General features: G+C 46.0%; 1 protein-coding gene across 1 annotated transcript; it reads left to right on the top strand.

The window, feature by feature from the left end:
- The first annotated feature begins 45,404 nt into the window (after positions 1-45,404).
- AKAP13 (A-kinase anchoring protein 13) lies at positions 45,405-264,271 on the top strand. The gene is given in 41 exon segments (XM_050712981.1): positions 45,405-45,459; positions 65,103-65,157; positions 92,713-92,800; positions 106,338-106,382; positions 123,092-123,239; positions 133,942-134,238; positions 144,668-144,851; positions 155,735-155,924; positions 159,057-161,816; positions 161,818-161,932; positions 166,833-166,909; positions 198,076-198,157; positions 202,366-202,502; positions 208,827-209,197; positions 212,327-212,380; positions 215,641-215,703; positions 218,124-218,307; positions 219,566-219,674; positions 228,588-228,630; positions 229,387-229,492; positions 234,665-234,836; positions 238,099-238,166; positions 239,255-239,321; positions 240,900-241,035; positions 242,001-242,113; positions 243,135-243,281; positions 243,793-244,043; positions 244,705-244,830; positions 244,936-245,053; positions 245,599-245,847; positions 248,071-248,147; positions 249,495-249,676; positions 249,763-249,845; positions 250,188-250,367; positions 251,016-251,177; positions 253,345-253,415; positions 253,942-253,986; positions 255,136-255,186; positions 255,581-256,030; positions 257,698-258,010; positions 258,840-264,271. Coding segments are annotated over 38 exon segments (8,064 nt in total). The 5' UTR covers positions 45,405-45,459; positions 65,103-65,157; positions 92,713-92,800; positions 106,338-106,349; the 3' UTR covers positions 258,890-264,271.
- Positions 264,272-268,470: the final 4,199 nt, after the last annotated feature.

Here is a 268,470-nt window from a genome sequence, read left to right as displayed (position 1 = left end):
TCATTATACACCTTGCCTGTGGAGAAATGCAAGTGCACGCAGCAGCGGATTTAAAAAGATGTTCACTCTGAGACTCTTTTCAAGGTTATTTAACAGTGAAAGTACTGGAGCAATTGTTTTTGCTCCATCTGTTTTCATAGCATTTTGATTGCTTTGACCATTTTTTTAGATATGAAATACTACTGAGGAGACCTGAAATTTGTAGCACTCAGGATCATTCAACAGATATCGTTAAGTGTTTATCGTATTCACAATGTACGCCCACAGAGTGATGTTTTCTTCTGTAAGAAGGCAACTTGCAAAGCCTATCTTGGCTGGGAAACTGTACTGTGAATATCTCAGATGTCTGGATCTTTGTAAAACCTGCTTTTGAAACAGGCATCTTGCAGGGAAAAAAAATATATATATAAAAACTAGATTTTTTTATTTTATTGGCTAGCTGTGCAAACAGAAATTGTCATAGGGTCTGGAATATGTTGGTACTCATTTAACAGTAACACAAAACCTTGCATACAGCAACCCTACGTTTATACTCATGTTTTACACCCATGTGGAGGCTTTCAACTCACAAGAGCCCCCAGCAGTTTCTGCGCACTCATGCAGCAGAGAAGGAGGGCAGATAATTTGAGCTCATGTAGTAGGCTCCCTAACAGCGTGGAAAGAAGGATTGGCAGTATTTTTTCCCAGGCATTCCATGTTCCTTTCTTGTCCTTGCAGGAGTTTTTAGGATAGCTCTTTGCAAGGGCAACTCGTTTATGCAGAGCCTTAAGCTCGGGCAGTGTCCTGACAGCCCGAAGTCATGTAGTTCCCAGCTGTAACATGGGTCTCCTACAGTCTTCTGAAACTATGTTCATGCCTCTGCTGAATTGGCAAGGAAGAGGAGAGAAAGGGGAAAACACTGATACAGAGCCAATATTGCAGCACCCAAAGGAGAGAAAGCAACAGCAGGATATGAGATATATTTAAAAAAAAAAAAAGAAATAAAAAAAAGAAAAGAGGTAGGACAAGGCAGGGTGAAGGAGGGGGAGGAGAAGATGTAACAGTAGCTGGAACACCCAGTCTTGGAAACTAATATTCCCTTGAGACAATAAAAGGGCAAAAACTTTGCAGTTAGGCATATGCGCAGTGGTGAGAAGGCAGCACATTTGCCGCCCAAACAGCCTAATAAATTCCTGTGTTCAGGCTGGACGTTAATGATGAAAAAGCTTCATCTCCAAAAATTAATAGCTTCAATACATCATCAGGCTATAGCACCATAGTTCATGTGTATGCAAGAGAGAAAATCCTCAAAATCACCTGTTGAGGCAGAGAGATTTAGCTATTATTTATTACTTAGTGTGACTCATGCTTGTGGGTAGGAATGCGGCAGTACATATGGGAGTTAAAGTCAAATTGCCATCAACGCAATTTATGCCAGGAGAGTTGAATTCAGGCTACTTCTGCTTATGTTTTACCTATGAGTTTTCTGTAAAATATGGTAAGGAAAAAATTTGAAAAAATACATGTCTGGGCAGCCATTTGTCGGGACTCAGGAGGGTTTGGTTAGAGGAAGGATGGCTTAATGTCTTGGGAATCCCTCGCTGGGATCCTCAGGGCCATGTTGACTGCTTGTTGCTCTGCCATTTTGATGGTCTTGACTTTTAGAAGAGATGGCCACGCTCTCTGTGCTGCAAAGCCAGGCACAATGGGTCTTAAAGAGCACAGAAAGCTACTCCTGAAAGGCATGCTAGGGACTGCTTGCCAGGATTTGGGTATGACTATTGCCAGCCCTTCCCGCAGCAGTGCACTGCCACATGGCTTCTGATGAGCATATGAGCAGGATCAGAGAGTGTGGGCTTTCCTTTAGCTCCTGCTTTCCTCAGTGCTCAGAGGGGAACTCTTAAATTTGGCATAGTGTGCAGCCCAAAGTGTGTTATTCACACATACTCCTACTGCTGATACTACTCGTCCCCACCTAGCTTTAGAGATCGCGTCCTGCACCACCGTGCAGAGCTCTACTTTTGCTCCACACTTCAACCCCAAGTTAGCTGGTGATGCTTTTCTGCAAGACTCCTTCTTGAGACTGGTGAAGTCAGATGGTGGCAGATGGCACTGGTGGCCAAGTGGCTGCTGAAAGCCCGACCTGGGTGGAAGGGAAGGCAGGACAAGACAGCAAGCTTGGCGAGGGGTTTCCATGCAGTACTTGCCTTTCTTATCCCTTGTGTAGGTGTTGTTTCCAAGCTTCCTCTTGGACATAAGTATTTCTTTCAGCATGAAGGAAAAGGAAAAAAAATCAGGCTCTTTGCCCTAAGACAGTAAACGGGATGGACTTATCTGCTGGCTAAGAATAGGAGACAATGAGACATCAGGAAATTCGTGAGACAAGAAATTGAAATCCCACACAAGCAAATCCCTATCTACAAGTTAGCATAAAAGGAGAGGCCTTGACTACATTGAAAACAGGGACAGGATGTGTCTGAGGGAAAGGAGACCATGAGCTTCATTGGCCTGGACAATCTTTTTTTCTACTAGGAGAAAAAAGTTCTTCAAGATATAAGCCAGCTATCAAGAGGAAAACTTCATGGTTGTGTTGCCTATTCTGTTGCTGTCTACTGAGGAGGTTTTAGATATATTTGCTGCTGCTTATTGTCAGAGAGGGAATCCCAGGCTAGAGAGCTCCCTTGGTGATCATTCCTGGTCAGCAGTAATAGGAAGGTTGTGAAATGGCTTCCCTTGACCAGCTAAATTGGGGTTATTCACACAGAAACGACACCAGGAGATAGTGCTATCACAGCAAATGGCTTCTGCTCCTGAGAGGGAAGAGAGAAATACAGTCTGTCACACTCTGAGTAAATTTAAGATAAAATAAATTCAAGACTTTTGCTAGAAGCAGGAATCCTGGATGATATAAAGGAGAAAGCAGGCAAGCAATGGAGTGTGAGAGCAGGTGTCCTCCAGATGATGAGCCTGGGGGGATTTGCTGGCAAATTTCAAGGGGATAACAAATACTTCAAGGCAGATGGTGCTTCTTCAGGGGAAAAAGGAATAGAATATCCCAGGTGAAGGAAGTGGCAAGAAGAAGATGATAATCAAAAGTTATTTATCAAAGTGTAACATCAGGCTGACTTGAAGGGAAGCCAGGGAATGGCCTGCAGACAGTGGGTGGATACAAAGCCTTTCATCTCACCCAGACGGGTTGGGGAAAAAGATTTCTCTATGATGACACTTCAGTGACCAATGCATAATACGGTGGTGGCTGCAAAACTTCCCTGATTACTCAGGAGGAAGCAGCCATGGCAATGAAACCCAAACGCCAAGCCTGCAACAGGTCCCTTGGCCACATGCTAAGCAGAAGAGGCAAGAGCTGACCCCTCCACTCAGAGGTAGGAAAAGGAATGTGGACCTATGATTAACATATCAGTTTTGGACTTCTGACATATAAAATCCTTTCTGTGTAAAAGAATTTCTGTAAGACGTCGTGTGACTGCTGTCTCTGCTTCTATTTCCCCTTCTCAGAAGAGGATTGATTGCTTTCTGCCTCCCAAATGTGCTGTGAGGTGCTTGGGAACAGAGGCAGGTGATATATCTCACCTGGACAAGGGCCATCAAAAGGTTGTTACCTGGGGAAAGTGGTATGCCTGTGCCGTGGTGGAGGTTGGATTTCAGGGCTGTAAAGTCACTGCTTTGCCCGAGCACTAAATTCACTCATTACCTTTCTCCTGCAAAGCACAGATATGAGGAACCCAGGAAATGGGTATGGAACAAGGGCAGCACCGAGTCTCTGCAATTCTCGCCCATGTGAGAACCACGAATGGATCTCATGATGGGCACAGAGCAGTGAGTAAAAGACGCCGAAGAGTCTGTTGTGTTTTAAGCTGCTGGAAGATGGTCAATACTGCCTGTATTTGACAGTAAATGGGTTTGTTGTGATTGGGCTAAGATGGGTTTTCAAACTGGTCTGTGGAAGGAGTTTTGTTTCCAAACATAAAATGTTTATCAGTTCCCCATGGAGAAGCTGAGAGTTGGAGATGCCTTGGATGGTGGAGGCTTCCCAGGTTACTAATAGTCCTGATAAATAGTACTGATGGTTACTATTCAGCCCTGCCAGGGCTGGTCCTGCCCAGACCCCCACGCTCTGCAGTGCTGGGGCCCAGCCTTTCTCCTGGGGCACTCATAGGCCTCATGCCCCAGCTCTGCCCCAACACGATGTGCTGGGTATTCACAGCTCACTGCTTTTCACTGCTGTGTCTGTTCAACACCCCATAGGACACAGGTGTGATATTTTTTTCCCTAGGGCTAGTGAGGAAAACACAAGCCAGCCACGCTACACCTGCAGACTACACCAAAACAGATCCATCATCCTCCGGGTGAGGCAGTTGGCCCATCTTTTTTTGTTGTTGTTGTTGATTTTTAAAAAAGCCAAATTTCTTGTAAGCTTTAGTGGCTAAAACCAGTGTCCATCCTCTACAAAGTGCAGGTGACAGCTATACATGCTTCCTAAGTGCCACCTGCCCAGCTGTCCCCATCAAGGACATCCAGGAAACTCAGGCTCTGCAGGAGGTCTCTGCTCACCAACTGCTGCATGGTGCCTGAATTTGGGGTACTGCAATTTGAAATAAGGTCAAGAAGATTGTAGACATTTCCTCTCTGAACGTGATATACTTTGAAATTCGACTGTGAAATGAGCAGGATCTCTGGGAAATAACCACCTGCCTTCTTACAATTGAGTCTCTTGCTGGAAGCTGAGAAAACATTTCTTTCTCAGAAAGACTGCTGCCGTGTCTGAGTGCTATAAAGTCTGAGGGAAATCCACCATGGTCAGACAGAGGGCATCAGTCCAAGGGTGTCACTCAAGCAGTGGACTGCAAAACATAGCAGGGCTCCATGAACCCAAAGTCATCCCTCATGCTTGCCCCCTGTAATCCCCAGGGAGCCTCAGTGCTGTTCCTCTGGTCCGATGCCCGCTTCTGTCCAGCTCATCCAGGGTGCCCACCTCGCCCTGAAAGCCACTCTGTGGTGACACAGCCCACAGGACAGGCAGGGAATTTTTTCCCTGGCTTCTCTTTCTGCCCCCCATCCCACGTGCGTGGCAGGAGGGAAGCGATGCCCGCAGCTCCCTGCAGCGAGGGCTTTCCCTGCAGCCTGACATCACGAAGAGAGCTCCCTTGCCTCACAGACCGCACTGATTTCTTCTGGTAGAGTAATCCTGGTTGCCAAGTGAAGGCAGAACTGCTGATCCTTCTGCACAGCACCCTCAGCACCTGCCCCTGGCCATGGATTAGATCCTTTCAGAGTTGTTCTGACACTACCCTGACAAATTGCCAGCTGTGCTGCAGCAGATGGTCGAGGCACCGCTAACTTTCTCTGCTGGAAGGTGCCAAAGTTTCCCTGCCCTTCCTGGCTCCCTCCTAGCTCAGGCATCCTGTCTGATTTTTCTTAACACATTCGATATAATTTGCAGGAACTTACCAGCCACGTTGGCTCGTGCTGCTGGTCTGTTTGTCCCTGAGCTCTGCGCTGCTGATGAGCAGTATCTGATATACTTCAAAGGATGTGAAAAAGCAGTCGTGCTTTGCTTGCTCTGTAAGCCTGTGTGAAGTGAGGAATGGAGAATCCAAACCAACCCCCTGAGCTGATCAACTCTACGAAGCTAAGATCAGAGGATATTTAATTAGGTTCCTAATTACAGTGCTTATTAGCAGTCGTAAAATCACCAGGGTTTGGATTGCATAGCAATGGGAACGGTGGATCTCAGAGATACGCATCGCATAGATAAACATGGTTATTCCTCTGGCATGATCCCAACTGGAAGAATAGCATGCTGCACCATAAACGACTGAAGATTTACCTCTGATGTGTCATTTGTTCTTTCCACAATAAAAGCAATATTAAAAAAAATTTACATAGGCACAGTTGGGTTCAAATACCAGTCAAGACCCACAGTATTTCAACCATAAAGTAAATTCAAAATAAGAAAAAGAAAAAAAAAGGAGCACCATAGGAAAGCCCCCACGCTACTTAAAGAAATACAACATTATCTCTATTTTCCGAATCTCTTCTAAAAATACAGCTCTGCTGACAAGAACAGACATTTGTTTCTTCCACATTGTTCTGACTAAGAGAACCCAGCAAACCGGGAGTCCACAGGAAAGATACTGGAATAACCTTGAGTATTAAAAATTGAGTCTGAAATGTTTTCTCCTCCTTGCTAGCCTGTTTCTTTCATTCAGGGAGATAAAGGTGGGAGAAGGGACCAGAAAATCGTCCAATTTTCTATGAAAAAAAAAAAAACAAAAAAACTTTTTCTTCATAACAGTCAATATTTTTCTTCAAAATTTGTCAGGTTTTCCCTAGAGATACAGAATTTTGCAGTGACTTCAGTCTCTTCCAATGAAAAAAGGACAAAAGGGAACGTCTGCTTCTCAAGCATTTCCAATTTGTTCAGAACAGATTTTTTTTTGTCTTTTGAGAATAAAATGTTTGGATGAAAATTCTTTGAGCAGAAAGAGGGAGCATGTTCTCCAAAGATGGAGAGCTTCTCATTTGCACTAATAGATTGGCCTCGCTGGAGTGTAAATGGACTGTCCGTAGCGTCCAGCTGGACCCAGCTGCACTGACAGCAGCGGAAGAGAAAATGAAGGAAAAAGTGCTACTTTATCCAACGTGAATGCAAGAACAAGGAGAGTGTGAACTGGCCAGGAAGGCGTTTCAGCTGGGAACTAAAAGGAAAGTTTCAAAGCAATCAATGAGTCAAAAAAAAAAATTGTCTCTTTCTCAAACAGAGCTGGCTAGGTTTACTTGGGGAGCAAATGAGGGGACTGGCCTGGAGTGCTGCACTCCTGCTCATCTATCCCCAGGTGCACCAAATAAGAAATCAGCTTGGCCAAGTTCTGGGGCATTTGCAGCAGATGTGGAAGCCTGAAATTCAGCCTGAGGCTGAAGTTTAGACAGTGCCCGATGCCAATATTCCTGAGGCTGAAGGACAGGATGCATGGAGTACGAGGAGCAGGCAGATCAGTTGAGGATCAGTTGGTGGCTACTGCATGTGCTTGACTGCTGGCTGGCTCTGAAAGAGCATCCAAATGCCACCCAGCATTAAAGGGGATAAAGGCCAGGCTGCCGGGGAGGTAAATCCAGGGAGCTTCATCTGTCTGAGCATTTTGCTTGAGTCATCGTTGTTTTTGCGGTGGAGGAGCCCTTCACTGCAGGCAGAGCAGAGCCTCAGGGAGTGTGGAGACTCATGAAATATAGATAGGAGCCAGGCAGGCTCCTAGAACAGGGTAAATACATGCACGATAATTGGCTCCATCTTCAAGCAAGAAATGTTTTGCATAAAGATGCAGAAAGGGCTTGTTCAGTAAACTTTGAAATGCACATTTGACTCAGCAACTGCTGGGGAGAAAGGAAAAGAAAAGGAAAGGAAAGAAAAGAGAAAAGGAAAGGAAAGACAAGGAAAGAAAAGAAAAAACCTTCCTCCAGTAACTGAGCTGTAACTGAACAAGCAACTCCATTTTGACCCCTTTCTCCTTTTCCACTCTCCCTTTTTCCCCTTCACCCACTCAGCAGACTGTTATCTCCAACATCCTTTAGAAAGAGCACCTGATGAGTGCCGACGTGGTGCAGATGCAATACGCTGATCCAACCTACTTACAGCCTGCGTAACACCCCCAAAGAAAATGTCTGTCTGCCTGGAACAGGCAGGAAACAAATCGTCGCTGATCCTGGCATGGAGACAAGGCAATGGCTAAATGGGTGCTGTTGTTGTGAACATTTGTTAATGGCTCTTTTCCAGCTCAGGGACGTGCACACTCACTGGGATGCTCTGAGTTGGTGCAAGCTCCCTGTGAGGTCACTAAAGGCTTTGTGGATCCTCTCTGTCCTTTGCATGTGAGCTGGATCCTGAGAGATCTCTGCCTTTACGTGCTTTAACCATGCATGGCTCGTGAGAGCAAGCCTCCACTTCTGCAATGACATTTTTTATTTCCAAGCACATCTCAGGAGCCTCTTAGGCTTACCCTGATCTTGGGGCAAGCAGGTTTTCCCCCTTGGTGGGGAGATGAAATCTGAATGACGACGTCCCTGCAAGCACAAGGCTGTCCAGACACAGGCAAACAGGACCAGACCGATGCAAAATAAAGCCATTCATGGAGTCTGCATTGAAATCTTACATAGATTGAATCTTTCAATGCAGTCCCCTAGAATCTCACAGTGGAAGCAGCTGTGGCATCTTCTCCTCAAATGCTCACTTTGAAACAGATCTTGAATATTCACTGATGTTCACTGATGGTGGGAGCAATATTCCCCCCAACCCCTCCCAGCTCCAAGCTGTATTCACGTTCACATTAGTAATGCCTCTTGTCAGCATCCTAGATTGGGCTGCTAATTAACTCAGCAGCCAGAGTTGATGAGGGAAGCATTTTCCTCTGTGCCCCCACGGGCAGGCACCCACCAGCCAGCAGAGTGAGAAGCTGCCCTTGACCTGCTGGAGTTGAAGAGCTCCTTTTGGTGAGAGCCGTAGGTCGTGCTCGGTTCCTGAGCCCCCATCCCATGCCTTTGCAAAGCATCATAACGGGAAAATCCTCCCATGCCAAGCAAGGGAGATGCCCAGGAGATTGAGGCCCCTGTGAAACATCTGTGAGGAGCTGATCTGTCAGCCTGGGGAGCTTCTCTGCAACTTTTTGGGGTTGATGGACACTGTGCTATTTCCCACTTGAGGGAAAACCTGTCTAGTATGGATGTAACAGACTGTGCTTTCTTCCCTACGTGTCAGAGGCTTTTGAGGAGTTGCATGGTCTCACGTGCTGCGAGCATGCCAAAATCATAGCATTATTTCATAGCAGGTAGGAGAAAAACAAACAAACAAAAAAACAACCGAGCAAACAAGAAAATAAGTCCCACAACAGTTAATTAAACCCCTTCCTTAGAAATGGAAAAAATATTATCAGGTCCCGCATTTGACTGTATATTGTTTGGAGACGGAAATTCTGGATGGTTTTTAATCAAATGCCTTATCTGAGTCTAGTAGGAATAAAATCTGATTCAGGTATTTGATTTTTAAAGGTAATAGGAAATATTTAGTTTTGGAAGTCTTCCAGCTGGAATATTTCTGAGCGCCAAGATAATTTTTTTTATTACAATTAGGAAAAAATAATTGAAACTGAACAGCTACGCTAGACACTCCCAAAGAAAAATAATAATAATAATAATTTATCAGATCATTTCCACTATGAACAAACATCCCATTCTAATAACACCACCAGTCTGTTTTTTAATTTAGTTTCAGATATATTATGCATCAGAACCTCAGGGCTGTGGATGAACCCAGATTTGATCAGCTGCGAATTCATCCATCAGCCCTGTTGTGATTATGTTCTTCTAATCAAGTACGATTACCAGTGATCACGTAACGCCATTAAAAAGCGCTTAGGAACTGATCAATGGCCAGCACAAGCTGAACTGGTTAACGTAATTTTTGAAATCAAGTTTCAGCATTACTTTCAATTAGCTCTAAAGAATAATGGCAATGCATAGGAACAGGAAAAATAAATATGATCCCTTTTTCCTCACCGCTGAAAAAAAATTAGCTGCTAAATTCCTTGTTGGGTTTAGCAAACCTTAAAGCAAACACCGTCCATGTCACTTAGGACGAAAGAAAGCAAAGCTTTGCTCATCTGCTTGCTCACAGGCGTTTCTGCTGAACTCCTTATCACAAGGATGCTACAACCAAATTCTAGTAGTACTTAGCTGAATTGTGGCAGATTTGACTGAATTTGTAGGTGCAAACAACAAGAAACCAATTTTCGACACCAATTATATGTATAAGAAGGTGTGAACAGCTGTGTTGGACACTCAGACAACAAAAGTAACTTTCTTTTCCAGGGCATTGATTGCTCAAAGTGACTTAAACTCCTGGCGAAGCCCTGCAGCTGTCCCTGCTGGGATGTTCCCTGCAGCACAAACCCTACTGAGAGACTGAAATCACTACATCCTCAGTGGAGCTGGAAGCAGAAAAGAAACTTTTGTAGAAATCCATGAAAGCATGAATAGGCGTCATTTCTGGGACCTCCATGGGTGGTTCCACGAGCTTATCTGAAAGCTCAGGGGGGTGATGGGAAAACCCTGCTACCCACTGATGGGAGAAATTGATGGGAAATCTCTGCCACCGAGGAAGCCTGCCCCTTTCGTGCTCTGTAAGGAAGGCACCAAGCCACAGGGCTCAGGAGGTTCCCAGCCACGTGCAGCATGGAAGATGCCCATAGCATCCCCTTCACATCCTTCTGGAAGATGGGAATGAAACAGCAGGCCTGGCTGGGGAGCAGGAAAATGGTCATTTTTTTTCTCCTTCCACCTGAAAACAACTCTTCTCTGTCTCTGAGATTTGGCTATGCCACAAGGCGGTGATGGACCTTCTTCCCCCTAATCCTCCAACCCACCACAAACCCCTTCTTCCTCCCTCCTCTCCGCCTGTGCCTCCATCCATCACTTCCTTTCCCAGGGAAGTCTGGAGGTGATCCTGGCTGCAGCCTGGAGCGAGGCTGCTGTGTGCTCACCCACGTTGGGTGTCCGCACCCGTCGCCTTTGAGCACCTACAACAGCCTCCGATGCCACGGGTCCCTCTGATAACTCAGCCTGCCCCCCGGCTGCACTACCTCCTCCCTGAGCTCTCCCACAGCTTGCCTTGGAGTAGTAAAAGGAGTAACCTAAACCCACGTCCTAACAGCACCTTTCTGCTCAAACCCACAAAGCTATTTTTGCTCTGTGTACGGCCCCCCCCATTTAAGCAAAGAGCAACTGCGCCAGCGCAAACTTGTCCTCATGTAACTTCGCTGCCATCCAGACAGAAGCTTTCAAGCAACAGCAAGCAGACCCTTTCAATATTTAATCAGCTGCATGGCCTGAAACAGCGGCTACCAGCCCCAGCTGCCTGTGTGGAGCAGCCCAGGGGCGAGCCTGTCGTCCTCCCGGGGCCTCTCTCCTCCTTTGCGAGCTTGTTGTGGTAGGAAGCCAAACAGGAGCCCTGGCCGCTGGTTCAGCTTTCAAACAGCATGGCTTTGAGGCACCTTATTTTTCATTCCTCTGTTCCAGCTTCTCAGCCGCCTCCCAGGTGTAAACCTTGCTTCCTTTCCTGCTGATGGCTGGGAAACTGCTGTGCTCAGCGCCCTGTAGCCGTAAGTCAGCAGGGCTTGAGCTCTCGCCCACTTCTCCCTGTGTAAATCTTGGCTGCGGGCAGGACTTTGCAGAAGTTGCATGCATTAGGCTTTTCCTAATCCACGAACATTTCCTACAAGAGGACCAGGGTCCTGCACCCTCCCTGAGCTGCTCAGCGCCTTGCAGCCCCCAGCAGCCCCTCGAGGCTCTGGTTTCTCCCTCTCCCACTGGAGACGTGGGGCTGGGGATGTCCGTGCTGCACAGCACCACAGGCACTGCGGCACAAGCAGCACCTCTGATAGTTTACAGTGTCTGAGCTCCTAAGCGTAAAAGATATCCTACTAGCATAGTAAAAAAGATACTAATAGCCAACCCTAACTATCCTCACCTAAAAAAAAAAATGCCCAAAGCACATTCAATTAATGATAATAAATGCAAGATTAATTACAAATTCTCCGCTTTGATTCACCATTCTCCAGCTCTGAGAACACACCTTTGCTTTCCCAAGGTGGCACAACCTCAGAGCACTGCCACAGTCACCAGAAGGTTAATGGATGGCAGTGGTGACCGCAGGATTTGTCACACACACATGCTGGCCCCGCTGGAAATGGGCTCCGTGCTCTTTCTATGCTGGTCACAGCCGGACTTGGCTCACCAGGGAGGTTCAGCCTCCACCAAACCCAGCAACTTTGGGCCCGTATCACAAGTGGAAAAGCTCCTTAGCTGCTCCCGAGCGCCAGAAAACCTTGACCTGCCAACTGCAGCTACACATCAGGAGAAGAAACCACTGGGATTTCTCAATCTGTGTCTGCATATAAATCATTTAACACTCCCTCCACAAGTGCTCTTAATTAAAGCACGCTCGATCCCTGCAATGAGACAGCCCTGTAAAAATATCTGAGTTTGGACTGTGAATGCGTGTGGGGTGGGGGTGCAGAAGAACACCTCCTTAAAGCTCCCCAGGTAGGGGCTGGGCTGGTCTTGCTGGTGCCTGCTCTGAGCTTCAGGGGAAGTAGAGAGGAATTCGGGTCAGACTTCCTCACTCGTGTCTGCTGAAAGCTTTTGTGAACCAGCCCTCTGTTGCAGGTTTTTGGAAAAGGCCCACACCTGTCGTGTACCCAAACTCTTCGCACAAAGCACCCTCTCTTCCTCCTCCCTCCCACCGATCAGGGCAGTGAGCCCTGGCCCCCATATAGGGAGAACAGAATGGTCGCTTTTCAATTTTATTATATTATGAGGTGCCATATCCCTCACAATAGCCCATATATCTGTGCTTCTGGCAGAAACCCAGAAGAATTTTGCTTATTTTACTAGATTTGCAGCCCTGGGACTAAAATCGGAATCCACCCACCCAGGGATAGCTTGCAAATCTAAAGGAGCTTTTACCCATTAGTGTTAGTGTCTGCTGCAATAGATCCTCTGTGCCAAGTACAACAGGAGAAGGATTTTTTTTTGTGTACTTCCATTCCCTCAAACCTCGCCAGTCTCTTGGTCATCATCGTGGAGGTATCTGAATAAACCTGTCTTTAAACTCGTACTCTGGCTGTGCTAATCCACTTATGACCATGCCTCAGAGGAAATGGCAGCCACCAAAACAAGATGTCACCAGGCTTGTTTGAGGACTGTCACTGCTTTGTCGGGCTGCTTCATAAATGGGATTCCTCAAAGAAGCCTCTGTCGCTGCCTTTACGGGGTTTTCCTCCGGCTGCCACTGAAGAGGGAGTTGCCAGGGGCATCCCACATGCCCGAGGAGAGCAGGGTGCGAGCCCAGGAGGTCAGGAACCTGTGAGCTGCAATATTCAGAGTACTCAGAGCTGGTAAATCTGCAGCAGCCTGAACATGTGCCATAAAGGACAGGACAAACATCCCATGGAGGAGGCCAGTTGTTCTCTGCTGCCCGGAGGCTGTGCCGGGAGCATCCCTGAGACCTGGCTGTGCCCACCTGCATCGGGGCACAGGACCCGTGTTCAGCTCACCACTGCTGAGTAAAACACAAGCATCACACATGCAGGAGCAGACTGGCTCCCATTGCACTTTCCCCATGGTCAAAATCTCCTGCAGGGATTTTGCTCACCCTCTTACATTTTTAACACCCCACAGAGTTCGTGGGTGGGTGTTCCCCCAACTACAGATCCTTCTTTTTATAGAAAATGCACGCCAGGTAAGACTGACTGTCATATAAGCCAAACTAGGCCGGGTCGTGACACCCTACATCTCTGGCGCACAGTCAGCCTTAAAGTCTAACTGTAAGCATCCACAAGGACAGCACAAGAAAAAGAGATGAGTTGTCCTTCTGGTGGCCTGAACTTCCTAGCTTTCTTGCCCTGACTAAATACCCTTTCATTTCAATTTCAATTCTCTTCACCTTTTTCTGACCCGACCCTCCTTTCTAATTCATTCCAGACAAGGGAACCTGCAAGGCCACCTTGTACCTCACCTTCCTTATCCCCCCAGACACCAGCGTGTATCGACTGGCAGAAACGTGATGACAAAGTCGTGACTGCACGGGAAGAACAAACAGGCTGAGCAGATGGGCTGTGAGGGAGGAAGCCCTCATTTAAAACACAAATAGATGGTGATAATTTAGCAGATGTGGTAAGAAAAATCTGGAGAGACGAGCATGAGGTGACAGGATTCCAATTTGAATCAAATATTGTGGAATTTTCCCAGGCAAGGAAATGTTTCGTCTTCCATCTCCTTGCTTATCTCATCCTAAAGAGATAATGACACTGATGCTAAGGGTCTTCACATGAATGATGTAGGGCATTTTTTTGTTTAGGATTTCATACTGCTCCCTGCCCTTACCATGTAGACTTTTCACAGGAGAAATCCACCCTCTGTAGCCCAAATGTCCATGAGAAAATATTAAAATTCAAGCAAAAGTCCAGAGTCAAAGACTTCAGAACTTTTCCTTCACTTCCCCGATACCAAATCAGCATCTCTTAGGAAATATCTTTGGGATGCTATAAAAATCTATACATCTAGCATATTGTAATATTAATTTGGCCCTAGAATTTCATCTTGGCAGGTGTACCAAAGCTACCACAGATGGGTATGAGGATTTTCTCTTTATAAATAGCACAGAGTACATTAATTACACAGAGGAAATGAACCCTTCTGAGCAGCACCGCAGCAGGGACCAGGGAAGCACAGTCACCCCTGGCCAACACCTCAGGTTGAACGTGGGAGAAACATCGGGTGCACACAAACACACGACAGATAGCAAGGATACTCTGGCATCAACTTCCCTGCAGATTTTATAACCCAGTTCATCAAGAAAAAAAATTAATATGGAAATTATACACATTTCTGGTGCTCAGAAGTGGTTTTCCTGCAAACAGGGAATGAAGGATTTTTAATCATTTGAAACAAACCATTTTTTTTCCTTTTTTTTTTTCAGTCAGAGGAAGCAAAACCTGTCCTCTCTACGATTTTCCTACTGATACAATCATCAAACTCCCCAAAGACTATGCATCTGGCAATTCCTGCACTCTTTCCCTCTTACACAGTGCTGGGGTTCAGACACACAAAGCTCACTCCACTTTCCTGTATTCACTTCACCCACTGGTCACAAGACATAGATTTTGTACAGAAAATTGTCACCCTGAAACCCACCAGAAAAAAAACAAAACATGCCAAAATTTGCTGTCTAAGAGAGGAGGATCCTTATCTTCAGATTTAATGTGACTGGTGCCTGAAACTCCAAGGATGCTCTAGAGTGAGCGCAAGGACCAGAGTACCCCACTCCAAGTGTCGAGGTGCCTGACATCAAGGAGTAGGAAATGGGTGAGTTTGGTGCAGGTGGAGGTTTCTGTATGAACACTTCGTGAGAGGAACATTTTTATAAACAAAACACCCCTGCAATTTTCTCCAGGAGTAGCTTTTTTAACTCTGCCTGTCATAAATAAATCCAGAAATAATTTGGTTTTGGGTCGTAAATCCAAATGTTTTCAAAAGCCTCTTCTCACTAAATGATCTTAGGAACTACTGGATCGAAGCACCGGGTTTTGGGTGGAATACAGGTCTGCCAAGAAGGTCATAGCTTTGTACCTGTCAGCAAAATTGCCAAGGCTTCATCACTCCATCACTCTATTATTTTTCCCCCCTTTTTAAATTTTTTTATTATTATTATTTTTTTATTTTTTCCCAACAGGAACAGTATCTACAGACCTCTGTGGATTCAATGCCACCAGGTTGCTAAGGCTGCTCTTAGTTTTATTACTCCCTGATCCTCTTTAAACAAGGGCCCTAAATTCATCCCTGGTGTACTCTGCTAGCAGTCGACTTAGACGCAGGACACCCATTTTGAGAGCCATGCGAGTTAAATCGACTCGCGGACCTCTCATTCAGAGTAAGCCAATGCCCAGGACATCTGACAGCTCATGGTCCACGTAGTCCAGATAGACCCTCTTCCTTCCTAGCATCTGCATTTGTGCCTCCCTATGTGGCAGATATTTGCAATGCCTTGGGGACTGGTTTCAGGGGAAAAAATGCAGTGAGACCTCACACCAGAGAAAGTTTATCAGCTAGAAAAGTTGATGGGCTTTATGCACCGACTTAGGGGCAAGAATTCATGAGTGACCATGCAAAACTCCTGCAGTGAAGAGCATAGGACCTAAAAAAGCAGCATTTGGGTAGCAGCACCTGCCCATCCTCTCCAAATATTCCCCAGACCAAGCTGGAAATATCACAGGAAAAAAGAAATAGAGTGGGCAATGAAACAGTATGCAGGTTAAAGCTGCTCTGGTTGCCTCAGCACACACATTGTCTGATCCGCTCGGCTCCCATCCTCTCACTGACAGTAATTAAATTGCTTTGATGAGCACTGACCCCTAGAAAAGCTTCAGTGCAAACCCAACTGGCTTTCATTGTGTTTGTTTTGTTTTTTTTCTTTTTTTATCCTGTGGCTTTTTCAGCTCCCCTCCCTTTGCCTTTTAACCCCTTAAACCTTATTACTTTTACATCCCAACTGCTCGTCCAGAAAAGGACCAAGAGGAAAGCATCTCTTACCAGAGCTGGGAAATATTTCATCGCAGCCATTCACCATCCATTTCCCTTCTTTCCAACCCGGGGAGCCGCTCCTGAAAGGGTCGTCCCTTTCCGCTAGGATGTCACAAGCTGGAGATTAGAAGTAAATGCTCTGCAAGCCAAGCCGATCATCCCACTGCGCCCGCGTCCAGGTACTGAGGCACAAGCAGTGGAAAAGTCCATCGGGCAGCGGCAAAGCCCGGCGCACGCACGCACACCCCAGGCACAAAGCGACAGGAGCGGGGAGAGGCTGGAGGCAGGAGGGAGAGCAGATGGGAGGGGGGTGGCTGGGGGGAACCAGGCAGCGGGAGATGCTAACGTGACAGATGTGTTGACTCCAAGTTAAACAGGAAATTGGGGATGCTCGGCACACGGAGGAAAGGCACTAAGCTCACGTTAAAGGCAGAGACTTCCCATGGTCTTCCCCCTTTTTGCTCTCTCTCTCTTCCATCCAGGATTTCCCCGGCGATTTCTAGCTCGAACCTCGTGCTCAGAAATAAGGCAGAGCCTGCACAGGCAGAGCAGGTGCTGCAGGGCCAGCCGAGGTATTTCCCTTCCTGGCTGGGAGCCGGGAGCCCAGCCTTTTATTCCCATTCCAAATCAAACTGCCACAAAGTTATTTAAGTGGCATCCTCTAGATGCTGGGGGTAAACGTGGGAATGCTGAACAGCAGGACGAGGCTTTCTATTTGTCCCAGGGGAAAATACAATGGGGTCTAAATCTTGATTTAGGTTATGTAGGATGTAGAGCAGAAAATAAACTGATTTAAATGCAGGGAAAAAATAAAGTGTGTTGGTGTATTTGGCTTCCCCACTAGCAAACTCTGCTTTTCAGCAGTTGAGTTGAGGGTGGCCAGGGTGAGTCTGGGGGATGGCAGCTGCACCGTGAGGGTCCACGGGGTGAGCAGTGGGGGATGTAACTCCACGACAAGGTGGCAGGACCCCCAGTAAATGGTAAAATGCAAAGATAAAAGACTGATTTCCTTGTTAAGGTGTGAAAAGCTGAGTGAAGGAAGACAAACCATACTGTTTTGAGATAGATTCCAGCTTCTGGAGATTAAGGGAGGAAAAGCAAGGGCCCCTCCACACGCCCGGCCACGGATCAGCAGTGGCACCGGCTCTGTTCCTCTCAGAAGCAGATTCCCCTTTTTGGCTGTTGGTGCAATCCAGGCTGCCTCCTTCCTCACGTCCATTCCCCCCACACACACTCGCTGTCCCCAAGCTGCGTTGCTGGCTTCCCTTCAACGTTTTAATGGAGCACTGACAGCGATTCATTCGCACTCCAAATAGCTGAGCCCGAACTTGCGTCCCCAGCACTGCATTTCCAGAGCCAGCCCGAGCAGGTACGTTGGGAACATCTTCTCAGGGGCACTGGCCGTGATACAAGAAACATCCCTTTTTCTAATTAAAGGAACAGCTTGGAAAAGCCTAGGGAGGAGATTACACTTCGGGAAACTGCTGCTTTGGGTCCCTTGTTCCTCCTCCTACCTGCTGCCGCACTCCCTCGTCTCCGCAATTATTTATAAAGCTCCGCGTTCTTTCCTAATCGGGATGCCATAATGTTCCTTTTTGTGTTCCTCTTTGTGCCACGCACGTCACTCGGGTGTCACTCTGCGCCTGGGCCCCCGGTGACCTCCGGGAACGCTCGGCAGGGCTGCCAGCAGCGCCGTGAGTCACCAGCAACCTGCCCGCACCTCCGCCTCCCTCCCCTGCCACTGCCCTTTCCAGCAGGGGAGGCCTGGGGGGGTTTAACGCAGTCTAATCCCCAGGCTGGATAATTCAGGGAAAGAGGATTAGCCCTTCTGTACAGAGCCCTCGCCTAAATATAGAGCGGCCCTCGCTTCGTATCGCAGCTCCTTCGCTCTTCCCCATCCCGCCCCAGGGGATGCCCCAGCGCGGCTGCAACTGGGGAGTTCTGGCACGAGAAGAGTAAGGGCGAGGATGCACTTCTGGGAAAGGCAGCAGGACCCTGGCAGACTCATCCCCAGGTGTATATTTTCTCCCTAATGACTGCCAGACTCACTTGGTAGGGTCGCAGCTCTTCCTGTGTATTTGGGACCTGTGCCCCGGTCCCAAACTACAGGGCATGACAGCAACGCCTCGGGAGGATAAAGGGTAGTGCTAAACCTGGATAATCCCACTGCAGGATGCTGCAACCAGCAGAGCCACCCCAGGGGCAGGTACTTGTCGGAGAGCTGCTGAGAAGGAAAAGCACTGAGCAGGGAGGTACCTTCCCTGCTTGTACCTTCACAGAAAGAGGGATAAAGTCGGGACCTTCAGTCATCCTCCTCCTCCCGTGCGCCCCAGACACGAAGTGAGGTCTGGCACAGCCACCACAGGCTCTCTTTTCCTCCTGTGTCTTTATTTGGCTGTCAAAGCCCTAATGGGTCCTTCAGTTACTGTGATGTTAAGCATTCGTTAGCACGGGAGTAATTCCATAATCTTTTCAGACAGGAACAATTTCATGAGTTTTCAGCTCGTGATCTGGAAAATTAATTTGCCAGCCTGACAGTGCAGGAAGAGAATTTTGGAAGCAGGCTTTGGGCTTTGGCTAGGACTGTTCCTAGCCCTGGGATTTGGTACCTGGGCCAGGAAAGGGGAATGGTGAAGGTGGGGGCTGGCGCTCGGCGTGGGCGAGGCAGGGAGCCTGACTCATGCTGCACCAGGCGCGGGCTCCTCCAAACCCTGACCTGCCTCGCCGTGCTGCACGGGCTGGAGAGCATCACCGCAGGTCAGCGGGGGCTCCTCTGCTTGTTGCATCTCTTCACTGCACCAGAAGCAACGCTCCCAACCCAGGGGTTATTATGAGCAACAAAAACCCCTTCTTCAGCACCCTGCCTTTTTCTGTACTAGGGCAGACTGAAACAATTCTTATTTTGAATCTAAACTCGTGTACCCCCTGTACCAAATACCCGGTTGTGTGCTCTTACACTCATCACAGGACCTTCCACATCCACTTTAACAGCACTTCCAGAAGTTGGTGCCCACACCCTACCTGCAGACAGGCAGCCAGATTTATGGAGATCGTCTGCATGGGCCAGGCCGCCTGGCTGTATTTTGGGCACCACCTGGCTAAACCTGGCAGGAGGATGCACAAAAGCTGGGCTTCCACCTCCAGCTCATGTCCCTCAATAAACGGTTGTCAGGTACCAGGGACTTTCATGCAGGGATGTCCCAGAACATAAAAAGGGTGCAAATAACAGAGCTACTTCATGGGGCAGAGCACTCTCTGCTGGGCAAGCTGACCAGGATGGCTGCCCTGTGGGGTGCTTTCTCTTTGTCTTGCTTCAATGCTCTGGTAGGGTTCCTCCAGCTCTTCCATTACACCTTGCAAAATCATGTCAGGAAAACCAAAGGTGTGAGTTCAGATCTGAACTCCCAGATCTCCCGCAGGGAAGGGAGAGGTTCCCTTCCTCTTTCTGCTGCAGGATCAGAGTCCTGGCTCAGTGCTTCACCCTGAGATGACCAGTGAGGCATTACCGTATATTCAATCTATATAAACATATATATAAAATAATATATCTGCCTAAGTACGGCAGATAATTAGCCCTTTCCTCTCTCTTCCCCCGAAGGATAACACCGGGGAGCCAGAGGAGCCATGAAGCAGCAATTTTCACGCTAGGTCGGACACATGACTTACTCTCTTCCTGCCTGTAATTTCTGCCCAGACCTCCCATGGCAGAAAAGCCCTTTAAGCTCTACCAGTGTGCTTAAAAGCACCCAATCTCAACACAGCGAGGGTTCCTCTGAGCATTGCAATCCTCCTCACCTGTACATTATAATTGTTGAGTTGTAATTCTTTTCGTTTTTCTTTTCCTGAGACAAAGCGATCCATTACAATTAACTTCTCTGTGAATCCAGTTCCCATCCATGATTTTTAATGGGATCCTGGCATTATGAATCATATTACTGCAGCTAGATGAATATCTCCCTTGAACGACATTTGTTCTCTAAGAGAAAAAGCAGTCCCCGCAGAGATGTAGGTCTGGATGTGTTGTGGGGAGCGGAGAGGTGCATGCACACACGCACAGGAACTTCCCACCGGAGAACCCATGTCCTGCCACAGTCACTGGTCAGGGTGCCAGCCCCACCAGTGCCCCAAACCATCGCTTTCTCTCTGTGGCTTCATTTCATCCTTCCTAACAGAGGTGACAAACTGCAGTTCTCAGTTTTAACTACGTTTAAGGTCTCCCAGGGTCTGGGGAGGATGATGACGGGGGCAATCCAAAAGGGTGCTGGCAGGGTGGTGGGCAGCGGGGTGAGCAGAGCCACCTTGGGGTGTTACACCCACACCCACATGGGTGCACAGAGCTCCCGCATGGACACAGCAGCCCCTTCCCCTGGGCACTTTCTCCTTCTCCACCCCAGCCCACCCCGACCTGGACACACACCGTGAGCACTCATTTAAAAATTACCCGAGCCCAAGTGAAGAGTATAAAAGACAGCAGCACATCCCCTTCTGGAGAGAGCACGGGCAGCTGGGCAGCGTGACGGGGCGAGTTTGCACCGCTGCTTCACTCCTGGCTGCCCCGACACCTCCAATCTCCTTCCACTAACACAGTCCCCGACAGTTCCCATGGATTCATCCCAACTCAGCCACCAGCTCCGCATCCTTAAGCATCTTCATTTCATGGCATCTCCTGTATTAATTTTTAGACAGAGCTTTTCCCTGCCTCTTACACTAACCTCCCCGGCACTCAACACGGAGACCCCAGGAGCTGCCAGCTTTCCATCGGCCTCTCCTCACCCCTTTTTTTTTTTTTATATATGGAGCACAGAAAGGGAGCACCTCGCTCTTACCTTGGGCACCCCGAGTCGTGGCCGGTGCTGCTGGCTGTGCGGCGCAGCGGGGCGTGCGGCAGCGGGAGGCTCCGAGCCGGCATCTCCTCTAGCAGTGATGCAGTCCTGCCGGGCGCTGCATGCCAATGATGCAGCCCTGGGGATCCCAGCCCAGGGAGCCCAAGGCGGGGAGGGAAACGGGGGGCTGCTCGCCCCACCCGCAGCGCCACCCACCCCAGCCCCGCTGCGGAGCCGAAGGGGAGGGAGAGGAGGGATGGGAGAGAGCGAGAGGCTGCACAGCAGGCAAGGAGGGAGAGAGATGAAGCTCGTGTAATTTCCTCACGGTAATAAAACCCAGCCCGCTGCCTCAACGTTACAGCTCTAGCAGAGTTCTGCATTGCATGTTTTTTTCCTTTTTTACTTATTTATTTGTTTTATTTTGATTTTTACTGCCGTCATGCAGGCATGTTTCTGCAAGTAGAGGGGATCCCAGCATGACTGAGTATTATTCCGGCACCCTTCCTCTCTCCACTTTATGCACTAACCCATTGCTGCATGCAAGACCCTGTCCCTGGGGTGAGGCTGGGGAAGATGATGCTTTACATGCCACGTTTAGGGGATAATGCTGCTGCAGAATAAACCTCTTCTGCTTAAATCCCCCTTGTGTTTATAAACTGAGAGCTCATTGTCAGAACACCAGCAGCAGAAAAACTCCCGGTGTCCATGCAATTTCGTGCTTGCAAGAGACCATGTGGGTAAAAGTGTGGAACTTGTTCTGCTGCAAAGATCCATCCCAAGTCACTTTGTAGTATTAAAAGAGATAAACGACGCAAAGAGGCGTCTTACTGGGAAGTAAGCTTGGCTACACTGCAATCCCGTTGTAGGGCTGTAACTCTGTAGGCTGTAACTCCGCTCTCGCTTCAGCTGAGCTACCTGGATACTGGTCACAGCAGCACAGAGCTCAGGCTGAGCTAACGCCTGAGCAGCTCCCCACAGATTTGGCACTGTTTGCTTACCTCAGTGAGGTTACAATCCCACAGCTAGCCTGCTCAGGTCAAGCTGGGGACTGCTCGACAGGCCGCTCCCAGCACCAGACTGCAGTGGGGCATACTCTCCATGTGCCCACTGAGTTTATAATAACTAAGAAAGCATTGCCAGAGCAGCTGGGGATGGGGGGCACACCCTGCAACATCCCTGCTGCAGAAATGCCAGATTAGTCCAGATAATGGGGAATAGTAATAAGGATTTCCACTGCTGCTTCTAAAACTTTTTTTAACTAAAGCTAAAGAGGAGCACGGAGCTACGGGCTTATCGGTAAGGCAACAGGGACTGAATTACCCAGCAGCATGAATCCCGTGTACTTGCCAAAGGGACAGAGGAAAGATTTGGAACTGCAGACCCAGCCATTCCTCCTGGCTCCATGTCAGCAGGTGACAGCTACAGAGCCACATCTTTGCCCCATGCCTCAGTTTCCCTACCTGTGAGACTCTGCTGGTGCTACTGGCCTCTCCAGGCTGTACCAGTACTAGGAGTCATCATTCACCTGGCTGTTTCCAAGGCCTCTTTGTCCTTTATTTTACAGATCATTCACTTGCCTCAGCTCACCTGATGTGAATCTCCAGCTCAAATGTGTTTGCAACTGCTGACAGCGTTATAAATGAGGCCTAAAAATTCTTTCTTCATCCAATTGTTTACTGGTGCAGTTCCTGTGACTGTACTGGTGGCACCACTTCCATATGCAAAGTCCAGGAGGTGATTAATACATTTATTTTCACTCCCACTCATTTAAAAAATTGGAACTAAAATCTGAAGTTCAGCTTTATTCTCTCCAGTGTGATACATTAGTTTAATTGCATTTTGTATTTGGTACAGTGCATTGACTGCTTTGATGTGGAAGCACTTCAGAAGTCAAATTATTATCAGCCCTCCTGTATGCTACAGGCCAAGGCTATGGCAGAACAGGAAACAAAGCAAATCTATCACAGGGACGCTGAGCACCGCTTTGTGTGCACATCACCCTACACGTCATTTCTCCAGCTCATTAAATCTTCAAATTCTTCAGATCACAGTAATTCTGCTTTGTGTCAGATTCATTGCACCTTGCGTGGGTCACGGTCAGAAAGTGCAGCACCTTTCATGATTGCATTTCCCCAGAGAGGTCTTTGGGGCAGCCCCAGAGGTGCTTTCTGAAGTCCACTGCAGCTGCTCTGCCTCGCGTTGCCTTGCATCTGCAGCTGGCATCACGGGGAAGAAGCAGCAAACCAGCTGAACAAGCACCCCACCGTTCCTGCTGGGCTTTTCTCAACGCCCAGCAAAGCCCCTCACTTCCATACCTGCACTGCTTTCTGCTGCCTAAGCGTGATAGATCTAGCTAGAGTAAATTTGTCTCATTGCAGAATAAGCAAGGAAGGGGACAAAAAACCTGGGAGGCGTTCCTTATCATTGGACTGTGATCATCAGTGCTTTTAATTACCTCTGCACCCCAGGCACATCCCTGCTTCTGTCTGTTAACTGCTGTGTTGTGGAGCCAGGCAAACAGGGGAGCTCCTCTTCTGCAGCTGCTCAAATGCTGTTGGGAAGGCGCACAGGGGAAACTGAAGCAAAGCAAGAAGGCTTACAGGCTGTCCAGTGAAAGGAAGGTAATTAGAGAAAAAGAAAGTCTCCAAAACACACCAGCAATGCGTATTTCATGGCTCTGCCAGAGCTATCGCTTGCAAGCCAGGGTGCTTGCTGTGAGAGGCACTCAATATCCCCGGTGTTGAGACACCAGCAGATGGTCAGGACAGGGCTTTGGGGTTTGGGTTTTAGGGTTCTCTCCTCACATGCACACCCACTTGTCCTTCTTTGCTGCCCTGAGCCCTTTTGTATCATCTGCATGCAGAGATCCCAAGCGATGTTTGATTCATCTGCTGTTGTACCTGGCGAGTGGCATTACTAATACGGATAATGAATACAATGCAAAAAAGCAATACAAGTGCTAGGTCTAATTACTGTTATTGCTGCCTGTTTGCTGGCAGATGTAGGTAAAATGCGGATGGAAGAAATCTGGATATCAATAAAAGAGCTGTCAGTCCTCTGCGCTGTGGGTCTTGCTGCAACAGGGTGACATTGCCAAGACCCACGAACAAATTGTGAGGACAAAGCCAACAGCAAAAGGAGAAAGCCAAGCTGTGCTGCGGTGTGGGAGCACTGCATTGCCTCCCACCAGCACAGGTCAGAGCTGCCGTGTGTTTGGGAAATGGATGGCAGATCCTCCCCAGCAGATAAACATGGCATAAAGAGTTTTATGTCCAGTGTGAAATCTGTCATGCTAAAATAAGGATTTGGATCTCTGAAAGCCTTCTGTGCCCATAGTTCAGGTATATACGGATACCTAGTTCATATATACACGACACCTGAAGCATGACACTTGCTAGCTCTCATTGCCATCTGCTGATGTTAATATTATAAGGAGTGACTAACGGCTGGGACTGGGAGGAAGGGGAAACAAATCTCAATACATTTTACCTTTTATATTGAAATTCTAAGCTTGTCTGTCTAAGGCTTGTTTTCATCAAGTATAATACATTTTTTCTTAGATTAACCGGTCACTGTCTGTTTGGCACAAGCACTGGTTATCACAGCAAACTGAACCACTGCAGAGTCAGTGGCTCATCTCAGAGAGGTGATACACAAGAGCAGGGCTGCAAAATGCCATCTGTGTTTGTGCTCTTTGATGTACTCCAAAATAAAAGGGCTCCCACACTACCTAAAACTGGCACATCTCCACTGATGCTGAGATTTCAAGGCAAAAGTGCAGCCATTGTGGCAATATCAATTCACCTGAGCTGAAAATGTGAACTGGAGAGGCTGGGCCACACTAGAAAAATAGCAGATGAGCGTAATAATAAGAGCTTGGCTAAAAACTACTTGTGACATTGAAACTTTGGTTTTCCAAAGAGCTCTTAAAAGGTGCCCCTGATGCATGCTGCGACAGGCCGGTGAGATGCAATGCTGAAAGACTTCCATCAGCAGCATCACTGGCTGCAAATGGTTGAGCATGAAGGGATAAGGGTGCTTAAATTTCTCTAATCCAGTAGAAACCATTCCATAAGACAGGCCTGAGCAAAAAAACACAGCTATGTTGGCAGGTGTTGGTGCAAAGGCCAAGCTAATGAGCATGGTAGGACCTGTGCTGACAGTGTCAGACCCACTCAGGTGTAGAGCTGTCACTGTCACATGCAAGGCTCTGCTAAAGGCACTGCACTGTGTCGTCATGTCTCTGTAACGGCTGCATCCTTGACAGGCATCTCCAGGATCACTTTAAACTTTATCCTTTTTTTTTCTTTTCTTTTTTTTTTTTTTCCACTAATGGTTCTGTTAGTCACAACTTAAAATCTCGAGTAAAATTGCAGTGAACCGTTAAAGAGCAGTTCAAACATCTTTTTCTTCCTTTTTTTTTTTCCATCTTTCAAAAAGGTTGAAATGGTGGAACGCATTATCAGGTTAACTATGACTCTGCAGAGCTCTTATGTGCTAGGCAGAGTTTATTTATGTGGAAAAGATGAATAGTTCCCTACATGTTAATAGCACAATCAACGACAAAATCCTTGGCATTAATATTTAACATCCTTTGTTAGGTACATGCCTGACTGTTATCCAGAGAGGGCTGAGTCAGGAGATCAGAAGCTGCTGGGAATTGAATAACCATTATTTGTGGGATTTCACAGAATGGAAGCTGGAAAATAGAAAAGACTTTTTGTTTTTCTATATGGCAGTCCAATTTTCAAGAGATTATATTTTTATGGATAGTCTGCAATATAAGCAAGGAATTATTACAATGGTGCTCTATGGCTTTTTTCAACACCTGATTTATTTAACATTATAGCCTGCTTAGTCTCGCTCTGTATGTGTATATAGGTATTAATTTTATGAGAAATGAAGGAGAAAATCTAATAGCGTAAACCCAGCATGCATCCCCTGCAAATTCATAACAATTCATGTAAGAGTAGGACAGAAATCAGAAAAAGAGTTGGCTCTAAGGAGCAAATATATATACGTATTTAATATAACATATATTCTATATGTTACATTAAATACATATCAACCTTAATACGGGTACTCTTCCTTTGTACCTATTGTGATACAGATGACGGTTATAGGTGTTTTTTTCCTGATGCCCTGAACAGAATAGGTTGTCAATCTCGGATATCAATCTAGTTACGGCTGTTATTCAATTTAAATTGCCCATAAACGCTACACTTGCAAAGCCTTCCCACATTTCCACGATCGCTCTGTAATTACAGTAAATTTTCTAGCCCTGGTGTACAGCACTCTTTTCATGTGAGTAATTTTCAGGAACACTCTGTTTTATGTGGGCATCTAAGGGTGTAAGAAAATGTGCTATATTATATTACAAAGAAGTTTTATGTGAACCTGTGATACCAGAAACAAAGAGGCAGGGGAAGGTGGGGTTCGTGTTTCATATATTTTTTACTTGTCTGGAGGAGCCTTTTTTCCTGAAGCCATGCTTTCTGGGGAATTTCCTTGAGGGAAGCAAGGGGGCTTCCCCCTCCTTCAATAAAAGTTAGAGAAAAAAGAGTTTGGGGGATTTTTAGTGGAAGCTGCTCACTCGTGTCCTTGCATCCAGTCCTATACACAAGGCTGCTCTAAATCGCACCAGAACTGTTTGCACGGGGGAAGAAACTCGGTATAAAAAGAGAGAGAAGGGGGAGGAAAAAAAAAAAAAGTAAAAATAAATAAAAATCCCGGGTGCAGAAGTGAAGAGGGGGCGGTGGAAAGCAGGGAAAAGCACCAAGGCGGCAGCACAAGCACCAGGAGGCGCAGGGCCCAGCCGCCCCCAGCAGGCGGCAGCAGGCGGCACGGGCCTGCCTGGCTCCTGCGGCCTCCTGGTAGCTGCCGGCCAAAATACGAGCTGAAAATAAATTAATGACTGAATAAATGAATAAAGGGACAAGGTCCTGCGCCGGGGTGGGGGCAATCCCAAGCATGAATACGGGCTGGGAGGAGAATGGATTGAGAACGGCCCTGAGGAGGACCTGGGGGTGGTGGTGGATGAAAAATGCGCCGTGAGCCGGCTGTGTGGGCTCGTGGCCCAGAAAGGCAGCTGCACCCCGGGCTGCACCGACAGCAGCGTGGGCAGCAGGGCGAGGGAGGGATTGTTCCCCTCTGTGCTGATCTCAAGAGATCCTGCCTGGAGCGCTGTGTTCAGCTCTGGGGCCTCCAGCACAAGGATGTGGAGATGTTACAGCGGATCCAGAGGAGGCCGTGAGGATGCTTATAGGGCTGGGGCACCTCTCCAGTGAAGAAAAAAAAAAAAAAAAAAAGGCCAAAAGAGCTGGGGTTTATGTTATGGAGAAGAGAAGGCTCTGGGGAGACCTTCTGGTGGCCTTCCAGTACCTAAAGAGGGCCCACAAGAAATCTGGAGAGAGACTTTATCAGGGAATGCAGTGATAGGACAAAGAGTAATGGCTTTAAACTAAAAGACGGTAGATTTAGATTAGATATTACAAAAAAATTCTTCACAGTGAGGGTGGTGAAACACTGGCACGGGCTGCCCAGAGAAGCTGTGGATGCCCCATCCATGGAGGTGTTCAAGGCCAGCCTGGATGGGGCCTGGGCAACGTGCTGGTGGGAGGTGTCCCTGTCCATGGCAAGGGGGTTGGAACTGGATGGGCTTTAAGGTCACTTCCAACCCAACCCATCCTGTGATTCTGTGATTCTATGATTCTTTGAAATGAAGACACAAAATCCACAGGCCAAGCACTGTAAAGAAAATGAGAGGCCCCTTGGGCCTCAGCCCTGAGGAATTGTGTGGTTCTTCTGAAGGAGCTCTGGGGAAGTACAGGTGGGACTGTGCTGAGAAGTTTGGCCCCTGCCCAGATTCGCCAAGTTAAGGTTGGTTTTGAGGACAGTTTTCCCTCAGAATCAGACTCATTGGTGCAGGTGCGAACACAAGTGTTCAGATGTAGTCCTGGACCAGCACGTGAGCTACTTTCAAGAAAAAAAAGAGAGGAGATTTGCTTTTCTACTCTCAGACATGCCCTGGTATAAGACTAATGTAATAAAATATCTGTTATATACAAACAAACATAATGAGGAGCTGTTCCAATTTATGACTGCCATTCCTGCCTCCTGGGAGGCCTTCAGGGAGCCGCTCAGATGCAGCAGTGCATTCACTGTAATCCCAAGCCCCACAACTGACAGACCATTCCCCAAACCGTGTCCTCCCTCTCCTCAGGAGCCAGCTGGATGCCAGTTGCATGTGCATGTGTGCCTTGCAGCAGGAATTTCATTAGCTAGGATTAGATAGACTCCTCCTTTCACCCAGCCCCCGGGGTAAGTCAAAAAGGAAACCCACAAACTTTTGGTTTTGCGAAGCGTGTGATGGCTCTTTATTGAAGCTAATGAAGAAAACAGTTTGCAGGTTACATGACTCATGCTTATATCCTCTCTAGCTACATGTAAAACCAGTGTCAGAAGCTCTCATCAGAGTCTGACAGGTCAGCATGTGACCACAAACACCACTGCCAAGACACATGGGGTTTGATCCTCACAGTAGGGATGGGCACACAGGCTCGCTCAATGCTAATAAAGATGCTTTTGTCTTGTCCAGCTGGAAGCAGGACTAGCTGGATACCCCATGAGAGGACTGGCTCTCATGTGATTTCCAGACCACTCTTTTCATATCGCACAATCTGAAATGACATTAGAGACAGAACCCAGTCCTGCTCTGAGCTTCTGAGGCATCCTTTGGTTTGCCATTCCCAGCACAAGCTCTGGGCACAGTCTTCTGTTAAGAGTCATTTGGGAAGCCCTCTGGGAGACCAGGTAGCTGATAGATGCCCCACATAATGTAGATGACTCTTTTAAACACTGATGTGCAGCACCACCATAGGACAACAACGTTTTCACGCTTAGTGGGAGACACAAGGCTTGCACTGTTATGTGATATGCAGAAGCCTAAGTGTGATAACAGTCTCTGTCCTTGTCCTCTCCTTCATGGGGTTTGCTATAATCTCAGTGCTGTGTCAAGCACATCACTAAGCCTGTATGTTTTTAGGGATCTACCCTCATGCCTTTCACCATGGGATGTGCTGTATACTTAAGAGGCACCATAAAACAGCGTGCCAGGTGAACAAGAAGGACTCAACACTGTCCATCAGTAGACTGTGAAGCTTGAAGCTTCTTTTGGTGGACTCTTATGTGATCCCCAGCTGATGCCTTGCCTTTCCTTCTTCCTATGTATGACCCAGGAGTGAGTTCTCCCAGAAGCTACAGCACAGCATAAATCTTGTGTACACAGCCTGAAGCCCTCCATGGCATGACCTGGCACATGTGGCGTAAACACATTTCATCTGGAGGCATCAGGGTCCCTAACACCCTCCCTGAAGATGATATTATGCTGCCCTCTCTGTTGATTTCTTCATCTACTGGTGAAGCAGGGCTTCTCGGTCTTCATGCAGATGAAGCCTTCTTCAAGGCCTTCATTCAGGCCTTCCTTCCATGAAGGGAGTTTTCTTCATTACAGATCCAAAAGGCATTCAAAGCAACACACTTTTCATGTGCATGCATGCATCTGAGCTGGGGAGGGATCCGAGTCTTCCCTGTCCTTGCCAGACATGAAAGCAGCCAGATTTCCCTAATGTTTTGGAGACTGAATGGGGAAAATAGGTGCTGTGGGATTGCCAGGGCACTGCAGATTCAATTCCTGGCCTTCCTTCCAGCATTTGCTTGCGGCCTCACCTCTGCCCAATTTCATTAACAGGCTGGGAAGCAGATCATGTGCAAAACCCAGCCCACTCCCTTAATCATCTCCTTTCACCATATGTGTGCATCTGCCCAGATGTGTGCTTGCTGCCTGGAAGATTTATTCCCCATGCACACAGTTTGCCAGTGCTGCAAACAATCAACTACTATGTTCCTCTGTGGGCACAGCACTTCCTTGCACAAAGGAGAGAAGGGGAGGCAGAGGAGGGGATCTCCACACACACTGCTTGAAATCACTGCTTTGCAGTGTGCTGGCAGGCCTTGCAGTGTGTTGTGCTACATGTAAAGCTGCTTCCTGGGTTCTTTTTCTCCCATGCTCTGGCTGCCTGAAGGTGCTGCAAAAGAGCTGGAAAAACCAACCCTGACAAAATGTTGAAGATGTTTTCATTGTTTTATTTTTTAAGGAAAAAAAAAAAAAGGGGGAAAAAAAAAAGAAAAGAGTTCTGACCCCAAAATGCCCTCGAGAAAACCTGACCTTTGGTTGGACCAACACACCAGGTCATGAATTGGTGCCTTTTAATGACCTCGCAGCCCAGGACACAAGCACAGAGCTGCAGCCAGCTGAGATAGCAATGCTAAGCAGGATTCACTGTACACTTCCAGACTGAGAGACCTGCAGGCTCTGGCATGATCCTTCCAGCAGCAATTCAGTGCATGAATGACCAGAGAGGTTGAAGTCATGCCACAGAGCAGGGGTACAGGAAAAGATGGCTGATGCTCCATGTGTATAATGGGAGAGACGAGAGAAGCCATGCTATGAGGGGAAGTGATGAAAATGTAAACCCAACTTGTTTCCACCCTTCTCTCTCTCAGAAAACATCTCAGTGCCAGTTATCTCCTGGGATTGCTGGGTTTCTGAACCTGGAGATGCATGCCCTCACGGGAGCAGCTGCCTGCAGGCTCCTGCTGTGCCAAGAGCTGAGACACTTGGATGCCGCATATCGCCTGCCCTCATCAGGTGGAAGCATCTCATCACCACCTCTAGTGGTGCATTTCTCTCTCACGGATGTGATGCCAGCCAGTCAGCAGCCTCATCTGTTTAGAGTTCAGCCTTGTCCCTGTTTTGTTTGCTTCTTTTCATGGCAACAGACAAGCTGCAGAGAAGGTTTTCACCCACACACTTTACCTGATAACAGCCTGGAACCAGCATCTGTTTGCCTGGAGGCACAACTCCTTGCTGCTAGTTAGGGCCTATTTCTTAGGAATTGTTGCTAAATGATGTCACTTTGGAATGAGCTCCATGTCTGCACTACCTCACCTGCTCAAAGCCACTGAAACTTGCTTCTGCCAGTGTCTAACCAAGTACAGGGACAAACGATAAGGATAAAGCAGCATGGTTCAGCCTGCAGGGCTGACATGCAACGAAGCATGGCAGGGGCATGTGCGCAGCTCCTTCCATTTAGGTCCACAAAGGCTCCAGCCCAAAGAGCTAAAGCTGTGCTCCGTACACAGTGCAGTATTTGACTTAAAAACATGGTATTTCACAGACTTGCGTGGAGATAGCTCGACATCCAGTTTGGGGTTGGCTCTTGCAAAACACTTGGAGCATCCTTTCAGCCTTCATCTTCTCTGGGTGATGGGCAGATGTGAAAGGGCACCAAACTGCAGCTCAAACACGACCGTGGTACGGTGGGCTTGGTGCACAGCGTGCTCGCTCACGGAAATGTCACACGCACTGCCAGGGATGGGCGAGAGGAGCACTGAGGGGGGCCTGGTTTGTGCCTCCAATTTTCAGCAATGCACAATGGTGTATTTTAACTCTGCGTTGGACAGCCGGGCCGTTGCCGTATCCCCCCGTGTTTGCTCTTATTGTAGCGGAGGCACAGCGATCTAAGCTGCCACGCCATTTTTAAACACTTCTCAAATATGTTTTGGCCTGACCGTGGCGGGTGTGGGACCCAAGACAAACACACAGTCACGCACAGACACACACTCGCACACTCAGACACCCTTTGCAGCCTCATGGGTTTTGCTGGCTTATGAACAAGGGAGCAAGGAGGGCAGAGCCCGGCGGAGCACAAAATCCCACCCAGCGCCAAGGACTCGTGATTTACGCTTTTGTTACTGCAACAACAGGCAGAGGCGGGGGGGGGGGAACTAAAAAAATAAAAGGATCTTTGCTGGATTTTCCATCCCCTGCTGAGAAGTGGATGCCTGATGCCAAATGGCAGCCAGGAATCACAGCAACACCCACGGGTAAGCACCCATGCCGCTGCCAGCTCCTGCAAGGTTATCACAAGCCTTCCAGCATCCGCTTGCCTTTCTGAAAGCCCCAGCTCCTGGAGTCGCAGGATGAAGCCGGGATCTCAGCTTTTGAATTTAATAGTGGTTTTATCCCTCGCTGTTAAGGAGAAAGGCTTGCAAGTGGGACAGGTTCAACACCTACAAAGAAAGTAAAGCAGTATATCTACCGGTAAATGTTAAACGTATTTATTTATCTATCTATCTATTTATTTATTTATTTATTGAGAAAGGGTTTTAAACATTTTAGAAAGCAGAATGTGTTAGCAGTTGACGGAGGTGCCATTACAGAGAGGTCAGCTGAGTTACTCAGCTGAGCACCATTACAAAGAGTCTCAGCTGAGAGGATGCTGCGGGAGGAAAATAGGCTTCTAGGTGGACTAGATTTTCCTTGCTTTTTCCCATCAGAAAGACCAGCAAAGGGAGAACATCTGGGTTCAGTAGCTGAGGCAAAGTGTTTTTTCTGTCAAGAGTAAACATTAGAATTCAAAATATGAAGACTGAGACTCCTTAGAAAAAGAATTTAGCTCGGTGAGTAACCCTGCCTCTGTCCCGGGGTTAGACCCTGTGGACAGTACCGATTTATCAGTGTTTTGAAAGAAAGAGGTGGGGGATCTGCACATAAAGGAGCGTCTTCCATTTGGCAGTGCTTGCTCTAAGAAGCTTGGCTTTGGGCTCTACCAAGCAGCCAGAAGGACAGACTGACGTCCCCACAGCCCCGGCCCCCTGGGCATGCCCTGCTCTGCCTCTCCTGTTCTGGCTGCAGCTGACTTGGATCTGGAGCAGTTTCAATTTCTGTCCTATACGGTGCTAAAATCAATTTCAGTGCAAAGCGACTAATTAAGAGCAATAATTATGCAGATGGCTTCAGAGCAGGGCCGTCCCCTGCCTTGCTGCAATTTTTCAGCATTTAAAGTCGAAAAAGCTTGTATGATCCTTGCACCCATGTACAGCCTGAAAGTACAAAACGGGGTGCTTTAAAAGACCGTGGTGATAAATTGCTCCCATAAATGATGAGAAATGTTTAAATCAATAAAACGTTTGTTTAGATGTCCATATGGAGGAAAGATACAGTCTGTTGCTCTTCATATTGGATTGATCCCACTGTGTTAAATTACAGCTGGCTACAGCCCTGCGTCGTTTACTGCACAGCTTGACAAGCATGTCAAATATTCACACTGAGCACAAAAATTTTGAGTGTCTGATCTCTGCATTGTCCTTGTCACTTCCTCCCAGCCAGGGCCAAATTAAAGGCTGCTTAATACGGGGGGAAGCTTGCCACAGCTCTCCCACAAGCCTTTAGCCACATTACCCGATATCCTCTCGGATGGCCCGGGGGAGCGAGCAGCTGGGGAGCAGATGTAGGCGGTCTTCTGCACGTGACCGCGCGCCTGCCTATAGCGCTAGCCGCTTTGGGGATTTATCAGCTGCTGTGGGCTGGTGGTCATAAATACATAAATACAGCAGGAACGTGGGCAGGGTCTTAAAGGAGTCGCTGCCGTTGGAAGGCGCCCGCTCTGTGCTCCTGGGAGGGTGGTAGCAGTGCTGGTGGGTGGCAGGGGGAGCAGCAAGGGCACCCAAGTGGGAGAAGGGAGCTCTGGGTGATGCTCCCAGCCTTCTGCTGCTTTTTCTAGGTGACCCGTGCCTTTCCTCACAATGCAGAGCAGCGTGGGATATAACCAGGGATCCCATGGAGAGGTCAGGGAAGAGGCTGAGACAGTTCATGGGGTTCCTGTGTTGTCAGTGCTGCAAAGTCTCGGGCTGCTCCGTCCCAGTGGGTTCACTTCAGTGGGTTCACTTCAGGTAACTGTTACTCGGGAACTTGGGCCAAGTTTCGTCACATCCCTCTAAACACACCTTTTGGACATGTCAAAATAGCCCTGTTTGCTTAGGGATGCTGCCAGGTGCCCTTATGCTTCCTGCAGACACGCATGCTCTACAGCTCTTGCTTTTCCCTAGGGAAAAGGAGCCCTGAGCCCTGCAAAGCCCGGGCATTGCTGCAAGTGGCTGCATCAGGGAGAGAAGCAGCAAAAAGAACAAAGCTGATGTCCTTATGAGGGCCAGTAGAGGCCACTGCTGTATGCTTTAAAAATAACTCCAGGGCTGAGGTCCCTGGCGTGGTCTTCAATTGCAAGCACTCTCCTTGCTCCCGCGTGTGTTTTCCTCTCTCCTCTGTGATATGTCTTGGCTGCAGCTTCCCCAGGCGTGTTGCAGGCAGTGTTGGGTCAGAGCAGCCCTTTCTGCTCTCTGCAAAGGCTGATGTCGGTGCCTGCATGCCTCCTTTCCTCGCCGCCAAGCTCCAAACCCACCAGCTGCCACCAGGCAAACTGTCAGCAAGTAGTGCTAGCCAAGGCAGACCCCCAGGGGGCTAGGGCTAGCCCAGGTGTCTTTAAGGCATTGTAGTATAAAGAGTTTTTTTATAAAAGAGCAAGCAAAATGTAAGCCAGACTCTCTCAGACATGAGAACCTGAGAAACGTGGCACCTTTCACGGGGGCATGGTTTGCTCTCCTGCCCCTAGCGCTTTGCCTTCGTCCCCTCTGCAGTCCTGTGGTACCTGTGCTGGAGGTGGTTTGGGCTGACCCTTGTCAAAGCCTTTAACCTTTGGTGAGTGTAAAGATTGTGTGTGTGTGTGTGTATATATATAAATATATAAACGTGGACTGCACGTTGAAATCTATAAAAATATTGCTGCAGGTCTGTTTGTACACACCTGGCGATGAAGCAAGATGTGAAGTGCCTTTGATGTTTTAGATGGCTTGGATCTGTGAAAGTGAAGCTGAACTCGGCTTTGACTTTAATGAAACAAACAGAGAGATGACTACGAATGCCAATTGCTACTTTTAAAAAAGGTACCAGTGTGGAAAAATAAGCAGGGCACCAGCAGTAATGTCAACAGTTCTTTTAAAAATAACTTAATTTCTTTAAATAACTTTAACCGTATTTCAGAATAGCTTAAAATGTTATTTTAAGAGACAGAGGGCCTTTTTCATTAGATGATGAAAGAGGGTGTTAATTTTTCAGAAATCTGGCATTTTGTCAACCTCTGCCTTTGAAATTTATGAGGACAAACTTGCTCCCCGTGCCTGTGTTTTATCATCTCATGCTCCCAGTACCAGGGGGAGCAGAGTGCTCTCGCCGCGTGCTCTGATGGGGATGTGCCTCAGTCCGCCTCAGCGATGAAGAAATGTGGCTGAGCGCATTGAGCTGATGTTACACCTCTTTTTGCTCTCCGGGTAGAAATCCAGTCACCAGAGGGTGTGTATTTGTGTGGGAGGCGGCTTCCACCAGGCTGCTGGGATGCAGACTCTGACTTGAGGCATTACCTCACGGAGAAGATGTTAGGTGTGGGTGCAGCCTGCAGTGCTCGGCTTCACCATCAGCCGTGTGCCCCAATAAAGGCTGGAACCTAAATGAGCCCTAAATGAGCCTAAAGTAAAGGTTTACTATTTTCTGCCTCAGTTTACCCACTTGGTCAGTGATTCTTTGATTAGTATTAGAATAATACTTCCGATGACGAGCGTGGCACTGTTCGCTTCCCACCCGTATCCATACATAATCACATTCCCAGCTCCCCAGCTGAAAGCAGGACTCCACAACCCGCTGCCAAAGCTCAGAAAACATCGGGCTCCTCATGAAGGGAGGAGCGGAAGAGAGCAGCAGCTGCAAGGCCTGCTCCGAAAACGCGAGGAACCAGTGCGTTAGGAGGCAGCACGTCCCCCGGGGGCTAATAATGCTTCCCGCTTCCCTATTTTTTAATTCAGTTTGCTTGTTTCAGGCGTTCAGCAGTTACTTGGTGCTGAGTTACGGTGGAAGTTGCTCAGGGAAGGCACGTGGTGTGCACGTGCAAGGAGGTAATGGCTTTACCACGAGCGGCCCGGTGGGGCTCGGAGCCAAGCGAGAGCCTCGTGGTGGCTGCAAGGAGGCTGAAGGGCTGCTCCTCACATACAAAGGGCTGCATGGCTTTCAGGGGAAAATGGTTCAGGCAGGAGAGCCAGACACAGCTCTGTGAGGTGTTAGTCACAGAAATCTCTGAGGGGGGAAAAAAAAAAAAAAAAGATGGCTATCCCTGATAAAACACTACAAATGGGCTCCAGGGAACCAGCTATACCAGCAGAAGTAGCGTGAGGGTGTTGGGAAGCCTGATACATGATCTAATAGATGTTAACTCCTGTGATTATACAAAGCCATAGTAACAGGACATCATGTGCATCTTCCCTGCCAAGTACAACCAGCTCCCTTCTTCGCTCAGCCTTTCAGCACACACTCGAGGCTGCCATGTTACACAAGCCATACACCCAGCAAAGCGTTAAAGCCTACCAACACCCTTTATAGGTGAGGGAAGGTGATTAGTCTACATCTTCAATTTCACTCTTAGAATAATTATCAAAGAGGCATATTACACAAACATCTAAACACTCCATGGCCTGCTAAGTTTCTGTCTCTTGCCCTCTCAGTTAGACTCGTGATAAATTATGCCCTGCAGCAATATCAGAGTGCATAGAGGGGGCTGCCACGACTCATCGGAAGGTAATGAGGCACGGTAAAACTCACTGCCATTCAAAGACTGTAGATATCAGCTGAGGTCCAGCTATTAAGAAGTGTTTGCACTTCCATCAGCAGAAGTCTGCACAATTAAATTCTGCATAAGAATAAACAGTTCAATATCTAAACAATCATCCGCAGAAGCAATTATCAGATGGTGTATATAGGCACAGCAATTGAGCAGGCAAGTTCTGCTTGTGGCTTCTTAGTTACAAACTTGTTTTTAAAATACAGATTATTTCAAAATAGCCTTCCATACGCCCAACAAGAAGTCTTGATTGTTTTGCATGTTCTTTACATGCACAGCTGTAACCTCTTGGCCTGAAACTTTTGTCTTTAACCAGGGGTTTCAGCACCAACTACAGTGTCTGCTTTATTCTTCGGGCTGCCACAAAACCTGAGAGAATAACTCAGTTCCTCTTTTCATTTTAAAGATAGTCGAAAAAGGATTCTCTTGTGATTACAGGAGCAACCTGATGTGACCATGTGTTGGCACAGAGAGATGAGCCTCCTGGTTTCACTTTCAGAATCAGATAGTTGGTGTGGCAGGAGTGTCTGTGGTTTTAACAATTATGCAGATGTAAAGGAATTACAAATAGTTTTATTGATATTTGGATCTGTGTGCAAATCAGCCAAACAATAGAGGAAGAGACCTGTTTGTCTACGTACATTAAGGCTTTCAACAGCTCTTCGTAAGCCAATCAAATAAACAGTGTTCCCAATTTGTAAAAAGTGTAATTTCACTATCTTCAATGAGAAACAGTGATGTTAATGCCACACCAACATACCTAATGCTTTTCAGGACAAAGTTGGCTGTACGCACCTCTACTTCCATCGTGGCAGAACAGACAGTTTCAAGGATGTTCACTTGATTCTCTCCCCGTGTAACACTAAACCCTCAGATGTGGTTTGGGGTTGAATACATACATGCATCAGTGCTCTTGGTGTGTGACAAACATGAGAAAATGAGTGCCAACATTTGGAAATTGACCATAAAGGAGAGAGAGAAAGGCTCAAAATCAAAGCAAAGGACTTTGAAGGGTACAGTTATGCAAGAGAAACATCCTAAGTGCTATGTCTTTCTGTGCAGCATCAACTGTTTTATGTATTTGAGACTTTTACGATACTAGGCATTTAGTCTCCTGTTCTGCCAAGCGATCTTCCTCCACGAGGAGGCTCTCAACTTTCTGATCTCTTGCTGTAAGCACATGAGTTACTTTCTGCTACCCCAGGCAGACAGTGGGGGAATGGAGAAGTTAATAAAAAAGGGAAACATGCCTTTTGGTGAAGGTTTCAGATGGCAGGGTCGTTTATTCAGCCACAAACGAATTCCCAGGGCTGGTAGCTTACCCAAGAGAGCTGCTGCCATGGCCCCTGCGCACCTTGCTCCCAAAGGCAGGTATGTCCTCCGGCACCATGAGAAAAGCAAAGGGAGGAGGGAAATGGGGAGATGGCAAAAGGTGGGAAGTCACAGGAGGGAGGGAAATGTGGCGCAGGACTTGTTTGTTCGAGGTTGAGGACCTTGGCTGGGTGCTTGCGGTTAGGCATTGATATGAATATTCTGGTCTGGGCACCCTTTCCCCAAATTGGGAAGGCACAAGGCCACAAAGAAAGAGGAAATGGTAATATACAGAATCAGTTTCACTAATAGTGAAGCTCAAATAGGTTTAATGCCTTGTATTGGCCAAAAAGAAAAACAAAACAAAACAAAACAAAAGACCACCACCACCAAGAAAAACACATAATAATAATCACTGTGAAGACAAAGACCTCATTAGTTGGAGAAGTCTGCAGACTGTAATGACATCCAGGACACCTGTCAATGCAGGGACAGAGGAGGCTGTTTGATCCTAATCTATTTCTTGCCAGTGTGGCTCAGTTCTGTCTCTGTTTGATCTAGCAGAGGTTTAGATGGCCGGCGCCGTGGCCCGCTCTGCAGCCTGCAAGGCTGGAGTTAAGTCTTCAGAAATACCCAGCTGACCTTGGAATGAGCTTTGCTTGGATTTGCTTACAGGTGGCGATCAAAAATACCGTGTGACGGCTGCTTAGTGTGAAATAGATCCCTTCCACACAAAAGCACATCAGTGTGTGTTGCAAAACACAACTTGCCCAGCCTGGGATGCCAGAGATGCCGTATCCCATTCTTGACACCGCCAGTGTGATGGGCTCCTTAGCCCAGGCTGCTGAGAAATGGTTGAGAAGAGGTCTAGCGTTACAGGAGCACGGGGAGCCGCTGAGGAGCCAGCATGCCAGCCCTGCTATGTGTCTGCCCCGCAGCAAGCCCCACGCCTGCTGCAGCCTGCAGCCAGCCAAGCCCAGGCTGCCCCAGCAGCCAGAGCTACAGCAGCTGAACAAGGAGGAGAAAGGAGAAATGATGCTCTCATGGTGGCTGTCCCAGGCTGGAACCTGGTTTCTCCTTAACAAGTTCCTTTGGCAATGGGGACAAACTCCCAGACAAAGCCATAGCCTATTCACGTATGTTCAGCGTTAACCCTTCAGAGGAAGGGCAGAGGGAATGTTGTGGCATTATGCTGAGTTGCTGCATGCAAGCACAGCCCTCAGTGAATGCCCAAGTCCCCACTGTCCCTCCTGTCATTAGGATTTGTCACAAAGCATCTTTAATTTTCTAGGATCCACGTGACATTCATTTACATTGCATGGTGAAGCAGCTTTCTTTTCCTCTCCTGATAACCGAAGTTATTTTAACCCACTGTCACAAGAGATCTGCATGTGATGACAGGCCAACTGTTCGTGCTGCTGAACAGAGTGATGTTCCATGGCCTTTTGTACTTCCCTGTGATTTGGAAGCGTGTTAAGCTGAGGAAAAGCACGGTGGATTTTTGCTGACCCCTGTGCACATCAGCATTTCTGGTACAGAAGTGCTGGGACCATCTGGCGGGTGTATGTCATCTTGCAGAGCTGGGCTGACTGGCGACGGGTGCAGAGCTTGTGTGCGAGAAAATGGGGCTTGGCGACGCGGGGAGAGGAACTTGCTGGCTTTCTAGCACTGGAAATCGCAGTAAAGGGAGTCTACTTTGTTCTCGATGTACGAAGCCAACTACCACAAACTGCTACAGGTACGTGTTGTAACACACTGGTGTTGGCAAAACAGCTGGTGGGTGGCTGGTGATGGAGATTCACCGAGCAGTTTTTTAAGCAGCTCATGTTCAGCCCGTGGGTTTTGTGAATGTGCCTGAAGTCATCGATCAGAGCCGTGGGTTCCCTGGCTGCGTTTGAGTCTCTGATGAAACACATGCTCCCTGTTTGCCTTCTCTTTTGGTGCTTCTTTTTCATTATGCAGTGGCAAGTTCATGACTATCAACAGGAAAAGTTTGGGAAAGAGCTTAATGCAAGGATAGGAAGGGGAGATGGTGTTAACACGTCTGGATAAGCTGGAAATTTTTGCTACCACCAATGGGGTATTGGTTCCCAATGCCTGAAGAACTCTCCTCTCACTCCATCTGTGACTTGGGAAGTCTTACCGAGTCCACATAGATCCAGAAAGAAAACCTGGGCACTGTGACTCAGAGATGGAGCACTCATGTCCTAGACAGAGAAAAATATACCATTGCATACCATGTTATAGATATAATTTTGGCCTGCTGCACCCTTCATAATAATTGCAAGGTTCAAGCAAATATCTCCAAATGCCCTAGCCATTGATGGTTTCTCTTAGTGGCCCCCACAAAAAACAAATAGACCCATCAGCTTTGGCATCGGTTCAAGAAAAGCCAGGGATGCCATATGCGTTCACATCCTGGCCACACGTGGTGATGGTAATAAATAATTGGTTGCAAATGCATGTGTTGCTTTCTTGATTAGTTGCTTTACTGTGGGATCTGCTGTATTGATTAACTTTAATCTACTTTGTATGTTATTCAGATCTGAAATTGAGTAGAGTGCAGGGGATGAGGAAACTGCTCTAATTTTTAGGGAGTATACTGCATTTGATTAATTTTATAGCCTGCATTGACTAAAAGCTTTTATGCTGGTCTGCTATCAATTTAACTCTCTGTGTTTGTCATTTTTTACTCCTGGGGTCCCACATAATTCAGTTTTGTAAATTGATTTGATTGATGGTTTCTGATACTTCAATAAAGCCTTTTGGCATAGACTTGTCTATCCCTTGCCTTGCACGTAACTGGACAACAACCACTGCTAAAGACAGAAATAGAATAGTATTAAATTAAAACGCATACTGAAAAGAACAAGATGGCCAGGGCAGATGCCTGTTAACGGTGTCCTTTGAAAAAGCACGAAGCGTAAAGCTGAAGTGCAAAAGAGCCTGTGTGTGGAGAGAAGAAAAAAATCCCCTGGGAGACAGAGGTAACAGTTTGCAGCCTGCAGGTCTCCTTTCCTCCCTCCTTTTCTGCTCCATCTCACACCTATCCCACCAGGCTGCGTGGAGGGTGAGCCTCAGGCATGGCTCGAGCCTCTGCTGGGACATGCAAACTCTCTCAGATCTCCAAAGATCTGGCAGTAAGGCAGTAAGAGGCTGTACAAGTTATTGTTGGTACAGTTGCTGTTATTTCTGAGCACAGAGAGGAGGAGGGCAAAGGGGAGGAATTGTCACCTCTCTGCAACACTTTGCACTCTCTGCAACACACCTTGTCCCTGCGTGATGGCAAAGCAGATTGTGAAGCTCTTCTTGCCCAGCAGTTGCTTTTATTTCTCATTTTTGTATTAACAGGTTGGGACTTGCATGTACAGACCAAGCAAGGCAGCATGTAGAGGTATAACACAGAGCTCACGAGATGATTTCTTTGGTCTTGAGAACAGTTAAAACAAATACAATGTAAAATAAAATTATCTGTTCCAGCCACAGATGCATGTGGGTGTACTTTTTTGGCCAGAAGAGAAAGGTAATGCTTATATCAGGGCTTCCAATAATACACCCAAGGGGGAGTTTTAAGGGTTTGGTGTTAGCACAGCTTATCAGCACACAGAGGGGCCCCATGACCTGTGGACGTGGGCCTGCTAGGGGTGCCCCCCAAGTGAGCCACTAACAAAAAGGACATCTGCATGACCGGCTGATAAGCACTGCCTCCCAGCACTGAGAAATAGTCAGAGAGGACAGTGACGAGCAGCTGAAGACCGCAGCGGGTGACAGCGAGGTGCAGACCGCCACCTTCTCCTCTGACAAAGCCCCCCAGCCTTCCCACAGAGGGGCAGAAGAACCACGGGGAACTTCCTCCGATTTCATGAATTAAGCGTGGTGGGTCAAGAGTGCTTGCATTATGGTTTGGGTGTTTTTAATCACTGTCACCCATTCCAGGCTATCTCCTGTCCTAAGGGCGAACTCCAATGTCTGACGACTGTGACTTACTGAGGACTTTTGCATGTTGACTGCGATACATCCTTCCCAAGAAAGGGGAAGCTTCAGCTGAAGGCTGCTCTCAATCACAGGCAAAAATTTTGCAGAAAAGATTACTCAGCTCACAGGGCTTTATAGATGATATTGGTAGAGAGTGAAGAAGTAAAATGATATTCAAATCTCTTCAGGTGTGGCTGCTGTTATCTCAACTACCACTGCCTCATTTTACAGGCACCGGCTTCAAAGAGAAACACAAAGAAAGCCCGGCACACGATTGTCAGCCACATTCATGTTCTGTGTCTCAGTTTTGTAGCTGCTTAAACATGATGAAAACAAATCTTTAATAGTTGCTGCTTCCATCATTACATTGAACTCTGTTTTCTATTCAGTTGCAAGGACAGCTAATTTCCAGCAAATGGGAACAATGCGCTCATATTGCTAATTCATGCCACTACACACAAATGTTCAGATTATGTTGTGCAGATCCAAATTCCATTCTCATTCGCGAGTGCAACTAGTACTTAAATCTAGTTCCCGAGCAAGAATTAAGGAGCCCTGAAGCAACGTTTGTGACAAATTAAACCCTGAAAGAAGCAATGAAAGAACATCTGATTATTTTTTTACATATATATTTTATTTTTGATTTTTATTTACTGGACTTACGGCATGGGGGAACCAGTGTCAAAGACAATTTGAAGGCAAATGATTTGTCAGAAGGCTAGCATCCGCAAAGCTGCCACACAAATTTCCCTTCATCTACCGTCTCTCTTTTTTGGTTTGTGGTTATATGTGGGTGCAGGCAGGATATTTTGAGATAAAGGATTTGGGGGTGGAAACAATTGAAAGACATAAGTAGAGCACAGACTACATCCTGGTGAAGGCAGAAGCACAGAGATGTGCTGATGAGAACATGGCCAGGCACCTGAAGTGGCTGGCAGTGGAGATTTTCCTTGCTCTGGTCCTGGGCAGAGGCCTTATGAACCCTTCTGTAGGGTAGGGGAGCCTGGGCTGCGACCGGGCCTGAGCCTCTGCCTGGCACCTCAGGGAGCTCTGTACTCACCCCATGTCCCTTCCCGCCTTTGTAATTCCCCGCATAAGTCATGGCCGACGCCTGGTGCTCTGGAGAAGCTCAGTCTCACAGAAATATTTGTAATTACACCCTCTCCACTCCCTTTTTGACTCCTGGAGCGAAAGGGTCAGAACTCCTGTGAAGGACGGGGCCCATCGGTCGGTCCCGCCGCCTTGCTGCTGCGCGGTCTGAGCTCAGGTGGCCTCCCCCTAGGCATCAGTGCTGGAGCCGTGCTACCCCACCTCGCTGAGCAGAGGGCAAGGAGAACTGTGCTTGGAAGCACCCTGACTCGGCAATCTGCCCGCAACTTCAGCCACCACATAAAATCCCCCCAAATTCCCCCATTTACCAGCGGGGAGTCATCGCCCTGAAACTCCTGCCTGTCAGAAGTAAATTTAAAACTATTTCCTTTCACAGATTCCTTGATATTTCTGTTTTCTAAGCCCATTTCCTTGCCTCCTGGAATATTACGACTGTGGTAAACACTCCTGGACAGCCTCGGTTGCAGATTACCATTGTATCCTCATGTGCAAAGCCTTTCTGAACTATTTGAGGCCCTTTGCTTGTCTTCTGATCCCCACGACATGGCTAGGGCCTTCGGCAGGACTGGGGCCATGCCAGCCCCAGGGAGGCAGCCACAGACAGAGGTTGGCTTGCCAGGCTGGGGCCGCCAAGCAGAGAAGAAACGTTCCCTTGATGGACGGCCGGGAGGGTAAAGCTCCAGATCTCATAGCGTGTGTTATGGAAAATTTTAGGCACCTGTTATCTGTCACCATGCTACCTCCTCCTGATTGCCTCATGTTATGAGGTAGGTTGGGCTGGGCTGGGCTGGGTTAGTCATTGTTTGGTTGGAGACTCGCAGGGGACAGAGTTTCTGCAGGAAGTGGCTTTTCACTAGATGGTGCTCTTTCCTGAGCCATCCTGTGCCGTCCCCTCTTCTTTAGTCTGGGAACTTCCGAGTGTTCCTCTCATACGCCCTTCTTACAGGGATGGGAGGAAGGCAAATGAAACGGTATTTCCAGTATCCCTGCTCTCAGGTGCCTCACCCTGCTGGAGCCATGTATGAAAAATTATTGCTTTACATCCTGGTTTAAAAGGGCGCATGGTATGTTCCAGCCTCCAAATGATCAAGTTGCACAAGGGTTGAAAACATTTTTGTTATTTCAGTTGATTTAAACAGGATCAGCACTGCATAGCTTGGAAGACGACGCCACGTTCATGCAGAACATTTTCAGCAGGAAATCTCCACTGTACACAGGTCAGTGTTATTATTTTTATTCTACAGAGAGAGCACACTAGGTACAGAAATTACCCACATCCTTTGTGCAGTGCTCTGGCCAGCAGCAAAGTCTCTTTGGGAAGTATACCAAGTGTTTTTGGGGTTGGTTGCAGCGAGGTGAGGCTGCCCAGCTTTAGTGCGACAGGAGTCACACGAGTAACTCAGCGTGGCCGCAGTCTTTGTGGCCGTGATCGCCTGGCCACCACCAGGGCTAGTGGGATGCATCCGTGTGCAGCAGGTTAAGCTGAGGGGAAACGTTGGGCCGCCACATGAACGCATTTCCAAAGAGCTTCCATCATAAACGCTAACTGAAGGCAGGTCACCGCCACAACAGATCGTGCATCTTCTCTCCAGAGGCCTCCTCAAACCTAGCCACACGCGGACCACAGGCCACATGAATACGTCTGCTAACGGTGGGTTGCCATTTCCACCATCTTCCGGGGCAAGGCATGGGAACAGCGAGGGAGATCTTCCTTGATCAAACTCCACACCTCATGCAACAGAGCAGCGGGCCCTGCGGAAAGGTGCTCTGGAGGAGGATGGGGCTGCGGGCTGTCCTTGTGGGGCACGAGTGGAGCTGCTCGATTTTGTGCTAGGAACTGATGTGTGGTGTTTGCGTACAGCAGATCGCATTCACGGCTGGACAGCTTGTGCTGGAAGAGGCCTTTCCATTGCAGGAGGTGGGCACACCAGCAACGTACCACCACGCAAAACAAGCCATTAAAGCTCACGTCCAGCGCATGGGAAGGAAATATCCCCTTTAAATAACAACGAACCCATATCACATTAAAAAAAAATATTAAAAAAAAAAAAAAAAGTTCCCTGCGTCCTTTCGCACCAGAAGCATGCTCAGAAACACCCAAACCGCAGCAAGGCAAACGAGCGGGGCCAGCCAGCCAGCCAGGTGGCCCGGGGGGGGTGACACTCCCCGACAGACCCACTTTATCCCGGGGCCGGTGGCTGAAACTCAACCGAGACCAAGCCCCCGGCTGGGCACGGCTGCACCCCCCCGCCCGGTGCCCCCTGCCCGGGGGCGGCCCGGCTCGGCTCGGCCCGGCTCGGCCCGGCGGGGCGGCGCATGCGGGCTGGCGGCTCGGGGGCGGGCACGGCGGCGGCTCTCGGCTCGCAGCCCGCAGCCCCCGGCCCTCCTTCCTGCCCGCCTCCCCGGGCGGAGAGCACCCGGCCCGGCCGCTTTCCTACCCCCCCCTTTCCCATCTCCTTTCCCCCCCCTCCCTTTCCCTTCTCCCCGTCCCCTTCCCTCTCCCTTCCCTCCCGGCCCCGCTGCTGCCAGGGGCGAAGCCGCCCGCCGCGGTGAGTGTTTGTGCCCCGGAGGAGTTTGGCGGAGGATGGGGAGGGGGGGTTAGGGGGAAAGGGGGGGTCTTTGGGGGGGGGGTGGAGGAGTGGGGGCGCTGCGGGACCCCCCCTGCCCCCTCCCCGCTCCCTCGGCCACTTCCCCGCCCTTCCTCCTCCTCCTCTTCCTCGGGGCTTTTCTCCGCGCAACTTCGTGCGGAGCCGCTCAGCCTCTCCTTCGCGTGTCTTTTTCTCGTGTTTTTTTTTTCTTCCTAATTTTCACTTTTTTTCGTTTACTTTTCGCTTCTTTCCTGGCGCGGCGCGCCTCGCCTGCTCCCGCCCCTATTGTCTGCGGGCTGCCCGGGGAGGGGGGGGCGACCCCCGGCCGTGTGCCCGGGCTGCTGCGGGGGGTGAGCACACGAACACACACATACACACACATAGGCACGTAAATGCACACGTATGTACACAAACACACGCATATATACACGCAAACACCCTCCCCGGCTGGCCCTCAGCCTCCCTCCTCTTCCTCGCTACTCAAACCATTGATGTGCTGGTGGGGGGGGGGGGGAGAGGAAAACAGAGCCTCGAGCTTCGCCGATGCAACTTCGTGTCTTAGGTTGTTTGGTTTTTAGCTGAGAAAGTAATCCGGGCTTTCAATCGGTCTCCTCTGTTCTTTTTTCCCACCTTTGGGGCTCAGTGGGTTGTTGGAGTCGGGCAGGGGGTCGTGGCTGGGGGGCTGTTGTGTGGGGTCGCTCTGCTGCTGGAAAATGTGCTCGAGGGGAGCCACGCTTCTGCTAAAGCCGATGCGACGGTTCCTGGGCGAGGATTGTGAAAACGTGCTCGTTTCTTAACCTGCAAATTGTCCGAGCCGGTTAATCCACCGGCCGTGGCTGCGTTATCCCCACGAGTCATGGAAAGGAGCTGGGATTAGTGGAGCCGAGTTTTGCTGACCTCTGTAATGGGTTCTGCCCTGTGTCCTTCGCCGGGCTGCACGTTAGCTGGAGCTCGGGAGCGAAAAAGTGCTTTTAAAAGTTTTTAAGGGTGTTCTGTGCTGATCGTGGACGACCAGACGGGGTCTTGATAAAGGGATTATGAATGCTGTGCTCGTGCAGGACAGTTGGTAGCTGTGGTGTTCCCTGCAATCCGTGTCAGCCATAAAACTTTAGGTGCTCATGGAGATATGCGGTGCAGTAGAAATATGTAAAGCATGTAGCTTCAGCGCTGAGTTTAGACAGTTGCTCTGAGATCTGTGAGTGCCTCGTGTGCTGGCAGTTTCAGCTCATGTAATCGCAGTGGTTTTAAAAGGCCAAACTACATTATTTCCCTCGGTGGTGACTCTCTTCAGCTGAAAATCCGTCCCTTGCCTGGCGTGCTTTTTGGTGCTTTACACACCCTTGCCGAGTTGTAGGGGAACTGCGGAGGTGAACCAAGTTCCGCACAGTCCCGTGAAGGTAAGGCACGAATGATTCAGTTAGCGCCGTGTTAGAGGAGGTGTATTTTATTCAGAGATATTCTAACAGTGGGTGTAGATTGACATTAATCTCACAACATCAGTGTCTGTGGGCAGAAGCTGTCTGTTGTAGAGGAGCACTCGTTCATGCAGAAGGCTCTTGCTATACCACTGTGGTTCCAGGCTGTCACCTTTCGTGGTGAGACATCTTGCTTGGACCCTTTTTTTTTTTCGTTATTTTTTTTTTTTGATTTCCAGGCCTCGCAGCAGGGTATGGGTGCGTTAAGCAAGGCGAGGATAACCCAGGCATGCGTTGTCCCTTGGCGTGAGTTCAAACATGTACCTACCTCCTGCGTTTATGGCGTGAGCCTAGCGCGTCTCCCGTCCGTCCTCTCGGCGCTGCCCGGCGCTGGGCAGACAGGCTGGCCTGGGGCTGTTGCTAGAAGGGCACGGATGTGGAGTTCGGCAAGGCAGACGGGTTCTGCAGGCAGCCTGAATTACAAGCCTCCCCGCAGGTAGCGCGGCATCGTGTCGGCCCCGTGCTCCAGCCCGTGTCTGGCAACCAGGGCCGGGGGGCCAAGGGATGGTCAGCACGGTCCAAAAGGTGAGGACATGGCGATGCGTGGAGGAACGGGGGATAGCCGTGGCCAGATAGCCAGGCAGGAGCGTGGTGTTCCTGATTTACAGCCCCACAGCAGCAGAGGAGGAAAAACGCAGTTGAAAAGTCTCAGCTTTTCATACAAATAGAGCCCTGCCAGGTAAATGGAGGGTTTTAAACATAGGCTGTGTGGGGAAGCTGTGAGACGCGGGCTCATGCAGAACTTGCTGCTAATCTCTCAGCAGGATATGCTCCTGACTAAGCCGTGTTCTGGTCCAGGGTACACTCCTGTACCGAGAGGGGGATTAAGTGCTGTTAAAGGAATCTGGTTATTCCATCCAAAGCATGAGGTAGGGCAGCGGTCTATAAATTATACCAGAGGAGAAAAACGCTGGTAGGCTTACTGGCCGTGTTACAAGGGCGGGGGGGCTTTCGTAGAGCCTTCTGCTGGCATAAGAAGTTATAACAGATAGCTGCTTAACACAAAAATGGTCACTGGAAGTTGTTGTGCATGCTGTACCTAGTTCTTTTCCGCTCCGTATCCAGGACACGAACAGATCAGTTTTCTCTGCCCGGTATTTGGTGATGTTCCACTTGCCTATAAAACAGTCCTCGAAGCAGCCTGGAAGCCTTCCTACTTAGTGCTCTAGCTCGTTATCTGCAATCTACGCGAGTGCTATTAAATATTGTTTCTGTAGGGGTTCCCCACACAGGCACCAAGTAGCCTGCAGTAAATTGAACCACGTAGCTGATAAGTACGGAGAATCTTTGGTTTTGGTTTTGCTAGCGGTGGGAGGCAGCGTGCAGCAGTTAACGACTTGGGTGAAAGGCTGGGTAGCGCAGGAGGCTGTAAGGGTGCGATTTGCTCTCCCTGAGCGATCGTGGCCCCGTGTTTTACCAGGTTGCTGGGTAGTGGTTTGGCAGCATTGACCTGCTTTCCAGGCAGAGGGGAAGATCGGCAGCATCCTGTCTGCAGGCACACACAAGGCCGAATGGCCGCGCGGCTCAGGTGGGAAGCACCTCGCAGCCTGCAGCTTGGGATTGCCGGGTGCCAAGTGCTCATTTGTTGCTCGCTTGCAATGATCACCCATGGGATAAAGGTAATAAGTGACTTTGTGGAGCAGCTGGTAGCTCTGGGTGTAAATACAGTTTGGCTGTGGCTCACCACGGGGGATACAGCCTGCCTGGGAGCCTGGCATGCACCACCTGCACGGTCATTTCCAGAAGGCACCACGCTTCTCTAAACCAAAACTTTTTGTTAGGGTGGTAGACACCATCAGATTTTTACGAAAGAACTTAGTTGCCTTTCACCTTCTTTTTTTTTTTTCCCCCATGAAAACTGCTGACAACGATTAGATGTGGGCAGGGAATCAGCCACTCCTAGTACTTACCGAATACTCAGGCACTTGAATCGTGGTGCCACAGCCTGGCATCGCAGTTCTTCGCTGCTTTTCAAAGCAAAGCCACGGATGTGGCACACCGTCCTCTTGCCTTTTTATTTATTTAATTTTTTAAACCTGCCTTTCTCCCTTGCAAATGACTTTTATGTAGATCTGGCAGGTAAAGCACATCACTTGGAGTTAGCTGGTTAGTTGCTTTGGTTAGCGATAAGAAAATATGATGGCAGCACTCCAGGGAAAGCAGCTAGGCTGGGAACTTGTTGCTGCGTTCAAGCTGTACGGATCTTTGTGAAAAACATCTATCTTTATATATTTATGGCCCATTCCCTTTGCCACGCCAGCAGGGTGACTTCTCGGTTGCTGTCTACGTGACAAATACGCCGTGATGCCACGAAGCCGGTAAACAGCTTCATTCCTTTCCAGAGCTTGTGGTGAAGCAGGCAATAGGTAAAACTTTGTCAGGGTTACCCTAACCTCGGACTGCAATTTCGTGAGCTCTTTCTTACAGCCGTAGCTGTAAGCAGCCTGTTCCTGTTCCCCAGCCGGGCCACGCAGCTATTTGCGGGTCTGTTAGACGAACCAGACTGCGACACTGATTCCAGTCAAGAATAACTTGGTATTATTGTTATTTCTGTACAGTTGTTACCTCGGATCAGTTCCCTGGTGGAGAAAAGCTCAGCCAAATGGTTCCTTCTGCCTGCATCGCGTCGCCCTGTGCCCGCCGGGGCAGCGGCAGGAGATGCGCCCTTGCTCCGGTGCTTCCTTCAGGGAAGTTCTCCTGGAGCTGCACCCTTGGAAGTGCTTTTCCGATTGCAAAGAAGGCATTTGACTGCGGTGCCCATCCCTGTTTTACAGCATGTGAAGATGACTAAGGAGATAGATGTTTCTGAGATAAGCCAGTGAGTTAGAAGTTAAATTGTTTCCGTTTAAAGTTCCCGAAGACTGCCATTACTTCTGGGCAGGCTGAGGAGAGATGTCCCCTGCAAAAGTGAACCCTGACATTTTTATCATCTTTTTTTTCCTTTATAACCATTTTAGGTACACTTACAAGTTGCTGAGGAAGAGGGTGTAGTCACAAATATTTTTAAGTAGTCAACGGTCTTTAAAAAGTTTGCAGTGTGATAACTTGCAGAAAATAAACTTTAATTCTGTTGTAGCTGTACTTGATCCCATGTTATGATGTGGTCATGCAGTCTAACAAGATTTTCATATCTATATATATATATGTAAAAAAAACCATGAAAATTGGATGCGGAAGAGTTTCTTGGGTGGTTTTCGCAACAGAAAAAACTAAAATCCTTGCTGCAGTAGCAATGGAGTTCTTGCAGTCCAAGCATGGAGCTGTTTGGGAGCCTCTCAAATATAGTGCATGGGCTTGGAGTAAGTCTAAGTAAAAAATACCCCTCAAACTGCTGTCTGCACCTCCTACAGATGCAGTGTTGAGGGCTTGAAACAAAATATATTCTAAGCATGTTGTATGAGGGCATAGTATGGCACCTCCTGCCTCTTCTGTCTTCATAAAGACACAGAATTCACTCTTTTTCCTGTGGTTCCGTAACCTGCCCTGTTCGTAATAAATTCTTTACCCATCTAGGCGCTCTTGTCTTTCAGAAGTGGTGTGTGTATTTTTTTTTTAATCAGCAAATGCGACAAATAAACTGTCACGGTTTCCTTGCATGGTTAATCCTTGCATCAGTTTTCCAGTAGATTCCCTGGGACTGGTGGGATGGTGATGGCTTGCTCCTGTCCGTGAGGTGGATCCTGTGTAGTTGCACTTCTGAGATGCTGTTTAAAATGTATGAGCACGGGTACTTGCAACTGATCCCCTACATCTTAATTTCAAGCGGTTGTGAGACGTTCTGATAGTCTGTATGAAGTGTTAGCCTTTGCTAGAGCAGCTGCAAAAAAATCTTTTTTAACTTCGTTCCGGTGTCTGCTCCACCTTTCACAAATGCTGCTAGCTTTTAGTCTTTTTGTTGAACTGCTTTTAACTTCCCATTTGCAAAAAACGTGATGAGAGGTTTCCCCAAATTGTTGTTTGAAGTGAAAAGGGAAAGGGAAGGATTTAAGGATTTCCTTCTGTAGCAGTGACTTCAGGTGTGTTTCTTTCTCCTCTGAGTGGGAGGGAAAATAGGTGATGAATTACTTCATTTAAATAAAGATAATGAACGTTGGTGAGACTTATTCTTGTTGTGTGATTTACAGTGATCGTCTTGGAGCAGAGCAGAAGGGTATATGGCACTGGATGGCGATGTTCAGAACTTGGTGGTGAGAGACTACCTGACGTGTGGTGTTTCAGTCCCACATGTGGCTCCGTGCTTTTTATCACCCATGACTAATGCAGATTGGAGCAGTAAGTTATGGTAAAACCTGTGACGGGCCTTTGTAGCTTCATCTAAATTGTATCTGAGGTTTCTGGCAAAGTTACTTGGGAAAGTAAATCTCTTTCCCAACCTGTCTCTGCCCCCAGTGGTGTAACTGCTAGGTAAGCCCGGGCGCTACAGTTAATACAACCTTTACAAACAAGTATTTTGGCACGGAACAGCTGTTTTAAACCCAGCTGCCTCCAGACTCGAACTACTGACTCACCCTTTCTTTTTTCCATGGGCGAAGGCGCCTGGCCTGCGTGACGCGCGGATGCTGCTTCCCGCAGGTATTCCGGCCGGCAGGCGGAGGGGCTGCGAGCATCCTGCAGGGCTGAGCTCCCTCCTCACATGCGAACGCAGCAGGGCTGGGTCCCAGGACGTGTGGCACGCTCGGCTTCCTGGCACGTGTGTCTCGGCGCCTGGACGAGCCTTGGAGGCAATAGTAAGGAAGGGGAAAAATAGGGAATGCCGAGGTCTGGGCTTACTGCAGTGAATGGGGAGGCCTTGTATGGAGAGTGCTCGTTTTATAGACTGGTTTTCCTCCCGAGTTTCCTCTGGGATGCTGGAGCCTTCGGTCCCATAATAGCGTTTGGACAATGAATGCTTGGATGGAGGAAGCAGGTGTTAAAGAATGGGGGAAGTGACTTTTTTGGGGGGAGGGAAGGGGTGACGGGATATCAAGACGTGGTGGGTATACAAGGCAATTTCTCTTGATGCGTGAGCGCATACGGCGCTGAACCCACGGGTAAGATCACAGCAGAACCGGGGCTTGCCCCTTTCTCGGTTAGCATCACTCGGTGAGTCAGCTGAGGAGTGAGGCTTACGCCGCCGCGTACCTAAGGTCTTACGTGATGAATTCTGTTGGGTTTGTTCTGTGCTCTCGTAAATCTTGCGGTGTGGCAACAAGGCTGCCTCGCTGATGGCACTGGACGTCTTAAACTCTGCACTTTGAGCTTGAGGAGTGCTGTTTTTTAAACAAACCGGGGATGAATGAGTTTGTGTGACCTAGATTAAAACAGTTCCTGCAGTCTGATCTGAAGCTCTTTAAGTCAGTGCAGATATTGATCCTGGAGATGAAAGTAAAATATGCCGGTTCACATGCTACGTAGCAGATGTTTTTGCATCCGTAGCTGAAAGACTTCCCACACTGGGATTAACGACAGCGCTTTGCATGTCTCCGTGGGGTTTGCAGCCTGGGCAGGAGCTTCCCTTGACAAGGGAGTCAGATTTTCCATCGCTGAGTGGTTTGCGGCCGCTCCACCCATTTTATGATGAGTGATCACTGTCTGTGAGCGCGGCGTTACACGAGGTGGTGAGCAAACCTTTCGTTGCATTAAATGTAAATGTTTACACTTTCTCTTCTCCTAGCAGCTGCAGAGAGGATAGCTTGTCTTAGCCGAGGGCTGGCTAGAGAAATGAAGACTTAAACCCCCTTTCCCTGTACTGCTGCAGAGGGAAGGCTTGTTTAACAAGCGTTTGTTTCACAAGGTCCAGGTGACTCTTCGTGCTTTTGTGTGATGCAAGGCGAAATGTTGCTGCAAACGTTGGGTAGCTGCGGGTTTTCCTGTATTAAGCAGCGCAGTCACCACCGGGAACATAAATCATGCCTCGTCTGCAGGTCTGCTGGGGGTGTTCGCTGGGGGTTTCGGCGCAAGAACTGACCTGTGCCCAGCCACTTGTGCAACGTGGGCTGAGCTCAGAGCCGCTTCTCCGCACTGGCCACGGCCGCTAATGAATTTCTGAATGAGTCTTCTGGTTGTCGTCGCCTGAAGGAGGGTGCGTGCAGCACGGAGGGTGAGGGTTTGAGCGCTTTTAAGGAGGTTACCAGTGCTTGTTTGCGTCTCGAGTGGGCGTCTCGCTCGTCGCCTCCAGAAAATGCTGGGGGGAACGGGGTGATGGGAGCGCGTGGCTCGCAGTTAAGGCAGAGCCTCGGTCCCAATTGTACTGAGCCCTGTTTTAAGCTAGAAGAAGAACCAGCTCATTGCTTAAAGAGCTTGCAAGCTACGACTGTGGGTAATAAATATGTTTGCATGGACGTTAAGAGGATTAATTGTTTGCAGAGTGCATTGGATGTAGGAAAATCCAAGTAGTGCTGGGGAGGTAACCAGTTGCCTGTCACGTACATGTCGTTAATTTGTTTCTCCCTCCTCCATTCGGATTACAAGCGACGTCTGCCCATCTGTGAAATTCATGTGTCTGAGTCCCACATCTTCCTGGATTCTGGGTATTTTACTCTTTACTCTTACGGCTTCCTCACGGGCAGTAGCTTGAAGGTGGTAAATGGTCGTCTCTTCAGGTGCAGTGTCTGCTGAAGAGGTGTGCCGCAAAACGCGGTGTGCTTCCTTCTGCAGCTGGAATTAGCTCGGTTTTAACTACGGGGGAAAAGAGTGCTTAAGACCTCCCTGGTTTTGGCTTTATCAGATTAACTAGGATTTTGGCAGGACTTTGTGCTGCTTTTTCTTAGCCAATCGACTTGCATGTGAGTGTTCAGTAACCTTCTTGCTTTATAATCTCAAAGTTCAGAAGTCATCGGGCTGCCTGAGAATAGTCAGAGATCCTGTCCCAGCAGCAGCGAGCGTACAAAATGCCGATGCTTCAGAACACCGACGGCAAGCCCTGAAATGAAAACTCAGAGCTACCTGAGGAGCACGGAGGAGTTGTGGCAAAGAAAGTGCTTGAAAATGCGTATATCTCCCTGAAACTGCAAAACGTGTGCTTTCCCAGCCTTTCCTTGCTTAGCTGCTTGCGTGACCCGTTCCCTCTGTTGTGTCAGTCAGTGCTTTGAGATGCCATTGAGATAAATGGCAATCACCCAGTTATTGTACGCTGCGTTATACAAAACGAGTGAGTGTTTGAAGTGTCTGAAAATGATAAAGGGTGTTCAGTGAGTGTAAATTTAGAAAGTCTTTTATGCTCTGCTTGGAAGATACATATTTTTTTCCTCCCTCTAGAAATAAATTTGTGATCTTTGCCAACTTTTACTAAAAATCCTGTCTCATTGCTGCTTCTGATATTAATAAAAAAATACCAATACTGTTTGCATAAATACCTGTGTGTATTTATGCCTGGGGCTTATGATATTCCAGTGCCGAGAGAAAACTTGGGCCGTTTGGAGGAAGCGTGCTTTAACTCTTGTTAAGTTTTGTCTTCAGGAATGCTGCATCACTTGATGTTTGCTTTGAGGGAGCTAAACTGTTTTCTTTTTAAGGATTTTTTTTTTGGCTGTCTTAGCTAATGCTGGATCAGAGCCACTGGATAACTTGAGAATGAAGGATGGGGTTTGCTTCAGTGCTTGATGGAAGTCGGAATGAAGAGCAGGGAGCTGTTGCAGCGTGGTCGTGATGCTCAGCAGAGCAACGTTTTGCTCTCTCTCATGATACTTTCCTGTGACCAGGGATGCTGCTACACAGGTGTCTAGCAGCTACAGGGATTTTGGGAATATGTCTGAGCAGGAAAATGCATGGATGGGCTACGGATGTGTGCCTTCAAGCCAGGGGGAGTTGCAGAGTGGCAGTGGCGTGGACCACCCTACGCTCTGGGAACTAATTGTCACCTCTGCTTCAGCGTTAGCAAGCCGTTCCTCATTCAGGAGCAGATTTCTGGATGTGTTCAGGGTGCTGTGAAGCACGAGTGGCTGTTTTTGCTAACTTCTGCTCGAAGCAAGGCTGCAATTCACTGCTGGGTGCAGGAGGCTCACCCCCGGTGCGTACCGTGTTGGGTCCTAGGTGTAGTTGCCTTGTCCAGTGGTTGGTGCCCGTGCCTGCCAAGGAGCCCGGGCAGGATCAGGCCAGACGCTGATTTTGTTTTCCCCCTTTAAACTTTCTGTGTCAACTCTCCGATCTCTGTTATCCAGAGAATAAATCTGATATGGCCAGCCCGGAGAAGTTCTGATGCATCCAGCAGCCAAGAAATCAAATAAGTCCCGGTCTATTCTTAATTTCTTGTGTTTCCTGTGGTTTCATTGTTTGTGTTACCAGCCCTAATATTTACATACTTTTGAATGAGCTTTTCTTTTTTTGGAAGATACTGCTTTGTTCATATGCCTTGCAGAACAGGTTCTTCCATATTTTTTTTTTTCTAATAACCAAACAACTTCGTTTCTCAAAGGAGTAGGAGGGGAAAAAAAAAAAGGGAAGATTACAGGAAACACCGAAGGGAGATATCTAAGAATAGAATTGTTTTTTGCTGATGATATGCTAAGACTCATTCTAAACTTGCATCTACCCTTGCAAATGTCCTTGGGCTCTTTGAGAGCTTTGTAAAACTTCTTGCATATCAAATTACCGGTTCGGGGGTGCTTTCTGTGAACAGCACATGCATTTACAGTTGGCATTTTAAATGCAAAGGTGCTTCTATGAAAATGATTGTAGAACAAAGTTGTCCTTCCCAATCAAACCCCGAAGTGCGAGTCAGCGGGCTCTGTGGTGTTAGTATTTAAAAGCAGTGCTGGTGGGTATTGTCCTGCTGTATGGCTCTGGAAGCTCGGAGGTAGTGTTTTTCAGTGAGGCAGGGGAGATCGCACAGTTAAGCTCCCTGCCTGTCTTCGGGGTGCAGGGGAGTGACATCTGCTGACCATGTTTTCCATGGATGCTTGGTTTCCCCTAATAAACCTTTAGGAAATTTTATTTTATTTATTTATTTTGAAATTAATTTATTTTTTTTAAATATTGTCGTCCCCAAAGTTGTGATCAACCTTTATTTGCAGGTCTCGTTCTTCTCTGTTGATTATTGCGCTACTCTTCCAGTGCATGCCTTCTTAAAAGAAATAAGGCAGAACTTGAGGGCTTCTCTTCCCTTAGATTTCCCCGCCGTGGAGTAAAACCTCTTTGCACATTGATGAATAGTGGCTGGGAAGCCTGTCTAGTTCTGCAATGGGATCCATAAATAGCATTAGTGTCTGGTTTGCTTCGGCGAGGGGAGCGTGCCGTGGTGGCAGGAGGGCAGCCCCGCTCCCTGCAGGAGAGGTTCCCTGTCTGGGCAGCGTTCGCCAGCACGACGCTTTAAAAGAAACATGATACAGAGCGTGCAGCTTAAAAATTGAAGCACAGAACCCCTTAAAAGCCTGTGCAAATACTGATTTAATAAAAATGGGCTCAGACTTTTTTTTTTGGCCCCCTCCTCTGCTGTGGGCTCAGAAAGGATGCAGTGGATAATAAAGCTGTTGTGAAAAAATGCTTTTCCCCCGTCGCCCTTTCTCTCCCGATCTCTTGCTGTTGGGGCCACCTCGGGACAGGCTGAGAACGTCGTCAAAACGTGCTCTGTGCATAAAGCTGCAGTGTTTTCAGGTGGACGGGGCAGCGCGTGGCGGAGCTGTTCCAGCTGCCAGACTGGATCTGGCAGCCGATTCGCAAACCTGCTGGGTCTCAGGATTGAGGTTTGGATGAATGCCACCGAAGTGCACCCTCCCAACAGTCTCTAAGGTGGTTTTTTCTTTTTTCTTTTCTTTTCTTTTTTTTTTTTTTTTTTTTTTTTTTTTTTTTTAGCCAAGAGTGTGCCAGGTTTGGTCTCAGGAACATTTGGTTTGCAGCACACTTACTGGAGGAGAAACTGGGCAAGAAATCAGTGTGTTCTGGAAGCCAGAAGGAGAAGGTGACACGAGCCACGTCCAGGCTGCTCTGCAAAGCGCCTGGTGGCTCGCAGGGCAAAATGGCACAAGGCAAAGTTGACGAATGGGAATAAAAATGGCTTTTGGCTTTCCCCCTCGGCGAAGGCTGTGGTGAAACGCTCCCCTGCTGCTCCGCGTTTTCCTTTTTCAACTGCTCGTGGCATGGTTATTGCTAGATGTTGAGAAATGTAAATAACACCAAGGTAGTGAACCCGGCATTCCCGGCTCCTTGGCAGCATCCTTGACTGGAAACATCTGCCTGCGAGCCCTCCGCGGCGCGCTTCGCTCGTGCAGCTGCGAGCCTGGAGCCTGGGTCTGTGCAGAGCCCTACGTGCTGTCGAGTCCTAGCAGCTCGCCTTTGCCTGTGTAAACCAGACAAAATGGAGGAAAACCTAGAGGTTAAAGCGTGCAATTTGTGTTTTGTTTTTTTTTTTTTTTTTCCCTTCTTTGTCAGGATTTTAGTGCAAGTCAATAAAAGAGAGGCGGTGGTGTGGAGCCAGCCTGAAGCGAGGTGGGAACGCAGACGGAGCGAGGGACCTGCCCTGGGGACCCCCGAGAGCAGATCTGCTGCTCCGGGCAGGATCTGGCCCTGCTCCCAGCCCCTGCTTCCCCGCTCGAGTTTCACGCTCAAATCACAACCCCTCACGTGGCCCCGATGCGGCAAATGTGGAAATGCTGCCTGGCTCTCCTAGTCCTATTATCTGAACGGGCTTCGCTTGAAAGGACGCCTTCATTTGCAGGCTTGTAGCCCGGTGGTAACTGAACTGCTCGTGCATGAAACCTTGTCCTGAGCAGGGCTGGGGGAGAGAAGGAAATTACACGAAACCGTAGCAGCGAGCACAGAAAGGAGGGTAGGAAACCACCCTGTCAATGCTCTTGGTCCTTTTTCTCGAGTTTGAGTGGGAGATGTCGGTAGCTTTTTACTAAGTGGGCATTAAAAAAAAAAAAAAAAAAAAGTCCAAGAAATGATGCAAATAATGCAGGAAACACGCAACGAATGTTTTGTGATTAGGAGAGATAGTAACCTGGTGCTCAGAGCCTCGGGTCTGCTGCAGGATGTCAGTGCTGCTGGTGCCGAAATGGGTGAGTTTTGTGTACCGGTAGCGTTGGCAACTTTGACTCTAATGCAGACTTTGTGCTGTGCTCGCTGCAGGCTTCCTGTAAACCGTAGGCAGCGCTTTCAAAGCTCGTTAAGATTTTAAAAAAGGTCAAAAATCTTTCTATTGCATCGCTTCTGTCTAAAGCAGGACTGCATGGCTAGATTTTCTTGGGCTTGGGGCGTAGTAGTTAAAACAACTGGATGTGATGCGTTTATGAAAATGTTTTTGCATGTTTTTTAAAACTTTAGTTTCTTTTTTTTGTTTTCTGTCAATATGTGAAATATTGTTCCTCTAAGGGAGACCTTAACTGTGCTAGCCAGAGAGTAAGTCTACATGCAATATATCCAGTTCTGAAAAAAAAAAAAAGTGGGTTATTCATAACATAAACTACATGCCCAGAATTAACTAGGATTAAAATTACAGTGAAGACAGGCTAATAAGGGCTGTACTCTGCCTAGGAATTTGACTTAAAGCCTGCGTTGGAGCCTGTAGTTGAATTTGAGCTGCCAGTTCAGCAGAAGTATAAAATGCCTTCCTGTATCAACTGGAGTAGGCTAATCCAGAGTTTGAAGTGAATTAGTTTTTCTTCTTTTCATTGGACAGATTTACAAAGAATTATTCTGATTTTTGTTTTCCCCTCTGAGTCATTTCAAAGCTAACACAGTCATTGCATAACGCCGGGGGGTTGCTGCTGCTGTCTCTCTAGTGTCTCTTCAGGATTTCCAGCACTGTAAATAATCGCTCAAGGCAAAGGTACACTAATATCATTTGATGAACAGGAAGTCTACAAATAGCCGTGGTGTTGTGCCATAATTACATTTGCAGTGATGCAGGTGCTTGGTCTTAGCCCAGTCAGGAAAACCAGTGCTTCAAATAGCCAGGTCTGTACGAACAGGCGAGTGAGGAGGTGGGTGGGTATTTGAAGGAAAGTACGGGAGCAGAACTGAACACAAGGGTTTAAGAAGAAGAAGAAAAAAAAAAAAACACCTGAAATTACCCTCCCAAAAAACAAAACAACAACAAAAAGGCTTTAGGAGGTGTGTTGCTGGTGGCACTGTTCCTGGCTTGGCTTTGCGATAGCAAAACCAAACCATCCGGACATCCGTTTCTTCTGAAAGAGCAAGATGCCTTCCTCGAGATTTTTTGGGGCTAATTCTGGTGGTATTGGTTTGACATGCTGCTGGTTCTGCTCAGGTGAGTCTCCTGCTGCTGTCCCCAGGCTGGGTGTTCTTTGTTGAGGTGGTATTTTCAGCTCATGCTTCTCCCCCCAGACTTGCCCTTCGACCACGTGCTGCAGAAGCCCTTCTGCCAGTGGTCCCGGAGGAGCACAGGAGCGGTGTGTTCGCCCTCGAGAGGCTGGTTAGGTGACACCCACCTCTCCTCCAGACAGACAGAGTGTAAAAGCACTTCATTAATACTTAACTGGAGCACTTAGTGAAAGGGCTGGAGGGAAGGAAATACCGCCACTTAAGTAATGCCGGCAGAAATGTGGGATACTGGCTCGTCCGGCCCGCTCTGGACACAGCAGGAGGACACCCTGGCTTTTGTAGCTTTGTGACCTTGTGTCACTGGCCCGTGAGTTTATTTGGGATCAGACTGATGTCGGAGAGGGGATGAAAAGCATATAGGGGATGATAAGCAAATGGGACTGTTTCTGTAGGTGATGTTCCTTGCTGAAGTTGTCTTGGAGCGGTTATTTTGAGAGGAAATCTTGGCTCGCGTTCATTGAGCTGAGCTATCGAGAGCAGCCTGTGATGTGGAAGAAAAAGGAATGGAAGAAAGGAAGCAGGTTGGGAAAGGCCGTGTGTATAAGTGGAGCACCACTCGCTTTATCTCTTCCAAGTCCCCAGCTTTTCCTCTCTCTAGAAATGGTCGGTATTGCAAGGGGGCTCAGAGGCTTGGAAAGAATCGGTTTGTATGCAGGGAGCTCGCGGACAGAGAGTTGCAGAGCCGTGCGTAGCCTTACCGTGGAAGTTTATCACTGGGTGACGAACTGATGTCTTCAGCTGCCTTGGCCCCAGAGCTCTGGGGACATAACAGAATAGTTGAGAAAGGGAAAAAGTCTAAATTCCCCAAGTGTCTGGTCCATCCTGCGGGGCGCTGTGTGCTTACCTCTGCAATTATGAATGGCTCTCCCCGAGAGACACCGTGGTAACTTCACTGCTGCCCTCCTGTTATAAATACAGCTTCTTCTGTGCTGTTGTTCAAAGGCTCCTTTGGAAGCCTGATTTAATCGTGGAGCTGAGTGAATAATTCAAAAACTTTTTATCAAGCACTTGTTTAAATTCTTAAATGAGCTCACCATAACCTTTTTATGCACCCCTCCTGCATGTGTCATACAAGTATTAGAATAATTGAGTTTTACTAGCACAAATGTTTCTGTGAAGCGAATTTTTAGAGCTTGATGTATGACTGTTTATGGAAAGGGGGAATGTTAAAATCTCGCACACCAGTGTCTTTGCCAGAAACTCTCGCTCGCTTACTTAGGAGAAGGGGAGGGGGCGCGGGACCCTCAGCTTCGTTCGAGCAATCCCAGCTAAGCCCATTTGTCAGACTGACTGGTATGCAGCTTAAAAACCGAGCACGTGTTTAAGGGAACTTCAGCTGTATCTATTTTCCAGGCCTTTCTACAAACAGTAGCAGTACTTTTTAAAATATTTGCTTTTTTCTGATAAGTACTATTTCTGACTTTTTTTTTTTCCTCGTCTCCCCTCCTTACATGAGAGGAAGCAGCATGTTCGAGATGCATCTGCTTAGCATCACGGGGTAGCTTAGCGCTGGGATGCCGAGCAGAGAAAGTCCCCAGTTGTGTTTCGGGTCAGGTCCGCTCCTGGCATGCAGACCCCGATCAGATTTGGGGGGAGCCTTGCTGAGGGCCCTTCGGGTATGTTTAGTGGGGCTGCTCACCTGTGCTGGTGTTTGGTGCTGGTACAGCTCCCTGCTGCTAATACATTGCCCAGCAGTGACTGGCTGGTGACTTTGCAGCACCTTTATTTGCCTTTTCAGCCAGGATGTCTGGCGAATCAGCTTCATTCATCTTTCGCTTCCGAAGCGAAGTGGAAGACTTAGGAATTGAAAGCCAGCTCGAGGAGGGGCTGAGGATTAGGTAAGCAGCCAGGAGATGCTGTATTCTCTGTGGAGAATAGTTGGTAATTGGTTACAGGAGTTTAGCAGAGGCTGTTTATTCTGTGTGCACACAAACCTTCTGTGCATGCCTTGGCGGCCCTCTCACCCTCCTGGCAGCAGCGAGCGTGTGCTACAGCTCCTCTGGGCAGGCGAGAGGGACAGTCCTTACTTTCAGAGCATCAGAAGTTTGGGAAGTCTCAGCTGAATCTGCTGGGTTTGCGTTCTGATTTGGGGGTTTCTTTGACTTGTCTCTGAGCTTTGCTTGCAGACTGAACACCCGCTGGGAAATGCAGGTGGTCGTGCTGAGCACGGCTGCTGGTAAGTGTCCGTGTTCACAACATATCAAGAGCGTTGGAATTGCAGGCTTGTGTGGTGGAGCAGATCCTTGGAGCGACAAAGAAGCTGCTGTTGAAATCTTCTGCTTCCTTCAGCCACAGCTATTCCAAGTATAACTGTTAACGGTACAGAGGCTAGAAATTAGACAGCTGTGCATCCATATCCAGGCCTGTAAAGGAGGAAAAAACCCACAGCTTGGTCTCTAGAAGTAAGAGCATTTGTTTGGGCTCTCCAGGAAAAACCCCAAAGCACATGACAACAACCAATCTTGGATTTGCAGAAGACCAGCAGGTCACACATCAGAGCCCAGCAAAGCTGTTCGGCTTTGGGTTTCCTGAAACTGTCACATGAGTGAAGTCATATTTTAACTGAAGGAAGATTAGCTGCGTCCAGATAAGTGACAGTGGGCATTGGTCTTATTGTGACTTTTTTTTCCTGTTGTGACCAGGGAGCCATCTAGTCTGTGCCTTTTCATTTCCTTGTAATGCGATGAGTATCAGTGGTTCGTCAGCTCCAAATTGCCAGTGAGTTGGACTCCTTGGACTTGAAAACTAATGGAAAGGTTTGGGTGCACTTTCTTCTCTTGTTTTTAATTAAATATTGGTGCAACAAGGGTTGTTGGGCCTTTCCTGTCACAAAACAATCTTACAAAACGTGCAGAACGAGCAGGCTGTGTCTTGTCATCCTATTACGACATTCCCACCATAGGCAACACCCTTTGTGTTTTGATAAACTCACCCTTATTAATGGTGTTAAACTGCAAATTAAGTAATAAGAACAATTGCTTTTGTGCATTGTATATTTATAACAGCGTATTAGCTCCTCGGACGTTGCGATGCAAAGGGTGCCTGCAGATGGGTAAGCAGTGTTACTCCCGCTTGCTGTGGGGGGGATCTGAGATTTGGCAGCTTTTTGTGAAATCCCCGCTAAATCTGAGCGTTTGGCAACTAGCTCGTGACTGAAGTTGGTGATTGCAGCAGGCAATATCTGTGCCTCGGCCCGGCACGAGGAGGGTGAGCCCCAGCTGAGGTTTGACGAGCGGCCTGCTGGTGGCTGGGCTGGAAGCCGCTGTTGTCGCCTGGCTCCTTGGTCCTTGCTCTGTCACGGAGAAATTACCTGAGCGCCGAGCAGGCTCCAGGGGCTGTATGTTTTGTGCTGAAGTCATGCAAGAAGTTAATAATAGCTGCAAGGAGAAAACGGATCGAGACGGGCTCCGAGTTTTGTTGTGTCTCTGGTTTTTTGCTCGCGGTGGGTGGTTGCTGGAAGGGGATGGGAGCGAGGGGTGCTGGTGGAAGTGGTCTTTGCTGGGACTGGGAGAGATGTCCCGAAGGAGACAACAGGAACCTTCACGGCATTTTGAGCCCGCTGTTGTCGTGCAGTCTGCTTTGGTGTGCAAGGGCAGATTTGGCAGCCTCGTCCCTTTTTATGTATATGCCTACCTTACCCTCCCCGAGGGGACCTGTGGACCATCTCTGCTGGGTTTCTGTCATGCCAGCTATGCTTATTCCTTCGTGCTGCCTTTTGGAGGTTTGTACTTCCTCCCTGTCTGATTCAAATTGGTGCCTGTTTTAAAAACAAACAAACAAAAGGCATCACCTTGTGTTTTACATCTTCCTGCCCATATAAAAGTGTAGTAAAACATTTCATTATTTTTGCTTGCATTAATTTCATTTAACGTTGTAAGAGGTTAACAACTTGATGTCCATTTGGAATGAATGAAGTAATGAAGGACAGCCGAGTTGGTTTCTTCTGAAGCTGCATGCTATTTTCTGCTGTGGGTGTTTTGATTCGTGTTTATTTTGCAAGCTATTTTGGAGAAGAATAGTCTGGGAGAGGGGAAGGAAGAGGCTGGCTTTGCCCCTGCAACCATCATTGTTAGCCCTGACTTTTGGTAGAGGTTTGCTTCTTTGGCTTGACCGTTCAAAACTTGAGAAATGTGTTTTTTGTTTGCTTTTCCATCTTTTTACGTTTTAAAACAATTGTAACTGTACCGGATTGTTTGAACATTAATAGGGGGAATGTTTTTCAGCATCTTGATAGAGTTTCCAGGCAGCTTTTCATCAGCCAAGTACTATACCAGGCTCTCAGTGGTGGGGTTTGTTTGGTTAGCTCTGGGAATCTGCAAAGCAACTGTTTAAAATTGCTGACACATGTTAAGTAATGTGGAAATCACCATCCTGCTCCACTGAAGTCTGAGCGCTCATGTCTGCGATGAGAACAGGACCTGACCCTGAAAATTGCACATGAACTGTCTTAATCTGGAGAGCATTTCCTAGACAGTGTCTTCCCTCTGACTCTGGCTACTTTATCCTATTGGTCTTGGGAATTGCTTGAATTTTTTAATTTATTTTTTTATTTGCTCAATCTCTTAAAAATATCCTGTTCTCCCTTGTCCGTTTATTTATTTTTGATTTATTCAACTACGTGCATGCTTGGTGATGCTAACTTTAAACAAAATAAAATCCTGATCCTGTAGTTGAATATCAGGAGAGGTAATGCCGGACTCTAACAACAATGCTCTTGGTGTAATGCTTATTAATAAGAAATCCGTTGTCTCCTACCTCTCTCTTGCAAACCTCCACTTTTCTTGCTTTGGAGCAGCTGTAATCAGCCCGTACAGCTTCCCTTCCTCCTCCCCTGAATAAATCCAACTACCTTATCTTCTGCATCGGAAAGTCTTCCCTGGCTTTAACAGCCTCTCTAGGAGCACATATAAAAGGGGCTTTCACTAGCTAACAGGAAGCGAAATGAATAGAGGAACTCTTGATAATGGCCTGTCTGTCTGAGCGCAGGATCAGCCCGACGAAATTGTACCAGATTGGTGAATGATGGTGCTTCAGCCGGGGCCAGAATTATAAGTTTTTAATCTTGGAACAAGCAAAGACTTCTTCCTCTTAAATAGTCATCAACTCCCTCTTTGATTTGGAGGCCTGTAGTCATCCATATTCAGCTAGGCTTTTTTTTTGCTTTGTTTTTCAAGTCTGAGTTCATGAGTCTGAACAAGTCTTGAGTGGATTTTTGTGCAGCAGTGATTGCGAGGGGACCTGGTAGTGCCCACATGCTCCCGCTGCCCTCCGCTTCCGAGCCGTCTGATTTCTGTGCCCGGGGTAAATTCTTGCACATAGCAGCTTTCCTCATATTGGTCTGTGCCGTGCTGCCCCAGGCTTTTGCAATTAAGCCCTGGCATTGTTTGGATATTTTTGGTGAGCCATACTTTTGGTTCCTGCCACCTTCAGCCCTACGAGGGTGGGAGATGCCTCCTGGCTTCCCACCCCACAGCCTGGGCATCCAGCAACACGCGGCAAACAGAGGAACAAATGACCAAAAATCTAACTGGGGCAGCTTGGCTAATTGCCGTAGGCCCGACCTGTCTGCCAGATAACGCTAGTTTTAACACAGTCCAACATGACTGACATCTGAGGAGCTGCACTGGTGTAATACTGGCAGCGCCAGTGGAAAATCTGTCCTGTTGTTTCTGATACGTTTGCTCCCTGATTAGCAGCTTTTGCTTACAAATTTCTGTCTGAAATGCAGTACGATGTAGCGAATGTACTCCTTTTTCGTTAGATCACTGACTTCGTGTCCCAAGGACAAGAAAGTAAATGAGAGCTTACTAAAATCTTGCATTTTCTTTTTTTTCTTTACTAAAATTTAGCACTTTTCCTGTGTTGTTTCAGACCCGTTTTCTTGGATTTTAGTACTGGAAGACTCTCAAATGACAACTTTGCTTAGGTAAGTGAAGCAAGACTTTTTTTTGTGGGTCTTTTTTAGAATCACTTCCCCTATCTAACTACTTCTGCATGTTGTGTTGTAATTGTAAGCTGCCAGCCAGCTGCACTGCATGTGCTGTGGTTAGGGCTAGAAAGATGGAGTAAACAAAAGTAGGGTAATGCCTGTAGTATGACATAAGGACCTCATTTATTAATTTAATCAAATGAAGTGGACATGGTGCAGAATAATGAAATACAGCTTTCATCTGCATATTACTGCATCATCTTATCGATTTATAGAAGTTTGTGTTTTTTTTAAAGTTTGTCTCTTTTTTTTGGAAGCCAACTTGTTTTATTGGTATTTCTTAACGTCATTTTGTTAAGAAACAGAAGTCTTAGTATTTCCAGATCTGCAGTCACTTCTCCTCCATCTCCTTCTGTTCCCTTGTTCCCTCAATAGTTCTAGGCAGCAGTTTTTGACGGTGAGGACAAATCACAGAAAGCTTGAGATGTGTTTTTCTGAATACCCTCGCAAATCTTGCTCCTGTGCTGTTAAATAGCCCAGTAGTGGTCTGTGCGATGGCCGACAGTGTGCTGCTGTGCCAAAATGTCCTGTTTTTTCCTTTCTTTGTGATGGAGAGATTTGGTGGATCCCTGACATAAGGCAACAAGCTCACCTACAGATACACAGCTTCTCTGATGTCTTAGCTGGAGTTGCTTGTAACCCTGGATGAGGCCAAATGGTGACAGCAGCACTGAGACGGGAATGGAGCATCCTAGCATCTATGCTAACAAATACAGAAGTGCCTGTGAAAGGCTTTTCCTTTCTCGCTGTTCTGTGCCGCCGGGTCCCTGGCTGTACCCACCCTCTCTCCCTTTTGATCTGCTTCCAGTGGCTGCTTGGCGTGTAAGCTGCTGGCCTCGGCCCCTCGAGATCACAGACCTCAATGAAGTGAAGTTAATCCGGTCCTAAACCAGGAGTTTGCTTCAGTCTGCTTCTCCCTGGTGTTCGTTGCTCTAAAAAACTTGGTTAGCAAAAGGGAAAACTCGAGCGAGGCTCTTGGATTCCCTTTGGTTTTCCATTTAGCTAAGTTTCCCGAATGGATCTGTTTGCCGTACCTGTGCCAGGAACTCCTGGTGTCTCACGTGGCGTGGCTTTCGCCTTCTCCAGAGACGCACAGACCCTGGCTGGTGGCCTCCCAGCTGCGGGGTCTGCACTAAGGTGGGCCCTGGAGTCCTGCTGGGTGCTGTGCCAGGCGGCTGATAAGCTGCAGGCAGGAGTGGGCTGTACGACCTGGCTGGTGCTGGCCATGCCGGCATCCTGCACGTTTCTTCAGTTCACAGAAAATACCTCAGCAGAGCCGTGCACGTCTGAAATAGCTCGGCTCCTCACGTGCTCTTTGCGCCTTTGAGTTGGTCTTGCTGGAAGGTGAAGGGTGAGGTGAAACTCTTTCAAAAGCCCACCAGCAGGAGGGGTGGGCTCTTACTTCAGAGCTGTGTTCTGTGCTCAGGACTGGCCCTGCTCCTCCGGGTGCAGGAGCAGCAGCAGCTCCTGACTTTTGTGCCACGGCCCTGCCTCTCACATTGCTGTCAGAACGAGGAGGGTGCAGTGAGCCCAGTGTTCCTCCTGCGTGGGGAAGGCGTTCATGCAGGAAAACTCCTGGTTTCTGACTTCTTCCGTCAGCACCACTGCTTGCTTGGGGCTGGGAGGGCGTGCATGGGATCTAGCGACGCCTCGCTCCTAGGACACGGACACGTGTGCCTGTTGCAGCGTGTTTGCAGTTCCCCTGCGTCTCCTCCACCTGCCTGTGGCCTCTGCCAGGCAGCCCGGGGGTGACCCGGCTGCAGCCTGGGGCCGTGTTGACGCTGCCGCTCCGGGGAGCAGGCTGCGCCAAGCAGGCGAGCGTTTGGGCAGCGGTTCTAAAGCCAGCCGAGGAGCAGAGCCTTTTAACTTTGTATATTAGACACATCTATGAATATATGCAGAGCTGGCTAATAAATAACCCGGGGAATGGTAGTTAAGAGGAAAGGACATAATTAATTCTGTCGTGTACTCTGCTTTAAAGTTGGGTCCAGAGCAGTAATGCTTTATGCTGGAAAGGTAAACACTGTCATTATTCAGCAACGAAATGCGCACGAGGCTGACACTGTTTTCCTCCTTTTGATTTAATAATTTTTTTTTTTGCAGCAGTTTTAATATCTCAGATGGTCTTTGTTTGGTACAGTGGAAACCTGGTGAAGCCCTACGCTTTCCGAAGGATCATCACTCCTTTATTTTAATTGAGTTTTGCATGAGCGCTGCTCTGCTGACACGGATTGTGTGCTGTTCGAGAAGGCTCTAACTGTGCGTGCTGCGGTCGGGGTGCTCGGCTGTGATTCCTGCAGTGCAGTTCGGAGGGAGAGTGTTTCGGTTTCATCAGGTGATCCCTTTTCAGCTCCCTGCCCTGCTGTGTTGACCCAGGTCAAATGCATGTGCCGTACAGAAGAGAAAATCTTTGTGGAGACGCTATTAAAATGTTGATGTTTCTGTTAACTTGTACTTTTTTTCCCCCTCTATATCATAGCACAGAGAAAAAGCCTGATTTACAGCAAACGTAACTTTACGTTTGCTTCAAGTTTAATATTTGTTTATTTAGATGGGGGAGAGAGAGGTATGGGCGAATCCTCGATTTTTGTCTTAAAACATGTAAAGTTGCTATCAGAATGACACCTTTGCTAACAAGAATAGCTGTCATGGTAAGAAGTTATTTAAAGCAAGAAGGTTAACTTTTTGGCTTGTGATGATAACCGATAATAGTAAAATAAATAAATAAAATAAAATGATAAACTTCACTTTGAAGTGCCCACCCTTACACATAAGGCCATCACAGTTCTAATCTTAGCAGATCTCTGGAGGTGTGAACACACAGCTGAGCAAGGAGTTCATATCCCTGTTCTTGTTTTGTCCGTGCTCCAGACAAGCCAGCCTGAATATCTGAAAATCACTGGAGTTTGCGTAAGTGAAGACGTGTATCCAGAATTTGCTGGTGCCTCTTCTGGGGAGTTTTCTTGCCAGTTTTCCAGCACTGGCTCTCCCAGCAGCAGTCATGGTTAAAATGCACTCATGGAGACACCAGTGCAATCCCTGATGTAGGTCACAGCCACCTCCTGTATAAGTGGAGGAAGGATGCCTGTTACTCTTAGAGGTTTTCTTTGGAAAACCAGCATCTCCTCAGTGTGCCCTTGGCTCTCTCTGTCTCCCCACCAAATTATACCACTAAAAACTCTTTCTTCTTCCACTGTTTGCAGCACTGTCAGTTCAAAAGTGGCTGGTAAAAAAGCAACGTGGTAAATTATATTTCTGTGCTCCTTCAGGGTTCTTCTGACTCCAGAAAGCTTGCAAAACTCTGAGGAATGCGGAGAGGAAGGGAGTCCTTCCTTGGTACAGAGCCAAAAGAAGTTGCATGTTGTCGGCTTGCACAAGCACTCTTTCTTCAAAGTATGAAACATCTTTTTTTTGGGGGGGACAGATCTGATAGAAAATTCTTTGCCCTTGGTGGGTGGCATGAAACACATTGACTAGAGGGGCTATTGTGTGGTTAATGTGCTGTTTATTTTGCATCCAGTGGTCTTTTTATTTTGCTGAGGCAGATGGAGGGTTTCCCAGCCCCACAAGCGCAACCATGGGAGAGATTAGTTGGTTTTAGGTTTCACCACTTGAATTATGAGGTTAGCCTGAGACAGAGATGCATCCCTGGGTATGGAAATGGTCTTGGCCCAGATCTTGTCTAGCGATGTAAAGCCTGAGAAAGGACCAAGAGGTCAGCTTGAGCTTCTTAAGGAATGCAATGTATGTTCTTTCTGTGGCATGTGTGGACTGTTGCTTTTATTTCTTTTTTTGATTTCAAAGGGGAAAAAAATGGCTATAAGCTCGTGTTAATTTTTAAAAATGCTTTAATTGTAGCTTACTTTACAGCCACATAAATATCAACGATACTGAAGCATTCATGATACTTCTAAGAGAATTTTTGCCTCTTTCACAAAGGAAAGAGCATTTCTCAGAGCCTCTGCCTCTTAGCACGTCTCCCCCACTTTACCTGTCTTCCAACCGCCCAGCTGGGCAATGTTCTCAATCTGCAGACACTGGGATTTTTTTTGCACAGATAGCAATAATTAAGAAACTACTGTGCAGTTCTCCCAGTATTTGTTACAGAAGTGAGCTTTTTCTATTCGTGTCAGTTAAATGATTGCCTTTTTTGACGGTCCGTAGAAAACTGAACCTCTGGAACAAGCTAAAATGAACAGAAGCTTGTTTCCTCTTTGCTCACATAGGCACTTATTCACTTCCCCATCTGCTTTGGCTTTGAAGATCGCTGAGATTCTTCCTCTGTCTGACCCACTTGGCATAAGCTAGAGAAGATTATCTTTCTTCAATAGCCAAGTTTATAGGGCTCCAGCTTATTCGTAAATAATCCTTGGAGTTTTGAGTGCTGCCTTTCTCCTCCTTCCTCCTTCAAAAACTGACTTGCTGTTGTTCGTCTACAAACTGGGGAAATGCTTTTGCAGTTTATAGGTAGAGAGAAGAGTTGGCTCAGTCACTAGGCAAGAGGGTGTGTAAAATGTGTGGAGGAAGTTTCTCTAAGTACCCACGATTTTAAGTATTTCTCTCGTGCAATTTCTGCTTGTGGTCCTAGCACAGAGGAGCATCAGCTACAGGGAGAGCTTTGCTCTGCTTGTTTTTGCACAGAGTGTAAGAGCGGTCCTGATCCAGAGTACAAAATCAGTATGAGGCAAAATACAGGGCCTGGATACACAGAAATGCCTTTATAGAAACATATATTTAATGTGCTTCAAAAGAAGGGCAGAGAGCGCGGGATGTTTTGAAGGCCAGTGCTCTGTCTTTGCTTCCTTCTTGAGTGCCTACATCGGTAACTGGTTTGTGCATGAGCAATTATTTCAAGGTAGCATTAAAACTCATTTTGAGCTTTATTGAACATCCTTTTCTTTATTCTAAGATTAAAAGTTGCGATATTGCTGTGTTGGGGCTGTTGAGGTAAGCTGCAGTACCCATGCAACTCAGGCACCTTTGGGTCTGGCTGCATACTGCAAGTGACCTCTCCTCCTGCTCATGTACGTAAGGATGTGCTGTGCCCTGACAGGTTTTGCCAAGTAGCTATCGGTGGGAGCAGTTATTGATAATAGATACAGGGTTTTATAGAATAGTGATAGTTTTTGTTATCTATCCACATCTTAAAATTTACTTTACGATTATCTGTCTGACATGCAAAAATCCCCAAATTTTCCTGCTAGTTTTTGTAGGTCCCACTCAGCTGAGTCTGCCAGAAATCAACATGCATCTAGGCACCGGGCTCTCTACAGTTACTAAACCTTTGACTTGTACGTGTTTGTAGATGTAAAGGAATAATAAGAATAGCAGAATAAATATCCTTGTTTTGGACTTTGCTTAATAAGGGAGTGGTGAATAACAAATAGTATATGGAAAGACTTGCGGTGGTCGTCTTGCTGTCTTTAAACTCTTATTTCAGCATTTCTCATTGCACCATGTGAGCTTGATTGCCTGCTGTAGTCCTTTGCTTTAGCCCTGAATGAAACAAGGCGTGACTTCACATCTGCTCGTCCCTCGTAGCCTGGTATTAACCAGGAGCATGTGTATTTCTGGGTTCTGGCTAGCTTTCCTCCTTTTTCCTTCCTTAATTCTCCCACGTTTGTAGCCATTACACCCCTGCCAAAGCGCGGGGTGTTTTTGGTTTTGTTTTGCTTTTTCTCTGCAGGCTTCAGTATGGATGTGACTTTTTCGGTGGACTCCGTAGTTCTGCAAAGCAGCTTCTCTCAACTTGTGTTTCCAAGCCTTGTGACCTGCATGTGGCCCTTCTGGCCCCTGGGTAGCCAGAGACAGCAGCCCTTTGCAGCGAGAGAGGCTGTGCTTTTTGTCCTGCTTTGAACATGTGGGATTCTAAGTATTTCCTATTAGATGTACCAGTAGTATAAACAAACTGTTTTGTTTAGTATAAGCTTTTTATCCTGATAGGATTGGAGGCATCTTACAAGGCAATGAATATAAATTTAAAACTAATATTTGTCATTATTTAAATAAACATAAACAAGGTTGGTATACAAAAGCACTGATGTTCCCAGCCCAGGGACCTGAGAGACAGACCTACTTGGACGTAGGCTGTTCACTTTTTGCCCCCTTTATTGAAGTTAAGGTGTTGTACACCAAGTTCATACCTCTTAAAATTTGTGTCAATGATAGGATGGATATATATATCCATTATATATATAGTGCAGCAGAACTTTGCCACCTCAGTTGGCTTGATACAGCTTGAGTCCAAATCAAAACCTTTAAACTGGAAAGGGTAAAATAGCAGATAGCATGCTGCAAAACGTCTTGTAGAGGGTTAGAGGGTGGCAGTAGTTCCAAGATCCTAACACTGTAGAGAGGTTTCCATGCTAGTCTGTTGTATTTAATTGGTGTGCTAGAAAGGAAAACAAGAAGCCCCTTTGTCTTAATAAAGTTTTTCAACTCGGTTTAAGTTCAAACTATCCCATTAGATGCAACAACAAAATGGTCAAGCACTTGTCTGGATGTGTCTGGATGAGCACTTCCAAGCTCACTGTATTTCTGTGAATCAGTGTTAACTTTATGAAAAATTAAGCTTAGGGCTTGGAAAAGGCAGATGCTGATGAGCATGGGGAGGGAGGAGAAAGAGAATGTAGTGTTCTGGGTAATAAGGTGACCTCTGACTTTGTTTACCAAGTAGCTAGTGTTTTTCATTATAGAAAATGTAAAATTTTACCTCCAAGGAACTTCGGTTTGGTGGGTGGAGGAGTTCATAGTGCTTTCAAGGCTTGACTTCAGTTCATAATTCATGTATCTTCACAGGCTGAGAGTGTTTTGAGCTTTAGCTCATCAGGCTTTTCAAAAAATTACAAATTTGCAGATGTGAGAGCGGCTGAGGGAAAGCCCTCGCCTCAAAGTGGTGGTAAAATGTAAAACTCATATGGGTATGGCTCTGATCGACATCCATTTCAACGTTCCCATGAAAAGCTTATGAGCTGGCAAGGATTCAAGGACTGAAAAAATGCTCTGTATACAACATGTTTTATTAATGTTGAAAGAGTAATGTTGCTCTATTTCAGTGTCTGCCACTGCACAGAATAAGCTCAATTTGGCTCTTGTAGACTTTGGCTTTTACCCTGTATTAAACAAGGTGTGACTTCACATGTGCGTTTTCCTAGTAGCCTTGTATTAATCAGGGGTATACATATTTCCAAGTTTTGGCTAGGTTTCCTCCTTTTCCTTCCTTCGTTCTCCTGTGTTATGGAGTGAATTCATGATTCTTGGCCCTCAGCTGGTATTGTAAAGTGTACTCAGAGTAAGCCTTGATGTTAAGCATCACATCTCACTTACTTGCAGTGATGACTTTTTGCCTCCTTTTATATGTAAAGGTGAATTTGAAACTAGGCAGCTGAGAAAGTGGAGTAGCTTGTTGAAACTTGGCAAGTCTAGTTGATCTAATAAGTGATTTAAATATATAGATAGATATTTTTAAGGGAAATTCATGTTGTAAAACATGAGCTTTAAGATGAAGTTGCTGAATTTGTGCAACCACAATGCTATGGGTGGCATATAGACAATTCAAGCACAAAATTCCAATTTACAACCATAAAAAGTTGGTGTTTGGTAAGATGACCTCTGCATCAGGGCTGGCTGGTGAACAAGGCACGGCTGATGGAGACAGCTGAAGTGGGAACGCCTGCAGCGCGCGAGGCATCAGGTCACATGCTGAAAAAGGAGCCTGAATTCAAATCCTGAACACTGGCTTCTTTCACTGCCGTGCAGTTTGGCTGCAGGATTGTGCCAGGGTTCTTTGGGACTGGAAAAGACGTGTGGATATCTGACTACTTAACAGTACCTTTTGCTTCCCGAGTTATCATAGTTAAACATTAAGTGAGATTGCTGTATCTCCTCCTTATACTTCTGATTCATGGGTACTGCTGCTTCATTAATATATATAAAGCACTTCGAGCACTTTAAAAGTGCTGTAGGATTGTAAAATATTATTGCATTTGCGTGTGCATGCTCTTAAGCATTGAAGTTTCCAGCTCCTGCTGTGCAGCCGCCTGGCTGAGTCATGCAGGTTCTCCGTGCCCCAGTTCTTCCCTGATCTGCTCACTCCTCCCACTTGACCAAAGCCACCGATCTATTTATTTTTTTCCTCACCCTCCTTCCTGCCACGGGTTTGTCAGTCTGTCCTTTGCAAATCTGGTAGTTCTTTTCCCTGCTTTTCCACATCTCCTCCGTAGCAGCCCTTTTGAAGCTAATTGTGGCTGTTTCCTCCCCTTGCCCTGTTGGCATGTTTCAGTGGTGCCCATGGACATCTTGACCTTCTTGCCCATGAGGTTGGCCATTGATTCCTGACAAAAACAAAGCCTTTCCCCCACCGTCCACCCTCTCCTCTCCCAGCTAGATGGAGGTCTGGCAGTTGCCCTCGAAGGAAACTATTTGGATTTCCATTTGCTTCCCTGGGGAAGGGTTGGGTGAGCGTCAACTGCTCCTCTCCCCAGGGTGTGGATGGAGATCCCTGGAGCTGGAGAAGATTTTGAGGTGGCAGTCAGAACCGAGGCCAGAGATGGGCACGCGTGTGGGCAGACGCTACAAGACAAGTGTTTTGGTGCTGCCTGTGTGGCAGGGGAGGGAGCGAGAACACACTTGTCCAGAAGTCTGGTGAAGGTTCACCCTCATGGGTGTGGAGGCCTGGCCAGACGTGGTGCTCCCCCTGCAGCAGCCATCTTGTAACGGCAGCCGCTGCCCTTGTGAGGAGCTTGCATTGCCTATCTGACCTGTACATGTTTTGGAACTTATTTATCACCACTAGGCAACCGAAAAATCATGCTGAGCATGGTTTTATTTTCTGTTTTTATTTGGATTTATTTTTTGGAGAACTTCCCATTTGTCAGATCAGAATAGGCTGGACTTTTTAATATGTTTAATATACCATGTCTAACTAGAGATGCGTAAATATCACCTGCGTCACCAAAAACTCAAATCCCCTCTGTTTGTAACCAAACCGAAGCTCGCTGGGTCTGTCTGTGCTACCTGTGGCCCTGGCACCAGTGCTTACGGCTGACGTCCTCTGGAAGAAAAGCTCATGTAACTCGGTCTGTTTTCCCCTTGTGGAGCCGAGGCCTTAATTCAAGCGTGGATAAAGCAAGGAATTTGATCAGGCCTCCTAATGTCGGTCACACTTTGAATGAAGTGAAATGGAGTAGGGATGAGTTGCAGAAGACAGACTTTTTCTTGTGAAATTTGAAGTATTTGGCATGCCACTGAAAATATGAGCGAATTGTCCCTACCTATTTTGCGTGTTCCAGTTCAGCTCCTTGCCTCTACCCTTGTGTTACAAGCAGATAATATGGAAGAATTCTTTTATATTCTGTAGCATTGCGTGTGGCACAGCTCAGATTGTGAAGTCCTGCTAGCCAAGTCCACCAGCTTGTCTTGATTTTGGATATTGCTGGATTAAGACACACAGTGAGTTGCTTTTAATCCTAAATTCGATCTGTGTTCAGTCTAGCGAAGCCGAGAACGTTTTGCCATGCTGAGACCCTTCTGTGGGGTTGTATGGGTTTTCTTAAAATAAAACTGAGAGGAAGGGAAAGGAGAATAGATCAGGTGGTAAAGTTGCTATTACTGTTTGCTTACTGCAGCAGTAACTTTTATTTTGTGGCTTTTCCCAGGGCTGGGAGAGGAAGGGAAGGAAGGATGAAGTTAGTTGTACAGTTTTTGTTAAATTGGGTTATCTCCTGTTAAACTGGTGCCTGTCGCAAAGCGAAGTTGTTCTGCTTTGTTGCATCCAGCATTCCTAGGCGTCTTTGAGCCGCAGAAATAGTGCGTCTCTTGGAGAATCTGGACTTGCCTCACCGTCGTCTTTGTGGGACAAGAGCAAGCTGAATGCGGCAGGGCCTGGAGAGTTTGCATGCTCTGCTGATTTTTGGTATTCCTCAAATCCTGACAATGCCATGAGCTGGCATGAACGTTGTCAAACTTTGCTCTGGATGCCCTTCGTGCTTGCTGCTGTGCTCCTTCCCACCTTCCTTCCAGTCACGTGTTACCAAATTCTTGTTTTTTTCCCCTCATAGATCTAGTGAGGAATGATGCATGGCAAGCAAACCGAGCCTCGTGCAGGCTGGTAGACTGAGGGTTGACCCTGCTGAGAGCTGGGTTGTGGATGGGGAGGTGAGCTCGGCGAGGGCGTCTTTCAGTCTCCCGTCCTGCACCTGCCTCGGCCCACGCGTTGTGCTCATCTTGCTGGCCTGGGGCTGGCCCTTTGCCATCGGTGCTTGTTTAAGAAGTTAATCCTTCTAAAAGGCGCTGAGCCGCTTGGCCGTAGTGTGGTTGCTGGAGCTATGGGTGCATGAGACAGCAACACTGGGGGAAACAGAGGGGGAAACACTTGCAGCTTTTTATTTGCATGTGGAGTTACAAGAGCCTGGGGTACGTGTGATGGCGTGGAGTAATTTTTATTTGAACACTGGCTCAGCCATGACCTCCGCACATTTACATACTGAAACAAGGTATTCAAGTCGTTGCAACGTGATAGGAAAAATCTGTTAAGATTGCAGTTTATTTTTATCAGCTGACCTTGTTCCAACTAACAAACCAATTTTGCTTAATCTGTTTTTTAGTTAAGCATGCTATACTTAAAGGTAAAGGAATAGATTACTAGTATTATTCAAAACATCCCTGAATCCTGTCTGTTGCTCTCCATGCTGCACAGGTTGATATTTCAAGTTAAGTGCATGAAAGTAAGGGGAAAAGGGAGTGAATGGTGAATATAAGAACTGTAGGGTTCACTTGCTGTTATTCCTTTGAGCTGGTTGCACTTACAGTTTCTCCTAAACTTATGTTTGTATTGCACTGTGGGGTGGGTGAAGTGCCACACACCTGGGGGTTTCAGAGCAGAAGTTATCAATTTGGCAAAGCTCATGCACGCTGTAACCTAAGTTAAATCTCGGGTGTGTTTGGCCTTCCATCCAGCTGGTGTTTTTGTAGAGCTGAACTGGACTTTACGGGGGAGGAGGAGGTGGCTGGGGGTGGCAGGCCTGCCTTGCAGAAACGCTGCCGTGCTCACATGCGCAGCCTCTGTTGCTTGCTGTTTCTCCAAGCTTCTTCCCAAGCCCTGGGGAAGAGGAAGACAGAGTGTTTGGCACCTCAAAGCCAGACTGCGTCCGGAGGTTGCTGGTGTCATTCCGTGACTTTTTAGTTCTAGTGTACAGTGTTGGGACTATTTGAGCAATTTTGGAATTTAGGTTCTAGATAGAGGAGACAGATGGGAGCAAATAAGATGATGCTTCATGCCTTTGTCTCCTTTAATATGATAATTTATGCCAAGAGGGGAGACCCCTTGAATGATGTAAGGTGTTTTTTTGGCACTAATGATTATGCAGAATGATGCTTGCCTGCTCTTAAAAGTAATACTAGAAAAATCTTCCCTGTCCTTTCTTTCCTGTTGTCAGCCTTTATGGTTAGCTTCTGTGCTGCAGTGACCCTCTAAGATGTGTGGTCTGTGCGCTACCAAAAGCATATGACAGATAAGCTTGTCCAGGTGGGAACATGGCCTTGATGCACAGTCGCTACCTAGAGCCCTAGACCTGGGAGAAGTATTAGTGTTGGAGATGGTGGTAAAGAGTAATCTTCCAGGTCTATATATTTAGTGCTTTTAACATTTTAGCTATGCTCCTGGACTATATATTTTTTTTTAATTGCAAGGGGCAGAAATATTGTTACATTACAGGGGAACACAAAAAACTTCTTTCAATTCACACTACATTCCTCATATTAAAAAAAAAAAAAAAAAGCCCAACAGTGACGCTGAAAAGCTTACACCTTTTGAAGCTGTGTGGAGATGAATATTCAACATATGAGCCAGGAGCAAGCTGCAGCAGGGATTATGTGAGAGCTTTGTGTGGGAGGAATTTAATTCATCCATGGTTTACATAATATAAAAGAGAAGACCCCTCTTTCTCTGACTTCAGGCAGTGGCCCCACTAAAGTCAGAGCTGCTATTCACATGAAGGAGGATTTACAGATTGTAGCCTAATTTAGATGTATTTATTTGTGTAAGACCAGCTCAGCAATACAGATAATGCAAAATTTATTATGTCTGTTAAGCTTTCAGACTTCCATCCAGTTTAGGAAGAATTCACTGGACTTTATCATTCTGGAAAATGAGCCTGTCATTTCCTGAAGAGTAATAAGGAGCATTGGCAAAGCTTGTGATGTCTTTCAAAATCCAGAAGTGTTTCTCTGTAGTGCTTGCAGGCTGCCTAGCACAGAGCACCCAAAAGGACAGTTTGGGGTATGCTTGTCGTACAATATTTAACCAACTAGAAGCACGGCTGGTTGAACATTGCCTGCGAATTCTGACTTGGTACGTGCCTTACAATGCCCAGTAGTAACGAAGCACTGGTACACAGATACTGGAAGTGGTAGAAGTGGAAAGAAAGAGCTTGCACCTTCGTTTCTGGGAATTGCCTTTTCACGGGGGAGTCGGTTCCTACTCCCGAAAGAGACCTCCTGGTGGCCCTTTCAGACCCAAGGACCCAGCATCTGCCTTCACAGATTTCCTTTGCATTACTGTTGGAGGGTGATGAGATGGAAGCGGGCAACTTGTTCACATAAAACAAAACTGAGAGACTCTTATTGGCAGCTCAACAGAGCTGGGTGCTCAAAGGGAACAGAAGTTACAGGATGGCAGCTTTGTAAATTCTATGAATTTTTTTGAGGTACGATTTCATTGAGCTTCCATGATCATATCTGCTTTGGGGTATACCTGCATTTTTGTATTTGAACATCCTCTTTGAATATGTTGAGTACCTTTCTCAGTGCTGTTAGAAGTCCCCCAGACTGTTCACCCCTTCCATTTGAGCCATGATGCCTCTGGTGACGTTTGTCTGAGAAAGTTTCCTCTTGTTGCTCTTGTTCCTCTTGTTGCCCCGAGAATGCTCGGGGTTATATTCAGCATTCTTCCCTCCTGCTGCTCTGGCTTAGAAGGGGCTGGAAAATCCTCTGTCAGAAATTGGTAGGTGTTTCCTGTCTGCCTGAGGGTGCTTTGCTTCCAGTCCATGCCACCGCTGCCTGCACCTCTGCTTTGTGTTGCCTTGTACCAGCAGCACATCCCCGGGAACACGGCGTACCTGAGAGGAAAGGCACGAGCCTGTTGCAGAAGTTAATTGTCATGGTTGCTGATTTGGAGAAAGTTCATGTGGCCAGCACGATCAAAGCTAGTTTTTAAGGGGAGAGAAGTTGGATGTGAGAGATGGCTCGCTGATGGGAGCCTTCCAAAAGGGAAGAAACACAAGGTGCTGGCTTTTCAGCTTGATTTTACGGGAGAAGAAAGGACTAAGGGATCTCTTTCCCCAGGTGAGTTACATTGATGCAGCAGATGGACAGAGCAGAGCAAGTGCTTTGGCAGGTGCCCTGCTATCAGTTGTGTGATGCTTCATGTGTCTACTTCTGTTTTAGCTCCTCTCATGCTCCATCCACTCAGTGCCAAACATCTCCTGAGGATGGAAATGAAGCTGGGCTCACGCTGCCTGTCGGCACTGAAGGGCAATGCTTGGTGCCCCCTTTTCTCCTTCCAATGCCCTCTCCAGCCTTTTGCTGCCGAGCTGGCTCGATGCCGGGCTGCTCGCAGGCGGGCAGCGCGACGTGCTGTGGGGACAGCTGCTCGCCTCCAGTGTCCCTGAGCTACCCGTAACGAGGAGTCCTGGGACATTTTCTTCAGAGCACAGCCCAGATTGCTCTCTCACTCCCTTCTGCCCGTTGCTTGCCATCCCGGTTGTAAGCAGGGTAAGAAGGAGGAGTGTTTGGTTTGGCTTCATTTAAACCAGAGGTTGAAACGTTTGATCAGTTTTGAGAGGTAAGACCAACAAATAGGGCGCGATGACATATTTTAATGGAGAAATTTGAGGCACAAGGATTGTTGCACTGCAGGCTTCATTGCTAGTGCCAGATGGCATGGCTGGAGAGCTCAGCCTCCTCACCTCAGGTGAGGGTGTCCAGGCTTTTAGGGAGGAATTCTGTAAACTAAAAGGCGTTACCCCAAGTCTTGTGGTGACATGTAGCTCAGAGGCACGGCTCAGGCGCTCTGTGGTCCGAGGATGTCTGCCCCGTATGTATGTGACCTGGGTCTTTGGGGTGGATAGAGCCTGAGTTACCTGACAGAAGGGACTTCTCCCTTCTCATAACTCTAAAGGACTTCTGTTTGGGGGAAGTGTCCTTTTTCCTCCCCGTTTTGCTGTGCCTAAGCACATCGGGACTGTGCAGTAAAGCCACACATGCTTACAATAAAAAGAAGAATGAATCTGCATTCTTCCCCGTTGCTTTTATGTGGGCCTTTTGGCTCACGCCTCACAGGCTTGTTAGAGGCTTCCAAGCCAAAAATGCAGCTGCATTTTTCTGTGTCACATGCTGCCTTGCCAGGTCCAGTAATAGCAACCGTTGGACAAGAGAGTAACACAACCTGCCTTACCGCAAGTGTGCGCGGAATCAGACTCGTGGGAAGCTCGAGATGACTTTCATAGCAAGGAAAAAATTTTTATCTCACTTCCTCCTTCTCCTCATCCCTGCGCATATGCTGCTTGTTAACACCCTGGACGCTTGTGGAAATAGTAGTAATAGTAAAGTACATCTCTGATTTGGCAATGGAAGATCTATCTGCAGGGACTGGATTGGGGGATCTTTCTGGGAAAATAAGTCTAGCAGTAAAAGAGAGGATTTGAATTACGGTTGGAAAGCATTGAGAAATGCATAGTTTTGGCAAATGGTACATTCAGCTGAGAAAGGAAATGCAAAGCAGGGACCCGGCTGGATTCTCCAAGTGGCTTGCATTCCCTGCGTGATGCAGATGTTTCCCAGAGCAGTTTACCAGCACGTCTTCCACATCTTCAGTCCCCCGAATGGTAGTCTTGTCTCTTAAGCTTTCAGCTTCTCGGGGTTTTAGTTTTAAAGTGCCGTGAGAAGATTTGTTGTTTTAAAAGACAGAAATGGAGCAATGTTTGGAATTGTATTTTTAAGTCATTTGGTGGGCTGGTAGTTTGGCACTTCTTTAAAACGTTCCGGAGAAGCCCCATGGTAGCAATCAGCTGCTTCTGGTCAGAAGACAAGCTTGTAGGCTTTGAGAAAGGACATGACTGCTTAACTGGAAAAAATGTGCAGTGTTGGATCCTTCCCCTGGGACAGTGAGGATAAAAGATGCTTTTAGTGTTTCCTGAATTCATAAGAGCTCTTGATATGTAGCCCATCCTCTCCCTCTTGTGCAATATATACACGTTCTCCATGTACAGGTTTTGAAGTGCCTTTCTGTACAGTTTTATGAAACTTCTTTAATCCGTTAATAAAATGCAGCAAATACAGACTATGACTGTAAATAGTATATACTATCACTGAAGAAAATTCATCATCTTGGAGGCTATTTTAAACATTGCTTTTTGTTTTAATTAGGGAAAATGCCAGTTTACCGGTGCTGCTGCTTTTTCACACTTCAGGTTGTAATCTTTTTTTCACAGGAAGATAAATATCTCTCCCTCTTTATTCTTCTGTGTGTAAGATCGTGGGACGTGAGGCTTGTCCTGCTGTAGGAGCCTTAACAGGAATTAAAAAACATATGAGCTAGTAATGAGAGTTTGGGTGATGAAAAAGACTAAAGACCGCTTTCATGAATCTTTTCAGGGTGCTGCAGTTTTCTACTCTGACTGCTTTTAAGTTGTCTGTTGATTTCTAACCTGTAGCTGTCATGAGGACCAGTGTCTTTCACTACCTGGTGGATATTTATGTGACAAGATTTAAAATGCTGAGTAAATAACAGCCAACATAGGTATAGTTTGTATGGTCTTGCTCAAGAGCCTGTGACTGCATTATGTCATTGAATGTTTGTAAGATACCCTGCAAAACAAACAAAAATCCCCAATTATTCCTCCAATTATTTCCAGTAGTGTCAGTGTCTGTGAAAATAATAGCCTTCAAGACAGTAATTTTTTTCTGCGTATCCTTTTGCATTACACATTTGTTTATTGTATTTTAATAACTCACATTTTGATTTACGAAACTTCTGATCCTTCATCCGTGTGAACTGCAACTGTTTGGATTTCTTATGTTTTGTAAATATGTTCGATAAAACTTTGGCTTTCTTATCAAAGTTGATTCTAAGCTCTTTAAGGAAGCGCGGACACGTAGTTGAATCTGCTCTAAGACAACATAAGCACACTTGTGTGTGCACACAGGTACCTTCTATTCAAATAAAAAGAAAAAAAAAACAAGTTTTCCATAGGTGTTAAAGGAGCAGATTGTGTTATTCTTGGACTCTTCCTTCTCCTTTTCTTGAGATAATCTTGCAGGGGGCTGAGCACTGGCCTTTCTAATCCAGCAGCGAGCTCCATCCCCTGTTTAATACTAGCAGGACGGTATTGCCACCGACCTCGGTGACCTGCTTATTTTGAAAGCAGTGCACGCTTTGCTGAGCAATGGGGAAGGCATCGAGGCCTTGGCTCTCCAGCGGCCTCGAGTGCGTACTTCTTAGCAACTGATTAGCGATTACTGTGGGACGAGGAGATTCAGCTCCTTTGATGTCAGCCAGCTAAAAACCCAGGCAAACACTATCCAAGCTCTCCAGAGCCTCCCCTCAAGCAGTGAGGGAACAGGCACCCCAAAGCATGCTTCCCCTGCCCTAAAATCTCCCTGACTGGGCTGTAGGCCCAGCTTAGCCTGTGCCCAGTTTTTAGAGGGGTAAAACTGGGTGGTGGGACTCTTCCCTGCCCTGGTGCCCTCAGTCTCTAGGAAAATGCCATTTGGCAGTGGGTGGGCTTCACTTGAGGCCTTCTTGTAGAGGTTGGGATGGGAATGGGCCCCCCTCTTTGGTGGTGGGGAGTGGGGTTGGATGAGTCACTGTACTCTGACCTTTTGGGGATAAGACCATCTATATCAGAAGTTGTTAAATATGGCTGGCTTTGTAAAGTTCCAAACCAGTTAAACTTCTCATGATTTTACATCAAGGCCTAATGTCCGAATTTCTGCTGTGCATAGACCCTGCTGTGGTGGCAGGAGAGAGGAGGAATTTGGGAACAGAGCAGCAGCTGAACACAGCAAGGTGAATCAAGGGCAAAACAGGAGGCTTAACTCGCAATTTCCTTGTCTTTGTTGGTTCAACTCTGACCCTCCCTGTTGTTCAGTGTTTTGTACTTAATTTCCTCAGTTGCTTAAGGAATGGTTGGGGCCAGCAGAGGAACTTCAGAGACGGAGCATGCAAGATACAAATCACGAACCTGTGTTTTACTCCCAGCAGAGAGTGAGGTTTTTCAAAAATCAGGTCAGAGAAAGTAGATTCAAGTTTCAAAGGTGTGGAGGGAGCTTTTAGTCCAGGGTGGCTTACAACTTTGTTCTGTAGCCTTGAGGATGAAAAAGGAAAGTCCAACCCTAATTTTCTGGTGATGCTTGGAAGGCGCTAGATGAGTGCATTCACGAGCAGACGTTTTCTGGCAGCAAAATGAGATTTGATCTCTTGCTGTGTCTCCGTGTTGAGCTTTTGTTTCCAGCCATAGCACTTTGCTCCTTTCCTCTCCCGATGCTCTGGCAGCTGGAAGGTGGAACTTGCAGAGGAAAACAGCTGTACTCCAAGCTCTTGCTCAGCAAAGTTGCTGAACACAAGTTCTTTGGGGTTACTGGGCTTGGCCTCCAACTTTGAATCTCTCCTGTGAGCCTTTACAGACAGGGCTAATCCTGAAGTTATGACTTGAGTGGAAAATATGGGTGAAATTTGTCAGCCTGTGACAGAAGCAATTGAACTTAAATGATCCTAATAATTTCTTCTGACCCTAACATTGTCTCAGAAGAGGCCCGAAACAGAAACAGCCTCTCAGCGTAACATACCAAAGGAAAAGCGCAGTCAGTAGGTAGATGTTAATCTTGTAGAAACTCTGGGAAACAACTTGTTTTTTCTCTTTCCCTGTCTGCCACCACCCTTTTCATTCTTTCTTAATCACATGCATACCTGTTAGCCCTTTGCCACTCAGGACATTTGCACGAAGAGATCTCTGTTGCTTGGGAGCTAATCGGCTTCTGCTGCTTGTCCTTCCTCCACCTGAAGTTCTCAGGAGATCTCTTACTTTTGCGTCACCAGCAAGACCTTAGATGTAAATGAAAAGCCCTTCCCTGCTGCCCATGGGGAGAGCCCTCGGGTCCTTCAGCCCACCAGGCTTTCCTTAGGCACCACTAAGCGTTAAGCCTTTCATGGGCACTCTAAGAGCTGTAAGATTTATTTGCCTTCTAAAGCAGGCATTTTAAAAGCTTGTGTGAGAGTATAATTCTTCATGAAGCAGACTGTCTTCACCTGTGACACTAACACTTACTATGATGCGATCAGTTATCTGTGATCTCTAGCAACCTCTAGTGCTAACTGCTTATTCTGTGTACCCCTTGCATTTTTCTCTTTGTGGGGAAACAGCATGATGAGCATTTACTAACATTAAGAAGTGGGTTAGATGGATCAAGAAGACGCGGAGATTGTCAGAATGCTTACTTAAAATCTAAACTCATTTTTTGTTTAGATTTCTGGACAGGCATTAAGTTCTAGTACCTTTGTTTTCTGTTGTTTGCAGAAGTACCAGTACTTTTCTATATATCTGAAGCATATTATTACTTATTGTTTGTGTGCAGGGCACGCAAAAGGTGGGTTGACATCTGTGTGTCGCAGTTCTCCGTGCCATGAATCTACCTTCCTAGTCCTAACTGTGCTATGGAAAAAGCGCATGTGCCCTTAGACATCGTGGTGAGCATTTTAATTGAGCATATCTTGGAGCGCTTCGTAAGTATAGATCAGAAAAGTGGTGTTTAGCAATAGATGTTATCTGCGGAGTAATACCTACTTTTAAGTCTGCTGTTGTTCAGGGCAGGGCACCTGGAGGGGAAAAAAGAAACAAAAGTGAAATCATTATCTTGGAAAAGATAACTCAAGCATCAACAAATGAAAAACACGGAGAGTAAAGGTATTTGACCCAAGGTAAGAAAAATATTAAATACCATGGCATGGTCCCTGCCTTAAAACATTTTCCTTCAGAAAAAAGTAACAAGGTACCAAGCAAAGTGGTGTCCTAAAAATAGACAAGTGGTTTAGACACTGACTGGCTGCCGGTTTGTCTGGTTATGGTTAGGGACAGGTACCCTTCCCAAGAAATGGTAGTTTATTGCGTACTACTGTTGCTGCTAAGCTCACCAATTCCTTTCTGGTTCTGAATAGGGGGTGTATGCTCTTGGAGCAGCAGGCAGAGGATAATTAAATCTGTGGCCCTAAAGCTTTTTGGTAAGTCACGCTGCCGAGCATCCGTGCGTGCCCCGTGCAAGGATCACGCGTGTGCCAGGCAGCCGTGGTGCTTTCCACACGCTGTGGCCTTGCCGCAGCACCATCGCTGTGTGCGTGGTGGTGTGTGTGTGGGTAATTCCTGCGTGTGCAGGACTGCCCCGGGGTGGGTCTGGGATGACTCCTGCAGCCTGTTTACGAAGACAGCCTGTGCCTGTGATATGGGCTGTTGGCCAGATGGACTTTAGAACTGTATTTGGCTCCCTGTAGCCATTATCTCTGTGTGCTGCTTTGTCCCTTTTTCCCTATTCCTAGCAAAAAAACAAGTCCTGGGTCAGATGGTAATCAAATGTGCTGCCACAAGCTGGCTATGGTCAGGTGAAACAGCACAAGGAGCAATATCTTTCCTGGTCCTGATAAGGGTGCTGTACTGAAGAGGCAGTGCATACCATTGACAAGTCCCTCTCAGCTCAGGAAGGCCAGTTAAATATCGTTGGTGGTTTTTTTTTGTTTGGCTTTGTTCAAGGTAACCCTGTTTACTGTTGTGCAGGATCATGACAAGTCCTGGGGAAGGCAGGCAATGTGCAAACAGATCAGCATCAATTGCAGGAATATGGGAAAGGGGAGATCCAAATGATTCGGGGCTGTGCTTGCAGCGGGTGAATCACCACAGACACAGGTGCAGATGGGCAGATACATGTCGGAAACCCTGTGAGCACGTGGAAATGTGGGCAGTGCCTTTGCTGCGTTCCTGTGTTCGTGCTCGGGTAGTGCCTGCTGGTGCTGTTGACGCCCAGGCTGTTGCACAAGCAGGCAGGTACAGGTGCAGTGGCCAAAGGGTGTGTATCGGCAATTACAGTCAGCTGTAACTCTTTGTTTTTCCTGCACTGCGCCGATCGATGAGATACTCCACCGTACTTCAAGGGGTGGGGGGGAGCAGTCTGTTGAGCGAAACCTGCCGTCATTGCTTTAACCAAAGATGCCTTGCTGCAGGGGATGGTTAGGAGGAGAGATGAGCGAGTCTGCCAAGGAAGGTACGGGGAGATGTGTCAGCAGAGCTGCGTAACTGCCCGTGTGCCCACAGCAGGGTTTGGCGACTACCCGCAGCCTTACCGTCATTTATTTTTGTGTTTGTTTTTCTTCAGGATGCCGGTGAAGTCACGGTGGTGCCAGTGTTGTAACTGGTTGCAACTCACCACTGATAAAGGGGAGGAGTGTGTTCTGCAGGGAAAATAAGGAGTAGGTCACGCTCTGGCTGCTCCATCCCTCATGGGAAACCCAGGGGAGTTGTGTGCAGGCACAGCCAGCATCCAATCTCGCCTCATGAGTGCGGGGCAGTGGCAGGTTTGGGGCAATATTTGATGTCAGTGTTCTGGACACAGGTTATATGGATGCTTGCAGGCTTGTTTTGGAAATCTTTTTGCGGGTTGCAAAAGCTTGGACTTCCTCCCCATGAATTACTGAAGCACTGGGCTGTTTGGTTGTCAGGCAAATTCTCTGTGATGTGCTCATGCAATTTATTAATGGCCCTTGCTTTTCTGCTTGGAAAAACACAGCTTTTCTGTGCTGTGTTACCGTGACCTGGCTCTTTAAAGATATTGTTGCAAGGCTCTGCATCCTGAGAGGGAGGAAAAAAACAAAAGCAACCGAATGAAAATGGTCTTTTTGTTGGAGAAGGGGGGAAAAAAAGTTGAGCTACATGAAAGCAAATCAGACAGCCCCCTGAAAAGGCACTCCATGGCTGCACACTGTTAGTTTTCAGCCACCCAATGATGTGAAGTGCCTGATCTGCTGCTGTTGAAAAAGGCTTGTAGCAGTGCCCTGCGATAAGTTATGCTGTTGGAGAAACGGTCCCGTACATAAAGAAGCAGAGTACAAATGCCATGTAATTCTCCCAGCTTTGCTGCTTCATACTTGGTGATATTCGTGCAGCGCCCGCTTGCCCGGGCTGCTTCCCCAGGGCTTGGCTGGCCAGGAGCACAGCGTGTGCCAGCGCACCCAGAAACAAGCTGCGGGCCCTTTGGCATGGCGTGAGCCCAGAGGCTTCATTCAGAGCCCTCAGTGATCTCTGAAACGAGGCGTGCGAGCCCTGCCTGCTGTCGCACAGAGCCCCATTCATCGCCAGCCCCGCGGCTGGCAGCCACGGAGCCCGCAGCGGTCGCCGAGTGCCCTCCTGACGGCAGGGAGCGGAGGAGGGATGGTGGGTGAGACATGGAAGTGAGTTCTGGAGTCCCTCAGTATTCAATACCTGCATTGACCACGGCACTTAACCGCATTTGAAAGCCCAAATAATGCCTCTCAGCCCTGATACTGGTACGGGGTTTTTCACCTGACCACTTTACAGGAAGAACGAAAATTATGCCGCCGAACTGCAGTTCAGTACCGTGTTTATTGACATAAAAGCTCACTATAGCAGAGAAGAAAACTTCAAGCCAAATGATTTCTCGGTTACTCCGTACCAATGCTACGAACAGAGATCAATATTATCTGGAAGTATTTGAACCTGTTCCCAAAAAGGAAAAAAAAGACAACGCTTGGAAATCTCAGGGTATGTGCATTCTCTTCCACATAAAGTGCTCGTGCTGTGAGTGCTCATCAAAGGGCTAAATTGCCGCATTCATTGTCGCAGTTTTTGGGCGATCTCCCTCTGTAGACCCGGTGCTGATGATGCTTTCTGAAACGGGGCTGCAGCTGGGACCCGAAGTCACCATGGTTGTAGAAGCAGCAGGCGCTGCCGGGGGTATGTTGGAAGCGGTGCCCGCTCCGTAACGTGACCTGGCGCTGGACGGGACGAGCGCTGCTCTTGGACAGGCTTTGGATGTTTCTATCGAGTTTGAATGCGAATTTGGCAAAGGGGAATGGGGAAAAGGGATGGCTGTTTGCTTTGGAGCATCTCGTGCTCTGCTGCGGATGGCACTGCTGCTAAACAGAGTGCTCCCCGTTCACCCCTTCCTCGCTGATGCGGGGATGTGGGTGCTTCTCACATGGCCGGAGCCAGGTGGTGTCTCTGGGAAAACGTGATCCCCGATACGAGTCCGAGGAGCTGCCTCACTGCGTAATTGCTCGAGCTGTTGTGCAACCCGCCTGTAATCTGAGCGCCGGGTTGCAGATTTTTGTTGCATCACTGGACCTTCTCTTTCATTATTGGTTTAGGAACATTATACAGATCTCATTTATATAATTAGGTGCTACGCAGCTCCGGTGACATGTTGTTTTGAGCAGCGAAACAGTGTAATCCTGTGATGCCTGGCAGACCCGGGCAGCCTGGCACCCTGAGCAGCTCCTCTGCGGGCAGGGGACAAGCCACCTGCGTGGGGACATGGATGCTGGGTGGCATTATGTGCGGGCACGTGGGAGAGGTGACACCTGGGTGGTTCGCTTCATTTTCTGAGCCTGGGTGTCCCCTCCCGGCATTTACCTGTGGGGTCTGCAGACAGCCTGGCGAAGGGATGCTGCTGCCTTGGGGGCTCTGTGCTGGGACCTCGCTCTTGGCCAGGGCCGGGGCAGAGACCGGTGCTTGCACTTGGTGTCTTGCACCGCCAGCAGGAGCAGAACGGCTGTACTGATGTGTCAGTGGCCGCTAGGTACCGGTATTTGCCTGCAATATGTATCTTTCCACCCTTATCATTAGGTTCAAGGAAGTGCTTTCGAAGGAGTTTAAGGCTAAAATTCAGTGTATATGAAAGAAAATAAAACATATCTATATGTCACGCCACTGCATGCAGTGCACAGCAAACAATAACACTGAGCCGTTAACTAGAATCCACTAATTCTGATTTCCAAGAGGTGGGAAAGAAACCTTGTCTTACTTTAAAATTCTTAGCTTTTCTTCCTGCAGTTTGCCATGTCAGATACTCCCCTCTAAGCAAAACATATCCACTGTTTAATTTTGGAGGAACCTGGGGTGTGGGTGGTAAATGTGATGAGCAGCGTTCTGCCCTCTGGTGTGCTGGTAGAAATTTAGTGTGAGGCAGTGGTTAGCGGATCCGCATTGCCTTTACAGCTGTAAAGCAGATTTTAGGCAAAGGAATTCTTATTTTCCCATTTATGTTGCCAATGTGTGTCCATAGCCATAGCGAATTGCTACGTCCCACCGAGTTGTGCTGCTCTTCTCCGGCTTCGGTGGGACCCGCCTGGCTTTCCCTTGCGGTAGAGCAAGAGAAGAAGCTGCTGCTCCCAAGGTGGCTCCATAGCATGTGACTGTGGGAAATGTCCAGCCTCCCTTCCCTAAATAATTAGGAAGCCTGGTTCAGAGCATGGGATAAACTTCCAAAAAGGTCTTGTGAGTCAGTTTTTCCTGGGAGGCTCAGCAGAGGCAGGAAGAGGACGTCCTGCAATGAGAACATCACGATGGCTGAGTAGAGGCTGTGTATTAAAAGCAGCAAGATAGCAGCAGCATGCAGATGTGCATCCAGCAGCCGGGAGCTGAGGAGGGGAAGCAGGGCTTTCCTTGACATCAGTCGATACGAAATTGCGAGGAGGTTTTGTAACGCGCGACAGCCAAAACTCGGAAATACTCCAGAGGTTTGTTTGGGTGTCTTAGCTGCAGGATTGGCCGTGTTTGGGTGTCTTGGCTATCCAAAGGTTCCAGCTGTATCAAATAATCCAAAATAACGAGCAGTTCATCTCCTAGGCCATTAGTGCCCTGTTCTTGGTGCTGGTTTTTGGGTTTGTTGAAAGCTTCGTTATTGCAATTACAAACAGATGGTGAGATAACTCGTTCTACGTGTCAAAACTATCAGTGTGCAGAGAAGAAAACAAGTAATGCTTCTCAGAATGAGAGAATAGATTTGTGTTCAGGGAAAAAAAAAAAGAACAAGCTGGGAAGTGGTTTCCTCTGTGACGGCTGTGTTTTGGCAGGGAGGGCGTTCTCTGCTCGCTTGGCTGGGCTCTGCAGAGAACCAGCTGTGAGCAACTGCCCCCAAGGTCTGGATGCTTTGGTTCCTGCTGAGCACCTGCCTTCACGAGGGCCTTGCTGGCTGCTTCTGCCCACCTTTGCTCTGCCCTTTTCCGCCCTCTCCCTTCCCAGCTGACTGCTCCGAAGTGTGATTTAAACACAGGCTAACTCCGTCTCTCACTGTTTGCAGTTGCGGTCATTCGGTTCTTTTAGAAATGTGCAGAGAGCATCTGCTGATGCTTGACTCCTCTGCCTGTAAGGATGCACATCACCTCGAAGGTAACAGACTCTTTTTTTGGGAAAAGAGCTTTTTTATTGAAAAAAGAATTACATATGTAATTGCCCATTTCCCCAGGAGTTACCTTTTCTTTCTAAAAGCGTGCTTACACATGCAGGAGTTATCCCATAGCATTTCCGTGGGGAGGAGAAACCTTTAAGGAATGAATTATTTGATTTGGACAGCTTTATTGATTATACAGTTTACATACGCAACTGAAAGTGTATCATGAGACTTCTCAATATTCTTTGCTTCTCTCTATACTAATCTAAAAAATCCTCCAGAATAAATGCAAACGAAACAACAACCTGTAAGAATTTTACGGTCGGTGTTGCTGCTTTTTTATTGGGAAACCAGCTGATTTTCTCCACTTGCGAATACTTTCCAAGTCACAAACATCTAAGTGAGTTTTGCATGTGCGTCTCCGTATACACACCCTCATTCCTTAATGGATATGATGAAAAGCCCACAGTGATTCACAGCAGACTCACTGTGTACTTTACCAGCATTATCTATGCCCGTGTTGCTTGCCAGCTCACAGGAGTAGCGATAAACCCTCCTTTCTCTGCCCGAGTGTTGTATGGTATCGAAAGCCAAGCTGTCGGTCTCCCAAACGAGTGAAACCACCGTGTTGTAGTAGCGTGTGCCTTGGAGAGAGGTGTTGATCACCAACCTCTCAGATCAACGTGGGCTCGCTAGCAGGAGCCTTGGGTTAATGTTGCTTACTTAACGTAGTTAATCATTGCTTTATCAAACCGTAACCGTGCTTTAACATGCGGTCCTGCAAGTAACACTGCAAGAATGCTGGAGGGAAGTTCCAGGCTGTTGGCTTGTGACTCTGAGGGTGTTTTTTACAGGTTAATGAATCCAAAGAAGGTTTGCTTCCCGTGCCTGGGATTGAAGAGTTCAGGTAGTTCTTGCTGCTGCAGTAGTTTGCCACAAAAATATAGTTTAGAAATGTATGACACCAGAATTAAGAAATTGTTGCACAGTCACGGGCTCCTTCTTTTTCTTTCTTTTCCTCGATGCTTTAAGAGGAACAAGAGGGTACACTTTGTTCTTTTTCCAATTCGAAATGAAGTGCTGAAGTGTATATTTGTGGTAAAACGCCTTTTATGCAGGCAGTGCCCTGCAGCGCCTCACCAAACGCTCTCCCCGTTCCCCAGCAGGAGCCTGCCAGCAGAAAACATAAAAGTTTCAGTACCAGCTCTCAAAGCACAGGTGTCCAACCGACACTGCAGCGTTCAGGTTGTACCGTGCTTGTGATGGATGAATGAACGAGGCTTGTTTTGCAATGCATCATCTCCCAGTGTTGTACCTTCCCCAGCCAATTCACTGAACACAATTGATTCCCCAGCCAGTAACTAGCTCTGCCATTGTTCCTGATGTGCTTGTAATTGCGCTTTGAACTCGGCAGGTTGGATCAGGCGGGGAGATTCCCTGATTACAGATGCTTTCCCAACCGGGCAGCGTAGGGGCAGCGTCTCCTCCGTCTGGTCGAACAGGAGCAGGCGGTGCGTCGCGCTTGCGTTGGGGTGATGGGTGCCTATCCGCAGACCTTCCCGGTGTGGTAACCAAACGATGGCCTGAGGTGCCCCGATGGCTTTGATTTAGGTAATGCAATCTCCCACACAGCGTTTAATAAACAAAATCACAACCTGTGCTTTTGCTCCTCTTGCCATTCAATCCACTCTGACTGCTCTTTCCAGGTGTGCTCCGTAGACCTGGCTCAGCCCTGGGGCTGGAGCAAGGGGAAGGCTTTGCCTCAAGCAGGAAATCTGCCTGTGGAAAAGTGTAGGCAGCCTGTAAGGGTTTGGCAGAGGCTTGTTGCTTGATTTTGGGCTTCATCTGCCATTTGTCTGCCAGCTATCGCCTGCCATTGCCTGCATTTGGTGCTTTTGCCTGTTCTAAAGTGCCTTGTGATAAAGGGGGTTCACGAATAGTTTGAAGTTTGCCCTGGAGGGGTTAAGATTGGTGTAAGAGGGCTAAGGCATCCACACTGGGGTTTATTTATCGGATTGGTGGGCCAGTGGCCACCATGCTTTGAGCCCTCAGAAGACTGGGGCCAGGTCAGTGCGCGGGGCTGCTGTTGGAAGACAGTGCCTCCTGTGTTATGGGTACCTCCTGTATTATGGCCACAAGGCAGAGATCGGCAGGTTCTGGATGAGGTTCAGCAAGGCCAAGAGCCAGTCCTGCACTCAGGGCACGACAACCCCATGCAGTGCTACAGGCTGGGGGCAGAGTGACTGGAAAGCTGCCCGGAGGGAAGGGCCCTTGGGGGAACTGGTCAACAGTCGGCTGAACATGGGCCAGCAGTGTGCTCGGAGGGCCAAGAAGGCCAACAGCATCCTGGCTTGTATCAGGAATAGTATGGCCAGCAGCACCAGGGAGGTGATTGTCCCTCTGTACTCAGCTCTGGTTAGGCCGCACCTCGAGTACTGTGTTCAGTTTGGGGTCCCTCACTACGAGAAGGACATGGGGGTGCTGGAGGGTGCCCAGAGCAGGGCACTGAGGCTGTTGAAGGGCCTGGAGAACAAGTCTTACGAGGAGCAGCTGAGGGAGCTGGGGTTGTTTAGCCTGGAGAGAAGGAGGCTCGGGGAGGCCTTATCGCACTCTACCACTGCCTCAGAGGAAGTTGTATCAGGGTGGGGATCGGGCTCTTCTCCCAAGCAACAAGTGATAGGACGAGGAAATGGCCTCAAGTTGCACCAGGGGAGGTTTAGGTTGGATATTAGGAAAAATTTCCTCGCTGAAAGGGTTGTGAGGCACTGGAACAGGGAAGTGGTTGAATCACCATCCCTGGAGGTATTCAAAAGATGCCTGGATGTGGTGCTTAGGGACATGGTTTAGTGGTAGACTTGGCAGTGCTAGGTTAACTGTCAGACTTGATGATAGAGGTCTTTTCCAACCCAAATGATTCTGTGGCTTCCATCCCCGTCAGCCTAGGTGTTACATGGCTGGCGTGGGTGCTCAAACCAGGCTCCCCAGCAGCCTCACTGCTCCCCACACCTTGCCAGATCCCACTGACTCCTCCTTCCTCTTTTGCAGGAGCTGAACCTCGTGTCCTGCCCTGTGCTCGCTGGGGGAAGGCCCTGAAGGACATCTTGGAGTGACGGTACTGCTTCATGCAGTTCAAGTAAGGACAAATGTTTTGGCAGCTCTCTCGGGTATGAGTGAGCATTGAGGCGAGGTGTTTCGGAGAATGGGTTTGCCTAGCTTACCTGTTTGATAGCAAGAGGGGATGCTCGACAGACTATTTTGCCATAAAATAATTTTTTTTTTCAGAAGAAGCAAAAAAAACACCAAAACCACAACCTAGAAAATAAATAAATATAAAAGAATGGTATGAATAGTACTGAAGGCGTTCCTGAAAAATTATGCTCTCACAAGTGAACTTGCAGCGGTTCTGCATGGTCTCGCCCTTTCCATCAAGCCTACGTCGTGGTATAAAATCGCACTTAATGCTTAGGGCACCAGCTGCTCTTCCCTGTTATTTCAAGGCACTGAGTGCATGTCCTGAGGGTGGACAGGCGGTTACGGCATTCACAGCCCGAGGATTTCCCTGGGAGCTGGTCCGGATGGCAGCTCAGCTCCACAGGGCTGGCTTCCCTGTGAGGACGGCTCCTTGCTGGTGCTGTGCCCCCTGCCCTGCGCTCTCTGCTGTGGCGCTCTGGGTGCCCAGGGCTTGTTTTTCAGTTCCGAGCACTTCTCGGTGTGGTGAACCAGATCAGGGCATGGATCTGACCTAAAAGCTAACGCACGGTTACTGCAGGACTGTCAGGAGCTGCTCTGACTCATGCAGTTACACCCATGCTCTCCAAAAAGCCTTGAATTGGCAAAAGCTGCTAGCCTGAAGCAAAGAAACTGCGAGAGTCTTCTTTGGAAATGGGTGCTTGGGCTCTGCTGAGGGAGGAAAGGAGGGAGGAAAAGCACTGCATGCGAGTTTTCTCCTCTGCGTTGTCTCCTGCTGGGTCTAACCTGTTTGCCTTCTGCAGCATCTCACGTTTTCCATGGTAGAGCCCGAGAAGACTGGGGCTTTGAAAGCAGCGTGTTTAGCAGCGCTGGGTCCGAGTCATTTGGCGTTGCTGAGCTCTTGCAGCAGCTGGGTGGATTAACCATAAACGGCCGTTACTCTAGGGGGACAAGGTTTTTTTTTGTGATTATTTTGGTTTGCTTTTTTCAGTGGGTTCGGCAGGGTAGTCAAACCTATTTTCTGATCTCAAGAAAAGAAAAAAATAAGTCTTTGGCAAAGTTATGAATGAAACATACTTTGCTGGGAAATAATTCCTTTGAGGACGTGGCCGGTGGAGGGCTGGTCCCTGAGTCCATCATCAGCTCAGCTGCTCGCTAGCTGAAAGTGCTGGGGCATGGTTAGAGGAGGAATACACTATGCCGGTTGCTGCACACGAGAAGCAACTTGTGGCTTGATTTGCCATTAGTCTCTTAGCTTGTTGTTCATTTCTGGAGCACGGGAGCTTGGGATGAGCAGCGCTTGCTGCAGGGGAAGGTTCCAGACCCATCCCAGGGCTGATTTCTGCCGTGCCCAGCGGCAGCGGTCCCCGGGTGCAGGCAGCGGGCGCTGCTCACCTGGCCTCCTGGGAACAGCCTCTGCATCGCGGCTGCTTTTGGGTGTGCCTCCTCCGAAGGACCTGGAAAAAGTTGTGCTTGAGTTTAGGAGTGGCTTTCCTTATTCCTCGTAGCCTTTCCTTTTTTTTTTTTTTCTTTTTAATTTGCCTGCTGGTCAAGTATTTCCATAATTGCGCTTGTAATGATCATCTTTTCATTTCATTCATACAGTGGTTAGTGCTTAATGAACTTCTCATTAATGAACTCTGTAATATTTAAAATAGGTGTAACTTGAAGAGGGGAAAAAAAAAACCAACAAACAACAAGAACCAAAAGCCAAAAAGCAAACCAGCAATAAAGGGATGTATTTCCACTCCCCGAATTTAATCCTGCCTTATAACATAATTGCGTGGAGCTGCCTGGCTGGCGAACAGCTGCGCAGCGTGGGCTCTCGGTTCTGCATAGCTGCTTGTCCCTGAGCTGGGGTAATAAATGATTTACTGGTGCGGCTGGGACCTGTGGGCGCTTAACCCATTCGGCTCCTCAGGGGCCAGCCTGAAAGACTGCTTTGTAAAGGCTGCCGGAAGAAATGGTTTCAGGTGCGAAGCTGGACAGTTAGCAAAGCTTGCTTTATTGCTTGTGGGCTAGTTGCAGAAACGCTCGAATCCGGGTGAGGTGGTGAAATTGGGTAGAATCTATTTTTGAGTGGGTAGCACTTGCTAGGAGTTGATGAAAAACGCACATCATTCATGACATTCATGCCTCAGATTGGATGCTCCAGAAAAACAACTGTATTCTGCAGCTACCTAAATAAAGTATTTGTTAGAGGAGGATGTTCTTATAATTGCATTAGTTGAAAGAAAAAGAGCACTTAAGAAGAAACGGTTCTTGATCTGGCAGGGGCAGACATTTTTGTGCTGTATAGCACGGAATGGGGTGATCACAGGGGCTCAAGTAGGAAAGCTGGAGTTTCTGGTGAGGCTTCTTCTTTTGGTAAAAAGGACCAAGCACACACATCCTGAGTACATCTGCGATGTAGAGAGCTGGAGCATTTGAAAAGGGAGCCTAGACGGAAAAGCGAGTCATGTATTCCTCAGAAAGGTAAAGTGCAGAAAAACATTGGGTACTGAAACTGACCAAAACAAGAGTAGAGGCGTCTCTTGGATCTTGCTCTTGATGCCAGTTTTTCCAACTCTAGCTGTGGCTTTGGCGTTTAAGGTTATTAAATATGTACTGGCTAATGACCTGCTTTGCACATGCTAGGAAATGCTTCTAATTTGTCATCATAAAAATGTGCGTGCTGCTTTGGGCCTCGTGAATTGCTTTCCACTCCAGGCCTGCGTTTTTGGGAGCGCAGTACCAGTGCCGTGCCTTGCAGAGCACAGAGGAGGAGGTCTTATCGCTCATCTCTAGCGCTCGTTTTTTGTTTTTCCTTGCTACAAACCATACAGGGTAATATAGAAATGATCATTGCTCAGTGCAGTTCTTAAAATAGCACAGCACTGAGAGTCTGGAGGGCAGTAAGGTGGAGAAAGTTAATGTGAGGCCACATCCTATAGTCAGGAGTTTGGGGCTCGATGGCTAAAGGCTCTCCCACTACAGGCGTGTCAGTGCTAGTGACAGCTGTCCGTCAGGCTTATCCATTTTATGCCCTTGCGTAAAATCCTCCCCAAATCCTGCTCTTCCCTTCCCATCGCTTTTTGCCTGGCGCTGTGCAGCTGGAGGCACTGTAGGTGCTGTAAAGCACGTCTCCGTTTCCAGAGGTAACCAACTGCAGTCTGTCTTCTCTGTTTCGGCTGCCCGGCTTGGCACACCTGGGGCTGGACCCCATTTCTGCAGACAATACTGGATTTACTTTTCCTTTGAAAACTGGGGCTTTTCAAGGAGCTAAGCACCCAAAGTCAGTAATAGCTCTTACAAACATGGTTTATCTTTGAGGACTTCCTAAGAATTTACTCCCAAAACGTGTATTCAAGCCACGGAGTGCATTAAAAGGTATCAGCTGGGTTTTACTCATTTGAAGAGGCATCGAAAAGGTCTGCTGAGGATTTCTGGCGGTTAATATTTGAGCCTGAGCTAAATGTTTCATGCCTACGTGAAACAGCTGCCCCAGAACCTGTTGTAGGACTTAATTTGAGTATAAACATACGTGTGCTTTTGCGTACATGCTGCACTTTAATTCAAGTCAACTGTTAGGTCTTAACTTTATTAGGATGTAGCTACTTGAGCTGAAGATGGGGCCTGTGTTTTTTTATTTTATTACAGCAACACGGTAGCTACTTTTTAAATGCTGTTTGGATTTTAGGAATCGTATCTTAATTATTGTTTGCCTTTAGTAGTATTTTAAAGTAAAAATTGACAGGTGAAGGCAGGGTTGTATCTTATTACAAGTGAATTGTTTGACAGCATGTGTGTATTGTAAAATGTGAAATTAATCGCCCTGTGCTGATGACCCTTGTACATTTACAAAAGGCTGGTCTTTATGGTGCACAAATAGATTCCGGACACAGGAAAGAGGCTTATGACAAGAGGATGAGATCAGTTTGTATAATTAGAGCTAGCTAATAAACCTTTTACTCTATTGTTTCAGCTTCTACAGTATCTTCATTTATTTGAAATTGAGCATATGGATTGTAGGGTGATAACCACAGTGATTGGAGTTTTGTGCGGGTTTTCTGTCTAGTGATGGCAGTGAAGAATCCAGATGTGCATCTGGGAGAGATCGCTGCCTTCCTCTGCTGGGCACGGGGGATGCTGCTGCTTTGATTAACCCCACGCTCCTTGATCTGCTTCCAGGGTTTGGGTAGGAAATCAGTAACCCATTCAATGATTTTTGACAATTGTGAGATATCAGTGGTGCAAAAGAAGACATGTAGTCCTGAAACCCCAATTTTTCGGCCAGGTGTTCATCCCTGGAGCAAGAAAGGGTTGACTGAAGGGAGTGGGAATAGCATTGAAAAAGCTTGAGCTTATTGATATATATATATGTGTGTGTGTGTGTGTGTACATCTAATTATGTCTGTACAGCCTCCTTAGCTTTGTATGGAGCTTCATTATTTGGAGGAGGATAACTGGAAAAACTGGGAAGCAGGAAACCACGTTGCTGGGAGGTGGGTGACCCGAAACCACAGCCTCATGGTCCAGACCAGGCTTCAGCCCATTAACAGCACGGGTCCGTTCCTGCCACCAGGAAGCGGAGCTACATTAAGCAAAGCGAGTTAATCTATATCCAGAGCGTTTTATTAAATCATCAGTCAATTAAATCAGTGACGCTCTGTTAGCTTTCGTTCCAGCAAGCTCTGTACGCAGTTATTAAGCTGTTGCTGTAGCAACTCTCGGGCTTCTGTTTGTTGGGCTGGTACATGCGAAGGCCACAGTGCTGAGCTCTCCAACAGCATTCGAAACTTAAAAAAAATAATAATAATAATTAAAAATGGGCTGATTTTGTAGTTCTTTTTCAATCTTTTGCTGGGGAGGAGGTCATCAGAAAGTTTCATTTCTTTTTTTGTGCTGTTAAAGCCAACTGCATCCACCTGGTTTTCCAGAGGGTGACTCGCAGGGCTGCTCTGGTCCTTCGGAGGTGAGGGACAGCAGAGCCAGGCTGACACAAAATGCGTTTAAACCTCCTTTCCATCGCTCGCAGCCAAGAGAAACTCCTCCGTATTTGTAATTGAGTGACAGCATATGGTTTTGTTTGCAGACAGGATGCAGCTGGGAAGCAGCATCACCTGTGGAAATGCTGCGCGAGGGATTTATTTTTAATAAGCAATCAATTTAGTGACAAAACATAATCTTCAGCAAGTTACATAAATTCGAATGATTGTACACAAATATCTGGGATATTTTTTTAAGCTCACCGCTTTCCTACTCAGCTGCGATAGTACTGACTGCCGTGCACTGGGAACTTCCGTACTGCCACACCTTTGGGGAGAGGTTTCTCATTTCCTCACCTCTTCTCCTTGCCGCAGTCAATGGCTTTTGCTGGTGGTTTCACTTACCTCTGTGCTCGCAAAGGAACCTTTGGATGGGTTACTTGCCTAATTCCTCCACCCTCCTATTTTTGACCAGATACGTAAAATTATGCATCGGTATATCTACGGGGAATGTCATTCTGCTTTTGGTAATATAATGCCCGGAAGCATATACATTCATCTCCTGTCTTAAGGTTTATTTTAGTCACTGCAGTTGCAGCTGCTCTATTTATACAAATTTCTCCCTGTGCACAGTTGAAGAACTGGGTTATTGGTTTATTTCTCCTGCCTAAACCGAATGTAGGTTTTGCCCTCTTTTTTTTTTGTTGTTGTTGGCTTGCACGTTAGAGGGCATTAATACATCAGTTAGAAATGTTGGTCATTTTATGAATAGTGATTTCTGGTATCCCTTCAGTGTGAATGAAGCTAATGGGACTGTGTTCGAACAACCTAGGGTTTCACCCAACGCCACCAGGTGAGAGTGAGTTATTGCAGATCTGAACTTTGCAGGAAGATACCCAGCAAAAATACTAGACAAGACAATGTAAGTAAAATTAATGTTGTTTCTTCCCATTTTCAGACTTTTTTACTACAGATTAAAAAAAAAAAAAAAAGAAAGAAAGAAGCCCCAAACCCAAACAAGAAAGTCCTTCTTTCAAATTGTAGTTATCTTGTAACAAAAAAGTGGAGACTGATGGGTAGCACAGCATGGTAATGTCACATACCACTCGTAAGAAAAGGAGATTTCACTGGTTTAGAGATTTCCTTGACACCAGGGGAGAACAATAAACCTGTAAAATATGTTGGTGTTTTAGTTCTTTGCACGAAATTCAGGGCTCCAGCAGGAATTCATCTGCACGTGGCCAGCTTGTCTTTCCACCTGCCCCGCACTTGCTGTTTCCTCCTGCCTCTGTTTATCTCGTGTAGTTTACACCAGGAGCACCTGGGGGCCCAATCCTCCTGATATTTCTAAGCACTTCATAACTTAACGTTTTGTAAAACCGTAGCGTTTGGGAGTGCCCGTGAGGACGCGGTGCCTTGCTGACTGAGGTTATGGCTTTGGAAGCTTGCTTTTATTTTTGTGTTGTGGCCCCATAGGAGAAGTCAGGGCCCCGAGGTGCAGCGCTCCTCGATCCTCACCCATCCCATTCACATCAGTGGCAGGACTGCCCGTGGTGCCAGCAAGCACCGATCACATCCAGATGGGTCCAGCTGAATGGTTAGCGTAATCCGTGGGTTTCCTTAAACTCTTTTGCAGCTTATGGGTTGTTTGTCTGAAGAGGGAGGATCTGAGGAGTGCTTGTAAGTCATTTTACTGTAGGTTACCCCACCATGTGTATGTCTGTCGATGGTGGCGTTGCAGTGCCAAAGTCTGCTGGTGGCTGGCTTTCTTCCAGCTGATCTGCACACCTAGGGCAGCTCAAATATCTGTGGGATGTTTGTGCTTTGGGGTACCCAGGGCAGTGTTCCTCTAGACCCCTGAAATCACAAAGTTTAGTCCTTACAAGGACTGGCATCCCTGCGCTGCAGTGTTACAGAGCTGTTTTTGCGTGATGCAAATTCTGTTACAGTTTGGAAAAAAAAAACCTCCTCTGACTCCCAGCCTGGCCAACGCTGTGATGCAGTGCCCGTTACAACTGGAAAGTCATCCTGCTTTCTCTGCATTTCTGCTTATCTGTTCAAATGCCTTCCATGAGATCTGTAACTTCATCAGATTCTCCGTGTGTTTTTTGGCTGTCCTCTCCTACCCGCAACCACAAGCTCTTTATGGCTGGGACTGTTTTTGTACAGCTGGGAGCGTGTGGTTGAAGCTTTGCAAATACAGATCATTGTTTCTAAAATCAAACACTAAAATAAGAATTAAAAAAAAAAGTATTAAGATTAAGGTAAGATTTGGCAAAACTTAGACTCGAACTGTATCTAAAACTGAAGTTTGCCTTACAAAAAAAAAAAAAAGCTTAAAACAGAACTTGAAAAGCTTGAAAAACTCAAACGCTTAAAACTGAAGAGTATTTAGTCATCTGCATGGTGTGTAAAGGAGAGGAGAGGGGAGAGGTGGGATCCCACAGGGATACCGAATGGTTTCAGTGCCTCTTGTCACCCCCTGTCAGATGTTACCATCTCCACAGAAATCAAGCGCAGCAGTTTGTCCTCTTCCATTTCATTTTGTGCAAAATAACACGGTATTTCTCTACAAGAGGCTCAAGAGCACTCACTGTATTTGTTCTTTAATGCTTAACAGAGCAGAAAGGTATCCTTCCTGTTTTGAGAAGGCTTCAATACCTTTCGGTTTTACTGACCTGTGCAGTTCTTTGTAGTGCCTGAAACCACTATGGCTTTTATGAGCTTGAACCTGGACTTTTCTTTCACATCCTACTTCAAAATTTGCGAACACAAGGGATTTCACTGTGGCGTCCTGAGGGGAAAAAAGGAATAGAATTCCAGAACCCCTGCAAGATAAATGTCTGTGTGGCCCTAAAGCCTGTCAGAAACCTTGTGGACATTGAAATCCCAAAGGTTCAGCTGTTTGTGAGAAGGCGCATGAATATAAAGGCAAGTGCTACTGGAAAACAAAGAACTCAACATCTGGGGACATCTGAATGTGCCCATAGATAATTAATCATACAGGCAGGAAAAAAGGGTGAGTCTGTCAGATGGATTCCTTTTGTTCACTTTCTATAAATGTTTCAGTAAGTGGGTTTATGGGAAGGCTGCCTTGCCTTTCGTTAACATCGAGGATCTCCACGTAGTCCCGTGGGATGACGCAGTAAGCCTGGGTGCTGGGCAGCCGTGGGGGCTGTGGGACGTGTCAGTGCCAGAGGCTGTGTTGTAAAATCCATCTTTGTGATGAGTATGTGATGGAAATACTTCTCTCCAGTTACGTTTTCATAAGCCAGTTATGTGATACTCATCTGAGAAGATGCTCTCCGGGTGCAACGAGATGTATTTGGGCGGGTGCTCGCTGTGTTCTGGGCACTGCGACCACGTCGTCTGCTGGAGATTTGGCAGGATCAGACCAGTCCCGATGGTTTTATTCCCCCGCAGGTGACAGCCTGCTCGCACAGCAGTGCTGCTGGCTGCCACGAGGGTACCCAGAGCAGGGCTTGTGCTGGGTGGGAGCTGCGCAAAGGATGCTCGGAGCTTTCCCCCCACCGTGGGGAGCCTGACGCCGAAATGCCCATTGCTCACGTGAAATGGTTTGGCTCTTCGTGCGGTCGCGGCTTTGGAGGCTTTCTCAAGAGACAGCATTTAGAGTAATCGCATTGTCTGCCTGCTCCAGCACCGTAACAAATCGTGTTTGGGGAGGAAGCTGAGCCCTTCCAAGCTGGCCGTGACTGGCATTGTCATTTTCTTTCTGCCTTGGTAAATAGCCTTTTAGGTTGAGTACATGCAACAATTGTTTCTGGTAGAATACGGCTGCGTGTTCGCTCTGCAGGCTGCGTGTGCCCTGCCTGCAGAAAATGAGCTTGTCTTGGTGATGGAAAAGGCAGGATGGATGCGATTTTTCTCTTTCTTTACAGCACAAACCTTTGCAGGCTGAAGACCTTTAAAACAAGGGTGGAGGTGGGGTTCTCGTTTGCCTTTTCTTGCTAGCTTGGCTTCCAGAACAGTTGCTGTACAGCCCAAATCCCGATCTTGCAGCAGGGCCAGGTATTCTCTTTGCAGGCAACATTTATCTGATAGAGCAAGTGTGCTACCGGGCCAAAAAGATAGGAATTGCTTTCTGGGGCACAGGGCGGGCATCAACTCAAAGGATGTGTTTCTCTAATTAATGTAGAAGAAAACATATTTTATAACTTTTCAGCTTTTGACACCAAAGAGCCTTGCATTTTAAAAAAAAATAATTCTATTTTATACTTAAAGTACTCCAACTTATTCATTGATTAGATTAGGGTCCTTATGAATCTTGGTTTAATAACTCTGGCTGGTCCTTTTTTTGTTCTAATTTTCCTTATCATATTAAGCTTTTTCAGAGACTGCCTGCCTACCCCCTGGCTGGGCAAGTTCACTCCTCCAAAAGGCTCCATGTAGCCCTTTGGTGACACAAAGTAGTCTTTCAGACTTACCTCTCACTCAGTTTTTCTCATATGATTTTGCCAAAGCACTTCCTAACATGATGAAATATCTTCCAAACCTGCTTGTCTCCGTGCAAACTAAGTTTGCATCCTTTGAAAAATGGGACTGACATGTATGTTATGAAGTATTAAATCATTTTATTAAAGTTACTGATGTGAAGGCCAACTAGTATTCCAGAATTTTAATTTTCTTGTTTGACAAGACCCCTGCTGCTGCTATGAAATTCTCTTACCAACAAAAAAAAAAAAAAAGGGAAAGAAAAACCAAAAAACTGGTCATGAGTTTGAAGTCCTGGGTTTCGCCTTTTTTCCTGATGAGCAGTGTCAGTATTCTCACTTCCTTAGGCATCGACTCTTCACTTCTTTTGGACTCTGTGACTTGGTACGCTTTCATTTCAACCAAAACCATCTCTCCCACAAAATAAGGTTACCCAGGGGGAGTCTGGGACGCCGGCTCATCCTCTCCTCTCGTGCACCTGCCCGTGCCCTTCTCCCCTTTCCCGTTTCTGTCTCTACTCAGCTGCAGCCAGGCATTTTCCAGGAAGGTGACGGAGCGGTACAACATGCCTTTCTGTCGCGTGGCAGAGATTGGAGGATGCGGCTCGCTTCGTTACTTGAAGCACAGAAACCAAATTCACTGTCGATGGGATACCCTTCTGCTCTACGCATCTTTGGTGCCTTTGATTCAGTCTGCTTGAGCTAAAATTCTTTTACTGGTTTTCACCGATGATCTTAAAAGGGAGATTCTTATTAATTCTTATTAATGCGCATGTTGTCTGCTCTGTAAAAGTGATCTGATGGAAAAACTTCATCAAAGGAGGCTGGGCAGAGTTTGCACGTTGGGAATTTCAGCTAAAATGGCTTGAATGTATCAGGCACGATGTGCAGTGTATCAGCATCTCACCTTGGATAAGCCTGGCAGAGCAGACCTTGGGATGGAGCACGTGAACTGCGCTTCCTCCTGTGTGTAAAGGCGTGAAGAGCGTCGGCAGTAGGTGCTGGAGTGGCACCTCGTACAAAAGCTGTGAGAGCAGGGAGGGGGCTTGCTGCTGATCGATCCTGTGGCACTGCATCCCCAACGTCAAGCCAGAAGCATCAGTTCTGGTGTACCGCAGGTCCGTGCTTGGCCTTGCTGAAAAAGGGCAGGCTAAAGCACCTGCGAAGCAGTCAGCGAGACAGGAGAAGAAAAGTCTAGCTCAGCTACCTGATTCCTTCTGTCAACAGCTCTCCTGCTTCTCAAACCTGCGTCAGGGAGGGGACGAGCAGTGGGAGCGCTGAATGCTGCTCTCAGCAGGCGTGTTGGGCTTCGGTGCGTGCCCCGGGCTTGCACTTACAGCCCTCCTGCCTATTTCCTGAGGCTGCGGGTTGGACTTCTTTGAAAGCCTTGATTCGATGAGTGGGTAGAGCAAACACGCGGGGCAGGACGGATGGGGTGGTGGTGGGACTCCTGCGCAGGGTGGGAGAAGTTGGCGCGTTCCCCGTGGGTTTGTCTCAGCAAGGCAAGCAGCTGTAGTCGAAAGCGAGGTGTGACCTCGCTGAGAGTGTTAATTTGGTGGTTTGAGCGAGCGTGGATGTAACTTGCAAGTCAACGAAGGTGTTTTGTGTCGTGACAATAACATACCTGTGACCTTGATGTGGAGGAGGTAACGCTGTTAGCTAACGAAGGGAGGAGGAATGTATTTGAGTACATTAGAATAACTTCCTTTCCTCTGAGCAAACTTCTGAGAAACTAAGATGGCTGATGAAAATGTAGTAAAACTAATTATTGGGAATGGAGAGGAACTTGAGGAGGAGAATATGCAACTTGCCTGTGGTGTCCTGGGCAAATACAGGCCTGTCGTGTTCTGTTTTCCTGAATTTTTCATGCGACATCCTGTAACTTGCACCTTATCTCTATTGAAGGCCAGTTGTAATATTGCTAGCGTAGAGTTATGGCTGAATTTCAGGGATAAAGAGTAATCCTAAAAGTTGTTATAAATGCAAAAATTTAGATTTGTTGACTTTGAAGATATATCATGCTGTATCTTTTATCAGCAAAAAGAAGAGTTGTTCGTGTACTTGTCAAGACTTGAAAAGAAATGGTGAGAAAATGATGCTTTATAATAACTCCCTTTAAACATTCCCAGACCAGACAGAACTGTTTTGCCTCTCTGCAGCAATGTATTTTTTCAAATCACATCCAAGTACTACCAGATTGCTGAGCTGGATTGCAGGGCTTGATTTTGCTTCGTGAGGGGAATTGGTCTGTTGCAATGAGACTTTGTAAAAAATCCAACCATGAGTTGGGCTTAAAAAGGAGTTTTTCCAAGTCTATTTTGATCTCTGTAAGACACAATAAAAGCCCTCAGCAGATAATACTGTGAACCCGGTCATCTTGAACAGGGGAACCCGAACAGGAGAGGGAGGTTCAGGTAGGTCATGAGGCAGATAGACAGGGCTTGTGTGATTTACTTTATTTTATTTTTTATTTATTTATTTAGGTGAGAGCTCAGTAGAACTGGAGTAGCAGGAGCACGTTGTAAGGCAGACAGAAGCTGCTTTTGGAGCTCACCTGCCCAAATGCTATCAGTCCCCTGTTTTCACAAGCAAGTAATTGTTTGTAAAGGCAGGGAAAACCATCAAGCGTAACCATTTTAAGACATTTTTGCTGTTGGAAAAGGACTTCTGAGGTTGAAAATAAATGTGAATCCAATAGATATAGAAACTTGCAAAATGTTTATCTGTGCGCTGGCGGTGATGTAGGACCTCTGCAGAGGCGTGGGGTTTCCGTGAGCAGGCTTGCCAGGTAGCTTGGATGCTTCGGAATAACCAGTGCAAAAATGCTTCTTTGCAAAATAACGAGAGCGTGTGAGGGAGCGAGAATGGCTGGAATCAGCTAAGAAAACTTCTTCTGTGGTTTGATTTCTGTCTCACTAAAGGCAAACTGCGGGATTTGGACGGGAGTAAAGTATGAACAAGATCCTGTGTTTTTGTGTGGAAAAGCAGAGTGGTATTTTGTCTCCTCTTGGAAGGGGGGTGAAGTACTTGCAGAGCAGTACTAGCACTGCAGACAAGAGCAGCAACAAAAAAATCCATTTTTAATCATTTTGCATTCTTTCATCTTAAGATCCAGACTGCTTAATGCACGCATTAAATGAAGACTTTCATTTAGGGAAAATATTTGCTGCTAGACTGGAGAAACTAATGGAAGTGAAATGCTGGTTGAGCTGATTCAATACATTGAGCTCAACAGCTGAGCTCAGTACAGGGAACTCGCCCTGGGTTACATTGGAATTCCAGGGGCAGACCTGGAAGAGGAAAGTTTCTGGACTAAAATCACCTTGGTAGGATGAGTAACAGTAGTTCTTGACTGTGAAAAATTCTCATGCAAAATCACAAGCATTGTTTATTTTGGACGTTTTCCCTCAATTTTTAAGGTGTGTTTTTGATGGTCTGATTTTTACGTTGTTTTGAGATTTCTTAATTCGTTCTTCTAATCTCTCTTGAGATTTCTTTTTCGTTCTTCTCTAAATTCGTTCTTTGAGATTTCTGTGTTTCTTAAACACAGTCCAGTTAGGAAGGGAGGAAAAAAGGGCACCAAATGAATTTGGGGAAAGTTGGACTTCTCCACAGCTGGGAGAACTAAAAAATCCTTACAGACGTTCTTGGGTGGGAAATGGGGGGATGTATGGACAGATGCGCAATTAAAGACTGATAATTGTCATCAAAAGCAGCGTTTCTTGGAGGAGGGGTGAACGGAGGAGGCTGCGAAGGGGAAGGCAGCGTGACTCGGAGTATCTCCAGTGCCATCAAGGCCAGTGGTTCAGATGAGGAGCGTTTTTCCCTGCAAATCATTTTAAAATTGTCTTTGTTTGATGTCAGCATAAATGGAAAAAAAAAGTGTAACAGAACCTCGATGGTCTGAAAGAGAGAAAATAGCAAATTGCCATGTAAAAGTGCCTATTAGTAATGTGTGGGCACTAATACTGCTTTGGAAGTTTAACATTCTGCAGCTTATAGAGAAGTACTTAAAATTTTACAAAGAAAAGCCTTAAATTTGTCTTTTCTTTTTTTGTTTCAGTGTTCTGAGGTCATGAAACTTAATCCACAGCAAGCTCCATTATATGTGAGTACAAAGTTTCAATGTTTTTTCCCCTTTCCTCCTGTTCCCATAAAATGCTTCCTCTGGCCATTGCTGGCGATTCTGCTCATTTACGCTTTGCTCCCCGAAGACCTTGCTTGTGTTTGTTCAGTTGTACTGCAAATGCCCAGTGATAACCCCCAGGTAAGTTACAGAGCCCCTCTGTCTTTCAAGGAGCCAATTTTCAGGAAGCTTTCTGACACGTTGTAGTACTGTCACGTAGCCTGCGTAGTGCAGGAATCCCCCTGCTATTTTTTTTTCTTGTTTTCTTCCCTAAAGATGACTGGAGTGAATGGCTTGATGCGTTAAGAGGCCATAAGAGGAAACTGCCTGAGTGGAAAATAGGACGGCCCAGTGTGCAGCACTCGCCCACTGTGCTGATATTTTTCTGCTCAGAGTTTTAAACGTGGCAGGGAGCAACTGGAAGCAGCGAAGAGCTGGGCTGCGCTGCGACTCCTGCAGCAGGGCATGGCTTACGTCAGCCTCCTGCAGGCTCGTAACCTCGATGGCTGAGTTAATAGGGAACAAGCTTCCTCTCGCTCCTGAATAGCAGCTTTGTTGCAGAATATGGGGACTGTCAAATTAGACCTGAATTTGTGGGGGTGTATGCATGTGTGTGAAACTTGTGCCAAAGCTGCCAGCCGGGGCCGTAACCGTTTACTTTCTGCAGTGCCTTGCCATGCACGGAGCAGGATTTGCCGGTGAAGCTGTCCGGGGTTTGTGGTCCTGCCCACAGACCTTGCTGATATGGGTAGAGCTGGGTGTGAGGTGGAAAATTTGGAGGAAAAATTGCTTGCAAATAGAGCTTTGAGGGGTTGGAATGGGAGACTGTGAGGTCAGGTAATTGAGCTGTGTCTTGGAAAGTGTCATTTGTTGTAAACAGTAGATTATATTGACCTTTAATTTCATGAAAGCTTTCAAATTTTGCCTAATTACCAGCTGAAAGTTTGTACTACATTGTATTAGTGTGTATTTTCTACCTACTATACTAGGTCTTGTGCCTGCAGCAAGATTAACGTTATGTGGATTGATCTGACTTTGGCAAAATGGCCTTCCTGGAGTTGGCCACCATATTCTGTGTTACTGTGAAACTCAATTCAGCCTGAAATGTGTTAAATTACAAACATACTGAATGCAGGGTGACTTTGAAGAAACTTCATTTAAACTTGGGGCCTATTAAAAAAGGATGAAACTTAAATGCAACTACATGCTGTAGATGCCACAGCAGAAATATATGAATGGCAGAAAGCAGGATAAAATTATTCTTACGTCTTTTGAGCAGTGCATGACTTACCTAATCTGGAGGCTTTGTTTTCCCAGGCTTATCTTCTGACTTAGTTTATTTTCCCACCGGTTTGTGTGGTTTTGCATTCAGTGTGTAATACTTCAGTGGCAGATTTAAAAGTCCTCTTCCCCACGTGACGGTGAGGAGGACTTGGCTAAGGTCAAAGTGGAAAATAATGATTGTATGACACTCGGGATTCTGTTCCTGTGCTATGGGAATAAGTTCATGACAACTTCATTACTACATGGACTCCCTCTTCTCTTCTCCCCTTCCTCCAGTGACCGGGTGTATACGCAGATCAGCTCCCTTTCAAAACAAACAAGTTCTGGTAGCTTAAGGAAGAGGAAAAAGAAAAACATAAAAATAAAAACTCAACAACCTTGGAAAACAAATGTTTAGTCTTCCTGTTTGCTTTCAGTGTAGATGCTATGTACGTTTTAAAATCGGCTTCCGTTTTCCTGGCGGTACTAACTGGCAGCACAGCTCATCTGAGAGAGTTGTTAGATGTGAGCAGAACATAAAGGAAAAAATATATCTTCCTGGTACGTTCCTGTTTCAGAAGGCAGACACAACAGTCTTGTGGGCTGGCTATTGGTAGGTGGATAGCAGACCCTCACCACGTTCCTTGTTCAAAGCGGTGATAACTCTACTCTCCTTGTACAGGCTCCTCCTTCAGCTTGCTTTCAAACAGCGGAGAATAGTGTCCCATGAATTCCCCCATGATGAATTTCATCTCTGTGAAATAAATGACGGGAAATAACAAGCCATACAAACATGTCAGGGGGTCTCCCTACATTTGTCTGCTTTTAGGAAATTCGCTTCCCCCGTTTTACCCTTTTGTGTCCAGGGCTATTGCAGTGCATCCTTTATTCTCTTCCACTTTTAAACCAATAGCTTAGATTCAAGATTACTTGATTTTATTTCTTTCTTTCCTAAATCTTGCGTGAATTTCATCCTGAAAGCTCTCTGTAAAGCGCAGACTTTGACCAGTGAGCAGAAATAATACAAGAATCTGTCTTACAGAAACTGCTTCATTTGGTAACAGCAGCATTACTTTTGGGAGGAGAAAGTGGAAAGATACTGTCTCCGGGTCAGTTCCTGGAAGCCTATCAGATAGAGCACATTTCATCCTATCTGATGATCATCAAATTGCCCAGATTCGTGCCTTCCAATTCTGAATGATGTTCTGGGAACCCAAGATGCCCAATATACTTGGAACCGAAACGTTGCGGCTGAGGGAGAAGAGGGTGCTTCCACATCTGAAACGACCCAGGGGTTGGGCTCGGTGCTGTGCCTGCCGTGCCAGCAGCACAGTCACGAGGCGGAGCAGCTTGTGCCAGGAGAGATAGGGCAGCGAGGCGTTCCTCGATATAGCACGGCACAAGTTCACCGCGGCGCGAGATGCTTAACGCCAGGGTCAAGCAGCCGTCTGAGCCTTGTGGCTGTCAACACGCAGTTGTTTTTATAAAGGACGACGCCAGTGGCCTAATGTCATGGCGTGAATCTGAAATGGAGATGCCCAAACCCACTTCCTCCTTCCTGAAGCGCCTTGATGGGCTCTAATCTTAGCTGCTGCCGTCAGTGGGGTTCTGAAGAATCGGGGTAGAAGAGCTGGGAAGTCCTCAGAAAGGTGTGCTGCAGTTCACGTAGCCGTGATGAAGGGTTGAATTCACCCTGTTAAAGCAGTGGTCCTAAGCTTTGTGATACAAGCTTGAGTTTAATCCAGAGGTGGTCTCCAGTCCGTAATCAGCATAGCACAGGGCTGTAACAGGGCCAAGCTTTATCTCCTGGCTCTTTCAGTGGCACAGGTCAAGGTTATGACAAGTAACTGTCACTTGGCTGGGGTGAGTGTCGCTGCTTTCTGTGCTAGGGCTCTCCTGGATGTTTTTTTCTCCCAGTGTGTAATTGTATGGATCGTATTTTACATAGTCTGGGGTGCAACTGTGGATATTCTGTAGAAAAAGGGCTCTCTGAAAATCTTTCGCATACATTGATTTCTTCAAGTGCATTTTACTGCAGGATGTGCAAAAAAAAAAAAAAAAGTCCATGTGGCTGGGCAGTCCTTGGGCTGTCTTCCTGGGACAGCATTTAGGAACATCCCTGTTGATGTTAGGTACTAGGTTACGTGTGAAGGTGGCTTTACCTACACCCCTCTTGTGCTTCAGCGCCATCCTATTGATACGGGAACCCTACTGAGCACAAGGTAATGGGTGATGGACAGTGTTTCAAAGCTTGCCTTTGGTCTGTCTGGGGTTTCGTGCACTCGGGAAGTCCCGAGTCTCAAAGCTGAAGGGCTGAGCATGCCCTGGCAGGGCTCAGGGTGGAATGGGAAGGTTGCAGAAGTCTTGTGTTAACGGCAGGCAGGAAGCTGGGAGGTGAGTTTTGTTTGTTTGGGTTAAATACATGCAGTGGCCTCTCTGGCCTTCACCCTGTTATGGAAGTTGTATGTCTACCAACACAAGTCAAAATTTCAGCCCGAGTACTGCAAAGTGCTCCCTAGCTGTTGTCAGTGCGTTGTTGGAATATTCAGGTCATCAAGGAGTACGTGGGTAGGAAAAAAGGGATCAGCATTGCTCTGAGTAATAGAGCCTTATTTTTAAGTGGCCTTTTTACTGTTGTGATTTGTAAATGAAGTTCTCTTGTTCATAAATTAAATAATTTATATCGATCAGTTAGCTTAAATACTACTGTTGCTAAAATCCAGGCAAGAGAAAGAAAATGGGAAGGAGTTTTGTAAAATGTTGATCTTTCTATAAATGTTAGCATTAATTGAGAAGCCAGCAGAGTATTCAGCAGGAGATTTAATTACAGAAGGATCAAGGATCACAAGCTGCGTCCTTATTTCTAACGAAACTTCAGTAAATACGGAGCGCACATGAGTAAATGACCAAGGTCAGTTCAGTTGCATACAATATCCTGGTAGTCTTACTTCAGAAGTACTCAGCAGCCTCACCGGCTGCTAGCTGTAGGGTTATTGTAATGTTTTTGATCGTTCTTTTAACCCATTCATGTCTTCTGCCACTCTGAAATCAATGTTGTTTTTTCAGTAGTATAACCTGAGAGCAACATTGGGTATGGGAGTGCTGGAACAGGACTGAGGTGACAGGTAGGGGTGAGCTGTGAAGCATTAAGTGGCATCTTCTCTTGATTACTACCAAGACTGCAACCTTAGATCTGTCTTTAAGACAGGAGTGTTTTTTCTCCGTGATAATGATCAGTGGGTGTGAAATGGAAAAGATTAGCAGCTGGAGAAGGGTGATGCATCACTGCAATTTTTTTTTTCCTTTTCCTTTTTGATTAAAAGGAACAAACGCTCTAAATCACAGCACTCCTCCTCGGTTTGTCTAAGGTGTGTCCGCATTATTTGGAGTGACAAAGCCAAATGTGTCATACCTAGAGATTGTATGGGAGGGCGAACATTTAATTGATAAAAGTGCTCCCATTGACTTTGGTCTTTAATCAGGTCTGCGGACTGAGTCTCTTGTATAAACTGCCACTTGGGAGCTGTGCAACCTGCAGAGTTGCTCAGGGAAGGTTTTGATAGAGATGAGAGCTCTCACTTCCACGCCAAAATGCCGTGCAACTTAATGAAGTATGAACTTCAAAAGCTTCGGCAAGAATGCACTGACCCTCTCTTAACGTAACCTGGGTTTGGGGTACAGTAGTTCCTCTCTTCTGTTAATGAATGAATTGCTGTAGGTTTCCCGGTGTGTCAGCTTTAATCTAGAACAGGAAGAAAAGAGTAATGCTTCTAATAGGAATAAATTTCTTTCACTTGCATATCTCACACAGAACGAAATGCCCTTTACATGTGTATTCCTCAGGAGGAGTAATTGGGATAACCTCTGATGTTTGTGTTTTAAGAAGAACCCTCTTTTGAATAAATATTAAAGGGTTAAAGAAAATAAGCACGACACAGCTTTGAGGCTTGTGACAAGGGTGTCTGTCAGGTTGTTGTCATGTCTGAGACAGTCCCAGGTATGGCTTGTGCAGTGTTATGTGCTGGTTAATTACTGTTCTTCAGAAATCTCTACCAAGGGCGCAAAAGAAGAAAATAAAATACCTTTATAGTCCTAATACAGTAAAACGCTGCTATTAGGTTGGCAGCAATGTTTTAGTTAATTTACTAATGCTGAATTTGTTTTCTTAGTGACATCTACGGTCACAAAAGCCACTGCAATGCCCGAATATCTGAGATCAGCCCAGCAGAAAAGGTGGAATATACCTAGCGTGCTTTTAATGTGAAACCTTTTTTCTCATGAAAAGCACTATACAGAAGCCCTGTCTGACTTTCTTTTGAGGTCCTTAGGCAGGAGGAGAACGAGCCTTGATGTTCAGCTCTGTGCTGCCCTGAGAGGATCTGATAAGCCTCTTGTCTTTTATTTGTTGGTACTTGAGTTCTTCTTAATGACAAAGTAGTTTGCTGCCCCACCTTCAAAGTGTCTTTGAATTACGAGTGGAAGGCCTCTGAGCACCCTTTACAAATAAAATATTTGCTTGTGTTCCTTGTGGAAGAACCTGATTCTTGGTTGGTTTTAAGAAAGTTGGTTGGGGCACCCGATCAGACGGACTTTGGAGAGGAGCACGTTGCGTCTTTCCTGGTTCTGTTTTCATTCTGCAGGCAAAGTCTTATCCTCCCTAAACTGCTCGTCCTCATTTGTTGAGTTTTTGTTACTTAAGTCCTTGATCCAAATTATTTTCGTTCTCCTCTTCCCAAACTGTGGTCTACATCATGCAACAGAAGTCCCCCCTTCTGCTGAAATGGGATCAGCAGCTGCCTCCTGAGCTGGGCATCACTTTGTGGCAAGCTGCTGCTTCTTGGCTCTCAGGTACCCCAACAAAGACTGTGTAGTTCAGATGGGTCATCACACAGCTGTTGGCTTGTTCCTCCTAGACGAGGCATCCTCTAGCTCACAAGATCCGTTCAACGTTAGTGTAGGACTTCTTTTGAGTGGTCACCTCTATGGATTTACTGCAGACGGTTTTAGCTGGAGAATTGAGAAGAGGCTGCCTGACCATCAGCATTGCCTTTCTTCGAGACGAGCCATGGATTAAATTGTAGCTCAGAGGTCTCTTCTCTGCACTTCTTCGCTATTAGCCAAAATGAAAATGCTGGTGATTTGGGTTCCAAGCCCTCCTCCCATAATTGTCCATTTGATCTTTGCTTCTGTGATCCTGTTTAGTGTGTACGAATGTGCTGGCGTGCAATAAGTGGCCTAGCTTGGAGTCTAGAGAGCTCGCTGTCTGAAGTTCTGCCCTTCAGTCACCATTACTCGGCAGCATTACGTGTGATCTTCAAATAATATGACTTGCACAAGGAAGATGCTAGAGCTGGTACAGGGAAAGGGTGGGAAAGTAGAGAAGACAATAATCCCCTCTTTGGCAGTGCTATTAGGTTGGTTCAGCCTGTTTTCTGAAACTGTGCCCCAGTGCAAACATGCAAAAAGGATCCTTATATTGTCACCCTAAGAGTTTTAATAAATTAATTAAAACAAAAAAACAAAAAACTGGATTATATCTCTTAGGCTCTGAATTTAGGGTTCTTTGTCTTGCAGTCGCTGATGAGCTTATTAATATCTGGAAAGATGCTGAGAGATTGCATCCCAAGCCCAGTGCTGGCTGATTGTGGTGCCTTCCCTCCTGATCAGTGGAGATCAGCACTTGGTGTTTAAGAGGATGAAAATGCTCTTAAACTCCCCTTCCTCAATGGAATATATTTATATAGCTTATAAATATTCTTACATTACCTTTAGGACAACCAACCAAATTTCCTGTCTTATCTGTCAAGATGCAGGTCCCTGCTTTATTTTCTGTAACAAAATGCAGACATTCATTTTGGGAACTGTTAGGCTCGAGCCAATTTTGTCAGCAAAGCTAACACGAGGGTGTTTTTGAAGATGCTGAATTGATGAAGGTGTGATGCTTTCAATTAAGCTCTCAAATCTCCTGTGAAAAGCCCATCTGCTCCTGGTCTCCTTTGCTCTACCTGCAGTGCCCTGGTTCACAAAGTTGTGCCGCATGCGGTGCGCTTGCAAGCACTCGTCCCCTGCAATCCCATATTGTGCATAAGTGGGAAATAAAATAAACTGTGATTAATTGCTCTCTGCTAAGATCGATGCTGTGCACTGCCATCAAGTGGCAGCTATGCAGCAGGACATGTTTTCGGTGCTGCTTTCTGCAGGGCTGCCTGCATTTCTGTCTGTTTCAAAGCGCTTCTTCTCAGTGTTGCAAAAGTTTCCTCTGCATAGCAGTTGTGGTTGGGGGGTTCTTTTCAATAAAGTAATGGTTGTAATGGTCTCTGTTCTCTCATGGAAAAAGGAAAAAAAAAAAAAGGAATGTCACTTTTTAAAAAGTCTTAGGCATCACGGTAGCTCCAAGTACTGTAGCTGTGAGATATTTAAAGGCTGGAGCAGATATTTCACAGCTGGCAGGAAAATCAGCACTCTAAAACGCACTCTGAGCTGTGTCTCTTTGAGGGGCTTACTGTACTGTAGAGGATGCTGAAGTACAAGGAAAATACTGTCCTTCTATCTTATGCCTTCAAATGTTAGTGTTCAAATCTGATTTTTTTTTTCCATCAAGACTATTTGTGAAAATACTGCAGTGATAGGAGATTGTTTCAAATAATGTGTCATCATATGTACTTTATCTTCCAGGAATTGTGACTCTCTTCAACTCTCTGATGCCAAGAGGATAGCTGGATTTCTGTTTCTTAGTCACTGAATGCGTTCAGACTGTCTGCTATTTCTTCCAAGCTCTACGATTTTGGTTGTTATTGCTATGTGAGCAATTAGCAGGATCAATCACTCAAGCTGCTGTTAATAAAACGTGTGGTTCAGTTTGCTTACAATGTAGTGAAGAACAGAAGAGGCTGTAGAAAGAGGACAGAACAAGACATTCCTATCAATTTGGGTGTGTTTTTATAGGAAATAATTGTAGTAGTTTCCACGGTTTCTGAGAAAAACTCTTTTAAGAGTAAGATCAGCACTTGCTGTGGAAACTGGATGGTACCAGAAGGGATATTCTGCTATGGAGACTTGCTTAGAGGAGAGGTAGACCTCCAGTGTGTTCTGCTTGTGCTCCTCCCTGCATGCCCCTTCTCTGGACCAGAGCTCTGTGGGGCTTGGTGTGGCTGGGGTTTGGGGTTGCTGTCGATAGTTGCTTGTTCCAGCAGTCCAGGCCATGACAGCAAGCACACGGTGTTTTAAATGAATGACCTGGCCAATATTAAACTGCTCAAATAAATGAAAATAAATCAGTGTTTTCTTCACTATACTGCCAATTCCAGCCACACAATAAAACCATGTTCCCAGCTATTCTTTGTATCAGAGTAGGTCTTCCCTAGATTTTCTTCCCTAGTATATAACAAACTTTTGAATGACACTTTTCTCATCCTGCCTATTTTTCAACTTAACTTTGATTTTTGCCATTCTGTTGTTAATGTTACTGTTAATTTTTATCACGTCCTCCTGTGAGCTAAAAACCATTAGAAGTGCCCTTGGCCCGTTAGTTTAGTGAAGGCTGTCTGCCCAGCACAGCACCTTGCAGAGACCCTCAGGATGCTCTGAACAAGAGCTGGTGATGGAAGTGCTCCAGAGGTTGTGGAGCCCTGTGCTGAAGCAATAATACACCTTGTTTGGCTGTGTACCACCCGTTCTAGTAACTTCCCCGGCTCTGTGCGCCTAAGTGATGTGTCATAAAGATACATCCATAAAGACAAATTGTGTGTCATCTTCAGTGCTAACGAGATCCTGTTACTTTGATGGATTTTCTGCTGGCAGTCTGTAGAGATCCCCTGTATTACTGCGTGTGTAATACCCATAATAGTCTCTTGACACTCAGTAAAGATTCGTCACCGAGCTGATTGATTTGGAGATGTAGACACGCTCTGTCAAAGGACGTGGGCTGCTAATAATGGACTTCTTTAAGTGTATCCAATTCTGTTGGAGTTTGTGTTGCTCACAGTGGTTCGGAGTAGGAAATCCATTCCCTGGTCTCCCTGCACCATTTATCTCTTTGCAAACAAACCCTGCTGCAGATTTGGACACCTGAAGTGGCGTGGGACATGGCGTAGCTGTGAGGTCGCTCTGATAAATCAGCCGTAACGCTGTGTGCTCTGCAGACAGTCGAGGTGAGCAGCACAAGCTGCACTCACGATGGATCTGCACGAGCCAGCTTGGGCCTGGAAGCAGCAGTTCCTGCGATATCTGTAAGTATTGGTCCATCGCAGCTGCCTCTGTTCCCTTAGCACCAGGTCGGGGACTATTTATCGGTGCTGCATTTATTGTAGTTGTCCTTGTCTTTCCACGTGCTCCTCGTACCCAAAGAGTCTTAGCTAAAGGGTCTTTTGACCCCGTGTCCACTCTTTGTCTCCTGTGTCAATCTTTGATCCATCAGTGTGCTAAGCTAAACTTATTTTTGGACCCTATTCCTCCTCACCTTCAGGGGGAGAAGATGTTGGAGATGAGAAGGTTATTTTGCATGTGAAAGTCAGTGCTTTGGTCGTGGCTTTGTGGCTGACGCTGGAAGAGGAGCTGGGCTGGCTCGGTGCAGCCTTAATGAAATGTGGAAGGTGTCACCTCGAGTTGCTCTGGGGGCTGGCAGAACAACCTGCAGCATCGCTCTGCTCTTTTGGTGGCCTGTGGGCAAGCAGTTACGGTCTACAATTGTGTTTTCCTAAGGGTAGGAGACTGCATTGCAAAACCTGTCTTCCTCATCAGAGGGGCTCAGCCTCCATGATGCTAACCTGAAACCTTGCTCTGGCACAACTAATAGCGCTGCTGTTCATTTAAGGGGAAGATAAAGTTAGCTTTGGAGGCTATGATTTTTTTTTTATTTTATTTTTTACCACGGAAGTCATTCTTGTTGTCTTCCTTTGTGATTTGTTTTCTTAAAAAAAATATAAAAATAAAATAAAAGCTCTGCCTCACGCTCCTTTAAGATCAAGGAGTCTGCAGCCATTGGCCATGAGGAAGGACCCAACCCTATCCCAAACCTGGCTCTTTGCCATTCTGGTTATTTCTGGAGTCTTTCCCTGGAGGTCTTATCTGCAGGAGAGAGAGGTTGCAGCACTCCGGCAGAGCGACATCCATCTTCCTTTACGCTGCTGCCCCGGGTCACTGCTGTTATCGGGGGGATATCTCCACGTGAGGAGCCATTTCTAGAGCTGCTCGTGTTCGGGCAGGTGACACAGCACTGCCTTTTGTTTCTGGAGCCTGCAGCTCTGCAAAATGGACTGTGTTTGACACGAATTTTCTCGCGAGTGCGCCTCCAAGTCGATGAATATTGGTGAAATTGAGGACGTCTGTAATGACTGATCTTATCTCCCTGTAACATATCTCCGACCTCCTCCTTGCTCCATTCCGTTTACATATACAAGTGCTGAGGGGTTGTGGGATAAATGGCCACATCTGCAAAAGGGGCTGGGTGTTTCAAAATGCACCTGGGCCTGAAGTACCAGCCCTAACAGCGTTCCCAAGGAGGAAAATGCACTTGAGATGAAGCGAGATGCACACGCAACATCCCCCACGTGCAGGCAGAGGGGAAAGGTGGATGTTTCGAAGGAGGACCTGTCCCCAGTTCCACCTGTCTCCCTCCCAGTTGGGAGCCCGTGCATCTGTGCCTGTTTTTGTTTTCTGTAGAGGTGTTCATGTGTTTGTGTGCTGTGGCATCCCCTCCAGATGTTGTTCTCGGGGGGGCTCAGCACGTTTGCACCACACCGAGGTAACCTCAGCTGGGAGGGATGCACCGGGTTACTCAGCCCAGATGGGGGGCACTTTGAAGGCAAAGGTTTGCCAGGAGCAGGAGTTGAAGCCAGTGATACAGTTTACTGGCAGAGTTGAATGAAAATAGATCATAGAAGATCCAAACGGTTGTATTTTATTGCTTTTCTTGTGGGATGATTTCTGCTGCGTTTTCTAAAGGGGCTTTGTTGTTGCGTTTTCTGTCCTCCAGCTGGTTTCAGAGCATCCCACGGTTCTGGGTTTAGGTGGAATTGTCTCGCCCTTCCCTTTGATTTTGTTTAACTTATTTGTTCCTGGTCCTGAGCGCTTCCCAAAGGAAGTGGGATATAACTGAAGAGTCACCTTTTCTTTTAAAAGCCATTTGCATGAAAAACACACGGCGAGTTTGACCCAGTATTCCCATTTCATTGGTGGGGAAGCTCAAAGCCCAGGGATGTGAAGGGACTTGCCTCCTGCTGCAATTACAGCCTGATTCTGTGGCAAGCTGTAGCTGGTGTAAGAACGGGACCACCTCCACCTGAGAATTAAAAAAACGAAGGTACCGATGAGCCTGAATTCCCTGAAGGAGGAGGAAGAAGCCACAGCTGCGATTTTGGGTCTGTCGTCCTGGTACAGAGCAACTCTGTTAGGAGCTGCTTGGAGCTTTCCAAAGGGGAAGGAAAAAAAGATTTGTTTCAAAAGCGTGTTTCTCCTTTCGTGTCCTAACGTAATGCAATAAGCAATGACCCAACAAGAATTTGATTCATGTTATGAACGGTGGAAACAAAACAAAACTTGTTACAGTGGCAGGTTACGCTTACTCATCTAATCCAGAGCCTAATCCAGGCTCTTTAATAGAGCATCAGATCGCTGACTTCTACAACATCTCTGCAGGAGGAAATATATTGCAGAGAGGTTTCTTTACTTGCATGTGAATCTCTAAGCCATCCGATACATCGATTTGCTGTCCAATATGACTGCACTGCTTAGGTTTTACCTGCGTGAAAAAGCAGCCAGAGATGGCAGCGGTAATCAGCGGTTAGTTTGGCTTTTTTTTTGCGCAGAACAAATGCGGCATTGCTAGTTGTTAGTGTTTTCTCACTGAAAGCAGAAAGCTAAAGCAACGCTGGAGTGCTTCAGCTTTGCTATCTAACACATGCTTAATTTCCATAAGTATTTTTAGACTTCGTGTGGGGGGAGGTCAGAGTGGGTGGTTAATGGGTTAGATAATGCACTTCACAATTCCCAGTATCAACGAGGAGAGCAAAAAGTTTAGAAATCACATGCTTCACATACAAAAATAGAGCGTGCTTTTTTTTTTTTTTTTATTTGGTAGGAACTTTAAAATCCGTTCGCCAGCAAGCTAAGAATATTGCCCCTTCGTAGGCTGGAGAAATGTACCTGCAGCCGGGAGAATTGGTGTCCCCTGGGGAAATCTGCCCCTTGCCAGCTAAAGTCCCGTTTTTCATCTGAGGTCTGAGTGCTTGCATTTGCAAGGGCTGTCCCTCGTGGTCCTGCTGTACAGGACGCTCTGTGACCGCTTCCCCCAAACCAGATTTCCAGAGCCTGAAGTGGCAAAGAAAGGTTAAAGCAATTGTTAGAAGGCGGATATTATTTCTGAGCTAACACCGCAAGTGATCTTAATTCTTTTCAGCTTAAAGCTTGCCAGCTTCATTGCCACTTGCAAATACTGCTAATGTCATCTGTAAGGACTCCTGTGGAGATAAATCACTCACCTTTACAGACACAGAAACCGACCCTCGGAGAGAAGACAGGATTACTTCGAGTTTCCCCTACTTTGCACAACCTGGGTGCCTTTATAGTTGTGGCTCTTGAAAATAAATACCTGAAATGGTGCAGTTGTCCCAGTGCTGACAAGCAGGTGCCTTGCCGCTTTCTGGTTTTGTTTTTCAGACCCAGTAGCTGGATTTGGGCCTTTTTACAGGTAGATGCGTTTATGCTGCCTTAAGGAAGCCGACAGTTCTGAGACGGGCTGCGCCGACATCCCTTTGAGTTGTGTCGTGGTGGTTTAAAGCCCAGGACCAGGCCTGGTTTTCCCAAGACATCAGTCATCTGACGAGGCGGACCGTACGCCTCCCCCCTTCAGTTTGAGAAAGGGAATGTTTTTTTCGAGTAAAGAGCGACATCCATGCTCTTTGCATCACGTTACAGCTACCCAAAATGCTTTTTCAGAGACTTTCAGATCAAAATGAAGGCAAGGGTGACCTCTTTCATGAATGGACAAAAATGGAATGTTTTCATTTCCAATGGGATTTAAGCCAAGTAAATATTAGTCGATCCAAACTAGTTTTGAAATTAAATTCTTATTTGTTGGAGCGTTCCAGGGAATGGCTTTGATCTGGCTGTACTTTCACCAAAGGGATATTGGCAGACTGACCTTCCAGTTCCAGCCGTTCAGGATGAAAGAAGGGTTATAATAACCACCTTGTGTGGCAGTGATACTGAACAGATGACTTTTTGGATAATATTAAATGAATAAAGGTAAACATACTTCAATTAAAATGTTTTTGGAGGCTGAACGCAATAGTGCTGTTGGAAACTCTTCTGTGTGGGTCGAAGGAATTTTGGCTGCGTTTGCAGCCGATTTTCTTGAACTCCAAAAATGTTTGAAAGGGAGAGGCTTGCTCTGTGCACTATTTCCTTTTCGAATAAATACGTTGTCTCGAAGTGACGTTTTAAAATTAAATGAAAGCTGGCAGCGAACGGCGAAGTTGTTAGTAGCTGGGAAGAGAAATGTGTGTCGAGGGAGGACTGCGTTCGTGCTTTGTTCCTCCTGGTCCCCGGTCACGTCGCGCACAGCGAGCCGAGCCGCGCGTAGCGCAGCCGGGAGGTAGCTCCGAAGACACCTGGGAATAAACAAGCACGCTGCCGTTAGGTGGCACCTTATCCATCTTGCTGACAATATTTGGAGGCAATACAACATTCTAATTGAAAAATAATACTAATGCTCAGCTGTCGTAATAAGGATAGTGGGGTTTTCCCATTGATCTTGGGCTGGGTCCTCCAGAAGGGCAGGAGGAGGGAGCAGGGTGGTGGTGACCATCCCTCCGTAAAGTGCTGGGGAGACACAGCCAAAAAGCTGCCTGCTGCCAGCTGGTGGGGCTTCGTGTCACCTTGGCTGGAAAGGACATGGTCTGTCCTCCTGCCCCAAAGCAGGGCCACCCTCACAGTGAGGTCCGACTGCTCGGCACCTTCAGGTATCTGTATGATTGAGGAGCTCATCAGTCTTGTTAAGCCTCAGCTTAAACAGATTTCGGGTTTCTTACCTGTGCTGACACAGGCACCGTGTTGTATTAACCTTTTTATTCTGCTTCCTTCGTTGATAACAAAGCATAAAAGTTATCTTTTGCGGTAATGCTGCAAATTAAAAGGAATTTGAGTGTAGTACTAGCAACGCCTGGTTCACACGTACAGGCAGGTGTCTTCTCACACGTGTGCTCTGCGGGTTTGCTTTTATGGCACAGGAATTGGACTGGCTGCTCTTGGATTCCGAGTTAAATAAAAATTCCCCTTAAGAGACCCTGCTTTAAACAATCAGCCCTGTTGATGAGTATCCTTAAATGTCACCTGCATTTTTAAGTCCATTTAAGTACTTTGTATGTTCATGCCTTAAGGGAGGAACAGTTTGAATAAGGACGGATATAAAAGTCAAAGCACAAAGGCTTTGCAGGTTAAACCTTCAGCTTTTTTTTTGAACATCCGCACAGAACTGGATCCATTCCCTTGCAATGGGATATTTAGTTTTCAGCTCCGCACGTGAACTGGTCATGCTTGAGTGTAAAGCTTGATTCATTTCTATTTGTACCTGTTTTTATTTTAACACTGAATATATACAACATTGTATATATGCAGACAGTGGAAGTCTGGTCTGGTGTTATGATGTGGCACCTTCCTAAAACCTCTGTTTCTAACTCCGCAGCCATGGAAATGCAAACTAGACTCCCTGCTCCATTTATCTTTTGGAAGTCATGGTTTTATTCCTTTTAAGACTGACCCATAGCTTTATTTAAGACCGGAGGCTGGTCGCACTTGCCCTGACAAACCTCGTTTCTATCAAAAGCGGTATTCTGTGCGAAGGTGCCCCTGGCGAGAGGTACCAGCTGGAAGGAGGAGGACTGGGCACGAACTTGGAGAGGGGAAACTGCTGGGGCATGCAAGGAGCTGAAGGGAGGGAGACGATGGACGAGGCTTGAAACAGAGCGTGAGAAGCGATGCTGCCGCAGCATGGGTGCACGGGGGGGGCTTGGAAGCCTTGGGTTTTTCTTCAGTAATTGTGTTTGACAAAGAAGGGATGAACTGAGTGATCTCAAGGAGAAGGTTTGAAACGGAGCGGCATGCGTGTTCTGTTGGCTATGCAAATTAGAATTACATAACCTGCAAAAATAATAACAACAAAAATCCCTTCCAGATTTGCAGCCGTAACCGTATGCTGAACGGCGTGGTGGCCGAGAGCTGGCTGACGCAGCTGGGGTGTAAAACTGGGGCATCCAACTGGTTTTGATCTTTGAGGGAAATGGGGCAGAAGGTCACTTCCCAGTCTGTTGCTGACGGTGTCTTGTAGTTTATATAACTCTTCTTCAGGCAGATAGAGGCTGGGTTGTCAGATCAAGTGAGCATGCTTCACTTAGCGGTGGAGGAACTGCAAGCCACCCTCCTTCCCTGCTTTCTCTTCCCCAGGGAAAGCTTAGTTTGTTGGGTATTGCTCCTTGGCTGTCCGCACAGGTGTAGGAATTGCAGGTGGATTTATTGTATCCTGTGCTAGGTTAGCAGCGATGACCGTACGTGCCCTCTGTGTACACCATTTTTGCTCCCAGCAGCTCTTAGGTGCTGAAATAAGTCTCCGCGAAGTTAAGCAGGAGTATTTATCTCATGTGCAGGCCTAATAAAGTAATAGTAAAAAATACTAAAGTAAATAAATAATGCAGTAATGCTACAGCAATGTTGCCCTTGCCAATTTGCAGAGACGGGCCAGCCACCACTGGGTGTAGCTTCGTTGCCTGGCTGTGACAGTCGGCTGGAGTCCTTGCATCCGCATTGCTCCTCATGGCAGGTGGAGAAACCTCAGCAGACGCAAACCTTTGATACCTTTGTGTTCATTGATGGAGGATGAGATGCATTCAGGGGTTGAGTCGGTCACACTGGAGCTGTCAGCACAGTCGCTAGCTTGGCAGGGGAAACGAATGACGGAATTAATTTGTCCAAATTATGTGAAGATTGGCAATTTTAGGCTGCTAGCCCTGTTTTGTTGTCTTAGCCAAGTATTTGTGGGGGGATGTGTATATACATATATTTGTGAGTGTGTATCCATCCATGTCTGTGCTTATAAAAGACTGAGTGCGGGGTGTGTGCCTGTCAGACTTCAGTGAAACGGCGTGATTTCCCCATGTTAAGTTGCTATTTTGAACATACCCCGGAGATTTCTACGTATCTCTTCCCAGAGCTGTGCTCAACATACTTGCTGGCTGGTTGGCTGGCTATAATGCTTGATGGTCTGGCTAAGAGGCGTGCTAAGGCTGACTTGCATATCTGAAAAGTAGGGTGGGCCCCAAGTCATGTGAAAGGAGTGCAGGAACAGAAAGCAGCAGCCTTGGGGGTAGAGAAGTTTTATTTCATGCAGTTCTTGCAATGTATGTAAACCTAATGTATATTTTTGTTCTTTTTCCTAGGGTGACTCTGTTATTACTGTGCAGCTGACTGAGGAAGATAAAGTTGAAGATGATGTAGTTTTCTACTTGGTCTTCACCGGGTCAACTGTCCAACACTGCACAAGCACAAGAAAGATTAATCCTGGGAGCCTGGAGACAATTTCTCCTGGTAAACAATTGCCTTCTTTTGCGTACCAGTGTATCCATCCACGATATCTGGTTAATTCAAGTGGATTTAAATGTAATTCTGTTTTGGTCATCTTCTTCCTCATTTGCACATCCATTGAGAGTAGGATGTGTGGTTTGGATTACTGCTTTTGCCTTTTAAAGATCTCTTGCTTGACTTCACTAGAATTACATGACTCTGAGGTGGCAGTTATTGAATGTGTAACTATGGAGTTCTGTTGTAGAAAATACAAAGTTATATTTACACACAGTAAAAAACATCAGGTTTTAAATGCGAGCAAGATACTGGAGGACTCATTTACAAGGTTAGAGATGCTGTTGTCCAAGTGGTGTGCAGCTCGTTAAGATCTGTCTGTGCTTAGGATCTGCTTAATTAATGTGGCGATGTTCTTTACTATAGGCCTGGTGAAACACGGCCCTTCTCCCTGAAACGCTGCCACGCAGTTCATTCGAACACAGCACTTCTGAAACTCTCTTGCAGGGGCAATCAAACACGCGGTGCTTGGTGCCATCCCGCCAGCGCCGGGAGCTCAGACAGAGTGGTTTTTCACGTTAAAGCCCACCACTCTTTTTAAGCCCTCGTGCAGTTAAAGCAAAACAAAGCAAATCAGCGCGGCGTTTCCCTTCGGTGACTTCAGGACCGTGGGAATGGGCATGTTCCAGGCTGCGGTCCCTGCCATTAACCTTTCCTTCTGACTTGTTGCTATGCAGCACGTTGATCCGAGTGTGAGAAAAGCGTCTGACATTTTCACTACATGCAGTATAGCTGATGTGATTGAGTGTATCGCTTGGTTTCGTGATTTATTTATTTTTAAATCTGTCTAGTGACTTGTTTTAAGAGATGTGCATGAAGCACAATTTGGGCGCAGGGCTTTGCTAATGAAATACGACGTTTCCTCCTGGCGATTCGCGGCTAAGAGTTGGCCACCCCGTTTGCTCGTTTCCGTCCCCTTTCTGTGCTGTCGGGGTCGTTGTTATTGCTTGGGAAGAGAAGCCTTTTTTCGGTCCTGGTTCCTGGAAGCCGGTGCAATGGGTTAGGTCACCGCCTGTTTTCTCCCAGCGACTCGCAGCCCGTGTGTGCGCGGGGCGCGCTGGGGCTGTGGCAGCGCTGCTGGCGGTGACCTCATCTCCCCGCGGGGACCCGAGCGGCCGAATTGCCAAGAAAGGAACTGAAAAGATGCTGTGTTCGTCCTCAGCCGCCGAAGGAACCAGAATACTTCATGGGATTTCCGGGCAGCAGTAATGCTTTCCTACAGCATTTGCCCGGGCATCCTCTGTGCCACGGCTTGGCTGGTGGCCGTGCCTCATCCCCTGCCACTGCTTCTTCCCATGTCCTGCTGGCCCCAAACCTAAGGGAGCTGCTAGGGCGGGCTCCCGGGGCTCTTTTTGTCACCATTAGTCGGAATAGGTGGGAAATCTGACTCCGCTTCTGATTCAGAGGGAAGGGAGGTAATTGCTCTCAATTGTTCCTTGTTTTATAGCGGGTTTTTCTTTTTTTTTTTTTCCCTAGTTTCAGTGGAGTTGTGATTTTGTTGTGTGGGATGCTCCATAAGGATGGTTGCTGTCCCAAAATGCAGTTTAGATCAGGCAAATATTGAGCAGGGACCTCAAGGAAGGGCAGTCGTGTGCCTGCCAGCCAGAGCGAGGGAAGAGGTGACATCTTAGATGTAAAGCTACCATGCTGTAGCACCTTCTTCTGTGCTCATACCTCATTTTGGAGAAACTACCTGAGTTTAAAAAAATAAAAAAGCCTTCAGTGGTGAAGAAGACGCTGAGGAGAAGCAAGCTGGGAGGAGAGAATCATTTTATCACGCTGACACAGATGTGTTTGTCCAGTGTTACTTCAGCACCGACTATTCTGATTTTAATACAGGCATGACTTATTTCAGCCCAGCTCTTCCTCCTTCTCCTTCCCGCACCCTGCAGTGGGTCTGTAATCGCGTGTTTACATCGTAAATTCAGCCAGTTGCCTTGGAGATGGTTGTGGTGACTCACGGCTGGCGTTATTTGACCTCGCTGCAGGATTAGCCATCAGCAAGAGGCGGTGTGTGGGAGCCCAGCCCTTGTTTAACACCCGAGCCCGGGCAGTCAGCAAGTGCTGTGCCAGTAAACTCTGCAGGCAGCTTTTAACCAAAACCTTGTCCTTTTCCCGGCCTGGAGCAGCTTGCCTTTACCTCCCGGCCTGGAGCAGCTTGCCTTTACCTCCGTGCAGCAAGAGGAGTCGCGCATCCCTGGGATGCTGCAGCTGCCGGAGGGGCGAGCGGGGCTCCGGAGGATGAAAGGAGGGCTGAGTTGCAAGAATTGAGCCAAGCCCCTCCACCAGCCAGCCTCAAACCTCCTCTGCATCCCCTCTGGCCTCGTGGTTCTTCTCTCATCCTCTTCCCAAGGCCTCACAGTTACAGACAGTCCCCAAGGGGATTTGGACGCGGTCCCTCAGGGAGCTGGGGTTACAGGGGAGCTGGCGTTCTGCTAAAGCTAATGTAAAGACAAAAGACTGATATATTTTTATTTTTTTTTTCTGTTTCTGACTTTGCCAGTAGCTTTGGTGAAGTATGGGGGTGTAAGAAGCAGAAAGGGAAATGATTTGATTACGTCTGGTGCCAAAATTAAGTAGAATGTTTTAGCAAAGCTTTCAAAGGGAAATCACATTTAAAAAAGAAATCTCAACAACTCAAGGTGGTTTTAGATGAGAAATTAAGGAAAATGAAATGGAAATATAAACTGTCAGAATACATCCTAGATTTTTGCATGTGAAAATTCTTGATTTCCAGAAAGGCTTACCTAAAGAAAAGCAGACAACTGCAGTCAAATGACTGCAGCATTTTATATAATTAGTGGAGCAACCTGCCTCTGCCTTACCCTGTCTTTATCATCAGCTTTAAACTTCGGATGGATAAAGTTAACAGTGCTGTTCAAGTAAAAGCTTTTTATTTCATAATAAAAGAAAGGATATCAGATTGTAAATTTATGGGAGCAACTTCTCCTCAGAGAAAATGTTCAATTAAGACATTAGATTTTGCACTCTGTTTGGTAATTAGCTTGTGTCCTCTGTCAGCGTGTGGCTCCCTGGCTGATGGTGTGCCCCTGGCAGTGCTGCTCGTGGGATGGTGCCGTGGAGCCTCCCACGATCAGTGCCTTAACAATTAATGAGTTGCACAAACTTACAAGGAGAGAGAACGGGCTTTCGTTTTCCCATGGCTCATGTCAAGAATGTCTGGGGTGGCTGTGCCCCCTCTCTGCTGCGCTCGCTAGAGCATCTCTCGAACATCGCGTGCGGTTTTGGGTGCCTTTCCCCGCGCAGGGAAGACGATTAAAAACTGTGCTGTTATTTTACAGGAGTGTAAGTTTACCACATGCAGCTGTCAATCCGCAAGTATCGAGCCTGAAGCGGAGGCGCCTTGAGTTCTGATAGCCAGGTGCACGTGTGTAGGAGAGTCTTTTGGACAGGAAAAGACTATAAAAGTGACATAAAAGTAAGGAAAAAATGCTCACTACGGATGCAGTAAGATTGTGAGTCATACTATAGGAAAAAGGGAGGCAAGGATTGGACCCAAGAGGCTTCAGGGATGTAGGATGTGTCCTGGTTTGCTGCCTTGTTTGTATCATCAACAGAATTTAGCAGCTCCTAGTAGGGACGTTGAGAGGAGCCCAGCATAGTCGTTAATCCTTTATAGGTAATTAGGTGCGTATCATTTCAGCTTCAGTGCCTTGAGAAAGGTACCTGAATATGTCACTAAATGTAGATTCAGAAATCACTCAAGGGATGGAATAATACCCATGGTTTTGTACTCGCTCTGACGGATGGGATGGGTGGTTACAGGTGCTTATCCTGCCCCGCTATTGGCTCTGTCAGGAATTTAGGGGAAATAGCTTCCCCTTGTAAGAAACAGGTTCTCAGCTGATCTGATCGTTCATAACTAAAACATCAAAACAAACTACTGAGTCGCAAGAACTGGGCGGTGAATCTTTTGTGTGCTTCCAATTGCTCTTTTGCCAAACTAAGAACAAATCGGGTTGTATCCTGTAACTGAGCTTCTGTTTGCCTTGGTGAAAAGGCACCAAAACCTGATTTTGCTATTGCTTTACTGTGACTATTAAGATGCTTCAATTTCCAAATGATCTGGTTCAAATTTTCCATAATTTAAGAAGAGTTCCTCTCTACCAGAGGTACTTAGTAGTTGTGCAGAACTATTTCAAGCACTCTCATCGGGCACTTCCCCTGCTAAGGTCCATCTGCGTGGCAGGCAGAGATGCGGTGGCACTGAATGTTTCTCTGGTTTGGATATCGTTACTTACCAAAGCATGGGCACTGCGTTTTGTGAATTAAGAAAATACAAAGTGTAAGCAGGGAAGGATACAGAGAAGTGATAGCACCTCTGCTGCTGTGGGTAAACTGTTGTTGCTGCTGAAATGATGCAGTCCTTGTTACTGTAGTGACTAAGCCTGTCTTAATCTCTAATACAGTTTTCTTCCCAGCATCTCTGCAGGGTAGGGAGGGTAGTGGAGACATCAAATGGCCAAGCAAGTGGCGCATGGTCGTATAGAAAGTCTGTCAAAGCAAGGAAGTGAAACTTGATTGCAAGGCAGCAGCCTCATCTCCTGCCTCTGCTTCTGGAGCAGTTTTTCCCCCCCAGAAAACAAAAATAAATGAAGCCTCAAAGCATGGTCCGGCAAACAAAACAACAAAAAAAGAGCGACCTCATCCTCGTTCGAATGAGTCAAAAGCCCCAAGCTCAGTGTGCAGCGGGGGCAGCTCAGGACCAGCAAGCTGTCGGGTGGATTTGGGGAGAACTTCCCCAGCCGCACTTGGAGGAGCTCGCAGAAAAAAGCTCATGGTGCTGTGAGCTGGCGTGCTGCAACTGTGGCTGCGTCATCTGGCACGGGTTTGGCTTTGTGCTAGAAGTGTGGTAGCTGGGAAGCACCGGGGAGCCCAGTGGAGCAAAATAGGGAGAGACAGGTACTGTAGGTGCTGTAAATGCAATGCTGCAGCAGCTCGTAATCAGACCGGGGAAGGGAAGGAACTAGCACGTCTGTAAGCCAAGTCACCGAAACAATAGGTAAGGTGATTCTGCAAGGTGTGATGCTGTTGCGATGCATTATATGGCCATGAGCCCGTTCGGTGTAAGACCTACACCGCTTTTTCCCGTCGGTTGACCTCAAAAGGTAGGGGATCCTTGCCTGGATTTCAAAGGGGAGGAGGAGAAGCATCAGAGGCACGAGGTGTCCTGCAAGAGTGCCCAGCTGCCAGCCATTTCCCCAGAGCCAAAACCCTCCTGTGAGCTCCAGTTGGCCCAGTCCCAGGCAGCTTTCTGTCCAGGGTGCAGCTCGGGCGGAGAAGCAGGTTCTGATTTATTTATTTATTTATTTATTTATTTATTTTTGTAGTTCTGAATTCGTATAGCTCTTTGTTTTTTCCTTCCTTCCTTTCTGCTAGTTGAAAGGGTAAACTGAAGTTAATTTCAATTAGTTTGGAAATATTTTCATTTCAAACTTCTATTTTACTGTGAAATCCTTTACATATGTTCATGCTTTATTCTCTCCTACCACAGATTCTGTTTTCCCCTAGGAAACGACTTTTCATAGAAAAAGCTATATTTCATGAATTACAATCTTTGCACTGGTAGACCAAAAGGGTAAACAACTTGCATAACAAATGACCACTTGGCAGTACCAGTTGTGGATGTTAGAATACTCTTAATTATGAAACAAAAAAAACCTAAAATAGAATAAAACAGTGTAGCCAAGAAGACTTTTTTTGCAGTCCATCCTCTTTGGTGTACTTAATTGCTCTAGGCAGTGCAATTAAAAGGAAACGATGCCAGTTCGAGATGACATCAGTCACAGGAAAAAGTGATTGAATCTGCATTGAAATTATTTATGAGGTAATGTGTGGGGTCTTACACTTCTTCAGATTTTTAAGAACCTCTGCAGCATAAAGGACCTTAAAAAATCTTTCTACGCTTTCCATATGAGTAGCACAGGGTTTAAAATGGAAAAAAAAAAAAAGGCTCCCGTCCGTCAGTGGTACAGCGCCTGTGTATTTCATAAGGTCTCTTGTGATGCAAGGGGGAAGACAATATCTGTAAATCCCCTACGCACTTCAAATACAGGCTCTAGTTTTCAGAACCAGAATTTGGGATTTCTAAAGGAGAAAAGAGTTCTTTTTCAGATGGTCATGGGAGAGAGATCCCTTGACGTGCCTGTCTACGAGCCACCAGATGGCAACATCTGGTGGATGCAAACGCAAACTATTCCAGGGGATTGCTGTCTGTCTTCCCTGTCCTGCTTTTAAACCTCCTTATGAGATGTCTTCAGGCTCAGCCCCACCATGGTAACTCCGAGGATGCAATTAGCACAATTGGTCCTTAGTCACCTACCAGGCAAACCTAAACACGTGCTTCCAGCAGGGCTTTAAATAGCCGCCCAGGCTGGGGGCCCATTGTCTGCTATCTCAAATGTGAATTCTGAAAATAGGAGGTTTGGACAGGATTTCCACTTTGAGAGCAGTGGGAAATGAAATCATGTTTTAGTAAGAGCTCTGTTTAGCAGCGACAGTGTTTTGTCTCCATGTGTGCCTTGTTTAATGATGAGAAGCCTGCTGAGGGTCCCGCTGCCACCCTTTCAACCACACCCCAGGTCAATGACACGGGTGTCCCTTGGCCGGCCAGGTCTGTGACCATACATTAGCCTGTCTGCCAAGCCCTCACAGCTCCGAACCTCCGCCTTTTATCCTCCTCGTTGTTTTGCAACGTTATTGCAGTAGAGGAGGCAGCGCTATCGGACCGAGGCATCTCATCTGAGCAGGGATGAGCACAGAGAGGCCAGAACCCCGCGTTCCTCGCTTTTTGTTGTTGTGCATTGCCCAAAGCAAGTTTCACCGAGTGGCCCGGGAAGGAATTCCGTAATTGAAGAGCTGTTGTCTTGCTTTAAACAATTTTTAAAGTATGGGTTTATGTGAAGATGAGGAATTCACTTTATCATGACAGAAGCAACCGCTGCGCCCATTGCTGCATGGACTGGAAAGTTTTAAAATTTCTGTGTTTTTCCTGCAGTTTGTTGGCACGGCTAAGAACAGCTCCGAGTAGTCGAGTGCTTCTAAATTTGGAGCAACAAACCGAGGAGGAGAGGGAGAAATGGGGTAAAATGCAATAGAGGAAGAATTAGGGGGTGGGTGATTTGACTTTTGTCACGGTTAGGCTAGCACAGAAATGATGTAACTTCGTACTGTGGCAAAAACTGTACGAAGAAGAGAACAGCATGTAGCCTGAGACTTCAGCATGGTAAAACCACTGCCATGTTTGTTGGAGGAGTTCAAATTCAGGTTGGAGTATTGCTGGATGATAACAGTGTGGCCGTGTTCAGGATTTAACCATTTGCTTTTGCTGTTTTGGCCAGGGGGTCCAGGTTTGTGGAGGTGACGGAAGGCAGTCAGCGTTGTGCAGCATTGCAAACCCAGTCGCGCTCGAAAGCTCCGAGATGTCTCTTGCAATTTGTGGGTGCACCCACGTGCGTGATTTGTTCAGCCCCCTGCGTTTTTCAGCCTTCTAAAAGGCAAACCTTTACAGACAGCCTATAAATAGGCTCGTCGTTCTCCCTGACGCACCCGGGTTTTTCACCTCTGTGGTGAGTCAGAAGGGTTTTGTTCCGCTCCTGGAGGGGAGCGCAGCGGCGGGTAGCCGGCGCCCTGGTGCTTGTGGCACCCCATGCTAGGAGGAAACCCCACTGTCTGCCCGCTGGAGCAGAAAGGAGACAATTCAGAGCAATAGCCTCAGTTCCGGCACTGCCCTGAGCTCTTTCTGATCTTGGGCAAGTTACTTAACCTCGTAAAAACAGCTTTGGGCTTGTTCCGCAGATGATAACCACTTATCTCCTGAGAGTGCCAGAAAGCTGAGCTCACTTTTCCTTAACGCTGCTCGACGTGCTCTGGGAAAAGGGGCTGTTGAAGTTCAGCTGCTGGTCCAGGCGCAGGAAGCAGGGCTTTGATGTGGACAAAGCCCGGCCGCACCAGCGGGTCATGCAGAAGGTCGTGTGTGCGCGCTCGGCTCTTCGGGCCCTTTGCTTACGACGTCCCTTGTAGCTGTTTCAAAGCAGGGGGCAGAGACCTCTTGAGCAATCATATTTATTGCTCCTCATTCGTTTGAACTGTTTGCCAAAGTCAGAACCTGTCCCAGACTCTTCCCCCCCCGAGCCTGACATCTCCTCGGATGTGGGGAAGGAGAACATCAAAGCTTCACGAGGGGTTGCCCTTCAGAAGAGCATTCCCCAGGGTTTAGCGGGATGCTCGTTTGATCCCATCAGATAGACCCGGGTTGTCGGCTCTGTCACCTCGCTTTCAAGGCTGCGTTAGGTGCTGGTGGGAGTTAGGAGAGGTTGTCACCTCTGCTTGTGTCACGCTGAATGCTCCTGCATTCATTTTGCAGGAGCCTAAATTGCATTTCCTTAAATTTCCTGCAAGCCTGGCGTTTCACCTGTGCCCGTTTAAGGAGACCACGTTTCTTGACTGAGGTTTCTCCAGTTGTTGTCATGACTGAGCTCCTGCTGCCCCACGCAAGGGTTGTTTGGCTTCATCACAAGGAAGGGACCGTCCTGATGTGTTTCTCTGTGACTGCTAGGTGGCCGTGTTTGCCTCCAGCTCCAGTCCTGAAGGACAGCCGGCTTCCTGGCAGAGTGGCTGTGTTCTAGGGTGTTTTGCAGATGGGATTCCTAGGGGAATAGAGAAAAATAGTTTAAAAAAATAAAAATAAAAATCAAAGGTTTAGCTTTTCTCATGCTATTAGGCAATCTTTTATTAGGATTTTTTTTTAACTTCGCATTCTAGCGAACTTGCACTGCTTTGCATGAGGGAGAGCCAAGTTCACAGCCCTTGAGTCAGCTTTCGTAGGATAGCACGGTGCTCTTCAGGCTGCGTACAGCTCGGGGTTTTGTGGAGGCTTTAAACAACGCCAGTGAGTCTTACTAGCTCTTTATTCTGATATTCAAAGGAAGATGAGCAAAGCAAGAAGGTATAGGGGGAGGGATGTATAGTTCTGAACTGCATTAAAGGGTAGTTCCCCCCAAATTGCACCTTCTGCCTTGAATATTCAAGGTTTCTGCTGTGTTCATGCATAGAGTTCGTGCATGGACTTCCTCTGGGCCACCGAGGTCTCTGCCACTGCCTGTCCTGTCAGCTGGTGACGGACTGAACTCTGAACACGTGTCCAATATTTCCAAGTCCTCGCTGCTTTAGGATGCGAGGACTCACCGCGTCCCGTGCTTTTCTCCAAGTGAGGCTTAGCCACAGCTTCCAAAGAACAGCAAAAAAAGGACTTCTCACCCTTACTCTTAGTTGTAACATCAGTGCTAGTTTGTCTATTCCTTCAGCTTTCCCGTCATTTGTCTTTGATACAGTTCCAGCTGCACTTGCTCTCCTTAGGAAGCCGCACAGCCTCGTCTCGGACAATTTTGGTGCTGCCCGCAGTGTCCTAATAGCAGTTTTGACCTTTCAATTAACTTCAGGATCGCCTCTTTCAGCAGACAAACCTGTACGGGTGCCAAGAGCCTCAACAGATTTGGAAGGTCAGCTGAATGGCTGCAGAGATTAGGGACATATTTTCCTTTTGTCAGTGAAATCAACGGCGAAGGGCCCTGACACAAGAAGGAAACTTTCCCACTGACCACAAATAGGGGCTTAAATAGCATTTTCGAGCCTTTAAAAATAAATCGTCATTTTGTATTTAATTAAGTCGGGTTTCATGAATGTAGTAGGATGCTGAGGTCATGGGCAAAAAGAAGCTGTTCCAGTAATTAGCGACGGGTCTATGCTGTTCTGGCAAAAACAGCGCTGACGTCAGGCTGACACAGGAACAAGGAGCTGTGCCGCACGGTGGGCTTGAAGCACGAACCTTATTATTGAAGGGGCACGTCTGACAGTTGCCAGTGCTGGCTGTGTTGGGCACATAGTATATTTTTCCTTTTTAAATCGCCTGAAAGATTTTTTTTCCCCTCTAAACTTTATTTTTCAAGCTTCTGGGTCAGTAAAACTGTTGCCACGCCAAGACATCCTTTCTTTTGCTTCACCTGCCCTAATTAAATAAAGCTACCGAGCTTCCACCCGCCTCGTTTGGCAAATATGGCACGTGGCCATTTCCAGGTTTTTATTTAGCAGAAGCAGCTTAGTTTTACTTCTGTCTTTCAGGCTGTGCTCTCCTAGTGATCGCTGCTTCGTAGGTCTGTGCGTTAGGTGACGTCGCGGTGGTTGTCGTCCGAGCCAAGTGCTGGGACAGCTTTTGGAGTAGGCAATTTCACAGCACCTGGGTTCTAGTTTCTGGTGAGTTCCCGAGTCCTATGGAGCTGGAAAAGAAAATCTTGTCTGACCGTGTAATCTAGCTGGTTGGACCATAACTTCCATTGGTGCATTGGCAAAATCTTTAATTGAATTTACTTGTAGCTGATCAAAAATAGTCTGGTCAGATCAGAGCTGCTTAGGTATTTATGGATTTATATTGCAACAAATAAAAAGAGAGGAATTACACATCTTTTCCTTTTAAGATCTACAAGAAACACTTGTCTCTGCAAATATATGTAAACTCCCAAGAAAGCATTTAATATAGAGTTGTGACCCTCAATAACTCATGCTTATCTGATTTAATATAAAGAACATGTGTGATTCTCTCTCCTATACCATTTCCCTTGGTTTTATTTTGCAGGCCATGACTGCTGTGAGACGGTGAAGGTGGTACTTTGTGCCTCCAAAGAAGGCCATCCCATTCTGGTCGTGGCAGAAGAGAGTTTCCAGTTCATCCAGGATGAAGCCTACGACGCAGCCCAGTTTCTGGCCACCTGCGCGGGGAACCAGCAGGCACTCATCTTCACCCGCTTCTTGGACCGGTCAAGACCACCCGCTGCCGACGTGGACTTTTTGGATGAGAAAGTGGCTTTGGCATTTCGACACCTGAAGCTGCCGGCAGAATGGAACGTGCTGGGAGCAGACCAGTCCCTGAACGGTGAGGAGCATGGGGGCACGCGTGAGATGGGGCTGGGAGGAGAGGGAAAAAGTCATCTGCTTTGGGAGCCATCCACGTCACTTTCAAAATATGCGTTGGTCTTCGTGCGGAGAGGTGGGACATGATGTACCCCGTGTCCTACTGCATCTTCTGCGTCCTGTGCTTTGCACTTCAGACACCCTGAAATGCAGAAGGCACCGATGTTTCCTCTGTGCCTTCTGCTGTAAAACAGGGCATGCTGTGGTAAGAGGTCAGTGTTGTAACACACAGCCCGGTGGGGGTTTTGTGTCTTTGCAGTGCTATGCATGCATCAGCATCGTGCTTCTCAGATTTCCTGAAAGAAATGGGTCTGTGTAGGGACGTTAGTGTCCTGGGGAATATTAGCCGTGTGACACAGCCTCGGCACTTTGACGGATGTTGGTTTTACAGCACAGGTGCAAAGGGATGCGATGTGTGCAAAACACATCTAATGTCTCTTGGAGGAGCTGGCTGGCCTGCCTGCGGGCAGCACAGTTGGTGTGCAAGCACCCCGAGGCTTTGTGCAGCATCCGTGGTTGTACGGCCGTCTGAGCGAACACAGATATTCCCCAAAGTGAGCCTGGATAATTTTGCGAATAAAAGAGAGTAGAAGTGGGAAAGCCTGACCGATATTAGCCCTCAACCACAGCAGTGAGGGCTACTGAGCTTATAAATAAAGGTCAGTGCTGGCCCAAAGTCTGTGATAACTGCAGAGCAGAAGAGTGGGAGCATTTGATATGCTCCCATAGCATGTCCATAGCCTTGGAGATCTGCTGGTTTTGTCACAGAAGAGCTTTAAGGAAGCAGTACTGGGGCACTGTGGGGCCAGTTCCGGTGCGTACAAATCGTTGCTGTAAATTTTGGGGGTACTTTGGCAAATAGTTTCACATAAGGAACATGGCTGTGGGGCACCCGCTATCTTTTATGGGATACAGCAGCACAAGCACTGGAAGAGGAGTGGGACATGGTTTGTTCAGCACAGAGGCTGCGGTTCTGCTTGCCCTGACGGGGTTTTCTGCAGGATTTTTTTTTCCGCTTTCTTTTCCTCTGACTGTTTTTGTAAACATGAATGCATGGGCAGGCAGCTGAAGCAGTGTTAGGAGACATTCAAAGATGTGATCATATTTAGTGGTTTCTGGATAGAAATTCCAACGCTGTTGTCTGTTTACCAGGAGATAAACACTTGGTAGTTTTTTCCTGATGTTTCTTTTTGCATTTTAAAAAGTTGTGATAACGCAGGCATTTCTATTTTGTTTAAGTGATGAAAACACAGTCAAAGACTGGCAAAGCGCTGTTAATTAATGAACATTTCCATTGAAGCTCTTAAGTGTAGCTGACGTCGCAGGAAGGCCGAGATCTAGTTTTTCTTTTTGACTTCGGTTACTCTTAGGAAAATCAGTACTTAGGGAAATCAGGCCGTAGGGTTTCCACTGATTTGCTCAGCATACACTTATGTGCCTGAAAGTCACAATGGTGTGGGGCTGTGAATGCTAATGGACCCGAGGAGCATCTGTTACATCTTACAGTGAGGAGGGGGAGCTGCGCATTTTGGCACCGCGTGCGAGGTTTCTGCAGGCATGCGTTCGTGTGAGGGAACAGACACCATGGCAGGAAACGCAACTTCCATCTGAGAGTGCTGGTGCTCTAAAATGTTCGTTGCAGTGAGTCCTTTCACAGGTAACCGTGTAAGGGCAGTTTGTTTATGACTTGGTCTGGTTTTCATCCCCTGACCAGCTTTTTGTCCAGAGGCAGATTTATCTGGTGGTTCGTTTTCAGTGAGCTAATTATGCACGGGGAACTTGGGGGAATTCTTGTGATTGTGACAGGAAGGATTTGTATGTATAATCATCCTTTTGGTCACGTAACCCTAATTTGGTGGAACGAGGTGGAAGAGATGTCTCTGGTTCATGATGGAGAACTGCATTAGGAAAAGCTGCTCTGTGGTGAAACACAACGCCCCTCTCTGGTGGTGCTTGTGGGTTAATTTGGGGTTTGGAGAGTAAAAAGCGTAGCACAGATTGAAATTGTGGGAGCACGAGAACAATTCTGCATGCTCTGGCCTGTGCCCCTACAGTGGGCCAGCCCGTCCTGCATTGCCTCACTACCTACAACAGTTCCCCTGATTCATATTTCCCATTTTGCTAAATGTCACTGCCGGATACTTCAAGTAACCTTCTCGGAGGAGAAAATACTGTAGAAATGAGAACAAAAGAGAATGTCAGATCCCTTCGTGAAAGATTTTCGCGCTGCCTCTCAGCTGGCATGTCTCTATGGGCTCTTGTGGGCTGCAAACAAAACACCGCTGTTCAGCAAAACCTCTGAAAGCAGGAGCGAGCGGCGAGCCTCAGCCAGCTCTCCGGGCACAGCAAGCGTGGTGGGGAAGCGCTGTTCGGAGGTGGCCGTTGCTATAAAACATGTTTAAAGGGACATGTTTTTGAAGGGCTGGAGTCTAGAGAGAGGTAGGAGGTTGTGGCCTTTCTGCAGGATGAACTTGGGTACACGCTCCGGGGTTGAGCACGGTTCGGTGCTGGTTTTTGGGGAGGGGATGGCTCCGGGCAGGGGCTTCCTTCACCCACTCCTAAGTCTTCCAGCAGAGGACAGCGAGTTCAGTGCTGTCACACCCCAAAGGGCAGAGAGGATGCTAGAAGTAACACTTAATAAGGAAAAGTGCAGGATAGCTCTGCACCAGAGCTATGCAAGAATCGTGTGCTTGCTTATGTTTTGGTTGCCAGACCAAGGCCTTCATTCTTTAAGGGTTTGCCATTGCTTAAGATTAAAGGCATGGTGCGTTCTTATAGCCAAATTGCTAAGAACACATTGTTTCAGCTGCGGGTTAAAAATACCTCTAAAATTATTTAAAACTGCTAGAGGACATTTGCAAACATTCCAGTGGAACACCTTTCTTTTTTTTTTTTTGTCCGTAACCTACTTAAATTAGCTGTTGCCGTTCAACAAGAGAAGTTTGTTTGGTCTCCGTAATCCCAGTAGTCTTTCACACTAGATATGCTTTACATTTATTTCTTGTCATCTCTTTAAACATCATTTTCATTGAAATAAATTGAAAATAAAATCAACGTTTCTTCTTGTGTTGTCATCAGAGCATTGTCAAAAACCCAATATGTTCGTTTGCAGTATTCTCATTGGTTTTATTTTCACTGGTCTGGAAGAGCAAAAGCTTTTGTTGCTTAAAAGGAAACTGCCCCCAAATTACATGCATTGAGCAGTATTGATTAATCTATACGGTAATTTTATTGTATTTGATTAACATTGTTCAAAAACAGTATTTATTAATTTATACTGCTCTGGTACAATGTAAAAGACTAGAATAATCTGTTACCACATTCCCTTGTTCATCACCTAAAATTCATTGAAAAAAGTGGATTCATTTGGACCTCAGTAAGCTCTGAATGAACCCTTTGTGCCACATTTAGCCCCAGACTGTTTTTGTAGGACTTGGACTTTGATGACAAGCTTTTTGTTCAGTAGTCGGAGCGTGGAGTGCGATACCCAGCCTGGTCTTACCAGCGACCGACAGCGATGCTCGTGTGGTGGAGGGCAGTGGTTGGACCTCGTGAATCCCTGATGGAAAAGCGAGTTCAGAAAACAGAATCCTTTTGCTGAAACTGTTTATCAGTGGTCTCACCTTACAGCTTTCCTTGTTTGCTTTTCTCTGGGAAGATGATACTCTTACCCAAATTTCTTGTTTCTAATTCCTTACCCTTCTCATTTGGTCATGGTTTGACTTGAATAAGGTTTCCAACTAACAATTTCTTTATGGAGAAGTTTCCTCATTAAAATACATGGCTATGTATAAAGCCTATTCTCAAGCTTTCCTCGCGTCAGCTGCTCTCACAGGGTGTAGCTGGGTTTCGGGGCATTTTGATCAACGCTCTGGTCCTGTGTGGAAGGAACTGACTAGAAAGCAGAGAAGGGAGCTGTGGTGTTTTGGTCCTTTTCCAGTAGCAGCATTTGTTGGCTATGTTTTTGCTGTTTGGTTTGGTCTCAGGATGTTGTACATCTGACTTCTAAATTGCCTTCCCAATCACCACTTCTTACTTTCCTCATTCTCCACAACTCCACCTGCAGTGTGGGATACTTGGGGTGCAGCCTCCCACCTGCTACTTGCAGAAGACCTCAGAGAAGCCTTCAATCCTTAGTTTAGAGGAAACGACCCCAGAAAGACTTGCAGTAACTCTGCATTAAGTATCTGTTTATCCACAGATACAAAACATTTTACAGGGAATGCTAAGCTGTTGTTGTGCCAATAATGGGACGTTGGGAGAGGAAAGTACAGGTCCCGTACTGAACCAGGGGTGGGAGCACCTGAGTTCCCTGATGCCATCAGGGAGCAGACAGAAGATTCACGACCATTTGGTTAGGTGATCTGAACAGTGAAAGAAAGCCTGGTACGTGCCAAGACTGCAGGAGATGGAGGAAACCGAAGAATCACCTAGGCTGAAAAAGACCTTCAAGATCATCGAGTCCAACCAACCCGGTGCCGTGTCACCGGGGCGGCAGCATGTCCTTGCCTTGCAGGGACCAGGCAGGGCTTTTGCTTGGGCAGGTGAAGGCTTTGCATTCCAAATCCAGAGAGCATTTGAACCCCTTGGGCACGGGTATCTAGCCTCCTCCCTTCGTGCTGCTGCTGCCCCGGGTCCGCGGTGTCGTCAGCGCTCTGCTCTACCCCCAGCCCTGCACCGTCCCTTCCTGGGCTTTGCTTTTAATTCTCTGTCAACCTGCGGGAACTCAAATGGCATCCAAAAATGTATCTCAGACTATCCGTAATTAGGGATTGCTTTTGTTACCATGGTGTTCCAAACACAGCATTACTTTCAGGTGCTGTATAATCATGTCAGTCTTAATTACTGCAAGTGCACCGCAACTTTCTAAAGAACGTGGTCGTTACTGTTGTTGAGGGTGGGGTTATTTACTGTTCCCAGTGACATTTGGAAGGCTGTTGTTAAAACCAAACAGATGGTTACACTTTATATCTAGGAATCAAAATTTAATATGTATTCTGAGGGTATGTGCAGTATAAATACAGGACTGTAATTTTCTATTTTAAATTATTAAACAGAAGCTAACTGGAAAATGAAAACAGTATTTGGAGATAGAACTAATGATTATGGCTTGTTTGTGTTGCAGTAGGGAAAAAAGGCAGGAAAAAAATTAGGGAGGATCTAAGGCTCAGGTATGAAAAGCTTACAGAGCTTAATCCTTGAGTTAGCTATCAGTAGTAAACAGATCGCTTTCAAAATGTCTTTTAGGAAACACTGTCCCGTCAATTTAGTCATCAAAATAAGTGGTGAAATCCAGACCCGTGGTTACGATTCTGGCGGTGTGGGCTTTTCAAGATGGTGCTTTCGGAGCGCTGTGACGATCGGCCGGGAGAGCGAGCCCTTCCCCTGGGAGCGCGGGGAGAAGCCGGCCCTTTGATGAGCTGCGAGATAGCCGCAGATGCGGGCGGATAACCGGGAGGCCATCTTACTAGATAAAACCCGTAGCATCTCCCTGACTTTAGGAATGCAGCTGCTGACGTCTTCAATGCGTACGGCTTCCCAGAAGCGCTGAATAATAAACATCCCTGTGCAATACGCGTTCCTTAAGAAATAAAGCTCCGCGAGCTCACCAGGTAGGAGGTCGGTGGAGAAGAAGTTGCTTTGCCCCAGTTTGGAATAGTCTGGATTGCGTTGCAGGTTTGATAACTTTGCATCAAAACCAGTAGGACTGTAGTGTGCAATGCAACGGGCCACCAGGATGAGAGATCAGAAAGATCCCAACAGAATACAGAAAGAGAGAATGTCTGAAGAGAGAAAGTAACAAAAGAAGCCTCATTAAAAAGAGAAAAACAAGAAGCCTAAAAAAGGCTTTTTAAAGCTTTCCAGAAATAACTAAAATGAAATTTGGTTATTAGGAGCTAACGTTTTTTTCTGTTGGAGCATGTTACGGAGATGTGGCTGAAGATGTTTCTCTGACATAAAGCTTTAATCTGCTCATCTCCTGCACTCCTCTTATAGTTTCTTCTTGAATGCTTTCGGGGTAATAGTTACTAGCGTTCTTTTCTTTGGGTTTTGTATTCTTTCCAGTCTGCTTCCCACCTTTCTCTCTGCCCTCTGACAGAGGACTGTATATTAGAAATCGGCATGACCTTTTCTGAGCCTACCGCACGAAGTGCTCTGTTCATCAGCACTTGATATGATGAAAAAAAAATCTTTTCCATACCTAAATTTAATGCCCTCTGCAGTGGAAAATGTGAAGCAGGAAATGCTTGTTCTTGCTCAGCCAGTGTCTGAAATGTACTGCTCAGTCTGTGGCTGAGAAATCGTTGGCAGGAGAGCGTTTCTGTTCCCTTAGATATTAGTGGGAATGAGGACACGAAGATCCTTTGGTGTGCTTTTGAAAAATTTATTGTTTATAAGACTAAAAAAGGATTACCCACACATCGTTTTATTAACTGAACTCGAAACTCCAAACACAGTGTCTTTGCCTTGACCTTCCTTTGGTACTTGTCTCTCAAGCCTTCATGCAGGACCTCGGCATAAAGTGACAGCTTGTTTCTGCTCTCTGCTCCCTGTGCTTCTCGAGGGTTGAGCTGAGCACTGAGAACATTTCCAGCCAGAAACAAAGAGAACAAAGTTCTGAGGCCAGATTTGATGGTGGATTTCAGAATTGCCAAGAATACGTGATTTCATCTGAGAAACAAGTGAAGGTCACCATCCCAGGAAGATGAGTGTGAGATTCTCGGAGCTGTTGCCGTCCATGGCTTTCTCGTCCTCAATGAGCTGTCTCAGGCTTTGGAGGACAAAGTGAGCAGTTCGGTGTGCCTAACTCTAAATAAACAGCAGGTTTCAAAAAGGAATAGTTTATTATTATTATTACTGTTCTTTAACCAGGATTAAAATGAAAGTTTTTACTTAAGGAACAGTTTGTGTTCTCAGATGTGTCATACCCAAACTGCTTTTTTTCCCTCTTCAATGCTTTTTTGTTTAGTGATAATAGCACCTTAAACTTTAATCCTTTACAGTTAGCAAAGTACATTTGATGTTCTTCTACAGATTTTTTTCCTTAGTTACCCAGATAAACCGTCTGTTCATGTGTCACAGCTGCAAAGAAAAATACATAAAAATAATACATCTAAAGTCTTTTGTTTTGCCAGCTGGATTAGAGTGCCCTGCCATTATGGGACAATAATCATATGTTTCAACTCTTGCCTATTACTAGGAAACGAGAAAGGAACAAAAACAATCTTGGCCTTTCCAGTATCGTGTGTCTTGTATTTCCACAGTTTCCTAATTGCAAGAACCTTTTTGTTGACATTCAAAGAACAGCCATGTTAAGATGAGAAGCTCATGCTTGACGTGCGGTAGGAGAAAAAGCTCAGGCTATTGCTTGTTAAAGCTTTTGTTGTTCTCCATAGCTGGAGAAGGCATTTTACACCATGCCAGGACACTATAATCATTGGCTGAATTTCCAACGTCCTGTGGTACGAGCTTCATCCCTTCAGAGGTAGGGTGGCTGTAGGGATGCTGCCTGGCTGTAGGGAGTGCCTGCAGCACTCCCATGCTCAATGCAGACCCGCTCTTGGCTTGTTCTGAGCAATGTCGTACACAGGCAAATGTATTTTTAGTTGTATGTGAGTAGTTAATCCAGTCCCCAGATGGCATATGCCTTTTCACTGTAGCTGTGCAAGTTTTGCACACTCCAAAACCTTCTAAAGCCATTGCCCAGGGCCCCGCAGTTGTTGTATGCGCAGTACTTCGTCTCTGTGCTGCCATCATCCATGCCCATCTGTCAGGATGGCCTCGGGCCAGTTTATATGTCAGGCAGATCCTTTCAGCTGGGCCTGGAGAGTGAATTTGTGTGTTTAGTACGCTCGGGATGGCAACACGCCATGTCTTGTACACGTCTTCTGTGCACGCCGTTGTTGCTCAGAGGCATTGGGGCAGTGCCACGACCGTTCAGTCGCGTTTGTAGACACCTCCAGCCACCTGCAACCACTAGTCTGACAATAGTGAAGATTGTTTTAAAAGAATGGGGAAAAGGGTGGGATGTTCAAAAAGTGCAGTCAAATGAGCGGCTTAACTCACGTGAAGGTTCGGGACATCGGGAGGGGCATTTCCTCTCTGGAAATAGGAGGTAGGGAGGGGCACCCAGCTGGAGCAGGGGTGGGATGAGCAGCTGCCAGCACCTTTCAAGGCCTGCAGCTGGTGTGTGATTTGCTGGCGAACTGTCAGTTGGGGTGTAAAAGTTGCTGCTGCCTAACCATGCAGCTCTCAGCTGAAGGAGGAGGAAGGATTTTGACCTGGGAGTCCGTGCTTGTGCTTTTCAGGCCTGCCCTGCTCGGTTTTGGTGCGAGGGTATCCGTTTCAGCGAGGAAGATGATGTCCCCTTCCAACAAAGCAGCTAGAGCAGGAGCTCCCTTGCTGGAACAGATGCGGTCAGACCAGTGCAACGCGTTCTTTATTTGGACACCAGTCATTTGCTCCAACATAAGTGCTTTTGTGCTTCCTACATCCGCAGCAGGAAGAGTTGTGTTGCTTTAATTACGCTAGCTGACTGCCAGTTTATTCCTACAACTAATGCAGGAATTTTGTGCAAGTACAAGTTCCCTGAGTGAAACCTTGGGCATCTGCTTTCACTCCACTTAAGTACAACCTGTATCCACACTTCCTCCTTTTTTCAACCTCATCTGTAGTTTTTCCCTTATGTCTTATCTGTAGGGTGTGTTATTTTTCATTATTCCTTAAGGCCAAGACTTACAGTTGTTGATTAACTAACTTGTTGGTTGTTTATTTCTAAAGCACTGCACTCTATAGCACTTGACACCAAAATCCTTGTCATTACTCTCCCACAGGCTGAGAATTTGTCTCTTAGTGAGCTCAGCTATTCCCTTTTCCTCTGATCAGCTGGAACCTCCATTCAGACGTACTCGTGTATTCAGGACAGCGTGGTTCTGCTTTATGGTAATCAAGAGGAGGTTAGGGAGGAAGGCTTGGTTTGTAGCCCAGAAACTCAATTTGGAGTCATATGGAAGAGAGATGATGCCAGAAAGCTTTGGTTCTTGAATACAGATTAGTTCTTCAGGAACTGATCCAAAAAGTGGGGAAAAACTGTGTGTCGGGCAGGGCAGAACTCCCCCTTCTTGCTTCGTTCTTCACTAAAGGTCTTAATGATGTCCCTTAAGAAAGTGAGCAAGAAAAACAACAGCCCGCTGAAGAGATGATTTCTCTTGAGGCATGCTTCTTGGAGAAAAAATACTTAATTAAATCTTAGACGCATTATACACTTGTATTTTTAAACCTACTGTATAGGTTTGGCTGGCGACCAAATTAATACCCAAATAAATCATCGCTATGATATTGAAGGTATTATACCAAGCGTGCTCATTGGCGTTGTTTACGCAGACCCAGCTGGTGCTTTTTTGTTGTTGTTGCTGCCAGTCAATACTGAAATCGTTTGTTAATTAAAAGAACAAATTTGTATTTCTTGCAGTTTTTTTAACCCAAATGCTTTCGCCCTCCCTACAGAAGTACCACGCTTTGATCTGCAAGTGCCATATTTCAGCAGTGCATCTGGAGCCCATTTCTGGTTGAAGCTTTTCAGAGCAAAGTTGTAGGGCTGCAGCTTTTAGAGGAGGGGGACACTTTTCCGAGATGAAAGCTTTAGGCTCAAGAGTGACTTTTACCAAATTAGAAGGTCACGGTTATTAAACATAAAAAGCAGCAGAGGAGATTACTAGTTTATAAATGCTGCTACTCAGAATTACAGAGCTACTGTGGAAAGCTGGGAAAAGCTGGTCTAAGGCACAGTGAAACCAGGAAATCAAAACCCTCACTTTTTTATGTCTATATGAGAGGCTAAACTGTTCTCTTTTATAACTGCTCTGCATATGTGCTTCACTTGCAGTTCATTTTGTTCATGCCTTGGGACAAATCAGTGTCCCGTTAAATAACAGAACTCGTCCATTCCTAAAACCTGGTCCTGGGCATGGGGGAAAAAAAGGGGTTGGATGTATAAAAAAACCCACCCGAACATGCCGGGCTCTGTAGGGCAGCTTTGTGGTAGTCGTGGCTGTCCATGAAGCCGTTCTTTTCACGTTGACTTCTGTGGTCTTTCCGTCTTACCCCGAGAGGTCCTGCGCACGTTCAGTCCCACCATAGCTAGTCCCTTGCTTTCAGGCGCTGGTCTCTCCTGGATTTCACAGCCAGCTTGTGCTGAGCGTGTTTTTCCAGGTGCTGCAGTGTTTAGGTTCCTTGGCTTTTTGGCTGTCAGCACCTCCAGTTTCGTGCCAGCCATTGTGCAGTCCTCGGCGTGTGCATGGCTTGTCTCCAGTAGCAAGGATGTGGGGAAATGGCATTCACCTCGACTTCAGCCTGCAAATTCCTATTTCTTTTTCCTTCTTTATTCCCAGAGAACATCCCTCGGGAGACACTGATGCATTTCGCGGTGAGGCTGGGTCTGCTGCGGCTGACATGGTTTCTGCTCCAGCAGCCAGGAGGAAGAGGAGCGCTCAGCATCCACAACAACGAAGGCGCTACGCCCGTGAGCCTGGCCTTGGAGAGGGGCTACCAGAAGTTACATCAACTTTTGACGGAGTAAGGATGATTTTAATGGTTACTCTGCTTGTTTTCCATTCTCTGTGTCATGCTTCCCTTTGCTTCATCCTTGAGGAGTGTCTAAGAGCTATACTCTACCCTTAAAGACATTTTTTTCTATAATTTTGCTTTTACCTTTATAGCTAGAAGCAATGGGGGCGTGTCCTTAGGATTTATGGTAAGTGCAGTAACACTGTTGGGTTCTCCTTTTCTACTGCACATTGTTCTGTTTCCAGCAGTCCCTTAAAGCCCAACATGAGTCACTGTAATATCGCCTAATTAAGACAAACCTTATGCAAACACAAGAGGAAGAGGTTTGCTTCGAACAAGTACAGCTGTCCCAAAGAGCGTAGCTGGCAGGCTTTGTGGTGATGGTTGGGACTGTCACATTCTTATTTCATAGATTTGGAGGTTTTTGGTTAAACAAGGCCACAACAATTTTATTGAAATAAGGCAGCGTCTTGTAGAGAACAAATATCTACCAGGAGAGGTAAGAATTTAGGTAAAAATTAATGCCAGTATTTACAAGAGAAAGTGTGAAGCAGCTAGGTCTTGCCAACTCATAGCCAGTGACTTGCATGAGCATCTACTGCAGCGTTTTACAAGGAATCCTTCAGAAAATGGAAAGCTGTTTTTGAACAGCAAGTGTTTGCAGTACTAGCTTTAAAAGCTGCAGATAATAAAGACAAAGAGCTGAAATAAGTCTGGGGGGTGGGGATTTGTAAAAGAGGAAAGATTTGGTCTGCATGTCTGTTATTCTGATGCCTAGTTCTCTTAAGCTGTGTTATTAACTTTGTTTTTCTGATTTGAATCTGCACATGCTTAGGGTTTATGTTGAGTGACCCAGTGTCATGTTTAGGAGTCTTCTGTGTTGTCTACATTCTCACGCAACATTTCTTTATGCTACAAATTGTAAGCTATTCTTCCCTCTATAGTTGTTGGACAGGATGTTAGAGGCAGAACAAATGAGATCTGCTGCTGGAGTGACTGCATTTAAGTTTCATCTTTAATAATTCAGCCATCCACAAACCAAGTGGGGATGCAGAAGAAGGTGCAGGGTGTAACAGGAGCTGTACTCTAACCATTTTTTTGCCACTGTTGAACCAATAGAGTGGTGGTGGCAGTGTTGCTTCTGTTTTTTTTCCACGTGAGTTCAACAACAGTCACGCTGTGAAAATACTCAATGCTCTTGTGGGTTACCTTGTAAAACAGGAATATGCCAAATTGTCCTGCAACTGTGGCAAAGTTCTGTTAACACCATTAGTCTTACCTTGGAGAATTTGCATACTCTCAAGAAGTTTAAAATAGCCAAAACTTGATTATAGAGCTCACAGCAAAGAGAGCAATCTGAATAGTAGTAGAGCTGTTAATTTAAAAAGAAATGGGAAGTAAACAGAGCTGTTACAACAACTATTACAGTGTATTTGGTAGTGTATTTCACAACCAGTTCCAATAGTGGGATGGCAGTTCTCGCTTGGTGGAAGAAAGAAACGAGCATGTGGGTTACACAGCATTGCCCTCTGCCATTCATTCATGGAGCACTGCTGCGGTAAGCCAGGGGATCTCTCTGGTGACCTTTGCAGCTCATCTTCGAACACAAGACACTGTAGCAACCTCAGTACCGTTAAGGTGCTGCCTCCCCTTCTTTTTAATATATCCTTAAACTGCTTACATGGATTAAGCACAATTATGGCCATTTTTCCTCTTGGACCTGTGGGTGGAAATACGATGCAGAAACCTGACGGCCGTGGCTCCGAGAGCTGTGCTACCTGCGTGCAGTGCTGCAAGCAGGCTGCCCCGGGCCATGGGTGCTGGAAGTCACAGGGCCCCTTCTTGATGCCCAGGACAAGGCAAGGTGCCGTGCTGCGAGCTCAGGGCTGCCCGGAGTGGTGGCAATGCTGTGTGATGTGGGGACTGCCACGGCCCTTCGCACGTGGGGATGGTGGCTGCAAAATGAAGGTGTCCTGTTTGCACAGCAGACATTTCCTGGTGCTCGGTGCTTTCTGCAGTTGCATGGGATCAGGGCTTGAAAATCCCTGCCGGGAGGAGAACTAGTGAGTTTCAGAATAGAGAAAAGCAGCCAAATTCCACGACAAGAGTATATATCATTTATGTGCTGTCAAAACACAATGGATGCTGTACAACCACTTTTCTGCGCTCTGCTTCTGCACAGGCTGTATAATCCACACACACAAATTTGGCACACAACTTGTACCACTCAGCAAAATACTGAGCAGCAATGCATGTTAGCGAGAGCCCATACAAAGGAGTCATTATTTTTACAAGTAATTAAACTGCACTTCACAAAATAAATGAATGCAGTGTGTTTTGTGATGCATTATCCTTGGGGGGATTTTATTGTTCACTTGCTTGCTGATTTGCAGGACCCCATGCTTCACAATGATCCTCCTGGCCAGCATGGGGAAGGGGTGAAGTTTGGCTGTAATTAGGGTACAGGCACAAAACCTTCTCCGCTGATGCAGTTTTGTCTGGGTTCAGCTGCAGAGCAGTCTGATTCAGCCGCAGTGTAAATATTTTTCTCAAAAACTTAATTGCGCCGGTGACATTTTGGATTTCTGTTTGTCAGCCGAGCTTTCCCTTTTCAGCTGCCGGTGTTCATTTGCAAAAATGAAAGATGACTTCAGGCGAAATGGTGCAAGCCTGGGAGTCACCTTTGCTGTAGGCTCCAGCTTGTGAAGTGGCTCCTGCATCCTGTGGCAGGGCCGATGTGTGCACTGCTGCTTTTGAGGCTGAAGCGAGGAGCTGCAGAGGAGCCTGCGTGGGCTGCGTGGGCTGCCTGAGCTGGAGAGCGAGATGCTGATATGCCGATAGCAGTGCTCTTCAGTTGTGTGGCATCCCTGAGGGCGCTCATTTTATCTTCTAGATTAAAGCAAAAGTCTCACAATACAAATGGAATAGGGTGGTGCAGAAGGGTGGGACTTTATTTTTAGGGACAAAAAGCATGGAAGGGTTTTCTCTAGGAATATTCTTCTTTGCTTTCTAGCAGCTCGGCGAGCGGTTGTTTCTTAAATACACCTGATCTTGTATGAAAAAGCCTCGGACACCAGGCAGGTTGCACAGCTCTCTCTGAGCTTCAACAGTTTCTGAGTGCGGTAGGAGTGAATTCAGAAACGGAGGCTCCTTCCTTGAAGCCTGCTACTTCCTGATGTTTAAATTGGGCAATGCTAGCTCCAGGGCGTTGGCAGCCTTCGTCTGCTGTGCTCCTTGGAGAAGAGAGGGCTCGGGAGAGGCAGCGGGGTTGTTAACCAGGGGGAGCACGCTCCGTGCGAGTAACTTGGCCTCTGCAACAGGACAGCTGCATTTTGCACTAGTTGGTGTTTTCAGATCCAGCTCAGCGTAGTAATATAATCTGCCTGCCAGCTCCATGTTCTTCAGTGCTTTGCAAGTCAGGCAAGTAAAATGGCTCCAAGAAAGAGCTCGCGTTCATAATGTCAGAGGAGTCGGAGTGCCATTCTGCGAAACACACGCTGGTTGGTAATCCGATTTCATTTCTACAGAACAAAGTTCTGTCCAGCAACCCAAACCTATCAGTTGTTTGTTTTTTTTTCTTTCTATGAAGCCAAGTGCTTGTCGTTCCTTCCCAGCTGTGAGTGATTTATGCCCCCTGAAAGGGGAGTCAGAGAAAAGTGAAGTCCGTAAGAAAGCATTTTTCCAGTCCCTGCAGAGGGAAGGATTTGGGACTTTAACAGTCTCTTGAGCTTTTTACTCTAACCTTAGTTTTGCTTTTGCTGTTTTCACTGCTTGCTTTTTATTGCTGTGGAGCGCTTCTGTGTGGCTCTGTGTGTAAAACCTCCTGGTAACAGCCAGGAGGCCCAGCGTGTGAAACCATCAGTCACTATCAGCGTGTATTTCCAAAATTAAACCGACCCAGATTTAATTAACACGTACGAGAAATAGCTCCCTGGTAGCAGGAGTGTTTGGTGACCATTTTGCAATACTGGATTATCACTTGCTATTGTTCTGATTTTATGTAAGTAATTGATGGAGTCTGTGCTGTAAGCTCCGTGGTGCCTCTCAGATGAGGAAGCTTTTGCAGTAACTTTACTTTGGTAATTGAATACACTTCTCTGGTTTTCTAGGCCAGAGCTGCAAGAGGATTTGTCTGGCATCTCGTTTCTTTGCTCACCAATTCAGCACGTCCTTTCAGCATGTGTTTTATGTCAGAAGCGTCCAGTTCGTCTTCAGCAGGTGGTTTAAGTGTGGTCTTAAAATTAGGCATTTCTTACAGCGCGCTGCCAAATGGGGACAACAGTTAAAGCCAGACACTTTTAATCTAACGTTGCTGCTAGGTTGTTCCATTAGCTTCAGTCTATGAGCAGGACAAGAGCCGTCTGTGACACAGATGCTTTCCGAAATCACAAATTTCCTGGGGCTGGAAGGTGACTTCAGGGCCGGGTTGTGGCAGTGCACGTAACGGGGTTCTCAGACCCTGTCCCCTCTGTGCCCTTGCCTTATTTGTGAGCTGGGAACTGGCTGTAAAAGCTTCCAGTCTCCCCTCGGTTACTTCTTTCTCCCGTTATTATTATTATCGAGCACGAGTGGGATGCAGCTGGGGACACGCAGGTGCCCCAGAGGTTGCCACCGCAATAGGTAATTTTATTTTTGGCTAACCTGACTCAGCAGCGAAAGAGTTTACTTGAAGTAACACTATCGTCTAGCGTTTTTCCTTCCGTTCTCCCACCCCAAACCAAGCGACAAACCCTTTTGATTGCTATTTGGGGTGCAGGGCAGTAGGTTTTAGGGCACGGCTTGCTCTCATTGTGCAGTCTGTTAGGAGAGGAGAGCAGCTGCCTTTGTCTCTGTAAGTGCTGGCTCAAGATTAACATTTAAAGGAGCGTTCGAAGTCATTAAAAGGGTAATGAGAGAGGAACTGATGAGAGATCCATGTGTTAAGAGGACGCTGTTTGGCTACAGAAGCATGGGAGTAGGAGCGATCCAACAGGATCCGGTCTTGTGGCTGTGTGTTACTGAACTTTGAGATGACTTTTTGGGACGTGATTGTTTCATTGATATTTCTTCCTGCTTGGAAAGATGCTGAGGTGCCGTGGGTTTCCACGGGCCCCAAGAGCACAGCAGAGGAGCAGATGGGAGTGGGAGCAGTCAGGTCTGAACGTGATGGAGCAGGAAGAGTTTGTGCTTCCCTCTTTCCACCTACTCACCCACTGCACGCTCCAGCTTTTCCTCTTTTCCTACCGTCTTCCAGCATCCCTATGAAGACTTGTATTTTTATTCATTGGCTCCCTCCTCCTCTTTGTTTTGTATGTATTCACCTCTGCATACAGAAAAGAGAGGAGAGGCTTCGTCCCTGTGGTAGGAACAGCATTTGGCTGTCTCTGATATCCTGCTTGGCAATCAGAGGTCCTAGGTGGTGACGTTCATGCAAACAGGCCCGTGAGGAGGAGAAAGAGGAGATTTAGAAGAGATTTGAGAAGATTTGGTAAGATATGAGAAGAAATGCCCCCCAAGCAAGTCATCTTTCATGTTAGGTAAGGCTATGAAAATAAAACAGGCTCAAAAATGCATTTAACAACAGACAGCTATTCCATCCTATGGGATGTGTATCATCCTGTTTGGCAAATACATTTGCTGTCAGTGTGTAGTTTTATTTTTTAATATATAATTAGCTTCAAGGCCTGAGAAGTGCGTTGGTTTAAGAGTGCAGCCCCTTTGTGGTAGGAAATAGGTTCTGTTTGCTCAGATAACTGGCCGTGCTCGCTTAGGATATGTGAGTCTGCAAACAGCTGTTGAAGAGCAAGCCAGCTTTCCTCTCTTGTATGATTTCCCATTGTATGGTGTGTTGGCCATGGGACTGAGAAGTTAGCATTAAATATTTTGAAGCCAGTCGTTAAATATTTAATCTGATATTGAAGGATAGGTTGTGCAATCCTGAATTCAGTGCAGTGTCCAAACCCACTGCAGCTCATGTCTGTGTGGAGTGCTGTAAGGGGTTGGTCATCACTGCTGCAGCTGATGAGCTTTAACTCTTTCTTTCCTCCAACATCAAAAGCGGTCCAACTAGTGAGTGTCTTGTGAAATTTTTCTATGTAAGAAACGTTTTTTCCTCTTTTCTTTGGCTTTCAGTACATTTGGAAACACCTGAAGTATGAATACTGTGTTTAAATCACTTTCCAGTGTATGCATTTGCTTTAACCCAGTCTAGCACATAGTAGTTGCACGTTTTCTCAGTCTCCTGTCTGATATGTGCTGTTGATTACAAAAGCAGGGAGGACCAAGAAAATGTTTGTGTGCGCTAGTATTTTGTATGTCATTAAAGACTGTGAGGCTGTTGATGCAAAACTGACCGTACCCCTACGAAGCCGGTAGTTCCCCAGCACTTCTGCAACAGCTGTAAGTTCTGTCGTGTCAAATTTCTAAGAAACAGTTTCCATTTACCTTCCAAAAAAAAAAAGAGTAATAATAATGTTAGAAGGACGTTAAGGGAAGGCAAAGTGAAAATGGACGCATTGGGTCCTCTTAGGAGTAACGGTACTGCCACTAAATATTAATTGCCATTAGTAATGAGCAGTTGCTGCCATTATCCGTAGCTGTTTGTTGCTGGCAGCCTGCAATTTCCTTTGAAGAATAAAGAGATCCGTCAGAGTCCCGTACCCAGTTCCGTGATGGGTTTAGGAAATTGGCTTTCTGTGTTACGGGTTTCTGGAGGCTTGGTCGGAGACTCTGGTGCCTGGTAAATCTGGGTGCAGATTTTCATCAGAGGGACTGTTTGTTGGCTTGACGTCTGTAAATTGTCAGTGGTAGGGACGTGTGGTGCAGCAGCCACCACGGGCAGCTTCCTGTCCCAGTAGGCACCGTTCCTTGTTTATCCCAGACCACAGACACTCCATCTCCTCTTTTCAGTGTGATAATATACCAGCAAGAAATCAGAATTTGACTAGGAATGTGAGATTAAAGTTCAGTTTAGGTTTTATTTGCCCTACAGATAAGAGCATCTAAATTCTAGCATTTCCTAGTTTTTGGCTGTAACCATAACACTGGTTGTTGTGGTGATGGTTTTATGGTTTTTTTTTGTGTTTTTTTTGTTGTTGTTGTTTTATTTCAAGATATTTTATTTTCTCTATCACACGTATGTGGGAGCTGGTGCTTTCAGAGTCGCCCAGCAGCTGTGGCCAGGCTCGCAGTAAGATCCCAAGAGCTGGCAGCGCTGTGGCGTTTGTTTGTTCGGCTCAGAAATGCGGAGGGGATATCCCCAGGAAATAACACCTTGAGTTCCCACACCGCCTTCCTCTCCCGGCTGGGGAACTGTGCGATTCTTCACGGGGTTCTGCCTAATGCACTGAGGCCATTTTGATCCTTTTCTGATCTCTTCCCCACTCTTCCTCTCCCCTGCGGTTAAAACCTGTTATCTGGGTACTGGAAAACCCTTCCCAGCACAGCCAGATTTCAAACCTCTCTCACCGACGGCTGCTTCTGAAACTTTTGAAGGCGGGCAGAGCTTTTCCTCCAGTCAGAGCTCAGTTTTTTTGTTCCCCCCTTCTCACTTATCTTCCCTCTTTATAAAAATATCTTGCTGGTATCTGCAGGAAGCTGGGAGCCGCTCTGTGTCACTGCAGGCTTTCCTCTACCTCTTTCCGCCTCTCCTTGGCCCGGGGCCATCCTATCTGCCCCGCCACCAGACCAGAATAGGTTCAGCACACAAACGCGGCACGGCTCCTCCTTCGCCGGGGACGGCTCTGCTTGGGCACTCGGTGGAGGTTTGAAAAATAGCATCGCTTGTGGTCTTCCTCATGTCAGTAGGCGATGCTGTGGTTTGAGCAGAAGAATTAGCTCCCAGGTCAAGCAGCTCATGGCCCGAGAGCATTTTGGAGGTGGTGAGGGTTTGGGTTTGCTCCTCCTTTTGCGGTGTTTGGGGTCAGCATCCTTCCTTGAGCTCCGTTTCCGCGGACGAAGGGCCGGCTGGTAAGTCTCTCCTTTGTCCTGCAAGCGCTGTTCTTTCTTGAAGCCAGCGATTTCCCTTCTGGGAAGCCTCTGTGCAACAGAAAGCTGGGTCAGAAGCAGCAGGGAGCAGAGCTGGAGGACGTCTTCCAGGTCTCCTCCAGGACTCCTTCCAGGTCTCCTCCACGTGGCTGTGCCCAAGGTGGAGGCACCCCAGTGATCCTGGGGACCTCGTTGGTCGGTCCTTGCCTTTTGAACCAAGTGAGATATTCTCTTCTGGGAAAGTCTGGCTCAGAGGTGGTACAAAGGAAACTTTCTGTTCAAGTATCTTTCAAGTATTTCTGTAGGAAGCTGTTGAAAGAGGAGGGTGAGAAGGAATTGCCCCAGGCTGGTTGGGTGCTATAATAAGACAGATTTCCCCTGTAGCTTAGGCGTCTGTGCTGAATGGAAGCAGATTTTCAGACTACTCGAATACAGGAGTTTCTGTATACGTTTCTTAGTAAATCTTTAGTAAATATTTGCATATTTGTTTTTATCTCCTAGTAGCGCAGCTTCGGTATGCACTTGTACATAATTACAGCTACTACAGAAATTGCTAATCTATGCAAAATGAGCACCTTTCCTGGTGAGGGAGCACTGAGTGTGCAGCCTATAAAGCATAATTTCTGGAAGGATGTGTGTTTTTGTTACCTCCATAGAACCCAGGGCTTGCAGTGAGACAGGCAGGGGACACACAAATGGTTAAGTTCAACGTACAGGGACAAGTGAGCGGGAGCATGTTCTCATGTGATCTACGTGCTCTTGAAAGCAATTGAACAGCAGAAATAGCAGCGAGCCAACAAGTTAACGCTCACTTGTCCTCTGGATGCATCGGTGTGCGAGAGGGATGACTTGGAGGAGTCGGTGGATTGAGACATCGCTGCCAGAAGGTGGAGGTGGCAGGTCGCTGGGGTGGTGGTGGGGATACCACCGTGTTGCAGGGGGCAGCGCACGCCTGTGATTCCCCTCCAGGTTTTGAGGCTTTGAAGCCACCGAGGGCCCTGCAGATCCACAGGCTGCTTTGTGGGCGCATATTTGAAGACGCTTCTAAGTGCACTTGAAGCTGGTGGGACAGCGGAGAAGGCTGTTGCGTCCTTTAAGCCTGCTGATGTTGGCCTCACGAGTGGGTGAACCTGGTTTTTGGGCTGACTGCTCCGTTGTGCTCCGAGTGGCCCGGCGAGCAGTGATTTCTCATACATGGCAGCTGAAAAGGAAAATGCGCCAGACAGAAATGGCTGTGTTTCCTTGATAAAGGAAAGTCATTTATTTAGCCACTTCGCACTCGTAATGGCTCAGATGACTTCAGTGCCTTGATGACCGGTTTTATACAGATCACCACAAAAAACTACGCGTCCTTCTGCTCCTCTACAGCAATATTGATTCTGTTTAAATCAAGAGTAATTCCATAGAAGTCAGTTGAGTTACATCGTGGCAAAGGGCGGAAGGCATAGATTCACTTTGTCTGAGTTTGCTTTGTGTCGTGCTGATTTAACTCAAAATGAGTCACGAGAGGATGTGGGCTGTTGTACCGGGGCAGAGCACATCAGCTGTGTGGCTCTCCATGTCCCCAGCTTCCCCGCAGCGCTCTGCCTGCTGCTGTTGCCACTCGTGGTGGTGTTTAATCGTTACTGCTTCGCTTTCTGAATCGCACGGCTTCCTGGAGAGGTGGCCTTGCCCACTGGAGCGGTTTGCTGCTTCTGAAGAAACCAGTGGGTGAAGGTGCAGCCAGTTGTGTAGTTCTACCTGGCGGACGGTACAAGTTTGCTGCACATGTACCTCGTTGAGTCCCTTCATCATTTTTGTACAGTTACAGCTCTGTCCCAGGCCCTTCTAGGGAAACCTGTAGCTAAAGGGAAATCTGGGGACGCCAGCTGTGGGGCCGTGCTGTCGGCTCAGGCTAGTGCTCAGCAGCTGCAGTCCCAGGGAAGGGACGATGGAGAGGTCTCCGTTGCTCGTGCCCATGAGCAGGTCAGCGTTAGCCCCACATCCTTCAATCCCTGCCTGGAGTTGTCTCTCTCATTAGGGTGCATGATGATGAAAAGGTGGTTTTGGTTTCCTGAATCAGTTCTGATTCAAAATGAAAGCTACAAACCTGAAGCTTTAGATGAACACCTTGATAAGATGACTGCTTCTACAACCCGTTAAAGTGACACTGCTGTTTCTGTGCAGCTCGGTGAGAGCAGCCACATGAAGAATTACTGCTCTGAGTTGTAAGCTTGTGCAAAATCAGGGTCTGATGTCTGAGATGACTGAACAGAGATTTCTATTGACTGGAAGTAACTGCTGAGTTAGTTTTTCATTCTGATCTCCAACAGCCCCCTTTTTCCTTTCTTTTCCTTTGGTAAGAAGAACGTTGGTGTTCTTGCCGCAGAAGGACGGCAGTCTCACGACACTGAGGATGTCTTGTGTCGAAGCAGTTTCACAGGGCAAACAGAATTCGTTTCAGGAGTGACAAAATTGCTGCAATTTGATGGCTGTTGGGTGTTGGTGAAGAGGTGTGCTGGTTTCGGTGTAGAAGTTGTAGTATCTGTGTCATAAAAATCGTTGCTCCCTCGAACTTGTCCCCCTGCAGTCTTTCTTTCAGGTATCTGTTGTTCTCCAGCAGCTACTTTGGTGATCTTCACCTGCAATAAATTCTGTTTAAAAAGCAATTGCAGTGCCCTTTGCTATTAGTCACTCGTGTTCTTCTTGTCTGGGGGAAAAAAGCAGATCTCTCTACCTGAGAAAGACCTTGTGGAGTAGAGCTCGTGGCTGGCGCTGGCTCTAAATCACATTCATTTTCAGGACGGAGACGCGTGCGTGTGTGTGTGTGTCTGTCTGGCCCTGGAGCCATTGATTAGATGACTGTCCAGAGTGAGGAACAGCGTGCGTGTCCTGCCGTGCAGCATCCCTCCTTGCTCGCAGACTAACCTGCGGTGGTTTCTTTTCAGAGAGGAAGCCAGGGAGCCGGACTCGTGGAGCACCTTGTCCCACACGGTGCACACCGGGGAGTACTGCGTGAAGCACCACCGGCGGCTTGATGTTTACTTGCTGACGGCTGAAACCAAGGAAGGGACAAAGGCCAGCCTGGAGAGCGACATACGGCAGCTTCAGCTACACATGCAGAGCCACCAGCACCGGGTAAGGAAACACCTGTGATTATTGAATAGAAAGGGAGCTGGCTGGCTGCTGCTGTTGTGAGCAGCCTGGCACCTGCTGGGGTGTCCACACGCAGGCACCGTTTGGGGGCATGAGTACCAGTGAGTCTAGACATTTGCTTTGGATGTCCTTAGCAAACAGCCAGGCAGACACCTGCCTATTATCTCCTTGGAGCACAGGGAGATCTGATAAAGCCCTGTTAGGAAGCACATCAGACGGGGAAAACCTTCGTGGAGGTGAGGTGCATCGTCCTTCCAGCTGCTGGCAGCCGTTGGGCGGCGTGTGCGCGCTGGAGGGGGTCAGGGCCTGGGGGACTGGCACCCTGGGTACGTCTGTGTTCGGATAAAGATGACAGGGTCGGAGGGGAGAGGGAGGGGAAAGTGTTTGGTGAGGGTGATGGAGAAAGCAGTGGTTTTCTTAGTGCCTTGGTGTAGGATTTGGAGAAGCTCACCTGAGCCACGCGGTGAGTGTGCCCAGAGCCCTGCCCACGGTGGTGCAAGGTGGGGGCTTGGGAGTTTTCCTCTCAGTGCTTGAACATCAGTTCCAAAGGGACGTGTTTGAGAGGGGAGGATGAAGCAGCGGGACACTTCTGTGCAACTTCTCAGAAGTGCTCTGCGTGTGTTGCACAGCTGCCATTGCTTTATCAGTCGTAAATCTGCTGCTGTGGAGGTGTGGGGTTTAAATAACAGTGCTCCCAGGCATTTCTGTTCCTTTAAGCAAGCAAAGAGAGAACTGCAGTCTGCATTGGGCTGGGAGGAAGTTCAGAGGTATCGGTCACCCTTCCCCGAGCAGGAGATGTTAATTACTCCCCATCTCGGCAGGAACTGGTGGCATGAGTGGCAAAGCAGAGCTAACCGTGAAATCGCCTCCCTGCACTTCCCCTTTTCATCAGCTGGCACTAAGGCACGGCTGCACATCGAGCTCGTTCCTTGCTTGCTAGAGCCAGTGCCAGATGGGTACATTTTGTCTGACAATGAAATCGCAAAAGGCTATGTTTAGACTTCTTCCCTGCGCTGTTTCACTTCACATCTAATCTGATTTGGATTTGGAGCGCAGCCCTGTAATGATTGCGTTTAGGTTCATTTAGGGTCGGGTAGAAGCCAGTTGGCTTCTTTTGGAGCCAGTTCTATTTTTCAGGCTATCAGCAGAGTGACTTCACCGAGAGGATGCTGGGGCTGCCGCCGCCCCTCCGGCTTATTCCAGCACAAGTGTCACCGTTGTCTGCGGCCGTCTGTCCGTCCTGGCTGGGGCCCAGCAGCACGGTTCTGTGCTCTGCTGCAGGGTTGGGTGGCCGAGGAGATGATGGTTCTGGTTTTGCTGCCCGTGCTGCCTGCCTCCTGTGCTCACCTGCCCTGGGCTGCCTCCAAAAACACGAGCTGCGTCGTGGCTGGCAGATATGCAGCTGTATGGGAGGTGGGTGGTGGGGTTGTTTGCAGCAGGAGAGCCATCGCAAACACCAGAAGTGCGTTCGGTGGTCTGTGATTCAGTGATTTGGTGGCCGTGGTCAGAGTTTGCAAACCTCAGTGTGGAAAGAACAGTAAGTGCAATATCCTCGACGCAGCAGGGATGGGCTTAGCCACGGTTTGTACATGCAACACCCAGAAGTTCCCTGCAAGTGCGTCAGCTAACACGCTGCTCCTTTTGTTACTCGGGGAGAAAAGGGTTGTTTAAGCTGGCATACTTGGTGTGAAATCCTGTTTCTCTGGGAACTTTTAGAGTCTTAAAGATTTGAAGGAACCTATTTGAGTTAGACTGCTAGGGTGCTTCTTTTTTTTTGAGCATTTTTATGAATAAAGGCAAAAAATACCAGAGGTTTGAACTAGATTCATTAGTGCTGAATTTCTAGGGGGCCACAAGCGCTCGTCACCTGCTGTCTGCGTGTCAGCGTGTCCTCCGAAAGCGTGCAGTGAAATCCCAGAGCCTGCCTCGAGAGCTGGCGCTCCACAGAAAATCAAGGAAGCTCTGCGGGGTGAGCATCCAAGGGCTGAGGTTGCTCGTTAATTTAGCAAGTCGCTTTTTCTGGTATGTGAACGCCTGAAATGCAGCAGAGAAGAGGAAAAAAAAAAGATGATATTGAAACAGAGGTGATTCTTTTTAAATAAAGGTTTGATTGTATCAAGCTTGGTGGATCCTGGACAAGGTGGATATGCTGGAAAGGAAATGCAGATGGGACAAGCTGAGTGCTTTGCTACTGTTCCATGGTATTGCACATACTGATTTTAATACAGTGTTGTCATTTTCAATTTTTTATTTCCGTGTAGGAAATAAATTTCAGCTATTTAATTACGCATGCATTTCTCAGGAGTGGATTCGATGATGAGTTCAGTCCTAGAAGCAGGAGACAGATGACCGGGTTGGGCAGGGACAGCCAGCTGCCTTGTCTGGAGCAGTGTTTAGAGCAACACAGGGAAATGGAGCAACGCAGAGCAGAAGCAGGGAGTGCCGTGGGGCAGGGGTCTGAAGTTGTTCTGCAGCAGTGTCAGCTCAGGCCCCTTGGGACCAGGCGGGTATTCATTTGCATTATGTGGTAGATTGAATTCTGCTGCTGACTGATCTTGTGTTTCAGTGCACTGAAGAACTAAGAGTACAGCTAGCTGAGGAGCGATGGCAGAGGTGACAGAGCCAAACTCTTCTCGGTGGTGGCAGGTGGCGTAGCAAGGGGTTAGAGGGACAAATCTCAGCCTGGGCGGGTCGGACTGGCTGCTGGGAAAAAAATCCTTCACAGGAGGATGGTGTGGGGCTGAAAGAGGTTGCTCACAGAGGTGGTGGGGCCTCCATCATTGGAGGTTTTTGGAACTTGCCAGAGCCTTGCCTGACCTGAGGTAACACCAGTGATAGTCCAGCTTCAGGTGGGAGGTTGGACTAGATGTCCTTCAGAGGCTTCTTCCAGCAACATTCCGGTCGTTCTGATAATGTCATTGTTATTGCATAACAAAACCAGCAGGTAACACGGCCTCGGCACTACGTCTGTAGCTCTGTCCCTAGGGGTTGTGGACGTCAAGTAGGAGCACAGCAGGAGCAGGAGTCGCAGTGAAACAGAGGGTTGTGTTCACAGGCCTCGTACATGGTGGATCCAGAAAATAATCATAATTCATTTTTTTGGTCTCGTTGCAGAGTTTAAGGAAGCAGACGGAGTCTGTACCGGGAGGTTCTGGGAATAGCTGCGGCGGCGGAGCAGAGCCAGGTGGTCACCCAACCACTTCGCCTCAGAGCCTGGAAGAAATAGCAAGAGAAGGAAGGGAGGAAAGTCCATCTGACGTTCACCTCGACAGTGGGCAGCTCTCCGACCAAGCCCACCAGGAGGACAAGTGCCCCAGCGGGAGCCTGGGAGCTGTCAGTGATGGACCAAACGGCTTGCGGAGTCTGGGGGATGTGGAGAGCCCAGCGTGCTCTTGTGAAAGTAAAAATACCGTGACGTTGGGTAAAAAGGAAGAGGAGGGGCCAGCCTCTGCTGAAGGCTCTGGGGCTGTGTCGGATGAAAACGGCTGCACAGCGAGCCCGTATGCAGGCGTAAACGGGGCCGTAAATCTCCCGTCCTGTGGAAATACAGATGAGGAAGCTGGAATGACATCTGCTGGAGTTGTTCTGGATCAAGCTGGCTTGTGCAGTAAGGATAGCACCCATCAGGAAGCGCAGGCTGCCGAGGAACGTGCAGCTGAGAGTGCTGTCCCTGGGGTTCAAACTGCAGGCGAAGCCCCGGCCTCCCCGGAGGGCACGGATGTGGCCATGGGCCAGACCGAGTGCAGGAACTGTACCGGGGCGGCTGACAGGGCGCCGGGCCAGCAGCAGGTAGAGGATGGGATGGCTGAGGCCACCAAAAGGAGGCCTGCGGATCCGGAAGAGCGATTGGCAGCTGAGGAGGAGCCAGCCAGCGCCGCTCAGCCCTTGCTCGACGGTTTTAATGGCACTGACTGTGCGGGTGGGGAGGATGCAAACGTGGGAGTGGTAGCGGCGTGCGACAGTACGAACACAGGTGTTGGCACTGGAGACGTCTCCGTTGATCTTTGCGAGAGCGGTGATAACAAAGAGACTGGAGCAGGCTCACGCACTGATCAGGTAAACGTTGGCCTTTTGGAAAGCCAAGGGGATGCCCGTGTGGAGGAGAGGCAGGATGTCACCGCGAGCACCGCGGCAGCGTTACCAGCAGTGAATGGGGCGAAGGCTCCTGCGTGTGCACCTGAACGTGGTCTTGTTTTGGAAAGCCAGGACAGCACTACGAGTGGGGCGCAAGAAAGACAGGTGGAAGTGGGTGTCACAAATGGCAAATCCAGCTCACCCTCCCTGGAGGACAGTGTGGAAACCGATGGCCCTGAAAATGGTGATGGTGCTGGAGCTAACCAAGGCAGCGCAGAACTTGTGCGTGGCCAGGGAAGCGGTGAGATCGCTGAGAGTGCGGGCGAAGCAAGGGAGGGTGGCGAAGCCCAGAAAGAGGAGTCAGTAGGAACTGATACCAGCAGCAGCGGAGATGGAGGAAGCGCAGACTCTGAAAACGGAGCTCAGGAAGTTGCTAGCTGCTGCCCTTCTGTTGATCAAACCGCTGTTAACGATGCCATGGGCGACAGCTTAAAACTGGATGCTGCTCCAGTGGGAGAGCAGGAGCCTGGGTCGCTCCCTCTGGAGGATGCAAGTGCATGCCTGGCGGAGAAGGAGCCTCCACAAGACGGAGAAGAGGCAGCAGAAAGCCCTCGGGGGCAGGAGGGGCTGGGTGGCGAGGTGAGAGCGCTCGCGCCCCGTCCCGACGCAGAGCACCCGACCGGAGATGCTGCAGCGGCACTTCCCGGGCAGGAGGCGGCCCTGCGCGGTAACGACCCTGGATTGTCTCCATGTGCCAAGGGCGCAGACTGTGCAGAGGATAATTTCGTAGGCACACCCTCTGTAATTCATAATGAAGAATCTAAACAAAAGCAGGAAGTGGCAGCAGCGGCGGCGGCAGGCTCGGCACAGCTGGCCCCGCCGCGCGGCCGGGAGCCTGGCGAGGTAACCGGCGTGCTGGGGGAGCATGCGGGGGTCCCGGGCCCTCCCGAGCACGGCCTCCAGCCTCAGGCAGAAGGAGGCACGGCTGAGCCTGAGCGGGAGGCTTCTGACAGCAGCCAGGAGCAGGTTTTGTCGGAGGAACTGCTTGCCACGGTTGTGAAATCCTCCGCCTGCAGCCCAGGGGGGCCCACGGCCGGCGTCGATGCGGGTGCTGGGCTGAAGGAGCCGGTCCCCGAGGAGTCGGCGGGTGAGGCTGGGGCAGCGGGTGCTGGGGAAGGCACCATGCAAGCAGCCGAGCCGCCGGGCGAATCGCTGGTGGCGGGGAGCAACCCTTGTCCGGACACGGGGCCGCACCAAGAGCGTGGTCCCAGCCCGCAACACATCTCCCCGCGCAGCAGCACCCCCGAATTAAAGGATGCTTTGGAAGTGGTAGCCCCGAGCGTGGCTTTTGAGGCTGAAGAAGCGTTACGGATAGCGGCGATAACCTCCGTCACGGGGTACGAGGAAGAGCAGCAGGATTTGGAGAGTGTCCTGCCCAGGGCAGCGCTGCAGCCCATCGCGGAGGAGCCCACGTGCGACAGCGACTCCAGCACGGACACCGTTTGTCCGGGCAGCGAGGGCGATGCTGCTCCCGCTGCCGCCGCAGCCCAGGGGGAGGTCTCGGCACAGCCCGAGGGCAAGCAAAGCCGAGCCGTGTCGGAGTCAGCCCTCTCGCCCTGCTCCTCCGGCTTAAATGCTGTTGAGTCACCAGAGCATGTGGGAGTAAAGAGTTTGGTTTCGGCAGACGATGGCTCCTCTCCGGATAAAGCTCCTAAAATGGTAAAAAGTTTCGATGCCGTAGTGTTTGCAGCGGGGACCCCTTCTTCTCCTGACCTACCAGCCGCAGGAAGAGCAGGGGCTCGAGCCCCAGCCTGCAGTGGATGTGGGAGCCGGCCTGAATGGAGAGGCGGATTTAAGCTCCTCCGCCAAGAAGACGGACGTCAGCCCGGCACCGCGAGCTGCCGAGCCTGGCACAGGTATGGAAAATCGGGCGGTCTCCTTCTTTGCAGCTTTTCTTTGTCGGGCTGCCCCTAGCATCAGCACAGGAAGGGAAGTGAGTGCATGAGGCCTGCCTTACAGAGGAAGTGGAGGTGTTTGGGGGTTGCTTTCTTTTTGCTTTCGTGTCTGAGAAGTTACATATTAAAACTTGCGGCCCAAATGCGTGTTTCTTGTCTGGCACTGGGGGCAAGGAAAGGACATCATCTCCTATGAAGCCGTGCAGAAGAATTTCTAGCACGTAAATCCCTTCTGGGGAAGGAATGAATGGGAGGGAGATATTTCGACCGCCGTATCTTCAAGTTACATACTTCGTTGTGGGCCTCAGGGTTTATTTGCTTAGTGCTAATTTGAGCTATTCCTTCACTTTTCCCCCCCGTATTTTTGCTAGCGTACAGTCAGAGGATACGGCAGCGCTGCCTTACGTTTTCTTTCCTCCCTGCTGGAACAGCTGCCGGTGTCCTTCTGAACTGTGCAGAGCCACGTCCTAATTGGCGGGGTTAGGTCATTTAGAAGAGAGGGCCAGCCCTACCCCCTCTGCCTTTTCCTGTCTGCGAAGCTTTTGTCGGGCAGAGCAGCCGGGGTGTTTTCCAGTGCGCTTGGGCAGGGCCGGAGCTCGCCGGGAGTTCGTTCCCTGCTCGCTGGGGCCAGCTGGAAGCGGGAGCAGCGCTCCCCTGGGAGCAGGGATGCTGCGGGACAGCGGCGCCTCGCTGGGGATGGCTTAGACCCGGTGCCCGTGCAGCACGAGCTACCCGAAAACGCCGTCAGGTAACGCTGAGAAAGGGGAAACAGACCTGGGTAAATGGGCTAAGGGAGAAGTGAGTTGGTCGCTAGAGTTAAATCAGAGGTGGATTCGCTCCTGAAGCGTGGAGCTAATCTGATCTTTCCATTCCACCTGTTCCGGCAGCTGTTCAGCGCCAGCAGCTGAACTTTTTCAGTTGCCAGTTTTTTCTTTTCGCTATGAGAAAATTACACAGTGCATCCTATTTCACAGCACTGAACAATCAAAGGAAGAAAAAAAAGATAGAAATAAATTAAAAAAAAAAATGCCATGATATAAATCATGAAGTTCTAAAGGTTTTTCACTGATTTAATGCTGGGAGCTTTTACTTCGGTCTAAATACAGGATAGAGTGATGGCAGAGGATTCGGACTGGTAAGTGATAGCAGAATAACTGGGGGCAGGGGAAAGGTTTGATTTTTGGAGGGGTCACTAGTGGGTGGCTCTGGCAAATACTGTTTTCTTTGATCTCTCTGAGTTTTCTTTGAGTTCTTTGATTTTTAGAAAGTTTATTTGTCAGGAGATAATCAGTAAACGTTAGTCATTAGTTCGTTAGTAAATAAGTAGAGTGCTTTAAAGGTGGATTAGAAAGCTGTTTTCAGAAAGAAGTTTATTTTTGTGCTCTGGCGGATTGACATTTCAATGGGATGGGAGTGGCTGTAAGGCAATACCTGGGAGTGTTAGCTCTGGGAGCTTCTTGGGTTTTGCCTCATTACAGCTCAGGTCTTTATCTCTGGCTGGATTCTTGGAGGCACGATGAGTTCTTTTAAAAGGAAATGGAACGAAACAGCCCAGTAAGGTAGTAGCTGGAGTAAAAAAAGTAACAGTAAGGCATCGTTCTGTGTTAGGGCATGGAAGGGGAAAAAGAGGAGGTGATCCTGATACAGGCTTAAAATGCGTAAGGATTTAGGATTAAAAGACCTGGGAATACAACGGTTTATTGTCCTGTAAAATAGGATCTAGAACTGTGAGATGGCAGCGATTCGGGACACGGGACTCGTTGTTTGTTGCTGTTAGTGTGTACATCTCTGCGCGTTGATGGCTGCGCTTTGTGTGGCACGTTCTGCGTGCTCCTTCTGCGGCAGCCTTCAAGGCTTTGTGGGAATTCCTCGTTGCTGTGTCAGTGTCGGGGAGTTTTCCCTGCAGTCTGGGGTTGTACAGAGGATTTTTTGAGTAGTCGGTGCTCTGAATGAATCAAATCTTTTTTTCAAGAGCCGACAATAAAGCCTTCTCAAAGGAAGTGCAGGTCACGAGGCCGTTTCTCAGAAACACGTGTGGTCAGAGGCTTTTATTGTCATGCTAATTTATCAGACACGCAATCAGCTGGTGCTGCTGCTGCCATTCCTCCAAATCAGAAGTTGAACTCTTTAATTTCTTTTATTTATATTGTAAAATTGCCCTCAAATATATACCAGTTTTTCTCATCGCATCTTACTAGTTCCAACCTCACCCCAAAACAGAGACCTCAAAGGGACAATCATCTGATCCAGATAAACATCTCACGTCTGATCACAAAATTGAAGGAAGGTGATGGATGTAGGAGATCCTACTTCCCTAGGGTAGCTCCTCATGCTCTTAGATTTCGACTCAGAGCTGTGTTACAGCCAAATAGTGGGTCCTTCAGTGATGTTATTTGCAAGTCAGGCAGAGATAAGCTCCCTGTTTAACAAGCAGGCAGTTAGGGTTTGAAAGCACGCCACGACAGCTAGGCTGGGCACCGAGAGGTAAGAGAATGTGTCTGAGGAATTCGGCTGGTGCTGACAAAACACCTCCAGGTAGATGCAGCTTCTCAACAGCAAGCGACCCTGGCTGCATGGTTGGGGTCTGGCATCTCACATTTACAAATACCATAACCACTGCTCCCAAACTCTTCTTCTGGGAGAAATTTCCCTGGTGTATCTTCTCGTAGATCTCAGCCTTTAAAGCAAACCCCCATTGCCAGGTAGGAGCACATCACCCTATTTGAGTTTTACCACTCCTCACCTCGTGGTGACGTGGACAGGCACTCCCTACAGTTTCCTTCCCCTTGTGGAGGAGCAGGGTGAATCGATAACGAGTGATGCTAATGACACTGCACTTGTGGTAAGGTGCTCTGTGCCCTAAAGGCCTGTGGTGATATTATAATACCAGTCTCTAGTTTGAGGTTATGCTTCTGAGTAGCAGTTTACGAAGAAGTGACAGAGTGCAAGAAATGATCCCCTTGTGTTTCACCCTGAGGGCGACATGGAAGTGAAGCACCCAAGCCTCAGCGCACAAACCATGTGTTTCTGCTGTTTAAAACTCTCGATTTTTATCTAGCCCGACAATAAAATGAGGGTCTGATCCTGCTAGGATTGAGCCGAAATGCTAATTGCTGACCTTAAAGGGAGCAGTGTTCTTGACACACTGTTCAGGACATGAAAATGCCACAAGCACCGCCCGGGCTGTGCTTTCAAGGCCATTATCAGGGAGGGGATTGTCTTTAGGGTTTCTGCTTCTCAGATGGGGAAGCAGAGACTCTGCCCTAGTAACTCATTCAGATGCATGGAGGAAATCTCAAGCAGAACTGGGAATCTCCTGATTTTCTTCTGATGCCTACAGCAGCGTTTGGCCCATGGCTTGTTCCTCCAGTTCTTACGCCGCCCCGAGTATCGCTGGGCTGCTTTCTTCCGTCCCCAGTGCACCAGCACTTTCCTTCTTACACCTTTGGACCAACCTGTCGGCTGTCAGGGCACATTTCTCCCCATCACGGCATTGCTGCGACCCCAAGCAGTTCTCCTTGTGACCCTGATTTCTGCTTTGCCAGTAAATGGGACTTTCAGAAGCTCGTAGTGTCATCTCGGATTTCTGAGAGTCTGCGCACAAACTCATCTAACTGAGACAAAATTATGCCAATTTGAGTTAGTAACGTCGGGTTATTTTATCAATAGTGCGTTGCAAAACCAGATATCCCTAAAGCCCCAAAGTCAACAACAGATTTAATGCTAATGGAAGGCCATTGGCAGCAGTCGCTGCAGCAATTTTCCAGTTGAGATGGAGGCATCCTCTTGCAAAATCCCCTCCTCGAATGGGAAAACTCGCTGCAAACAAGCATCTCCCTTTAGAAGGCGACGCCATTCATGGGGTGTTGGGTTTTAGGAGAAATGAGAGTGAGCAGGATTAGGGCAGGGCTTTAGCCCTAACACAGCCACTCTCCAGCCTTGACCAAGTCTCTGCGCTCCTCCACGCTGGGCTGCGTGGCCATGGCGTGGGCATGGCACTGCCACAAGCCCCTGGGGAAAAATAAATGAGTTTGCTCAAACAAGCTGCTTTGCAGACAGTAATCCTGTCATCAAAGCATCATTTTCTTTACGTTAATTCCTGGTGTTCTCGGGTGTTGTGAGAGCCGTTGGCTTAGGGGAAAAAGATTTTTACAGCTTTGATGTTCATGCCAAGGAAAGGTACACAGAAGGGAACCCCTGGGGAGGGGCGACTGATGAAAGTTTTCGTGGTTTGCTGGGCAGAGAAAGCAGCAGGGACAGAGCGTTTGTACCGCTGCGGTGGCGAGGAGGGGGAAATCAGCTGGGGCTTTGTAAAGTCCACCAGACGAGGCTTGGCCTTCCTAGTCCCGGGACCAAATCAGCGTCCTGAAGGCAGAGCTGAATTTTAGAAGCTCGTCATTTTTTCAGCACTGAAAATATCAATGGAGAAAGCAAAGCTCATATTCTGCATTCTCTTCGGGTTATGGTAAGAAGAAAAAGAGCAAAAACTTTGGTTCTTTAGCTGGAGGGATGGGAGCCAAATGAATACATGGGCAAATACACGCAGATGTGCTCAGCCTCACCTAGAGCCTCCCAGGAGCAGCCCAGCCGCACGTTTCTCCCTGGGCTTGCTGCTGTTTCATAGTTTCCTTCAGCCCAGACACGATAGTTGTTAAAACTAATAACAAACAAGCAGCAAAGTCGGGAATGAAACCAGATGTCGGGAGTAAAATGGACTTGTTGAAGGGGTTTGGTTTTCTTTTTTTTTCTTTTTTCTTTTCTTTTTTTTTTTTTTGAGACTGGTTTGAATAAACAGAAAAATCTCAGCAGCCCTGAGCGAAGTTTGTTTTAAATTGCCTGTGCAAACCTTCTGTTTTCACAGGGAAGTTGGAAATGAAAACTGAAGATGAGGTGGATTTTATGAAAGATCCCAGAGACAGCGCAGCTTGCGAGGAAGCGGTGAGTGTCGTTTATGCTTTGTTACCTGCTATTTTTAATGTGCTTTTTAAAGAAATGCCACCACTGCAGGAGACGGCCACCTAAACTGCTGGTTTCCTTCTGCAGCCTTTTGCAAGGCTGAAAGTTGTCGCTCGTTGTGACGCTTTGTTTCAGCATTTTAAAAATGGTGTGGGCTTTTTTAGCTCTTGCATTTTTAAAACGCTCCGGATTAAGCCGCGTTTGGGTTGTGAAATACAGATTGGCCCAAAAGGTTGCTCATGAGGCAGCGTTGTACAAGGGTTTGTATGAATAAGGTCATTATCTGAACTGAAGTGAGCAGTGAGAAGACGTAGGGGGATCAAACAGGAGGGAAACCCCCCAGATTCCTCACAGGGGGGAAACCATAGGAAAAGGCCGAGCCAGAGATGTGAAATGAGTTGTGTTGGCTTTGCTACCGTTCCCCCAACCCCTCTGCTTTGCCATTTTTAAGCACCGTCCGCGATAAAAAATGTAAATATTGAGCTCAAAAGGAATGTACTTTTGGTTTAAAACACCGCGAATGTGTGCTCTGCTTTATCAGGAGCTGGGGTTTTTGGTCTCACCTTTCTTAGCTGGATTTGCTTTTGCTCCTGGGTTTTATATATAGTTTCTTGTTCCTGAAAAAGAGTGTTTTGTAAATGCTAGCTTGCTCGGAGCCTGTGTTCGTGCATGTTGCCGCTGAGCAGCTGTGTTTGTGTGTTAGCTTGCCATTATGAAGCTGTTAAAAGAAAAAAAATACTGGGGAGATGAGTTAACATTACAGGGTGGAGCACCAAAAACTTTGCTCATCCCACAGTAAAGCTCTTTAGGCAGAAGAACAGTCTTGCCAAAGCTTGTAATAAAATCAGGTTTATTTTGTTTTTAACAAGTTACGGCTTAATTTCTGTAGCTGTTTGCTCAATGAGTTATCCAGGGACTGGAGCTAATAGCTTTTCAAGGTAAAATCCGTGCTGTTTGATAAGTAAGTCTTTTGTTACTGGAATGCGTGAGCATTAAGATGCTGATGTTATTTTACTGACCCTTTATTAGAGATCATTTTCACGACTAATACTTAGGTACCATACAGTAAGATATATTTAGAAGATACAAATTAGGACACTCCCTGTCCTCTTATTATATCGGTTTATTTCAAGGTGCTTGCCTCTCAAACAAGAAAAAAAAAAAAGTAAAGAAACATTGAATTTGGCTTCCATTTTGCATGTTTTACAGGCATTTGGAGACTTTGTGTGTGCTTTCTTCTCTTCTTCCTCTCCACCTCCCCACCCCATCAAACACCTCTTTAGAAATCTGCCTTTTCTGTTGCAGGAATGGGAGTGTCAGGGGAATGGAAAGTTTGCTGCAGGACTGACAGGGTTTCCTGTTGCTACGTTCAACAGAAACAAAATAACAACTGCACTATATTAAGGCCATTAAAAAAAAAAATAATCGGTGCAAGGCTTATAAATAGAGCTTAATTCACACATCTAGGTTGAGTAGGGAGCTGGCCAGTGAAAAAGCAATCATGAAAAGTGCATCTCCTGCCCTGTCCTGTCTCTGCTTTATTTAGTGCTGACTTTTTTGTAGCCAGAAGTCTTTCAGGTGCTCATTGCCTTCTCATTACCGAGCCATTTTGTGGTTAGTAAAAGTGGTTTTCTGAACTTGTTGCAAATAGAACTGTTGTTACTTGCAGCTGGTCAGGAGCTGCAGGTATTCAGCAGCCTCAGCCCTGCTCTCAGGAACTCGAGAAAAGCTGCCTGGGAACTGCATTAACCCTTGGTTTGTGGCTGAGAGGTTTGCACAACGTTGTTTATTAATACGCAATGTGGAAAGCTGTTTGTACACACAGGCTATTTAAAAAAATAAAAATAAAAAATTGGAACCTAACAAGCTCCAGTACTGCTTGTATAGTGGAATCGGGCTGAATAACAATAAGATCAAACACACTGGAAAGAGAAGGGGGAAAATTCTTTCTTGTGAGTTGGTTTCCAAAGACTGGGGGTTATCTGGACCCTTGATGCCAAAAGCGTGCCCCAGTGTTACACGTATAAGGTACACGTGCTGGGCCTGAGCGAGGTTCTTGTGCATGTCACGGAAAAGCTGCAGCTGAAAAGTGTTTAGGAAAATAATGGTTTGTAGGGTTGTAAACACTGAAAAGAAAATAATGGAAAAATGGTTTTTCCAATTAAAATGGGGTTTTAAAGTGTCTGTTTCTTAAATCACCAGAATGTTTTCTCGGAGGTCGTATTTATTCAGCTATAGAAATTCTGTACCAACAATTCCCCAAGTCCCTTGCATGCTGAGCGAGTGCTCGTCCTGCCGGAGACTCCACCAGTTCTTATCGAGCTCTTTTTGGGGGGGGTGGGGGCAGTCTTGAGTGGAGCTGGGGCGATAACTTGATGTGATCCATTAAAATCAGACTTTAGCATTTTTTTAATCAAATAACTTAAGATCCTTCGTTTTAATGAGAAATCTGGTTTAACTTTTACATATTGTGATATTCAAAGTAATTCAGAAATGGAGCCTGCTTGCTCCAACAATGTGGAAGTTAAACAGCAACGTGAAATGAGCTGTACCCTGAGATACTTTTCTTCTTGTGTTGATGGCATAAAGCAGTTATGACTCGTTACTTGCTAAATCTTTGACTTCGTGTAGCAGACTAGATAAAGTTGCACTTCTGGGTTCATCTGATGGCTTCGGTTGTCTAAGCCTGTGGCTGAGGAATTGTAGCTGGAAGAAAACAGGAACAGTTCACTGGGAAATGGCCTTCTCTTTGTATTAATTGTGTTAGTTGGATCTTATTGAGTTTAATGTTTCCTACCTCTGACACATGAATTAGTTTTTAAATGAACATCTGTATTTCCAGAAGTTGCAGCCTACCAGAAAAACATGTCATTTCGAAATATCTTCACCTAGAACGAAGCTTGAACAAAATTTGCAGTTTCATCTCCCCACTCATCTAAGTACTACAGCAATATATCAGCGAGGTCAGTTTCTGGAGGAAAGCTTGCAGTATTTTCAGTAATGGTTTGGAAGACGGAAGGGTGTTTATAAGACTTTCAGATGACATCAGGATGGGAGGGGTTGCAGGCACTTGGGAGAGCAGGGTTAGAGTTCAAAGTGACCTTAAGAAACCGGAGAGTGTGTCCAGATAAGAGAAGAAGGGGGATGCAAATTATCTCGCTTGCAGAGAAGAAATCAAAACGCACATTTACCAAGTCAGGATTGCCGGAGAGTGATGCATAGAAAACAACCAAGGATTTTTAGTGGACCACAACTTAAGCATGAATCATCAGTGAGAGGTGATTGCAAAAGAGTCAGATCTTGTTTTGGGTTACTCTGAAGGAGTGTCATCCATAAGACGGGGAGGTGACTTACTCATGCGTGGCGCTGCGGAGACCTTGTCGGTGTCATCAGATCCAGTTGTGGGTGTCCTCTCCAAGGCGGATGCAGGCGTGCTGGAAGGTGTCCAGAAGGAAGCAGCAAGAAAAGATTAAGGGACGTGAGAAGAGGTTGAAAGAACTAATTTTGTTCAGTGTAACAAAAAGAAAACTGTTGTGCAATCCAGCAGGCTTCCAACATGTAATAGTGGTTATTAAAGTCCTAGATTCCCGTGGCAGTTTAATTTACTGATTTGCTAATTTGCCAGGATGATTGAGGCTGGATATTGAAAAAACTTCCTGTTATCATCATGAAACTGTTGCAAGACCACCTAGGGAGGGTATGAAACCTCCTTCCCTGGGAGTTGTTGTGGATAAGACAGATGACCTTCAGCTGGGGCAGAGCCTATGTCTGTTGCTGGCCATTGCTTTTGATTTGTAGGTCCCTAGGTTTTGTGGGTGGTTTTATATTTTTTTCCCCCTTTCTTTCCGTGAAATGTACCTGTATGCTTCATGTGCATGCACTGCATGTGTGTGAGCTTGCTCTGCTTCGTTGCCTTCCCTGGTCCTTGCAGAGGGACCCGCAGGAGGAGCTGGAGATCTGGGGGCAGCAGCTCCTGCCCAGCCCCGCACTCTCCTCCCGAGCTCCTGTGCCGTGGATTTCAGTTGTGCAGCTAAAACGTCTGAGGACCTTCTCCAAAGGCTCTTCCCAGGGTTTCGGGAGCTGAGTGAGGTTTTCCCTGTGCCTACCTGGTGGAGACAGAAAGAGGGGATGGGATAGACTGGGTGGCAGAGGGCTTGTGGGTGACAGAGACCCGCGCAGGAGGGAGGTGTTGGGATGGGCAGTGAGTGTGAAGGATCCCGAGGTCTGGCTTTCCTCCAGCTGTAGTCTCTCGTCCTTGGTGTCAGCAGATAAATGGACACAATCATGGACAAGGTGTCCGGTGTCACCCCCCCTAGTGGCTGCTGCTCAGAAAAGAGGAGAGCCTGGTGCTGGAGTGAAGATGGGAGATGATGCTTCGTGGCTCAAAAATACCAAAACGTGGTGGTGGCCCAAGGCAAGGCGTCATTATAGTCCTGCAGGCTCCGCTTTAGATTTACTTTCTGAGGAAGTAATTTCTTTAACAACCTGCTCACAGTGAGAAAACACCAAAATTTCGGTGCCTGTGTGCACTGAAGCCAGCTTGCTCCACGTGTGTGCATACATCTCTCCGGACTGTGCGATGGTCCGCCATCGTGTGATTGCATTTTCCAAAGAACTGCATTTTCTGCAGAACAGCTTGGGAAGCCTCCCAACAGCATGGGGAATTTCAGACCGAGTGGCTGAAGTGTCAGGAACAAATCAAAGCAGGGTGCCGTGGTGGAAAGTGCAGCCCTAACAATAGGCCGTGTCCCAGCCCTGCCTCTTTAAAATCACTTGTGTAACTCTCTCTTTGTAAATATTGTACTGTAACTAGAGTAAACATGGAAAAACCCAGCCAAAAAGGAGCCTGCCCGAAGCCTGGCATCGGTGCTAAAGGGTGACACACGACTGCACCGCACCGGTCAGGGCTTTGGGCTGCCCATCCGTAGGGCCCTTTCTCACACCCACTGGCATCCTGCGCGTGCCCCCGGGGGCTCCCAGCAGAGGCGCGAGAGGGCTGGGAGGAAATAGTGTCAGATGCTCAGCCCCTGCTGCATTCATGGCTCTGCAGAAGAGCTCGCCCGTTGCTGCGGGCTGCTTCTGGCGGCTGCTCTGCACATCGCTGTGTAAGCTGTTGAGTCCATGGCACATGCTGTGGAGAGCTAGAAAAAAAAAGCACGGGGGGAAAAAAAGCAATTCAAACCAGCTTGGGATTATTGTTGGCCTTTACTGTTACTCATGCTTTGAAATCTGCAGCAGGAAGGCATTTATACAACTATTGTGGCAGCTTTTTTGTCCTACACTGAGTTTCTCTGGGAGCTGCAACTCCGACTCCTTTTTCTCCTGAACGCTGCTAATCCTCAGCTCGAGACAGTCGCTTCCGAGTTCAGGCGCAGGATTCACGGATGTTACTGAGAAAAGCAGGGAGGCAGACGACGAGCCAAATCCCCGACTCGGTGCAGAGATGCTGCTCTCAGCTGTGGCTCACGGCAGGGCAGATGAACACGCTGCGACCACGGGGCTCCTGGGGATGGAAGCGGTCTGGAGATGGTGATGTACTTCTCCTCCCCGACACCTCCCCCTTCGGTCACTGCAAGGTCTCCATTACTTCACAAGTCTGAAAAAAAAAAACAGAGCTAAAGGATCCGCATCATAGAAAATCCTGGGTTTGGAGTATGAATTTTTTATGCAGTCATGAAGGTACGGATACATAAAATAATGGATATAAAAGACACTTACTGTGGCAAGGTAATGCTGGCACTGAATATTGTGCCATGAGGAGGAGAATACTGCGCTGGTTTTGAATGGTTCAATCTCAATGATTTGTATGGATTCTTTTATTTGTGTTTGAAATCTCTTGAAGTTTTGTGGTGTAACTGTCGTATGGTAGACATGGCAACCACACACCAAATTCCTAGTCTAAATATAGAGGGAATTAAGATGATAACATAGGGAACCAAATGTGGACTTTTCAATGGAGACTGCATTTTTATGAGAAATGGGTACCTTGGTGTATCGCGTCACTGGGTTTTACCCTTCTGAACGAACCTACCCTGCTCCAGTGCTGATATTTTGGGAGCTGGAGTTGATACCCTACAATGCAGAGAAGCCAGCATGTACATTTTTCTGTAGACTTATCCTTTTTGCAGTTCACTGGTAGTTACAGTGCCTGAGAGGAAAACCTCCCTAGCCAGGAATCGTTAATACAAGAAATAGGTTTTTAATTCGATTATCGTGCATTTCTTCTGGGGTCTGGCGAGGAGTCGTGGTCTGGTGCTTCAGTTCTCTTGCCATCCTCCCCTAGTAGCTGTCCCTCGCGGCAAGTTTTCTAGGCGTAGTTCTTCAGGATTTGGGAAAGCTTTCTGTGGCAGTTTGTGCCGAATCCAGAAAGTTCCCTGTGAGGTGAACAACGGCGAGAAGCGACACGTGGAGGGAGAAAGCCCCCAGGGACCGCTGGGGCAGAGCTGCTGGAGGCCACCACAGTTCTTCCTCCGCTGCCTCAACTCGAGCGTTTGGGTGGCCTTGGACTAACCATATGCATGGGACAGGGATCCCTTCCAACATTTTGCTCTGATGGAAGAGCCATATGTGCGATGTGGGCTTAGAAGATGAGGCTAAACCAGTTGAGACTGTAGGAACGACAGTGCAGGCTTTGAGGGCTGAAGATAGTTAATTTTTTGAGTAATGTGCTGTAGGAAAGGGTGAGCGCTCCGTTGTTTGAAGTTTTCCGTCAAGAACTGGATGTCCTACTGAGTGATAAACTCTAAATGATCTGCCAACCCAGGCTGGCTGGCCTGTTATACTGGAGGCTCCTATGGGCTCACGTGCTTTCTCCTGTCGTTAGGATCCCTCTCAGAAGAAGAACCCTAGCAGTGCAGCGAGAGGGACAGCAGTCTGAGAGATGAGCAGGGCTCTTGGCTGCAGATGGAGGTTTACAGTCTCCAGCAGTCCTCAGGCAAAGCACTTTTGACTTAATCTTCTAGCAAAGGATGAAAACAATAGTGCGAAGAAGAAAAGGGTAAAGGACAAAGGAGAGAGGATTGTATTCGAAGCTAGAGTGCTGATTAGAAAGAATACTTCTTCTGTTAAGTATTTCCATTCATGCAGTGTGAGTCGTTACGAAAACGTATTTGGCTTTTTACCCAGCACGGTTAAAGCTCTTTCCATGGAAACATGGAATCAAAACGCAATTAGCTTTGCAGTAGTCGCACAGATTCCCATGTCTGTTATCGTTTGCAGTCTTTTTTTCCCCACCCTTTTTAGGTGGGTCATCTTCTCTCAAGTTCTTTTCAAGCAGAGGTGGAAATCTCAGATTCCTCCGGCGTCTCTGCTGTTACTGCTTTGTATCATGTGTACGTCTTGGTGAGGCCCCGAGTGGCTCGTCTGTGTCGCAGGCTGCTGTTCAAACACCAGATGAAATACAAGCCTCAGTGATACTAAATGTTTGTCTTTCCATGCAGCGTCCTTGCTCGTGTCGAGCAGATTGACTGCTCTCTGGCTTTGTCGGCGACGTCTTTCCTGCTGCTTTCTGCCTCATCTACAGGCGTGGTCTACGCATGCTCCATGGTGCAGAGTGGTAGGACGGTGTGATTTAGTGGTGATGGAGAGGGCTTTAAGCTTGGGGCTGTGAAACCAGAATAGATGGATTAGAATGTCTTGGGTCTCTACAGAAGTGCTGGTATCCAAGCGTATGATACCTAAAATGAAAGCACTTCCCCGGTATGGAAGGAACTGGGCTTGGCTGAGCAGAGTCCGAGTGTGAAACCCCAGGGACGGAGCGATGCGTTTGTGTCATGTCTGGCCATAGCCAGCCACAGCTGGTCTTGCTGTCAGGGCAGCAAGCTCATCAAAGCTTTCAAGGAAAGGAAACTTGAATTTTGGCAGGATACTTGTACATGTCATCAGTCACACAGAAGAAGAGGTGATGTCTTCAAGTGCAGGTGCTGTGAAAAGCATTCACAGTGGCAATTTCTTTGTCGGGACCCCGGAGCAGGTGGGTGTCAGGGATGAGACGAGAGGTCCTCGCTGCCGCTCACCTCCTTCCATCACCAGTTTGTTGTTTTTACTACTGTGGGCTGTATTTTGGACTTCTGCTTTGGAATAACCCCAACATGGAGGCTGGAACAAGAATGTGACAGGGTTTTGCAATAGTTTAATAAAATATACTTTATCAGCTCTATTGGAATTAGAGGAACAAATTCTAAACCGGGCTTTCTTCTGCATTTGCTCTCTTCCAGCTAACAAGGTTGTTGTCCTTCCACCTTCTCGTTCTGCTTCATTTATGGATTAAATTTCCAGCTATACAAGCATGTATTTGATGTCACCATCCTTTTGATTTTCTCTTAAGCACTGGTGAACTTAACTACCACCTCCCTTCTTGCATACTGCGTTTATCGTCGTAGTGCCAGCAATGTACTCAGCGAAAATGAAGGCAGTAGCTGTGCCCAAGAGGCTAGTCCAACAGATAGAGCCAATATTTCTGGGTTATCTTGTTTGCTTTCTCTTCTGTTTGTGCTGCTAAAGTCAGAGTAATTGTTGCTAGCTTGTACTTAACCTGAGTTAACACCGCTCTCGTTTCAGGTCTGGAAAAGGACTGATGCTTGGCTTATGATTGTGTCAGCCTAGTTAGATAATGCTTCTGCCTTGATTTATACCCTGATACCGTGACAGGCACAGTAATAGTAGTTTCACCTTATTTATGCACTTAGTTATGTAGGGACACATTCTCCATGCAGGAAGCACAGCACCTTTGTCAAATACCGTGTGCCTCCCTGTCCTGAAGCATTTCTACCTTCTGTGCTGCTATGGGAGCACTAACACCAGCCTGCAAGTACCTGGGCGCTCGGGCTGCCCAGCTCATTGACCAGCCGAATGCCTTCCCCCTTCCTTTACATCGCCTTCCAGCTGGTGAGATAAGAGGCAGGAACGTGAAGCCTCGCCCTTCTAACTCATTAGTCTGAGCCCTGGTACTGAGTCTGCTTAGCATCAAGCGACTTGTTTTTCTTCTGTCTGAGACTGTACTTACCTCCATAAATCACAAGCAGATCATAATCCTAACTTACTTGACACTGAGCTTTTGCTTAGTTTCTTAACGCAGCTGGACGCACTGAATGCCCAAAAGTGGTTGGGAGGCCTTTTGTTTCCAAAATACACATTTTCAAAGGCTGGAGGTGCAGTTCTCATGTTGGTTTCGATCTGAGGTCTTGTTCTTGGGAATTTAGAAATCTCTTCTGCCTCTCCAAAATGTTACCCGGCAGATTGCAGTGATTCTTACCAAAGACATGGACAGGGGTGGGCTGATAAAGTCTGCTGAAATAACTGATGTGTTTCTTGGTGTACTGTTTCACCATGTATATACATATGTCTAAGATATAGTATTTATTTAACTCTTTGGCTATAACATGGAGGAGGAGGTGGACATGTCTTAACTTCAAATGCCTGTATGTGAGGGGTGAGCGAAGAGCAGTGATAAATCTTTCTGAGCCTTTTAAGGGAGTAGGAGCTTACACCTTTTCCAAATATTCCCACCTGGAGATGCCAGAAGGGAGCTGTTTACTATAAAGACTGGGGTCCTGTGATATTAAAAAGGGAAGGGGAGAGAGGGTGCTGAAAAAAAAATAATAAAATCAGTCCTTGGTTTTGATTGATTGGGGTGTTTTTGCCTACGGTTGACCAAGGTGTCTGCAAGAATACCCTGGGTGCCCTCGCTCGTGGTAGCTTTGGGCAGGCTCTCCTGGCTTGTCCCTGCCCACGGCAGTGCTGGCAGTAGGGCTGTAGCTGGCACGGAGGGAATTGTGCCTTTATTTTGGGTTGCAGTCCTTTGCTCCCTTTTGCATAGTCTGAAAGGAGCTTTAAGGTGTTTTGCAAATGATGGTTTAACTGCATTTTGGGGATTCATGGAGAGAAACCTCTAAAGGCTGTTTGTTAATAGCCAGCTATCTGGGGACAGTGTTAGATTTGCTTGTCGAGGCTTGTTTATTACTTGTTTTCTGTCTTTGGGAAGCTGAGGTTTACTTCTTATGTCAGAAATGATGCAAAAGGCACCCAGAACAGTGTACATGAATCCTCTGTCTTTGTTATAAATCTAAGTATATAGACTAAATAAATAACTTCTTTCTGGGCTCGAAATCCTTACAGTACACCAGACAACAAAAATTTGCGTTTTGGAGTAGCTCCTAGAATTCTTTAATGCTGAAATATCTCCTCCGCTTGAGAACCTGGGGCTCTCCCTCCCGTAGATAAGCGATGGCTGTTTGAACTGGCTTTGCTTCTGGCTGTCCTTTTGGGCAAGGGTTGGCATAATTCAGTCAATACCAACCGGGACGCTAGGAGTGCGTGGCAGCAAAATAAGAAGTTTTGAAGGTAAGGCTAAACAAGTACTCTCTTTGTTAAAAGAACGAAGGGGAAAAAGTCTGTGCTCTCAGGATTGCCTTTGTCGACTCTCAGCCGTTTGAATCTACACTGAGAAATGATTTTTAGAGCGATTTAGAAGCTTCTTAAGTTGTTTTCTTCTCTTTCCAGAAAACAGAATTTTATATAGAAACATACTGTTTCAAGTAGCAGTTGAATTAAATGTTTAAAAATAGGATATTTTGGTTTGTTTTAGATTTTTTTTAGGTAAGCATTAGTCTCCCAAGGAAAGTACATTCTGTTTTTATGCATGTCTTCTTATGAGCAATGTATGTTCCCTGACTGGCAAGTAGCGCTGTCTGGCGCACTGAATACCTTTTGGCAGGTTGGCTCTTAAAAGATATTGTGTGTTATCTTTTACGGAGGATGCCGGTAAATGTCTGGATCCCATACTGATTTAGCAGAAGGGGAGGCAGAACAAATCTGGGTTTTATTGTGGAGCACTGCTGGAAGTGGAAGGGGAGCCAAGGAGATGGGCAGCAGCGCATGCTGCGGGTGTGGGTTTAGCTCCCTGGTGCAGGGCAGAAAGCAGCTAGAGCAGAGGAGATTTTAGGCTAATATTTAGGTAAATAAGTGAAATAATGCAGATGTGTGTCTGGGAGCTGTATTTCCTTTATTTCATGTTTGAGGCTGGTGACCAGGAACAGACCCGTGTATCTTTTTAACTCGGGACGCATTCTGACTTTTCTTGCCCCAAACTCCCAGGGAAGGGGGGAGAACGGGGCACTGACTGCAGCCACTAAACAGAGACAAAAGTCAGGAAAGGAGCCCAGCTAATATTTTCTTCCAGTCTTACCGATTGACCTAGCCAAAAAAAGCATAAAATAACAACAGCTGTTGAAAAAGTCTAAACCGTTTGCCTGTACCAACAGATGTTTCTATAAGCCATTGATTTTTAGGTTGTCCTGGCTTAAATACAGTACGGGATGAAAAGGGTCAAAAGGGTAAAATACATCTAGGAGAGATTTCTCTACTTATGAGAATTTTATAAGCTGTCAGTGAAGCTGTAAACAAAGTTACACTAAAATATATAATAACTTTTAGTTTAAGTTGTGTCTTTTTGCTTGTTACTGGCTGCTTGGGTTAACAAAGAAAATATTTTTCTTTCAATAGCTTTCAGATCTTTTGCTGGGTATTTTTTCTTATGCGTCTGCATTAAATAAGCCCATTTAACAAAACCTGATCCTCTTATAAACATGGAATAATGACAGTATCCCACATATGGCTTTCATTAATTTTTGCATGTTTTGAAGTTGCCTTTTTTTCTCCTGAAGGCTAACTTCAGAAACAGTGGAGATTAATGCTACATAATAGCCAAAATGACTAGCTGAGCAGTCAGCAGTTCTAACTTTGGATAGAAGGGGCTTCTAGTTAAAATTCTTTAACCATTTCATACTAGAGAGGACATTTTTCTGTGCAGAGCAATGCTGCATAATCTGGCCTCCTCCCAGTTGCAGTTACTGGTTTGCATCGGTTGAGTGGGCGTCAGCCCTGCTGGTTATCTGCAAGCTTTTTGCTTCTAAGTCCGTAAATGTTTTGGATTTCGGTCTTCTGAGAGCTGCGGAACATTTCACCCTTTTTTCCCAAGAAAACGGGCCAGCCGTTTCCGTGCTGTTGCTGGTGAGGAGTTTCAGGTGATCTGTTTTATTCCAGAGCAAGCTGCCCGGCTATCTGCGGCACCACGACCTCGGCAGCTGCTGAGATGGCCCCAGTCCGTAGGATACCTCGGGCCATTGCAGGGCACACCAATATACAGAATGCTGTTGTTTGACGTTTTAGTCCCCAGTTATCATTGCCCATTGCATTAGGCTTATTTAGTTATCTGTTGATGAAAGCTATTAAATGTCTGGAAGCACAGCTCCTCTGACAAGCGGGGCGAATAAGAGGGGAGCACAAAACCCCAGTAACTAAAGTTTTCCTGTACCACCTGTATTGACCTGACATTCCCAATGCTTGCACGGGTGCTCCCTACCTTTATTTGAGAAGAGAGAAATAGCAGGGTTCAGATCCATTATTGCAGTTAGGAATTATACCTGCAACAGCAAATGTTGCTGTAAAGGGGTCTTTGACAAGCCAGTAGAAGAAATGTTGCAGATGTTAGTTTATAACCGAATAAATATTGTATTATTTTTCTGGAACGATGTCAGTAGTTGAGAAAATTCCTCACTAATGACTGTGTTTCAACATATTTGGCTGTTAACTATACCTGTGTTTTATGTCCTGAAATTCCTTTAGGAGCATTTTCTAAAATTGGGTTAAAAAGGAGAACATACCTAGGATGGGCTGCAGCAGCTGTGCTTTTGACGGTGTCTGGACAGAGCAGGCTTTTCTTCATGGACCCGGTGACTTCTTACCCTTGCATACCCATCTTCGGACCAGAGAGATAAAAGTGGGGTAAAAATTTGTAAAACAGGTTTCTTCCGCAGGGTTAACATTCTTTCCTGCGCTTGTGCTGTAAAGACATGTTTGTTTAATATTCTTTACAGAGGACTACCAGGGAAACGGATAAAACAGTGAGCAAATTAATACTCATGTGGTCCTAAAACAGACCTCCCAGGCGGGAGTTGGAACCCAAATGCCTCCTCTCAACGTTTGCGTTGGATTTTATTTCAAGTTTCCAAACACATGGGGAGAGGGTATGAAAATATTGGTTGGATGGAAGCGTAGGTAGGAGGGGGAGCTGGAGTGTCTGTTATTGCTGGGGAGAGAGGGTCCTGGCCGCAGCCAGAGCATCTCAGTTACCGGTCAGGTCTGAGCTCCTCCTTCCCACAAAGCAAACAGAGAACTTGGAAGGGCAAAACAAGTCCCACAGTGTCTTCTAGCCCCTGCCTGCAGCAGCAGCCAAGCGAAAAACTGACCTGGAAATATGGTGGGTGCCTTCATACCGAGCTCTGCTTTCCCACCGCTTTCCCTACCAGGTTGTTAGTTACAAGATGAAAGAACAGATAACCTTTTCCTTTTTCACGGAGTACCCAACCCAGACAATACATGGATCATGTGGGCTTCCCAGGGCCGAATCCTAGAGACTTCAATTAAAAGGGAAAAGAAACAAAAAACAAAAAGAAAAAAAAAGGAGGGAAGCTGAATCATTTTCTGGCATGATTTATTCATTTGAATGACCCTTCGCTGCTTTTCAATTAGATTACAGTGCCTTAAACTGGAGCCATAAAAGAATGGTAAAAGTTGAATAATTTCCTCAGCTAAAGATGTGTCATTTTTACATTGTCTGTTAATTTTACTCACCGATACTGTACGTCATTTTTGTTGGGCTTTATCCGCCAATTCATCTGTGTAATCTGCTATCCTGTCTCTGTTTTTAGCTCTAAATGCACAGTTCTTTAGATAGAAGCACCCACCAGGCGTATCCTTGACCCGATCTCTTGTTAGGGTGAGGCTGGGGCAGTGGCCGCCTGCCCCCGTGCCATGCCTACAGCAGCGGGCATCGAGCCTTTCTCTGGGAAGCTGATGTGGTGTTTCCTGCACTCCCCAAATGCAAGGTGGTCTGTCTTCCTGCACAAAAGCTCAACCTTAAACTGCAAGGCTTCACTCTTTCTAGAATGTATTTTTATGATAGAAAGGAGCACATTTTTGTTGGTGTAAGTCAGTCCTTTCAAGTACCATGGGCTTATCCCAGTGATGTCGGAATATACTTTTTTATTATAGCCAGTATGAAAATGAAAAATTCGTTTGAGTTTTGAATTTGTTAACTTTATAGGTATTGAAACATCCCATTCGTCCCGCATTTGAGGCAAATTTACTCTAATTCCTCTGTAGAGTAAGTTACCAGACTTTGCTTGTTTGGGTATCATGGATTGAGCAGGCCTTCAAATATTTGGTGGATGGCCTGTGCAAACCAATATGAAGTGACTTGCATAATGTTTACAATGGCTTGAAAACTGCTATAAGTATACAATTTACTATTTTAAACACGTTTGTTTACACCATTACCTTTCCAGATGCCAGAAATCATAGTCTTGCCTTCAGAGCTTCAGAGGCTGGAATCCCCAGAGCCTTGCATCGCGACCAGCGTTGCTGAGAGCTGCAGGGGTCTTAGTTTGTATCTGGGGGTTCCCTATTGGGAGTAAATCCTGTAATAACTCTGTTTTCCATTATTTGTTTTCTTTTAGCTGACTTTTTGTAGGTATTTCCAGGGACTAAACCCCTAAAGCCACAAATTCTCATTTTGGAGTGAGTTTGGTGATAATGGGCCATGCGCTGGGCTGCTGGAATAATTTCTCATTGTGAGAGTGTACAATTCGCACGTTACTTATCCAAAACTGAAAAACATAAAGCAAAATTGAAGCTGAACTAATGCAAGCAGTGGAGGAGGTCGACATCACTGCTGACAACCACTAGAGCTCATGCTCCAGTGGGACACTGCAGGGATGCAGGGGCACGGGTTCGTTCTGGGAGGCTGATTTGCAGCTGCAGGTCATAATTCAGGTGCTCCCTGACAACCTTTTGGGGTTCCCTGCTTGTCCACTCGTGTTTTCCCTTCCTTGTTTTCGGGATGCTGGAATTCACAGGGAAATACAAAACGTCCAGGGTTTGACAGCGAGAAGTATTTCTCTCAGCGCTCATAACACCCTGTATAAATATCTGTTGCATTGTCCAAGATCCCACAGCACTTCAGCCAGCCAGACAACTCCATTTGCAGTTATTTTTGGTAAAGACAGAACTATATGTTTGAAACTGATGTCAGATCAGCTGAGAGGTTGCTAATCTCATGCGTGGGATGTGTTTCTCCTGTAACCATTTGGGAGCAATAAGATGGGCAGTTTACTTCCTCTGAAAGGATGTTCAGGCATGCTCCGTGGCAGACAAAAGCCTCGGCATTTTTCTGAAGGTTGTTTGCACAATAGAAATTCCTGAGAAATGTGCACCAAGTCTCTGAGAAATATTAGAAAAGTGAAGGTCAGGAAATGGCTGAAGGTCTCTCAAGGTGTTTTTGTATTTTCTCAAACCACGCGCTCCGTGTATCCATATGTCTGACAGCTTTCCAAGTCCTCCTCATTCCTTCTTCATGGCTCTTAAACTGTTTATTAGACAGCTCTGTCTTAGAGCTTGAACACAGGCTGCAGCTGTATGGTGGTTTGTTTGGATACAGAATTCAGCTCGGTTGTGTTCTCCCAAAGTACGGTGTGGCGAGATGACCCTCTCCAGACCTTAGTGTGAAGATCTGAACGATCTAAAAGGAGAAAGCTGTAGGAGAGTCAGAACTGCCTAGGTTGGAGAATCAGACTTGTTTTGGTGCTGCAAATTTGCCCAAGCATTGTGTTGGGCTACAGCAGCACAGGACTTGTCTTGGAGAGGATCTGTGTGACGGCTGATTGCAGGTGACCATCCTCATCTCTCTCCCTGCCTCCTCTACCTTATAGGGGAGTCCAAAATCACAGCTGTCCTTTGGAGGCTACCCGATGAAGAGGATGCTGCTTGGTGGGGCAAAGGTGGGTCATGCTGCATCCACAGGGATGCAGCCCTGTACCAAAATGCCACCGCAGCGATGCAAATGGACAGGCTGGGCAGGAGCGGGTTTTTCAGCCCTCCTCTGTGTCTTGCGATCCCCTTGCGAGAATGCAGAAATGCATTATTTAACTTAATCTTTACCACAGTCTGTGGCGTGGGTGCTCACTGGTGCTCAGCAGCTGCCTGCTCACCTTCAAAACCCGTGCTGGAGCATCCACCTGGGTTTCTGCTTGGGCGGGTGCTGCCCCGCTGCCCGGCAGACACAATGGATGTACATTCCCATCCAGTCTGGATGCTCTCCTCTTACAGACTTCGCAGTATTAGAGTGCAGATTTCCTTTGCCTTATTTAGTTTTGGAAAAAAAGGGGTTTGTTTTGTCTATCTGTGCAAGTGCCAGAAACAGAATTTTTAAATCACTTTCCAAAAAGCTGATTTCTTTTAAGAAAAGAGCAATTTAAATTGTAATTATTCTCTTTTGCTGTCTGACAAATTTATTATCTTCTGCATTTAGTGCCCATAAGTGGGTTTTGACTTGCTTAAGAGAGGGAGAATTTTTTCCTTTCATGTGCTGCTCCATTAGTTCCTATCAGAGCCGCAGTTTAAAATGTTAATATGCCTCAGTATTTCTGCAGATTGCATCATTTTCAGTGTTTCATAACTATATGGCAAAAGTAATTTGAAACAGATAACAATAGTGCTGTCTGTTTCAGAATAACCATGATTTCCTTGTCATTAAGAGGTCTGTTAGCGGGGAGAGGAGGAGGAGTTTTATCTGGACGAGTTACAGATCATATGGTGCAATTGAGTGCGTTTTTTTTTTTTTTTTTCTTCTTTTTCTTTTCCTTCTCTTGAAATCCGCAGCACTGGACTTTGGTTTGGATATGAAACGATTGGATAGTTTCAAACTCCAGTCTGCACAAAGCGGCTCAGCGCTTCCAGATGGTTTCAATAAGGAGCCCAGAACTGTCGCATCAGCAGCCGATGGCCCGGCTGCCGCTCGCGTCTCCTCTCCATTTTGAGTAACTCGCAGAAAAGGGGAGCGGAAAGAATTATTTACTTGTTGGAGCTTTTGTTTTTTTTGAATCTTTATCTCCTGATTGTCTGGTGCATTGTGTTTCTGAGCCTATATTATATGTAAACATGCATGTGGCATTCAGGAGATTGCTTAAATAGATGGACAAAAGGGACTGGAAACCTTTGTTCTGCTTCGTCCAGGCTGAGCCTGTGTTCTGCGTCCCCTCTGCATGCCCGGGTGTCCATACAGCAGCGTGCAAGGCAGGATTTCTAGCCTGGAACAATGCAGCAAAAGCCCCACCTAACGTGGGAAGGGAGGGATGGTCTCCCAAGTGGGAGTGTGTCTGGCACATTATCTGCTATTTGTTTATATTATGGTGGTAGTGGTTTTTTTTTATTTCTTTTTTTTTCCTTTTTCTTTTCTTTCCCCCAGCAGTCAGGTCTGGAAATTAAGATGAGATGGACTTCGGGTGTCTGTAGTCGTCACTGGCCTCCTGATCTTGGCTGTGAGTCAGGAACATAACCACAGAAGAAAACTCTTGGAACAAATTAGGGATTTGGAAGCTTAAATTTGAAAAGAGAGGAGAGGGAAGGGGATTTTTCTTACTGGTTTATTTGGGTTTTTGTTGATCATTTCTCTCTGTGGCTGAAGATGTAGAGGAGTCCAAACAGATCAGTTGGCATTAGCCTCTTAATCTTCACCAGATCAAAACACGGTAATTAGGCAGGGAGGCAGGTCACCCTGAGTCACAGGCCGGGCATGGGTGCGCACCGCGTCCTGGGAGTCGCCCTGCCCGGCAGCTCCCCCGGCCAGCGCTCGCCACCCGCCTGCACCGTGCACCTCGAGTTGCTGTTCCCTTCTGCCCCGTGACAGCCTGCAATGGGTAACCTGTGGCTTTGGGCCACACAAAGGTGCTCCTGCAGAGCTCAGAAAAGCCGTCCTCCTCTTTTTAACTTCCTGCTGTGACGATTGAGCCTCTCTCCCAGTGCGTCTCCCCCACCTCCTTTGGCTAGAGACATTTCTCGTTTCTCCTTACCTTTAGGAAGGGTAAGTTTGCGTGCAGCCGCAACAGACTGAGTGTTGATTCAGCTACAAGCCTGACTTCTCTCAGCATCCCCGTGGAAGATGCCCTGTGGCAGTCAGCAGTGATGCTCAGTGGCAGTCTGCTCTGCAAGGCAGGCTTTGCTTGAGCCCCGTGAGCTGAACATTTCCTTCTGGTTGTCCGAGGGGCCCCAAGGTTCAAAGGTGAAGTGCGTTATCTGACAGAGCTGTGCGCTTGTCGTTTGGATGAATCTTGGCCAGTGGATGAGGAGAGGCCGTATATCCAGCCAGCCATCATTGGAGTGATCTGGAAACAAATTTAAACAACTGCTGTGCTGGTTTTAAAAAAAATAAAAATAAAAAAGTTGCTACATAATGAAACGTTAGAGCATCACTAAGGCACAGCGACTGCTGCAGATTCCTCTACCTGACCTAAATTCACACGCTTTGTTTATAGGTTCCTGTCTTGTAAATTTAGATTTGAGGAAATCCCTGCCTTTTATGGTAGCGTTCGAGGGGCTGGAATGCTGTCACAGCCACTTCTGATTCCTCATCTTGACAGGCACATGATTGCTGGGATTCATTACTTGTGGAGAAAACTGGTGGCTCCAGAAAGTCCCCAAAGCACTACCACATTTCGTGTGTTCTAATACTGAAAGCAGAAGCTCTGCTCGTTACTGAGGAGAACAGAGTCATCGGCGGAGTGCTCGAGCTGGGGGTTGTTGCCGTAAGAGGGGCTTAGAGAGGAGATCCTCCCAGTTCAGTGTGGTAGAGATGAAGCTTTGGGTTGTGAGGGAGAGCCTGGAGCCTCACGAAATTGGGGCGGGATGCCTCGCGTTGACTAGGTAAGAGCCCCTCATCTCTCATCAGAGGAGGTGACCCACTGGGAGTCCCTGGCCTTCTCTGGCCCCTGAGGACCTACTCATGGCGCGATGCCCAGCGGTGGGCCTTGGGTGGTGGCTGGTCACCACCCCACAGAGCCGAGCTGTCTGAGGAAACAGACGCCCTTCTCAGCTTGCTTCCTGAGCCTGCTAGATCTAGAGGGTGATTACGTTTTTGTATAATCTGATTGTACTGATTGGCGGTGTCAGAACCAGCATAGCTCAAAACAGTACTTACCATTTCTGTGAACTCTCGCTCCTCAGCCTTTTACCAGAGGCACATACGTGTGTCAGCTCCTGAGTTACTCGCGGGCCGGCTTCTGGCAACATGGTCGGATGGGCAGGAGACTGGGTGGCAACTGAAAGAGAGGAGCTCCAGTGCAATGGGATTTCTAGGTTTAGGCCTCCTTTGGAAAAATTTCCTTGCATTGACATGCCAAAACCTCATTTTTATCTGTCGGGAGGATGCGGGGCTGTGGCACCTCTACCAGAATTTGAGGCGGTGGTTACAGAATGGCCTGGGGCTGTTCCCTGAGGGGCTGGATGAAAACACTCAGCAGCCCCACAGGAGATGTACCAGCTCTCCGGGCTTTGATTAGGGTGGCTTTTTGAGATCTGCAATTAAATGGTGGTTTGATAACACCGTTTCCAATGTCTTAGTCACCTGCTTTGTGGCACAGGTTTAACAATTCCTGCATTTCCAGCTTTCTGCCCCAAACAAGCAGCAAGTTTGCTCAGTGCAAACTCCTGCACTCAAATCAAACCACAGAACCCCCCCCTTCCCCTTTTCTTTTATCTTTTTCTTTCTTTCTTTTTTCTTTTTTTTTTTTTTTTTTTTAACCGCCCCCATTCTCTTTTGAATCGGTGAATGAGAGAATGTCTAAAGCCAGGGAAGTATGGAAAGATTTTCTCCCTGGAGAGGTCAGGGTGGGGTGGAAAGCGGAGGGGGCTGTGAGGGGGCAGTTTGAAAACAGGAAACCATGTGGCAGCATGCACACAGGGCCCAGATGATGTGAATGAGCTATTGAGAGATGGGGAGAGACTCGCTGCCTTGCTCGGCATTAGAAAGACTGAAAAAACTGTGGGGTTTTTTGTTTTAAAGAAAAAAAAACTTCTGCCTTTCAGATTAGAATAAATGAGAGAAAACTGTATTTTTCTGAGAGCAAGGTACAGAAATCTAGTGCTTGTCTTAGTGCTGCAAACATTTAGAAACAAAAATGTAAATGGACGATTTCCTTTTTTTTGTGTGTGTGTGTGTGCACTGATTGAATCATAAGTTTCCATTCCTGTTTTGGGGAAGCGCTGAGCCTGAAGTTGTCTGTCTGTCATTCACCTGGCCCCAGGGGAGAGGGAAGAGCAGTCATTCTCCCTCTCCTCGCCGCCCTGAAAACACGTACCTTTGCTTCTCGGTCTCTTTGGACCAAGCAAACACACCGAGAGCCTGAAGCTGGCGGTGGAAGAAGCTGCTGAAGGAAAACTGCTGCTTTTTCTTCCCCACCTCCCTCCTTCTTTTTTTTTTTTTCCTCTCTCTCTGAAGAGATGAATCATGTTCCCAAAACTGCAAAGAAATTTTCAAAGCTGGGAGAACACTGGTGCAGTACTAAAAAGGCAAGTAGTGACGTCCCAGCTCAAACCAGGAGGGAGTGGCTTTATTTCATTATTTTCTTTCCTTTTGCCCTGTGCTGTCATTAGAAATTTAAACTAAACGCAAAACCGAGCCCTCCTGTCTGGTGAACGGTAGACTGGCTCAAAAAGAGGAAAGTACCTTTTTTATTCTTTCTTTCACGTCCTTGTGCACTGAAAGAAAGATCACGTTGGTGACAGTATTTACTTTGGATACGGTGATCGCCTTTTTTTTCTTTCTTTTTTTTTTTTCTCTGAATCAGACACGTCGTGGCTGAGCCTACCTTCTGCTTTCCCCTCTCGGAGCGTCCCTGTTGCACTCGTCTGGCTTCCGTTCTTTTCTCTGTCAGGATTTTCATTCTGGTGCTTTTTGGATATCAAAGTTGCCTGGAAAACTTTTTATTATTAATATAACAGGAAGGCTGATACCATTCTTAGCAGCTACAAAAAATAATAGTAATCATATACGTAGAAAGCTCTCTCGAAGTACCTTTTGTTTGCTATAAGTTCCTGCGTCGCCTGCATAAGCAAATCTGTTCCAAGAAGACTTTATCAGCCGGTCGCAGCTCTGGGATTTTCGTTTTCCTGTTAAGAGGCTCGGACAGGCAGGCGTGCTTCGGAGGGCGAGGAGACGCGGGGACTCCTCCGAGCACGCGTGCGAGCGGTCGGGAGCGCGCAGCACCGCGGTCACTCTGGAGTTCATGGTGGGCTCTGCTCCCCGCGCTTCGCCTCTGCTTGCGGCCGTGTGGACAAAATGTACGAACGCCACAAGAGGCGGTACAGCCTGTGCGACATTTCCAAGGTGGACAGGACTGTAGATGTGGTGTTGTTAAAGGTATGGTGCTTGTTTATGTCTGTTAACTTGCTCCTTCCTCGAGCGCGGCCCGCTGAGCCCCGAGCTGGGTGCTGTGGGGAGGGGGATCAGGTGGAAGAGCTCGCACCCTTCGGGATGCAGATGGGTTTGTGTGGTGACACTAGGCATGAAGTGGCTTGATATTATCTCACAAGCAAATGATCCGCCGTGGCATGCAAGTATGCTTCTGGAGAGCGCTTTCTGGCCATCTTCCCTGTCCCCCTGTCTGCTGCCCTTAAGCACTCGTGTCAGGATTTGTAAACTTCACGCACCGCAGGTGTTTTTTTTCTGTGCCTTTCAGTCAAGGCTTTTCATTTCCAGTGGTTGCTTTTGGGGTTGAAATGTCCTGTCATGTCACCCCCCCCCAATGTATTCTGCCAAAAAAAAGTGTGGTAGATCCTCCTTTGCCTCTGGCTTTTGTTTATATTTGAAGGGTGTTGCTGTTGATCTTAGTGTTTGGGTGGGAAATTTGACTGAAGATTGGTCAGAGCAAGAGCTTGGCTAATTGTCCCAGCGTTCCTGCTCTAATCTAAAATTAGCATGTGCTCCACCAAATGGCACAGTGGCAGTCTGGGAATGTCCTGTCTCCCTAACAGCTTTGTGGAGCTTCAGCAGTTTCCTGGCAAAGTGGATGGAAATCGGAAAGCAGCCAGAGGGACTGCAAAACACAGACTGCCTTAGATATCTTAACTCCTGGATGAGCATTTCCTTTCCCCCTCTCTTTCTCTCTCTGTTTTCTTTTCTTAGAAGAGGCGGTGGGTTTCTACATGATTGTGGGACTTCCTTTTTTATGGTTTTTGCTTCATGGCTTTGTGTCAGGGTTGAGACAAAAACCTCGAAGATGATAAGTATTTGTATTTTCAAATGATTCTGGTTCTACTTCATGTGCACTAAAATTGACCAAACACTTGTTAGGTTAACTTGCAGTGTTTAGGAATAAAAGTGTTCATGTTGGTTTAGGTTTTGCCTTTTTTTTTTTTTCTTTCATTGAATGTGTCCTTTTTTGTGTGACACCAAGCAAAAATAACCATAGCCCGTTTTCTGTATCAACTTGATCTTGTTGAGTATTTTTTTGAACTTTTATCTTAATGATGTTAGTTGCAGATTGAATCCCATGGGTTTCAATCTCTAGGTGACCCTATAAGTCATTAAAAAACACAGACATACTGTACACACACTGCTTCTGTGAAATATCTGTTTAATGATACTTGGGAAAAGAACTGGTACCTCTGACAACCTTGGTTGCTTATGTAAAAAGCACAATCTTTTTCTTTTTTTTTTATTCATAAAGAAAATCTGGATGCCTGGGTTGAAATGTAACTCACTGTAATTATCTGACTTCAGTATTTCTGATGTCATTAGTTCCCTAAATTAGTTTTTGTTCAGCAAAGCTTAGATTTTATAACAAAGTATGGCTCTCGTTAGTTCCCACTAGTATTTTCCTAATTGAGTTTCAAAACTGTGGGTTATACTGTCTGTTCCTGCAAGTGACTCAGTGTCCATATATGTGTGCATGTGTGCACGCAGTGCTGCTCCGAACATCGGCTCTAAAGAGTGCAAATGTTTAAAATAGGAGGGGGCTAGTGACAGCTATGTTATAAGCAGCTTAGTCTTGATATTTAGTCAGTCTTGATGCTTTAGCTGGTTTCTATAACATAGCCAGTAGATTAAATTAAATTTTGATGATCCAGGGATCTAAGCCAGCACTAGACTGCGTCAGTGGCAGATCATCTCTTGACGTTAATGGGAGCTGGATCAGACCCTTAACAAGGGAGCTGGGTTTTTTTGGTTGGGATTTTTTTTGTTTGTTGGCTGGTTGGTTTTGTTTTTAATTAAAATACTGAAATAAAACTGTACCTTATGCAGCTCACTATATTTTGGTGTGTAAGAGGGTTTCTTAGGAGTTAAATATTGAATAGCAAATAAACATCCATACAACAAAACCAAATAGGATCCATTAATAATATTGGATCTGAATGAAGTCGCAACAAGATACCTGCTAAGCACCCAGCAGCTTTCATTTTGGCCAGTGCCTGACTTGTACAAGGTGTCCTTTCTTTGGGTTGTAGGTGAATATGTTCTTTGCTTCATTTTAAGATGGGGATCTCAGTAATCATGATATAGGAAGGAAAAACAGCTGGTGGAGAAGGCAACTGGAACAAGTTGTGAACAAAGAAGATCGTCTGTCATTTCGGCTGCCATGTGTTTATAGATGGTATTTTATTTGCATTGATTGCAACTGTTCTTAGATAAACTTGCAAAAGACTTTTGGTTCCTACCGACTATTTTGTGATGCACATGTCTTCTGAGGTACCGCTGTGCTGGGGCTAAAATTTTCCATGTTTAGATTGTGCCTGAAGAAGTGGTTTGTGAAGTTACGTAAAAAACCTCAGCAATTCTGGGGGCTGATGCACAGGGTTATTTTTTACTTTAACATGGTTTCCCCCTCCTCCCCGCATACAAAAGCAAAAGCCAGTGGGTAAGTCTGCATCCTAGCTCATTGTTGGAGGTAGGACTTCATCTGTACTGTAGCTCTTTTTGCCGCTGCAGCAGTGCAAACGTGGTGTGCTTGGTTACCGACGACAGCGGTTTTTGCCCCGGTACAGGGAACCCTGTTTGATGCGGAAATGGCATAGAAATTTCACATCATCTTCCCCTCTGAGCTTGTAGTGGAGGAAGGAGAAGGTGTGGGTCAAGCGGGATATCTGTTTGTCTGAATGGTTCATTGAGCTCTAAGCAGCACTGTGAAGGGTAAAGCAGTCTGCACTACGTTGTTCCAAGACCCCAAATGGGAAGTCGCAATGTGCCCATGTGTGAGTGTTGGCAGTCCTATCTCATTTTTTATGTTGTGCCTGCTACCGCAAATATAACTGTCAAGGGACAGAACACAGATACCACAGGAGCTGGCACCTTGCAAATACACGCCCAGTTAGAGACACGTTCAAATTTCGATGATCAGTTTGTTCTTCTCGGTTAGAAGATAAGAAGTGGGCTTGTTTTGAAAAAGGGAGACTGAGCAATCACAACCGGAAGTATTTTTTTAGTTGTTCGTTGACTGTATCAACATTTCAGCTTTGTAGATGAATACTCAAACTGTAATTGGTAGGTAGAAGGTGTAAAGTTTTTTTCCTAACTGGGGAAAACAAGGTTTGATTTAGCTGCTCTTCAGACTAGCAGATCTCATTCAGCTTCCAGTTAAGGCACATAGCATTATTAGTGAAATTAAAATCAACCCAGTGTTCTAAAAAATAATCAAGAGATTTTAAAATTAAGGAGGGTGGCGTTTTCCATCCATTATTCTGCTCCCTCCTTACAGGGCTGCTCTGGCAGCTAAACATCTGCAAGAACACGTAAGGCAAAGTACAGTTTGCAGCATCCTAAGCTAATAGTATGTGGAGAACATCCCAAAATTACCTGAGGCTAAGGTTTCTTTTATTGTTTTTGTTGTCATACTTGCAAGGCATTTTCATTTTTTTCCTCAATAGTTTATGTTTTTGATTATTTGCACGTGTTCTTTCCTTCTTTGGGGGCTGGAGCTGAGGGAAGTGCTGTCCTTGGATGGTGGATATGCAGCATCTCATCAAACTTTGCAGCCCTAAAATAAATCTGAACTTTAATCCTGAAAACAGCATCTACCCACAGTGATTTCATTACTGAAGGGCCAGCAGGAGAGACGTATATTTACGATGATGTGGAGAACCTTGGCTTTATCTGTTTGTGCCTTGTGTAGAATCAGAATAGGGAAGATAACTAGGATGAAATGGATGTGTTTTCATCCTGGGCAGATACACGTTCATGTGAATTTTGCTCCCATTTTAGTCAAGAGTTGTGTTTGTTTGTGGGTTTTGTTTCGTTTTGTTCTATGCAAAGCCATTGCTGTTATTTTCAAAGCTTAATTAAAGCTTGTTATTAACAGGACTCATTCCGCTGCTGTGGGAAGATCCCCCAGCGCCAAGGGCTGGAAAACCTTCCTGGGGCAGACACTCACTTCCCCGTTTGGGACGGTGCCAGGGAGAAAAATGCACTCTAGGAATTCAGCATTACTCTTACACCACAATGTGCTAATTTATTCAGCCATTTAAAACGTCCTGTGGTTGGAGGAGCCTCTTCCTTTAGCGTAGTTCTCTATAGCACTGCACGCTTGTTGCAGTGAGCGAGGTCACTTTGGACCTCCTTGATGAATTGTCGTCCTGATGGGGGGTCACCAGTGCTGGTTTTCTGAAAAGGCAGAAGGTTTGATGCAGCGTATTCGCAGTGTTGGATGGTAAATCTCTATAGAAACCGTAGCAGGATTGCAAGTGTCGTCACTTTGTCCCTTTTGACATACTGGAGAATGGTCTCTGCTTTCCTCATCCACATGATAAAACCTTCCCCTAAAGCTTAAGGCAAGAAAATACACAGGGAGATTACAAAAAAATAAAGAAAGAAAACCTTCAAAAGAAATCTGGAATTTGTAAGTAAAGTGATATGTCTCAATATTAACTGGTAAGGTGACTATCAAAGCATTGCTTTGAGTTTTTGCTCTCGAGTTTTGTATAGATGGAGTTTGTTTCCATCAGTGGCTGCTGAAAGAGGATAGTGGAAATCCTTTCCTAGGTGCCCCAGCCCTCACACTCCTTTACAAAGAGGTTTGGAGGACCTTGAAAGGTGTTTTTTGTGAAGGAGATGAAATTCACTTTAATTTCTAGTTCAGGTATTAAAGGCAACAACTAGTTGATGCCATCATCGATGGATCTGTAAAGGTAAAAGTTTGTCAGAATAAATGTTGAATTCCAGTCATGTCTACAAATTTCTTCAATGAAAACAGTATCCTATGGGAATTTTTTAGGAGCAGGTAGTTCCTAAAGAAGAGTTAAGATTCACATTAGGTTTTTTGAAAATAATTGTAAAATTTCTGATTATGAAACAAATTAGTTGTAATTGCAGTTAAAGAAGCTTGTTTTCTGCTATTTTCGTCCTTCTGTGGGTATTTCAAATCTTTCCTAGTGTCAGTTACAGCTCAGTATGGTGCATAAGTACTTCACGATACACCAAGCAAGCTAAAATTGCTAGACTAAATACTTTCCTTTGTGCAGTGGTGTCTGGTTTTAGCTACGAGTTAGACCTTAGCTTGGGAGCTGGGAAAAAAAAGAGAGAGAAATGGAAACTTGTACAATTAGGACAAAGTTAAAACAATATGGAAGTAAGATGAATCTCTAGAGATCTGCTAGGAAATGAAAGTTAAAATCATGTGGTTTCTTCTGCTCTGAGATGCTTCACGTTGATTTATATTGCTACCAGCGAGGCTGTCAAGTGCAAACTTTTAAAGTAGGGGAAGATTTCCTGAGAGGTCAATGTGTTCCTGTTATTGTGCAATGGAAGGGAAGTGCTATCAGAAGAGTTCAGACAAAACCAGAGGGAGGACTTTTCCGTGGTTATCTCCCGTCCTAAATTTTTTGAGTTATAGAAGGGCCCGGCAGCTGCTGGTGCTGCTGGCAGGTAGCTGCTTTGGGAAATCAGTGCCTTCCTCGGACGGGATGCTCTCGTATGGGGGCAATCCCTGGTAGGAGGCTGTGAAGGAGATAGCCGCTGGCCCCCAAAGCCAGTAGAGCAGAATTAGAAAGAGGCAACTTGGAAATGTCTTCTGAGAAGGAGGAACGGATTCTGGTTTGTGTGGGCAGGCGCTGCAGAGGACTGGAAGGGGTGGGATAACTCCCCGGGACAGATGGGTGCGCAGGGGGAAGGGAAGGAAGAGCCTGGGGGAGATGCTACAGAGGAAGGTCTCTGCTCCAGCTGGGGGAATACGGGCTGGTGGTCACCGATTGCTGCCACATGATGGAGAACATCGCGGCCCGTTTGTCTCGCAGATTGTCTAGCGCCGTCCTTTTCTTATGCAAAGAGGCTTCTGTACTAAGTCACTGCGAGTTTCAAATTAAACGTCTGCAGGAAGAGTGGCTCTGCGATTCAGGAAATACAGGCGTGCGTGCCCAGAATGAACAACCAAGCCGTCTGCTGCCTGCAGCTCCAGCTGGTGTCCTGAAGCCCTCTTTGGACATTTAGTCTGCGAGTGTTTCACAGGCAAACAGAAAATCCTTTGGGATTCACTTTTTGGTGCCTGGGGACATGCTTCCATGATTCATTCAGTGTCTGCACTGCAGATAAACACATTCAGGCTTCGGCATGGAAAAATAGCTGGCTCTCTCCTGGCGTTTTTTCAAAAGCTGCATATTGAAGCTCTGTTCCCAGGGACTGTTTCGTGTTCCCTTCTGCCATGTGAACACCGCCGCATCCTCTCTGCTCCCGCCGCAGCGATGTGGGATGCCCAGAGGCGATGGGCTATAATCAGTGTGGGCAAGGAGGAAAATGATTTTTTTTTTTATTGTCTTCTGCGGCCGTCAGCCTGCGGTCCCCTTGTCAGGCTTCTCATAGCGGAACATAGGCTAAAGGAAAAAGGAAGGGATAGTTTTGTTATGCATGTTGTCTATACATCTGTGAAATCCCAAAACAACCTCACTGCTTATTACTTCATACTGGTGCATTCCCCAGCCCTGGTGTTCTGGTGCTATTATGGTATTTTCTCTACAACCCGTGATGCCTGTACCTCCAGTCACTAGTCACAAGTGAATACAAGCAGTCTTCAGCAGTGGGTAGCGGGGTTTGTGTTTTCAGTATCTGTGGACCACCCAGTTTCCTGAGATCTTGCAGTAAACCTCCCCCAAATCCTGTCTGGTCTCCTTTTGGCATAGGGAATGCTTGTGTATAGTAGTGGTTTCCTTTGTTTGTGTTTTGGTGGCGATTATTATTATTCCTGAATTAGGGCTACTGAGATAAATATTTTGTTCTTAATACTTTATTTTGTACATAATCAGGTACATCCGAAACAGCACCTTAAACTTCAGTGTTACTTTCTTTTTACTGTTTTTTTGTAGAAAAAGGCAGACATTTTCAATACTTGGCAAAGTCACAGGGCAGAGGATAGAGCTGGCTGGGTAATGGGAAAAATATTCAAATCTTTTTTGAAAAAATGCCAATGTCTATAATGCATTTTCAGTGAATGAGTCAACTGGTTCTATTAAAGGAAAAATATACTGTTAATTCAGCCTAATTTAATTTATTCTGTCACCAATCAACTGCTGCGCTGTAAACAATCTTGAATCTTCTCCTTCTTTGCTTGTTTTCTGCTGATTATTGAACAGGGTGCTTAGTTATCATTTTCCAATAGTGGGTATCAGTATAAACCAGGAGTAGTTTCCATAAATTTTATGGAGCTACATTGGTTTAAGAATAAGGAAGATCAGGCTCAATGTGTTCAGGATAGAGTTAGGTGCAAGCCGGTCAGAAGGAGGCAGAATTTGATTTTATATAGGAGATGGGTCATTCCTTCATTTGCGTGGACTTGAGCAAATTTGCATTTATCCTCCTGTGTGTGTTCAGACTCAACCTCTAGATTTGCCTTTAATTAAATGTAAGATAATGTGCTCCAAACTAGATTCTGCTTTGGCTCAAGAGAAAAGAATATTAATCTGATTCTCATTGACTTTACGGTGATAATGTGATATTTATTGACTTTACAGCTCTTTCAAGAGTAAAAAGTATGTATAAACTCTGTAGTGAAGTTCAGTTGCTGAGGTTAGGTACTGCTCAGCCTTGCTAGCAGGGTGGTTCTTCCACTGAAAGAAGCAGAAGTGTGACCCACTCCCCATGCAGCAGTTAAAACTAAACACCTTTATGTCACTTTGGAAAATAAGGGATCGTTCTTTTGAGTATTTGCTTACAAAAACCTTTGTCAAACTTCAGAGTACCCCTCTACCACCCCTCTTTTCCTCTCCACCCCTTATTTAATGTATATGTAACTGTTTGCTGATGGAGGTGCTGTACTGAGGCCTGTATCTGTGTGCATTCAGTGAGATGGTGTGGGGCAGCAGAAAAGAGAGAAGGTGCCATACACATGTGTGTAAATGCGTATGTTTGAGTAGGGGTGCAGGGAAGAATGGGGTCTTGTATGTACGTATGCTAGGGTCATATGAGATCTTCGATGGGTATATGTGAGGACTCAGTGAGCAGAGGCAAGGAGCAGTTAGTGGCAAGTGTCCGCCAGTGTGTGCACATCCAAGAAAACCAGTCTGTAAAACGGCTGGAAGTGGGGAGAGACATCCAGGGCCGTGCACTGAGGTCACCTCGAGACCTCACTCCGGTACAGCATGAGGTCTTTGGCTCTCCTGAGAGACTCCTTTTTTCCCTCTGAGACCCGCTCTGTTCCTTCCCTGCCTCCCCCAGCAGGAGCTGCTGGCCAGGGAGGTCACAGCACCCTCGCTGCTGGAGGATTTTACGGGCACGTTGCATTCAGACCTCTCAGGTTTAGCCGAGCCTGACTTGGAGCAGCACAAGGGGACTAGCTGACCTGTCAAGGGCCCTTCCAACCCCGTTTTGTCATCACGCAAGTATGGAGGAGGACAAAACCTACGGAAGAAAAATGTGCAGCTGACTTTTTAGCTGACGGGTCTCGGGGAAGTGCTGACTTTGTGGTGTGGTGAGCAGGAGGGCACTGGGGGCTGACAGGAGCCCCCCCCGATGCAGGGCAGGGGCTGCAGCCAGGCCACCACAGCAAGCGGCGCGCTCCTCAGGCTCGGCCAGAAGGGAAGGGACGGGGGTCCTTAGAGCAGCAAGTCCTGTCAAGGGTAGGGGAGTCGCAGATTTTTTGAGAAAGGAGAAGATCAAAGGGATAAGAATCTGGCAAGGGCCTGCGAGAACGGAGCAGGATCTCTGAGGAAATTTGGAGAAGGGCAAGAGGCAAAAAATAAGTAGTAAAAATTCTCTGTCTGACAGAGATGGGGGAAAGGAAAGCCAGAGAGAGGGGAGGAGAAACATTTGTCATGTAAAGTAAGACAAGGTCATCCATTTCAGTGGCTTTCTTTTAGCTAGAACGTGTGGGATCATGTGTGTGGAGGCAAGCAAGGAGCAGCTAGGCAGGAGGGGAAAAAACCTCTGGGTTGGGGTGAGGTGGTCCAGGTGAGATTTGTGTGTGGGAAAGGCAGAACAGCAAGGAGAGAGGGCAAAAAAGGGGTCTACAGACTCTACTAGTTGCAGACAGAAGTGGTGGGAATTGTATGCTGGGTGAGCCAAGGGTTGTGGATAATCCAACAAACTTCAGAGTTGAAGTTGGACAAAACAACCCAAGTGAGGATGAGTAAGGCACAGGCGGAAGGGGGAAGAAGGCCGAGAGCAGATCAGTCATCCCTGCTGAAAGACTGGAAGTCACGGAGAGGGTGAGGGACAGGGTGAGATGGTAAGGCTGATGTTGAAATAAACCATGTGACCGGGCTTAGTGTTAAAACGGGGTTTTCTGACAGAGTCGTCATTGGAGTTAATGCAAACACAAAGTCAAATACACAAAGCACTTCTGGTTCTCGCGATGACATGGACACTTCCATAGCCCTCATTTCTGCACTATCAGACCTCCTTGCTGTCTTTAAGGTAATTAACTTTGCAGCAATATGGGTGGTAAGAAATTGCTGTCCCCTAGATAGTGAACTGAGGCAGAAGGCAGAGGAGTATCTTGCCTGCGGTCCCACTGCAAATGGAAGTGAGAATTGAAGCCAGGTTTCTCGAGTCCTCCACTAGTAGCTTAAACGCTGGCTCATCCTCCCTCTGAACTCCTGCCTTGAGCAGGAGCCACTTTAAGGCATGCTTTCTACGGGGAAATACAGCTTTTGGCATATGTAATGGTTTGTTTAGTGATGAAAAAAAAAAAAAAAGTAAGTTACTTTCGAAGTTTTTATTACTGGGACAAAATTAAGCCATAAGTATATACCTGCTGGTCAATGCAGAATTAAGTCGCAGAAGAGGCTAACATGATAGCAAAAGTGGCCTTTCTTTGATTTGCTCTTTCCGATTTTTTCAGATAAACCGTGAAAGCTGGTGCTCGCTGGAGCCATGTCCCGACTCTTCGCTGCTGGAGCGCAAGCGGACAAGGGAGTCTCCAGGTAAGCTGTGTGTTCTTGGCCAGCACGCAGGCAGGAGAGGAGCCCTGTGGTTCTCCTTGCTTGTTTTCCTCGCCTTTTCTGCCCTTTTTTTTTTTTTGTCATCCTAACCTCAGCGGGGAAAAATACGTAAACTAAAGAAAATGTGTAATGAATCTGTCGTGAGTCATTGTTAGCACATGGTTGCAGCACTTGACTTGTAGTGAGCTGGGTGGCGTGTCACCCTCTTAAGTAATTGTGCACTTGAAGGATTTCAGTATTTCAATTTTTCGATAAGCTTGAAAGAAAGGTGTGATAGAGAAAACTTTTGTTTTCTAGACAACATGGTAATACAATAAAAGGGAAAAAAAAAAGTCAAATACGAATTCTCTTAATCCTTCTCTAGATCCAAATCAGTGGCTCGATTTTTTGTTTTGTTTCTTTTTTTTTTTTTTATTTCGTAGAAGTTCCCATGATTTCTAGGCTTCCGGAAACAGAAAGGCTGTTCAGAGCCATCGTTCCCACACCCTACCCACCAGCCCTGTGTGCTGGCGGGTGCTCTCTGTCTCTTCCACAGGGACAGAAAATCTTGTCTGGCAAGTTTCAAAGAGGGGTTCGTGTCCAAGATAAGAAAAAAAGCATTTCCTTTCATTGAATTATGCATGTTCAAAACAAATACAGTAATTTTTCTGGGCTCTGAATGGAGACTTTGCTTGGACTTTTCGTTGAGTAGACACTTCTTGCTTTGTTGTCATTACAAGCAGGGATCTCACCTGAATCACCTTCAGTTTATCTGAGGAGATAGAAAAATAAGGATTTAATCACTGTTGAAGTGATTCAAATCCAATCTTTTCAGAATATAGGCTAAGAAGTAATGTTGTAGGTGACTGACCTGAGGGGTTTATTCTAGGTAGAAGTTCTAGCTCCCATCAAAGTGAAATAAACACTTTTTTTTTCCTTGACCAAAAAAAAAAAAAAAAAAAGGAAGAAGAAAACTTCCTGTGAAGTATAGGTTCAAATAGCCACTATCAGTGAATAGCTGTTTCATGAGTGTTTTACAACAGAACCTGCAATATCACCATGCTGCCTCTTTACTGTTTCCCTGCATCCCTTGCATCTAGATAGGGTATTTTTAAGCTTTAAGCTTATCACGCTCCATTTGGCTGCAAAATTACATGGGCTCATTTGACTTGTTGAAACTGTAATCATCCATTCACATGGATCAATATTAGTTATATACTTATTAATTATCTAATACAATATTATACTACAGAAATATAACATTTATTATATAATCAGATAGCGGAAAATAAATATTAATTAATAATTACGGTAATATGTGTCTGTAAGACAATGAGGCAGGTTTTTAACATGCTGAGAAAAATGTGCTCTCTTGCCTGCAGCAGCAGGAAAATCTCAGCTCTGCAAGTCCTGGCATTCTAGAAATAATGGAGTTATGCTCACGTGTCCCACTGTAGCACTGTGCCCTGAGTGAGCTCTCATGCTGCGAAAGCAGAGAGGGGAAGGAAAAACCTGACAGCATGTGACAGCAATAAAACCAGCAGCTCTCCTAATGCGGCTAACGTAAAAGGACACAACTTGATAAGGAATTAGATCTTTTTCACCTGCTGAATAGTCCTGCCGAAATTGCTTGTAAGGATAGAGTCCTCAAATCTTGCAAAGTAACTTCAGGACCTGTAGCTTCACATTTTCTGCTCCTGCTTTTGAAGCTAAAAGCCTTGAGGAGTGTGGCAGCTACGTAGCTATCAGCATGCAATTAGCGGACTCAGCCCCATCTTGGAGGACATGAGGCTTTGGAAAAGAATTGTTTGGGAAGTTTCTTCCTAGGGCTTTTTACTGTGTAACTTTTTTTTTTCCTTCTGTATCACGTGCAGAAGTGTGTTACCATCATTTTATTTTTGTGTGAATCTCCACAGAGAGAAAGAGATGAGCACGGTTGCTCTGCGAGTGATGCGTGTGCAGCCAGCGGGCGGTGCACGTGTGATGGAGCCGTTCTTTGGGTGCCAGTGTTATGACAGTGCTGTCACCGGGGCTTGGCAGGTCACGGGTGGGAGCGACTGAGGGATGGAGCTCAGCATTGTGCAATGTGTGCGCAGTTCAAAACAAACAGAACAAACCCAACAAGCTGAGAAAATAAAAATAAAGAAATAGATAACCCCCGAAAAACCAAAAATACCCTCTGAAAGGTGAGGGAAGAGTCAAGGCTTGGAGATCAGTGTCTCGGCACAAATGAAGTGAGGTGTGGGGTGTTCCCCCTCTCTCTCTGCTCCTCCTTGTCCTTCCCACCTTGCTGTCTCCTGTCCTCTGCCCTCTTCCACCCCGTGCTGTCCCTCGGTGGCTCCTGCAGAGCCTTTCGCTGCCACTTGTTATTTATCGGCTGGGTGAGGTCTTGGTTCGTTGGCGCAGCTGGACCGTCCCCGCTCATTTTCCACTGGAACGTGGCTCGAGCCCCTTTGTTTTTCAGTCTGGGCTTGGACAAGCTCTGCCGGCTGCCAGCTGGCCGGCCGGCCGCATCCTGGCCCGCTCCCTTACAGCCGCTCTGTCTCTTCTTTGCTTTTCCCTTTTTTCTTTTTTTCTTTTTTTTTTTCCCTCCTTCTTCTCTCCCCTCTCGATTATGGAAAAGCAGTTCAGATTTTCCAGGTTTACTGAACGGGGAAAAGGCCGGGGGAACATTCGCGCCTCCTCCAACAAGTGCTTTTCCAGTTCTCCCCGGCGTGGAAACTCCTCGCTGGGGTGATGGGGTTTCCAGCCGACTTCACCGTCCCTGTGCCCTTGGAGGCAGCACCTCCACCCTGCCTCCATCCCTCCGACTGCCCCGGGTCCAAAAAGTCACCTCCCAGCAGCATCGGGTGGTCCCACGGGGACCAGGAGGCTCATGCAGTGCTGTCCCATGGAGAAGCCATGTCCTGTCCCGCAGGCAAACCCTGAGCACTCCTGACTTACAAACACTGAGCCTGTTTCCCCTAAGCTGAAATCCGCTGTTTATCTGGGGATGAATTTTAATTACAGTTAAAGTGAGCTTGAGCTTCTGTGAGAGGCCAGAGCTAGCTTAACGTTATTCCTCCGACCATGTACTCGCTCCCATCGGCTGGGGTGTTTTATAGCTGCTCTCAGGCACAGTTCTGGATTCAGGCCAGGTAAGGGTAGGGAAAGAAAAAAAGTGGCTTTGAGCTACCCTACCCAACCCTGTGTTGATGTGTAAGCCTGCCATAGCCAAGGATGGAGTTTATCGACTGTAATTTAAGAGCCAACCAAAATTTTATTGGCCTTGTTCCTGTCCAGGGAGCTAAACATGTTTTGGAGGTATCTTGTTTAGCTACAGCAGGTTGAAAAATAACACCTTTCTTTTTAAAATATACTAATAATCAGCAAGTAATTTTAGCCGGGCAAAAAGAATGCACAGTTATTGCCAAAACTGTCATTAATACCTTTCCCTGAAGGCTAAAAAAAAATGAAATGATATACAGACGTTATTGATGCAGACACATGTCTGTTAAAGTTTTTGGAAAGAACAGCCTTTCTCGATGGCTGTGGTTATTTCTGTGCTGCTAATCACCCTGCTACAAACAGCTGGAAGCGTTTTATACAGAAGGAAGGGATTCAATATGCTTAGATTTAAATGTTGGGAGCTATGAAAGCTTGTGAAATTTTAAATAGTGCTTGATTTTTGAGTCTTAAAGTAAAACTTGTCATAGAAGTCATGCAATTGTTTTTTCAGTGAGAAGTATAGAGGTAACCAAGTAACTGGATTGATGTGCATTTTAAAAGTACCTTGGCATTTGAAAGTTAGAGGGAATTAATCGTTTTTAATTGGGGAAGAAAGTTAATATTGTTGACTTATATTTATACATTTACTGAATATGAATCTAATTTTGCAATTGCTGCAATCAATAGGAAGGAAATAATCCTGTTATGCTCAGTGTGGGGGTACCTGATGTATAGCATATTTATCGGCACCTGAAACTACAAGCATAGATGGCTGCTTAATGTAGAATTTCTGTTTGTGTGTTGTTCTTTGATGATGCGTACCAAGCTTTAAAAAATTTATAAATTCTTTATAAATTTGCCATCTGATTTTTAGGAAGTGAACTCAATTTATAAAGCTGCTCTCTGTTGTTTTAAACCTTTGAATTTACTGAGTGTGTGCAGGTTGGATGTTTGGATGCTGCAGAACACATCAGACAGTAACTCTTTCTGCTTTGCTCCCCTAGAATGTGAGAACTTCTTGGAGGATGGGCTGAGCAGCGTCTGTGCCTCATCACAGGGTGTCCTTAAAAGAGAGTCCGGGAGCGAGTCTGACCTCTTCCCCTTGCCTGGTGATGGGATGGAAGACCTTGTCTTTGGAAAGGTGGGAAAGTCTGACTGGGGTATGGTTCAAGAAGTTCTGAGGCCTGATTCTGTAAAGCCATACTGTAAGCTCTTAATTGTCTTGGTTTCGCTGGTGAGTTAGAAACCTGGAAGTGATTATCCTGGAACGGAATGGATGGGAAGGATCTGGTCCCCTCTTCAGCTGCAACAACACGAGGGATGTATTTGCTTGCAGCACAAGTCCAAAAACTGTGCACCCCCTGATGTTGAAAAGATGAAAGCAATTGCGACTGTCCAAAAGTAAATCAGACGTTAGGGAAACAGTTGAAAAAGTGGATTTTCTTCATTAATGACTGCACAGACTGTATGAAAGCCATCTTTAACTAATGTAACAAAGAGCTTTTCTCCAGCAGGCGTGACCTCTGCACTGACACCTTCAGAATCATATACAGTAATTCACAGAAGAATCAGTGTTTTTCTGTAAATTCAATGTGACTCCCTTAATAGGAAGGAAATACTCATTCTAAATACTTAAGGCCAATTCCAGGGAACAGTTTTGTTGCCAGGGTAACATACCTTTAGTGCCTTTTTGCGTGCAAGCAGAAGGAAAATGTTTTCAAGTTTGCTTAAAATCAACAACAGGAGTCATTACTAACCTTAGTCATCTCTGTGCCCTTTGTGTTGCTCATGGATGAGAAGGGGAGGGAGGAGTGGGCGAAACCAGAGGTACAGATCAGCCTCCTGAGCAGAGGATGCCTCACTTCAGCGTTGCCTGTTGGTCTTCGGCCATCTGCAAAAGAGCAGCGCAAACGTATTTGGAGGGCAATTGGGTTTTGCTTTTTAGAAGCCTTCTTGCTTGTAATGGATAGTTTTATGCACCCAGGAAATGGTGCAAAATGAAAGAGGACATGAACTTCCGTAGAGCATCCACCACATTGGTTGCAGCTCCGTGGAAACTTCTGCTTAGATTCTGTGTGGCTTTAACTAGATCAGAGTTACCTGTTTGAGCAGTCACTGTTCCTGCTCTGAAAAACTACATTTTCAGACTAGGTTTCACACTTTGCTTGCAGAGAAATATATATAATGAGAAAAAAAAATCTGTATGGATAAATCAAATCAGATGATGTTGAATATTTTCCAGCGGGACGGGAAACACCACAGCCTGGGCTAAGTGATCTCATGTGCTATAAATGAACAGTAAAGTCATCCTTAATGCGTGTGGTAGGGCATAGAGCTCACCAGCCTCACCCTTTCCCATCTTACTCCCAAAGAGCTGGGGGACCCTGGATTCTGAGAGTATAAGGCTGTTTGGCAGAGCAGAAGGCTGTCTTCAATTCGCTTGTGTAGAATGAATTACAACAGCAGACTTTGTCATTTGAGTCTGGTTTAATGGTTGTATGGGGATGCGTGGGAGAATAGTGCTGTGAGAACACAGTACGTTTTATAACATACAGAATTTTAGCTTTTTCCCTTTCTTTTATGTGGAAAGTTCGCCTCTCCAAATATGCAAAGCAAAAATTAAAAGTTAAAACGAATAGGTAGTGCTACGTAGTGGGGGTGCTGCAGGGCAAAGGAGGAGGTACTGGGGAGGTGGATCTTCAATTGCCAATGAAGAAAAGGCAGAGTGAGGAAATTTTCCTTGTAGAAAGGGAAACCTTTTCTTAATTTGGCAGCCCTTGCATTGTTCTCATCATTTGGTGGATTGCAGGCTTTGTCTAGAAATGCGCGAAGTTCAAAAGGTTTAAAAGTTTGGTTTAGGACGTCATTCAAAGCTAATCACAACCCTACTCACTTCTTTTTTTTTTTTTGGTCTCTGCTTTGCTGGCTAACTCAATTCCCTGTGTCCCTTCTTTGCTACAGTTACAGTTATTTATATAAGGACCAGAGACACTCGCTTAGAGTAGCGAGCTTGGTCCTTAATTCAGCCTAGCCCTTTATATAGGCTATTGAGCACAGCTGGTGGAAATGGAGGTTACAAATATTTTCAATAACCATTAAAATAAGTGCTGGATTTAATCTTTCTTCTGCAAAGTACTATAAGATACATTTCTCGGTTGTAGTCAATTCGTTATAACCCTAATAAGTACTACAATTTTCATATTTAATTGGAAAGAGAGGGTATGTTTATGAACAAAAAGCGGATCTCAAGCCTTTCAGTATCATGACTGCTAGTGGTATTGCTGGTCCTGTTCTTGTTTCCCCTTTGTATGGAGCAAGAGTTGAACTTTCATCTATCACAGTTTTGTTGTTGTTTTACAAGCTGCTCCTTCTCTCTTAACTGTTTAATGCATTAAAGGAAATTGAGGAGGAATGAGCTACTGTTTAGCCAGGCTCTTTGGGATGCTTCCATAAAAATAACTTGAAGTTCCTGGACTTTAAGCCCTGGTTCTGTTCCAGGACTGTGAAGAACTGGGGTCTGTGGAGTCGTGAAATCTGCAGGTGCCTTAGAGTGTCTCTGATGTTAGGTGGGGCTTTCATTGCCGCCTTCTCACCGTCTCCTTTTTTCGCTCCGAATGATGCATGCTGAGCTGCGTAACATCAGCTCCCGGGTTCAGATACCTTTAGCATTAAAACCTGGCTCGTTTTTTCAGACTTGAGAGGCTGTCGCTGAAATCCAGAAACCACTTCCAACGTGAGGTCTACGGCTCCAGCAGAATAATTTCTTTTATTTATTTTTTTTTGCGTCAGTGCTTCATTCCCATGTCCTCGTCATCCTCCTCTTCCTTCTCTGTCTCTACTCAGCCGTCTGGGCAGACTTTGCAACACCCTTCTTCTTGAGTGATTAATGCTGCATAAGGTCATTTCTCACAATCATCTGGCAACGTCCTGGGGCGTAGCCCCTACGCTTTGCTCATCTTAACTTTTAACCTGCCACTGAAATTCAACATTACTAGGAAGTTTCTAAATGCGCCCCTTGGGAACTGATTCAGATGCAAGGCCCTTGGGAAGTCAGGGACCTGCAGCTCATTGTCAAAGAAAAGGGTTGCAACTTAATGTTTAGTTTCTGCCTTTGTTTTGGTTTGATCAAGGAAATACACAAATCCATAAATCTTTTGTATTTATTTTCTTGGAGTTATTGTTTCTCTTTCAGAAACAGAAACCAAATCCTCAGAAATTAAAGTTTGGAGAGAGGGGCTTTCAGCGGGGGAAAGCTATTCCACTCCAAATCATAAACACAGTGATAAATAATTTATAGGATTCGCTACAGAGAACTTCGGGCATCCTGGAGCCAACAGCAGATCTGAATGAAAAATGATTCTGCTAGGTTATGTATCAAGCCAACCGAAAAAGTTGTCTCCCTTAATGGCATGCCAAAAAAAGTTTAGGATGCAAAGGTCTTTTTTTTTTTTATTTTATTTTCCTTTGTATACCATGACACCATTAATGTCTTTGTCACGTGGAAAATCAGGGGACACAGTAAGTTCATCTCTCAGCTTTTTGCTTGTTGTCGTCAAGAAAATAATTGAAAGCACATTTCAATTTCTCTTATCAAGACCTCTTACAGATGAATGGATTTAGTTGAAGAAGTTACCCTACACCCCCCTACCGTCTTACTGATTTCTCTTATCCCTATTCAGGAAGAATATATGCTCTTTCTCAAAAGCTCTCTTTTTACGTCTTTCCTGTTTTTTTTTCTTACTGGTTCTCACAAAGTACTGGTTTCTGACAGAAGAGAAAGTGCCCATTAGCATGTCTGTAAAGACACCAGTATTATGGTCATAATTACAGGTTGAATTAATTGAGGTGCAATGCAGCAAGCCTAACTTGAAGAAAATTAATATTTCTTTAATGGTTCGCTATTCCTGTAGGAAAAGAACAAAATAGAGAGCTGTTTCCGTTCTGCAAACAGGGAATTTTCTTACTCAAATAGGATTAAACAGCAACGTATATTTACTGGCACTTGGCCAGCTAACTAATTTTTTGCAGGGGTGGCTACAATATAGATGTTCCTTAGATGTGTCAGCCACACTTGGCATTTTCCAGAGTCCTGGTCCTTCATATTAACTATTTTCATTTGTTTAAAACAAAACAAAAACAAAGAAAAAGAAAAAGAAACAAACAAAAAACCCCACAGATCATTTAAGTGAAGGAAGAACAATGTTTATAGCAATACGCATGGGCCACAAGTTCAAGGAAACTGTTTATTGTGTTCTCTGGTCTGTCGGATGCTCTGGGTAAGACTTGAAGTGGACTAAATATATTGCACATTTTCAAATCTCTCTCTGAACTGCACTTTACAATGGAAATCCTAAATCTTCCCCCCTAGAGAAGCATTTTTTGTTCTGCCTTTTAAACTGGAGCAGTATTTCTCGTTGGAGAAATAAAAACTCACTTTTTTTACTCTGGAGCTAATGCTCCCCTGTATAATTCGGTGTTCTGCACTACTGTGACTAAATTTGAATCCAAATTTAATGCTCCCGAACTGTCCCATCCTTCCACTGCACAGCTGGCATGTGGTCATCTCTCCTCCAGCTGTGCTGTCCCGATGTCCAGCACTATTTTCCTGCGTCTCAGGAAAGCAAAGCAGACTGCTTCCTCTGCTGAAGGAGTGTTATCCACATAATGACTACTTAATTTGTCTGGATTTAAGCAATTCAGTAAGCTCTCATCCTGACTCACACAAATATCAGATTATCTTGAATAATGCCAAACATAATCAAAAACTTTGCAGGGCATGAATTTCAGTTCTCTCTGGCTTTAACCTACACTCCCTATTTAAATATGTGTCAAATCCAATACTTCAAAGTTATGGTAAAATATTACTATAATTTGCATAAATTCATGGTTAATATTTGACATTCCTTGCCACGAAAGGAATGCCTTTGGGTGTATTTTTACTGTGCTGTTTAATATTGGGTGTTAAAAGCGGGTATTGTGCAGTGCATGTTGTCTTTTTTGTTCCTTTTTGATGAATGAGAGAGGGGAAATAGTGTGGCAGCATTTATTGAAACCACCTTAGGAACATTATTGTCTACCTGTTAAACTGAAGGAAGAATAAAAAAGCAGCCAAAACTGAAACGGGGCTTCCCGTTACACTGTGAAATGCTTGATTAGAATACTTCAGGAACACTTCGGTGTCTTTTTATTTGATTTAACAGGAAGCTTTTTCCTTATAACATACACCCATAAAAGCTCAGAGTGTCTGGAGCCCTTCACACTGCTGGGCTTGACGGGAGCAGGAGGCGAGGATGCTGCTCATCCTCTCCCGCGTGGGTTGCGGTGTCCATCGCCCTTCCGAGAACAGGATTTGTGTTCTGCTGTCCTCTGCCAAAGGCGAGCTGACAGACTGCAGCTCCCTGAATGCTCAGCTTCTGCTGAGAACCACCGAGCGTGCTATTTGAGGACAATTAGCTGCTGTGGCTTTGGTGAATAGTCTATTATATATGATCTGACAGATCGTTCTGCCTACTATTATTTTAAATGATACCGTGCAGGGCTCTTCAGGAGGATAAATTGAAACTTCCCACATCAGTCCCTCGGGGCAGACACCATTTCGGACTGAAGGTGATGTCAGATACATGCTTGTGTTTTTTATCCTAGCCACGGGGAACACAGAATAATCATAGGCTCTTTCTAGGCTGTATTGTCAGCACGTGGCCTTTTGCCAAAGAGAACCAGTTTGGGTTCCACTTACGGCTTTTGGAACAAACTAAACCAAAAATTGCAGTATGAACCGAGACCCGTAATGCTGTGGGCTGATGCTGTGGAACAGTATTTTTCAATTACAGTCGGATTTGAAAAAAAAACGCTGCAAACCCTGGCATTAACTTTTTGCTTAATGGAAAGTAGCAGGGGACGGGGATTTAAGCCTTTACTTTTGTCTGGTTTCTGCTACTGAATAATGGTTCCTTCTGCGCTGCACGGTGCGGCAGAGCAGTGTGTTGCCGTTGAATTCTCCTGGCTGAAAAGTGCAAACTGTCCTGGATCACCGAGGAGAACCTGGTGTTGGTCATCAGGAGTCCCCACGACCCGTTTCCCCCTTAATCACTCTCTGTCATTAACACCTGGTAAATCTTTGGCAGTTTTCTGCCCCTGACTGATAACAGGTTCAGCCAGAAATGGCAGGAGCAGGATTCTGTGCAGCATGAAGAGCGATAACACGGAGATAAAGGCACGCAGAGGAGCCGAGCCCGGGGTTATGGCAGCTGGGGTCTCACGGGATGCGTTTCAATTTCTTTTGAAACCAGAGCAAAAAGTCTCATTGCTGTCACTGCTAATTTCGCCTCATGCTCTCCACTAAGAAATCTCTCAGTTCACACGAAATATAAATGTTCTTTACATTTATTAAAAACGATGCTTCTTTTAAATGTTAAATGTACGCCCTTAGCTTCGCCTTCATTTTGTTTTTTGTTCTCCTCCGCAGCAGCCTGAGGAGGAGCAGTCCGCTTGCGATATCACCAGCTCCAGTTCCTCCGCGGATGACACCATGTCCTTGGAAAGGAACTCGTCCCTGGGCAGTGACACGTCCCTTCCCTTCCCGCCTGCAGTGAGCTTCGTGCAGCCCAAGGACAGGCGCAGCCTGGATGGGAGCTGCACGAGCATGGTAACCCCAGAGGGAGGAGAGGGCGAGCCCGCTGGCTTGGGAGAGAAGGACGAGGAACTGGACAGCATCACAGATGTGCCCACTCCTTCCTCCGTCCTGAGAAACTCCATGCGGCCGCTGTCACCTTTCCGTCGCCACAGCTGGGGGCCGGGGAAGAACGCCACCAATGAGGCAGAAATCAATCAGAGGAGGTGAGTGGAGAGCTAATCTGCTTTGCTTTGCACCCGCTCACACAGAGTTATCAGAGCTTTGGACTCAGTGTGATAAAACAAAAAAATTGAAGATGTCACTCTTAAATACTCTTCTTTTTTTCACTCATAGGAGTAAAAACATTCTCCTAACTTACATATTTTCAATTAACTTTCAGGATGAAAGTACTTAATACCTACGGTACACTGTAGCTTTCCAGAGGACAGAAGGAATAACTCAAAGCTAATTAGAGCGAATGGAAATACCTTGGGACAGGTCTTCCATCTGAACTGTCACCACCTCTTTCTATAGGAAGGGCTTTGTTAAAGGAGTTACTGGAGTGTTAAATCTCATTGACTGCAAAATAAACACAGCCATTATTGCTCTGACTGTGTATTAAGAAAGAGAACAGAACCCAGGGGTTTAAAAAGGGGTGTAGAAGCTCCTCATTTGGTGTAATGGAAGGGAGGGTAGTCCCTGCTGGACTGTTGATAATTTTTTTAAGGAACTGGTTTTACCTGAGTCTCTTGTGGACAGTAAGTCCCATCTAACACATCACCAAGTCCCTGTGAAGAGTCTCCCTCTTCCCTTTTGTTCTTTCAGAAGACACAAGAGGGGCAGCTACAGCAGGCCATGCGCCTGTAGGAATAAAAGGTGCTCAGCCCTCCATCTCAGTGGGAAAAAATGAAGATGATGCAGGCCAAGAACAGAATTGGTATAATGTTCACAACCGTGCCCAGTGCAGACGGGCACTGTTTGGGCTGCAGAACACTTGGGGTCAAACCCTGCCCTCTCTGAAGCCAGTGTAGGTTTGGCCATTGTTTTTCATGCATTTTTATGCTCACGGAACAGACGCAGGCAATGGTTATGGCAGGGTTAAGGGGCCGTATCCTGCCACAGACCCCGTGAAGACCTGCAGAGGCTGCGAGGCACAGCGTGCTGTGCGGCGCTGCTCCCAGGCTGCCTGCCCCAGCTGAGTGCTGCTGTCAATGTGGGCAGCAGGCTTTTAAGATAAATGGGGCCATTATATTTATGATGCCATTAAATTAAAACTGGCCACTGAAAACAGGTTCCTAGAAGGTTGTTACTGGCCCGCTAGGATAATGCAGTGAGAGGCAGCAGTCCCCCAGTGGAAACTTGTGCATCCTTTACACATTAGGATCTGTGTGGATAACTAAAGGAATATCATAGACCCTTCAGATTTTAAAGTCAATGTTGAAAAACATTCAGGACCCCAGAAGTAACATAGGGTGAAATATTTTTTATTGTAATTCCTGTTTGGTTAACTGCTGCCACCTTTTTTGGCTTCATTCATGGTCCCCAGGTAATATTCCAATAAATTAGGCAATACCTATCTTTTAAAGCTACAAAAGAGTCAGCATCAGATATACGTGCAGGTTTATGACAGCATGAGCCCATAAGCTCATAAACTCACTTAGAAAGATTTATTTTTAAGTGTAGGACCTGTTATGTAAGGTTTTCCGAGGGTAATAAACTGCATAGCTGGCAATTACTGCTAACGCTTAACAGATGGGGTTAAATTCTTCTGCATCAGAGTTCAGAGGCGGTTTCTGATATGGGAAAATGCATTCGTTGTAAATGTAAGACGATTTCAGTAAAGGAGCGGTAATTATTCTCATATGGTCTTAGATGCAGCTGCTGCTACGTAAGGATAGCTGTCACATAGGTCAATTAGAAAAGAAAAGCCGGGAGGGTCTTTGCTGCTGATTTGATTCCAGTTTGGTTGTGTGTTCCTGTTACAAAGGAATTTGGATTATTTGTTTTTGTTTTGTTTTCTTTTCTTTTATCTTTGTTCTTTTCATACGTGGCTGTTGTGATGTTGAGATTCTCGTTGCTTAGCGAGCGATGAGAAATACCGAGGAAGTGGAGCCCAAACAAGTGGCTTTCGTACAAGTCAGTTAAACTTGGGGCATGTGCTTATTTATTTCACATGCAGTGGATGCTTTTCCATTTAAAGGGGAAAAATCCTTATAGTAATTTCACTTTTGCAAACATTTGAAAGGAAGCTACGTGGAGCACAAGCTTTGGGTAAGGGTAGGACCTGCGCTGCCCCCCATCACCCCATGTTTGCTCCCACACCTCCTTTGCCTCCCGTGGCACTTCTTTGCCACAGCAGTGAGCAGGTTGCAGTCACTAAACGAGCAGAAAATGAGCCAGAAAAGAGGGAATTGCCACCAGACCCAACCCAGGGAGCGGAGTTGGGCTCCACAGGGGAGCAGGGCCACTCGCCTTCACAAGCAAGCTGCGGCGGCAGCCGAGCTGCAGAAGATGCCTCCTGCCCCAGCCAGGATCTTGCAGCCTGGTCCATCCCCCAGTCCGACCAGAAACAATCCTGTCCTGTCTGTGCAGGGAGCAGAGTTGGGCTTGAACAGAGCTGCTAGGGCAGGACCCAAGGAGCCTACCCAAAAAATCCATCTTTTGTAGGATTTAGTCTTTTCCAATGTTGTGTTTTTGGTTTGTAAGGGGGATGAGCATAACGAAATGTTCACAGAAAAGATTAAAAAATTTAATCATCTTAAGGAAAATGTGAAAACATGCTTAGTTCCCCTCTGCTCCTCCTCTCTCCTCAAACACACTTTATGGATAATCCTCGTGTCGACATTTTGCTTTTAAAAATACAAAGAAAACTAACAAGGCTTCCACAAAAGCATGTTCATCCTTCAGTAATTCCTAACATTCACGGCGGATTTGAAATGCCTGTCTTTCAACAATAATGCAGTGTTTTTCACGTTCGTGTCTGAGGGAAGAAACGCCTGCATTTTTCACTGATGGATTAAGCACTGCAAAGCTCGAGCTGTTGTTAATCACGGTTGTTAACAGCTTCTGTCAAATATTTGTGCTTATCTAAACTTAAAACTGACCTGGCTTGGGCAGCAGCTAGGTTGCAACATGGTCAGTACCTGTTAAACCTTTCTGTAAGGGAAAAAAACATTATTTGTGAGAGAGAGGAGGAAAAGAGAGGCTCATCGCTTCCTTCAGTACTTCATTTTGTGTTTTCTTTGTCCTTCCATTCTCTCTGTTGTTTGTCTGTTGGATATTACTCCTTCAGCTGCCATTTGTTCATTTTGTTCCATCCGAGTGTCTGACCACTGTCCATGATTCATTTTCAGTTCAATGCGAGTTCTGGGGGATGGTATAAAGAAGCCTCCCATTCATAGGAGAAGGTACAAAGCCAGCTAACGTGACTAACCGTTTTGTGTTTGAGTGTCTACTAACCCCATATCGTCGTTGTAGTAAACCTGGGACTGGTCCCTACCTCTCAGAGCATTCCTGGTAGAGTTGTACCCCCTGCTTGGCTGCCTTCCCTCTCCAGCCTGACCCAGGGCAATTTTTCTCACCTGCAGAGCATAATCTCAAGCTATTTTCTCCAGAACAATATTATTAATAACTTGAAGACGTCTTAGAACTTAAATTCTAAGGTTTTGGCATGTGTAAGATTTGGGCTGTATTAAAATAACTGTTTACCTGGAAGCGTGTGCCTGCCTTGTACCTAAAGCACATCCGAGACTTGTGCCAGGCCTTGCAGGAGGGGCACCTGGAGAGGGGATGCACCGAAGCAATCTCAGAGGTACAGAACACTCTGTACGTCTGCAGCTTCTTAACTTAAATGGCTTTAATTTTGCTCTTTTGCTGTTTTTTAAAACCATCTCCTTAACATATAGAAAGTGTTTTTTTTCTTTACTTCCATGCATTTTCTGGTTTCCTTCTGTATAGCACGCTTTCAGTTCCTCATCCAGCACGCAGATCTGTATTTTCACTCACGTAACCTTTCAGCTGTCTACTAACACAGAAAATAGAACACTGAATTTTTGACTCAGCAGCCATGCGGACTGGCCACATCGATACGTTTTTAGGTTACCAAAAAAAGAGAAGTTTAACCTCTCCCCTTCCGTGGTTCACCCTCTTCTGGTCTCACCCTAGCCTGCTGCTTCTCCTCCTGCAGCAGGTTAACTGAGGATTTCTCTTCCCTTGAAATGGCTGCGGTTACCTGAAGTGCATGTTAGATGTGTGTGTAAACAAACTACTATATTTCCACAGATGGAAAAAATGTTTCTAGGGCCTTACCATGCATCAGCATAAATGAAGCCATATGAGCAGGGCTGTACAGTTCAGGAGAGGGCTCTTAAAGGAAAGGCACAAGAAAGAACATGCTTTTTTACTTCTAAGAAGCCACTTTATTTGCATTACTCTGCTCCGGAGGAAGAAGTACAGAATTTGTCTTCTCAGCTCATGCAAATGAACATCATTTTAGCATTTGGCTGTTAATACTACCACAGCTCCTACACAGGAGACCTTGAGTCATAATATCCTGAAACGTTGAACTTGTACGTAAAGTAAAGAAAATGTCTCAAAGAGGCAACCTAAAATACCTGGTCAGTTTTGAGAATATCCCATTCTCTTATTATTTTCTGGCCTCCCAACCATTTTGATATTATCTAACACCAGTTGCAGAGCAACAGCCTGAAAGTAATTCCATCAGTTTGTGCTCTCACACAAGGCTGTTGTATATAACAGCTCTCCCTCCTCCCCACGTCTTTTTCTGTAAAGGGTTTTTGCATGCTATGCAGCGATCTTGTTCTTGTTTTTATGGTGTTGCCAACAGATTGTGGGTGGCTCACCAGCAGCATTGTAATTCTGGCAGAGGCTGCTTTCCATAGCCCTTGCCAAAAGGCCTTTATCCTTCCCTGAGATCTTCCACCACTTCCTGGCCTCCTTCTGCATGTATGCACAGCTCCTCTCCCTCCCCTCTTCTGCCTCCCTTTCCTGCAGTTTTAGCACTCGCTGTTGTCGCTATAACGTGTTACGACAGGCAGAAATAGGGCATCTTTTAAAGTGCGCTGTCAGGTGTAAGTGGTATGTAGTTTATTTAATGAGGAAAATTCTCTGTTCTTCAATTCCGAAGTGACCGCACAAAATTGCTGACTTCTGCACACAAGTCAGTGGCAGGAGGTCAGCGTAAGCACAGCTCCAAGGGCCCAGCAGTGTCATGGCCACAAGCAGATGGCTGGCGGGAGCAAGAAGAGGGAGAGCATGGTTGAAACCTTCCTTGGGGTACCATGGCGTAGTCGATCATGAAAAAGTCCTTGAAATACTGGCATATGATGGGGAGGTCTTCACAGAGAATACTTAGGTACAGAGCTGAGAGCTACCAGTGCAGAGCACCTGGAGCGCTGGGCTGCAAAGCGTAGGTACTTGAGATACATCCTCACCCAATTAACATCCTTAATAAAGCAGATAGTAATTATCTGCACTCCAACACTGAATACCAACCACCAAATCCTTCCTGGATGTTTTCAGGATTGTGCTGTGTGTGGAAACAATCCAAGGACTTGGCAAGTGACAGATGTAGTCAGTGGCTTTGAACCTTCCTTTATGCCATCTGAGGTTTCTGGCGTTCACAAATCCTGGCCCAGGGATGCTTAGACTTGTGCTGCTCATTCTGTAGGCTCCTGGCCTGGAGCAAAGCATGCTCTGGCCACGTCCTTTCCATGCGTGGATCAGAGACCAGGGGCTGGGAGCAGGGCTGGTGCAGCACTGCGTTGGCAGGTCTGTGCTGATGCAAAATTTCCTTCTGATGGCGTACGTTTCCTGGACAGCTTTTCCAGTATTTAGGGGTCTTTTGTATGCCGTAGCTGACAAGAAGATGGATTTCTTTGTGTCTGCAAAACCTGCAATTGACCCATGAGATTGCGGAGAAAAAATAACAAAAGCAGTATTTAAAATGACAACCAAAATATTTGCATTCTGTATTTGCATTGCTTATGTCTTTCCTGATGTAACTTGGGATTCTGTTGGGGTATGGGAGCTGAAGGGTTTTCTAGTCAAAGCACTGCTTGAAGGACCCTGATTTGAATTAATCCCAAGTTAATAGCAAGACAAGCTGTTTTTTTTCCTCCCAGCCTCTTCCGCTGATTTGCTGTGCAGCTTTTCAGAATGTAACTCTCCATCCTTACTTTTCCCAAGTGTAGCCTGAAGTTATTAATTCTTGTACGGAGGGGATTACGTGATTAAATATTTGTAAGGGGTTCTTTTCCTGATTTTGGAATGAGAGGTACCAGAAAAATACTAATCATGACTAACACAATGGCTGTGTGATTACTTATGCAAAATTGGCTTTGGTGTGTTTCAGCCCTGTGTTCCCCAAAACATCTCTCCCCACAAGGAGCAGTTTCTCTGGTCCATTGTATACTCGCGGGTGGGATGGGTTTGAGGGAAGTACAGGCTGTCCTGCTACCTGTTTGGTGTGTTCTGGCAGCCAGAAATATATATATTAGCTACTGCATCATTTCTCAGTTGTTTTTGTGTGTGTGTTTGGTTTTGTTTTAAGATATTGAAGAGTGAGAGTCTTTTAACAATCCCCTGTTCCGTAACAATCCAGTAATCACAGCCCTTTTCCTTTCTTTGCCTCTTTCGATGTTCCCAGTTTGAGCTGGTGTCCCTCTGGTGTACAGTTCACTGCCATGGTTCCTGACTTTAATTGTAGAAGGTATGGTATAAATAAATGTGCAGCAGCAGCAACAGAGCACCGCAAAAACTGTGTTGTCAGCTTTTCATGCAAAGTCTTTTCCTCTGCTCTTCTGGCTAAAGTGTGCACGTGTCTGTTTGCTTCATCTGCTTTTTCGGCGATTAGTCATGGTAATGGGTCTTCTAAACTGGGGTGCAGGTGAAGGTGGTGGCTGCTTTTCGTTGGCTTTGAGTGTTCAAGAAGCCACGCTGCTGGTTTGAGCTGCTCTGCTCTGTGGTGATTTTAAGGTGTGTTTTTGTGCAGCAGTGATCGTAATAGTAATCGTGACAGCCAAAGAATCAAAATGAGAGTTACTGTGAGTCAGTGCCGCTTTGTTCTGGGCAGATCTTGTAAAGGATTTAAGCTCATACAGACTTGCTCTTTGTAAATTGAAAGCTCCAGTTTCTTCTTCAAAGAGGCTGGTCATGTAAAACTTTCTTAAAAAAAACAATCCGATAACCACAGATGAAAATTTCCAAGGCGCTCAATGTTTGCTCCTTCTGTAGAAAGTCCCAAAGTTGAGATTAATGCTTGCAGGTCAGATCTTCACCTGATTCTGTGATTTAATGCAATTGGAAGCCAGTCTCCCGAAGCTTATAGCTTCCGTTTTCCCCTGGCAGTTCTTGCTGGTTGTGCGTAAAGCTATTAAAACTCTTTCTGAAGACTAGATATTGAGAAGGAAGTTAATCTGTCCTTCAAGTTATGGAATTAATTCCATCTGGGCTATATACCCTGACTAACAATTACAGGCTAATATTACCAACTCATCACTGCTTTATGGCCTAATATTTGCAGTTTTGAACTGAGTTGTGTCACAACCAACTGCATTTTTTTCTGTAGTATATTGTTCCTTGGGGTAGAAGAACAAATGTTCCTGCACCCTAAATAACTGGTATCAATACGGCTGATTTCTCTTTGCAGGTGTTTTAGAATAAGCTTTATAATGCCTGCTATTGATACGCATTTTTGAGTCAAATCTTCCTAAAGCAGATTACATTGTAAATGCCTCGACCAGTCTTCTTCCTCGTTAATCAGCATGAAACAAATCTTCAGAAAAATCACTAAATCTTCTTTCTCAAGGTTTATTGCAAATTTTGCTTCGAAGTTGCCTGTTTATACATATTCTTCTAAATGGGTTCAGAGCGTCAATCGCTACTGTGAGAGTCTACCTGAATTTAAAGCTCCTCTGGTTGTTTAAATGATCTATACAGTCTGCAGTGTGTTTTCCCTTTCATATGTTCGTGTTAGCTTGTTGGCCACTTTGATGTCAATACTAGCCTCAAGCCGGGGTATATATTCAGGGTAGTCCTGGCTTCAGACTAACAGCACTTTGTGCACGTAAGGTCAAACATTAGCCTTAGAGGTGTCCAGGGAGGTGAATCCATAAAGCGTGCACATTAACCCCAAACAGGAATGGCAGTGGGGTTATGGATCTTGGCAGGAGGAGCATGAGGGTCAGAAGCAGAATATGAGGGTTAAGAGAGATCAGATGGAGATAGTCACATTTATAAAAGGAGTTCTTTTGTGTAGGTGAGGAGAGAGTGTATTAGCTTTATTTTCTGTAGATGTCACTTACCTATGAGCAGCTTCTGTCTCTACAGAGGTTGTCCAAACCTTTTATAACTCCCATGTTCTGCAAGCAAAAGTTTGATATTTTGATTATCACTGAGTGATTATGTCTGGCTCCATTGGACAGACCTAGCTTCATCATCAAATGATAAAATGGCATTGATTGGCTCATGGAGACAACATTTATTGAATTTTAAAAAGAGAGAGAGAGGCAGAGAAAGAAAATAAGAAGGGGGAAAAGAAACCAGCTTTGGCAGAAAGACATTATTGGCGCCAAAGCTTTGTGCAGTGACAAGTGCTAACTAGATTCAGACGATATGTCTGCAAAGATGAACATTGCATGCAGCCCAGTGCTGATTTTGTGGCTGCTGCGAGGGGCGGTGGACCAGGACAGGCAGTGTTGTGTTATGCAAGGTAGCTTAGTTTGGGTGGCTTTATTCCCGGGGGGAACCTAGTACAAAGCCAGCAAATAGAATACGTAGAAATACCAAAATCTTTGGAAGCAGTGTTTCTAGATTCTGCTGTGCATCACTCGAGAAGAAAAAAGAAAAAGCACTGGGAAAGTCCATTGACCCAGGAGTTGAACGGTTCTCAAGCAACTGCTGTGTCTCATTAGAAGCACAAGATGCTTCTGAATACAGTATAAATATAAATCCCTCCCCTGCTATCTGCTCTCGGTCATTAAGAAGTAACATGCTGAGGAACAGCATCAGTGTTTCCCTGCACACTTCAGCTAGTGACTGCGTTCTGTTTCACATTTGAAAGTGCTATGTGCCGAAAGACACCAGTACCTGAGAGTTTGTCAGGATCTAACCTGCATGGTTTCTCTTCAGTTACAGCCTAGAAGGTCTTGCTGGAGATGCTGGTGAGATCAAGAAGCCCTCTGCAAACTTGGAGGCAGCTTCTCTGAGCTCCAAAGACCTCAGACGGAGTCCACTTGCCAGCAACCAGTGTGGGTCTCTGGTCTTGCTCACCGAAGAACTTGAGCAAGGGGAAATTGGAGACTATGATCGCCAGGTAAAGCTGTCCAACTACTATTAGATTTCTAGGAAATTCTACATCACGCTTTTAAAAGTCATTTTTCAAAGTGACAGCGAAGGCTTTCACCCTGTATGTGTAATATTATTCAAGTCTTCATTTTTAACACAGAGGAATTTTCACTTTGTTCAAATTTGCTACTTGATTCTTTGGGGCAGCGTGGTTGATGGGAAAAGTCTTAGAGTGGAGAACAAGAACCTTGCTGGTTTTCTTCCACTGATTGTATGTATAATCATGGGAAAGTTAGTAACTTTTTAGCATAGATATAGTGATATTGTCAGTAGCAGGTGTTGTAAGAGTTAAGCACTTAATGTGTATGTAGTCTTTTGCAGTTCTGAAATGCAAGTACCAAGTAGTAATTTATCTGTCAAAGTTCTAAAGTTTATTTTCCTATTATAAGAGGAAAATAAAATTGTTGTTTTTTTCTTTCATAGACATAACTAGAATGAAAAGGCACATTATTATAAGCAACAGTTAAGCAAAATGTTAATTGCACGTGAAGCAAATTTTGTGTGATCTCTGGAGCAGAGGTCTATGATAGGTATTAAGGACAGATGGGTCAAAGATGTTATGAGAGTCTCTGTTTATTTTTATAAAAGAAGCAATTATGGTCTTAAATACTTTAAATACCCTGGATTTCTGAGCTTGATGCTTCAGCTGTAGGGCTTCCTGGGTACCTGCCAGAATCATTAGCCTGCCGGCCTGTTTACCTCGTAGGGTCACGGCAGTGAGTGACACATCAAGGCAGTAAATGGGTCTTACAAGATCTGACCAGTGACAGATGGTATGTCAGGGCTCTTATGTCTTCTCTTGCATTGAGGAATGGCATTTTTGGGGAGCACAGTTAAAAATCAGATTTTTTACCATGTTGAATCGAAGTCTATTTCCACTGAGGAGCTGGAATCACAGCAGTGATTTTTATGGCCATCAGACAGTTAACAACATCCACTTGATAGTATCTTGCAAGACAAGCAAGAAGCCAGTGTCTCTGTTTGCTCCAAAAGTAGTTGCCTTCCACTGAAAAGACAAAACAAAACGTTGCATTTCACTTCTGTGATGCTGCTTGCATTTTTTGTTGTTCTTGCACTTTTCACCTATTGCCTTATACTGGGATCATTTAATTATTCACGTTTCAAAAGTGTGAATTTTAGTAAACAGGAACACTTAAGTTCTGCAGTTGGGATGCTGCTGTTGTGCTTGATATATTTGTCCAATGTTTTTATTTTCTGTTCTGCAGATTCATCCAACCTCACAGCCACAAGGATTTAATTTCTGTACTTCATCTGTTTCATCACCACTGACCAAATCTGTGTCTCTAATGTCAATTAGTAAACCAGCGCTGGACAGTGAGTAACACAATTTTCCCTTCTCCTTATCTATTTTGTCATATGTTACATCTACCTACCTTCCCAAGGCAGAATTTACTAGTACTTGCTCTTTCTTACCTATATTATGTGAAATATGTGTTTCACTGCAGCATGGAATAGTGGGTGGAAAACCAGAACTTGCTCAGTTTAGATCCATATTTTTTTATTCCCAATATATCCCTGATGTTTCTAATTCTGTTGGTTTTGTTTGTTTCTTAATTAGACTACTGGTGTGAAAAGTATGATGGATTGAGTTTATTGTTAAAACAAAAAAAGTTTGTTTGAATTTTGCACCCTTTCAGAATTTCTTCCTTTGATGATGAGGTAAATTCCAAAAATTGAGATCTTATATTCCTACTTCGGGATTCTTTTTAAAGTATATACATACCTTGGTCTCCTCGGGGGAGTTTGTTGCTGTTTCTTTTATTTGAGATAAATGTTTTGGGGCAGATGGGTGTAATTTACTGAATCTCATCCCTGAAGAAAATACCAAAAGTTGATTAGGGGAAATTTTTCAATTTAGTTTAGCCTAATTGAGGCAATAAAAATCACTTAATTTTGCAACTTCGTTGAGTTGATTCTTTCAGCTGAAAAAAGTCATTCAGAAAGCTGCAGCTGGATGTGTTTAGGAAGGGCCATGTTACACATGCTTTCATTTTATTAATTGCCAGCCAGAAAATGTATTGACTTTTTAGATCATGTCCTGTCAGTCAGTGATGATTCCTGATCTTTTCCTCTTTATTGATGTGCTTCTTCCCTCGAGTTACGAGATACACATCTTTTTGCTGTTGCATGCAATTAGGAGTGGAGGGCAGCAGCCTGGGCCAAGGCTCGCTGGTGCCAGTAGGTGTGATTAGCACAACTTTGCTTCCTCCACAAAACCAAACCACCACCTGGCTTTTGTGGTCAGGTGGCCAAGCACCTCTCCCTTAAGTCAGCAGATGTTTTTACGTGGTGGTTGTATGCCCTCGGTTTAGTCACTGAGATGCATCCTGGTGCTGCGCTGCTGACGTTAGTGACAAGCTGTTAACTCGAGTGGAGGCGTCAGGTGCAAACGGAGCGGAGTGCAGGAACCACAAGTTCTGCAAAGCTGAATGAGGAAAGGTACTGCAAAGAAAGGCGTTTTGTTCGTTTGGGAGGATTGCTGAAAGAAGCTCCCAGAGATTGTGTTTCGTAGAAGACGTTTCTAAATTCTTTGCCATCGTTCTTCGATGATTAATAAGCATGTGGCCTAACGGATGTGGCCCCAGCAACAGTAACCAAAACACTGGCAGATCTGTCCCATGAAAAGATCGGCTCCTGCTCCGTACCGTGGCGCGCCCTCTTTCCTCCTGGTGTTGAAGGCCTTCATTATTTTTATCTTTTTTTAAGCAACTAATTTCTTGGCATTGCATCCAGTTGCTAACCAAACACTGTAAATAAGTCGGCTAACTCCCAGAAAACGCATGCTCGGGGGCTGAGAGCACCCAGCAGGCTGATGCTTTTCTCCCTCTTGCTTGAGAGTTTCCTTCAGGCTCACACAGGGAGGTTATGACATTGGAGGTTTCACAGAGTGGTTGAGGTTGGAAGGGACCTCTGGAGATCATCTGGTCCACCCCCCCCTGCTCAAGCAGGGCCATCTAGAGAAGATCACCCACAAAGCAAGTCCAGGGGTTGCTCGGGAGCATGTCCAGAAAATGTTCCTGCACCATATCTGGGATTTGGGCCACCGTCTTGGAATATGACAGATTAACCAGCATGCTACTCTTTCCTGGCAAGATGACCCACATTAAAAATACCATCAAGGCCTGAGCTGGTGGTAGACAAGTTAGATTATCCCATCCACCTTTTTTGGTGTCAGCCTAGCCAGGATGGTCTCATTGAGACAGAAGGGAGAGAGAAAATGTAACAAGATATCTAGAGAGACTGTGGAAGAAATAGCAGGGTTAGTCTTCTGCTTTGAGGTCTTCCGCTGTGAGTTTTGGGTGCTGGAGCTAAAAATGACTAATGCTTCCGTGTGCGTTACTGTTTCAGTAGTTAGTTTGCAACACCTCAGGAGGGCCTCATTTTTATAGGAAGATGGTTTCTAAAAATTGCTGCATTCTGAGGTAGTTGAAGTGAGCATCCAAAAGGATTACTCACCTTGAACATGTAGGTTACAGAGTCTCTTCCCAACTCTGATGCTTTCCTAAATTTGGAAACTTTTCAGTAAACCATTTTGTTCTTTAGTCACTTTGAAAGAGGAATAGAGTTTCTTGATTGAGTTGTGAGCATAAATGCATGCAAAGCAGCTTAGTGCCTTATACAAGAAGGTCTGGGAGTCTCAACTGTCTTGTATCACCTACCCTACCTTTGATATTCGTGTTATTGCAGCAGAATACTTCAGAGCTGTGCAAGAAATCCTTGATTTCATGGAGGTGTATTCTAGGAAAACTAAATTATTATTCTAGGAAAACTTAATTATCAATGTTTCTACATTCCACTTATGTAAATTTATGGTAGGTAATTAAAAAAAAAAAATTCCCAACCCATTTAAATATATTTGGATGAGAAGGAAGCAACGTGTTTTGCACAAAAGCTTTGAAAATTAAATCCAGTCGAGTAAACATATGGAGTGCTTTCTGTTATTGTTCCCATATATTGCTCTAAGTATTGAGGCAGAAGCAGTTTCCAAGACTGAGTTTCTAACCCACACTCCATCTGATGTCTCAAATGTTCCAGGAGTTACTGTGGCCATTCACAACTGTTAATTCTTCAGCATTTTATAGAGGGAGGTCACGAGCTGTTGGCTGGAGCGCTCGGAAGACTGCTTTCAGCTTTGGAATAGCAAATTTCCAGTGTGGAGCATTGTTATAAAGCCAGGAACTGCTATAAATAAAACCACTGAAATGGAAGTTGAATTGAGCTGTGCTGGAGGAGGTTGTTCTATTTACAGTAAAGTATTATTGTTCATCTTGACTTTTAGTCTAAATAGACAGTAGACTACAGAAGAAAGAAAGCAGTGTTGTCTAGTCATGTTCTTCAGATGTTGGACACCAGAAGAACTCCTTTGAAAAGCAGCCTAAACAAAATAAATGCATGAAGTCTTTCCAATTAAGAGTTCTTCACTTTAAATGCCTTTCAGTGGGTCCCAATCTAGGGTCGCTCTGCTTAAGATGAAAAAGTGTGTACATGAATTGAAAAACTGTGCACGTAATTTTACTTAAACTCTCCAGGTGATTGGCATTTATGACTGATGGCTGAAGGAAATTGTCAGAGGAGTTAGCTTTGTGTTGGCTGCATTGCATGAAGATTCTTCAGATAATATTTTTATATTTTGAATTCAGTTTTGGGGTATGATATCAGCAATATAAAAACTTCTTACTGTTTTATTGTTTAAAGTTCATTTTCTTTTATTATACAAAAAAAATCTTATTGTCTGAAAGGATGTGTGTGTGTTCTAAGGGAGTAATAATTGCTACTTCTTTCCTTTGGAAGTCTTTAACTGATAAAATCTTTAGCCTCTTCTACCTGTTGTGCATGCAAATTAGTTTATTCATGCCATGGAACGGCTTGAAAATGCCTGAATATATGCAGCAAAGGTATTTGATGTAGGTGCTTAATGCAGATGCTTAATGTCCCTAGATCAGACCTGTCCAGGGGCAGAGTTTCCCCAGCCCTGTCCCAGTCATCTTTCCCAAGGACACACCGGCCCTTCCCCTTCGAGGTGAATCACCTGCATGACCAGAAAGCAGGTGTCCCCGTAGCGTTGGGGTGATGGGTATCCAGCAGCCTGACACTTGTCTGATCACAGCGCAGAAGTTTCCACCTGGGGTTGCATGATGAGGTTTGGGAAGTACAGTTCTTGGATATCTCCATGAGAGCTGTTTAGCAATTTCAATTTAAAAAGTGACTAGCTGGCTCCTACATCTCTTTTCAGAGAAACCTGTGCTTATAAAGAATTTTTGCAAGGATGCTGCTATGTGAGCACTGCTGTTAAAAATAAATTATTTTTGAGCAGGAATTGCAGTAAAACCGTTTTTTAATTTGCAAATTTTTCAGACGAGGCCATAAACAAATAGCAGGGATTCCTGGAAAAGTGCATAGCACTGGGAGACAAATATAACTTCAGAAATTGACATGAGCAGAAGGCAGAGCAGTAAGATTTAAAATAAACAAATAAATAAAATTGAACTTATTTCTATTATCTTCCCGATAATGGGAGATTTGATGTCACAGCCTGATTGCAAAATTTGGCACTGTACTTGGTAGACTTCTGCTAGGCAAGGGCTGGACAGGATGCAGAGGGGCTTTTCTCATGTTTAGGCAATTTCTTTAAAACAAGGACTGAGTTTTAGTAGAAGGCAGTAGAAGAGATGGTTGGTTTCTTTTGTTTTTGTTTCTGTTTTATGTTGGGGAAGAAAAGAACGGAAATTTTGGTCTCTTAGTTTTAAAGCTGAAAGTTTTGAAGGACATAACATTACCAAAATGTTATGTTTTTATTTAAGGGGTAGAAGCAGCAAGAACTTTTCCAGGTAGATTAAGTGAATGTTTCAGATAAAGTATCCTTGCTATACCCAGCAGCTCTGGTGTGTTATTTAACTGCAAAAAGCACCATTAAATAAATGTCTTCAGTTGTTTTAGTTTGATTCCCTGGCAGTTATTTCAGTGAGGCAGATGCCCTTTGTCCAGAGATCCACTAAGTTTCTGGTACTCTGGGAAAATAACTGTTCACATGTAAATCTTCATTATGAGTTCCTATAAAAATATGCCAGCAAAATATAATGAAAACATTGAACGTTGAATTATGCATGCAATAAGACCTGCATCCTCCAAACCTGCATCCTCTGGAATTTGCACATTCTTAATTCTTTGTTTCTTGTGCCTTTTCTGAAGCCAGATGCTTTGCAGACGTTTCCTTTGCTTTGGTTCTAGTTTGCTTTGGCTGCTTCCTCTCCTTTTTGTTATTAAATACATTTTCAAGCATGCTCTAATGTCTGCTGTTAACCCACTTCTCAGCCCAGGGCCGGACTCGACCATCGAGACGAATCTCCTTCTCCTTCAGCATCTCTCCACTCATTCCTAAGTCTAAAACTCTCTTTTCTATTGGCTCTTCTTCCAGTGATGAGGAGGAGGAGTTGGATAGTAAGTAATCGTTTTCTGTGCATTGCAGCCATTATGGGTGGAAACAAAGGGAAATCTGTTTTTCTGCTTCAAACCTTGAAGTCTCACCTTGCAAACACCAATCTAACCTTTCCATTGCATGATGTCTAACAGCATCTCGTTCCTGTATCTGAATGCTAACTAATGGCAGAATAAAAGGATTATAATCCAAAGAGTTTTGTACGTCAGCACTGTCAAATCTCATCTGGTTAGTTTGTGTCTGTATTCATTTGGCAAATGTTACTGTCTGCCACTCTGATTGGCAATATCGTCATAATCTTTGTATAAAAAGTAATTTGTCTTGAGATCATTTCAATGCATGGAGTTAGCAGGAGGGATAGGTCCCTGCCCTCTGTATGTGAGAGTGAGTATGTTGCTTGGTGGGAGTAGGAAAAGAAGATAGAAGCCTTGATACTAAACTCTGAAAATCTTAGCTACAACTTCCCAGTTTCCCTGCTGAGCAAAAAACAGACATTGCAGCCAAACACCTTAGATTATCGAGATGTTCATATTTAGGTCCTGATGGTAAAATTGGAATAATTTTGTCAGGAAACAGGCAAGTGCTATATGGTGGCTTTTCTTCCTGCTGTAAACTCCCCTGTTAAAAAGAAACCCCAGTAAGGCAGAACCTTGAATTAATCATTTACCCTCCTCCCCCTTTTTTTCTTTTTTTTTTTTTTTGTAAGTAGGCATATCAAAAATATTGAAGGTGCTTCCTCTTTCTTAAATGTGTTTTATTGGACTGCTGAAATAAACCAGAAGATAACTCTCTGCCTGTAGAGATCATTCAGAACAGCCTCGTTAGTTGGTTCAAATACGCCATTTGCAAGGAAACCAGCCCCCATCCCTCGTACCCATACTGGGATGGGCAAAATTCCTTTCCAGTGCAACAGATTTTGGTAACTTCCTGAACTGCAAAATCTCACACCACCAAATACCTGCTGGAGGTATCTCAATTCTCCTCCTTTCCACTCCCAGCCTTCACTGTGGGTTTGTCCCTTGCTACAAGTCCTCTGCTCTTCCTGGGTGTCATACCACCTGCATCAATATTTAAGGTTCCTCCTCCTTCCCTTTTGCTCTGTCCTTCTCTTCTGCCTTTAACAAAAGGCACCGTTTGTGATCCTCACAAAGTGAGACGCCACACTCCCACAGCAAAAAGTATTCTAAGCTAAACTTGTTGGTAGATTGATTTTAAGCATCCAAAGAGTTAAGTAATTCCTAATAGTCAGGTGAGGGTATTTCTGTTAGTATTCATCTTCACTCCCTTAATGGAGCTGCTGTTACTGATGAGTATTTGAAGTAATGTCAGATATTGTTTCCAACAAGAATGTTGCTTTCTTTGCTTGTGTTATTCCCTCATATTTGAGGGTACTGTGGTGACTTTATATAAAAGCTGGTTTAGCCACAGCTATTCATAAGACTGCTTTGGCAGTGGGCATTTTTCACGTAGTAATCCCAGACCAATTTATTTATTTTTTCACATCTTCAGGGTTCATTCCTTGTAAGAGTATGAAAGTGTTAGTTTGATAGCATCATGTATATAAGATGGATTTCAGGTATCTGGACAAGCCAGTATGCATTTTAGAAAATACGAGGTTATTGTTACGAAGCCTTTGGATTTCTTGTCCCGCAGAAGCTTAAGAGCTGCCTGCATCAAGGGGTTGCAAACTGGTTTTTGTTTTTTTTTTTCATTTGCAATATGCTAGCCCTGTTGCTGCTTTCTGCATAATGGACCTTGATAAATTATTTCGAGTCCAGCAACCATGTGAAATGATTTTGATGGGTGATGCAAAAGATGTTCAGATAAGTACACCAAAATTTGGCTGCTAACACAGAAGCATTGGGCATACATAGCAGTCCTGGCCTTTGGATAAAACTAACTTCTTTTGTTAGCTATGAGTTTTAGCATTTCAGTTTTGAACCTGGCCATGACAGGAGATGCTCACTATGAAGGTGAGAAAATCTGTGCTTTTTTATGCTCATTTGCACGGGCTTTATAGCTTGCAGCACAATATTGATTGTATGATGCTAAATTATAACCTAAAATATGAAATCATAAACAGTCTTTCACTGTGGTTTTTTGTCTGGATGCATTTTGCCTGCTGTCAAGAGTCTCCCATTTCTACGATAAAATACTACTGCAGTAAAAGATATATAGCACATAATTGAAGATCCTGTGCAATGTGCTTTCTGAAGGTGCTGAAAAACAGGCATGAATATTAAATTATTATAGCTCTTGATTCAGTGCTTTGTATTTCTTACGTTAACTGCAAAGAAACAAAAGGTTTGTGAAATACTGAAATCCATTCAAATTGGGTAATCTGTTAAAAAAGGAAAGAGTAAGGAGGCTTGACCCATGTAAAAGCAAACCAGAGCTGAACCAGAGGGCTAACCAGAGACAGAAGCTGGGAGCCTGCAAATTACTTGTGTGATCTTAGCAGGCAGTTCGGTAATAGATAGGTACAAAAAAGAAAAAAAAAAAAAAAAGAAAGAGGAATATAATCAGGAAATTAAAGTGAAGACTTCATTCAATATATGTTACAATATTACTTATATGTTTTAGGGATAGATTGTTAATTAGATGAACGATTTTGCAAGGGAGATATTGAAAGACCTCCAAGCAGGGATTAGGTAATGAGGTATGCCAGTATCTTAGTTTCTTAAAATAAAGAAGTGATATTTCTGTCTCAGACTGTGCTGACACAATCAGCAATTAGGAAAATGTGTTTAGGATCATAAGGCATAATACTGTATGCGCAGATTTTCCTAATGTACATTTGGATACAGGACCACCTTTACATCTGTTGTGAAGTGGCGTTTTTGCATTCAGCCGTAGCTTTGATATGTTAACAGAATTTGAAGCCAAAGGACTAGTTTTTGTGCAATGCATATGCAGAAAGCTAATAAGTCATGCTTCTTGAACTTCAGATGTGACTGCAAACAGTCCTTGTAGTGAAGAGGTTTTTTGTTTGGTTTGTGTTTTGTTGTGTTTGGTTTGTGGGCTTCCTGACAGGCCCAGTTCCTCCAGAGAGACCCTTCTCTCCTCTGGGTCATTTCGTCATGATTTTTCAGTATTCTTCAGTGGTTCTGGTAAATGATATCAGCTACCTAATCTGCTCCAAATGCGTTAGGCAAGCAGGTTTCTTGTGGTATACAGAGAAATTGTGTCATTGGCAGGGCTTCAGCTGCATGTCGCAAGTCAGACTTTCCTCAAGCAGAGTTTTGTGTGACTGAGCTCTAAGCTGGTAATGTTTCGTGGAAAATGAAATAAGGCTTCCCTTGTTTCCCTTACTCTTTATGAAGCGCTTCAGGATTTTGATGGGAAAATGAACTATAATTTTATCAAGCAGAAGACTTTTACGACATGAATCCCGGATGTGCTATACAATGGATTCTTTCTTGTAGTGTATAAATAAAAGGATTGTGGCAGAATGATTCGCATTTCTACATATTGTGATTAAATTGGCAGTTCTGTATCAGATACCCTGATTTATTAGCGAAGTTAACAGATGCACATCCTTTGCGCAATAACTGAAGAACAATAAAAATACTAAGTAATCTTTCACCTCAGCATCTAATTTGAGATCACCTAAGGATAAGGGGAACAGACTTTATACTGAGCACATGAAATCAATTCTAAGCACTGATTTCTAGTAAACATGTCTCTTTCCTCTTTAACTGTCCAAATACGCAAGCTATGTTTTTAAAAACAGTGAGCTAAGTAAGATTGCAGCCTAACATGTCACCTCCCATCCTTCTACTCTTTTCCAGGTGCTCCGGCGTTCGGCGGCCCCGCAGGTTCCTTGGTGCAGAGGTATGGTTTTCTGGGGTTCCCCGTCTCTTCTGTTGCTCCAATTTGGAAAACTAAAAGAATTCCTAGCAAAATCCCAAGTGTCTGGGTTGTGCAAATCAGCCCCCTATGGATATTTTAGATGATACAATATGAAAATTGTCTGATTTAGGTCTTATCTCCAACAAGGCTTTGTGGTTTCTTCATAGATAATAACACACCAGACTATCTGTTATTCAACCATAGTAGTTTACCCTGAGTTATATTTTACGCTGGAGAAATAGTAGTTGTTCCCGATTTTGGTCAAGTCTGTCTGTGTTTCGTTTATAATCATGGTTTTGTATCTCTCATTAAAGGACGTATGCATGTCTATCCCTTCGGTCTGCTCCAAGCCTGAAATAGGCTGGGTGCTGACAATTAAATGCTGAGACTGACTGAATGTGCACAGTGTGATAGACTGGCCCTCTAAATAGGCGCATGCTGCAAGCAGCTTACTCGTTATTTGGCCTTTGGAGCAGCAGAGGGTGCTGTGGCATGGCTTGAGGATGGAGATTACTTAAAAACAGATAAAAAGCTTCCTTGAAACATGTGAGAAACTGACTGGCATTTTGCCTTTTTTTGCCTTTACTTTGCAATCTCTGGTGTAACACTATAAAGCAATCCATGACCCTCTAGGATAATACATGCATTTGTCCTTTAAAAAAACATCTATCCACTTAAGATATTATTTGGGAGAAAAAATTAAAAATAAAACCCAACCTTTTTCTTTTTTGATTTTAGCATATCTGAAGAGAGCAGCAGTGTCCCCTCTGGTAAAAGTGCAACAAAAGTCAGTCGTACCTTCAGCTACCTCAAGAATAAAATGTCCAGCAGCAAGAAAAGCAAAGTAAGTGCTTTTTTTTTTATTTTTATTTTTTTATTTTTACAGCCATGAAATACCTATGGGTACCAGAGATTAATTTTGTATTTCAGTGTGTTTCCATAGGGTGGTGTTTATGTCTTTGCCTGCCTTTCTTTTTCCTGTCGCAAGGGGAGGATTTTTTGTGTGGTCGTAGAGAAGAGCTACATGGGAAATTTCAGCAGCCCCAAATTAAAATGCATCCAAGGCGAGGTTTCCTGTGCAATGTTTTTGCCTCTTTTCCCCACTGAATTGTGCTTCATTTATTATAGAGAATAGATTGTGCTCTGGCATGAGTTATGGTTTTGCAGTGACTGATGGGTCTAATTTTTGCAGAGCTTGAGAGGTGTTTAATAAAATGAGGACAGGAGCTGTAAGAAAGGACTGGCTGCCGAAGCTTGTATTGTCTTTCCCTTTATTTCTACCTTTGCCACAAAGTTCCTGTGCACTGCTGGAGAAGTTGCTCAGACAGTGACCTTGAGAGATGGCCAATATTTATATTTTCTCCCTTTTTCTGGAGGAAGTCCTTGAAACCCTAGGGTTGAATTTTCTGAAGGTTAAGTGCTTTCTCAGTGCAGCTGAATTTCCTGGGAACAGAACTGGCTATAGAAATAATTACATTAATGGTAAATACTTCGCTAAAACAGGCTGTTTTTCGCTTAGATTGTCTCTCAAAATGGTTGTTTTGTTTGGTTGTTTGTTTGCTTGGTTGGATTTTTTTTACTTGAATCTCATCCCTGTTTACCATGTCTGACGGACAGAAGATAACACCATCTTACCTCACAGAATGCAACATACATTATGCAGTTAACTGATGTGTAGTTACTATGTTGGTAAATGCTATTGGAAGGCTCCTGAGACATTAACTACATCTGATGAGAGTTTAAGTAGCAAACAGGAAGCAAGGCACAATGCATAGTGCCTGTCACACAGTTAGGATTGGATGAAGTGTGTGTGGATGGGAGGTGTCACACACTCTATCTGCACCAGCAAACTCCATTTTACCATTTCCCATCACAAGCACTTGATCTTTCAGCCAGTGTGTTCCTGTAACATAGGTGGGTTTGTGTAGTGTAGAGGAAAGATGTGCATTTTGATAGATATTTTTAGAAGATTGCATCACATTTGCAATGGGATATCGGCTGTAATGAGGTCAGTGATCCTAACGCACAGTTCCTCTTTATGGATCTGTCTTAGAAGACACAAACTGCAGCTGCAGGCAGGTCAGAGCTACTGCTGAAGAGCTTTAAAACAATGCTGTTCTCTGCTATAAAGTACAACATCCAAAAAAGTGTTTGCACAGAAACCTCTATGCAAAGAAACCTCTATGCAAACCACTAGCGAGAAGTTGTGGGGCATGTTGCGCTGTTGCATGTTGCACAGGACTGGAAATTCATTCACTGCTACTTGCAGTTTGGGTGCACAATCTCTAAGGCAAGAACTGGACATAAATAACAGATTTTGTTGGGACGGGTAAGAAAATACAACAGATATTTGCTCTGCCTTTCTTGAGTAGGTGCAGTCCGTTTATTTCACCCATTTCATGATTGTGTTTGAAACTGTTGCTAAAACAAGAATCGCTCCAAAATCTCAACCATCATACATACATTAAAATTTGTAATACATAGCAGTTCTGATATTTTTGTTAGCTAGAAAGACTATTCAAATTACAATTTCTTGTCGGCTCCTGGTGGAACGGTTACCTTTCGCACACTTTTGGGCTTCAGCTGTACATTTGAATAATTCAACCTAAAAATTCTTGGGAACACTGAATTCTCAGAAGCTTTGAGGCTGCTTAAAACTGTAAGAGTTAAAAAGAAAAACAGCAAACCTTGAAAGAGGAAGTTGGACAGGAAGAGTTGGTTTCTGCTGCTGTCTGGGCTGTCAGGAGAGAGAGAGAGGGAGGCTTCAAGTTCTTTCCAACTAGGTTTTGCTTTTCTCCAAACCTGGCTTCAGAAATGCATAGTTTTCTAAGATTAACCGTAAAAATAAGGCACTTTTGAGAATACTAATGGCAGTGGCTCTTCTTGAAAATGAGTTTTGGAAAAGTCTGTTAAAAAAATAAAAAGGAAAAGAGAAAGGATGTTTGGAGTATTAACTGTAGTGAGGATACTGGTATAAGCTTGTTTGTATTTACCCATACACTTCATGTTATTTAGGGATTAGTCAGTGAGTCTTGCAACCAGCAGCATGCACTGCCTCACGTTTGTAAAGTTTATAACACTCTATGTCCATGTCCGTTAGAAAAGCATGCTCGTTTTATTCATTTTGGTAGAGAGTTTCTGGGATATGACGACATAAAAATTTGCATGAGTAATGTCCCTTCTCCTTAACTTGCGTGGTTATTGGGCAGCGTTGTTCCTCCAGCAGTTTTGGTTCGTGGTAGGAGATTTGAGTGTTCAAAGGGCTAGGAGAAGGCAACCACTGCTGACCCACAGAGCGGGAGGTGTGCAGGTATATGAAGTCATTCTCTCCAGGGAATCTTCTGCCGCACTTTGTGGACTGAAGTACTACATAGCAACAGCGAGGTTTGTTCAAATTTACTTTTTGTATATCCCAAACATCACAGGGGGGTTGTTTTACCAATCTTTCTGCCTTTTAAAGACGTGGCTCCAAATCGGCTTGCAACTTCAACAATATTAATCCCATCCTTTCCTGTCCGTACTTTTATTTGATTTTATTTTTAGCAGTGGGAGCTAGGGCAGAGCAGGATGAAAACAGCAGCAAAGTAGCTAATATCATCTTCGAGGAAGTTAGCGGCACTCGTCCCGCCCGCCCTCCTCCCCCTTTTGCTCAACTCCTCACTGGCTGCCGTCCCCCGGTGCCGGCGGCTCTGGGCTGCCACCATGGGCTAGCTCTGCTCGGGAGCAGCTCTCCTGCCCCGGGGCAAGGATGTCAATAAAATGGAATCGATTTTCTGAAGTTCCCCAAATAACAGTGAAGCTGGTAGGACTTAAGCACTGGGAGGTAAGAGCTTCGTGGTTATTTCGTAGCAGGGCAGGCTGCTGCAGCACATAGGCTGTTATTTCAGGCTGTAAAACCAAGTTTCTTTACCCGGAATGTCTGTCGGTGCATGTCGGTGCAGCATTGCAACGTCCACCTCTGATACACCAGTAAGTGGTGCTTTAAATCACTCTGGCAGCTCTGACAGAGCAGGACAATGTTTTTATTTTTACAGTCCTTTTTAGAAACGAGTTCCAGTAACTGTCACAGCCAAGAAAAAATAAAAAATCTCGTTTTGAGACACTGTTTCAGTGTTGTCGCTAGCATCCACTGCATGAAGCTCACTGCTTGCTCCTTGAAGGTGGTGCAGCATTTCCTGTTTCTCACTGGGAAGTTTAGCTTTAACTGAAATGCTTTTTACAGTGATTTTTTGATGAAGGTTTATTATTCCTGACTGCAGAATTGCTGGGCTTTGCAGGAAGCATCGGGTACATCTGAAGCATAGCATGATGAATCTCCTTTCAGCATGGTGTTTGTAAGATCTGCCTGGAGCATTGGCTGATCTGTCCTGGGGCTTCACAAGTGCTGGCAATGGAGTTGGTTTGGTGCCGTCACCAAGAGTTTTAGTTCTTGAATCGACCTGGACCTGGTTAAAGGTGGCCAGGTCGGCCAACAGGGAACGGGGCTGGGCAGGTTTGTATGGGATGATGGAGATGGCTCAAGGAGGCAGAGATGTGCTATAAAGCAGGCTCTTCCTTGCAGGTTTTCTGCTGCAGGCAAGATTATTTCATTCTGCAATGCTCTTATTTTTGTTTATTTTCAGGGTGAAATAGCATTTGGGGTCGGTAAAGAGAACTTGTGTCTGTGAGGCTTTGCAGGGAGAGACTCTGATGCTGACATTTTGCCTTGGGTGTGCTGGGAGAGGGGAGACTTCAGGCTGGGTTACTAATTATTTGAGCCTGTCATCAAAGGCACAAAAGTTTCTCTCCTGGTGGCTGCTGAGCTCGATACGTCTTTTAACTACTTCATGGCAGTTGCTCACACAGGCTGCTCTGCAGCTCTCTGAAATTTAGGTTCCTCCTGTGACAATATTTAGCAAAGGGCATGTGGCATATAAATAACAGAACTCAAAGATAAGCTCACAGGAGCCTTTGCCAGTTTATGGTTAAGCTTCTCTTTCAGATGCTGTGAAATCTTCAGTAGTAGTTAAAAAACAGACTGGGAGATGAATAGCGTGATGAGTGCTTTGTAGGGTGGTATATAGAAAAAAAATGGAGTCACTATAATTCAAATTTGGAGATTTTCTGTGGAGTTTCCTTTAAAAATTATACAGTAAGCTGTGTTTGGGAGACCTCCAAATCCATGAAATCCCACAGGGGACGTTTCTAGAAATTTTTAGTAGCTAGCAAGTTTCTGCCTCAGGTAGGGATAGAAAGAAAGGAAATCTACTGAAAATCAGAGAAGTTGGCTGTGCTTGACGTGTTTCCAAAGACAGCTGAGCGGCTCAGAGGTGGAACTGTGGCTTCCGGAGGACAAGCTGATGTTTTCTGATGTTGCTGTTGTTCCTCAGTCTCTCTGTGATGCCATATTTTGAGGGTTTGTGAAAGATCATTTCCCCAAAAAGTGTATTTGCTTCGTATATTCTCTTGGGGTGGCATGAAGCTGTTGAAGCTGTCAGAAGGAAAAAGGAGGTGGAAACAATCCCGCAGTGGTGCCGTACCATCGCCTTAGAAGGGCTTGCTTTCTCCATTGCTCATGCAGTTGCAAAGCACAAGTCCTGTGATTGGCTTATAAATTAATCGTGTTGTAAGTTTCATACACTTTATACGTGGTGTTTTGTATGTAACAAAACTCATTGAAAGCGCTGAAGAGATCATTTAGAGCCCAGATGAAAAAAAAAAAGAGCTAAGTCATTAAACCAAGCAAATACCAGAAGTCAAGGTTGGAAGAAAATAGCTGCCTTCAGAGTAGGCTCGGTTTCATCTCTGCTGGCAAGACACTCATGCAGAGGGCCCTGCAAGTCACTACTATATTACTCCACTTCCGTGGGGGCCCTTAGCTGATACTTCTAGTCGAGAGCTATGCAGACACATGGCCATTGTTAAGGTGTGCACCGATCGATATCGTCATAGCGCTGAAGGCAAACACTGAAGAATTTGTAACTAGAGAATAGACCTCTGCAAAGTGACGAGGCATTCGTTCATTTTCTCTTGGCAGGAAAAAGAGAAGGATAAAGAGAAGACTAAAGAGAAAGACAAAGATTCCAAGGAGAAGGAAAAAGATAAGAAGCTGTTAAACGGACATCTCTTCACTGCAACCTCCGTTGTAGCCCAAGCAACCTGTTACCACTGTATGAAACCTTTCAATAAGGATTCGTACTACTGTGCAAGTAAGTCTTGTCTTCTCCCCCCCGCATTTGTTTTTTGTTAAATCTGATGTGGGAAATGTGAACTTGGTGCTATATCGTTCTCACGCTTTTAAACACTGGTGACGTGGGGCGGGAGGGAGGCTTTGGAGATGGTGATTCATGCCGTGATGGGGTGCCTTGTAGAGCTGAACTGAAATGAGTCACGGGTGCACAGAGCTGGCCTGCAGCCTCCTGCCTAGCCCGTGCTCAGACAGCGCGGCATCCCGCAGGGGTTTCTGCCCCTGCTTGTCGAGATGGATCAGTCAGATGGAGGACTTGGGTTATTTCAGCTGCCCGGTATGGTTTGAGGCTGAGGTGCTTCATTAAAATTCATGTGGGGCAGAGAAAGCCACCTTGGATCATGGCTGTTACTGCCAGTGGAAGTCCCACACACCTCTGGTATATTGCTTTACATACTTTAGTTATCTGAAATACTGCTTCAGTGAGCCCGAAGTGAAAACATAATATGAAAAGGAACCGCTAGCTCTTTCTCCCTTTATATAAGCTATTGTGTCACAGACCGAGTGGCAGCTACCTGTATACATGTGAAGCACATGTAAGACAATGCAGGCCGTACAGAAACCACAGCGTAGGGTTTCTATGAGCTTGGTAATTTTGTTCTCATTTCTCATCAGACAGTTTCGCATGCCTGTAACTCGATAAGGTCAGCAGCGTTTATGTGGTCACGACCAGAATGGTGACTGGTTTATGCTGCAACCCAAAATTGTAGAATACATAGATAAAACGTCCTGTTCTCAGTGCAGCTCAGGACTCTGTTCTTCACTGTTAGTAATATATTTTCTCCACTAGCCTAGAGACGAGGCAAAGTGAGTACAGGAACGGCTCTCAGGCTGGGCCAGGAGGCTCTGCCTCTGTTCAGGCTGGTAGATGACCAGTGCATGAAACATCTCAAGTGAGGGGGGGCAGGAGCAGCCAGCTGAATCCTCAGAGGCAATTCAGAGTTTCCTGAAAGAGAAGGGATTTCATTGAACTTGTTTGCATTAGCCATGCTCTGTGTCAGCCTGATGGGAAATGGAAAGCATCAACAATTACAAGCTTTCAAATGCGTCCTCTCCCTTTCCCTACTCTACTTTCTTAACACCTTTTTAAGCTACTTAGAAAATAATCACAATTTAAATTTTTATATCCTGGCAGGTTAAAATAATCCAACAATGTCATGTAGTAGCACAAGTTGTAGTAGCACAAGTTTTAGTAGAAATATTCTTTTTTCTGTTTTCAAGGTAAAACAGAAAAGTATTGCATTTTTTTCTGCATTGTCCAGAAAATGAATGTTGCAAAGGAAGTCTGATTTGAGCCCAGACTGTTGTTGCACTCACGTCTGAGTGTGGTCTGTACTCACATCGCATCTTAAAATAGGCTACTCAGTGCCTTGAAAATAACTGATAGACAGCAGCAGACGTTCTGTTGTTCCTATGCTATTGTAGTCTACTTTTTTTCTACAGAAGTGGCAGTGCTTTACTGCTACCATCACTGTCTCACCTGTCGATGACTTTCTCTGAAAGCTTTTCAAAGGATTGGCTCATTTTAAGTCAATGTCTGAATCTTTCAGTGGCACACCCGCTTCCTGAAACAGCTAGCCAGTGCTGAAAGATTTAGCATGCTCGAAAATAAACGGGCAAGCAAAAAAATGTTTTTAATGAGCCTGTTCTTGTATTATTTTTTGTGATCAGTGATGCAGAAAAGAAGCTTTTTGGTTTTTAATTATTAATATTAATGATACGGAGGAACTAGAGGAACTTCTTGCCTTCAGAAGGGCTGAATTAGTTGGGGGAATAAAGTCCCTGAAACCAGATTTTTGATCTAAAGCATGCCATGATAACTGCAAAATTCTTTATTGGTAAATAGCATTTATTCAGGTTTTGAAGGCTTGAGTTTGAATTTAAGGGTTCTGAATTGTCTCACTGCCTCTCTTCATGTGATTTCAGTGTCAGACACCAGAGTGTGTTCTGTCTCTCTTCCTTGTTTGATCTGATAAATGATAATGCTTGTGGGGTTTTGCAAGAGTATGCAGGTTTCTTTCTTTCTCTCTCTTATGCTCAGGAAGTTGTGGGACATTGATAGAATAGCAACGCCCTATGGCCTTACTCTTTCCTCTCACAAAATATCAGAAGAATTACTGGCTTTTATGAAATAGGCCACAATTTAAGACATTTTAGGAATGTGAGAATAATTTATCAGTCTGAACAAGGACATTTTTTTCCTTTTGTTTCATAGTTCTTTTAGAAATAATTCTGAGCTGTACACTTGCAAAGTAATTTACACTTTAATACAGTTCATGAATTGTATTTTATGTGTTTTCATGAATGAATAGAAATAACAGGTTTTCTCTAAATTCCTGAAACTGATTTGAATTGGAGCTGTGATCTTTCATCAGTCAGAAGAGTTAATGCTTGAAACCCAGTTACCATTTATGTATTATGAAAAACAGTGGTTTTGTGTGGTTTTTTTTTTGAAAACTTAGATACCCAGAAACATGCTGGAGACTCTCATGAAAAAGAGATGCAACATTTGCTCAGTGCAGCAAAAAGTGGCGTTAAAGCATGGTGCTCATTGCACTGGTGAATGTTGTGGTTTCAGCCCCAAACAGTGACTTCAGGCTGGCTTAGCAGGAAGTCCCTACCTCACTGACGCTGTCACCTGGCAGATGCTCCTCTTGCTTTTTCTGATAATACTGTAATACGGCAGCACTCGGTTCCTGCTCAGTAGATCTGGCTTGTGATATGTCTGGGTCTGTGTAAAATAATTTTCCTATCCGTGTCCTGCCTTCTGTATCCCATAGTCCTGGTCTTGATAAGAACAATGTTTGTATTTGAAGAGAAAATGTTGGCACTGCGATTGGTTTCTGTTCTGTCTCCTACTTCTGCTTTCTCCCTTACTTTTCTTTCAGAGGCATAACTCCCATCTTTTTCCTTTTTTTTTCTTCCTTTTGTTTTAAGATCTGTTTGGACCTGGCAACGCTACCTAGCAGTGATTTTTAAAGAGAATTTCCTATTAATTCCATGAGGAAATCTTGTTAAGAAACAAAGGGCTAATTATCCTGGAAAGCAGCCTGTCTGCCAGTGTCTGTAGCTATTCATAATCTACACAGATAACTGAAAGTTGTAATTTTCATTTATGCAAGATAACAGTTCAGAATACGAACAGCAAAAACTGATCTGCTTTATGTGTTTTTTGTTTGCTTGTTTTTTGATGTTGTTTTTTTTTTGTTTTTAACTTTTGACAGACTGCAATGCAATTGTTCACAAAGGCTGTAAGGAAAGTTTTGCTTCTTGTGCAAAGGTGAAAATGAAGGTAAGAGATATCATCTACTCTACTGCATTAAAAAAAAAAGTTTAAACGATTTAGCATACATCTTCTAAAAGCACATCCAAAAGCTTTCATCTTGTTCAAAGAGCCCTGTGCCATAGTGAATAATTTCTGTAAGGTCTCCTATAATTCCTGGTACATGGGCAGTTGGTATTTTTGTTGCCCCTCTTGGAGAGCTGAAAAATATATATATTATAGGCTGGTTTTCTTAACATGTTCTGGGTTTGGATGACATCAGAATGACGTATTAATGTTCTGGAACTCTGAATACTCCAGGTCAGCACCACAGGCTGTTTGTAGGGTGCAGATTCCCTGCACCATTCCCTCTGGCACAGGGGGACCTTCGGGTGTGATGGTCCGTCCTGTGCTCTGGGTGGTCTGCAGGCTGTTGGTCTGCAATGAGGAGCAAGGACAGCACACCACACAGACAGCAGCAGGCTCTGGGAAGAAGTAATGCACAGAGAAACTGTGAGGGTGTCCAAAACCTGAGACTAGATATTCCCAGAGCAAACACCACCCTTCTTGTGCACGTTTAAGGCATATAAGCATATGATTAAAATAAAAAATGCACATCACTTTCAAAATTCAGGGGTGCCCCGCACTGGTAAATGCAGTATCTCTCAGTTTTTGAATGCTGCATCCTGTAATGTGGCATCGTGTGTATTTATAATGCATAATGACATTTATTAAATAGGTATGCTGTTTATGTGAGTAAAATACAAAATTTGTTCCAAATGTGAGGAGCTTCTTCTGCGGTATGGTTCTCCAAGCTAGTTCATACAATTATGAAGAAAGTAAGAAAAACTCCTCTGTGATTTTAGTTGTTCTCTTCAGTAGTCAGCCCTTCTCTTTCCATTTTACTCTTTACTGCACACTTCTCCATATGTTATTTTGCCCATTTCGTTGATTGCAACAGCTGTAGCTGCTGAGGGTCATGCCAATATATGGAGAGGAGAACTAATCTGTTTTGAGGGATTCAGAAAAAAAAAAAAAAGATTTTTAATTGTAGTTATGTGGCACAGTTCAATGGGAGAAGGGAGGAAAAATTACAGTGAATTTCCTTTTTCTTTCAGCCACAAAAAGGAATGTTGCAGGCACATGATACCTCTTCATTACCCACAGTAACCATGAGAAACAAAAGTAAGAAAAATTCCTTTACCTCTGTTTTGCTGATGGTCTGTATCTGCTGTTCCTAACTGTTGTAACCAACTAATACTTATATTATGAAAGATAAGCACATAAAAAAGCGGGTTTGTGAGCATTTTCTCTGCATGGTGAGCAATGTTTGGGATTTCAGAAGTTGTGCTAAAGTTGCACAGATAGTTTATCTACTTTCTGCAGTGGCCCTGTAAATTTAAGCAAATGTAAAGTCATGTCAAATTTGGAATAGCTGCCTGGCTGCTCTAGCTTTCTGATGGCCTACAGCTGAACACTGCAAAACCTGGAAGATGCAGCCTATGTTCACGTCTGGCAGAAAAAGAATAGGAGTATTATATTAACAGAAGCTCTTAAGCTTAAAAGTTGAGAGGATGTTTGTTTAAAAAATATATTTTTAACCAAATAGTCTTATGCTTTGATGTAATAAAAATAGAAAATTTAATTGTGAATGGGAGCAATGCTGACAAAATTTTCGTGGCTGTGCTGAGATGTATGCTGTGCTTCAGAGCTACCCAAAGCAACCAGTGGCAAAGAATTGGAATGAAATAGCCCACATAGGTTTAGTAGCATCCTGATTAGATAAGCTTGTTTAGAGGTAGCTTGTAGATCATTGTATGGAACCACACTGTGTGATACAGACATACACTCTGTGGTTTTTGTCATGAAATTCAGAAGTGTTGCTCCAGAAACCAGAAACATATTTGAAGATGGGAAAATCGGAAATTAAGATGGAAAGGTTAGTCAAAGTTACGTGATGGTGTGAGATAAGGATTAGTGGTTCTCTGTACAGGTGGAAAAACCTATCTCAAAAGATTTGACCAGAAGCAGGCAGATGGATGTAACTGTAGGATCTCCTTGCCTACAGAAATTTAAAAAAACAGCTCAGTAGATTGCTTCATGTGATCGTTTATTGAATAACATTAAATTTAGTTTCCAAAGTGTATGTTTCTGGACTTGAAGATTCCACCCTGCTCTTTTAGATACAGTGCAGTCAGTTCAGCAAAGGCATCGATGTTCTTTCCTGCCTGAAACACAGCAGTGCTGAGTTTGCTAAGAAGAGCTCAGTCTCTGCTTTTCTGCATAAGAACACTGCTGGACTTTGAAAATACCACAGGAAAAGATAACAGTTAACGAATTCACTTTGGCTGTCTTTCTATACAGCAAAACTGAAACTTAAACATATTGGGTCTAAAGAGGGTAAAGTTTTCCAGATAGCTCTGATCACTCATGCTGCATTAATACTGTACATGATGTCTGAATTTTGTTTACAAGAATTTGAGGAACCAATTCTCAAATTTTCTATTTGAGGCAAATTCCAGAGTGCATAGGGACTTTGCTTTGACCAAGTCCTGCCTTAACATACCACAAGAGTGGTTAGGGAGAGGCAGAAAGCTCAGGCTTCCCTACAGTTAGGGCTGTATCTAACAGCCACTGATCTCCCGACAACAACTCTAGAGAGAAAAGGAAGTTAATTTTAAAGCCTGGTTTCATTAAGTCATCGTCGTTGCAGCTAGTAATGCAGTTGCATGAGCTGACTTTTCTCTGACACTTCCCTTGCAGGTTCACAACCTAAGGAGCGCCCTCGTTCAGCAATACTTGCTCCTGATGAAAACACCGTCACCTCAATATTCAATAACAGGAGATCACAACAGACTACAGCGCTTTCAAAAAGTGTCTCAATACAGAACATTGCAGGGTAAGGTTTCTGCCTGTGCGCATGAGTACATGGGGATTATCTGGTGTGGTAAGTGTGGAGAAATTCAGATCTCATTAAAAATAAATTTGTGATCTGTGTTAAAGGTACAAAAGAGGATCACAAAACCAGAAATGCCCATATTATGTGTGGTACCATCAGCTGTCTTCTGCACAATCAGATTGTCTGTGTTAGGTTTAGTTGTGGGCGTGAGGTCAGAGGCATCTGACTTGGCCTGGTTATATCCAAGGTCATTTCATAGAGATGCTCTGGGATCCAGGAAGAAATTCTTGCCTTGGGCTTGGTACTGTGTGAGCACACATTTTTGCAGCTCAGGTATAACATTAACTTTTGTGTGTATAATGATAGGGTGGATGCATAGAGCTGCAGTCTTCATGGTGATTTAGGAATGCATTATACATAATTAATTACAAAAACAGAAGTAAATTACATTTATGGTTCCTATACTACCTGCATATTGAGCAATTCTACAAACAGGGCTATAGCACGGACTGGGATGTTCTAGACAACTGGCATGCCCTGGGTATTCTTGGTGAAATTTATTTCAGTCCAATTTTCTGATCTTGCTCAGAGCAACACGTGGTAAAGACTCTTGGATAGCCTTTTGTATTGCATCTTTGCACTGCCTTCTCCAGTGACAATGAGGATGGGAATTGACAGTGTAAAATGGAAAGGAGTGAAAAGGAGTTTCCCAAACGATAGAACCTAGGGGTAATTCTGTATGGAAGAAGCACTGTCATTCAGAACTGTAGGTCTTACAGTTTTCTGAGTCCTGATGTGTAGTTGTTAGAAAATAATTAATACAAATACATTTCTGTACCTAACTTTGCAAGACTTGCTTTGGTTTTCAGCTTGTGTTTAAAAATGCATTCCTCTGTGTACTTGAAAAGCCACGTGGCTGTTTTTTTGAAATCATAAACAATGTTTTGTGTTCTGTTCTTATGCAGAGTTGGGAATGACGACAGCTTAATACACACTTGGAAATTTCTGTCCCAGTCAACAGACTCTTTACATAAAATCAGCCGGGTGAATGAATCCATGGAGTCACTAGTTGATGAAGGTAAGGCATCCTCATAGCATTTATGCTATAGCAGGAAGGTCTCAGTGCTGCTTTCCAGAAATAGAAAATCTATGTTGTCATTTCAGCACTAGTTTTTCTCTTTAATGGACAATTATAGTGCATTTACTGTAATGTTAGAATATTAGAATGATAAACTAAAACAAGGCCCCACACTGTAATTTCTTCAGCATGTTGAACTGTGGGAAAACATTAAGAAGGTTTCAGTTACAGTTGAGTTACTTGGAATTTAGCTTGAGGACAAACATTTCCTCTTTCGTTTTACTCCTCTGGCCTGTTCATACAGCCACATATTTTACAGTCTTTACCTTTTTCGTGCTGATATGTTGGGTTTTTTTTTGTTTTTCTCCCCAGGGTGGGGAGGGAAAAATGCTATTGTTTAGTTTTGTGGTTTTAAAAGTGAAATCATTTAAATTAATTTCTTAACTTTATTTTTATACATGAGGCTTTCTAGGATATAATCAGTATTCTTACATCTTAGCCAATATTTATCTGAAGAAAAAAAAAAAACACAGAATGATATTAATTTAATAAGGGCTAAACAAGACCATGCTGGTAGAGACAGAGAAAATTACCATTGCTCCATAAATGGGCAATCTTTCTTAAAGAGGTGGATGGATGCAGTAGTGTGCAGATCTACCTGCATCAGTTCTAGCTTTCTAATCTTGACAACACAGCCTTTACGTAGCTCTAAGTTCTCTTGATTTATTGATGTAAATGAAGGAAGACAAATTACACGTTGTGTGTTAAATAATCCCTTCTCTTTTATCAGAGCTAGAATTTGGTCTGCGTGAAAACTGTGAATTAGCAAATAGCTTTTAAAAGAGCTTTTCATAATCTAGTCCTTATGTGGTGTAATTTCGTATTACCATTTCTGTATGTAAGGAGAAAGTTTGTAATGTCTGTGGTATAACAGAGACAGCCTAAACGTAAATGAACAGACAGGAATCACAAATGGGATAAGTTACCCGCATCTTCGTGACATTTACATTGCTTTGTGAAGGTGCAGACATGAATGAAGGACAGCTGATGGGAGACCTGGAACTAGATTCCAAGCTGCTGGAGGCAGAGTCCTGGAGCCAAGTAGTGGACAGCAAGTTCCTACAGCAGCAAAACAAAGATGTTGTCAAACGGCAAGATGTCATTTATGGTGAGACATACATGGATGTTCATTTTTCACTCATTTTAGATGGTTTCTTAATATACTTACCTGCATGTATTTGGGAAACTTCAGGTCAGTGAATAGGAACATTGACTTTGATTCCTCTGTGGCCAAAGTTTAATTCTTGAAATCCGTAGAAAGTATGTGTTCTGTGAAAGCTTTTTCTTCCTGCTTTTTGCTTATGTGGAATCCATCAAAAAAATAAATAAAAATAGAAACTGCTTCTTGCCATTTGTCTGCTGATGACATTTAAACTCAGTTACAGCACAGCAGCTAGGTAGCAAGTCGTCTCCTCCCTGATTTGAGAGCCATCCTGCTTGGCAGAAATGAATTATGTTGAGGCTGGCAGTGAGCTACCTGACATTGAATTTTCTGATGCCACTTAGAGAGTCCCAATTAGCTCAGTTGGAAGAGCTTTCTAATGACAGCTTTTCCTTGTACTTTACACCCAAATGTTCTACTGTGACCTTGTTTTTGACCTTGTTCTCATCCTATGCAGAGCTAATGCAGACAGAAATGCATCATGTTCGCACCCTGAAGATTATGAACGATGTATACAGTGCAGGGATGTTAAAAGAACTGCAGTATGATCAGCAAATTGTGGACAAGATCTTTCCCTGTCTGGAAAACTTGCTGCATATCCACAGTCACTTCTTCCAGCGGATTTTGGAAAGGAAGAAGGAGTCATTGGCAGACAAAAGTGAAAAGAACTTTGTTATCAAGAGGATAGGTGACATCCTGGTGAATCAAGTAAGCCGTGGAAAATAACTTGCATTTCTTAGAGCATAGCTGGAATCCAAACACTCCTGTGTTCTTGCTCCTCCTCCTCTTCTACTTGTTAGACAATCACAGCTAATGGCTCTTTAGTCTTCACACACATAACAATCTCTGCTGCTTCTTTTTTAAGCACTTTTTGCTCTTTCAGAGGAAGGTATAGTTATGAAAACTTATTTTGTTTATTTTGTGGGAGAGAGAAGCATTCCTTAACAGGCTCAAAATGGTTTGACCATAGCCTGAAGGGTGGGCAGTAGACCACAGTGAAATGTGCACAATGTGTTTCTTGGCTGAATTACTGACCTGGTATGCAACTTTGGGTAGGTCCTTTTACTTTTCTTTGTCTGTGTTTTCTCCTTTCCTCCTTTTATCCACCTTGCTCTCTTTTGGCTTTTAAGCCCTGTTGAGGTAGAATCCCAGATTTTGTGTTAAGTGTGAATGCAGTGAAGTCACAACAGTCAGTTCTTTACTTCTTTACAAAGTCAGTTCTTAAATCGTTAGAGATTTAAATGCTTGGTTCAGAAGGCTTTGGACTAATTTATTTTCTTAAAGCTCTCTTGAGAGACTAGCAAGCACTGCTGGGGTATTGCACAAAATGCTCAGTGGAAGTTGGACCTTTGTGTCTTGTGTCTTTCAGTTCTCTGGTGAGAATGCCGAGCGAATGAAGAAAACATACGGCAAATTCTGCGGGCATCACAATGAGGCAGTAAATAATTTCAAAGATCTGTACTCAAAGGACAAGAGGTTTCAGGCATTTGTCAAGGTAGGAGCTGATAGAAGAGAGACAGTCGATTGGGAAAAAAAATTCCTTTCTGTGCTCTGGTAGGCGTTTTGCTACAAAATTGAAATTTTCATCTTTGTTCCTTAGAAAAAAATGAGCAGCTCCCTGGTGAGACGTCTTGGGATTTCTGAATGTATCTTGCTGGTAACACAGAGAATTACAAAGTACCCAGTCCTGTTACAAAGGATACTGCAGTACACCAAAGGTAGGACCAGTTCTTCTTTTCTAAGTCTGCATTTGCTCATCCAGTGTAAATTTCCTGGATCCTTTTCCACCGAAGTAGATTTTCTTATGATTGACCAACTAATCTAGTCGTTATTGTCTCACACTGCTGTATTGAGATAACTTGAGTTTTGTATCTCTGGTTAGGATTAGTTGCTCAGGTGCCTTGATTTGGTTGATATGTCTGTCTTTAGCTAATTATGGAGCAACATGCTTAGACTCCAAAGTCTCCCAGTTTGCTTTTTCTGTGTAATGGCTACAATATGTGGTTGGTTTGTGTATTTAATATCTACTGTCTTGTATACAAAATATATTGGAACAGCCTCCAACCTCAGCCCTCCATGTGAAAGGTTTTGTGAAGCTCTCTTTAGGGGGGGGAAAATGCAACCTGACTTGGGAAAATATTAAAAAGTTATAATGCAGGAATTAGGGAGGGAGAAGACGAAGGAGGGAAGGAAGTAAAATTGGGAAGTTAAGAGTCCACAAGGATGAAGTGAAATGGAGATGTTTCTCTCTCTCTTTTCAAAGAAAATGAAGTGGAACATGAAGACTTGACTCAGTCATTAAACCTTGTTAAAGATGTGATTGCTGCAGTCAATAGCAAAGTCAGCAACTATGAGAAGAAAACACGCCTTGATGAGATTTACAACCGGACAGATAGCAAGTCCATCATGAGGATGAAGAGCGGTCAGATGTTTGCAAGAGAGGACTTGCGACATCGGAAGCTCATCCGAGATGGGCCTGTTTCACTGAAAAATGCAGCTGGACGGTTAAAAGGTAAATCTGCTGCAGGGCACACAGCTTGCCCTCCCTGTGTGTAGGATTGTTTCTCAGATAGGCGTCTCCAACACTTAGCTGTTCGTCTGCTATGAGAGGTTTTGACAGCAGCTTTCTCCGTGCTGCATACTCTGTTTCCATCACAGTGTTTCCAATACCTCGTGCTGTTTCTGAGGTGACCGATAGCTGCTTTTCCACCCGGTGACCAGACGCCTGCTGAAGATGCAGGCTGCAGTGAGGTGCTGGGGCAGCCTTTGGGCCAGGAGGATGCTGGGGCTGCAGTTGTCTGGAGCAGTGAGTCAGATCTCTGTGGCAAAATACGCATGTACAGCGATTCCAGGAAGCGTGCTTGCTGAATACGAAACCCAGCCTCAGCTTCCTGGTGACTCTACCCACCAGCAGCCCTGTATCTCCTTTGCTGCCCAGGCTCAGCGTTACCTTTCCCAGTTTCACTAGGCCTTGAGAGAGGTGTCCCAGGCATTTATTGCTTTTGAACCTCTCGAGCTGCTGACGCAAGCTGCTCAGGAGAGGCTGGAGAGGCTCTGGTGTCCCTGCAGCTGCCTCTTGCTTGGTTACGTGTGTGTCCATGTTTTCTTGAATTGCTTTTTGTTTATCATCGTCTGGAAATGGTTTTTCTGAAGTTCTGTGCTCTAAAGTTCTCGACATGGCACTGAAGTTCTTTGCTGAGTTAAGCACTAATAAATCTCCCAAGCAAGCCTTAAGGTGGGACAACAGCAGTGGTGAAAGCAGGCAGAGCTTTCTTAGGGCTCAGCAGGAAGGCTGGGCTTTCTTTCTTGCAGCTGATTCCTTCTTGCTCCCAGCATCAGCTGATTACACCAGGGTACTTGGGCATGAATGGAGATGCATAGTGTGGTGATGTGCTGGGCAGTGAGGCAGTGATAGGCGAAATTCCAAATCAGATAGGATTTATTTTGAGGTTTTGGAAACAGGAAGTTTACAGATGGTTTCCAGGCTCCCAAGATTGCTATTGATTTTAAATGGTGGATTAAGCAACTTAGGCTGTGATTGTGAAATCTTTTGATAAGTACAGGCTGCATTTGCATTTATAAGTCATAGAAATGCCTCTGTCTGTAGTGCAAGCTCCCAGGGAAAGTAGGTCCTACAGACAAGCAGCGGAGCCCCATAGGAGAACAGCTGGTTCAGATACTTAGGCTATTTTGTGGTATTTTAAGTGGAGCAGAGAGAGAAATTTAGAACTTTTCTTGGATGTTTTTAGCATTTCCCCTTCTGCAGAGTGCGCAGAAAGTATGGTGATAGAGAAGAACAGAGTCAACTGCTGACTTTTTCAAACCTCCCAGAGCTTTGAGTTCGTTTTGCAGCTTTGATTAAAATTTGGTAGTTCTTTTTATCTGAAAAGGATCCTGTCTTCCCAAAACAGAATGGAAGGGAAGAACCCATGGGATGACTTCACTTTTTGGTTTGCTTCCTGTCTGTCACAAGATTTCCCAAGTACATTACACAAAAACTCTTTGTGCTGAGGGGTATGGGTGGGGCCTTATGCTTGGTAGTTACAGTGCAACTTCATGATATGTCATTAGGAGACTTGGAAGGCTGTATGCGTACTTTGGGAAAAGCCTGTATTCTGATTTAAGATCCTCAGTTTGCTTGATATTATGCTTCCTTTTCCCATGAAAGAAAGCCAGGTCCTACATCTCATGCAGGGCTATGTTGGCTCCCCTTGGAGTTAGCAAGGCTTGTATTTGTCTGCGAGCAGAATTAGTGGTGGCTCCTGAAGTCAGTATTTCCTGGGAAAGAAACTGCAGCTGACAAATGTTGCTGTTGCATGGTAATTTACACTCCCCAAATTACTCATCAAGAGAACCATAAAACCCCAATCTTCCTGTGCAGATACTTTGCTCAAGGGCTAAAATATTGATTGTTTGAGAAAACAGCGCTTCTACTCAGTAAACGTCACTAGCTTTTGCTGTTACACCGTGTCCTACCTGTTAGGAAGCTTGTGGCTGGAGAGGAGCCCTCCCACCGAGGTGAGGGCCCTGCATGTTTCCTAGGGCAGCTCGGCGTTGCGCAGCAGCACGGCCTTTCCAGGAGCTGTGCCTGCCAACCAGCAGATCGAGCAGCACTGCAGGCTGACCCAAAACCAGCCCTCACGCTCCCCAGCAGCCAGAGCACTGGTGTTATTAAAAGACAAATCTGTTTAGGAGTGGGTCGCATGGTTATATTGGTATTCTTTTCCTTTTGCAGAAGTCCAGGCTGTTCTCCTCTCTGACATGCTCATATTCCTGCAGGAGAAGGACCAGAAATATGTCTTTGCCTCACTGGTAAGGCTTCACCCGTTTCTTCTCCCTTGCTTTTCTGTGAGAGAGACCCTTGATATGTGTTCCTCAGTAAAGCCAGCCGTTGTCTGCTAAACAGCTTTGTTTTTCTGCTTATAACTGTTTTGTTTGTTGAGCAGGCTCCTTTCTTTGTGATTGGAAAGCATGTCTGTTTTCCCCACTTACCCCACTCATGTTGATTTCTGCAGTGTCTTGGCATTGCTGATAATTGGCCTTGAAAATCTGCCTGCCACTCGATACACGTACTCATTTTCAGGCTGTGCAAACTGAAGCAGTGATCCGGGGGGAAGGGAAGTAATGGGATAACACAAACATTGTAAAAACAAATCTTAGCAGAGGCTGATGTCCTAATATATTATGAACCGCTGTGGGGGGCAGGGAACACCACTGCTGTAAATTCAATAGTAAAGCTTACAAATAAATGTCAGAAGAATATATTTGTAATGCAAGAAACCAAAACCACTCACTTTTGAAGGCAGGCTTCCTAAAGGACTAGACACACTGACCTGCTAGAGAAAGTCTGGTACCTAATTGGGCCTGTTTTGGCTGTACCTTGCAGACATGGTTTAGACTAGGTAAACGTTGTGTCCTTTTTATTCTTTGAATATTTTGAAAGCTGATAATCTGTTATTCTAGTTCCATCAATGAGCTGCACAAAAGCAGGGCCCTACATAGAGAGAGCTGATACCAAGTCACCCAAGTGTAGCATCCTGTAAAATGCACAGAGGTGCTCACTCATGTGCTGGTGACCCAGAAGCAAAGGGACGTTTTAACCTAGGCAGGTTGATTACACAAAGACCATAGCACACGATAAACATCCTTTTATATACAAGTCTGGTCCATCGCAGGAGTCAACTACGAGCTTCTAAGAACAGTAGGCTTTTTGTGGGATTTGAAAATAAGGTGTTATTCCGTCCTACAGAAAGATTGTGACGATAAGGTGTGTGAAGCAGCTGCTAGCAAGCTTCACTGAGTTTACGGAGCTGTGATACTAATGACAGAGTAGAGAGTGTGGGCAGGAGGAGATGAGATCAAAGGTCTGCTGGAGATAGAGCAAAATATGGTAGAGTTTGCAAAACCACAAATTCAATTTTAAATTACTTCCCTGTTGAAATAGAACAAGGTGAAATTGCTTTTTCTAGAGGACTAATGGAGGAAAACAAGCCTTTCCCTGTTGTGTGACCCCATCAAAATGCTGTATTTTTTAATTAGCCAGTAGCTTCAAAAAATGTTTACAACCCAAGAGAGGCAGCTGTATTGGTAATGGGACCTTTTGAATGTTAGTTCATATCTAACTTTTTGCCCTCCTCCACCATTTCTTTCTATCTGAAGGACCAGAAATCCACTGTGATCTCTCTGAAGAAGCTGATCGTACGAGAAGTGGCTCATGAAGAGAAGGGTTTGTTCCTGATCAGTATGGGTGTAAAAGATCCCGAAATGGTAGAAGTGCATGCCAGCTCCAAAGAAGAGCGTAACGGGTGGATCGAGATCATTCAAGACACGATAAACACCATGTAAGCTACCAAGCTGCTCTGGAAAGGCGGGTGATACACACAGTTGTGTTTTGGTGCTTATTGAGATGTGTGTCTCTCTCATCCAGGGATAAGGATGAAGATGAAGGAGTGCCTTGTGAGTCTGAGTTTGAAAAGAAAGTGTCAGACACGAGAGTCAGAGCACTGAAAGGTAGGAAACTGCCTGAGACAGAAGGGCAGAACTTGAAAATAGTTCTGAAAAAAATGACTGCAATTGTCGTGTTAGATTTTGTGACCCTTTTTCATACGCTATGACTTCTTCCAGAACAATGAGGGCCCTGCATCCAGCAAGTAGTTGCAATCCATGTTTACACCTCACCTTGTTTGCATTAGAATTTTCTGAGCCTGATGGGTGCTCTTGCTGTGCAAGATTGAGCCAAGGCACAGTTGTGTCATTAGGTTCCACTAGATGGGGCCAATATCTCAGGAATCGCGCTGCTTCCTTGCTGAAGCTTTTTCTGTCTTCATCTCTGTTTTCTGTTCACCCCCACAGAACAACTTCATCAGAAGGATAAGCAGATCCTCGTCTTGCTGGAGGAAAAGACCAAGATCTTCAGGGACATGGCAGACACCTCTGCTCAAGAGGACATGCCAGGCTCCAGACTGCTCTTCAGAGCCAACACTGAAGAGGCACCAAAAGGCGAGGCCATTATGAAAACTGCAATAAATGAAGGTGAGCAAGTCAGTGTGACACATTAGTTACACTAACCAGCATGCCTGCCTTCAGTGAATACATCAATTCTCAAGCACCGTTTTTGCAGGGAAAGCCTTCTTATTCCCAGTGAAAGAATAATAGCATAGACCAGGAGATATTGCTATTCATGGTATTGCGTTAGGGACAGGTAATGAGGATCAGGAAAAGAAGCAGGTATTGGTGGCTGTTGAAAGAAGGCAGAAAAGAAGTCTTAGCACAGTAAACAACCCTGCACTGAATCTGAGCTGGGATCAGGGGCAGCCCAGGATTTCATACTTGTGTGAAAAGTGGACCATACTGTATTTTGCTGTGCTTCAGGCTCAGCAAAGATTGAAGGGGGACTCAGATTCCAGCAGGCATTTTTGGTACCTGCAAGAAACAAGCCAGTCTGTTGGCAAGGTTACATGAAAACTTGAGCAACTTTTCAGTGTGATTTTTGGAAAGGGTAAAAATTACTAAATGCTGTCGTCAGAGTGAGTTTTTGCAGGGGAGACATGTACTGTTCATGTCATTGTCATAGAAACATGAGTTCTTAGTATACAAAAGCATGTGAAGGTAGGGATGAAAATAGCTCGGAAGCCTGAGGTGATCTTTAACAGAGATATTTCTGCTTTTTTATCCTCTCAGTTGAACTGCTGCAAGACCTGGTAAACAGGAGCTTGGGCTGTGCCCTCGGGCAACAGGCTAGCACCACCATTGACCAAGAAGGAGGAGTTGGCCCCATCTCTCTTCCTAGAAGGGCAGAAACTTTTGGAGGATTTGACAGTCATCAGATGAACGCCTCCAAGTGTGAGTAGTTACATGTGCCCACAGCACCATTTGTTAATGATATTTAATGTCATCAAGTCCTCTTGCTTCTGAAGGACTTCAGCAGCTGGTGAATTTGGATTTCCCTGCTCTTCTGCAATATCAATAGATAAATTAAATATCAGATTAGGAAAAAAGCATAGGTACAGGTAGAATGGTAGTTGTTGAGACCCCACAGCTATATGAGGATTAAACATCTGAACTCTTTGCTTCTCTCTCTCCATGTTTTTTTTAAATCATTCTTCCTTCTTCATTTCCATGTGACATGAAAGCATTTTTCTTTATAGATTAGTTTCTTCATGATCTTCTTACTGAAGTGTCCGCAGCTCTGTTCTTCGTTCTTCAGTTATCTTACAGCAGGAGCCTCCTCATGCTGTTGCATTTGCAAATGGATGAGAATATTGCTGAATCCAGCACCTTCTCCCCTGGCTGTGCTCTCTATGCATTTGTGTTCCACATACAACTGCATGTGTTATTCCTGCAATTAAGTCTCTCCCAAGCTAATGAGTGAATATTTATTTCAGCTGCATAGTTGGCTGCTTCCCAATGCTCGCTTTCTTTGCCCTAGTCATCAGAAACTTCCCTGTCCTCAAATTCCTTTCTCTGTGGTCTCTCTCACACTCCCAATACAGCCAGTTTTGCTGCGCTAGTGTCTGTCTCAGCACTGGGATCGTTGGACCCCATCTGACCTCCTGCATTAAAGGAGCAGTGTTAGCTCCAGACAGTCAGACATGAGAAGTATGTAGAGATTTTCCCAGCTATTGGAAAGCTGCAAAGCTCTCAACAGGCCTTGTCATCGTAATGACAAATATATTCACACTGAGGGCTGGAGAGGGTTGTTTAGGGCTGTGCCTCACTCTGTCGCAGTGATGAATGGGACAACCTCAGGCTGTTTGCTGCCCAGCACTCCCCCTTGCACTCTGATTTTGTTGTTTTTTGGTGTTTGTTGTTGTTGTTGTTTTTCTAGAAATAACCTTTATTGAATGAGATTATAATTCAATAGTTATAGGTTCTTGGGAGATTCGGGGAAAAGAAAGCAGGGCGTGTTTGTTCAGCTGTGGGCCAGGAGGCATGAAACCTGGCTTTCATCTCCAGTTCTTCTGTTCACAACCTGTGCAACCTTGGGCAAGGCTTATAACCGGACTCCCCTTCGTTCTCCCCTCCAGCAAAACAGAAGGGAGGTGTGTCCTCCTGCAGAGAGGTGGAAGGTCCCAGGACGTGGCGCAGGAGAGAAGGTCTGTTAGGAGGATGTGAGGGTCAGCCTTTAATAGCAAAGCCTGCCTGGAGGGTGGCGGGGGGAGAGGGCCTTTGCAATAGGTGCTGTGTCCTTCATGCTGCTGCAAATACAGGTGTAAGTCAAGTCCTTTATCATTAGAAGAGAAGAGGTAGGGGGGTACCAGTGCAAGCAAGGAATTTCCCCATGGGCTGCATCTCAGCTGGCAGAGGGAGTGTGGTCTTGGCAAGAGCTAGAGGACCAAAGAGTTTTGTGACTTCTTCACATGCTGCGAGCAGAAAGAACGTGTTCTTGGGCACAGAAGGTGGAGGGCTGCATCTCTCTTGGCCCCACAAGTCAGTTCAGTCCTGCTTGGGAACACTGATGTGAGCCATGCAGGGAGAAGCCAGAAAGAGAAGTCCAGTGTCCCTTTGAAGATAAAGGTTTCTGATAACCAAGGCTGTAGAAAAACTGTTAGCATAAAATTACACACCAGTATTGCACAGCAGTCTAACCCAGCTGTAAATTGCATTTGGACAGAGAGGCATTGAAACTGTATCTGCAATAATATACCCTGAGATTGTATTGTTATTTTTCTCCATCTGCTCTTATTCTGCCTCATAACTTCTCAGCTAATGTTCTTTTGGGGTAGAAAACAGTCTGGGGGCTAGACAGAGCACAAGCTAAAGGTGTGTCATCAGCACATTGTTTGAAACCAATGTCAGTCCTCCTCTGAATTCAGATCCCCCTTTTCTGGTGGAACTGACAGGTTCTGTATACGGAGGGAGCAAATGCATTTAGTTAAAGTGTGAAGAGCTCTCTGGCCCCTGTTGTGAAACATCGCAGCTCCCTGTATTAAATTTCTCAGACACTAGCAAGTTCATCTGTGGCTTAAAATGCTGAATAACCAGTTTCAATGCTGGCTTCTTCCTTTAGGTGGAGTGAAGGATGAAGGTGACGATGCTCAGGACCTTCGGAGAACGGAGTCGGACAGCATTTTAAAGAAGGTATCACTTGATTTATCTGTCTGCTACCACTTTGAGTTCAAGACACTGACAATTCAAGTCTTTAAAAATGCCTGAATTTCTTGGCAACTAGATGTATCCTAATAAGTTAAAATAAAATTGGATGTATGGAGTCAAAAACAGTTCACTGTAGCTAAAATCCTGACTTGAAAACCATTTCAGATCAGTAGTATTCCTTTGTGGCAGAGGTTATCTACCATCTGTCTGCAGATCAGCTAAAGCATGTGTTTAATTATGCATCATTATTGAAATGACAAGGTCAGATATAACCTTGCACCTATTCTTGCTGTGGATTGATTCATCGTGTAACTCCAAAATGATACCTAATTAACATTTGATGTGATATGATTTTAACTTGCCTAAAAAACGTATATGAATTGTCCCAGAATGAAACATGGAGGTGGGGAGTGGGGGGTGTTTAATGTGTCTGTCATTAGTTCAGCTTCAGAACACATTTGCTGTGATTTCTCATTTGTCCTCATATTAAGTCTGTGTGATCTTTTCATAGGGTGGAAATGCTAATCTGATGTTCATGCTGAAAAGGAATAACGAGGTAAGAATTGATTCGGATGCTCGTCTGCTTCCTTCATTTAAGTGACAAGTGAATTTGTCTCAATAGGTGATAATGCAGAAGAAAATACATTATTTAGCTGAAGCGCATGTAGACGTTTAAATACATTAAGCAGAACCCACTGTGTCATTTATTTGTTTAACCTCGGATGTTCAGACAGGGAATTTGCTGATTGTCATCTGCTTGCCAGCAGGATGGTATGTGCTGATTATAGGCATCAAGGGTTAATTACCACTAGGATGCGCAGGACTGTATTTATTGTGCATCTGCAGACAGAGGCAGTTTAATTTTATGTTGCAGGTGCAGTGAATTGGGGCAATTAGATTTCTATTCTCCCTTTGATACACATTCATAACTCCCAATTAGCATTAAAGGCAGAATGAGAAGCTGTTCTCTTAGCACTGGCTATCACACCACTATTGCAAACACTGCTGTGTTTTTTTCTTCTTAAAAGTAATTGGTGGATATATGAGATTCAGAGAATATTTTAGCTGGCCTGAAAATATATTTTGGGATAGGGCATCACTCCAAAGTGGCTTGCTCTTGGCTCTGTGGTGATGCACAATGCGTTCACGTTTATCTGTGTGTCTGCTGCGTAGCACGGTTTTCTTGTCTGTTGACAGGGGGACTTGTACAGGTCAGCTGGGGTAGAAGAGGGCAAAAAGCACGCATTCATTTTAAGATTTTTTTCTTTGTCCACTCCTGGAAGTTATTTCCGTGAAATTTCAAAGCAAACGCCCAGGTTTCATCCCAATTCCTCTGTTGTTAATGCTGTGGGAAATGGTTCACAGAGACAAGCCAGGAGATCCCATGAGGTCTGTGCAATGTTTCTGCACGTTCCCTCCCCATAGCGGGGTTGTTCAGTGACCGTGTGCTGGGCTGATGGCTAGGCCAGTGAGGACTGTAATGCCAGGCTCCTCTGAGAGGTGCCCAAGGGAGTACGTTTGGGGCCAGGTTGTGTACCAGGGGATGATACAGTTGTTGCAAGTGAAGAGTGAGAAAAACAAGGGTGTAGAGGGACAGCCATGCAGCTTGTCAGGCTCACCAGTGGGTCACGGTGGAAAAGGAGAGTGCTTTACTCGTGCCCTGGCACCAAATGGGTCTAATAGCAACGCTTCTGTTTTCTTGCAGCAGGTTCTCCAAAGCATTACCAGCCTCCATAAGCTGCTCAGTGCTTTGCAGGTAGGCTGGCCGCTCATCCCGCTTCTGCATGCCATGTGCCCAAACTGCGTCACACCAGGCAGTAACAGTGACTTGCGCTTCACCCCCGTCTCTCCTTCCCCTTCTCCTTTCACATCCATGTGGGGCCAAATACCCTGCAGTTGGCTCACGTTCAGCCTCCTGGCACAGCAGTAGGAATTAGCTGCTCCCAGGCAAACCGGTGCTCACTTGAATTTGGGAAGCTGCCGGGGGAGGTTTAGTTCTCGACCAGCAAAGCTGCCACCGCAGCATCCTCCAGCAGCCCATTGGCAGTGCTGAGCAGGGAATATGGTGGAGAAAGACACAGTTCAGCAGCATCATGAGCTGCTCAGCGTGGGAAGGGCACTGCAGTCATGTCTCCCTCCTTCCCTCCTAGGGTGTCGTCCTGCAGCAAGACACCTACATCGAGGACCAGAAGCTGGCCCTGAGCGAGAGGGCCCTAACCCGAAGCTTCTTCCGCCCGACCTCGTTGCTGGAACAGGAGAAGCAGCGCAACCTGGAGAAGCAGCGCCAGGAGCTCGCCAACCTGAAGAAGCAGCAGGCGCAGCACCAGGAGGAGAGGCGGAGGAGAGAGAAGGAGTGGGAAGCACGGGAGAACCAGCTGACGGAGCAGGAGGCCCAGCTGGCCCAGCGGGAGGAGCAGGTCCAGAGAGGGCGGCAGGACCTCGATCGGGAGCGGGAGGAGCTGCAGGTGAAGAAAGCCTCCTACCAGCTCGACCTGGAGAGGCTTCGTGCGGCTCAGAAGCAGCTGGAGAGGGAGAAGGCTCAGTTCAAGAGAGACATGGAGCGATTACCTCAAATGTGGTTGGAGACGGACCACAACCAGGTAAATGCTGCCAACAGGCAGGCTTCTGGGGGAGCTGCGCTCTGCAGGGAGCTCCCTGCCTGCCCTGCAGTAGCAATAGCCTGGCTCCAACCCAGACCTGGATACGTGGGGCCTGATGTTTAAAACTGGCTCTTTCCTTGCACACGATGGGCAGGGCTGTGTTTTGCCAAGGTATTGCCGCTGAGCTCTGCCCGCATCCTGGTGCCGCTGGTTGGCAGACGGCGGCAGGGAGGTGACTGGCGCCCGGGGAAGATGCACTGGGACATGCAAGGTGTAGCCTTTCACATTCGCCCCCCGTGGGTTTGGCTTTGTGCAGCGTTGAGGCAGGTGAGAGAGTTCGTTCTCAGAAACAGCCCACGCGTTGCTGCTCACCTGCACCCTGCGGCTCCCTCGGAAGCCACTCGCATGGCCCCGTGGAGGACTGGTAACTGCACGGCAAGGCCTCGTTGTTTGCAGTTCGTGTGCTTATGTCAGTCCAAAAGTGTTCCAGGTATCTAGCAGAGAGATGGACATTGTCCCTGTGCTAAAAAGACGAGGCATTTGCGGTCTGGACATGACCCAGCAAGCAAAGGTCGCTTGCTCTGGTGCCGAGAGGCTTCTGGTATCTGACTGCCCAGCACAAAAAAGAAAAGCTCAGGGCACAAATCCTGTTCTGTACTGTGCATTTTTTAGCACGAGGTTTGCTCGTTATTACCGTGCAGCAATCTGACAGAGGAAGGCATGCATCAGTTTGCAAAACACAGGCTGCATTTGAACCTTGAGCCTGCTGTTGATTGTTTGTTTGTTTATAACTCGCTAATTTTGAATGCAATTTGCTTAGAGCTGTAGCGAAATTAGTTTGCAAACGCTGGATTGCGGAATGGAAATGATTTTGGGTGCCTGAATGGACTAATTGTGGAGCTCAGCAGTGAGCTCTGAAAAGCAAATCACCGGGGGAGTGCCTGCTCCCTCCCACCCCACCCAGATCAGGCCAAAAGCTCCCCGAGCACGCGGCGAGGCTGCCTCAGCATCAGGCGTACGGAGGCGTGCTGGGGGCACAGATGCTGTGGGAAAGGTCGAGAGGTAAAATCGCTGAGGCCTGGCAGATCAAGGAAAGGAAGCACTTTCTCGAGGCGGGCATCTCGCTGACAGTTCAGAGCTATTAATAGCGGGGTTGGTGAGGCTTTGTGGAGCTGTTGTTTTGATCTTCCCTTTGAATGCGAGGGCTCGATTATACCCTGAGACAGACGTTAGAAAAAATCAGGAAAACGTTTGGCTTTCATCTTTTGCTTGGGAAGGCTTCCTTCGCCGCATGCCTCGCCGGTGCTGCACGCTGGCGTTCCCTGCCCGGAGAGGCACGCTCCCCCTTGGCCTCCTGCCACCGTCTGTGCGCGCGAACAACGCCGGGTGAGTCTTGGTGTGGAGATCTTAGAGAATGTTTGCCCTTGGCTTGTTGGCACAGAGCATAGTACACGTAGGAGCAAAAGATACCGGAGCGTTACTCTTTGTATGCATCATTTCTTCGTCTTGAGCAGAAAGGGCTTCTTCCCTTACGGCTTTGCGTTTTAGGTGGTGTATGGGCTGGATGTTCACAAGAGCAAGCTGTGTTTTCAGAAGTACCTCTCCTATCTGGACTCTCTGCTAGCTTCTTTCATACCCCAGTGAAACTCGTTTCTTTTCTTTTATAGGTGTCAAATACACATGAGAAACTTGCAAGAGTCTCCTCCCAGTCCAGCATTGAAGACTTCTCCAAGCAAAAGAGCCCTTCCCTTCCTAAACAAGGGCACTTTGATGCAGAACTGTCTGTCTCCCCCAAAAGGAACAGTCTTTCAAGGACACACAAAGAGAAAAGCACTTTCCATTTGCTTAGCACAACAAACCAGACTAACAAGGCAGCTGAGGAACAGCCCCAGATGCCTACCCGGCTCTTCAGTTTATCCAAACCAAAGGAGAAAAAGGAAAAGAAGAAAAAGGGCAGAGGACATCGCTCCCAGCAATCTGGTGAGTGCCAGGAGGTCACAGATGTGTTTTCGGGGTCATTGAGCGGGCACTTCCCTCCTGCCAGAGAACTTCTGGAAGCCATCTCGCCTAAGCAGAGATGGTAACAGTGAGGGATGGAGAAGATCAGATGTGATGAGTGAATTCTCAGCTTAAAGTGATCTTCTCTATGGGCTTTTCTACCTGCTCTGCAGCCCCTGGCGTTGTTAGAGGGACATGCTTGGCTCCCTTTTCCTTCCCTTCCTTGTCCTGTTCTGAGCAGATTCCACAAATTGGATTTTCCCTGTATTTTTCAGCTTGCTCTGCTTCAAGGAGGTGAATGTCCTGCTTCAGTGCATGTGCTTTCAGAAGCTGCTGCTGGGATGTTCCTGGCTGTTGCAGCCCCTCCAGCATTGCTGACAGTCTTAGCTCTCTTACAGTTTGTAAGCGATACCTGCAAACATTCTCGTGGACTCTCCCTTCCCCTGAGCTGGTCTACCATGTCTCTTGATCTGAAAATAAAAAGTTGTTTTGTTTTGTTTTGTTTTGTTTTTTTCCCCTGGCAGTCCCCTTAGGACTCTGCACGCGAAACCTCTTGCCCACATGCAGCTTGACCTCACACTCTCAGATGACCAGCTGATCCATGTTAACTCACACAAGTTTTCCAACTTGTGCCTGGGAACATTTAACAATTCCAGGCTGTAATTTCACGATAGTTCCTTGGGAACTGGACACCTTTCAAGGTCCCTAGTGGATTGGGCAGAGAGCAGGGCTCCCCCATGTCTGGAGTCCTGCTCTGCCTGCCGTACTGCTGTATTCCCATAGTGAATCCCACCTGTTTTTTTTTCCACAGATTCTCACTCATCAGAAGCACCTCCAGAGGGCGAGGAGATCTTCTGCTGAGCGCGGCTGGCACCACTGGTCACTCTCAGCTTTGGTACAGTGGACATCTCCCTGCCTACTCCACAGCACGCTGCTCGTGCCTGCATCTGACAAGCATCTGGAGGTTTTGAATAAAACAGGTTATGAAAGTTTATATGTGGTAGGAAAGGGCCTCTCTCCTCGGTTTTGCATGAACTCACGTTGCAGAGGCTGACCGCATGGCAAGTGGTACCATCTCCTTGTGCAAACCTCGCTTCCAATGGATTGGCCTGGATGGTTTCTGTCTGTTCACACTGCTGAAGGATGGGAGAACATAGCCTTAAGGGGTCTGTGCCTTCAAATTCCCCTTTTCTGGGGAAAGTAACCAAAACCAAGCATTTAGCAAAAGATTGGGACTTCACAAATGGTGCGTACACACTGGCATATATAGAGATACTGTACATATCCATCTCTCTATCTGTGTATCCACTGGGATGTGCTCACAGTCTGTTCAGCCAAGCTTAGCTCGGCCCATGGGGATGGATGATGACTTTCAGGGAGCGTGCAGATATTAAATATCTCGCCCTTACTGCTCCAGCTGTAACACCATGGGCTCGCACGCCCCTCTTGTGCTCATGGAATGGGCTGTTGGGTTTCAGAAAGGTACCGCACACCAGGGAGCAGTTACAGTGTGCAAAATGAAAATTCAAGGAACAAATAAAATTGGATGTTTTTCCAAGAGCTTTCTGTGGGGCAGAGGAGTTAAATGTCACGCTGTTTCCAGAATCATGTAGAACATCTTTGGGTGTATTTAAAACAATGCAGAAAAGAGAAATTTGGGAGGCTTGTAAGGCAACCCCGGGAAGCCAGAGCAGATGGTGGTCAAGTGGGAACAACTCTAAGCAACTTTTTTTAAGCAGTCTCTTTGAGCTACGGCTCACTGCTTCCCATCTCCTACGTAAAGATTTATTTGTTTTGCTGGGATATATTTCTCCAGTTGTATTTCACATCCCTTCATTACAAGCCTGATGACTTACTGGAGAGATGGCTGGAAGTCTGCTTTTAGGGACCTTTGTTCTGTTATTTGTATTTTTCTTCCCCTGCTCTTTACATTACCACGAGGCTTATGTTTCTCTGGATTTTGTCAGCTTCTCCAGCTTGTTTCTAAGGCAGAACGACAACAGTTTCGGAGCACTTCAGTGAGATGTCACAGGTCAGGGGGCTGAGTGCTGTGAGCAGAGTGAACTCTGAAGAGGCAGCTCTTAGTTCCTCTGCCTGTACGATACCGTGCACTTACTATTTCTGGGGAGAAAGATATATTCTGGTGAACAAAAATATTGTGTGATGGGTCCAAAGGCCCAGTGTGCCTTTGCCAGGTCCGTTTCTGTTGCTGTGTGATCTGTGGTGGACGAGTCCATGTCTGTGTCACCATCAGCAGAAGGGGAAGGTTCAGGGATGGCTCTCGATGTGCCGACAGAGATGTTTATACAGCTGGGGAGTACAGTGATGTATCCAGCAGGGGAAGAGAAATGCAGCAAGCCAATTTTTTTTCCCAAAATATTGTTCTTCCAGACCCTCTCAGGGGAATTGGCCTGGTGGATTTGTAAATGGTTATTAGACTCTATCAGCTTCAAAATAATCCAAGGGTTTGCTCAGAGTTCGAAGCTGTCAAGTGCATTTCCTTTCCTACTAGTTTTTCTTTAAAGAAAAATAATAATTCTTTAGTTGCACTATTGTTTGATTTCAATTTGCTCTTTAGCTTCTCACAAGCTAGTAACACGCAGCAATTTTCAGAGTTCAGTGCTAATGAGTATCAGCAGTGTTGATGGTGAGGTGGATGCTTAGACTGGTCTGTCTTGGTCAGTGCAGGAATCCTAAGCCACCTGCTTGCTTTTGAAGCTCTCTAAACTATTAAGATGAAAAAAAAAGGAAAGAAAAAAAAAAAAGGAAGAAAGGAAAAAGGGTTGAGATTTATTGATTTATTTTTATTTTGCTTTTTTAATGTTATTTGGTGCTTGTTCTTACTTGCAAGCAGGGCTTGCAAAAATATTTATCTTTCTGTTTATTTGAAAGAGTTCTTTTTTTAAAAGAAGTTTACTTGGTTTTATTTTTTATTTTTTTTAATTTTGCTTTTGTTTGGGGAGGGTGGTTTGTTTTTTTTTTTTTTTTCTTCTTCCCTTTTTTGTTTTGTTTGGTTGGTGGGTTGTTTTTTTTGTTTTGTTTTATTATTATTTTCTTACAAGAGATTGGTAAACCCAATATCTCCCTGGTTCCTATAAAAACAGGGTTTGGGCAGTGCTGCTTAGCAGCCTATGCCACGTCCAGAGTTACACAATTTCAACTGAGAGCTTTCTTTAAGGCAGAACGTCTTTGGGCCAGAAAAGTCTGGAAAGAGAAGCGGTGACTTCAGACAGGACTCCTCCTATCAGTTAGTTTCCTTGTCTAAATATTTTCCTTAGGTTTGCTTCTTGGAGGCAAAGGGAGAGCAAAGCACAGCCTCCTGCAGTGATGCGAGGCTCCGGTCGATGTCCGGGCAGATCCCGGCAGCTCTTCTCGACCAGGAAGGAGGCACGTGCTGCTGTTGCGGTGGTTTCTTCTCAACAAGAAGAGCACTCGTGTAACCAGATGACTTCTGTCCCGCTATTCGTATGTCTGTGCAAATGCATGTGCCAAGCTGAAATTTTTGGAAACCAAACCAGTGCGTGGCTCATCCTCTGTTGTATAAACAGAGATCAGGACCCTGGTATTTCTGAACGTTCCCCAGAGTCTGTTACAGCCTTTGCCACTATGAGCTTTTCTTTTCTTCCCACTGTCCTTTCCCCAGCACATCCTGAAGTCGCAGTGCAGGGGAACGTCCCTTGGCTCTGAGAAGAGCATGAACAGGGGGACACGCAGGACCAAGTCTCTGCCTGCTCTGACCATCTCTTCTGACCTGTGCAAACCAAAACAAGCATCCAGTGCCCTGAGTGAAAATAATATTTGCTATGTGATCTCCTAAGGTCCCCATGGTTCCTTGTCTTAGAAACCACAGGCTTGAATCAGGACGTACTGATGGGAAATATTGCATATCAAAGCTGTTTGTGTCTTAAATTCTGGTGGGCAGGCCTTTGTCCCTCGAGGATGTACATCGCTGTATGATTCACTGGTTTTGGAATGAAGCCTTTACTCCCACACTGCTTCCTCCTTCTTTCACCTTTAGGAAGGTGAGGGCTTGTTTTTATCTCCTTAGCCTTTTCTTTCTTCCCTCTCAGGTTTTCTTTGGAAAGGCTTGGCATCGGTTTCCCAAGTCAGATTCCCACTCTGATCCCTGCAGGTTGCCTAAGGTTGTCTGCTAGACCGTGGTCCCAGTTTTGCAACACCAAAGCCTTTCCTTTTCCTGGCCTTACAGCTGCATTTGCTTCGGTTCCACACTTGGCATCCATCCTACAGTTGTTGAAAGCATATCGTTTCCTCAGCCCGGCCTCACGCCGTGTCTCGTTCCCAGAGCTGGTCCCTCGATCCCACTCAGAGAACCCAAACCCTGTAATTCCTTCATGGGTTTCCCGGGACAAGAACAGGTTCCAGAACGTCTCAGATGAAGTACCAAGTGGTCAGTATGAGCTGGGAGTGCCAGGGGACCCCGGAGGTTAGGGAGCAGCCGTAGCAAAGGGTGTGAGCCTCGGTGGAGTTGCGTGGGGTTGGCCTTAGCTTCCTTTAAGCGACGTGATCATCTCAGCATGTAACTCTTATGTCAGTGTGATGCCTTAAAGCACTTTAAATGGAACTGGTCAAGTCACTTTTCATTTTGGTTACGTGGAGACAATCAGCTGTGTAATTGCCCCCACTCCGCATCCCCAGAGAAGTCCAAGCTGCAGGTAGGCAAGTTCCTGGGGCTGGCTTGGCGTTACCCCGGGAGGGGAGGGAGGGGCGAGCATTTTGTATTAGTTTTAGACCAAAGTGGGCATGAATACAACTCCAGTCCCACTGCAGGCAGGATGAGCCCTTTCCCCATGGGGAGAACCCAGCAGTCATTTACTCACAAAGCCCTCCAGACCTTCCCACCTCCCACCAGGGCACTTAGGAGAGCAGGCAGGGGCAGGACCAGAGCAACTGGCTTCTGGTGGCCCAGTGTAGCCCCCTGGGAGAGCCCACGCCACCACCAGCACCTTCCTTCTCTTCACCCCTGGAGTTTGACCACTGCTGAGAAGCACAGCGATGCCATTAGCTGGAGCGGATTCCTACTGCCTTTCAAAGGCGAGAGCACCTGTAGAGTCCAATCATCCTTGCGCCTTCCTTGCTGCATTAGGGTGTCTCAAAGCTGTTGCTCAAACACCCAAATCCAGTCCTTCCAAATCTCACCGGGTCAGAAGAGGTTCGTCAGGTGCCAAATGCCAAGGAAGTGATTGATGTAGGCTGTCTGTAGCACGGACCAAGGGAGGACTGGGCAGGGGGCACAGGAGAGAGTATCTGCTTAAATTCCACAAAACATTCCTTGTTAACCAGAACTCTGGAAATTATTCTGCCTGCTGGCCAGGTTTGGGAATTTAACATAATTTAAGGCACCCTTTAAAATAATATTAAGAAAGAAAACTTCCCCTACTGCTCCTGACTCTTGCTTCGTTTGTCAGAAGGGGCAGCAATCAGCCACGATCCATTCTTGATCTGTTGACGCAGCTAAGTTTTAAAGGTAGGCAAGCTGAACTGGCCAAATCTCATACACCTCTTGCTCTCGAGTCATGGGAAGCATAACGCTGGCTCCCTTCCCACCTGCATTTTGAGGGCTCGGTGCCCTTTTCTTTCCACGTGCATTTCACTGACACTGATGCTTTGCCCAAATATATTCTGCTTCCATCGCTTGGGGGGAGGGGGGGACAGGATGACATCCACTGCTTTGCATACAGCTATGAGCTTTGTATGTATTTAAGCTGTCTATAGGTATCGATCATTTCCATGCTCTAAAGTATTTTACTATTTTCTTTATTGATGGTAAACACTGACTCAGAAAACTCTTTATGTCCAGTTCAGTTCGCCTATGGTTAAAGTTTAGCCTGGTGTTTATTTTGTACTAATACGGAATGCACTTGAGTAATTCCCAGTGAGGAGGTGTATTATAATAACCTGATATACCTCTGCCTTTGGTTTGTTTCTTAAAAAAAGAAAAACAAATAAATAATGCTTTGCATTTTCATGTTGAACCCATAAAAAGAAAAGTTGGAAAAAAAAAAGATTTTTTTAAAAAGAGGGTAAAACCTAATTGCTGTATGTTAATTTGTAATTATGTAAAAAGTGAGCAGGTTATTGACTGTAAAATTCTTCAGTTTTTCTGTAACTTGCCAGAAACCATTAGGGTTTGTAACAAGCTTTTATTTATCTTCCTTTTTAGTTATCAGCATCAACCTCTTGTAAAGTCATTTTTCCTCTAAATAAATTTGATTTTAAGTCTGAGTTTTCTGCCCGATTCATTTCCACACCTTTGGTATTTCTGCTGTTGACTTTGTTGCATGGAGGGTGAAGGAATAGATGTCACCCTGCCTGCAATCAAATGTTTGCATTGCTTTTATCACCGGGGTTCCAGTGGGCACCCATTGCACTCTTTAACTTACTTTCCTCCTCTTAGAAGATTTACATTTTGCTGAAGGGCATGTGGCCATGATGACATTCAGCTCCTGGTTTTCTCCCCCACAGAGGGCTTTTCATCCTTTTTACAAGAGGAGAAAGTGTAACAGCCATTATCTCAGCCACTTCAGCTCCAAAGCAGGCTCCTAGCACCGGGATAGATGGCAGTCTGGTGGCTGCGTGCGCTATCTGACGGCGTACAGTTCCTGTGACCCACCGAAATTGCTACGTATCCTAGCCGAAACCTGGACAGCTCAGGTTCCAGGAGGTTTTATCTCATCCGGCTGAGAACTGGAGATGCTCCATCACACTGTGGGGGTGGAGGCGGGACTGAGGCGTTGTTCTTCAGATATTTCCCCTTCCCCTGGCGGAGGAGGCCCAGCAGAAATGCTGCAGCAGGAAAGGGGATGCTTGAGGAGATCAGATACACTGAGCAAAGCCTTCAGGGCTTTGGTATGAGCACTCCGGGTGGTGCTGGGCTGTTTCTTACCAGGAGCTAGCAAATACCAGCGCCCCTGCAGTGCCCCATTTCCCAGCAGCGTGCTGCACGTGTTTTTCCCTCCACCTCCCGTCAGTGTCACACGCTGGTTTTAAAACCTGCACCATGTCAGTGACCCCGAGCGTGCCCGCTGTCACGAAGCACTCGCTGGAGACGGGCAGCTCCCTGGGCGTGGGGCGGGAGATGAAAGGGCTCCTGTATCTCCGTGGCTGTTCGCCGCTCCTCATTTTATTGGCGTTCCCATTCATCCCCGCTCACCCATTTACCAAAGCAAATAAATGCTTTCGCCACCATGATGGCGTTTAAAGAGAGCTTTCTCCTGTGGGCCCTCTCTGCTCCACGCATTGGGTGCCCCCAGAAACTGCCTCTGAGGAGCATGGGGTGCTACGGGGGCATGGGCCCTTCCTCAGGGAAGGCGTTATCCCAAACCCTTGCATTGCAGTAAATGCAGCAACACTGATGTACCAGGCTGCTGCTATACCACGGGCATCGCTCACAGGAGGAGGCAAACTGCCTCTGCAGAGCAGGGGATGGAGGCTCCCACCTCTCCCGGCCACCTACGTGTGGCAATTTGAACAGCCCAAGCCAGCTGTCCACAATTTCATCCCTTGTCCATGCTCCGAGCCATTACAGTATGGCTAAGGTGATGGGACTGATGTTCTCCCCAAGCCACATGGGTCACCTATTTTAGATGATCCCAAAGCAGCAGTGATGTGTGTCTGAGCATCCCAGTTCCCATGGGCTTGCCCAGTCTCATAGCGCTCAAGGGTAGAGCAAAAGCCCACCAGACCCCTGCGTGGCCACGTCATGGGTCATCTGGACACGGCTGCATTGCCACTGGTGCTTCCACCTGGAAGGGCTCCTTACACTTTGGGAGGGCTTCAAAAAAAAGCACTTTGATAGCCATAGGACAGAAGTATGGTTTACCGCCACCTCTTTATTTGGCATTATCCACCTCTTTCCCCTTTGCTGCCCTTGCTGAATTCTGTCCTGGTGCTGGCTCCACAGTGAGAAATCGGAGGTCCAGGAGGACACAGGTGTAAGCTGGGCTGGGGCTTGCAGACAGGCTTGTCATTCACGGAGGCTTTATTAAGAGAAGGCAAGGCAAAACCCTAATTAGTTCAGTGAGCGAGCTGCCTTGTGATCAGCTGCAATGTGAATGGCGAACGGATGAGTTGCCTTTTCCATAGAAGGCACCTGGGTTTGTGAATTAGTTAGAGGGAGGTTAAACGCTGCAATGTGTTGATTTGTTTAGGGCTGGAACAAGTTTAAATTAAGGGGAGGGTAATATTTGACACTAGCTACTGATACAAGAGATGTCACCTTGACCTTTTTAATGTTTAATCTACGCAGGCAAGGTTAAGTACCGCAGACTGGAGCGATACAGCTGCTGAGAGCTGAGCACGGATGAAGCCTTGCTGACCATGGATGCCTGTGCCCATCCCTGTGCTGGATGTGACTGTGTGATGAACACAGGAGTATGTGGATTAAAAGGAGCATAAATAAATGTGATTCCCTCAGATCATTTTCTTATTTCTGCCATGGCAGGGGCTTTGATTTTTGCAGCAGGGAAGGGCCCCTTGCCTCGTTCTGTCTCTCCCATCTCCTCACCATGACATTCCCATGCTGGTCTGGGAACCCTCTTCTTGCACTGAGGCTCCTGTTTTGGGTCAATAACTTGTTCGGTGAGGCTATAGAGAAACAGCAACCATCGCTTTTGGCTAGAGAACATCCTGGCGGTCCCCAGCAGGGACGGTGCCAGGCTTCCTGCTCCCCAGCAGGGCAGGGCTGAGTCCCAGGAGGGTCTCCGGAGGGGGTTCATTTAAGTCCCTTTGCACTCCCATGGCTGAGCCTTGCACAGACATATTCCAGCCAGCAATTCCCAGTCCCCCCCGACCTCCTGCTGCAGCCTGGCATCTCCCAGGGCTCAGCATCTCCAGATGCTCTTTGTTTCCCCTCTTCCTTTCACCAAAGAGCCGATTCCCACCAGCTGCATCTTTCCAGCCAAGCTGGCAAAAGTAATTAGGCAGGAGTGTAATTAGAGCCGAGCAGGAGCAGTGAGTCATTAGCAGAGTCCTGTGGGAAACCCCAAGGAGCCCAGGAGGGCACCGGCCCCATGGGGAGCAGCGAGGGCAGAGGAGGGGGACGGCTTGGGAAGCGTCCCCCTGCCTGTCTGTGTCTGTGATGCCTGCAGACGGTGACCCAGAAGAGGGCAGTTGGGGCAGGTGCTGTGCAGGGACTGGGTGTCAGCACTTCGCTGCGGCTTCTTAAACCATGCCCCGGATGAAAGTGCCAACAGTTTTCTAAGGAGCACAAACTGTGCTGTGCCCGCACGGCCCCGGAGCGCTTCCCGAAACGGCCAGCACTTCAAAACCACACATGATGTGATCTCTGAGCTCTCCAGGGGATGTCAGGAGGAGTGTAAAGACACGTCGGATAGCCAGGATCCGTCCTCTTCGACCCGTACCCCATCAGCATTTGGAAGAGGGGGCCACAGGCATACAGAGGGGTCCTTGTGTGGGACGCAGCCATCGGAGGTGCAGCGAGCACCAGGGAGAGGGAAGTGAGAGGTCCGGGCACCGACAGCTTGAAAGCTGGGCTTTCTTCCACGTAATTGGATTTGTTATTCAGCTGAGAACCGCTGAATGGCTTGGGTGGGCTCTGAGCTCACCATTTCAGCGAGGAAGTCAGCGAGGAATGATAAAGTAGGTCACACTGCCGCGAGCAGCGCTGATGGCTCTGCGCAACTGTTGATGACATTAAATAAGGAGGTGGTGAAACGGAAAGAAAAGGGAGATTGTAAGGGAGGAAGAAAAAATGAGCTCAGCCTCCGTTATTCACTCACACCAGGAGCCCCGCTGCAGGTCTCGTGCTCTGCACCACAGCAAGAGGGATTCAGCCCAGCTGAAAATCCCCAGTTGGTTGCGGGAAGCTGCTGGCAATGGTTCCTCCTGCCCTTGGAAACATCTGCATTTCCTGGGATGGCCAGAGCCAGCCTCTGTATGGATGCGGGGCCGCCTCAGACACCGGACGTATTAAATCACCAGCTACTCTGCGTTTAATTGACTCCAGTGAAAAAGGGCGAATGAGCTCGGCTGAGAATTCCCTGCAGGGCTCCATTGCACAATAGTATTATTTCAAGGGCAGCTGGGGTCAAGCTGGGCAAATGCATATTTAAAGCGCAACAAGGCACTTTGAGTTTCATTTAAATAAGAGAGAGGTGCCTCAGCCTTTTGCCTCTGGAGAGGTCCAGCGTGGTCGGTGCTTGGGGACGGAGGGCCGAGACGTGGGGCAGGGGCCTGGGAGGGGTCTGGTCCCAAGAGCTGCCTGACCATCTCCCGGCCCTTCCCTCAGCTCTCCTCAAAAATGCTTCAGGAGCCAAGTCCCAGCTCCAGACTGGGGAAGAGTGGGGCTCAAAGGATGCTGAGCAAGGGCAGGGTCCTGGGGCACGTCTCAGCTCCCAACCCTCAGCAGCGAGGGCTGGCCGTGCCATCGGGCACTTTCCTGGGAGTGCACAGCCCCACAGACC

This window comes from Cygnus atratus, chromosome 11 (assembly GCF_013377495.2).
Source record: "Cygnus atratus isolate AKBS03 ecotype Queensland, Australia chromosome 11, CAtr_DNAZoo_HiC_assembly, whole genome shotgun sequence".
Taxonomy (NCBI): Eukaryota; Metazoa; Chordata; class Aves; order Anseriformes; family Anatidae; genus Cygnus; species Cygnus atratus.
The sequence above is the reverse complement of the archived record's forward strand: the minus strand, read 5'-3'. Positions and strand labels throughout refer to the sequence as shown.